We start from the raw sequence: 288,358 nt of genomic DNA on the forward strand, positions 1-288,358 counted from the left end.
TCCCCAGTTTTAGTGACTTTCATGGCAAAGATAATGCGAGAAGCACACTGTCGTCAGTAATTACTTCATCAGTGGCTCAGGTTTTTGGCCCCATACACCAGCTAATGCAAAGGTTCTGTTGAAAGTTTACCAATAAATTTCCATCTTCCTTAGCATCAATCAAGTGCTCTTATTCTCTAACCCAAAGTGCTTCTTATTGACCAAACCCAGAGAAAGTCAGAAGGCAAGGGAGCCTAGTTGACGCACATTTTTATAGATAGATACATGATAAATTAGAAAGATAGATATGGTTGAAGCCCTCTGAAATTATCCATTTGAATGATTTTTAAATAATTCAGAAAAATCCCACTTCCCAGTATTAAGTATGTGTACATACCAGAATTTTCTCACAGAGGAAGCACTATTTTCAGAAACAAACTTAGACAGTGGCTGAAACAATTATCAATGTCCATTTGCTAAGTAGTCTCTCCACAGCATGGACTTCTCAAACAGCTGCTTTCTTCCTCACTGGTACAATGTCAGCTTTACCTTGGTTGCACAGACTCGGAGTCTTTCTTTTTGGCGAGGCTCACCACGGTGTTGCATCTTCCAACAGCTTCCTGTCATCATAGATTTCAAATTTTTTTTTTTTTTTAACAAAGTACAGTGGCAGAGGGTCCATCTCATCCTCACCCAGTGCCTCGTGAACTGCTCTGGTGTGTTTTGAGGAGGTAGGATTACATAGTAGGAACAACTGAGGCAAACTGTGAGGGAGACAAGAGATGGGTCAAGGCTCCTGTGAGTAACTCCTGGGGCACGCTGATGAGGTAGCTGAAGAGAGTTTAATGAAGGTGGGTAGCAAAGGGAAACCAGTGGGGCAGCGAGAGCAGGGACACCTTCCTTCCTTCCCCCAGGCTTGGGGTCTTGGGAACAGAGCGGTGACCGAAGCCTAGGGAGAGAACTGTGTTTCTAGGAGCGGAAGTGTGGTCTGCCCCTGCGATTTTGGTAGAGGGACTGTAGTAAGTTAGCTCAGAATGCCCTAACAAAGTACCGGAACTGGCTGGCTGTTACAACAGAAATTTATTTTCTCACAGTTCTAGAGGCTGAAAGTCCAAGCGAGCTCAAGGTGCTGGAAGGGCTGGTTTCTTCTGAAGCTGCTCTCTTTAGCTTGTAAATGACCATCTTCTCCCTGTGTCTTTGCAGAGCTTTCGCTTTAGCGTGTGGGTTTGTGTTCAAATTTCTTCTTATGACAACACCAGTCACATTGGATTAGGGCCCACCCAATGACCTCATTTTAACTTAATTACCTCTTTAAAAGCCCTGTCTCCAAATGCAGACACATGCTGAGGTACCAGGACACATTATTCATGAATTATGGGGGGAGGGAAGAGATACAATTCAACCCATGACAGGGACCAAGCCAACCCGTGGCCCACGCGGAGGAAGCAGGGGCAATAAGCGTCCCTGGATCTTCCCTCCAGTCCAGCAGCTCTCTGCTGGGACTTGGCATTGGCCAAACCCAAAGGAAGCCAGAGGCCAGGGATCCTGCTTGATGCTGCCCCCTCCCCCCAAGGTCAGTCTTCTAGGACCTCGAGAGTTAAAAAGAACAAATTGGAGGAACAAAGAGAGAATACCCAGCTCACCAAGTCACTGTGCTGAGCTTAGAAAACAGAAATGTCATTGACCCCATAGGGTTATAAATAATTTAACATGGAAGGAAAGAAGTCATGGTCAGATGAGCCATGAGGATAGCACCGGAATGCTAGTTTCAGAGAACGCCTGAGACGAGGCTCGGCTTTGTGGCAACAATGCATGTCTCGCACAGCACTTACCCCTGTGAGAATTAGAAAAAGACATCTCCGGTGGGTGGTCAAGTGAGAGAAAGGTGGCGTCCATGGAATAAGCAATCCTTTCAGTGCATAGCTTTGGGGTGCCCCCCATTCACCCTCCCCAGCCAAACACACCCTTGCATGACCCTGTGCAGTGACCCGGGCTCAGGGTCATCCTGGTCAACATGCCCTCAGTCCCTTTGTCCCAGACCCTCACACAGACAACTGGCAGGATACATGTTGATTTGTGTCCGCTCTAGTCTTCAAATTCTCAGCCCCTCGAGTTCCACATGGAAAAAATCTTTAAGCTATGGCAAAATTCACATCTGTCACTGGCCATTTCAGGACATCAATCAAGCCCCCTTTGCCAGCAGTCTCTGGCTGATCCGAACTACTTGTGGGTCTCTCGCCTGAAGGGAGTAATGAGTGTTCTTATAGACAATTGTTCCTTGTTAGCCCCTCTTGGTAACCTGCATTTTAAGAGTCTGGAATTATTGGCAAACATGAGATTTGAGTAGAACCTGGATTTTTACCTATCTGTCAGACAGACGGACTGTGGGTTACAGTGAGAACAACTCTGGGGGAGTACATTCCTGCGGTCACTGCGGAGCTGTCTGGTTGTTCCGACGATTTTCTGGCAGGTGGCGGTATAGAGTCCTAAGACCAGTACACACGGAGTTCTAAGACAGGGTACCTCCTCTGTCCCCAGGGGCTATAGAGTTGCTGTTTGGGTAAGTGGCCAGCTTGGTACCCTGTGTGTCAGGGACTCTGCTTGGCTCGGGAGTGGGCCTGGGAAAAGGAAGGACCCAAAGAAGATGAAGACATGGTCCCAACTTCTCCATACAGCCAGGAGGAGGACATACGGGTACCCCTTCAGCTTCAGCATCAGAATAATGTCCAGATGTACCATCTATCTGCCCCACCCTCTCAAGTTCTGTCAGTGAATGAGGTGTGGAGGGTCAGAAGAATTTCCACATCCCTCCCAGGTGGTGGTAACATCAGGCTACTTGCAGGGATTCGGTGGGCTCGAGGGGCCGAGACTGTGAGAGACCCATGCTCCCTGAGGTCAGGCCAGGAGTGGAGGCTACTACTGGGCCTGGGTGGTGGCGGGGGAGACAGTGGGACTGGGTAGATGGGGGAGATGCAGGTGCCACCCAAGAGTAGCCTAGTGAGACCCCCAGCGGCAGTGGTTGTCTGTGGAAGCCACTACATCCAAGGCATCCAGCTTTGTTGGCAAAGCCCAGTTCCTTCTTTTCAGTAGAAAGAAGGGAAGCTCTTTTTCAGCGTTCACCATGAGAAGCCATTTATCCTACTCATACCCTTGTCCCAGCACCCACCCTGCCTGTGAAGACTGGACCCCCCCCCCCTCAGCTGTGGCTCCTCACCCTGACTTCTGATCTTTCCCAGTACTCACCCACTGACCCTCTGGGCTCTTACTACTGGCTTTCATGTTAGCTTTGTTTGTTTGTTTTTATTTATTTTTTTGAAATCTTAGAGGTCTTCTCTGTAAGAAAGTTATTTCATCCGATCCTAGGGTCTGTGATTACCACTTTGAAAATATTTTGGCATTATCTTGTAAAACCGAAGCTAGGCATACCCGTGATCTAGCAGTTTCACCCCTGAGCATAGACCCTGCAGAAATCCATGCACGAGTGCACCAAGTGACAGGTGCGAGCATTTCCGTCATAGGGCGTTGACACTAGCCAAGAATTGGAAAGGGCCCCCATGTCTATCAGAAATAAAATGGACACACTTTGGTATGTTCGTGCAATGGAATACACACCATACCGACGTATTATAGCTGTGCAAAAACAAATGATGAAATCTGAAAGATATAATATTGAGTGAAAGAAGCAAGACATAACAAAATAGCTAATGCACGATGCCATTTACATGAGGTTCAAATACAGGCAAAGCCCAACTGTGGGTTTTAGGGATGCCTATTTGGGTAGCAGAAACCTGAAGAAAAGCAAGGCGGGGAATCCTCTGTAGTGTGTGTAGTGTTACTTGCTGAGTGGAAAGAGGGGTTCATGGCTGTGAAAAGTCACTGGGGAGAGGGTGTCCAAGAGGAGCATCATATTTTATTTCTCAGTTTGGGTGGAAGTCACAGGGACCCAATCTGCCTAATTAGTCTCAGGAAGATTAGATACTGGGTTGAATCTTGAAGGATAAATAGAGTTATCCACGTGGAGGAGGATATTCTAGAAGTCAGACAAGAAGGGGCAAAGGTGTAGGGTATAGAAGTTTTCTGAGATTTTAAAGATCAAGATGGGGTGTGGCTGGAGGGGGAAATGAGGTCTTGGGGAGCAAGGCATTCATCATGGCAGGCTGGTGCAGGATTTTAAGCAGGGGACGAAATTACAAGAGCAGGGCTGGCAACAGGGGCACATGCAACAAAGAGGTCATTCGGATAAAGATTGGGCTTTGGGAGGGCCATGCCAGGCAATGGTTTCTATTATCTTCTTTTCTCTCCTGGACTCCAACTATCATACCTGTGTTTTCCTACCTGTTTCCCTTTCTAAGCCTTTCTTTGCTACTCCCTTTCTTTCTCTTCTTCCTGACATCCTCTCATGTCTTTATATTCCCTTTCAGGAATTTCCATTTCCACATATCCTTGCACTGAAGATCCCCATTTCAAACCTTTTAGCACTTTCCTTCTGACAGTGAAAGGTAAGCAGAGTTCAACGGGGTGAATTTATGGCATCACAAAAGGGATCCCTTCTTCTGGGGGAGCACCCGCCCCTTCTGGCAGGGTGACTCTTACTCCTTGACATATGGTTCCCATCTCCCTCTGGGCAGAGGTGGAGGAGAACCAACTTCCTAACCACACCCAGATTCCCACCCGGAGCCTGAGGTGGGGGAGCAAGGCTGAGGCATTGCTACGTCAAGAGGGTGAGGGCAGAGATAGGAGGCTGTTGAAACACAGGGAGACTGACCGAATGAGTAAATATCTCAAGGATACTAGGAGCCAGGTTTCCTGCTGTCAGAGAACTTAGAAATATGGGAAGTGGAAATAAACCCAGAGGTGTTGGGTTGGAAATGGAGATATAAATGCGTGAAAAACTTTTTCACTATTTGTGGGTAATGTGGAAAATACAGATGTGAATGTTTGCAGGTGCACATCTGCACCCATGTCCACATTCCCTAACCCTGTTCACTGACAGGTCTTGGAAACAGCAGCATATCAATAGCAGAGGGCACCGAGTCCCCACATCCTACCTTCTAATTCCCATTCTCCACTAAAAGGAGCCAGGACAATTTGGAGAAATGGTTGAAACCAGAACTAGGATGCGGAAGGTACAGGATGAGCATGGGACATCTGGGGATACCAGAAAGCAAGGAAAGGCTTCAAAAATAATGGGGACAGGTCTTCAAAAACACACAAGCTGGCATGCAGGGCCTCTCACTGGCCACGTGAGGGATAATCTGAGCATAAAAACAAGGACTGTAACTGATTAGAACTCGTTGGACACAGTAGGAAACCCTGAGTGCATACTCATATAAATAAGTCAGTGAATAAATTCAAAGTTCGATGAAGTCCAGGATACTAACATGCTTCCAAACCATCTCCCCACCAAATATTTATTAACTGCCAAGTGGGAAAGAGTAAATCTGCAGTGGGGATGCCAGGCAGAAACCACCTTAATTAGTGGCCAAAGGGAACATCACTGATAATGAGACAACTGGAAGTCCTTCCCCTCCCGAAGGGGTTCCATGAGCAGCACACAGCTTCCCTTTGGTGGTGTTTTCCTGCCACAGGGGCACGAGCACATGGAATCATCAGACAGACGATCACCTGAGGACACTCTGCAAAGTAACTGGCCTAGAATCTTCAACTGTGTCAGTCATGAAAGTCCAATAAAGATGGAGGGGCGATTTTAGACTGAAGGAAACTGAAGACACGACCCTTAACTGCAACATTATGATTTTGAATCAGATCTTTTGATTACAAAGATGTTGCTTGGATAGCTGGTCCCGTCTTCGTGTTACTTTCTTCCTTGTGGTGGTTGTATTGTGGTCATGTAGGAGAATGTCCTTGTTTGTAGAGAACAGTGGACCCTGGGTTGGTAAGCTGCTCTCCAACAAATCAGGCTAAAGCTTCTTTGTAGTGTACTCACAACTATTGGGTTTTAAAATTTAAAAAAAATTAATGAATGAATGAGGTGGTACAACCATTTGGGGGAAAATGGGAAAGCTATAAGGGGAACACAAAATTCACACTAATTGAGGAGAAAACTTGAAAAATTTTGTGTTTATGGTGGGTCAAAAAGGGCTGTGCCTCAACATCCCTGAAATTCCTTATGCTCTCTCCTCATCTCTCAGGGGTCATCTAAGAGAAGAATAGAGAAACATTATTTTTTTTTTTTAAAGATTTTTATTTATTTATTTGACAGAGGAAGACACAGTGAGAGAGAGAGAACACGAGCAGTGGGAACGGGAGAGGGAGCACGCTTTGCATCCAGCAGGGAGGTCTATGTGGCACTTGATCCTAGGACCCTGAGATCATGACCTGAGCTTAAGGCAGACCCTTAACCGACTGACTGAACCACCCAGGCGCCCCACATTGTTATTTTTGAGGGTTCTCAGAAAGCTGCAGTATTAGGTAATGGAAAGTGCCATGATTCTCCCTCCCAAGTCACAGGCCTTGCCAGAGGACTGAGTACAGTCCAGTGACTTGGAATCCTCGCTGCTGCTTCAGGTTAAAGGGAAGAAACCCGGCAGGGCGGTGGGGATCACTAGAAGCGCTCAGTAAGCCGTAGGACAACCAGTGGCTTGCATCGTTTTCCATCTGAGGGGCTGAATGTGGAAGTGAAAGGAGCAACTGGAATGTTTGTGTTGTCACAAGACATTCTGAACTTCGGAATCAGAGCAGTGGGCTTGGTGGGAGGGATGAAGTACACAAGAACATTTGAGAGGTGACTTAACTGAGAATGTTTATTAGAAGTTTACAGCCTTCCAGAGTCACTTTCATGGAATGGTGCTTTGATACACTGTTCTTGGCTTTCATGGAGGGGCCCTACCTGAAACAGCCTGAGTAAAGTGTTGCTGTATGGGCAGAGGAATATGGTGGACACTGTCCAGTGCCTCCTGCAGGAGTCTCTATACAAGGCTAATAAACATTATCTTTCTCCAGAGGATCGGGTGGGCTTTGCTCCCATTGACAAGAATTATAGATGTATGTGCCTTTCTCCTTTTTCATCTTGGCTGCTAGGAAACTCAAAATTATTGCGCTTTAACTGTAGGGATGGTGGAGGCCTTTTGGCATGCAGAGTTACATTCTGTTCTCACCTTCTCTCTTCACTGTTAACCTCCCAAGCACTGATTTTTATATTTATTTATTTATATATTAAAAAAATTTTTTAAAAAATTTATTTATTTGACAGAGATCACAAGTTGGCAGAGAGGCAGACAGAGAGAGAAGGGGAAGCAGGCTCCCTGCTGAGCAGAGCCCAATGTGGGGCTCGATCCCAGGACCCTGGGATCATGACCTGAGCTGAAGGCAGAGGCTTTAACCCACTGAGCCACCCAGGCGCCCCCCAAGCACTGATTTTTAAATGTGCTTTTTGTGTTTCCTATAAATTGCTTCAAACTTCTGTATATTAAAAAATTATAAACCAAATAAAGAGACAAAAGAATCACTGGAAGAGTAAAAGTTGAGGGAAATAGAAAGTGTTCTCTTTGAGACAGAACTAAACACGAGGGAAAAAAATTATATAGCGAGAATCAAAGATGTTCCTTCAGTATTTCTCAAGTAAGAAAATAAAAGGCAAGAGTGCCAGGAACAATATTCATGGCCTCAGGTCTGTGTCGAAGCACAGTGTATAACAAAGCAGATATAATGGGATTCCTGCCTACGCTTCTGGGAAGAAAGTAAAGTAATAAATATAAAAAAGAGTTTCCAACTTCTGGTGGGGGTTGGGTCAGAAAACGACACAGGTGTTTCCAAATCCACAATCTAGCATATGCAGAACATCTGACAGAGGGTAAACAAAGTTAAAATGAGGCTATTTAAACCATATCCTACACCTGGCTTGATTAACCAGCCCAAACCAAAACAGTACTTTGTTACACATTCCGATATTTTCACAGCAGGAGTGACAAAGGAACATCAAGTCTTTGGACATCTGCTCCAAGTTCCATTCTGGCAATGACAGATTTACCGAGGACTTCATTTGTCTGCCTGACAGCTTCACCTCTCAGAAGGCGCAGGAACTGTTGAGGGAAGCGGCCGCTTCTGAGTGAATTCTGATCAGTAAAAACGGAACTGGTTGGCAATGCGGAAATGACACGAATGTCAGGAGAGAGTGTTTAGGTGGTCTTGCCCCTCGCAGACCTCCCAGAGCTCTTTATTTAGGTCATGCTTTTGTTACGTATCCTTGCTATATTGGCACTCATATGCTTGTGCGTCCCCTAAGAATGTCCCTTGAGGACCTGGACCACATCATGTCGTCTTTGTGTCCTCTGATGTCTGCTGCAGTATCTTTTAAATGCAAAAAAATTATACACGCTGAATTGGTATGTAATAAACATGGAGACTTGTAATCTCAGGATGATAGGACAGGATAATTTTAGGATGATAGGACAACATTCTTTGTTAAATCCTTTTCCTCCCTGATGATGTTTTCGGAAACATTTGGAAAGGTATAAAGGAGCAAATACAAACTTCCCAATATCCTCCCACCCACAGCTAAGCGTTTTGGAATACCTCATCTTTTTTACTTAAATATTGCTTCCTAATTATGAACACACTTTATCTACAGTTCTGTACCTAACACTTGTCATTCTTATTGTTTTTCATGCCATTAAAATCTCTTTTAAAAAGGACTGTGTAATATTCCATTGCATGTCTTTCTTTACTTATCGTGACCAAAAAATAAACAACAAAAGGATTTCAATTAGCTACAAACTTTAACAACAGTCGTGTGTCTGAGAAGTCAGGATGGAAACCATCTCACCTGTAATAGAAGGATAGGGCTGCGTAGGAGAGGTAGGTGAGGCCCAGGCTATTCCTGGGGTTCTAGGTTTTGACCCGAGTCATATGTGGTGCATCGAGAAGTTAAGCTGATGGTGCCTAGTGTGGAGCCAGAGCTGAATATTCAAGCTACAAGGAATGCTCAACCCAAAGAATCACGGAGCCAGCAATAGTCTTCATTTGAAGAATGACCAAATTCTCTCTCTTTTAAAAGATTTTATTTTACAAGTGAATATACATGAAAAGATGTTTTTGGGAAATATACAGTTCTGTGGATTTTAGCCCATATATTTGTGTAACCACCACAATCAGGATACAGAATAGCTTCGTCATCCTCAAAAAACTCCCTTGTGCTGTCCCTTTAAAATCACATCCTTCTGTCCTCTAGTTCCTGGTCATCGCTCTTAGGTTTGATCAATATACTTCGGTCTTTTCAAGAATGGGGAACGACTGACTTACTCTGTAGCAACTCAGCTGGCAGAACTAGGGCCGGGAGGTAGAAATTACAAAGTTGCAATTTGACTCCTTTAAGCCTGTTTGAGAGCTGTTCCAAAAAGATAAGGGATGCCAGGTGAGGTGGAAAGTGCCTTGTCTCTGGTAGCATTCAGGCAGAGAAAGTGGATCCAGGGACACTAGACGGAGGAGACACCTGCAGTCTCATTTACGATCCATATCTTGTACCAAGGAGCAATGGAAGAACTTAGATCAAATCTCAGCCTCGTGGGGTCACATTGAAAATGGAATGAATAATAGCATTCAAGTATTGAATCCAATGCCACCTGTTTTCAATTCTGAGCAGCCCAGAGACCTGCCAGCGCTTTCTTGCTCCTCCCAGTCATGAGGTCTGGCAAGGCTTCTGGCTTCCCCCCTGCCCCCAGCTTCCTTGAGCCTTAAAAGCTGCATTTGTTCCTTCCCAATGAGAAAGAGGAGCCACCAGCATCAGGCAATGGTGGTTATAGATCAGTTCTTACAATTACTCCCCGACTCGGGACCTCTTTATCTCCCTTGGAGTGTGTCTGCAGCTGCCGAATACTCACCCACAGTCGCCCTCCAAGGCCCTGCCCTGTGCCTGGGCAGGCCCGGCTCCTGCCCCAGAGCTCGCCGCTCAAGGTGAAGAGCAATGTACCCCTCCCTCTAGTGGCTCAAGCTAAAACACTCCGGCCCTACCAAGAGCCAGAGCAAGATGCTCTCGAGCCATCTCTCAGGGTGGAAATTCCAAAGCTTCTCGGAATTGATCCCACACGGAGGGACGGGCACAGGGCTATGCCACGAACTGCCTGCTGGGACCGGTGGGCGCCCACCTCCCAGCCCCACTCCCCGCTGCCATCTGTGACAGGCGCCTGGTAGGGGCTGAGTTCGGCGACGACGGAGGGCTGGTTGTCTCATCACCTTGCTATTTGAGGGAACAAACTGCCCTGCTTTTCTTAAACCCTGAGCTCGGAGTTTCCTCCCTCTCCACCTACTTGACATCTTCTGAAGCTGTGTGTGTCCGAGGGAGAGGGGCTGATGACAGGTCCAGGCCCTTTACTCCAAGGCAGCTGGCTCTCCTCCGTTTTTGGCTACTCTAGTGGAATGAAGAGATCAGTCAGATCTGCGCCTTGTTCGAGCCCCACTCAGGCTGGGAGGTACCGTCTTTCAACCAGCGGATTTCAAATCGGTGTCTGGGAAATTTAAGAAGTGGAATTCGGGCTCCAGTGGAGCCGGTAGAGAGGGGGAAATGCACGCTAGCCGGGGAGCCACGTCCCGAGCGTCTGCCCTCCCTTCCAACACAAAAACTCCACGCCAGAAGCTGGGTCGCAGCCCATCTCAGACTGAGGGAAGATCCTGCTCCCGAGGATGACCTGAGCAGCGCACCGCCCCCGCCAGGCACCGCAGCTGCTCTCCGCCCGAGTGGTAGCGCTATCCACCCCCCCCCCCCCCCCCACGAAGCACCATCACCCGGTGTGCCTGTTGCTCTTGCACAGACAGAAAAGGCGCTCTGGGAAAAGTGTTCACCAGTTTCCATGTAACAGCAGCCCCTGGATGCCCCGGGACTCCCGTGACAGAAAGCCTTCCTAAAATACAAGAACAGAAGACAGACAAAACCTGACACTTGGCAGCCCGGATGGTGCAGCTTTCTTGCCTGTGGTCACTGGTCGTATGAAGGAGCCCTGGGACAGGAGACCACGCAGCCTCCATCCTTGGCACCCTGTGCGCGTCGTGGTGAGGCTGCGGTCTCCACCTGCCGCGACATCCTTCTCCCTCCAGCACCCATCAGAGGGCCACGTTTCCTTTTCTGAATGAGCCATTCAGTACCGGGGTTTCCTGGCCCTGGTCAAGTTACCTGCTCTACACCCCACTTCTGTCCTCCTCGCCCCCCACGCCCCACCTGGCTGAGAGGTGTATGGAAATGGGTGGAGTATGGGGTCTTCTTGCCTACTCCTCTCACCACTGTGACAGCCCTTGGAGAGCAGAAGAATTCTGTATGACGACACTGTAACAGTTAAGCCACCCTGGGTAAAGGACTCAATTTCCTATACTACGTGCCTCTCACGAAGTACATCAGTTGGCAAAGAGAGGAGTTCTCTCCCCCATGCAAGCTCCATGAGAGCCTCCTGCGGGAAACAGCCGAACGAGGTCACTGAGGAAGGCTCACGTCATCAAGGCATGGATAAGATCAGCCTGAAATCCTTATCCCCTTTGCGCAACACGGATGGGACCGTTCTTCCTCCACTCTCTAGCTGGTCTGTGACACAGTCAAAGGGTAGCGGTAGGAGAGAGGTCTGGCTCTCTGGCCTTTCAGAACAGACCAAAGGTAGACTCTGGCTGACATGAGATGTGGTCAGCTGATGGCTGATGTCTCTGGTTTCCCACACATGGATTTAAATTACCAGAGGAGGAGGGGTGGAAAGGTTTGTATTCTGAGTACACAGTGAATCTGAAATAATTTTCAACTCACTTTCAAACCAACTGCCTGAGCCGAAGGAAGAGATCAGGAATGAAATGCATGAAATTCTGATACACATTTAACCTACTTAAAAAAAACTGACAGGAAAAATAAAATTTCAGATGTTTTTTATTCAAAGGTTTTCAAAAGAAATAAAACAGAAAAAGCTAACAATCTGATCAAATGTACAGTTCAAAAATGTCTTTTGGCGTTTAACAACAAGTCCTAGGAAGGAAAACTACAGAGTTATCTTGAACCGGACAAATAAGTTACCACTGGCAAGTTTGTGGCACTAGTAAAACAAAAATAAAAAATTAACTCTCTTGATCATATAGATATCTCTATGAAAATCTTTTTTTTCAATCTGTACAAAAGGTCTTTCTTCATAAATTAATTTTTTTTTATAATTTAATGGCTGTCTACTATGTGATGTTTAACTGATTTTTTTTTTATTTTTTATTTTTTATTTTATGTACAGAGGTTATGTTTCCCAAATCTTACCCAGACGAGTATGGCACTTAATTCAGACATATCTAGCAGCAGATTTCCCCTCCCCTCTAACCGAGCTATCAAATTTCTGTCTTAACTAATGCAAAAATATCAAGTAGTGAGAGACCCAGGTTTATAAATGTACTAGGTACAAGGAGGGCGCTGCGTTCGGTCTGGACTTTCACAAAGCAGTAATATTCCAGGGAGCATAGAACCAATAATACCACAACTTTAAAAAAGGAAACAAAAACAAAAACAAAACACATTTCTCTTAGGACTATGTAATTTTCACTAGAATCTACACTTCTCAGAGCAGCAAGGACTTTTGAAACTATGAAATGTCACTGACATCTATAATCAAATACAAGCATAAAATTTAAAAACTAAAAAATACTTGAAAGAAAAAACTGCTTAGCCCTAGCTCCTGAGCTAGGAGGATTTGGTCTGTGGAAACAGGGAGGGCCAGCAACCTGTCCCAGCACAAAAGAAAACAGACTCTGAGGTAGATAACTGATCACACACAGTTGACCAGACAAGTACACAGTTTTGGAAGACAACTTAATTTACCATTGCTTTTCAAACGTATGCAATTGTCTTAATAAAAGAGCTTCAATAACAGTGAATTATCTTCTATGTACTAAAGTAGAAATAACTGTGTATTTATGAATCAGGAATTTCATAGTTTCAAAATTGGTTTCTCTTTACACTTAACACTTGTAGTGATGATGTAAAGTGTGGCACTGCTTGGATCCAAATCTTCCTTCATGCTTTTTTGTTTGTTGGTGTGTGTCCATACATCAATTAAAATTATAAAACCTAAATGCAAAGGTACAAAAAAGGCACATTCTCCTAACCGCAAACTGGTCCGGCAAAAATAAAGAGCACAGAAGATATGACGCTGAGAGAAGGTGGAGCTACTGGTTACTGGCTCTTCGGTCTTTGGTGAAGTTACCTTTAAAAGTGCCAAGTAATTTTGATTTCTCAAATTTATGTAATAGAGAGAGCTAGTAGCCAATCGTTTTGCTTCTATTCCTACCTCAGCTTATGTTTGAAGATAAAATCCTTACTTTTAGCTTTTGCCATTTAGTTGCAATAGCAACGTTTTTCCGTTTGCCAGATCTCAGGCGTAATTCTCAGTCTAAAGCACTATCATTAGTATAAAGGAAGGACAAAACATTCGGTGACTCCCCGCCCCCGCCCCCCCAACCCCCAACCCCAACGCTACCTACACTAAATCTAGAACATCGAGTTAGGTTTTTTTTTCCTGAAAAAAGGCAAAAAAGACTTTACATTGCATCATACAGCAGATACCCTAAATCAGTCAAACTATCAGAGGAAACTGTTGGCGAACAGCCTTACAAACAAGTTACCCTATTAAAAGTTCCCCAGTCAGAAAATGTGTTTCACACAAAACATTTTTCCCTTCTTGCATTTCACTACCTTACACATTATGTGAAAAATCATTAAAAACACCTACTACATATTTAAAAAAGCCAAAATTTCAGCAACTTTTATTGACTACCTTTTAAAAGCCCTATGCTGCTGTTTTACAAGGCATAATAGACCAGCTCATTTGGTCAAAGCGTTCTACATCATTAGTTTGAACTAACTTTTACTGAAACAGCTACAGCATCAAAGGAGTTAAGGCAAATTGGAATTCATAGAAAAGGAGAAGACACTTCACACTACGATGAAAGAAAAACGGAGAAGCTAAGAAGAGAGACGCGGAGGGCAACACTGGATACATCGACACTCACACTCGCAAGCACGGAACACCAGGGGGGAGTCGGACTACTTAAACGTCAGAGCCCACTGCATACAGCTGAAGAAAACGCAAATTAAACACAAAATGGACAAAAACCACAAAAATCCGGTCATGCACTTGGATAAGTCTTCATGGTCTTTGTGCATACCCAGAAAATTGAAGTTTTCTTTTTCTTTTCTTTTTTTCTTACTTTTTTTCTCTTTTTTCCTTTTTTTTTTTTTTTTTGCATCATAACATTTGATAAAAATCTTTTGTTTTGTTTTTTTTTGTTGTTTTTTTTTTTTTACTAAAATAAACCTGTTCAGGGGAACAGCTACTAGATGAATTTAAGGGTTTTATGCACCTTATAGAACTTATAGCAAAAATAGTTTTAGTTGATTTCATTATAAATAACGTTTTCAAGAACCTGTGCAAAACTGTCAATAATTTCCTAAAGCACAATTGATCAGAAAAATCCATGATTGTTCAGCCTTCACACCCTTCTTCATGTAAGAACGCCCTTATGTACATCTGGAAGAGAAAAATAAAAGATAAATGCTTTTGTACATCTGGTGTAATCTACCACAGAATTCTGTAACCTCCTCCTCGTTTCAGTGGTATACAGGTTTGAGAAAGTTAAGACGGTGCTGGTCACTGGTGGTAGGCCAACAAATGCTGGGACAGACGGTAGTTTCTAGAACCTGACTCCACCTTTCAAACCTGGGGCCTGCAGCATACTTCAGATCAGAGCAACCAGAGCTCTGGATCGAAGGATACAGACATTAAATTCATAGTCAAGATATTGCTCCTCTTTAATACCAGATGAAGCCAAATCTTTGGCAGTATTTCCTTCAACTTGTGAGCACGAAAGCAATATAAATCTGGATGCATGTACAGCAGGACAAATTTGACACCCGGTGTACTGATTTGTTACAAATCTCTAAGGTGGGAGGGGTACGGATAATGAGAAAGGAACTATACACATTTGACTTCAATACAAGGCACTGTTCTTTTGAGCTAATCTGCAAATCCACAAGATATTAGTATTTCAATAACACAGGATTCTTTGGCCATACTAAGGCAGTGTGACCAAGCCTGAGCTATTCTAAGTATCATTATGATAACAGAATCAGGGGCGCCTGGGTGGCTCAGTGGGTTGAGCCGCTGCCTTCGGCTCAGGTCATGATCTTGGGGTCTTGGGATCGAGTCCCGCATTGGGCTCTCTGCCAGCGGGGAGCGTGCTTCCTCCTCTCTCTCTGCCTGCCTCTCTGCCTACTTGTGATCTCTCTCTGTCAAATAAATAAATAAAAAAAAATCTAAAAAAAAAAAAAGATAACAGAATCATAGACTTTCCTTGAACTGAGCCCTATGGTTACAAAGATGTTTCCCTCATACCTCACAGTTACTTATTAGGTTGAAAGGAATATGGTGAATGGTCATTAGACGTCTCGACAGCCACCTGCTGCTGTCCACTTGCTTCCTACAACAAAGCAGGGCAGATAAAACATGAGCAATGACATCCAAACTCTGCTGCTCTCGTCTAAGTTTCACATCTGAAAACACAAGTGCTCCTTAAAAGTGATTTTCTTAATATTATGTGGGGTTTTCAAGGTCGATGATTTCCCTGAGGAGTTAAGATGTCTTACAGACCCAAAGAACCTCCCACCCGAACTTTTATGAGTTGTCTCTTCAGGTCAAACTACAATTTATCAAACAAATATCTGATCTCTTGGAGCCAGATGTAACTTGGAATTCAATACATTCAGATCTGAAAAATGGTAGACATATGCCCTTCATCACAGAATATACCCTGTGGGGCCTAGAGCTACAACTCATCACCAAACACGCAGGCAGGTCTACACAGGAAGATATAAACATGCATAGAAACTGGGCTAAGATTTTGTCTTGTATTAGTTCCCACTGGGTTTTGCCACAGGTCAGGTTTTTGCTAAAACAGTTATAAAGAGAATTTTTATTTTCAGATTTTGCTGCGTGTTTCAGAACTGCAGATAAGGGATTATGGGTTCTGGTAATGGTGGTTGTCAATAAGTACACAAATTTAAATCAATCAGCACAACACAAAACATAACAAGAATGCCCCAAAATAAACCAACCACAGTCCTAGGGCTGTTTCTGCAACTGGAAGCTACAGGATCTATCTACTGAGTAGGATTGATTGCGATGATGAATTTCCTTGGAATTTTAAGGGTACTTTGCAGACAAATGCTATGCTTTTTGTTCAATCCTTTTTTAAAAATTGTTTTAATTTGAATTCAATTTAGTTAACATATATTGTACTATTAGTTTTAGGGGTAGAATTTAGTGATCCATCAGTTGCATAGAACACCCTGTGCTCATTCTATCGAGCTCCCGCCTTCATGTCCATCCCCCAATTATCCTACCCCCCCACCCATCGTCCCTCCAACAACCCTGTTTGTTTCCCACAGTTAAAAGTCTCTTACGGTTTGTCTGCCTCTCTGTTTTTATCTTATTTTTCCTTCCCTTCCCCTATGTTCATCTGTTTTGTTTCTTAAATTCCACATATGAGTGAAATCATATGATATTTGTCTTTCTCTGCTTTCTGTCCCATCTCAATTCAAGTGTCAGTCTTCTTCCATTAGCTATCCTAGCAGCCTCTATAAAAAAAAAGGTATGGTTTGGTCCTCATCCCTGTTAACAATTCTGAAACATCAGTATTTTTCAACTATTTTAATTACAATTAATTTCTTCTTATAGTTATTATTATTAACATAATCTTTGGTACTAGGATTGCAAACTCTAGCTTTATCTTAATTTATGTGTGAGTATCCCTTTGCAGGAGACACGATAGATTCTTGAAGGGTGCAAAACATGCTACAAGCTTGGAAAATAGTTCTGGGAGTCTGGGGGGTATGGCCAGGACACCGCTACACTAATCTGTATGCAGAGAATGATATTCCATGGTTGAAAATAACCCGAGCTCTAGATGCCCTCTAAACTCAATTCTTTATGCAAATATTTGACTTCTGATAGATTTTTCTTTGTGTTCTATCTAATCTACCCACTTCTGAAACTACTCGTTGCCAGAACGGCCATCGCGTGGGTCTGTACCAACCTCAACGGGAACGGCTGTTGTCTGCACGTGTGTGTACTGCGGCAAATAAGCCCCTTGCATAGCTGATGTCGCAGGCATGTACTGAAAAGAAGAACATGGTCAGCATGGGAAATGATAAGCCATGCAAACATTCTGAGTGCTTAGAGAATTTTGAGATGGGAATGTCAAATTTTTGGAGCTCTCAAAGAAGAAATGTAAACAAGCTACCTCAAAGTTTAATTATCATGTGGAAAGCAAAGTGACTGTTTCTACTTTTTGAATCTGTCGCACTAAAACTCCCACCTTGGATTTCCCAACAAACAAATACATGCGTGAAGATCATTAAGACTTCTCATTCTCGGGGCACCTGGGTGGCTCAGTGGGTTAAAGCCTCTGCCTTCAGCTCAGGTCATGATCCCAGGGTCCTGGGATCGAGCCCCACATCGGGCTCTCTGCTTGGCGGGGAGCCTGCTTCCCCCGCCGCCCCCCGCACACACTCTGCCTGCCTCTCTGCCTACTTGTGATCTCTGTCTGTCAAATAAATAAATAAAATCTTAAAAAAAAAAAAAAAAAGACTTCTCATTCTCAATTCTCAATATCACTAATGTGCTACTTTAGAAGCTCTCATTTCAAAGCACCTCATTATTTTCCAACAGTCCCCTGAACTACTATTTAGAATTATTTTCACAGGGGGAGACCTAAGGAGTAAAGGACTTGTTGGATCTTTATCAGGTGACCGCAGAATAGGAAATGAACCCTTGCTTTCCTGATGTGGACGGCTATCCTTTCCCAAAGGCAGCAAAGCCTCCTTGCTGATCTCAAGGACCTGCCTGAGCCATCACAGGAAGCTGCTGCTGGGGTTTTGAACATAAGAGAGGAAAACATACTTCCCTTAGTTCTTTTCAGCACAAAGGATACGGTCTGAATTACAAGCCTTCAGCCATCTTACCCTCTACATGTTATGCTGATATATATCAACGCTGAAGTTCCTCTGGTGTAGGCTCAACCTCAATCCCCAACCAAGTCTCCTGAACGCTAGAGAAGGAAGTCAATCCTAAGACTGTGCGACAGTGCCCCCACTCAGTTCCGTAAAAGAAGTGAAGTGAGGAAAAATTCCCTGCCTTGACCACCATGTATCACTTTCGTCTTTTGCTTCCTGACACCAGGTCTGCAGTGTGAATGAACGGCACTAGTTACTGGGGCTAGATGTGGTATCTGGCAGAGAGATACCCGAAGGACAGACATTTGGTTCATCAGTTAACCCCGTGGGAGGCGATGTGGAGGGTGAGAGGGGCTCGGACATAATCTTTGACATCATGGAGCCTGTAATTGATGGGGAAGATGCGGGCTGCATTAATTCACCCTCCTCTATTTGCTCAGACACAAGGTATTAATTGGCCACCTACTGTTCCGGTGCTGCCTAGTGACAGATGACTCATCTGCTGGGCCAGAGGGCTGATCATAGACGCAGGCTGTAGTGACATGGTGTGCTCCATCGAAGGAGTTAACACGGCCCCCTGGGGAGTTGGGAGACAAGCAGAGTGTAAGATAAACTCAAGGAGGGAGTTCAGAGTCTGTCATTCCTTCTGCAAAGGAAAATGCCTTAGTTGAGAAATGTGAAACTAAGATAACCTCCTCTCAAACTTGATTATGGTATCATAAACAATTTCCCAAAACCTTCTAGATAATGCTTCCTAAAACCTTCTTAAGAGCATTCATTTCAGGGCAATGACTGCATTAAACATCCTGCCTTTCCTTTCACTCACGTGTAAAGCAAGCTAGTCCAGCAGGAGGAGCTGCAGGAGGAAATGCAAACCATTTTCGGCTGGCTGGGGTTACCAAAATGCTTTCTTGATTTTTAAAATAATAGATGATGGTTGGTGATTTATGCAGCCACAAAACAACAGGCCATATTGAGTATTTATAAATATCATATCTCATTTAAACATGTTCTGTACAGTCATTTGACTCAAGATCAGGCTCTTTGGATCAAGATCTCATTCTCCATTCACTATTTCTCAGAACCTCCAGGTATCATTTGGTGCCAAGGGAGGGAGGGAGATGCAGATATGATTAATAATCTGACTTCAGATTCTTTGATTTCATCTGAAAAAACCTCTGGTCATTAAAAATAAAATTAAATATAATCGAACAAAATGGGGTCGGGCGGGGGGGGGGGGAGACAAAAAAACAACAACAAAAAATCACCCACAACCCAGCCTAGCCTCTCCCTGATACATGGCTGCTACCGGCACTGTCAGGGTACGATCTCCCAGACTCTAGTCTTGACATATCTGCAGAGTCGCAACCAGGGTACGTAAACAATTTCAGATCCTGGGTTTTTTCCTCTGAACATTCTGTTATAAATATTTACCTCACTTGGCGCATAGCCATCATTATCATCATTTTTAATGACTGCAAAATGGTACATTGACTGTCTCAACCGAAATTAAATTAATTCTATTTCTGGATTTTTGCATTTCCTCTAATTTATCCTATATAATATTCTTACAGATTGTATTATTCCTCTCACTTTTGCAATCACCCCATTACCCGAGAGTGCAATTATTCTGATACATCCTATCAATATTAATGTTACATTTTTGATATTACTGCAACTGATCTATCTCTTCCACACACTGTCTTATTGCTAATCAGAACACAGCTGAGGTCTGAGACTGGAACGCAGGCACTTTAACTCTGGGGGAAGGCAGTCTAAACTGGGTGGGGAAGGGGACCGAGTCCTCAGCTAAGAACATTCTGCACACGCTACCGGTCTCCTCAAAGATGTGAAACTGGGATATGCCCAGGCTTTGTCTCTAGAAGTTGCCAAAAAAGACAGAGATATGTGTCAGAAACTGTTTGTTGTTCATGCAGTGAAAATTGTTCCTTTTAAATTTTTAGTGTGCATCATCAGAAAGTGTGTGGTAACATGGAAATGATTCAGAAGCCCAGAATATGCTGAAGGAATTTCCTGCTTCTTTTTTGCATTCATCTGTAGGAGCTACTGTCCAAGACTGTGCCTATAGAGACAGATAATGTGCACGTGTTTACACAGACACACACATCCGTCATCTGAGAGCTCGTCTCCTGTGTTATCAACTAAATGGGTTTTATCTGCCGCTTCAAAGTCATCTCAGCAACTTCCTGTTCAGAACTTGTCCCTGGAGTCGTTTCAGACATATGTTCTTATGCTGCATGGTATCCTCCTTGGAGGTGTCCTGAGAGAAACTCCTGTCTCAACTTCAGGCCAACAGTGGCGTGCTTCCCCCCCCTAAGCAACTGACCTGTTTTTCTCTTAGAAGCACCGGGAACTATTTTGCTTACTAGAATTCCCATTTGGCCTCAGTTATTAGAAAGCTTAGGGCCAAATCTGTGGCCTTCTCATGCCAATCATATAGATCATTGTGTTGGGCACTGCTAGCTTTGTATGTGACTTTGTTCTCCGCCTTCATTTTTCACCTTTCAAAATGCATACTTTAATTTAACAATCTAGATTTTATGTATCTCTAAAAAACACATTAAATACACTATCTATTAATATGAAGTGTAACTCAATTAAAAAATAGAATATGTACATATAAGTACAACAAATGCTCAAGTCACTAAAGAAATCACAGTTACCAAAGAAAGTGTTACTGATTTAGTATTTATAATTTCCACAGAGGTTAAGTAAACGGATAAAAATCTCTAGCTTCCTTTTGAACACTTCATATTTGCATTAAACAGAATACAATTAAAGTATGTCAGCTCTTTCATATCAACTACTCTTAAAAATACAGCAATTTAAAAACGTTACAACTTCAAAAAATTGAATGGCCTTCTACAAAACCAGTATGAAGAAGAAAATGGCACCCTGCTTCAAATAGGAGAAACTTTTAGTTCTGACAACTGCACATTTGATTTAATGTCAACTACCAATATGTTTTATGACAAGGGTGGGAGGAGGTTTTATAACAAACTTATACATTCTTATATTCCATGCTTCAAATTTCCCAAAGCCTACACCATCTTTGGCAAAAGGTTTTAATCCAGAAAACTGGCTTCCAAATGTATACACAGCTTAGCTGCAAAGCAAAAAGCCATGAAGTTCAAAAACTTACGGGGTGCTGTAGGATATAGGGTTGAGGTTGCATCCAAGAAGGACTTTGCACCTGGAAAAGGGAGGATTTTGAAAAAAACATTGATTTCCACTGGAACATGCTACCTTTCTCTAGAGCTCTTTTAATCATGTTAAAATCTACAGAAGGAAAATAAGGAAGCAATACTATCAACGATTAAAAAGATTAAGGCAGTTAGAGTTCTTGGCAAGCTGGTCACTCTGAATAAGGATGAAACGATTATTTAAAACCAAGTTCCACTTGCCCATTCAAGAAGTATGTACTGAGTACCAGGCATCAAAGAGAAAAAGGCAAGTAAGACATGGGCCCCACCCTCAAGAAATTTACTATGGAGATAAAACAAGCTAACAACGCAAATAGTGGAGTATGATAATCAAGGTATGAACTAGGCACTTTAGGAATACAGATAAATGAGAATTAATTCCAGCACATCTTATCACAAACTAATCCTTAAAGTATGTGCTTATTTAGAAAGAATAGCAAAATTCAATCCCTCTTTGATACCAGGATATTAGGTTTCAGAAATCTTGTCTGGTGGTCAACAACTTCTAGAGTGTGGAAAATACAAATCTGAAAATCAGATTTAGAAAATGAAAAACTTTCAAAATTAGGTACTGACATGTACAGTCAAAACGGCACCTGCACAGAAGACCCTCCACATCAAGGAGTAAGACGTGAGAGTCAGGTTCCATGGCAGGAAAGCAAGCCTGTGCAGCCCACCACTCAAGAGAAAAAGTATCAGTCCATTTCTTGATGCCCAGAGTTCTCCCAAGACTACATAATTTAAAAAAAAATACAGTCGGTCTTTAACTCTTTAACCACAAAACCCTCCTGTAGCTTATCCCCTATGGTTAACTTCAGAGGTTCTATAGAAAGGATATGGGGAAAAGTCATGGGGGAAGAATGTATTGTGATTTACCTTGATAGCAGAGCCCCGATACTTGTTTTCTCTGGTTTCCTTTGCCACCTAAGGCAGACCAAAGTTAAGTGCTTCTGCCTTGTTAACATTTCAGTTATCTGGACTGCAGCCTTTCCCCGTTGGGGCACTGGTGGTTTCTCGCAGATGCCAATTTCTCAGATCCCATTGTATAAGCATATGGTGCTTTAGTGGAGAAAGGCCCACTCCAATGCGAGTGCAAGGCCTTCACTGAATAAATCATAGGGAGGAGAGCAGCTCCCTGGAGACCCCAACTGGGGCCAGATGCTCTCATTTTTGTATGCTTTCAGTGGTCTTAAGAATCTAATAGCTTATATAGCATTTTGGGGTTAGGGAGCTAGAACACCTAATCCAATTTTCTTCCTTATGCAGCCAATCAGCTGCTCTCAATTTCTATTCCTCAATTTTCCCTAAGTGTAAAATGGGAATAATAATCTCTGTTCTTTGAGTTCTTTACCACTGGTTCTCTACCCAACTTTGGGTTGTGGAGCCCTTTGAAAACCTGATGACAGAAATAGAACTTACTGCCAGCCCCCCGCCCCCGCCACAACAGCTAACTGCGTATACATGAGTAACATTCTGCAAACGATGTAAGAGAATCTCAGACTACTTAAAGCTCATCTGCTGACCCTGCTGTGGCCCTGGACTTAGCGGGTTAAGAACCTCGGTCACGGTGAGGGTCGGGCAAATGGAATGGAATTCCACATGGATCTTATCAGGGACACACAGAATGCCAGGGGAAGAAATGAGGACTTTGAAATGAAATGTTGTTCTCAGTTAGGTGTATCAACTCTACTATGAATACTGGCCTCCGAATTTTTCTTATGCTATGAAAGAATTCTATGGCCCAAATGCTCACTGACAGTAAAGAGGGGGAACAGAGGTGGTGGGGAGAGGCACTGACAGCTCTAAGAGCCACAGCGGCACACATCTAAATGAGTCTGCACAACTGTCCGCCTGAGAATGAGCTCACTACGTGTCCCTCTTTCCAGTGATCTACACAAATGGCAGAGGTTTCCAAGGTCAGAGAGTTAAACAAGACTACCTTTCCCTGGGGAATTGTTAGTTAGGGAGAGCGCACCAGCACAGAGCTCATGGAGTCTTATATAGTCAGGGAAGACAGAGAAATTTTAAGCCCAAAACAATGAAAGAGGCATTAAATGAGTGAATACTGTGGCCGGCCGACTGAAGTACCAGCGCAAGTAACACTTAGTAAAGCCCAGAGAGTCAGAAGAAAAGACAATGAGGGACAACTCGGGGGGAGGCAGAGAAAAGACCCAAAAAGCGAGGGAGCTGGGAAGGCTCCTGTACAGCTTCAATTTTCACACGTTTAACCACGAAGCTACTTTTAAGTTTTCGGACAGAACCACCTCCATGGTATTGCTTATGTTGACCAATTCCTCATTTTAAAAAGGATAATGAGTATCCTCTCACCAGCCCACTAGTCCTGCATCGATACTGATGATGACCACGATCACAGCTAACATTTACTGACCACTACTGCTAAGCCGGGGGCTGTGCTGAGCTCTTTACAGAAACAGTCTCAGTTAGTTTTTTATAACAAGCCTTTGAGAAAGATACTATTATTATCCCCATTTTAAAGATGAGGAAACTGAGGCTTACAGAAGTCACATAACACAGTTATTAGATATTGTAGTCCCCTAACCCCAGAAATCAGGGCTACAACATCTAATTCAAATGTTTTAAAAGCAAGAATATACAAGAGTTGATTTTCGTCACCCAGGATCTCAACAGTCAACCAAAGAGAACTCTATTCCCACATGTCTGTGAATGAACTCTGTGGTCATGCTTCTGTGTGGGCTAAGGCAGCAACCCTGTTACAGGTACTCAGACACAGGAGGAGAGAGGAGTCTGTGCACACATTGCATACCACTGTGTTCGTTGTATGCGCACAAATTGTACACCACTGGGTTCGTGGAGAATAGGAGCTAAATCTTAGTAAAACCAAATCCATCTTATAACAAGGTACTTAAGGAGATCTTGGTTCTAAGCTGGAAATTTATTTGAACATAAAAAGCCTCCTCAAAATAACTTGTTTAAACAGGGAGTTACCCCACCACCACACTTTCTGCCTCAAATCTCACTGCATTGCTCATTTAATGTTACCTGAGAGAGACATGTCTTTATTTATTAGCATCTTCACTTGCTCTTTTCTTAGTTCCTGCTGATGAACAAATGATGGCAACAGTGCACAGTCTTCTGTATTTTACCTAATGTCACTTCTTTTTAAGTTTCAGCTTCTGGGACATATGATGTCCAAGAGCAGAGCCCGCTGTGGAGGAAGCATTCTGGGTTCACCCCAGTTCTAGAAGGCTATGACTTCAAGGACTGACAACCAATAACCATTTTCCCTTGTTTTATATTGTCCTATATATAAAAGCAAGGCACTCTGTCAAATAAAAAGTGGCTTTTTCTAAAGTAGGCATTGAAGCTGCATAATGTTTGACTTAGGTTTCCTTATAAATGTTCAAAATGTTGAGACACATAAAAACACAGTGGTGATTCACGGCCGACAAATTGTCATACTCTTGAGTCCTAAAGGTACAAACCTGGTAGGCAGATACAGGAGATGCAATATAGGGTGTAAGAGAAGTCTGAGTGATCATTCGGTTTGTAGCAATACTGTATGGTGAAGGATAAAATCTAGAACAAACACAAAAGCCTTTATTAAGTCATCCTTTAAAAAGAATAATTCCCGGGACAAATGTCTGGTATTTTCCACCTTCACATTTTCCCTCAAGCCACCATGCATTTATCTTAATGACATACCCGTTCTGTAGAGCAGCTGTGGTTGGGTCATAAGTAAGTGTCATTCCAGCCTATGGGAAAGCAAAAGAAACAGAATCACTTACCCACAAGGGCACGGTTTAAAAATTCCATTTCTTAGAGTCATGGCAACACAAAAAATAGAGATAGTTCAGTAGCATTTGATGAAATCTGACGTTTCCTTTAGACAAACATACCCTCAAAATAAGAATTAAGCTCTTTGTCTGCACTGATCCATTCGGTAGTCATTAGCTGTGTGCAGCTATTTAAAATTAAAGGAAAAATGGAGTCCCCCCAGCTCACTGGCTATATCCCAAGTGGTCAAAGAACCACATGTGGTTCGTGGTTATCACCGGACAGAGCAGACTCTAGAACATTTCCACTGGATGGCACTTCCCTTGAGAGAGATGGGAAGTGCCATCCAGTGGAAATGTTGAACCAATAAGAATTTTACTTAAAAAAAATTCATTAAAAATAAATACAGAGAAATGGCCATCCAATATTTTTAAGCTATTGTTTTTTTTTTTAAGAACCTTATTCAAAAGAATTAGACAAAAACAACAACAACAACGACAAAACCAAAAATAAAACTCAACAGCAAATACGTTATTTGTTTTAATAACATTTTAGGATAATTTCCGAGTAATTAAAAATGTAAACCTTTAAGAAATCATGACATTAGGAAAATACAAAACAGCTGTACATTTCTTACAGCTATTCAAAATGCCCTTTCACTTTACATGCAGCTAACTGGTAAACCTCACTCTACCCACCACCTATCTGCCCGTCGGAAGGTCATCCCTCTCTTAGTACCGTATCTGTTGGGAAGAGTTTGAAAGTGATAACATCTGGACTCTAAAGTCCTATTTCAGAAGTCTGGCAGCCAGGATGCGGCCGGGGTAACTATTCATGTAGGCTTTCATCATCATACACCCGCACGGAAGTCTCAAGAAGGGACTTACAAGTCTCACCTCTCCTTCTCGATGCCACGGTCTTCCATTAGGGATGTATTTGTTTGGGTTCTGCCTCTTCTTCTGTCCTCCGTCCGCAAACTTACACAACAAAGGTTCTGTAGGAGCTGAATAAATGGGGACAAATAAAAAAAAACCAGAATTATATGTGTATGTAGGACAAAATGTAATGGACTCTTTTTCAACAGGAGCAGTGTCCGTGCTGTAAGGGAATGGATAGAACACATCGAAGCCAAAGTTTTCTCTTTCTTATCTACTGTTTTTTTCCTAAAGTTTTTTCCTTCTTATCTACTGGTGAAGAAGATGGTGCAGAAAATGTATTAGTTACTATTTTCAAACAGAAGTGTAATGAACACATTTGAAGAGCTATTTGGAGGAATCAAAAGAATCCCTCGATTCATTTTTGTACTTCCTTTTTAAAAAACGATTTTATTTATTTATGTATTTGAGAGAGCGTGCATGAGTACGAGCAGAGCAGCGGCGTGAGGCAGAGGAGGAAGCGGACTTCCTGCTGAACAGGCAACTTGAGCCCTGGACCCTGGGGTCACAACCCCAGCGGGAGGCAGACGCCCAACCAACTGAACCACCTAGACCCTCGCCTCTGTACTTCTTTATGTGCAGACACACTTGTTTTCAGTTCCGCTGATTCATCTTCAAATGTAAGTAAGATTTTGTTACCCTTCCCTCCTCCAACTTTAAAATGCTCCCTTAGCCTCCTATCATCATTCTTCAAAGAGGCCTTCACCTACCCAGGACAAAACAATTTCCCCTTTACACTGCTCACACCGTATTTCAAAAAAAATTTTTTTAAATTTTTATTTGTATTTTTATTCAGAGCCACGAGAACTTGGGAGTGCGGTGATTTGTTTGGAGTCTGTCTCCCCTCTGGTGTGTAAGCTCCATGGGGGCAGTGACATTTGCTACGTCTGTCACTTGTGTCCCCAGTGCATGTTGTAGGTACTCGTTGATCTAGGAATGAATGAATGAATACCAAGAGGTCTCATTTCCTTATCTGTGGGGTACAGCCTTGAAGACAGCTGTTGTAAGAAAGGCAAAACACCTGCCCGCACTATTTAAAGTTTTTTTTCTGTGCCTTTAATCATTCCTCTTGAGGCTGCTTTACTATATATCCGCGTTATAAAATGATCTGAAGAACAATTCAAGAAACTCACATGGAAAAGCAAAAGATGCAGACTCTCACATTGGGACAGACACTCATTAGTTAAGAAGAAAAAAAGGTGGGGGGTGGGGAAGAGGGGAGAGGGGATGGTATGGTAGTTCACCCCGGACTTATCATTTTCTTTGTTTTCCATAATGGAAAAAGCAGTATATTCCTGAAGGTGGTGCGTATTTCTGTAGGTTTCCAGTTAATGTAATAAAGGCAATCACACCTTCCTGTCTGGTTCTCACATTCTGTCCTTTGTCTTCTGTTGGAACTGTGATTACTACTTTCAAGCTGTTTCAAAGTTAAATAACCAGGAAGAGAAAAATATTACTTGTGGAAAATTTACTCCTTTCTCCTTTGCCTCTTATTATCCTAATTCATCTCTTATTTTATATCACTGTTACCCACCCACTAATGACAGGGTGGAAGCAATAGTGCCTCTCAACACTTCTCTGCCAAAAAACAAAACACAACAGAAAACCCAACTGTAATTCCTTCTCGGCGAGCGGTCTAGGCTGTTGCTTGGCACACCTTCCTCCTCTCCCCGCTGTGAACCAGGCCAGAGGGATGGGCTGGAATGTGAGCTCACTTCCGAAAGGCAGCTGTACTACTGGAACCGGGAGGTGAGAGCAGAAATGTCAGGCGTCTGGGTGAGAATACCAGGGAGCCTCGGCCCCTACCTCTGTTTACCTTCTGACTCCCACCACTTCCAGCCTCCAGGCCTTCCTGAACAGGGAACTTCCATTTAAGGCAAATGGGTGGAAGGAAGATATACTGGGGCCGAGTTCTAGCCTGAAGATGAATTACTCTGTCGTTTCAGAGTAATTCAGAGTAATACCTTTTTCCAAGTAAAAAGGTACCAACTCTTGGAAATCCCTGCATCCACCAACAATGCCCAAGGTAAAGGAAGTGGATGCAATGAAGCAAGAGGGCTTTCTCATCAGTGAATGATGCTTTTAATTCTATGACGGGGCCATGTGGGAACAGGCGGAAATGAGGGCCAGGAGAGCACAGCTTTCAGGTAGAAGGGAGGGATAACGGGCAAACCCTCCTGAGTGTTACAAGTGTTCTTCCGCCAGGCTTGAGGATATCCCACCTTGGTATCTAAGGACAAACAGAGAACTCAGAGAGAAGCCAAGAGCTCACTCTTCGCAGATCTATAGGAGCTTAGGGTAGTGAATATTTTCTCCCGTGACTCGTCTTATAATTTTTAGCCCCCACAATCTTGGAGGGCAAGAGAATATAGTAAATTATGCAGCGTTAGCATTTCACAGGACTTCACTTTGAGGAGACAGCTTTATCTAGAGGCATTGCGAAGACCCGCTTGTTGACGGGAATTAAACATTTTTCGAAGAGTCTCCTTGACAAGTGAGTAATGCAAATGCAAACCACTTTCCTTCCTCAGCATCATTTCTTCCAGAGAAAGAAGGCAACCAGGTTGGACAAATTCTGTGAGTTCACTACAGGCTGAAGCGCCACATTCGCTCAAAGGCCACGTGTCCCCATCTGTGGTAAGGAGCTGCCACAACCTTGTCATTTTTCTAGACCATGCTCTGTCCAAAAAAAAAAGCCATCTCATGAAACCATAAAGCCTGCTAAAAACATGCAATGATGAGCTAAACAGCGAGGAGGCAAATCAAGTGAGCGATGACATGTTTGCAGACACATCACTCACATGCAACAAATGGAGCAGGATGTAGGTGAAATCAATCAAAAATGGATTATATTTACTATGTGATTTTGTGCTATCGTTAAGATAGTTTTCTCCCTCTAATAGCAAAAAGGTATAAGTTAAAACAGCAGGATACTGCAGGTATCCCGTAGCTTAGGAAAGCAAATTTCTCTTTTTAAAGAATTACTGCCAGGGGCACCTGGGTGATGCAGTAGGTTGGGTGTCTGACTCTTGGTTTCAGCTCAGGTCATCATCTCAGGGTCACGGGGTCGAGCCCCACATCGGGATCCATGCTCAGCAGGAAGTCTGCTTGTGATTTTCTCTCCCTCTCCCTCTGCCCCACTCACTGATACATTTTTCTCTTTCTAAAATAAATCTCAAAAAAATAAAAAAAAAAGGATTATAACCAATTGAAATTAGAGGTTTTTTTTTTTTTTTTAAAGATTTTGTTTTATTTATTTGTCAGAGAGAGAGAGACAGAGTATATGCACAAGCAGAGGGAGAGCAGCAGGCAGAAGGAGAAGCAGGCTCCCAGCTGAGAAAGGAGCCCAACACAGACTTGATCCCAGGACTCTGGGATCATGACCTGAGCCAAGGCAGACATTTAACTGACTGAGCCACCCAGGCGTCCTGAAATGAGAGATTTTTTACATAGTTGTTGGCTCCTTGTTTTAGGGAAATGGTAGTGCCCCAGTATTCCATGCAAGGCAAAATAAAAGTCAAATAGCTTCTTCCCTCTGTTAAAATTCTCTTTGGTCTACTTAGCAGCTGAAACTTTTATTGAGTGCCTACTATGTGCAAGGTATAGTGTTAAGAACTAGGGTTATAGTTGTGGATAAAATATGGTCTTATTTCGTAGGCGCTTTTGCAATCTAATGAGGAGAGTGTACAAAATCTTACGAAACCACATTGAGCCATTTATGGGATAGAGCACCGTTTTGAGACATGCCTGTTGTTAATAAAAATGCCTTCCAGAACCAAAATGCTTTTGATACTGAGACAGCTGTGTTTCTTTTGCAGTTTACCTGGTACTTCATGTACCTGAAAGGCATTATGAGAAACATTTTATCCTTGTAAATTCTTGATATCTGATTTACTACATGAATTGTACCACCATGTGCTCTAGGAAAACAACTATGTCAAGATTTCTTTAAGATACTTATATTACCATTAAGCTGAGCAAGGGTTAGAAGATTTCAGTTAGATTTCTGAATTGAAGGGCACCTGGGTGGCTCAGTCAGTTAAGCATCTGCCTTCAGCTTGGGCTATGATCCCAGGGTGCTCGGATCAGCAGAGACCCTGCTTCTCCCTCTCCCTGCCTCCTGCTTACGCTCTCTCTTGCTCTCCCCCTCTCTCAAATGAATAAACAGAATCTTAAAAAAAAAAATTTTTTTTTTCCTGAATTGAAAACAAGCAAATACACCCAGATCTGTGTCATGGCTCACCTATTTTTAAGTATGTGGGAGATGGTTAGAAAATAAGACTTGCTTATTTGATTAGCATATTCTGTGGCTTACTTCAAAGCAGACCAAAAGTCTCTAGAGGTTATGTTTTGAAGCCTACCACACAGGTTCCAGTTTTTAGATGGAGATGCATGGGATGCTGGTTTGTTCTACACATCAGATCCTTCAGGTGGTTTCCTTGGTTGTTCTTTTCAGAAGGAACAAATTAAAGAGGACTGACGCGCAGAAAAGGAAGCGCTGCGAGTATCAGTAATACGACTATGATCAATAGGTAAATCTGGGCATATTAACTTCAAAAAATTAACAAAAAACAGACAACCCTTATCTTCCATATGGTCAATTTTCTAGATTAGCAATTCTTCAGCTTATTGTGCAAAACAGTAATTGCTAAGAGTCCTAACAAATGATCTGTGACTCAAGATATATTCCTGGATTAAAGGGATATAAAAATTTTTATCAAACTACTCATAATCAATTGATTTTGTCATATATGCAGAGTATTCGCAGTTGAAACCCCCCTTAGTTAATCACCATCTTCTGGGCTGGTAAAGGGTAGGCTTCGAATGTCTTGTGACATCTTTCAGGTCAAATTCTCTTCTTTATTACCCAAGACAGAAAAGTTCCCTTCTCATTCATCAGAACCAACAGGAACGTGTAACTCTGAAAGCTTAAGCGCTTAGTATAACCTTCAGCAGACAGTGCCACAAATGCAGACGCCGATCTTGTATTTGGAGAGCCAACTAAAGTGTTGGCATTGTAGGATTCTCCAACACACCCTCAATAGGGCCTCATGAGTGGGGTGATCTTTTACCAATGCCTGACTTTGTGGCCCTAACAATCCCTTGTAAGGGACTGTGAGCTTATATGGGTGATGCCCTTGCTGAGTCACTTCCCATCTCTGCCATCAAGTTGGCTTCTCATCTTCTGAAGCTCGAACTCTGTAATTATTTAGGCTCAAATGTCTTCCCTAGATACCCACACTAGAACTTCTAACCTGCTTTGACTACCCACCGTAGCTCCTAATTTTCCCTTGTAGAAGCCTTTCTCACCATCTAATCAAACGGCTCAGAGGACTACAGTTCTCTGTAGCTTGTAACCAAGTGGACCTTTTCCTTCCTGTATTCTAACAGCTGGAGAAATTGCTACTTCCAAACTCCCATTTTTCTAGTTAAGCAGTATTTATCCTAATCAACGTTCTGTAAAACGTGAACTGCCCTCGATAGAAGCTTTCCCGTCAGTTGTGGAAAACCAGCCACTCAGCAACTGTAATTAGCTTTCTTTCTGATAATGCTGCCTACTTTCAAAATTCCTCAACTAACAACATGCAAGGGCCTATATGGGGCTCTTTAAAAATTTTGATGTAGGGATCCAATACATTCTATCCGTTTTTTGCGTGCACGACATCACTTCCTTTTTAGCCTCCTTTGTTTTTAACCCAATCCTGTACCAGCGAGAGCTATAGCTTCTCTCCATGGATGCCTGTGCCTTCCTCCTCCTTCCTCTCCTGATCCTTACAGAGCGGTTCCATCTCCCGCTCAGCTTTACCTACCAGTAAAATAATGATTTAACAACAGTAAAATCAGGTTAAATAAAAAACAAAAATATAATCCTTCCCCATCACTCCACCTTAATGTTCTCTATTTACTGCTTTTCTCAGTCTTTATTTTTCATATTTGCAACAATAGGTCTTCTTCTCCCAGTTTACATTGTGGACTTTCCCTAGCTGGTTACAGAATCTTTTTTTTTTTTTTTTAAATGGTTACATAAGGTTCTGTTTGAAATGGGATTACGGATAGTTTCTTTGTTATTATAAACAAAGCCGTATGAACATATGTGTGTATATCTTATTTATCTCTTTAATCCCAGTGCCAACTGCTAAACTGGTGGTCAGACTATATGGTAATTAGAACACTGGCTCTGGACTAGTCTCCCTGGTTTGAAATTTGGCTTTGCCTTTTATTACTTCATGACTCCAGGCGAATTATTCAATGTCTGAGGTTTCATATCTGTGGGATGGGGATAGTAATTGTACTTATTTCAGAGGTTGTTACAATTAACATGTAAAGTATTTAGAACAGCCAAATGCACATTAGCTGTTGCTACTATCCTATGGCAGCAGAAAAAAACCTCAAATTTTTGATTTATGGTTCTTCCTCTTGTCTTTGAATTATTAAGATAAATTCTCAGGAAAAGGGACCTCTGGTTTATAAGAGTTATAAACATTTTTAGAGCCTGGTCTGTTTTTCATGGAATTTGATTTTGTGAGATTTTAACAAGCTGGCTAGGGTTGCCGCCCTGGCTTCACACACAATGAAGAAATGTTCAAGTTGTAGTTAGGATGAAGTCACTGGCAAATGCCTTTAAGAAAACTGTTTCATAGTACGCTTACATCTCCCACTCAAGGTCCTCGTGCTTTCATAAAATTTTACTATGCTCGTTCTTGTTCCTCCCTGGGAGAACCCGATAGTGAAAAGGTGTCAAACGGATCTGAGGAACCTGCCGCAGGCTGGGTGTGATGGGGGGGGACAAGAACTGCCCCAAGGTGGCCCCAGCACAGGGCTGGCCGGGCACTCCAAGCGTCTGAGGCTGGAACACTGGCACATTTCCAGTTGCGATTCCCTTGTGACTTTTTAAAAAGTAGACTTACCCCCCTTGGTAGATAATGAGTTTGTGTTTGAGATCTATAGGACAGCCCTCCCCCACTGGCCACATGTGAGCGCTCGAGCCCTTTCCACGGCAGCCACTGCTCCTAGGAGTGCAGCCCCTGGAGTGTCCGTCTCAACACGATGCACGTTTAGACTCTGCTCCATGTACACACTGGGTAAGGGAGACAGGACCACACCGCAGTCCCAAAGGTGTGATCACATCGTCCTAAAGGTACCAGGAGCATTACACATGTCTTCGAGCATTTCTTTTATCCTAGAGCTGCCAATTTATTTATTTATTTATTTTTTTAAACAGAGGAACCGTACTTTAAGAGAAATGTTCAAGGAACAACATGACCTATAAACACCCTTGAAAGATTTCCAGTCTTTTTGCTAGAGTCAATTTTTCCTCTAAACATGACCTTTTCTGCTTCCTGGACTTGGATAATGCCCTAATAATACCACCTATAGACAGAGAGTTAGAAAATGGGGGCAAGAGTAGTTTTCAAGCCTTGCTGGGCATATACCCAGCCTGCAAAGTCCGAGTAACACAGAAAACAGATGTCAAACAAGCGGAGGTCTCTGGCCAGAGCTGGCTAGCAGTTACATGCTTCACTGGCAATCCTCCACGACAGACGAAGATTTGGGCTCTGGCAGAGTGGTACCAGCGCAATACTGAGAATCTAATGACTCACAGATCGCTGACGAGACACATTTTCTTTGAAAAATTGTCTGCCCTTAGCACATAGGAAGTTATTTAGGCTCCACGAATGTCAGAGGTACAGAAAGATGGGTAATCCCACTGCCTCCTGTAACACTGAACACACACGCGGACTTTGTCTACGTGTATGTGTGTGTGCGTGCGTGTGCATGCACACGTGTGTGTCCACCCGTGCCTGTCTCCTGCAGAGGCAAAAAACAGCAGGCACAGGGCAAGCAGCTCTAGGACAGTTCCAGCTAACATGCCTATGTGATTAACTAGTCTTCTCAGAGATCGTTCTCTCTTTCAGGCAGGTATAGGAAGAGTCATTTTTTTAGAAGAAACCCTGAATCATGACCATGAGTGACAGTGTTTTTGCCTTGGGCATGTCTCCCAATGTGGACATCTGTTCTAACGAACTAGAACCTCCCATCCCTTGTTACTATCATTCACTGTGTGGGAAACCACCACGCTACTATTTCTCCATAACAGAATTTCTATCAAGCAAATATTAAGTTATTTTAAACCTCTATGGAATTCACCTAGATTGTCTTACGGAGTAGTCATTGGTTCTTTTACCCTGACTGGGGACCTTCCAAGCAAATCTGATTTACTGCAAACCAGCTGGCACTCAAAACCAAGATAAAAGGGGTGCCTGGGTGGCTCAGTTGTCAAGTGTCTGCCTTCAGGTCAGGTCATGATCCTGGAGACCTGGGATCAAGACCCACGTTGGGCTCTGTGCTCAGGAAGAAGCCTGCTTCTACCTCTCCTACTCCTCTTGCTTGTGTTCCCTCTTTCGCTATCTCTCTGTCAAATAAATAAATAAAATCTTAAAAAAAAAAAAAGGCAAGATAAAGACCCAGATAAATCCAAATAAAGGATAACACATCCACATTTTCAGGGAAAAAAATGAGGGATTAGATGGGAAAAGATACAAGGAATGGCCTCATGGGTAGTTTTTTTTTCCCCAACACAATCCATTTGTATTTAAGGAAGATCCTGCTAGAAGAACAGCCTCTTTGAAGACATGGTAACATCAGGCACAAAAGCACAAGATTTTTAAAAAGCAATTTCAGAAAACAGATTGCATGAGAAACTGATGTGGATTTTCAGAGAACTCTTACAAGCACCCATGACATTACGTACTGGGCCCCAGGACAGGGTGGGGTGTGTCTGGCTGCGGGGGAAACCCAGCCGCTGAGCTCTGGAATGCAAAGAGCATGCTGGCAAGAGGGTGGGTGGCCCACGAGATGGGACCCCTCCTGCTCAGCCACTGAGAGGCTTTCTTAAGATTATTCCAGGGAAGATGAGTTCACCGTTCAGTTTGTTAAAATTTCATAAAGTATCTTTCTGGGGACTTGTTTCTAACGTGGGTTTCTCTTCTGTTCTTGGCTTCAATGTCCCAGGCAAATTCCCAGTCCTGCAAGAATCTGAGCACGCTGACGGACACCATCCTGGATGATTCGGACTAGGCCAGCTACACAGCGCGCCTTGTTGACAAGACTATCCTCTGACTGCATTTATGAAATGTTATGTCTGCTTGGAAATGAACCTACATATTTAAAGTGGAGGTTCATTCAAGTGACCCTGGCCTGACAGTTCTTTTTTCATCTGGTTCTACTGAAAATACTATATACATTCCATGAAGAAACCTATGGTGTGGAGTCACCAGTCAGGTAATTGGAGAGCGTGGCATCTCATCAGCAGGCTGGTTAAAGAAAATTATCCTATTAGGTGTACACAAAAAGGGGAGGGGGACATCCAGAGAAGCTGAAGACCATTTCAAATTCTGTTGTGGTTCCCTAATCCGCTTGAAACCATTCTGGGGAAAAGCTGAGTTCCCTGCAACAGCGTGCTTCCAAGGCCTGCATTATACATTTCAAACCCCGGCCGAAAGGTGGTTCAAACTTGCTTATATGCAAGGAAGTATCCAGAAAAACCCTCAAAATAGCCATGATTATTGTGACAAGCCTCCATGAAAAATGCTCTTTGGTAACTTCTGTTGTTCCAGGGCGAAGCACGAGCTTTCTGTGCCTAGCACAAAATTAAAAATCAAACAGTCTCCGCTGCCAAAGAACTTGCAGTCTAGCTGGGAACTAAGACTAATACATAGACGAAATCATGAAACATTATAAAACGGCATAAAGTTAAGTTCTCGTTCAAAGCAAAGAGAACGGCCTGATTGCACACCCCCAAGCAGAGATTCTCTTGAGGCAGAAGGACTCTGTTTCTTACAGCTGTCACTTGGCACAACTTGGAAGAAACTGTTCTCTACTAGTTGCAAAGGTACAGAGAATCCTACAATCCTTTACATGAGGTTTGGAAATCAACATCTTCTTTCCCTTGAATAGGTATGACCAACATGTTGTCTTTAAACCTACTTCAAAGCAAACAGTTACATGAATCAACCACGAAAGGCCTTTGGAGAAAAAAGGACACTGTTGGACTTGATCTGTGACACCCTGAGATCTACTTCATTCAGGAAACGGGCAGATCTTATCCCCTCTCAGACTGATACAACATCACGACGACTGTGTGAGGGGATGTTTCTCCTCCTTGAACTTTCCCCGCTGTCCACAAAAATGAGCTGAGAAAGCCAAGCAGCCCTTCTGAGGGACTAACACCACGGGGTCCCAACACGGATGACACGGGGAAGTGAGGAGGACACCAGGAGTCAGGTGTGCACACGTGTTAACCGCAGAAGGCCCCACAGTGTCGGTCTGACAGAAAGCTCCAACGTAGTAAATTTCTCTCTTGTCTTTACTCGGTTGGAGGGTAAAGACATCGCTATTTTCCTTCAACTCAAGTGCTGTTGACAGGAAAACAAAACCAACTTAAGAAACAAAAAGAAAGCTCTTGCACAAGGTTGGCTTCCATGGAACAGCGCACCTCCCGGTCTTGGATGGGGTGATCCAGACTCGCGCCTGCAGATGGTTCACGGTCACATGGGGCCCTGCAAATCCTGCGTGGGCTTAGCAGTCTGAGATGAAGCGTGGGCTGTGAAGTTGGATATACTTACAAACGGGTTCCTCAACACTGCGAGTCTCAACTGGGTACACAGAATTACAGTAAATCTCCGATCATAACCCCCAGCCATCCAGTGAAGGATGAAACCCTGGAACTACAGCAGAACCAATACCGAACACCAGTGACCCACACGCAGCCTGGCGCATGGGGGAAAAGGGAAACGTCTTCTGGTCTGCAGTCAGCCACTAGCCTGCTAGCGTGTGAACATGTAGTACTGTCTGGGGGAATAGTGGAGGGAAGTTTATACAAAACCCACAAACGTTTATCATTGCTTAGTATGGCTGATGTACTGCCCTAAGATGGGAAACAATTTCTGCCTTCAGGGAGCTCCCAGTTGAGTTAAACAACCTGTGTGACCATGTTCAGTGCTGGGACACAGGCGAGCATCCTCAGGGTGCTGTGCGCACAGACCGACTGGGCCAGGGGAGGCTCTGGCGGGGGAGGCAAGCCTGGAACCCAGTCTTGGAGGCTGAGAACTGGAGAATTGGGTTAAAGGGAACTGAAGGGCACTAAGTTGGAAACCAAAGGAGAGCAATCAGGGAGGAATGGAGCAGCCCGGTGTGCTTGGAATATATTCGTAGTCTTGTCCTGGAGGAGGACACACCATGAGGCAGAGAACAGAAGGGGACAGGACTGAAGAAGCAGGCAAGAGGCCTTTCGCCTCTGGCCTTCAATATCATTTCCAGGAGACTGGGATTTTTCCTTTATGGGAGGAGGGGGACTTGGAGCAGGAAAGTGACACAGAGGTCTACATTTCATCAAACTCTCTGGCCACAGTCAGGGCAAGTATCTGGAGAGGAAAGGCTAGTGATCAGGCAGGCAGTTATGAGCCGGCCGTAACGGCCTCAGGGAGAGATCTGGGGCTAAGTAAGCTAGGCTGTGGTAGGAGGAATGGTGGGGAGACGGGTTGGTCTATAAATTATCAAGAGGAAAAAATGGAAGGACTTGCATGATGGAGGGAGGGAGGGGAAGAGGAGCCCAGGCTGATCTGGCCTGCGTTTCCAGTTTGAGTGCTTGGTTGGGTACTGGTCCCACTAACTGAGAAAAGGACAACTGGAAGAGGAGCAGGATTCGATGCGGGGATGGGGGGTGCTAGTTTTGCTTTGGAGACGATGGATGTATGGTGACGGAGACCAAGCAGCCTGATGCTCAGGGCAAAGCCAGGTTGGGAGACGGTATCTCTGAGTTGTATGAAGGTACATACTACTGGAAACCTTGAGAATATACATCTATACCAGAACTGTGAGCCAGAAGTGGGATTCAGGAAAATACCAACAGTTGAGTAGATAGAAGAAATAAGCCAATAGAAAAGAAATTAACGCAGGACAGGAGAAAACAGGTGACGCAAAGGTCAAAGAAGGACATGTTTCAGAGATGGGTAAGGGACCAGCAGTATCTAGTACACCAGACAGACAGTATCTGAAAGAGAGGGAAGCCTCCGAATTGCAATAACCAGGAGGTAAGTGTTAGTTGAATTGTGTCCCCACTACCCCACCCCTCCCCAAAACAGCTGAGATCCTAACCCTCAGTAACTCATAATGACAGAAGAGGACCTTATTTACAAATAGGGTCTTTTAAAGTTAAAAAGAGGTCATTAGTGTGGGTCCCAATCAAATGATGGGTGTCCTTGTAAAAAAAGGGAAAGATGGACATGGAGACAGACATGTGCAGAGGGAAGATGGTGTGAAGAAACACAGGGAGACGATGCTCGTCTACAAGCCAAGGACGGAGGGAGGCCTGGAACAGTCTCTCTCCATCCTGCCAACACCATAATCTTGGACTTCGAGTGTCCAGAACTGAGACAACGTATTTCCATGGTGTAAGCCCCCCAGTTTGATACTTTGTCACAACAGCTCAGCAAACTAATAGTTTACCATGTGAGACACAACGAGGAGAAGTCACGCAGGGGAGGGTGAGGTGTGAACGGAAGACAGAAATGGGGACAACGCTTTGAAAAGGGTTACGTGGGAAGGGGCTAGAGAGGAACACAGGGTTTTAGTTTTAGATTCAAGATCAGAGAGACCTGAATGATCTCAAACACAAATGGGTAGATTTTTCTAGTAAATGAAATTTAAAATGAACTGGCATAAAGTAGTTCATAGTTTTGTTCACTGTGTTCTGTGACTTAAAACAAATGTCTATTGTAGTCACAGTCAAAATTTTTGTTCCTGGTATTGTTTATTTGTGCATTTTCTTGCATTTGTCTACCAATTAGTCATGCGAGAGATCCGTTATTGTTGAAAATAAAGGTTTTCAGCTTTGTTGGGGGGAAAAAATAATAAAAGCAAAAGACATCTGAAATTGTAGGAGAGGGAGGGGATACCTGGCAGAGCAAGGTCCTGAGGGTATGCGATCAAGACCACAGCTTGGGACCCCTTGCCCTTGAGACTTTAGGGAAGGAGGGTGGCAAGAATGGGTTGGGTTGGTCTCTCTCCTTGTTGGGAGGAAACAGGAAATTGATGGTGTTTCCACCTGGTGATCTCAATTTTATTCATCAAGTGAGAAGTGAAGTCATTTGCTTAGAGTTGAGAGGGGGTTAAGGGTAAAGCGAGCAGGCTGGGAGGGAGGACTGCAGCCAGGGACGGATGAGAAAGCTGAGTAAGGACCAGCGATGCTGGGTCTGGTCAACCTGGAAACATTTACAGCCTGGATGTAAGAGGAGCTGAGAAGGTGGCCTGCTGCAGAATTAATCCAGGCTTAGCATTCTGTGAGGCAGGTGTGACCAAGGGTTGGGTTATAAGACAAGTGAGGTTACTGCTAAAATGGAGACCAGATTTGGTGGGGATAGAAAGTAAAGAAGTACCCCCTTTGAATTTCGGATTAGGTTTAGTGGGAGCCAGTGTGATCTGGGAATGTAAAGCTCCTGAGGTGTGGTGTTCTTGGGCATGAGAACACAAGGCCGGGCCATGGGAGGAAGTGGTTACCATGGGGTGGACAGAAGGGCCATAGGGACTGAGGTTCAGGTTCTGTAAGGGATGCAGGGTAACACACGCTGAGATCTTCCACAAGAAAGGCAGGAGCTAGGGGGCGCCTGGGTGGCTCAGTGGGTTAGGGCCTCTGCTTTAGGCTTGCATCATGGTCTCAGGGTCCTGGGATTGAGGCCCGCATCCAGAGCTCTGCTCAGCAGGGAGCCTACTTCCGCCTCTCTCTCTGCCTGCCTCTCTGCCTACTTCTGATCTATCAAATAAATAAATAAAATTAAAAAAAAAAAAAAAAAGAAAGAAAGGCAGGAGCTGGGGTGGAGAAGAGCATGGCCCTCAAGGGACAAGACTGCAGGCCAGATTTATTGAGGCTGGTGGGTGGCAGGAGAAGCAGGTCTGGGGATGGGCTCCTGCATCAGAGAAGGAAGGGCTTCGAGTGCCTGAGAGGGCACATCCTCCCTCCCACCTGCATGGCTCCCGTTCATATTTAAACATGTCTGGGAGAAGTGCATCTTCAAGTCTTACTTGTAGAACCAAAGAAATAAATTTTAAGAGCTAGATGAGGGGTTTTTGGCTCTTGATACATCACAAATGCTAAAATTATGCATCTATTACATAAAAGATTACTGATAAAATTTTAGATAAACAACATACCAGAAACTCCAGGTGGTGTCTTAATGAATTTTCCATTAAAATGACCAATAACGGCTTCACACTTCTCTGTTGATTCCATCCTATTCATCCATCAAAATAAAACACATATTTAGAGATCTCTTAATTTCAGATTATTTTGGTGCATGTGAATACATTCTTATAGGCTACGGGAGACAAATGAAACCTAGCAAAAATAGGAGTCAGAAAAAGTGGGCTTTATCCTATCTTTGCTCTGTTTTATGTGTACTTCTATAATGAAATGATAACTGATATCCACAGAGTACCTTCTGAATCATAAAATAAATAAATCATATCCAGAGTGTTTAATATCAAGCATATCAAATGTGTCACTTTTTTCTCCTTGTCGGAGAACTGGTGATGCATATGCGATAGCTCTGCTGGTCGTGATACGGAACTGAAACAGAACTGCCAGTTCAAAATACAAGTGGACTTACTGTTGCCAGAATATTTTGAAGATGGCCTTTCCTTTCACACATTCACAAAATGACAGACTCAGAAGTCACGGTAAGAACGAATGAGAATCTCAGGATACTCCTTACATGGTTTTTACATTAGCTCTAGGTATAAAGTTGAATTAGTGAAGTTGGCTATGTACTCTCTTTGTCTTCTTGGCTTCAGAAGAGTAATTAAAGGATTGAGCCTAACTTTACAATTTATTCTACACCTGCAGGTGGCTAAAAACCCTTGAGAAACATTTCAAGGGAATTACATTATTTCGACTTGTTATTTTTTTTTTTTTTTTAATGGAAGAAACACTGAATAATCTATTCAAAATGCATCTCACTCCTGGACGACCCGGAGAGTTACATCTTGGTTTTAATGGGTAGTAATAGTTTTAAAAAGCAACAGAATATAATTGGGTTTCATCTTTGGATACAAAACTGAAACTACTTGATCTGCTTCAGAACACCCACAGAGGCGATGATTTTTAGCGGGTGCTGAGCTTTCACTGTTTCCCTGGATCCTTTTAAACAATTAAGTGTACACTGGAGATGCAAGTTGTGGTGACTGTCCACCTGTAGAAATTTTAGTTTTATCTTAAAATTATCTGGGCTAACAAGAAAGAGCAATCAACTAAAAGCCAGAAGAACCCAAGTACTAGACTTTGCTTCATTACTTGGCAGTCTGGTTGACAACGGAACCATCTCTTCTTTGACTTGACTTTCTTAGCCGTAAAATAGTGAAAAAAGCTGCCTTCTTTGTTGATTTCCCAGGTCTCTGGGAGATGTGACTGTCATCATATCAGATGTTGTATATGAAAGTAAAATACCAGCAATTTTTCTTCCAAAATCAAAGTCAACATATAGACATTATCTGTTCCTGCACAGTCTGAACAGGTCCCTGAATAATGGAAAGTCAGTTTTTATATACGGGCTTATAGATTAGAACTATGTCAAAACGCAAAGCACTTTGTGTTTGAGATTTTTCTTTTAGAAACAAAATTAACCATTATATTGAAGTATCCTTTCCAGAGAGGAAGGGATAAAATTAAGTTGGAAGAACTGAGGACACCCTAGATAGATCTGTCACATTTTGCTTCTTAACAAAGAAAAAAAATCTGAAGCAAATTATAAAATGTTACAACTGGTGTAGCGCTTGGTGGTTAGAGAGGTGTCCTATCATTGTTTTACTTTCTGAATGTTTGATATAATCTAACTCATTGACTTTATGATGAATCAAATTTCCATCAAATGAGAAAAGCCATACTGATTTATTTATGAAATTCAGGAGTCTGTGATGGTTATTTTTAAAAAGTTACAGGCATCCTGATTTAATTCATCAAAACATTAAGGACACATATTTTCAAAACTATTGCTCATGTGATATTTCCTTGCCCTGAGTCACCAAATATTTAGTGTATTCAGGTTCAAGAAGCCTAATGAACTTCCAAAAAATCTGGGAAAAAAATATGCAAACCAATATTTACACATTTAAATTCATGGTGCAACTGGTTCCCATAACCCTGGATTAAATTCTCTCTTCTCGCTCAACTTTAATTTTGCAGGAAACTTGGCCAAGCTCTTGTCACTGCCATAGTAAAGCTAAAGCAGCGTGCTTACCTAGCAAAGCCAACACCTCGACTTGTGCCACTGGAATCCCGTAGTATCCTTGTAGAAATAACTTGTCCAAATGGTTTGAGCATATTTTCAAGTTCTTGCTCATCCATGGACAGTGGCAGATTAGAAATATATAGGTTTGTAGGATCTTGTTCCTGTTGCTAAAACAGAACAGAGAATTCGCCATTAATTTCCAACTAAGTTGAAATACGGATGTTAACACACCTACTCTGAGACACTCTCTTGGCTCAGGTCCCTTTAGAGCGCCACCTAGAGCGAGCGTGGGAGCTACAGAACACCCAAGTCACCTTGCACACTTGAAAACAGCGTCTGAAGCTTGGGCAATCTGTGCAGGTCGGGCAGGATTCGGCCAGGCCCTTCTCAGGCGATGTGGAAGTGCCGCTGCTGGCCCGTGCTGAGGAGCTGGAGAGAGCGCCCTCATGAAGCCACATTCTCAGCTGTTTGCAGCGCTCCCAAAATAACCAACCTCTCCTCTGCGACTATTTTTAGGAGTCCATTTCAGGCACACGATCGCACAGAAGGCTATTACTGTCAACAGTTCAATCCGGAGAGACACAACGGATTCTGGACCAAGTCGTCTCAAGTGCAGCGGGGCTCGGTCCCAGCTCCCCTCTGCTCCACGGCGGGTCCTTACGGCTCACTGCAGAGCTCTGATCACCCGTGCGGAGCGGAGCGCCCCGGAATGAACAAAAACAAGTGAACTCAAAGCCATACAAAATGATAAACTCTAGGCAGAGCAAACGTGAGAATGAACAGAAGGGTGAACTCCGGAGTAGGTGGGGGAGGGTGCTAAGTCCTTGCTACTCAAAGAATGATCCAGGGCCAGCAGCGCCAGACCAACTGACCCAGTCAGAAGTTGCATTTTAACCAGATTTCCAGGTAAGTCAGATGCATAGGAAAGTTCCAGAAGCAATAACTAATTAGATCACTCCCCAGTCACCTTTCCTTTGGTGAGACAGAATCAGCTGAAACCAAAGATACGCAACTGAATTCTCCGAGAACCAGTAACTGCTATGCACATTTACTGAGAGTACAGTGTTCAAGCATCAGAGAAAAAGCTTATATGACAATGGAATATTTTCTGACCAAGTCAAAATTCACTTCTGAATTGTGAAGATTAGAATAGTCTTAAATGAGGCTTTCCTTTGATCTTATTAACCATCTATACTTTACATATTGAGCTACACAGGCTTAGGATTTTTCTTTAATAAGCACTATTAGTAAAGTCATTAATTGAGGTTTCAGCATTAGGCAACAGAACAGCACACTCATTATATTTTAGATTTTCAAAATGCACAGTACTTTAAAAATATAGGAGAGGCATATGCGTATTTGAATTGTACAAAGTCTCTACTTTCAAATTTATCCTGTTGTTAATTAAACCTGAAATGAAATCTGTCCTTTTATATAATCTGCAAGTAAAAGTGCATATTGACCTTTCATACTATACTTACCTGGTAAGATTTAAAATAACAGCCTGGTATCCTAGGAAATGACAAATGCCTTGGTATTTCCAAGCCATTCGAGATATCAAACCCAAACTATGGGTAAAAAGTACTGTCCCTCTGACCTCCCGCTTCTGACTTCTGACAGAGGGCGGCAGCACATCACCACGCCAATCCCAAAGGGGTGCAGCAGAGGCTCCAGGCCCAGGTGTCCTGGGGTGTGGCAGGGGAGGGGGGGGGAACCCAAGAAAAGAATTTTTCAAATGTTCAACAGTAAGCCGAATACTTAATCTCATTAACCCTTCACAGACTAAACAAAATGGTAACTATCTTTGCTTTTAGCTGAAATGAGATCTGTTCAGTGTGGAACAGCTGATTACCTTATGCTGAACAAAATCTATCTTTATACCTTTAATGTATAAAAATTGGGAAAAATGAGGTAGGCCATTTCACTCACTACCTCTACCAAATCAGCCTGATTAATGGCACAGCTCCTTGATTACTAATCTCATGTCAGCCTACCCTACCAAGTCCCCAAAGATTCCCTATAGTACAGAAGACTCTATCTGTTCCTGTGGAAGTCTGGTCCTTGACTGGCCAGTACACATGGAATCCTTTCCCTCTAAGGGTGGGCGTGGAGGAGCCCTGTAGCCTCATACAGTCAAATGAGATTTACAGGGCATCTCACACATCCCAGATTCGCATAAAATCACCTTGACTCCAGTCCATCCTGCAGCTGCTTAGTTAAGTAGGGGAGATAGAAACACATGAGGTGAGCGCTTAGGGCAGAGGAGGGTACAAGTCACAGTGGGAGGGGAGATGGGGGAGCTTGTCTTGGGAAGGGCAGGGAAGAGTTTTCCGAGGGCATGGCATGGAGTTCAGACTTTAGAAACAAACAGAAGTCAAACTGTAAACTGCTTGTGATTAGGGATGACTTTGTTCTTTGCTTCTTGTGTTTTTCAATTCCCTTTTATGCACATGTTAACTTTTAAAAAATAAATTTTTAAAACCTAAAAAAAAAACAAAAAACCAACCAACCAACCAAACGGAGTCATGAGGCTGAAACCAGATTGTGAAAGGGTATCTAAGGAGCTGGATTCTATTTTGTCAGTCCCTGCTGCTAAACTTTTCCACTGAAGCCTTGCTAACAGCAAGTAGGACCATGAATACTGAGGAGTTGGCAGGCAAAGGCCAAAGTACCTTTACAGAGTGCACTTTTTGGGGAAGTCTTGTTCTTTATCTTAAAAAAAAAAAAATCATGTAAATTTTGCAATCTACTCCCTATTTAGGTTTGTTTTAATATGGAAGTGAGGTTTCTGACCACAGACTTCCAAGTAATACTGATAACTTGAAGGAGAGAAGCCAGGCATATCCTGTGATTTCATTTACTCTGGTGGGTTGGGGGGGGCAGGAGGAAGAACTGTTGTCCACCGATTATAGTTAGAAAGCCACAGCCTGGCGCACGAGGGGAGCTTTCAGAGGCATGGAAGCAAGGAAATGATATCATCAAGCCTATCTTATGAGAAAAATCTCTGAATCATGCTTAGTCACATTCAGAATAAAGCTGGGAACCCCCTAATTAAAAAGTATTAAAACCCTCCTTGGACAAAGATACGGCATAAAAAATGTCACAGAAGAAACATATACCATAAATATTGTGGGGTTTTCTTTTTAAGTTACAACTATAACCATTAAATGACTAATATTCAAGAACATTCAGAGGGAATTTGTCATATGTGAAGTATTTTTACAAGGGTTAACAACGTAGGGACAAACTACTTTTTAAATCTGTGTTTTAGTTGCTTGTATAATTAAAATATTCATTAAATGTTACATTCTTTAAAGTCCTGATTTAGCTTGAAAGTTTACTGATGAAGAAAAAAATAAGTACTAAAATCAGAATCCAGAAAGAAATGGAGATCTTAACCCATTCTTTGATAGTGAGCCAAAGTGGACTAAACACGAGTAAATATTTCCTGTGACTTTCATGCATTTTTTTTTCAACAGCAACAACTCTGTCAATGAGGGTTTTTCACTTGGGATGACCTTTAAAGTTAATGTTATTTATTCTTCTTATCAAATGGTCAACTTATCCTGCAAACATCGACCACAAAGTTGTAATAATTAAAAAAGAAAAAAGAAAGAAAGGAGAAGAAACTGCAAGCTGGCAGCACCTGGCCACAAAAATACCTCATCCCCAAAGTGTCCGTGCCGTCTAATTGCCATACATTCATAGAGAATGGATTATATAATCGTTGTAGTAAATGGGGGGTGGTTCTTGAATGAGGGTAATTTAGTTTCTTTAAAATCAGTGACAACCATAACTCTGTTTTATTACACACAATGTTATGTCTCAAAAACAATTATTCTGTAAATTATGGGTGGCCAAACATAATATGGGGCCAACAGCCCTCTTTATATCCATCCTTAGGCATGGGAAAGGTTCAATGGCTTCTCTAACAAGTAGAAAACTAGCTCCCACACTGGCCGTGAGAGGGATAAATGGCCACTAACGTTCGCTTGAGTAGAAAAGCAGGGCTCAGAGGTCCCACGTGGTGTAAAGCACTCAGTCATCATCTGAAAGAAATTAACAAAAACCTCCCTGTGCATGTGGAATGGTTCCTAAAATGCAAGAAAGGGACTTGGCAGGAAGACCAGACATCTGTTTTCTCTTGTACTGAATAGGTTCACCACGCAGCCCGATAGCTGCTTCCAGGCATGTGAATGCAAACGGCCTAAATCGCGGCAGACTCTGTGTGGAAGGGGGATTAAAGTCCTGCTCGTCTGACTGCCTATTTACCGGAAAGAAATGTGTGGGCTTACCACCAGGCAAATAGCATACGACGATCCGCTGACTCCCAGCAGGCCTTAAGAGGCACTGCTGAAAGGCCTATAGAAGTCATTCTATTAACAGGTATTACCAATGTTGATTTGTGTTTTAAGTCCTTTTAGCTTAATATCTGAGTTTTGCTCTTTTTATAGATTCTGAGTCTTCTGCTCTAAAAACAAACACATGTGAAACGAGGCCAAGTTAACATCAAGAGGCATGGCCTTAAGCCTTTGGGAAAACCTTTTGGTAAGTATCTTCAGGGTTTTTTACGAACAGAGCTCAATAAATACAATTTCTAAACGTCCCATTCTTAATTCTCAGTATCTGCTCAAGCTGGGAAGAAAGTTTTTCTCTCGCTGAGTTGGGCTTCTCTGGTCATTCACAAAATAAAGACTTAGTATCTACCCTATGCCAGATACCAAGAAAGGTACTGAAAGTGAAAACATAAATAAGAAACAATCACTGTTGCTGAATGCAAGTGAGAACACTTGCAAGTTCTCAGTTTAGTTTTGAGTATCTGTGGATCCTTTTTCAACCCATGACAGCCAATGTGTCACACAATATTATATTCTCCTTCACCCAAACCCCAATCCACCCCACCACCCTGCTGAGTTCTGTAGAATACCCCTTCATTTTTTTTCTAATTCACAAGAAAGCAGGCCTTTAATGTGTGGCAGTGTGAATGTTCAGACCTGTATGCAGTATCCTGGCTAATTTCGCTAAGCAAAAAAGTTATCACTCAACATGGGGGCCAGACATGAATTTCTTTTAAAAACTGTCTCCACAGGGGCACTTGGGTGGCTCAGTGGGTCGAGGCCTCTGCCTTTGGCTCAGGTCATGATCCCGGGGTCCTGGGGTTGAACCCCGCATCAGGTCAGGCTCTCTGCTCAGCAGGGAGCCTGCTTCCCTACCTCTCTCTATGCCTGCCTCTCTGTCTGCTTGTGATCTCTGTCTGTCAAATGGATAAATAAGGTCTTAAAAAAATAATAATAATTAAAAACTGTTTCCACAGAAAGTGCGGGCCAGGCACTCCTTTATCTGGATAGTATGAGGAGGTTAAGTCAATTTCAGAGCCTCAAATCCACGGTGTCATGGTATAGAACAATGGACCTTCTAGCATTTAAAACAGCTTTTGTAACTTTAATGATATAATAAAAAAGAAATCACACCTGGGAAACTCAGTTGTTCTACAGCGACCTAAAGAAATTCACTGAGTGTGGGATGTTGACACACTGCCAGCATCTATGAACATGGGCACCGCTCCTGCCCTACTGACCATGTAGAAAGGGATCATTCTTCCTAGCCAATTTACTGTCCCAAGTCTCCTCAGGAAGTCTCTGCACAGTGCTCGTGATCAGGCCACAAGAAGGTGGCTTTCAGAGCGCACGCGGACACATCGGGGAGGGCCCGAGTCCACCCAGTCCAGCACTGACCAAACATCGCGTAAAGGGTTCTTCAGAACGGGGGACGTTTACTAGACTGTGCTGCACGTGGAGGATGCCTCGGTAAGGGCTCTCATGACCTCTTTAAGTAAGGGCTCTGCATTTGTAACAGGCTGTTAAACAGCCCTCTTTCTGAGCTTGTTTCAGCAGAGGCCACAAAACAATGGCTGACACACCCCCATTCCAGAGTGGGAAACCAGACCACCTCAAGAGAGGTGGCTGAGACCTGGATGGGGACTCTCTGCTGACCACCCACCTCCCGCTGTCCACGAGAGCCTGGAGAGGCTGCGAATGGACACGCATGTGGAGAGGAACGCCGGCATGTTCTGCGTCTCTCCCTGTGGGCTGCTTCCCCATCACCGCCAGGCAAGCGAGAGGGGTTTGAACAGACCACTCAGGAGGCTTGCACTGGGTCCTGAGCAGCTGGTGGGTACAATGGACCGAGGTCTGACTTCAGCCTGAGAATTCTAACAGGGGAAAGGCTGGCTGAAGGGGCCTGTAAGTGTGGCTGGTACGTACCTACTTCTCCCAGACATTTGCCAAATGTAGATCATAGGTGGGCCATGCAAGGGGGAACTGGCCAGGGCTGTGATGTATCCTTCCAGGGAGGCTGCCTTGAAGGGCAACGAGGTCCCAGTAGAAAGGGCCTGAGGACAGACCCTCAGACCATCAGGAACTAAGGCATATGCTCACTAGTTTCAAGGAACCACAGGAACAAGATCAGTTGGGGTGGTGGTATAAGAGATCTCTGAAAAGAGGGAGAGCATCACCTCTCTGGCCAGAGAAATCAATATCAGATTATGTCACTGTCAGGTCAACAAACTTTCCCATATACCCTGTTTTCAGGGGAAAGTGTAAGAAATCACAGCTACCCAGCTGACAGCAGAGCAAGAAAAACATAACTTTGGGAAGTAGGAAAGAAACCAATGAAGCTCCCATCCCCCTACAGGCTCATTATGACTGACAGCAGACCTGAGCTGGAAGAAAGGGGAAGCTCCAACAGGATACTCAAAACTTTAGCAAAAACATAGGTGTCTGGGTGGCTCAGTCAGTTAAAGCGGTGGACTCTTGACTGCAGTTCAGGTCATGATCTCTGGGTCCTGGGATGGAGCCCCGCACCGGGCTTTGCATTCAGCAGGGAGTATGCTTGAGATTCTCTAACTCCCTCTACCCCCTACCCTAAAGATAAACCTATGAAGCCTGGACATTTAAATTACAGGCATCACACATGTAACATCAGTGATGTGTTCTTAAAAATGAGACACCCAGCATCCAAATGTTAACTCGGACCCTATTCTACCTTATTTCAAATACAAAAACACTATAATGTAATTACACATGAATCACCACCCCCAATTTCCTAAAATGGAATTAAATCTTTCTTTTCCTATTTTTCTACAATTTCCTAAAACGTGACTTGTTATACTGGGATCTAAACCTTGAAAACATTGCTTCCTGATCACCAAGTAATCAATACGGTTGCTAGCAGATAACTGCTGTGTAAGCTGATTTCTTCCAGCACCAGTGACATCCAAGACACATATCTCTTCTGCTGACTCTCAGCAGTTTTCAAAACCTCTACATGTGATTCTGACATTTTACAAATTTATTTAGAATGTAACTTGAGATTCCCTATACAACATCTTGTTTAAAATCCCGTTTTTAGGTTGGGATGAATACATATAGAAACAGCTAAAAATGTGTTGAAAGATAATTACATTCTGTGAAGTCTGGATACGAAAAATCAAGAAGGATTCTATTAGGAAAAAAAAATTAATCAGAAAGACAGGAAGAGAAGGGACTTTTTAAGATAATGAGAGTGGCCAGAAAAGTCATGGGACCCACCCTGGATTTCATCCGTGAGAGGAAGAAGCAGGAACTTCAGAGAATAGAGGAAATGGACAAAGTAGGGGGGGAAATAGGGCTGTTTTCTGATTGTGCCTTGAAAGTCCTGCTTATAAAATGGATGGGGACCCACTGTTTACAGAGGCAGGTTAAACACGCTGCAAATCATTATGCAACACCAGTACTGCACGGTTACAATTAAATATATTTAAAACTCTCATAATCACGGTCTTCTAACAATGCCACAGGGAATTACTCTATATTATGGACAGATAATCAAAAAATCATGGTGCTTAATATTTACATAGTTTCTATTTGTTTTAACTTCTTACTCTGGAGCTCAAGAAAATCTAAAATATGTCCAACTCAATTCAAAGCTTTAAAAACAGTTAAAATCAAAGACTGCTTTTAGAAAGGTGATCCCTTTAACTAATTCCTAAAATCGTTATTTGTGTTGATTCTTTGAGTCAAGGTACATCTCTGATGTGTTAGCTACACACGCATCCTTCAGCAGACTCAAGGTGTGAGCAGGTAGCCGGTAACCTATCTCTTCGCCAGAGCCCTTGAACTGCCATAAATTCTCCTTCCTTATGGAAATGTGAATGCTCCTGAGGCAATGATCACATGCTACTATTCAGAAGCCGCAGAAGTAACAAAATTACTTTCCTCTGTGCTTCAAGAAGACAGAGAATATAAAACTATTGATCTTTTGAAAAGAATACACAAAATATCAAACTGCTGAGTTTCAGGCTTAAAAATATTTGCCATAGCAATTCAAGGCCCACAAATGGAAAAAAAAATGCACAGAATTATATGAGTCTCTTTAGAAGTGCACTATGGGTACTAGGTGTGACATAACCCAAGTTTACATTTGGGCAATAAGAATACGAAGGGCATAAACCCCACTTCAACAACATTCCTCTTCCAGAATCCTGAAAGTTCATCAGAAACAAGCCTTGAAGAAAGCCATTATAGAACCACTAAAGGGTAGATTCATATCCCATAATAACCAGTGTCTAAACATGTCTGACTTCCTGTACCGATTCGAAATGGCATCTGTAGCTTCCTCTGCCCTAAACTACAACTGAGGATGTGGAGGCCATGACAGGCATCCAAAAGCACACCAAGGTTAGCGGGGACGCAGGGAGAAGGCCAACGCCAGCGGGCGGAGCACTGTGCCAGGCTTCAGGACCAAAGCTAGGGCCCCGAGAAGTAGGGGACTACTGGATCTTGACTCACCTTTGCCATTTGAGCTTGAACCCCACTAGCCTTCAGGGCAGACACAGCTTTCTGGGCTGCTGCAGGACTGTCAAAGTCGACAAAACCATAACCTGAAATGCAAAACATACTTTCTTATTAAGCCATTATTTTGTGACAATGAAAAGAGCAAAAGAAGGACTCTCTGGTTCCCGATGTGGGGGCAGCAGAAACGGAACCCCTGACATCCTGACACGCCTCTGGCGTTACCAGCTGTCATGCTGTCTCCTTTGCAGGCTGTCTGTCCCTGGCTCTCATGAGCTAGGCAGATTTCCTTCCAACTCAAAAACAAACCAACCAAAACAAAATCCCCCAAACCCCAGTTTTCCCCTTTCTTCAGGTGTCCTGCTTACTGAAGCAAAGGACATCTAAGTTAACCAACCAAAGTTAAAAAAAGAAAAAATCAACTTCAGAGAAATAGCATTTTTATGGAACTTAACAAGCAACAGGAAAAAAAAAATGTTTATCCAACAGACTAAATTCATTTTTCAAAGAAGTATAACCATGAAATACCCCAAACATAAAATAATTGAAAGTTTAGTATGTGATTAAAAATGATTACTTATTTACTTAAAATATACCTCATGATCCCCCTTCATATAGAGAAAGGAGTAAAAATGCCTCCAGATAGCCAAAAAAGCCGTTTCAGCAGTTCATGCCCTAATGGCTAAAAACAAAACATAATACAAACAAACAAATAACCTTCTAAAAGAGGATCTGGTTCAAAGCTTATTTATTCATAGCTTTATAAACATTTTTAACAAGCTGGTCAGGTAATCCCCAGCCACACTAAATCAGAAGCAGGGGTACAGGGTGTCAGGGTAAGGGCAGGGCAGCTACAAAATGAGCGTATGGATGGTACCTAGCAGCAAAAACTAGCAACAAGCCATGAAAGAGGAAAACTATAAAACGAAGAGGACTTAAGCAGTCTAAAAGCAACAGCCCCATGAATTTTACACAATCCAGTGAGCCACTGGTCATTTTTTGCTGTGATCACTCTTAAGTTATTGAGAAAAGGTTAAATCATACTTAACACACTGTTTAAAAGATCAGGGTAGCAGGCAAAAATACTGACAGAGATTTTATTGGAACACAAGCCTGTTACTATGAAATAAACTTTAAATGAGTAAGAATATTTTGAAAAACAAAAGCACTGTTTGGAGGCTGCAGGGAAGGGCCAGTCCTATCACTGATTTCTTGACAGGGTAAAGATAGAGTATCTTCCACGGAAAAGTACTAGTGTCCATTCAAACGGACAAACATACCTATCAACAGGGCCAAACACAGAGCTTGGCAAGGGTTCAAAGGTCGGTTGGCAATATTAGTACCCAAAGCTACTGTCTGGTAACTAAACGGGTTGTAATGAAACAGAGTAAACCATCAATTATAGAAACAGAGGTTTCAGCAGAGATGCGTTAAAGCTGAAATAAGCAGCAGCTTCCTTCTAGTACTGGGAATTGGACGGAAATAAAGCCTGATTGGATTTTGACAGTAGAGAAACAGCCAGGTTGGAAAGAAAAAGAAGAGCTGGCTCAGGTAAAAACAGAAAACGGCACTCAACAGCCACATCAGCAATGAGAGTCAACGCCGTTAGAGAGTTTTTAGAGACCCGTAAGTCAATGCTAATACGCAATCCTCTGTGGGGACACACACACTGTCACCCGCGCACCTATTTATCACCCACATACTACTTGAGCAGGCCGTAAACGAAGAGCCAGCTTCAACGAAATGACGTCACGCCCGCTGATGGATATTTGAGTGTGGTTACCCCCCACACACCCCTCACCCCCCCCGAACACAATCTTCCTGTTGTCAGTATATCACAAGACACAGAAAGATCTCAACTTTGATGTAACTGGGGTTGAACTTATTATCAGTCAAGTACGATTAGTATCATTTTACCTGTTATTTTATTAGGAAAAATCTATAATGGTTGCATTTTAGTTGTTTATATTCTTTTCTGGCCTTCTCGAAGCACAAATATTTCAGTAAATATTTTCAATAAATATTTTTGCTGTAAACAAATCTAATGGGTAGGCATGCAACCGTGTGCTCTTTCATTTTGTCTGCTGCATTACTTTCAAGTAAATACAAGAGTGTATCAACTTGAGTTATAGGTTCTGTGGGTTTCAATTGCATAAATGGGTATAAAGATACTTCTAAAGGTGGGATTTGCTAAATAACACAGCAGCCTCTCACTAGAACCCTAGAAAGACTCTCCTTGGGTCTCAGGACCAGGAATACTTATGGTACTCCTGCTTCTTGAATTTTCCTCCACATTATAGTCACTAAGCCACGGGAATAGATACATTTTTAAATTTTTGTTTTGGCCATTAGCAAACTCGGGCCATTTTTGTAGTAAGCTGAGAATTCCTGCTCTTACCCCTATCTTCCCATTAGTCAGATTTATTCCCACCCATTTTTAACTTTGTGTGTGTGTGTGGGGGGGCATTTGCGTGCATGTGTTCTAGTTTTCTATGTAACTCTGTAAGCATTAATAAATTATTCAATCAGTGTCACAACTGATACTCTGTAAATTTTTTTTGCCTTGGAATTGCCATCTATACTGGTGTTGGAAAGTGTTTAAACACCTTTAGTTGGGTAAAACCTGACAAAAATTGAAATGCAGAAGAGCAACTGATTCAAAAAGTTTCAAATTTAATAGCTAAGGTACATGTTATTCAGAGCAACGTTTCCTTCAGTGTGATTTTCTTTCTTGGATAGACACTCCAAAATATGCTTTGTGACCAAAAAAAAAAAAAAAGTTCTGTGACCTCTAAGGTCTCTAACTTTCAGGTATAAAATTCTTTGACATGGTCAACCTCAAAAAATTAGTATATAACGTGAATTTTCTATTTATGTGAATACTCTGTAATCCCTTATGCATTATCTATATTTATACACCTATTCATCCATTCACTTACCTGCCTTCTCATGTTATCAATGGCTACCATGCTGTCTTTTTTATGAGGTATACTGTGTTATTTCTTCTCATTTGTCCTAAAATAACTTTTTTTTCCCCGGGAGCTCTCTCATTCTGCTTCTAGGATTTTATAAACCTATTCTGCTCCCTTGGTCCCTTCACTCACTCACCCACCCACCACATGTGCTGACATGTCTATTCCTGAGAGCCTGTGTGTTACCAAAGAGCCCTAAAAGGTTCCTACCATTGCCCTCACGGGAGGCACTATCTCCTGAGACTCACTTTAAGAGAAGGTCTCCAGGAGACGTGCTGTTTGGACAATCAGTTCTGAATTATTCTTTCCTTTATTTTAAAAGCCCCATAAATCTCTCCACTTCTCTTGGAATATCTTCCAACCGTGAAGGCTTCGTATCATAAAATGTCCGATTTCACATGAGTATATTTTACTTACACCTTTTCTATATTGTGTTGAGCATTTTATGGAATTTTGGTTTCTAAGGAACAAGCTCTCATTGGAGAGAAGTGTACTACAGGTAGGCGTGTTCAGTGCAGGGGAGTGGGAAGAATTTAGCCGGGGAGTCCTCTGAGTCCTTCCCTCACTTAACTGGGCAGCTGTGCTAATTTTTAACACACTGATCTGCCATGTAAGATTCTTCTCTGCTGGGGACGGGGTGGGAGGGAAGGTAGGGTCAAGCCATAAAACCATTTGTCTACTGTGATTTTCTCTCTCAGTATGAAACAAATGTTTGATATCAGCTTCCTGTTTTATGCCTGCAAGAGTCCACTTTTCTTTATAAAACTGGAAGTTTTTTTTCCCCATGTCCCTGTTTTCTCAAATCGTTTACAAATACGTGAAATAACACTAACCTTGGCAACTAAATAGAAACATTTCAGTCTACAATTTGACTCTCTAGTTTAATTCATTTAAAATATTTATTGAGTACCTCTCTACATAAAGCACTGCTTTATTCACTGTCCCTAGGCAAAACTGTCTTCATGTGCCATGTGGCTTAAACAGGGGCTTAGATATTGGCCACAAAAGCTCCTTTAAATGCAGGAACTTTGAAGACGACACAAATACAATGAACCACTTCAAGTCTAGATTAAAGGAAATGGCTGGCTTCTACGAGGCTTCCCATACGGTTCATTTCCATTCTTTGACTTTCTCAGACAGTGCTAAGCCAAAGCTATCGCCACTCCTTAAAAAAACTGGGGTCTAATTAATGAGGAGATTTGCCTTCTCTGCCTATTCCTGTCAACCTTATTTCAATTCATGGGGTCAGTGGTCGGACTCAAAGTCAGCTGACTCTATTCTTCCCCTTTCCTCGAAATCACATGCCCATTGTTAAGATGCTGGATCATTAAAAGTCAGAACCGCCGGGCATCAGCGCTGCCTACTGTAGACGCCTCCTCTTCCAGCTCACGGAGCTGGATGAGCTCATCCTAATTACATGGAAAACTGAAGGTCAGTGCATCAAATTAATGCAGCAGCATATTTCAAAGGGGCGTATGACCTCTCCTCCCTATTACAATTTGGTCAGTGAAAATGGTTCTCTCCTCCCCCGCTGCCAATATTGTCAACAGGCATTCAGCACAGAACAATTGGGAGTATTGAAACATGTAATTAAGTACTGCTTAAAACTACTCTATTCTAATTAATAGAGCCAATTTGCACAATATGTAATCTTTTCAGTTCTTTAGTACAGTCCAATGGTCTTCAGTAAGCAGCTCTAATCTCCTCAGGCTCAGGAAAGAAAAGCTATTTTCTAACTCTTCTTCCCTTTTAAAGTAGGGGCTAAATGCCAACCAGTATCCTGCCTGTTAGCTCCACTGGAGTCAGATCTGCGACTCTGGCAAAGTGTAGCACTGTAGGGTTTCCAGCCAAACCTCAGCCAGGGACAATTGTAAAGGAATATGCTGACACCGGGCAAGACCGGAGCTGGGGGACACAGAAGACTCGGTTTTTAATAAAATGGAGGTAGTAATTTTGAAACCAAAGATCAGGTTTACAATGCCGTCAGTTTCCTAGAGCTAGGATGGAGTAAATTATCATCCAAGGGAATATACCTTTGCATTTGTTTGTTGTCTTATCCAAAATTGCCTTCGTGGAGACTATCTTCCCATATCTGAAAGATAAAAAGAAAAAAAAAAAAAAAAAGAAAAAAAAAAAGAACAGGAGATGTTAAAATCAAGGAACCCTTAGGAATGGCAAAGTCCAGAGAGCATACATATTTTTCAAGCACCTGCAAAATTTAAAGGACAAAATGTCCTATACTTAGGGGACAGACAATGAGAATTTTAAACTCAAAACTAAACTAAAAGAAGGGACTGGCTAGGCCTCCTATTTGAATCCTCAGATTACAGTCTGATGTTGACCTTTGAAGAATCAGGTACTTACCTGACACTCTTCAGACCAAAAAAAAGAAAAATGGGGGGGCGGGGCAGGGGCGGGGAATGAAGTCCATAAGAAGTTACTTCTAGCAACACTACGTGAATATAAAGCCAAATGCACGGCTATAAAATTTACCTAACACCTTGATAACTATTAATGTTTATATAAGTCTATAAAGATATATAACTAATATATTAACACCTCTTTCAACTCAGTAATAATAGCTCCACATATATATGTGAAATGATAGTAACAATCAAGAATATAAAACCATGAGCCAGGGATTCAGCATTAATTTGATGAGGGTCTGTATAAATGTGATGGAATTCCTTAAGGTACAATAGATGTTGGGGGAAGAAGGAAAAAACCCAGAATATTAACCTCTTAATGCTCCGCTGCTGAAGATGAAGTAGAAGTGTAGCTTAGTAAGTCCATGTCCCAACCTGAACCCTTTCAGAGTGGCCACACCACAAGGTAAAGCACAGCCATCTGTGCTCGTCTTCAAAAAGCTAAGGCAAAACCTTTGAAAATTAATTCTTAAAAATTGTGGGGACTTTGAGAAATGCACGTAACTCACATCACGGATCTGTGACCTGTGCCCTCATTTATACACGTTTAATTTTACTTTCTTGTGTATTACTTTGAAAATTTCATATTTTCTCTAGTAATACTTTCTCATGATTGACCCCAAGGTCTTTAAAAAGTCTTGAAAGCTTAGGAAATGAAGCATCTGTGTAGCACTTTAAAGCATTTCTGAATACTGTAGGTTTCTGGTTTATGCATTGAACAAGCTGAAATATATTTATCTAGAAGAAGCAAATGGCTTGAACCACCTCTTTTCCCCGGTTCATTTTCACTCTGTGTAATCACATAATCAAATGATTACTAACCAGGCATGAAAGTAAAGATAATTTAAGGTTCAAATGACAATTACATCCAAGAGGCATAATATCGCACAAACACCTTCAATTCCCTGTAGAGCTTCTGAGTATTTACAACATTAACACAGGTCACCATGCTTAGCAAAAAAGGGCACTAATTTTTGAAAAATCTGAAAACCAGAGAAAATAAGTGATTTAAAAACCACCTTTTCAGCAACCATTTCTCTATAGATTACTTTCATGCTGGATTTATCAGCACGCTCCTTTGTAAAAGTTTTGGCTGGAAATGCTTTTAGACTGCATTCCAGTCTCAAACCTCTCCAACAGTATGGAAGAGAGTTAGTATGACTCCAGTTCAGGATAAGGGGATTGAAAGTCACAGAGATTAAGAGACTCTGCTTGAGGTCACAGAGTTCAGAGTCTTTTGTAAACCAAAAAGAAGAAAGGAAATTTAGGGAAGGTCAGGGGCTGGCCTTCTACCCTCCTGGTCCTGCTCACCCCACTAACGGTGGGAGAGAAATGGAAATGTGGGAGGTAGGAAAAGAGAAAAGTCTCCTGGGAGCACTGGCACTCAGTCCATGCTGAGTCCTTTTCTGTTCTCTTTGATCTCTCTGCTGCTGTGACATTACTCCTCACCACCACATCTAAGTACCCCACTCCTCCCCTGCTCTGAACTTGCTCCCCAGATCTCAGTCTACCTTTCTGGGGGCTCTTTCCAGGCTTCTTTGCCCATTCGGCCTCCTATCCTCCCTCCTTAGCCAAGTACTCTCATCTCAACCCTTCCTTTTCCTAGGAAATCCATCCAATTCTATGGTGTTATTTAAAGCATGTTCTCTGGTGCTTGTTTCTCCTTCCTGAGTTGGGTCTTGTTTTTTTTTAAAGAGGTTATTTATTTATATGAGAGAGAGCAAGAGAGCAAGAGAGCAAAAGAGCAAGAGAGCAAGCCCGTGCTACACGACTGGGGTCGGGGGGAGGGAGAGGCAGATTCCCTGCTGAGCGGGAAGCCCAACTTGGGGCTCAATCCCAGGACTGTAGGATCATGGCCTGAGCAAAAGCAGCTGCTTAACCAACTGAGCGACCGAGGTGCCCCCTGAGTTGATTTGTTATTCCCCCAGTGTCAGTTTTTTGTCTCTCTTTCAACTCAAATATCTTTTAAGTTAAGATACTTTGATATCTCATTCAACGTCACCTCATGCCCACTATTTTCTAAATCCCATCCTTAAAGAGCCCAAACCCATCTTCTCTTTTTTCATTCAGTAGCAGTGTCCCACTCTGATCTCCCACCAGGCTCGAGGTCCTCAAGACACCATGGATTCAGCCATCCTGAGTCCAGGCAGTCAGGAGCCCTTCTGAGTTGTCTCTGACTGTTTCTAATATTCACCCTTCCCCTTCACTACCTCTAGACCCAAGCAAAAAACACACAATACTTCTTGCCTTGCTTTCAGCTTCTGGGGCTTCCAACCATGTGTGCTGCTTTAATTTACTTTAAACATCACTTTAGACATGTCTCTCTCATCCCATCATTATCCCATTCTAGCCCTGTTTGAACTTGAAGAACCTGTTCAAACATTATCTCTTCCATGAAACCATCCCTAATCTCCTCATCCAAATCCATTGTGATTTTATAAGAAACCAAAAAAGGGATTACATTTACTCAGTTCCTACTTATGTTCTAGGCGCTGTGCCAGGGGCTTTGTATGCATGATCTTATTTAATTAACTTTGCAACATTCTTATGAGGTAGGTGCTATTATTGCCATTTTTACAAATGGGAAAGTAAAAGCTCATATAGATTTTAAGCCAAAATCTCTCCTAAAACCCCAAAGCTTAAACAAATTTTGTTTAAATTCTCACTGCAATTTATTCATGAAATAATTCCGAGAAACAATGTTTCCTTTATACACTGAAGGTGTGAAAGCGAAGGAAATAAACTGGGAGACCTCTTCTTATCAAGGTATGGGAGATTTGCTTTTCAAGCCAAAGTAAAGCTTTTGTTCGTGTTAAACAGAAGAAATAAACATGTGGTTCATGGTTGAAAGAGGGATGTGGGGGAGGTGTGTGGGAGAAGAGATTTCTTAAATTTATTTAGTTTTAATTTCTACTGCGGTTTTCACCATGATTTGTGGGTTAAGCCTAAAAGACCATGACTTCTCAGAAAGGTACTGTCTCCAGAGCTATTCCATACAGGCCTCCCTGTAACTCCCTACATGGAGTTACCTGAGGGGTACAGAAGGGTTTACCTCTGGTGAGTTATCTTCTTTCCTGGGCTGTCTGCTCAGCGACACCTCCTGTGGCACCAGAGGTATCTTATTCAAATAACTGAACTGGAAGATGCCCCACGTTCAGTCGCTCAGGCCCTGGCTCTGGTAGCGTCTCCGTGATGATGCGGTCACCGTATGTGGGACTGGAGGGCAGAACAAGTAGTTCTGATCACGGGAGACAGGATCTAGAACACGGGGCTGGGCCGTCTATCAAATGGCGCCTCAAGGAACAGGAAAAGGCACAGCGGGGTTCAGAGCACGCATCCTTTCCCGCTTACTAGTTCTCTCTGGGGTAAGATTTAATGATGTGGGGCAAGGGGTGTGGGGGTGGGGGTTAAAGAGGGTTCCCCTTTAGTCTGATTCTATTCTTGCTCATCCGTGCCTCCAAGAGTAACAGACATTTGAGTAAAACGTCATAAATCAACCAGATATTCACTCGCCCTTGGTTTAGTTTGTTTTAAAACATCATTAAGTAACAGAGACAGGTTTGAGAGAAAAAGGCCTCTTGACTGACAGGATTCACACTCTGACAACACCAGAGAGGAGAGCAAGCCGTAGAATTTTAAAGGAAAAAAATGTGACTAGGAAGATTCTGAGGGTTTTCCCTATCTTCAAAGTAATGAGGCTCAGACCATAGCCCTGGCTACCAGAAAATAATATTCTTTGCTAAAAGCAGATAATCCACTCCAGAGGAAGCAAAAGGATAAAGAGTAATTAAGAGATGTGACTACAGAATCATTAGAATTTCAAAGGGAGCGGATAACAAGTCAAGTCTCATATTTAAACCTATTGGCCCAAGTGAACCTGGCTGATAAAATCTTCTGCTTAGAATCTACCAGACTTTCTTCTGTTTTTATCACAGCTTGTCATTTCTGCCCCATTTCCATTGAGATTTCTTTCATCTGCTGAACTATAAAGTCAAAGTAAAGTTTGGTCTGTCCTAAGTAAATAAAACTTAATTTTCTTCTCCGGCCCCTTCACGTAGTCCCTTCTAAACTCTCTTTTTATTAATTTACCTTAATTACAAAAGAAATGCACCCTTGTAATTGGAAGACACAGAAAAGTAAGTTGAGATATTTTCTAAAAGATTTTTATTTATTTATTTGAGAGTGAGTGAGAGAGAGAAAGAGAGGGAATGAGTAGGTAGGGGCAGAGGAAGAGAGAGAAGCAGGCTCCCCACTGAGCCCGATGCAGGGCTCGATGCCAGGGCCCTGGGACCACGACCTGAGCTGAAGGCAGACACTTAACCAATGAGCCACCCAGGCGCCCCAAACAAAGTTGAAATATTAAAAATTACCGCAAGTCCCGGATAGGAATGTTAAGACACAGTGGTGCAATCCTTAGACTTTGTCCAATGGGCATGTACACAAGGAACACACATGTGTACAACCTGTGTATGTACACACACACACACACACACACACACACTCCTGTACTAGGGAACTGGCAGCTTTGGAAAACTCCCAGTTCCGTGCCCAGACTCTGGAAAGTGAAGTCCAATCCACCCACCACCAACAGATGGCGACAATGGTTGCTCTGTTATTTTAACATTAGTCATTCCAGTTGTAAATTCATTTAAGGCACCATGGGGTAATTTGCAGTGTCGATGTTAATTCTGAAAGGTTTTATGAACATCATTAAACCTGAAAAAGCAAGGAGAGTGTAGAAACCAAAAATAAGAAAAAGTATATACTTATGATGTAAACAGAAAAAAAAGAGATTTTCTGTTTGACAAAGGGCGGGATACTGCGCATGCCTAGGGGATGACTGGTTTTGTTTGTTTTAATAGCTGAGCTGCCTGTGAAGGACAACTAGGGACTCAGGCATCCTTTGAGATTCTATGCCTGTGCAGAGGACAATCATCAGCAGGAAAGAGGGACAGAGAACTGAAATGACTTCTGAGTATTTGGCTATCAGTTCAGCATCAATACGAGACAATATGACCCAGAGAGTTAATGCAGGAGAATAATAAAAAGAATAGCTTACATCTCTATAGCGTTCACTTTATGCCTGGCACAATTTTAAGCGATTTAAGTCACTTATTTTAATCCCAACCACCTTTGCAGTAGATTAGGTATTATTGCTATTTTGTAGGTGTGAAACCAGGGAGCGCAGCCTGGGCCCTTGTCAAGTTGCACAGACAGTAAGTGGCAAAGATGGGAGGCAGGAATTTTGATCTGGACACCATGCTGGCAGCTGCAGAAACAGGTCCCCAACCACAGGCTGTTCCATAAGTTCAAAGCAATTCCTATCTTGACTCTGCACAGATCCAAATGAGTGAGGGGATGAGGGTGGACTCAAACTGCACAGGTTTCCAGGACTGATGCTGAGAACATTCCGAAGGGAGTTTCCCGGACTTCCTGGGTAGAGACAACATGGGTCTATTTGGAATAAAGTGCCCAACAGAGCATGTATATTAGTGGGGAGGAGGTACAACCTGCTCTAAAGCTTAAAAGGATCTACTCGGTGGGAACAGATTCGGGGATGATAAGCCAAAACTTCTCTTGTTATTTTGGATTTGGTGGGGGAAAAGGAAAAAAAAAAGGGCACAAACACACTCATACGGAGACAATACTGTGTATGTCGTTTTCCATTTAACCCCTAGCTCTTTTTGCTGTTGTATCTTTTCGACGGCCTCCCAGAAAATGAGGATTTCCTAAAATTTGCTTTAGCTCTCCCAACAGTAGGCTGAATAGGGGAAGGAAAAGAAAGTATTAAATTACACCCATTTTGCTAATAGAAATGTTTGTTGGAAAATACAGTAAAAAAGTAGGAGTTGCCTGTCCATGTTATTGTGTACCCTCACTACGCTGAGTAATTCACCGGGCTGGTTTTCTTTATTTACTTGGTATAGAAAGTGGTCAGCATTTGAAGATGAGACACGAGACACGGGACATTTTAAAATGAGGCAATCAATATCAAACAAATTTTTTATGACTTTGCCTGGTTAGTACTGAAGATTTTAAATGTTACTGTAAGACTCTTCTAAGATATACAAATATTAAAGGTATAGAAAGTCACTCCACTTCTCCTTACAACTGTTTCGGCTTAACTCTTAACATCCGTTAGCAGTCTGTCCCTCCCAACTGTGTGGCAGAGCGAGGGGTACCCTTGTGAGTACAGTGATTCCTGGTACATGCGACAAAACAGAAAGCTTCATCTAATGCAGCTGAAATTGGGAGCCAGGTCTGAGGGTTAAATGCTTGGCAGGAAAAGCTGCTAGAGCCCTAAAGGTCAGGAGCAAACCTAGTGCTGAAGGTGAATGGAGCACAGGAAAGACAAAGACAGTCAAGAAAGAGATCAGACCAAGAAATCAACCCACAAATATTTACAGCATGTCTCCGGCATGCCCTTCACCAGACAGGGCCTACAAAAAATACACATGATGTCATTCTTGTTAGCAAAGGTTGGCGGGGGAGATAATCTTTGAAGGGATGTAAGGAATTTTTAATATTAAAAAATAAGAATACTGACGAATACTGACTTCTCTGACGAATGCTAAATAAAGGAGGCATAAACACAGGAGGAAGGTCAAGTCCACCAGGAAAGACTCTGGGGAAAGCAGGAATTTAGGTGGGCTACGGAGGACAATAAACAGAGGAACCCATCAAATTAGCAACCCATGCTGGGGGAGTAAAGGAAGCTAAGTTTGAAAAGGTTTGATAGGGCCTTGAGTTCCAGGAAAAGGAGTAAAGGAACAGAATGTGTCTGGAAGTTTTGTAACAGCATAGTGATATGATGAAAGCAAGACTTTAGTTAAGATTAATGAAAATCTTATGGCTAGGATTAGCAGAGCGAGGGGTGCCATATTTTATTTTACTAAATTTATTTATTTTGCTCCTGGTACTCAAGCAGTAACTGTCAAGTTCAAGAAATTACGACAGAGGGATGAGGACACGTAGGAGTGGACTAGAAAGGTTCTAAGGGACAGAAAGGTTGGAAGACAGAGGACATCTCTGAACCAGCCTTAAATGCTTAACCTGACATCTGAGAAAGAGAGTCCATGGTGTCCAGGCTACGGAGAGCCAGTGGCGTATGTATGTCTGTGAGCGCACAGAAGCTGGAGAAAAGGAGCCACCGCAGCTCCCTTTCCCACAGGGTCCTGGAAGGCACAAGGAGTTTCAAACCCAGTCCTAGAGCCTGAGGATGAGAAACGATTTAGCAGAAGCTCAGAACATCTTCAAGGAGACTATCCCTCCACTGGACTGGTGCTCCCACAGCACCTGAGCTGCCGGAGAATCAATCAGAGAAGCTGTAGGACCAAGTATCACATTCTTCAAGAGAAAAGAGATATATCTACGTATCTGAATTTTAAGATAATCGCACCCCTTCAGACTACAAATAACATTGGTAACTCACACCCAGATTTCAAGATTTTTATCCTCTTCTGACTAAATTTAGAGCCATGCCTGCTCATCGGCCTTTTCAACATTCCTGGGTGCCTTAACTAATCTATTCTAACTGCTACAAAAGTAACAACTGATACTATTTATGGCATATATGGCTTGAACTAAATAATTCACAGAGAATGAACATTAAAACTACCTCATTAGAAATGGCTAAAATGCTTTTTTGCCATATTTGATGAAAACATTATATCTATCTTTTTAAATAAAAAGCACACTATAAAGCATCTGATTTATTACGCAGATTTGCTATTACAGTCGAGTATCAAATCTATGATGATCTGCAATCAAGGTAAAGTAGCTTTACACTATTTTATGGTCTTTTAAGAGCACACAGCACACGAAGAGTCACTTACATTACTGTATGACCGTATTTTTGCCACAAGTCACGGTACCACAGCATTTAGGGATGCAGTCACGGATGGCCAGGCCCCAGTGAGTGCTCCCAAGTACTAACACATCAGAGGAAAAGAATACTCGCTGAAAAGGGAACCCAGAATATTGCAAGTAAAATGTAGATTATCTATCATTAAAAATAATCCTTCAAAGTCTCAGGCCATGATTAATGTCTAACTTTTAAAACAAAGGCACCTTGATTACAGAAAGTGGTCTTTATTTCTGAATTGAATTTATGAACTGACAAGGAGAGAACATTTTACAAATTTTCTTCCTCTCCCACCCAAACCTGCAATATATTTGCTTTGCTTTGACAACTCACCTTCATGTCTACATTGAGTTTCGCTTTACTGTATCACAAGGAAGACAATGTTATAGTAGAAAGAATCCCGAGTGGCAGCCAGCAAGGCCTATGCTCAAGCGCTCCTTTGGCCAATGACCAGTTCTGCGATCCTGGTGTAGTTGTCTGGCCTCAGTATCCCCACTCACACAGTGTCATGGTAACACCTAAGCTCATAGGACCACTGGTAAGGTGCGGACAGTGTTCAACACATGACAGTTACTCAAAAATTAATACCTGTCATCCTTTCTCTCCCAACCCCCTCCAAATAATGGCACTTCTAATTCTTACCATTTGAAGGCACTAAGCTAGACTGCCTTTTTATTTAACTTTGACATGGTCCTAACGTTACAAAGGATTGAGAAAATGTAGACCTACCATTTTTATGGTTACCGTTCAGCATGGTTATTGGCATAATGTAACCACTCGATACAGACTAGCTGAATAAATGAAATATAAACATGTACAATAATTTTTTTTTGCCTTGACGTGTTTGGTGTGGGAAATGGAGGGAGGCTGGCAGGCATGGGGAGAAGGGAAATACTACATTTTGCCTTGGAAATGAACATGACCTTGTAGTTTATCCCAATTTAGCTTATAAAAACACCAAGGAGGGAACCGAGGCAATTTAACAGTTTAACATGGAAGTAAATATTAGTACCAGAAAGAAAACTATAAAATGTTAGGGCGGGAGACCCAAAAAGCTAATAGAGTTTTTGTTCCTAGACTGTTTTTCACGTATCTTTAAATTTGTTGGTTTAAAAAAAAAAACCTAGAAATATTTTAGACACACACACACAATGTACTGAAAAACTATGTCAGAGTCTACAGAAACAGAGTTGCATTAAACTCCAACATTGCAAACCATTAATGACTGCTTCATTCAAAACAAGAACAGCGTGACAGAGAGTAAAAGTAAACATGCTCTCTGAAGCACGACAGAGTTATCTGAAACTATTAAAACAGAGTGTGCAAATTACCTAGAAATTTCTTTTGATTCTGACACAAGCAAAAAAAGGCCAGAGTCAAACTGGATATTTCCTAGAATGAACACTAATGTTGGCTTTGATCCAAAACACAGCCCCAGTGTATTGATTTCCAAATGCAGTCCGTCCCTCCTTTTCTAAAGTAATAAATCCTGACTGCCCCATGACCTTGACAAGCCAGTCTGAAGAACAGACTGAAAAGGAAAATGACATCTCTTCTACTCATTTTAGCTCTAAGAAATCTGGGGGTACAACAGAAGTGCATTACTAATTTAAAAAAAACAACAACAAAGAACACTTGGACCATATAAGCAAGAAAATGTTAACATAGCCTGCCAGCCCAGCTCATGCTTCTAAACTTAGATATTTTCATTCAAGGGTCACTTGTGACCATGGTCACAAGAGTCTCAGAGTGGAGCTGATGGAAAGGCACAATGGTTTCTCCTATACTGGTCTTCCTAGTAGGGCACTGAAAGTTTTTTTTTTTTTTTTAGTTTGGCTGTTTATTTTTTTTTTTTCCCAATTTATTTATTTTCAGAAAAACAGTATTCATTATTTTTTCACCACACCCAGTGCTCCATGCAAGCTGTGCCCTCCACAATACCCACCACCTGGTACCCCAACCTCCCACCCCCCCGCCACTTCAAACCCCTCAGATTGTTTTTCAGAGTCCATAGTCTCTCATGGTTCATCTCCCCTTCCAATTTACCCAAAAGCACATACCCTCCCCAATGTCCATAACCCTACCCCCCTTCTCCCAACCCCCCAAAAGTTTTTAATCTTAAAATTTAAGAAAATAGAGAGGAATCCTCTGTCTGTGTGAAAGAATGGAACTAAAGAGAACTTTGGTATCAGTTTCACAAAACTGGCAAATTCCAAATGAAGGTAATATACCTCACTCTCAAGACTGCTAGAATTCATGCATTTTCCAGAAGGCATTCTTTTTCATTCTCCTTTGCAAGTAAGGGGGCTGTGAATGAAGACTGGGACTGTTTACATGACTTAGTAAGAATTTTCCAGTCTTGGTTGCTTTGAGAAATCTTGCACAATAGGAGAGGTGCTAATGGAAAGGGAAAATATTATTCAGATTCCCTAAAAGAACAAAAAAACCAGGCTGAAGAAATGTAGGCTACTGCTGATCTGAAGCAAAATTCCAGAGTGGATTAGTAAACAGAATGTTAGATAGACTTGTGAAAAGAACAAGTACCAGAGTCAAGTCCTTAAGAGCAAGTCATGCACATTCAAGCTTTGCTCTTTCTCTTTGTGGGGGTGGGGGGGGGGGGGGGTACTAGGAAGACAGGGCTACTTGGGAATGCTATAAAAACCATTATTTGCTCATGGACTGGATGAGGACATCTGGGAAGAGAAATTCGGTTGGGATGCGTGGGTAACTGGTTCAACGTGGGTCTGAGCTGACGTCTGTTGGTCAGCGCTCCCAGCATGGAGGGAAGACTCTAGAATTGTGCCACAAAGCCCTGCTCTTGGCAGCCTTTTTTCAGTACTTAAACAATTGCATAAATCACACATATTACACATACACATGTTCCAAAGCTGGAGAGGGGGGTGGATATAAGATACCAAAATTAGTACTATGAAACTATTTCAATAGTCTAGAATGAATTCTTGACCAAAGCCAACACTACAATATTTAACAGGGAAAAATAAGGCATATATAAATTCGGGGGGGGGGTCACCTATAAATTTAGGTAAAGCTTCAGCTTTTTCACATGAAAATACGTGGGTTTAGGAACACATTCAAGTTCTTGGAATAAAACAGACCTAGGTTGTACTAAGAAAAATAAATGATGTGATCCTAGTAAGAATTATGCTTTGGGGCCTCTTTGGTTACCATTTCCCAACACCTACCATTCTGGGTTGAATGGTATCCCCCAGAAGATGTCAAAGTCCTAAGCTCCAGTACCTGTGAATGTGATCTTATTTGGAAATAGGATCTTTGCGGATATAATAAAGTCAAGAGGAGGTAATTATTAGGGCAGGCCCCGTCCAATGGTACAGGTGTGTTTGTAAGAGGGATATCTGGATAGAGACACAGAGGATGCTGTATGATGACCTGAGGGACAAAGCTACAAGCCAGGAACACTAAGGACAGGTGGCAAACCACCAGAAGCTAGGAAGAGGCAAGGAGGGGCTCCCCCCTACAGGTTTCAGAGGGAGCATGGCTCTGCTAACACCTTAATTTTGGACTTTTAGCCTCTAAAACCAGCTACCCAGGGTGGGGGTACCTGGGTGGCTCAGTCAGTTGAGCATCTCAGTTTCATCCCAGGTCATTATCTCAGGGGTGGGGCACTCAGTCCTTGCTGGCTGCCTCTCCCTCTTGCTCTGCCCCTCCTCTCACGCCTGGGCTCTCTCTCAGATAAAGAAATCTTTAAAAAAAAGAGAGAAAGAGAGAGAGAGAGAGAGAGAGAGAGAGAGAAAGAGAAGAGAGAAGCTGCCCCGTGTGAGGTCTTTGTAACAACAGCCTAAGCCAACTCCTACAACTCCAGCTTGCCTAACCCTATACAAGTCTCTGTGCCCACCCTGCTCCATCATAAGTTCTTGACCATTCCCAACCTTCGCTTGGGAAGTTCAGTGTCATTCTGCAAGAAATACCCCGCCCCCAACCCTCCCCCCCCCCCGGCCCCCAGCTGAGTGCTGCGTCTGCGTCTGCGCCTGCGCTGTGTGGACTCCCGGCGGCTGGGAGGATGATATGGCATCGCCTGCACTGCTGCGTCCCTGTCTGATGCGCACTTCTGCACGGCTTTCCTTTTGCCCATCAGGCCCCAGGATTGTTAGCAGTTCAAATTCAGAAGAAAGCAATAGAGGAATAAATAAATGAGTAACAGTGGCCTGCTTTAGTTGAGTGCTTTCTCCACTGACCATACCTGTTTGAAACATGTCCTCTGAGCACTTCCAGAAGACAGCCAGAACGCCGCAGACAACCATCCAGAAATCACACACCCCCCACCCCCGCCCGGGGGCAGGAAGAGCAGAGGGCCTTACAGATGCTTACCTGGAAAAGGAAGCTATACATAAACACCCACAGTGTTTAAGCAGAGCTAGGGGACAGCCTGGCTTAGGGATGTTGTCGCAAGAAGGATTTCACAAAGATGGACTTAGGAGGATGTGATCACCGGCAGGAAACATAAAAGTAAGTGCCACTGAGTTTTTGCACAAGTTTGATTTATTTTAAGATTATGGACTTGTCATATTTTCAGTTTTAAAATGGCCCTTCTTTTTATGAAATAACAGTGAAAAGTGGTGGTTGTTTCAATTCGTGTTTTTTGACAAAATACAGTCTTAACTCTATACTGGATCTCTCACCCCAATGATTTTTGTTTACTGTACTGGTTCTTAAAACCCCCAAAACCTGGAGAACCACTAAAACATGGCAGGTTGGTAAATGGGAGGTTAGCATTCCTGCTTTAAAAAGGGGACCAGTCTGGATGATTAAGAAGATTAATGTCGATAAGGGGAGCCTGGGTGGCTTTGTCCTGGGTGGCTCTGTCGTTAAGCGTCTGCTTTCAGCTCAGGTCATGATTCTGGAATCTCAGGATCAAGCTCCTCCCCCATTGTGTGGGGCTCCCTGCTCAGCCGGGAGCCTGCCTCTCCCTCTGCTCCGCCCCTTTGGTCCAAATGACCATGCCCCCAATAAAATATACCTGAGGAAAAAATGAGACAATAGGGAGAAAGGATGTAGTTAGCTTCCCTCCCTCCAGTTTTCTCCAGGAAAGTGGGTGCCATTACCAGCAATGATGCCTCCTGAATTATCCCGCTGAATCAGCAGAGCACAGCCCTCAGCTCCCCAGACTTCCTGACTTCCTGCTCAGGGCTTACTTAACCCTGAATGCTTAAACTTAGTCAAGGTAAAACAGGTCCTAAATATAAATGTTGTATTTCATACTTTATCTTTAGAAAGGTCTTGTAGACTCTGCCAAGGAGAGCATCTTCAAAAGACAGCCCAGATCCTAGTGATACTAGAAAATCACTTAAGATAGGATGTCCAAGGAAGAAACCACAAAGTCTCACTACATAACACAGTTTTATATATCTACACACACACACATATGTGTACACACACACACACACACACACACAGAGTTCTTTTCAGCTGACTGTAAAGTTCATTCTTCCCAGACGCCATCTCAGACACTAGTGGGTGGAGATGGGGGTGAGGAAGGATTGGTGAGCTTTCTTTGAGCTTGAGTTGAAAGTAAAAAGTAGGGATATGACATGATTACCTCTCCTGTGCTTATTTGAAAAATACATATTATATATAATCTATATGATCCTAGTAATATTAATTCCCACTCTCATGTAAGGTGATAACTGTTCCCTTAACACCCAGGCCAGCCCCAGGTACACTAACTGCTCCATGCCTCTGACTGTTTCCACTACAAACATCCTAACTCCTGAAGAAATCAGGGAATTGGCTTTAAGCTGCAGCTCACTTCCTAGACCTGACTCCAAGCCCTTCCCAACTGTGCACTTCATTTTCAGAAGCAACAAGACAGGAATGAAGGGCAAGTGTAATAGGGGATGTGTGGTTGGAAGGAAATAAGTGCTCCTTGGTCCAGTAAATGAAAAATTACATTTTCCTTCTAGCGGCTGGCCATAGAACATGAGGTACCCAAATACAGAACAATTAGAGAAAAGCTGCAATGGAAATTCATAAGATAGTAACAAGCCAGGATCTTTTAAAACCAACAAGTACTTCGGGACGTGTGAAACCATGCAACTCTTAGGCATGAACCTGGAATGGCGAACCTTCAAGAAAACAGAGACATAGACGGCGTTCATTTTCAACAGGTGAAAACGTGAATGACACAGCACATACTCCAGCACCAGGTGTAACGAGATGCCCACAACTGTCAATCCATTTTGGCCATGATGAGAATTCCGAGCATTCGGGTCTAGAAATACGTTCCTCCTCTTCCATGAGAACTACTACTTTGAATCACTACTCAGAGTACTTATCTATAGTACCTGAAGATTTCCATTTCTCTGACATCGTATTACCTAGGAAGATGCTGCAGAAAAGGAGAATAAGATGTGGCAAAACCCTTTAGAGGCTCGACAAGTTACTCTTGAGTAAACAAATGAGCTAATAAATTGGGAATCTGTACGTCTACCAAGTGTATGATGAACACGTGGGCAGTTAAGAACTAGGAGAAAAGCAGGAACAGGAGTTTGATTTCTGGGATAAACTTTGCAAAGAACTGCCACATTTGATATGCTATAAAGGCTTTCACACGCATGTCTTGTCCAAGCCTCATGACAAACCGGCAAAGGAGATCAGTCCCGTCCTACAGAGGAAAGGGACGAAGACTGGGGAGGAAAGGTGGTCATCTTTCCACCATACTGCAGCAGAAACTCGAAAAGAGATCAGGTGATTTGGTAGGTACTTAGCAAAAGAATGAGTGAATCAGGTTCTTCCTGAAGCTCACCGAAGAGCCACTTCCAGGGACGATGTGCTTTACGGAAACTGTTGGCTAAATGGAGGAGATCGTCACTACAGCCAAGATTGGGCCTGTGCCACGAAGAGTGTGTCGGGCCAAGGAGAAAATGCAACAGAACCCTCTTCTTTAGGAAAATGAAACCAAAACATTCAAAGCCAAGAGTCCATCTCTTTAAAAGTCACCATTTTAGGCTAAATTTAAAGCACACGTTTTAAGTTTATACTACTAAAAGACACTAGAGACAACTTAGGGAAAACAAAAAAAGCTCTCGTGTACACTTAAGACTTTATCCTGAAATGGGGGAACAAAGGGGGAAAAGGCCAAAGCCCTTCAGCAAATCACATAACAAAAAAAAGCAAAATGATGAGAATTAAAATCTATCCTAACCCACCATGCAGAAGGCAGAAAGAGAAAGATGTTTAGGACTTAAGAGTATGTTTTACAGGTATGTGTTTATTCTTAGCAAAGAGAACTAAACAGTTTCTGGAGAAATGGCATCTTACCTATCCATCACCTGAAAAGGGAATGAAAGAATGCAGAGGACATTATTTTGGGGGGAAATGTTTTTCAAATTATCTTTCCTTATTAAATGATCAATCAATATGTGAAAACTTGCAAAGGCATAAGGATTTGCAGAACCATCAAGCTCTGTTCAGATTATAGAGAAGCAGGGAGAATGTTGGTGGCACTGAGGCCTAGAAGCACCCAGTCCCTCACTGGCTGTCTCTTACTGTTACGACTGTGGAGCAAACCTGAGACGTGACAGTTACAGGACAGCAACCTCCCCTGGAACGGGTAAAACTGTTGTGTGTGAGAAATGTTAATGACAACAGTAACCATCAATGTCTTGATATAAACCAGTTCCTACTCTCACTCAACAAAGAGAAGGAAAGCGAAAGGGTGTTCAGTGTTCCATGTGTTTCCTTCACTGCAGAGGGCACAGAAGGGATTTTCATCAACTGCTGGTTAATTGGACTTGCAATCCTGATGTAACCGCATCCCATGTAGTCATGCCAATTAAAAACTTCCCACACGACAAGGACTCTTCTCCCCAGGATCTTCATTATGTATTATGTACTTCTAAACCTACAAGCAATGTTAACTGTTCTTGGCTTCTTTTCATTGGTAGGGCACATGTATGGATTGGGTCCCATAAGACTCCTCCCGCAGGTATTCCATGCATTTTAAATTGGTTATTTCTTAGGGTCTTTGTTGCTGGCAAAGAGGACCAGGAATTCATTAAAAATATAATTTGGAATGGTCACTGAGTCTGATGTACTTCTGCATAGACGACCAACTAATTCAAACCTCTATCCCAAGTGGTTTCGATAAGCTGTCCATCACTCTTCCCTCTTAGTTTACACTGAGCAGCTCGGGTCAGAGTACAAAATGTTGTTGTTTTCCCTTTTCTGATAGAACACATGCCCTCTATCAAACCGGCGAGGATGATGACAACAACAAAGTGAAAAATTCCCAGACTGCAGAGAAAATGGCAAAAGAGGCGCATGCCTCCTAGGAGGAGCAAACCGGCCCTACTCAGAGGCAACTGGTAATTTGGAGCAGAAGTTTAAAACCACTCCTCCTAAGATTAACATTGTGCATGAGGAGTCTGTGATGAAGATGATATAGCAGTATTATAAACAGTCCAAATATTAAGCAAACTGCAGAACAGCCATAAGATCGATAGCCACTGATCATATAACCAAGGCCACTGGATAACCTTGTTAGAGTGGGGAGACAGCCCAAGCCCCAGCAAAACAGGAACAAGACACTGTATTTTGTGCAATGCAGATGATAAAGGAATCATAAACACATCTCCCTCCCTCGTTTTTTCTTGAATCAGCTAAACTGGCTCTGTCCCATAGGGACAGAATTCAAACCACAAATGTGACCTACACATGTAATTTCAAATTTTGTAGTAAAGAGAAACATGAAAATAATATTAATATTTCATCTAACCTAACATTTCCAAATATGATTTCAACATGTAGTCTATATTAAAAACCAGAAGGAGATACCCGACCCATTTTTCCTCCATCCGAAATCCAGGGTGTGTGTCACACCTCCAGCCCATCTCAGTGCGGACCAGCCACACAGCAAGCACTCGACAGCAGCGTGTGGCTAATGGCTATCCTGCTGTCTGCACAGCTCAGGATGTTTATGGGTTCTTGCCTCTTCTGCAGTTCAGCATTTCCCCTGCCATGGGAAATAACAGCCTGACACCGTTTAGATCATGGCTACAGCTTGCCGGCAGTTACTACTTTATGTTGCTTATGGTAGTTGCTTAGAGTAGGCACAAATTAGGGCAATAATCCCATTTTTGCACTTTGAAGTGATTTTTCTAGTCTTGGCTGTAAGGACGATACTAATCATTTACTTTTGGGGGCTAATCTTTGAGAATGTCTGAACAAGGCATACTTGAAAAGTCCTGACAGAATTCTTCTTTTAACTTATTCTGAAGGTGCCTGAGTGGTTCAGATGATTAAGCCTCTGCCTTCGGCTCAAGTTATGAACCCAGGGTTCCTGGACCAAGCCCCCCAGGCTCTCTGCTCATCGAGGAGTCTTCTCTCTCTCCCTCTGCCTCTCCCTCCCCCTGGCTCATTCTCTCTCTGTCATATAAATAAATAAAATCTTTAAAAAAAATTTTTTTTAAAAATAACTTATTTGGCAAGAGCTATGGTTACTCTCACAGTATAAATTATGTCTTGTGGCACATAATGGCAGAACATTCTGCAATTCTTCCCTCATCATCCCCAACTGTTGGGGGCTTTGGATGAGCTTTAATCATAAACTTTAAATGGAATGAATAACACATATGAAACAGGACTGCAGGTCAGAACGATACATTTGTTTGAGAAGCCTCATTTTAAAAAATTGGGGGGGGGCAACCACAGGTTTAATCACTGTTTAAAAACGAGGAACTGACTCAATCAGAAACCAGCTGGCCCTGCAGATCCGAAACCTACTTGTCTCAGGTGTCCTATTTTAACTCTATGCTACCACGTGATGTTCGAGGAATAACCAGGGCAGGTAGAGTCCTGCAAAATCATACCAAAAAAGAAAAAGAAAGAAAGAGAAAAGAAAAGAAAAGTGTCCTCTCTTGGAGAAGCAAGTCAGTCAGGACAGGACCTGATGCACTGAGTGTAAGGCACAGCTCAGCCCCACACACCCCCGGCCAGGCATTTCTTGCATAGGTAACGATGTTCCCAGTTGTACACGAGGTCCTGGGAACCACATCCCACCTGGCACACCACAGCAGACACGGGTAGCAAGCTCAGGAGAGAGCAATGAACTCAACATGTAGCTTACAGATTTCCTCCAGGCACATCAAAACCAAGAACGCCGTCCTTATTACATACTACAAAATGGTGGTAACCCCTCCTTAAATACAGGTGAGGCAGAAGATGCATAGAGATCCAGATTTTCCAAGAAGGAAAATTACTGCAAACATATATGCTAGAAATTAAAGTTTCCGAAGCCAAGAGAGTTCTTCATATGGATAATTACACGATGAACTTCATAAAAATGTTTTCCATGAATCTTTATAAGGTACATAACAGATGAAATAGTCCATCTAATGCTATAACTGGGAAAACTGGAGCTTGTTGATGACACACTTTTTCAGTCTTCCTTTGCTATAATAATTTGTAATAGAATACAGAACATTCAATTTATTTTTACCTATGTGCTAGGAAAAAAATGTTACTGTACACTCTATCATCTATCTAAATAGGGTTTAAATGAAAATGTGCTGTAACTACAAGCCAAACTCGTCTCCCAACCAGACCCATCAGTCCACCTACATTGGAAAAGCAGGCATCACATCTTGCTGTCTGTCCGTCTACTGACTGACCTTTTTCCCCTCCTATGTACTGTGATCTTTTAAAAGACAGAAACCGGCCCTTATTCATTCTCGTATCTACCACAGTGCCTGTCACATTAACAGGTGCTCAATAAATGGTGGCTGAATTAATGTGAAAAACATTAAGATGTGAAAAGGTAAAGTAGTGGCCATAGGGCACAGGGCCAGTAAGCACACGCAACAGTGAGAAGAGGGCAAGTGGAGGAAGGAAAGAAAGAAGCCTACTTGTTCCCCATCCTATTCACAGGTGGAGGAACGTCACACAATGTCACGCACTCAATCCCCCGACTTTACGGCAGAGACCACCGAGGCCAGAAAGGAAAAGCAATCTGCCCAGAATCAGCCACCGATTATACATGGAGCCAGGGCTGAACTAGGCCTGCTGTGCCAAATCGTATCCCTTTCCCCCATGCCCTCAGCTCCAGGGGAGGAGCAGGGAAAGAAAAAGCCAAGGCGCCAGCCGAACAGACTCTGGAGAAAAATTCCGTGCTGCATGATCCAAGTAGCTACCTTTCTCCTCTTTCTTCTCCTTCTCACAATCTTATTCTGTTCGACTAAATCAAATTCATTTCCATTATGAATAACATTACAATCTGAGCATAAATTCTCAGTTAATGATCAAGTTACTCTAATAATATTCCACATAAAATTCCAGGAAAACAAATTACTTAGAGCCTTTATTTTTTTTTTTTTAATGATTTTATTTATTCGACAGAGAGAGAGCGCACACAGAGAAGCAGAGGGGAGGAGGAAGCAGACTTCCTGCTGAGCAAGGAGTCTGATGCCAGGCTCTCTGTCCCAGGACCTTGAGATCATGACCTCAGCTGAGGCAGACACTTAACCAACTGAGCCACCTAGGCACCATTACTCTGAGCCTTTAAAGTTCACGGTAACAATGGTTTTGTTCCCTGTTATTTTTCTTGTCCCTGATGTAGCTGAAAACAAACAGATGTCAAAGCTATGTTGATGCTCTAAAATCATTTGTGATGATTGAAAAGTTCTGGGAATAGCATTCAAAAATTAATTTTTCCCATAGGGTTCAGAACTGAAACACAAGGATGTATTTATTATACACTGCAGACTGTCCTAAAATAAGATTCTCAGCAAAGTGTCCAAAATAGTAAAATGACTATAGGTATATGAAATAGCCTATGTCACTACAGTAAACTCTAATAATGTATAATTAGTAAAAGACTAGTTCTTAGTTTATGGGTTTTATCTTATTACACAGAAATATATTTTAAAGGTTATATCACTGGTTTTATCCTTGATTTGGTGCTGTTTGGACCATAAGTAGTGCCCAAGTGTTCACAGTATTCAGAATGCTCTATAACTCCCTGCCCTTCAGAAGCTTATATTGCTTAGGCTCCCGTGACTCAAACCATATTCCTCTGTATCCCCACCCCTTACCCACATAAATTTGGTGTTCTGTTATGTAGACCTTAATAAATCAGTTCAGGTGAACTAAATATATGTATTTTATTTTATTTTATTTTATTTTTTTATTTGAGAGAGAGAGACAGTGAGAGAGAGAATGAGCGAGGAGAAGGTCAGAGAGCGAAGCAGACTCCCCATGGAGCTGGGAGCCTGATGTGGGACTCGATCCCGGGACTCCAGGATCACGCCCTGAGCTGGAGGCAGTCGTTTAACCAACTGCGCCACCCAGGCGTCCCTAAATATATGTATTTTAAATATTAATCAGAGGTTCTTTGGCAATGAGATTACTTTCGATTCCTAGGTTCTTCAAACTTGTGTATATATGTTTTTCATTTTTTACAAACATATATTATTTTTGAGAGAAAATATTAAAACAAGCCATTTTTACTTTTGCTATAATTTATTAATAGGCCAACATTAAAGAATATTAGCCAAGTATTAAAACAGTCATGAGACAACTGGTTAGAAACGTCTTTAATTCTGCTGGACCCTACTGATGAAGTTAAAAAGAAACATCTTTGGTATCATGTCCTTATGGTGAATGTGAGACTCTGGAACATACCGGAAGCAAGAATTTCTAAAAACATACTTGCAAGAAGATGGACACTGGCTTCTGGGTTCCCAAGGAGTAATCGAGTAACAGAAGAAACACACCAGCTGACCTTGGGGCACTTCGGGGACAAGGAAGAAAGAAAGGTAATCTCAAAGGAAACAATGAGAAATTACAGGGGTCTGGAGACTGTGAAGAACCAACAACTCTTGGAAAAGATGTAAGCCAGGTACAAATTCAACAATGAAGAAATGTAGATAACCAGAATTTTCCAACACGCAAGTTACAAAAGATGATGAAACTATTCACCACTATCTAGGAAAAAAACAAAAACAGAAGCACAACAAACCTTAAAGTCAGTGCCACAGAAATCACTATCCCTTGATGAACTGGTAAAACTTCCAATTTAATCTTTTAGAAAGCTGGGATACTCACGTCAGTGGATACACAGGATGTTTAGATCTTTAAAAAAAAAAAAAAAACAACTGCTATGTTAAAACCACATGTACTTCTTGGAGGAGGGATCAACACCCTGAGGCTGACTTAAACACCCAACTATTATAGAGTGTGAAATCCCAAATCATGACCCTTAATGAACTGACTGAGAACATAAGAACATTTTCACAGCCACTCTCATTTTTCCTATTATTTCTCCCTGTTTGTGAAATGTTCATTTTTGAAGATTATAACTTTAGCAGATGCTCTTATAAAGTAAGAAAAATTAATTTTCTTAGAGTTAAAAAGAACATGTATTTGAGTGAGTAGACAACTAAAAATTTTTAACAAAATTGAGATCATGTTGAACACATTATTAAATCTTTTCCACTTAATATAGAGACATTTTTGCATATCATTAACTATTTTTCAAAAACAAGATCTGTAATGATAATAACATGTTTTCATGGACACACTATGAATTCTTTATTTCTAAACTTTCAGTTTGTTTCCAGTTTTTTGATATTATTAATAGCACTGTGATAAACATCTTTTTTACTGATTTCTTCAGCCCCATGATTACTGCCCTCTTTCCAGCACGGAGCCCTGAGAACAGTCCTCTGACAAGGAAGCTCAAAATCTGGTACCGCTGTCAAGTACAGAACATCTCCCTTCTGACACCCACAAAGTGGCAGGGAAATCCCACATTCACCATGAGGTGGGGAGGGTTAAGAGTCTAGAAAGAAATAGGAATTGAAAAAAACAAACCACAAGTCAACTTACACTGCCACAAAAAGAGACACAGTAATTCGGTAACACCTGAGAACACTCTCCCTGGTCTTGGGGATCCCTACCAATGGCTATCCCTAAAGGAAGAGGGGATAGGACAACTGAATTAGAGCACCACCTGTTTTAAAATGAATCAGCAGAGTATATTAAATTGTTCAAATAATTTTATCTCACACCTCAATTTCCCTTCCACTCCAAATCTCACAATAAATATTTGAGTGGATAAGTGAATGTGAGCAAGACCTAAAGTTTAAATTTTACCTCTAATATAGTTTTATCTTTTCAAACATTTACAACCTAATTAAAATACTTAATGTGGTCTCCTCATAATACTGAGAAAACGCAATAAAAAAACTGTTCTCTAAGAAAAAAGTTTACTAAAGCTGGTAGGAACTTTCTTTTTTTCTTTTTTTAAGATTTTATTTATTTATTTGACAGACAGAGATCACAAGTAGGCAGAGGGGGGGGGGAAGCAGGTTTCCTGCTGAGCAGAGAGCCTGATGTGGGGGCTAGATTCCAGGACTCTGGGATCATGACCTGAGCCGAAGGCAGAGGCTTTAACCCACTGAGCCACCCAGGTGCCCCTGGTAGGAACTTTCTTAAACCATTTGTTCTACCTATCAATGATACAGAAGTTTCATTTCACAGTCTTGTGTTTCATCTCAAAACCTGGTAAAATTACTTGTGAAATCTAGTGATAGCAACATGTTGATCAAAGGGTTAATTAAGATGCCCTGAGTTCTGGGCAGCTATGTTATTGCTGTCATTTACAGAAATTTGTCCAAAGTATCTTACCTCTTTCTCCTTGAAGATGACTTCTATTCAAGTTTGGCATGGTGTCCTGCCTTGGTTTTCCTTGGGAGGCAAAATCATCTTCTGAGAGTGGTTGAAATGTATGAACTTCCAGTTTTAAGATAAATAGGTCCCGGGGGTATAACGTAAATTGGGGTGATTCTCATTAATAATATTGTATTGTATATTTGGAAGTTGCTAAGACAGTAGATCTTAAAAATTCCCATCACAAAGGGAAAAATAAACTATGTGTGGTGATGGAAGTTTGCTCGACTGATTGTGATCAGTGTGTATAACTGTGATGTGACCATTCTCCCATATATACATATATCGAATCACTACGTTGTACACCTGAAACTAACAATTATCTCTCAATTAAAAAAATCATCTGAAAAAAAAATCATCTGAGAGGTATGTTCCTAGATATGTTTCAACATCTGAATAGACATTGCTTGTGTACCTTACTGCTAGTAAAAGATGCAAAATGTGTGAAGTATGATGCGAAATGTGTAAATGCAAAGTAAGAAAACCCAACCAGAGATTATTTTTAAAGCTGTCAAACTCATTTCTTAATGATGCCAGCTGCCTATTTATTTAAATGTCCACACAGTAGTAAAGTCTCCCCTTAAGACTGTTAAGTCAGCATTACATGAGAAATAGAGCACATATCTGGGGGTCAGACCCTCCTTGCACCCTGCAGCCTCCCCATCATTTGTTTGTATCAGAGACCTAAAGAAGCATTTATCAAGTCAGCAGTAAAGAAGGGATTTTTTTTTCTTTAGGAAAAATTTTACATTGTCATCACCCCCACTACAAGACCAACCAGGGCTCTTTAAGTGATTTATGAAAAAGTGATTATGTCCTAAGAACTGGAAAAAGGAACCTAAAAAGCCATCAAGGCATGAAACACATGTCATAGAAACTTACTGATGAAACTAAATTATGGTCACGACTTTGTCATTAACGGCCCAGATCAGGAAGAGGGCTATTGCTTAGGTTAAAAATGCTCACTTCAGTCAAATGCTATATCCAAGGAAGGACTGCAATTCCCCTTTCTGTGCAACCCAGGCAAGATGTACCCTGATTTCCAATGAATACTTTTATTTTTTTTTTAAGGATTTTATGTATTTATTTGAGAGACAGAGAGAGAACATGTACACAAGTAGGGGGAGGGGCAGAGGGAGAAGAAGTCATGATCAGGGAGCCCAGCGTTGCAGGACTGGATCCCAGGACCTCAGGATCATGTCCTGAGTCAAACAGACGCTTAACTGACTGAGCCACCCAGGACATCCCTGCAGTGACTATTCCTAAAATCAAAAGTGTCCATTACTCGTATCTTCAAAAATGGCTTTTTAGCATTTCAGAAATTCTCCTTGAATGTCATAAAACTAAGAAAAACAAAACATAAAATCCACAAGAAAACGACAAACCGACATTAGTTGGCAGTGTAACATCAGCCACCTTTTGTTGTCGTGCTGTAGCTGAATCATAGCAGGGTCTGTCCGAAGCTGCATGCGGAACTGGAATGAGTTCTGTGGGGCCTCCTGTCTCATTATTAAACCTATCGGATTACTGGTTCTAATTAAGGGCTGTGTTACTGGCTATCACACAGTGATATTAATGTGTATTATTACCATTTATAGCAAATTGTGATCTCTGCTATGAGTCACCTGCAGTAAAATTTAATAATCAACCAGAGAAAACTAGTGGATGATAAAAGACGGGCTCCTGGGAAGCATCTGTGATGGTAAAATACGATCTTAGAGGTTTTGCTTTGACATTAGGAGAATAATGACAACTCACCTCCTTTCTGGAAACTAAAAATAATGCATCCTAAAGATGAGACCACAGCACAGCTATTCTAATTTTCCTGTGTGTTATTAATTCAACAAATTCTTTAGATAGTATCTTTTCAAAGTTCAAGAACACAAGAAAGTGGATTTACTAACTGAAATTAGACTGATGTTAAAAATAATACCATAGAACCTGCCAGTGTATGTTTTATTTCATAGCCTATCTTTTGTTGGTCAAATGCTCTGAACAACTTGGAATTAAGAAGTTACCAATCTGAATGGACATTTTCTTCTTCTTTTTTTAACTTGTTACATTTTTTAAAAGTCAATATGAAATCAGTAAAACTGACCTATTTCTGGTATTTTTAGTAACTAATTACTCAAGTGGTCCTCACAACAGCTAGTAAATTAGGTAAAATAGGTAACTGGTAAGCAGTAATACTCAGTGGGCCAACAGGTATTATTAAAAAGGCAACAGTTCCTCCTCTATGAATTTTAAACTATGATCACTTACCTTTGAAATACTTTCAAAGTCCTACTCAGAGACAGAACATGGACAAATACAGTTTTCTACTTCTTTCCACATCTATGATGTTTTGCCTGCCTTAATCAGAGTTTTATTTTTAAAAGATTTTATATATTTTGAGAGAGAGGGAGTGCAGAGTGCATATATGTGAGCCAGGGGAGGGACAAAGGGAGAGGAAGAGGAAGAGAAGCAGACTCCCCCGCTGAGCAGAGCCTAGTGTGGGGCTCTCAGGACCATGAGATCATGACCTGAGCCGAAATCAGGGTCCAGATGCTTAAAGGAATAAGCCACTCAGGTGCCCTTTGATGAGCATTTTAATTCGGGACTCTAACAATATACGGAAACACCAATGTGGTCTATGAAAATACAAGTACATGCTACTCAAAACGAAGAGATTAGAATTTAATTTTCAAGAGGCATGGGCACGGGGATGGCAAACAACTTCACAACAATGACATCTCGGTTACCTACTGAGTACTTACTACTTGCTAGCACTCAGGCTAGATGCCAGACTAGAGAGGAGAGAAAGGAAAACCCAGTGTGGAATACAGGCAGGTGTCAGGTACACTGGGCTCCAAGCATGTCCACTTGTTCTACTTACCCTCATCTTAGTGACACCAGTTAGCACAGTGCCTGACCCATAGTCGATGTTCAAATAAAAGTTTATTAAACTGAGTCTAGTATACAATGGCTCCCCAGACTGAACTGGTGATGCACCATTAATCCTTAACTTAAAATATGATGACAAGAGTCATATGAATAGAAGCCTCCTTCGGGGAGTGCCCTTGGGTTAGGTGGTTTATACGACAACTAGGCTATGCCCCTCTCTCGCTCTCTCCTAAAAGTAACACTGGGATTTTTACATTCTACCCATACATTACAAAAAAGGAGACTAAGTTTCAGGCAAATTTGTCCAAGATCACACAATAATTTTAGTAGAATACCACAGAAAGTAGAGCCTTTTTTTTTCCCATTGAAAAACCCACAATGCTAAGGTGAGTAACCTGTAGGGCATTCAGGTTCTACTGACTAGCAGACAAAAACATCAGACAGCAAGCTGCTCAGAAGAGAACTGTACCAGATACTGCCACACCAGAAATAATCCGTTTATAAAGAGCACATGAAAATATGGGAGAGGGAAGAAAGAGTGAGTTTAGTATCATTTTCAAGCAGGAAGAAGCAAGCCTTATGGAGACACCAACAGTAAGGGGGTATGGGGAAGTTCTCAATGGAGACCAGAGACAGCTCGCTCTTGAGATCGCCTACAGCACAGGTTAGAAAGCCACAGTCCATACAACATAATTTCCATATTAACAATGAAGAAAATGAAACTTAAATATTTAGTGCATTCCTGGGGTGGGCTTGTAACCAACCTTTGTTCGTAACTGGTAGGTCCAAGGCCTGAGATCAGTTCTTCTGTTTCTAAAATGTCACACATTTCTAAACTCCAAATCATGTTTTTTTTCTCTTACTTATTTTTTGAGAAGACAGACCAGGTCAACTGCATTCCTTTATATCCCACCACAAAATGAGGGAAATGCCCAGTGGGTGGGCAGAATGGGAATAAAATCAAGTGGCCAGTGTTTGTTTGACTGGTTAGAGTCTGTTTCAATTCTTAAATAATTGTTAAATATAAATCAATCAATTATGGCTGTCAGTCTAGAAGGGGATGCTGAGTGGTAGGAATTCTCTTCCCTCATGATGCCGTGGGTGAAAGTTTCAGAAGGTTGGACGTCACTTTAGCATTCACTCCAGGTGAGGGCATGCATGGTGTTGCAATTAGTACCCTAAGCAGATAGTGACTGTTCAGAGTAAAGGTCTTAATACTTCACCCTGGATTTCCCAGAACCTAGCATAGTAAGCACTCTCAATACATATTTGCTGAATTACTTGAGAAACACATTTTTTCCCAATCTGGGAAGCCTTCGTCTACAGGGTCTTAACACCTCCCATGCCTGCCCATTTAAAAACAACAGCAACAGGGGGCGCCTGGCTGGCTCAGTGGATTAAGCCTCTGCCTTCAACTCAGGTCATGATCCCATAGTCCTGGGATGGAGCCCCTCATCGGCTCTCTGCTCAGTGGGGAGCCTGCTTCCCCCCCCCACCCCGCCTGCCTCTCTGCCTATTTGTGATCTCTCTCTCTGTCAAACAAATAAATAAAATCTTGACAAAAAAGATAAACACCAACAACATCATTTAGTTAGAGCTTCAGCTCTTTGACCTCTTTTGGTATGCGTCTTTACAATTCTTATCAGAGAGGGGCTACAACATTATTCACCATCAGAATGTGCTTTGTAACTGAGATATGCCAGCCCAGATGTGAATAAAAATATTTAAATAACATTTTTAAATGAAATTTTAAATAAACATTTTAAATAAAATTTAAATGAAAATATTTAACTGCTGATACGACACAGTCACCAACCAATCAAAACGTGTAGCAGTCAGGGGACCTTCCCAGTGGTGAATGTGGCACTGAGCTAACCTCCTTCCTTCGGACTAGTAACCCACTTTCCTGTTTCCCTAAATGGAGATTCTGTGTAGCAAAATTATATGAAATATGAATCATCATATCCTTAAGACACAGAGAAGTCACAGAAAATATCCAAATCTCCTTTGTATCTATTTCTAAATTTAATCTAAATTGACCCGAGTTACCAGATCTGACTTGAGCTTGAGGTGAGTTACAATGTCATAAACAGACTTAAGCTTCCATTCTCTATCCTGGACTCCTAACTAAAGACATATAAACCAACAAAGAAATGGGGTTTGAGTGAGACAGCCAGCAAGCCAGAGATGTTACACATTAACTGTCTCAAAAAGTAAGGCTCCAACTGAGCCTTTCATTTGTTTTAAGCCATTCTTAAAAGCTAAGACTTCAAAGGCAATACAATGCAATGGAAGAACCAAAAACAGAGCCTACTGGTCTCGGGTCCAATAACAAAAGCCTCCGAACACTGCAGAATTCTGAACATTTCTTAAAGCTTCCAAAATAACAGCACAGAGAACTTTTATTTTTCATTTGGGTTCCTTAATCTATTTAAACTACATGTAATTATTATGCAAACATTCTTTTTTAGAAAAACAGCTAACTTTGCAAAGGAATGGCTACAAAAGAAAACTCAATGTTTGCTTTTCCAGAAGTACTATGAAAAGAGATCCTTTCTTATTACCAGTGGAAAAAAAGAAGTGCAAAACCATTGTCAAAGAATGAGTCTTTGTACTTTAACTTAAATCATGTAAGAAATGATTATCAGAGAAAGAATGAATGACTTTTAGCTAAAAGCATAAATCACTGTTAGTATTAACACAGAGGTGGAACCATGGATGTCTTTTCCTTTCTAAGGGCCAGCAAATGCTTAAAAGACTAAGCAATATTCTAGCCTCTGTAGCTATAGTAATTCAAATGGTTTCGTTTCAATAAAAAAAAAAAAAAACAGCATATTGCTCACAAGACATTTCAAACCATATAACCACGAAACTGAACACAACCCTACAAAAACACAATATTCTTGAACAATAATTTTTCATGTAATGGTTCTAACAATATGCTGTGCTTGCTAAAACATCATTATTTACCTTATTTTAAATTCCACTAATAGTAACCAAGTAATATCCAGTGACACAGAGGACAGTCACAAGAATGGATTTCACTGATGTAAGAAACCAAGTAGGACTGCAGGACTGGACAATTATTTGATGTGGAATGGTAGTGAACACAAGGCAGGAGGGAGAGTAATGAGTTTCCTCAGTGGAGGTCATCAAGTATGGGTATAAACAACCAAATCTGAATACGACGGCTGAAACCAACTCAAAGGTCTGCCTGGCCACCACTTTCAACCATGGAATGTGCAATTTTTGAGAGTTACAGTTTTACCGATCTCTAACACCATGTAAGATTATCACAGGAATCACAACATTTCTCAACTGAGGAACTTTGCTGCATTTCATGGGTAATATCTCCAATCTAGCCTAGCAGCAAACCAAGAGAAGCTCTGATGGCCGTTATTTTCTATTTGAATAGACTGTTTATACTTACAAAGTGCTTTCCCATGATCTCAGTCTTAATTTAGTGTTCATGCTTGAGAAAGGAGGCTAAAATAAAGGGTAACAAATTAGACATTGTCCATTGCACGGCAAATGGTCAGGGGCAATATTTCTGAACTTTGACCACTCTAGAATAGAATGCTGGTCTACACGGTTATTATCTTGAATTTTATTACCTGAAGTAAGTTTTTCTCATTTTGATCCAACTAAAGAATGCTAACTACTGCCCTTCAAACACAACGTGAAAGGAAATTATTAAATAAATCCACCCAAAAAGAATACTGGATATTTCTTTAAGTGGGGGGGTGGTGGTGGTGGTGTATGCATCTGACACTCCAAATGGTGCCTACAGACATTCTGTAAGGTAACTCATTCAAAATATCCTCTTTACCAGAGGAATGAAGATTATCTAGTTGATGTTTTTTTTCCTTATTTTACTTATAAAAGTAAATACAACTTTATCCATCTACTTATGCATTTAAACACAGAAGCTGTGTGCATTTCTGTGTATGTACACATATTTGTATATCTGTGCATGTATGGACGACCTCTCCTGCTGTAGAAAGGACATAACTTGGGTCATAAAAAGACATAACCTATCAGATAAAATAAAGGTAAAAATCAATGGCAAGGAAGACAAGACAAAGGGAAAGTGAGGCAGGAAGGAAATGGCTTACTGACAAAGGTCAATTGTTTCAAGTGCCCCACTTGTCATCAGTGGCTGAGCCCGAAGAGCCTCTCTAATGACTGTCACCAGGGCTGATCAAACACAGCGTATGACCTGGAGATCAAGCACCTGATTGGCAAGAAATCCATCGTAAGCAGCTCTTCAGCTCGAGCATGGTTCATGATCATCGGCCCTGATGACGACTCTGAAATGCAAGGGTTAAGTGTAACCTGAATCATGACAGGAAAATGTATTTCCTTGCATCCTATTTTTTTGAAAATTGACAATTCATATAAAACATGTAAGGTAAAACTCCACATGGTCAGAAAATCTGATAAATTAACCTATTTCTTGACTAAACGGAAGATAGCCCAGTTACTGATTACTTGAGAGATACAAATCCCTGGCTTGTTAATGAATTTTTATGCAGAGATATTAAGTATCAAAAAACATGGAAGCAAGCAAAGTTCTAGGTCCCCAATAAGACAAAAAGGAACCCTATAATTCTCCCTCTTTTACACCACAGGGCTGAAAGGAACACGCCAAGGGTTTTAAATAGCCTTCATTTCACATGCCAACTCTGACGGTTATGTTGTGTAGGGAAGGATTCTGAAGCCCAGCCAGGCCTAGCAGGAATGAATGTTCTCATCAATTTATTAGCAATTCTGACAGGAAAGAGGAAATGAGGCGGTTCGTTGCCACTTACTTGTTTGTTCCTTATCTCAGTTCAATTTGCTGATGTTACTAATGACGACTTGGAGGCTTACAGTGGTTGGTGATTTATTTACCATTTCTTTTTAGATTTATTAATTTGTAGCCTGTCTTATTACAAAAACTATCTGGTATGTTACAGAAATACACAGAATAAGATAATAATAAATAGATAAGAAAAACAGGGTAAGAGAGAAAAAAAATACATATCCTGGGGGAAAACAAACTTTGTCCCTGTGGCAAATTCTAAAGCCTTCATTTTCACTACGGGCTTTTCTGGTGTGGAGTAATCCACTTTCACTGACGGATTAGTTGCTCACGTCAGTGAGTGTTTGTGCACATGCGCGTGTTGTGTGTGACATATGCGCCTCAGAAACAGGTTCCAGGTTCGGCTATCAAGGAAAGAATGCTTCTCCAGTTAGAGATTTGCACTCATATTCTGGCCTTTGTGCCACATAAAGAAGCACATATTCATACATTTATGGGTATTTGCTTATGATAAATAAAAGCAAAAATAAGCCAATCACACACTATGTTAGAGGGCAGTATTATGACAATTAAATAACACAAGGGAAAAAGGGGAATTGAAATTAACAATGTCAAGGTCAAATGGCCATAGATTACAGTTTTTAAAAAGGTAGCCAAGGTCGGCTCACTGAGAAGGTGACATGTGAACAAACTCTTGAAAGAGGAGAGGGAGTGAGGCAGGAGGACTGGGGAGGAGCAAAGCAGGGAGGGGAGGAAAAAGCGACACAGAGCTGGAAGCCAAAGCAGGCCTGGTGGGCTGGAGAAATCCTCAGGAGTCCTCCACAGCTGGAGTGAAGAAGTAGAGAGTGAGGGGAGACAAGGTCAGAAAAATACAGGGGAGCAACAGCAGATGATATAGGATTTTGCAGACATGTAAACTAAAACCGTTTGGGGTCAATGAGCTAGGGCATGTGAGTTTACCTGTCTTTGGAGACAAGGCCTACCTGTACATTTTGTGCAGATGAAGGCAGCATCAGGGTACACAGATGTTAGGCACATACCCAAAGATGTTTATCTTTATGGCTTATATTGGCCCACAACATGAAAGGACAGGCTCGGATTGTGACACATCCTGGCAACTGTGTCCGTGGGACAGCAACACTCCTAAGATCTTGCTGCTGGGGAGGTGTAGAAGTTAACAGCGATATGAGGGGAGAAGGAAGGTTGCCTGATTTGCTGCCATCTGAGATCATTTATCAAGTGTCACCTCCTCGTTTCTCTTCAATGTGTTATTAAAATTTTTCCTCCTGGACATCTGTGAGCATTGGACACACTGGAAGGGACACTGCTCTATAGTGTAACTGTCTGCACAAGCTCAGGGAAGGCTGATACTGTGAGAACAGACAGCCAAACAGAAAGGAAAGCAGAGGACAGTAGGAGAGGAAATGCACAGAAACTCTACTACGGTGACCTACTTCCAGAAGAAGAATGTTCCTTCAAGCTCAAATCTGGAAACTTATCAGTCACTCATAGTAGATAGAGAATGAAACAGATGCATAGCCCACAGGAGGTTTAGAAGCTAGAACCAAATATTTTAAATTGTGATTTATAAAGCCACTAAAAAGCAAATGAAATAAGCTCCTACAGCTAAAACACATATCTAGGCAACTTACTGAACGTTTTCAGTCTTCAAACACTAAAAAGAGGGACAATGAATTCAAGGCAATTGATTCAAGTCAATTCCAAGTGAGAACGAGTATCAGGAAAGCACATTAAAAAAATAAACAACTTCCTTTTACAAAAGACGTCAATCAAGCTAAGAGTTGCTGGAAATCATGATTTTGCGTATTTGGCGATTTTTCTTATTCAGTGACAGTCGAGGAACAGTTGTGCATTCACTTCTGTCTTCAGAGGGGCATGAAGAGAAGAGAGCAGATTTTCCTTTACAATGGAAATGCCATTAGATATTTTAAAATACCAGCAACCTCCAGCAGGTCACTTTGATAAGAAGGATTGCCTTACAAACTGACAAAAGTGGACCAAGCAACGTTCCACCTGCTGTGATTTTAAAAGGGGTAGTCAAAGACAGAGCATGGGAAGCATTTATTTCTGCCTCTTTCCAAAAAAGTTTGAGACTGCTGGCAAAAAATATACACCAACACCCCAAGACAGAAATGGATATGGAGAGTTCAAGGTGAAGGGAAAAATAAACCCAGGAGTAGAGCGTTACAAAGAGAGGCGAATTAGAAAGGGAGCTCCTGCCAACTGCCAACAGGGGATGCAAATTTGGCTCACAACTTCCTAGTTGTCAAAATTAAGAAGGAAATTATGAAACTGAATGTTCAGTAGAACAAAAGCAAGCCCAGAGCTTAGGGGAAGTTCATCTGGCCCAGCTTGAAGGCCAGAAGGAACTTCCTCCTGGGGGTCTCCCTAAGAGCCACCCCCAAGGTACAATATGTCAGATGACCACCGGGGGCCCGAGATTCCCCGGTGCCAAGGGTTGGGGGGGATTCCACGAGGGCAAACAGCTATGTGGTTCCCGTACTCTGTTCCTTGAGAACTGCGCTGTATCCAGGGATAAACTCCACACTCCCCAGGACAGCAGTTATCAAGTAAGGTTCTTGAAGAGATGCCTCAGGAGTTCCACCATTTTCTGTTTGAATTTTATTTCTTAGTCTTGAAATAAAATACCAACAGGAAATGTAAGCAAACCTTCGGCACAACATTAACACACTGACAAACCTTCCCATTAAGTCACTTCAAATGCCGACGCCGGGCAAATGTGTCCTCTGCCATCTCTCTGTGTACATTTCAACTTCTTAAAAATGAGTCACCGATTAGGAAAGTTAGAACTCTGCGTCGGCATTTTGGAGATTCAAGTTTGCGCATGCCCATTCCTATAAAACCGTACAAACGACCTACACACGCGTCACGCTCAAACAAATGACAGGAGCAGGTACAACGAGTTGGCGTCCACCCTCAGCCGCGACCCTACAGCTGGCTGCTACGACAATAAGCTGCCTACCATGGTGACTCATGATAGCATGACTTCATGAAGACTGGTAGAGACTGGAAGGGTTAGGTGCTCCTGGTCAGACTTCAGCATCTATCATGAGGCATTCGAACAGCTGCATTAATTGAGATCCAACATCAAAACAAAACATTCCTGGTTCTCCCTAGCTTCTGGATCTGATTACTTCAGGAAGGTACTGAGAGAGATCAGGCCCTGAGCCGAAACCAAGAGCCAGCAGCTTAACAGAATGCACCACGCAGAAGATGTCTCCCTGGTTAGTTTTAAAATGTTCTTTGTATTTATAAAATACATACTAAAAAAACCCCCAAAAACCAAAAAAAAACCATTCATTCGAAACATTTTTACGTTAAAGATTCCGTTAACAATTTCATTTTGCTAAGGGCTTTCCTACTAAAACAGTGTCTACACCGCCCTGCTGGGGAAGCTCTATCATGGATGTGGGGATATGGACCCAGAAACCGCTAGAGACTAGAGGGGTTGGGGGAGGCTCTCATTCCAACACTGAGCAGCCTCACCACGGGTGGACATACGAATCTAATCTAATAGTAATCTCATCGAATATAAACATTCCCCTTTTCTGTGTTGCCAGGACAAGGCTGGGAAGCTCGGTGATGAAAAAAAGAACTACAGATCCTTCAGGCCATTTTTCATAAACCTAATTTCTTCCAACAGCTTTTGACCAGAGGTGGCAGTGGAGAGGTTAAAGTTACGTTCTTTGGCAGGAAATTGAAGTACAGATATTTCCTACTCCTGAGTAAGGAAGGGCAGAGTTTATGATTACTGTGAAAGAGGCAAATCAGGATGGGGTGGGGGAGGGGTGTTGCCAGAAACAATGGGATTTATTCCTAGGATTGCCACCTCCTAATTTTGACTCAAAGAAGGTCATTTAATCCTCTCTGAGCCTTCTCTGAGTTTTATCAATTTTAATATGAAGGGACTAAATCAGAACCTCTTAAGTGGGATGGAACCCAGAAACTTCTGGGAGGCTTAAACAATGCACAATGGTAGCAGTAACCTTAATACATACCAGGAAGTGCGGAGAGCACTCTACACCCATTAGCCCTTTAGTTCCCCCACTAGAACCTCGTCTTGTAGGTACTCTTAGTACCTTGATCCTACAGGTGAGGAAGCTACAGCACAGAGAGGTTGAGAAATTTGCCTCAGGAAGTGGCAGAGCCAGATGAAAGGCTCCAAGGACTGTGCTCGTTAGTACAACTCTATGTCAACACCGCCACTCTCCATAGCTGGCTCTCCGAATCTTCTGACTCAGAAACTGAAGGGCCCAGACCGCCATGCAATTTTTAATTCTGGTGAGCACTTCTCGTCAACAGCCATTTGACTAGAAGAGATGTAAAATTCTGTGATTCAGACTGGAGAGGGGGAAAAAAAAGGCAATAAACTTTTTAATTAAATAAATGCTCAAATTCTTTTGTCTCAAAACTCTGAGTCAAAATTAAATGGATTTTTATCAGCTAATTGCATGGTATCAAACAAAAAAAGATAATGAATAAAGGGATAGTAGGAAAAATGGAAGAAATGAAATGTTATCTAGCCAGCTAAGTAAAACGACTACACAGGGCCTTTAAGTAGATTAAGTACTGGACCAAAAGCTATGCCTATAAAGGGGCAATAACAATAATATTTTCATAATTCATGGCTTAGATTTAAGGGTGACAATGCAACATTTTGGAAAAAAACCTGGAAAGGATCTGTGCTCCTGTCCAAATGGGCTGGCAGCCTAATTTGTTTCTAGGATCACAAATGACTGCATCTTTGTTTCATCGTTAAAGAAACACGCCTGATGCTATCAGACACTGGCCTTCGCAAAGCTGAAACTCTCAAACTATGCATGTAAAGCGTGGATATTCAAAAAAGGCTGGTTTTTCATAAAGATTCCCTCTTGACATTTGACACTTAGCAGAGGCAGGAGGCAGGAAAAAGCCATGGGACAAAGAGAAAAAAAAAAGAAGACAAGTGACCCTGGCCCCACAGACAATGTGGACAAGCTTAAACCTGGGACAGCCAAGTCACCAAGGGCACAGCCAGAAGAGCGAGCCTGTGTCCCCGGGTAAAGCCACGAACTTGGTCAGGTTTGTCTGTGTTATGAGTGTACTTCCTCACTAATTCTAGAGCCCCATTTAGGGAAACTCATCCTCCTCTCCTCCCACTCCATCCCACATCTCTGTTACAAAACCTCTTCTTAAAAGTCTCCCAATATGAAACCACATGATCCTATCAAGGGAGTTGCAAAGCACTTTATCAAACAAAAAGCAACCTTTAAAAAGTTTTAAGCCCCAAATACTGAACTATAAAAATTTAAGAAGATAATTACTTGTTGGAGGAATAGATAGATATTACTGTTGACCATGAGGACTATATTGACTGCAAGTTTCTAATATACACGATTCCACTGGTGAATAAACATGGGTAATCACTAGTCTCTCTCCTACACTGAAGATTCCCTAGTCTGGAACTGATGCACTATTTCCATTTAATAAGAACACCAACTCATAAAGCAAATAGGTACTCAATTTGAAAAGTTTCCTGAGTGGATGAGAATTTCCAGGCAAGAAGAAAAATAAGCTCTTCCTCCTGATTCCCTTCATCCGTAATGGTATCAAACTCCTGGTTTCCTAGACTCAAAGTCTTACACTCATCTTTGTCCTTGGACCCACTCCCTTCTTCCCATTCCATCAAGGGCAAACCCCAAGGCAGTAAGCATCATCTACTGTCCTACTCCCAGTGTAGTACAAGCCTTCCTCTGGCATTAAAATTCCTCATGGTTTGGTCTTAGTGAAAACGGCAGGTGGCCAGGATAGTCCTGGCTTTACAGGGAGCTACTCATCCCATTCTGAAGACTTAGTCAAAGGCCAAGCTTTTCCTGATGCCCCCCAATCACATGCAATTACTCCCCATTTTGTAACTTCTGTAGTATCTTCTGCACTCTCCTATGACCCATTACATTCTGGCCTATGTGATGTGTGATGTTTATTTTCTATGTAAGACAAGTACCTCTTTGGGGGCCAGAAATGTGTCTGGGGCAACATCTAGCCAGATCAAAGGCAGGGTACTTAATAAAGAATGGGATTTCCCCACTCAACTCTGTTCAATTTCTCCTCAAAAGGGGCTTGGCCTTATTTATGCTAATAGCAAACTATAATGCTCTCTTGAGTCCATTATTTTCTAAAGTAGTGCTGTCTGATTTTGTCAGACACTGATCCCTGCAAGAATGTTTCTTCCCGTAGAGGCACTAACTCCAGGCACCAAGCAGATGCCACATTAGGTCCCCTCCGTGTGCTGTGTGATCTTGGGGAGCTGCACATGCTTCAGCTAACCAGGAGTTGAGTTTCGTAGAGCCAGCTACATGGAAACAGATTACTTGGTTAGATGTCAAGAGAAACGAGTTCCTCCTCTGTCCTTCTGCCTTTACTTTGAAATTTGATCCTATTGGCTATTTAAGTGCACTTAAGGAAAGCTGATTTTCCTAACAAAATCTTACTGTGACTATCACAGCTGTGTGTCTCTTCTAGGGTTCTGGCGAAATGAGTCTTCTTGTATCTTGTGGTCAACAGAGGAGCACGGATGCTGGTGAGGGGAGGATGGAGGTGATGAGCTGGCATTTGGGGTGTACAGGGAGAACACAGGGGTTCAGGGGATGGTCTCTGGAGTTGGACCGTCTGAGTACAAGTCCCAGCCCCACCATTATCAGCTGTATTCTCCTGAGTCATTAGAGAAAGAACCCTCTCTCCATTTCATCTTTAAAACAAGGACAATACCATGGCTCAGAAAGTTGTTCGTGGAATTAAATAATAAATTGACAGAGATATTGGCACACAGTAAGCATGTGACAAAGATGAGCTGCTGGCATTACATGGGTATTTACACATTATACAGGTTTTTATCTCTCACATGCATTCACTTTGAAATGAAGATGAGGAAAGGTGAAGAAAGAGACTGCAAATTTCTAAGGTACGTGATCACCCAATAAAGAAATTCTAAGTCTAACCAAGCACAAAGGCCAAATCAAGATTTTAAAGGCTTTTATTCCTGATGACACTACCTTCACTTTCATAGATGGTTAAATAGCCCCAGCCTATTGCTACAGAAATCTAAGGTTCCTATTAAGGAAAATGGAATGAACATAAAGTAAATTCCAACTGCTCACAGAGAGAAAGAGTGGTTGCTCTTTTAAAAATTCTTGTGGGTATGGCCATTACCTTCAGTGCTGGCCTCCAATGAGATCCTGCTAAGGCCAGTATGAACACTGGTGTGCTAAAAGTTTGTGCGGTATTTGGGCGAGACAGGGGAAAATGGCTCTAATCACAGACAAGAATAACAAAAAGGAATCCTAAAGAAAAATGCCAACTGACAATAAGGAGGATGGGTTAAATCTCTAAATATGCATGCTTATCAGCCAATTTTATACCGAGGATAAATCAGACAACAGACATCACTGAAATTTTCTGCCAAAATATCAAATATTGGCAACAATTAATATCTGCAGTTTCATGTCCTTATGACAAAGACACTGTAAATCTCTTAACTATAATTAGTTTTAATTTGGCTGCAGCATATATTTGACTCGTGGAGAGATTAGGCAGAGAAAAGTTGAGTCATGTAGCCCATCACCCACAGTCCGCATTTCAAGAAGGTTTTTGTTCTAATTGTATAGCAGTAACTCTCAAGGAGGGATTAAGTATTGTGTTAATTTTTGAAAACTGTCCACCACTTAATAAAAACCAACTGGTAGTTCAGATGATCAAAGTGAAGGAAGAGCTGAGAGAGGTCTAAGAAAGAGATGGTTCTCTACGGGAAAGGAGGTATTTGTATGTGGCTTTTTTTTTTTTTTTTTTTAATGCTAAAATTACTTTTGTGAAATTCTGGGATTTCCAAAGTCGTTAGACTGTATCTTGGCATGTCAAAGATCTACTGTACAGGCCAGAGTTCTTTCTCACCATGAATGGAAATGAAACAACATGAACAAGAAAATGGTTCTTTATGGCACAATCAAGAGATGAATGAGTAAGAAAAAGATGAAGTTACATATACTGTTGGTCTTAAAATCACAAATCTGTTTTGACTTGTTTTCAGAAAAAAATCACAAATATGAATTCTGGCTTAGTCTCCAATACATCATGTTTTGCTCTTTGAATATAGAACCTTACTGGAATATTGTCCATTAAGAGAGACTTAATTACAATTAGTAATACAATATTTGTTACTCAGAAGGTTGGGTTGCCTTTTTAAACGAAAGAGACAAAGTCTGAAAACTTCACATCTTAGAACACACTTTTCACCAAAATGCCCAAGTTCCTTTGCCTAAACCCTCAGTGAGTTATTTATTATGTGACATCCTACTACACTAGCAATAACAGGAAAAAAACCAGGTCCCAGAAACTATTCGTATTAGTATTTTAAGAATCTTCTAGATCAAGCAGGAACTTTCAAGAAGCTAAAAATTAGCTGCTTTATAGAACAAAAACATTAAGAACCTTATTAAAAGAAATCCTGTTATTCATAAGATAAATGATATCTGTACATGGGCTAGAAGCTATAGAATAGTAATAAAAACAAAAGTGGCATGCATTTTTCATGGTTAACTCTACAAAACTCATTATAACTCAATTTCACTTTTTGGGAAGTTTTTTTTTTTTTTTTTAAGATTTTATTTATTTATTTGACAGAGAGAGATCACAAGTAGGCAGAGAAACAGGCGGAGAGAGAGAGAGGAGGAAGCAGGCTCCCTGCTGAGCAGAGATCCTGATGCGGGGCTCAATCCCAGAACCCTGGGATCATGACCTGAGCTGAAGGCAGAGGCCTTTGCCCCTGAGCCACCCAGGCGCCCCGATTTTTTTTTTTAAGTACATCAGTCAATAAAGAAAAGTACCGTTTTTTAAGAGACACACTTAATGAGAGAACAACTATCTTTCTGCACTCTGTGTTTCTGTCGACTTAACTTTCTCTTTCCCTGACTTTCAAAGGAATCTAAGAGATGAAAATTTGCTAGATACCGTTTTCAGTAGTCTTATAAAATACAATTTTTAAAAAACCTAAAAATTCAGATGGGTTTGGAATACAACAGAGCTCAACATATCCACGGCTCAATTATCTGAGATAGTCAATAGTCTGAGATAGTCAATAGTCAACGAAAAAAATGGTCTGTTGGTCTTTCATTATTTGGTGTGTGTGAGTAAAATAAAACACAATCGACCACCAACACGATCAGTAAGACACGACTACAACTTGCCTGGAAAACAACACTTGAGAGTGAATTATAACTTAAGGAGAGATCACTTCCTTGTATCAGCTTCTAATTTAACCCTACACCAAGAGTGTAGGGTGAGTAAAACTCATAGTCCTGACTTTGGAATGATGCCCCATGTAGGCAATAAAGCCTTTGGTTTGTGTCTTTCATGTCTGTATAGCTATCTGAATACATGGTATAGAATTCATGGAGAGAGAGAGAGAGAGAGAGAGAGTGTGTGTGTGTTTCTTTTCTTAAAAAATGCAGTATCTCAGGGTATGTTCAGACTTCTGGGACTGAGTCATCTGGAAATACCTGAATGACCTTGGATCACCTAGCTCTACAATTTCTCTTCAATATGGAAGTGAGAACCAGTTCTGTCTTGGGTGGAATGATATTTCTTCACAGGATCACTGTTTTGAACTTTTATCCTTCTCATGTTATATAATTTCCATAAACTGTAGAAGATTTCCTATTTACCTAGGATTTCAGGATATTGGATCGAGCAGGCTCACTGTTACTTTCAGAGTAAACACCGAAGGTAACCTCCTAACTGGGTAAATGTTTTTAATATTCATCTTACTAGAACCTTTCATCTTGCTGAAAGTAGTCTAATCATTTTGGATTACAGGGAAGATCATTTTATTTCATTTGTAGAGGAAAAACAACTTTAAAGATTTTATTTTTTATATTATTATTATTTATTTGAAAGAGAAGATAAGAGAGCACAGGAGAGGGGAGGGTCAGAGTAGAAGCAGACTCCCCACTGAGTGGGGAGCTTGATACAGGACTCGATCCTGGGACTCCCAGATCATAACCTGAGCGCCAAAGGCAATCACTTCATCAGCTGATCCACCCCAGCACCTGAGGAAAAACAACTTTCGGCAAATAGATTTCTAAAAGAAATTTTCGAGTTAGAGAGACAAATAAAGATATACAGAGAAAGAATATAATCATTTCAAATTGTCCATTTTCCTGATAGTTGCCCTAATTTCTTTTCTGGTGCTTTCTCTCTGAGTTAATGCAACTCAAGTTTTCCCTTTATTTAGAGCTAAAACCTTACAGTCATTTTTTTTTTTTTTAAGATTTTATTTATTTATTTGTCAGAGAGAGAGGAGCGAGAGTGAGCACAGGCAGACAGAGAAGCAGGCAGAGGCAGAGGGAGAAGCAGGCTCCCCGCCAAGCAAGGAGCCCGATGTGGGACTCGATCCCAGGACACTGGGATCATGACCCGAGCCGAAGGCAGCTGCTTAACCGACTGAGCCATCCAGGTGTCCCTTACAGTCATTTTTAATCATGCTCAAGTCCCGACGTTCTATCTCCAAGACACCCTCGTGCAGCCCCAGCACCTTCTCCTCTTCCTACTTCCTATCCCTGTCCTAGCTCAGGGCTCCATCTCCTCTCACCTATGAGAGTCTCCTCCAACCCAACCTTCCTACTTTGGGTAGAATTATCATTCCAAGAGAGAAAGAAAAATAAACAAACATCGGATTATGCTTCTCTTCCACTATAAGCGCTAACTCCTCTGCAAGTGAAGATAAAAAATCCAAACATTTCAGCTTATTATGCAAGGTGCTAATGCTATGCCCCAACCTCTACCTCCAGCCCCACTTTGCCCCATAACCACATTCTTCACCCTGGTCACCAGAAGCCTTGCTAACTAATAACTGCTCAACGACAACTATCTACCAAGAATGGTTCGGTGCGCTTTCTTAAACAGCCAGGCACTGTCCTGCCACGTGGGCACTTTCTGAGGCCTGGAAGACACTATTATTTTCACCCTGTGAGAAATCGTCCCAGCCCTTCAAAGTCGAGATGCCCTCTCCTCCTAAGAGTGACCCCAGTGCCTTGGAGTCAAGGTTAACAAAGTCTTCCTCTGACTTCTCACAGAACACTGCACTGATTAAAACATTTACTTTATTCAGTCTTCATTAGGTTTGGTTGTTTAAGTCTACCTCTGCTGACCATATTGTTTTTCTGTTTTGCCTTTTTTTAAGAGTTGTATTATATTCAAAAGAATAAGGCAGACTTGCAGAAAACAGAAAACAAAGGACAGGAAATGAAATATATTGGGTATTACAACCAGGGAAATGAATGACATTCAAAAAACATTTCCTTTTAATTAGTAACAGACTAAAATACTGTAAGCTAGATTTAATTTCACATTTACACTGAAATCATGTTTTATTGCACATTGAAATGAATTAGGTATCTATTGAATGAAAGAACAAAAAATGGTTGACCAAAATTGGTTTGGGAATGAGAGAAAGGATACAGAAGGTAAGAGGAGCAGAAATGCCTTCTCTTGTTTTAATATCAATAGACTCTCTCTGCTTCAAGATAAGTTGATACACTGATTCATCTAGACTTTTCCGTGAGATTTCAATACCATAGTAACCTCTAAGCTACTTTGCCATAGCCAACAGAGACACGTATCTGCTCCTACTGCAAACCAGAAAAAACGATGAACCAAACCTTACATCCAAATATTGCTTTTAAATCTTCAGAAAGGACAATTTGGACACAATGGAAAATTTACATGCTATAGTCATTATTATGACAAAAAAAAATCAATCATGAAGCTGAAACCAGTCTTTTCCAAGTGCAAGAAAAAAACCTCAAGACGGTGGAGAGTTATGTAGCTATGGTAACATAACCCACTTCCCTGGCTTTCCCAGCTTTCAGAATCAGAATCTTGTACCCCATTCCCATAGTTTTAAATGTAGGATTACATATAATTTAAGTTTACAGTAGTAGTTAGGGTTTTGAGAAGCAAAGACACAGGCACAAAGGAGACTAATATTTGTTCAATGACGACTATGTTCTAGGCAGCAGACCAGCTCCATTCCTCAAATAACTTGATTTAATCCTAATCACAACTTCATGATTTAAACCTTCTTTGACCCATTTCACAGGCTCCTAAGAATCAGGAGGCAAGGAGCCTACCACTGTGGTTGGTAAGTCTAGGGTACCAAACATTTACCATGCTGACCACCGTGATCTCATAAAGTAGGTAAGAAATCTATGAAAATGAAACATAGGGGCACCTGGCTGGCTCAGTCAGTAAAGCATGGGACTCTGGATCTCAGCGTCATGAGTTCAAGTCCCACATTGGCTGCAAAGTTCACTTAAAGAAATAGGCTTAAAACAGGGTGGGAGGTTGGGGTACCAGGTGGTAGGTATTATAGAGGGCACAGATTGCATGGAGCACTGGGTGTGGTGAAAAAATAATGAATACTGTTTTTCTAAAAGTAAATAAATTGGAAAAAAAAAAAAGAAATAGGCTTAAAACAAAAAAGATGATGTACTGCTAGCATTATATACCATCACAGACACACTGCGGGACAGTGGAACAAGCACCTGGAGAGCAGAACCATATGAAAATAAGATGCTGATTGTGAGGCGGTGACACAGAAAAGGAAACTAGGAGAATTTAGTGTGGTCCAAGCACGGAGGAGGCAGAATGAGTTTGGCCTTCGCACTGGCCTTGAAGAATCAAAAGGGGGGAATGGGGAGGCGCCTGGGTGAGGCAGCTGCGGGAGCAAATCGTTCTCACTTGTCACAATGTGGGGATGAACGGAGAAAACATTCAATTCTTCTGGCAGTGAGAAGGAAGAAGAAAGGCCACAGAACCTGCAGGACTTGGAGACTAAGAGGGTGACAGGAAATACTCAACCACTGCTCCAAAGCTTTAAGGTGAGGTGAGAGTTAAATTTAGAAACACCATCGTCTGGAGAGGAAGGAGGCAGTGTTGAATTTGAGGTGATAAAAGGAGACTGGGAAATGCCTAGAAAATGGGGACAGTAGAGAAAAGTCTTACAGGAAAATGAGGCTATAGAAGAAGGAGCCCAGAACTGGAATCCAAAGAGCAAAGAGTTGAGGAGAATGGGTAAGAGTAGGAAAGAGCCAGAGAAAAGACTGCTGTATGTCCCACTTCCGCATAACACGTCAGAAACATTATCATCAATGTTAAGGACCAAATAAGGTAAGATGGATGGAAGATGCCAGCGCAGTTTCAGGTGAGAACTTGAAAGCAAAATGCCAAGGTTAAGGTGACAAAGGAAGTGGCAACAACAAGAGCGCTCGGCTCATCTGTCCAGCAAATTCACCTGAGAAGTTTGAAAGAGAGAAATAAAATGGTACCAAAGTCAAGCAAAGTCATCTGTTTGGCTGGATATTAGAGAAGGGAGAGAATTCAGACTGTCTGAGGTCCTGGGGTAACAGATCAATCCTTCCTGTTACCCAGATCATTCCATTCCCCAAACTTGCTGGTAGCTGTGCTGATGGACTTTCTGAGCAGGAAACTCCTCAGAAACAGAAGCCAAGTTGCAGCAGCCTCCAACAGTCATGAGGCTCCAACCTCCTTTCCTACACACATCCACCACAGTTCAGAAGTTTCCCAGAGCTGGTCCACTTCTCTCATTAAATCCTCCTGGAGAATGCATCTACTTCCAACCCCTATCAGCTTACCACTGCAGCCACTATCCCATCTCCACCTGGTTCTTGACCAGCCTAGCCTCTGTGGGTACCCTAGGAACGCAACTGGTCCCTCCAGCTGGAGCCTTGTCCTGTGACCTTAACCACGGTGATCTGTACTTCCAGAGTCAGGAGTCTTTATCTGACTTGGGGTGAGGATGCTTTCTCACTCACCACCGTTTCTTCTAACACAGCATGTGAATATCCAACTCCAAACATAGCTTTTTAAAAATATTTTTTGCTTTCCTCTCCAGTTTTCACAACCCTTTTATCATTCTTGCCTTAGACTCATGCAGTGTTTGTATGGAACTAGGTCACTACTACAAACATTCTTAAGAATCTTTTCCCATCTTTCTTTTGGACAAGCCTCTGAAATAACCAACACCCCCCCCCCCCGGGGAGGGGTGGCCAAGTTACCTGTTTCCATTGTTGCTCCTCCTGCCATTCATCCCACTGGGTCGATTTGAAATTACAGCGCTAAATTTGTAATTCGAAAACATTTTTTTTTCTTTTTTAGATTTCTGAATTTACACCTATCTTTTCTGAGAACTTTTGATACTGACTTTTCTAAAAAAATCTCTAATTATGTCCACTGGGTTTTTTAGGCTGTAGGATGAGTCACTTTTCCCATAGGATGAGTCACGTACATATCACCAACTAGTTAGTAGTCTTTATTGGAAACAATTAAGCCCAGAACAGGAATGCTCTTTTTTCTCTCCCTCTCTCTATATTCTAAAACACAAAATTCCAGCAAGTCAAAACTGGTACTTCTTAGAGGCTCTGTGGTAAATGGAATGAAGCTTTCAACAGATATAGCTGTGGTCCCCCCTCTACATAACGCAGATCAGGAATACCACCTTTGGAACTGAGTATCAAACCTGGGGTTTTGCCGACACTAGGGAAGTGATGGGGCCAAATGTTTATCGCTGCTATTGATAACAGCAAACAGACTGAAACATATTAAGATAATCCACATACGTTCAAGAGACCGAGAACCAAAAAAGGGTAAATTTTCTAGGAAAAGTGATGATGGAATATGATTTTACTCAATAATAAAAATTATCAGTTTCACTTTTCAAGTTCACATTTACTTTACCTGGAACATGGCATTACTCTTACTATTTTATGGTTACTGAACTCTGTTCTTGATGTTAAAACTCACCTTACATGCTTCAAAACCAGCTGAGGGACTCTTTGTCTTTTGAAATCCTCTCTCCTTTCTCTTATACCTCAAGAACTTGAGGGTTAGCTTCACTCTTGTGTGTCCTACAGTTTTATTTTTAGCTCCTTAGACTTTATGGCGCTCTATCTACCTGTAATTATGCTGCAAAGGCACAAGAAGACGCCAGTCAAGACCAGCAGCAGACAAGATAGCAGAAGGCCTATTTGTGGTCTTGAACAGCTGCAAGAGAGCAGGGCACGGCTGGCCCAGTTCCCTCTGCCTCTGGCCACGCGTGACTAACCCCGAGGGCTAGACTTGCTTTCGACTGTAGTCCCTAGCACCCGACTGCCTGACGGCAAAGGGCTTCGGTCAAAGTCTGAGAAGGCTGGGGCGCCTGGGTGGCTCAGTGGCTCTGCCTTCGGCTCAGGTCATGATCCCAGAGTCCTGGGATCGAGCCCCGCATCAGTCTCTCTGCTCAGCGGGGAGCCTGCTTCCTCCTCTCTCTCTGCCTGCTAATCTGCCTACTTGTGATTTCCATCTGTCAAATAAATAAATTAAAAAATTTTAAAAAGATGAACCATGAGAGACTATGGACTCTGAAAAACAATCTGAGGGGTTTGAAGTGGCGGGGGGGTGGGAGGTTGGGGTACCAGGTGGTGGGTATTATAGAGGGCACAGCTTGCATGGAGCACTGGGTGTGGTGAAAAAATAATGAATACTGTTTTTCTGAAAATAAATAAATTGGAAAAAAAATAAAAATAAAAATAAAATTGCCGATTTCTGCAAAAAAAAAAAAAAATCTTAAAAAAAAAAAAAAAAAAAGTCTGAGAAGGCTGATCAAAAGGGGAACCCAGGAAAGGCACAGGGAGAGTGCTAGTGCTAAGAGCAGCGGCCTTAGAAGAACTCTCCGGACCCTAAAGAACACCACCCACCACCCCACCCTTCCCTCTACAAACAAAACAAAGGAAAACCACCGCCACCTCCTTATGGAAGGCCAGATGTTCCTTTCAGTTCCAATTTAGAAATACTGCCCAAGTTCTCAAACAATCTTTTTCCTAAAATATAAGTAACAAATCTGTATTTTTACCCAGGACAACAGAAAGGAGATGCCATTCATCAGATGTTGGCAAAGGGGAATATTTTTCAGGGACTAGGAAACATTCTTGAGTGGACATCTTCTTCCATGGTTATGTAAAACTTTTTTTTTTTTGGTAGGGGCCATTATTGTCTTTGGATACATAAAAGCTGTTGTTAGATGTGGAGGCCTTTAGGGCTCAGAGTGATTAATCTTTACACAATGGTCCGTGCCGTGTACAGTTAGTGCTTCTGGCGCCTTGATTTACATTAGTGCTTTCTTACTTGGTGAGTTAACGTCATTTGCCAAGTAACATATTTATAACCGTTTTTTTCAACATTAGCATATAATGCATATTTACTTTGGAACCTTACGCACATGCACACACTTCTTCACAAGACTCAAGAGAGGGTGGCGATGAGAAAAGAAAGAGGAATTTTGGAAATTAGAATTCCCCAACAGTGGGGGTTAATAAACCAGACCACAAAGCTGTAGGCGCTAGTGAAGACACAATATTACTTCCCGGCTAACATTAAGAGGCTTACACACGTCTGAGATACAGTCAGATGGTAACTACCTTTCAGACAAATGGTAACAGCCAAAGTTTCTCTTATTATGGGACAGACTGGCCCCCAGAGGCACTACCACAGAAAAAAAAGATAAGCAGCCCTAAAAAGGATCCAGCCATTAAGTTCTGCAAAAATTCTCGTTTTACCTCTTCTATGCCAATACAGTCAAATTCTGCCAAGAAGATGTTCCCATATTTATTTTGTCATACAAGCATTCTGTTGATGCTAATGCTGGGTCCAAGGACTGAAAACGTGGAACCGTCATCCTCGTCATCCTCATCCTGTCGGCAATGAGAGTTCACACGTGCACTAACTGCCTGTTGTACGGCAACTGATAACCCTTTAGACTATGATAAAGGATAAAAGAACTATCTGTTGGCTGAAAACAACCAAGGAGAGTAGCTACTTACGGCTGACACAGCTTCACCAGGTCCTGGTCTGTGGTGTTGGGAGGCAGCCCTCGGATATAGAGGTTCGTTTTGCTCAGCTGGTCCCATCCTGAGTTGCTACTGCTGCTGCTGTTGTTATTACTGCTGGTGGTGCTGGGGCTGGGAGGGGCCATGGGGTGGGCTGGGACCAGAGACTGCTGAGAGACAAAGACGGGGAGCATTAGAACACCAGCTGCAAGAAGCGTGGCGCCATTCACAGGCCCTATGACCTCCACCACAGAACAGAAATACAGATCCCCCTCAGCGACTTTCATAGACACATTTTCATTTACACCTTAAAGGGTGCCTGGGTGGCTCAGTTGGTTGAGTGACTTTCTTCAGCTCAGGCCATGATCCCGGAGTCCCCGGATGGAGCCCCGTGTGGGCCTCCCTGCTCGGCACTTCCCCCCTCCCACTCAACCTGCTTGTATTCCCTCTCTTGTTGTCACTCTCAAATAAATAAAATCTTAAAAAAAAAAAAAAAAAAAAAAGACTTGCTCATTCTACAGAAAAAGCCCTCTCCTTCAACATGCAATTAATAATGGGATTTTATTCAGTAAAGTGTTCTCTCCGTGCAACCTTAAATCGGGCTAATTTATGTGAGATTAACGTACTCACACCTTTTAAGGAATGCATCTACTGAGACTCAAAATTAACTTGCATGAAGTTAGGTGATAATATCATTTTACGATACAGTCATTTAGAAATCACTAGACTTCTGAAAAGGTTTTCAAATTCTGAATAACATTTGATTGAAAGTTGCTGATAATTTTATTGAGACTCTTGGGGAAGGAAAGAAGATTATTCTTCGAGTGTAACGAAGTTTGAGTTCCATCACAATGCTCAAATAAGGCAGACTTCACCTCGTTCTAAGACTGGCCCATGGCTCCATTGAGACATCTGGATAAGATTCCCAGGCATGCTGCCTTTTGCGCTGGCCAACCTTGTGAAATTTAACCCCTGTGAGAATGGTGTGGGAGTTGGAGAGCTTCCCGGGCCTTGCAGCAAGGAACGTTAACTATTCTAAAGCTTGAACCTAGGGCTCCGTGTGGTTTCACCATCGGCAGCCACCTAGGAAGAATGTCTGAAACTGTACTCACACCAGATAATTCCCTGTTAACCGACCGAAAGAAACCACAGCCCTGTGCCCTTCGCCACACACATGACTTTTGAGGAAGTTAAATGGTTCGGTCTGAGATGGAAGTGAGCACACCCTGAACTGCTATCAAAGCAAATGCTCAGCAGTTTCATACCAAGAGAGAAATCTTTTTCACCTCGCATTTAAATAATACATACACTAACCGAAGGACTTCACTTATATTAAGTAACAGTTTGAAAATATGAGAATGTAAAATTTTTCCCTTAACATTAAAAAAATTTTTTGCAAGCCTAACAGCTTGAGTTTAACAACCACAAATAAAACTCTTAGACACATTTAAGCACAGTTCAATTCTACTTTGGAAAGTCCAAAAAGCAGAAGACCCCTTACAATAAATGTAACCCTGCCCACCTCGCCAGCAAGCTCAGCGACTCACTGTGGAGACCGGACTCTGCGCCCAGGTTCTGCCACGACGATCCCAGCTCCACAGGATCCCCTACTACACTGGGATCCTCAGTCATCTACACGCGTGACCATTACTTCTTTTCTGTACTATGTATTTTTTATTTAATGTAGCACTGATCACAGACCATATAATCTCTACCACAGAATAGAAATACAGATCCTCTGAAGGGCCCAGTGTGCGGCTTGAACTCACAACCCTGAGATCAAGACCTGAGCTGAGACCCAAGAGCAGAACGCTCAACCGACTGAGCCACAGAAGCGCCCCTACTATGTATTTTTTTCTTCTCACCGCCCACGGTCCCTGCTAAGCTTACTGAGTCCAAACATCACTTTATCTCAAGTGATTCTATCTTAGAAGGAGAGTAGCAAGAAGGGTTAACAATAATCAATGTATAAATGAAGACTGAACTGAACTGGGAATAACCGTATTGCTTAATTCAAGAAAAAACTTAGCCGAGATCATATCCTATCAAATCTATTTGAGTTATGCCCTTAATAAGCTGTTGAACTCATATCCTTTGGTCTCATAGCCAGTTTTTCTCTAGGGGATAAAGATTCTGATTTCTAGAGGTAAAAGGAAGAGTAAGCATTGTTCCTTCCTCCGCCACAGGTAGCCCCTCAGATCCCCCAGCCATACCACACAAAGGCCTGTGTTCCTTCTCCAGAATCACTCAATACCAACTGTGCTAGCTACTCCTTGCAATTAAGCCAGGCATCCCATTTGTCACTTCAGCTTAGAACAGAGGTGCTGGAAAGTAACACACACATCTGACCGCCCCCCCATCCCAAGCCTTTGATTTACACAAAGAACTTATATCTAGGCAAGGCTGAATTTTTTCTTAAATAAATCTTTGATTAATGTCAGAGAACCAGTCTTTGCTACAAACCACAGTTCCTCAAAGTAGGACCCCATATGTTCAGTGCAGCTGTTGGGAAATGGAACAGGGTTACCTCCAGGGATAAGCCCAGAAGCAGCCTGAAAGAAGCCAGGGACCCCCTCCATCCCCTCCTCTAAGTAGCATTAGACCAACAATGTGAAGCAAATGAACCATCAGATGGTTTAAAGACTGCATTCCAAGTTTGCCCAGCTCTCTAACCTCTTCTCTGGGGTAAAAAGTGGATGCCAGGTGTGGACTTGTAGGATTAAAAGAAACATTTGGGGGTATGATTTATTGAGAGATTATTTGGACATGAAAGGAGTAGGTTTTTATTTATGTATTTATTTTTGGCAAAAGCAGAACCATGATTTACATCGCAGAATTTACATAGCTGATTTAATATATCTTTGACAGGCCTCTATATTTATTACAGTAATATTTTCTCACTCTGGGAAGTAGGTGTGGGGCACAGCCTTTCCCTGTTTCCCCTCTATTCTGCCCTATGGTGGAAAAAAGTCTCCCAACGTTCTAATCCCAGGTGGGAAATGGGGAGGGGGCGCTGAATGTGCCCTGAGGAAGAAGACTGGCCTCTGCTGAATTCTGTACAGAATAAGTTCAAATTAAAATGTTATCCAAGCATCAACTATTTCTCAGAACTAGCTAAAGACAGCTTATTCTAGGTTGACTATTTTCTGCTGTAGAAAATTTTAGATCAAAGACTAGATTTGTAAAACTCATTGAAATAAACAATTTAATTCCTAATAAAAGAATGAACACGTGTTTAAAGAAGAAAATTCAAACATAATTAAGCTGCTTATTTCTACATGTTCAGAGTGGATGAATGATAATCACAATGATTTGAGTATTATTACTGCCATATACTCCATGTTTACTATATGCCACCGGGCTAAGTGTGTTACGTGCGTTATCCTTCCTAATCCAATGAGGTAGATAGATCATTGTTTTCCCATTCTGCAGAGGAAGAAACTGAATCTCAACAGAGGCTCAGTAATATGCCACGGTCACACATTCAAGAGGACAGAGCTGGAATCAAACCCAGGTCTGGTTTTGGACACCAAAACCAGAGCCCTCAGTCAGCACTCCACATCGTATGCCTGAACTGTCCATGTCCTAAATGTGTCATTTGTATTATTTCATTTAGCTGTGCTCATCCTTCCCACAATCTTAGTATTAAATTTGATTTCTCTGAAATGGGACACTTAATACCATTGGTAACTATATATATACACATATATATGTGTGTGTGTGTGTGTGTATATATATATATATATATATTTTTTTTTTTTTAAGAAAGACAACGGTGCCCTTAAGTTAATTTAAAGAGCACACAGTCAGCTTGTGTGTGTGTGTTTAACAAAGTCAGCTTTTAAAGGGTTAGTTTGAAATTCTACCTTATATTTTTACTAAAAAAAGAATTTTGAGGCAAAAAAATTTTGAAAGCAACAGCACATTACAGCTGAACACCAGAGTCAGCATTTTAAACTTTTTTTTTTTTTTTTTTGAAGATCCTATTTATTTATTTGACAGACAGAGATCACAACCAGGCAGAGATGAGGAAGCAGGCTCCCTGCTGAGTAGAGAGCCTGATGCAGGCTGGATCCCAGGACCCTGAGACCATGACCTGAGCCAAAGACAGAGGCTTTAACCCACTGAGCCATCCAGGCGCCCCAGAGTCAATCAGCATTTAAGAACAGCTAGATTTAACCAGTGCAGACTTAAACTCTTATTCCCAGATTAAAATGCAACTGAAATGTAAACACTGACAAGGCTTTAACTCCAACTTCACAGCACTGACCAATTCAAAACAGTAACACTTTGTAGCTATGTACTCAAGAGAACAAAGGGTAAACTTTAAAAAATTAAAAAAAAAAAAAAAAAAAAAGCTTACCAGCAGAAAATATTTCACCAAACTCCATTTTCATCACTGGTTGTCTTTTTGTATCTCCCCTCTCAAAATCCCTAAAGCTTCCCTGGAGTTTGAAAAGGACCCCTATCCCCTTTCCCATCCCTTGTCCCCTTGGATGAAGTATGTAGCTCATTTACACCAATTCAACCTAATTAAGGACCTTGGTGGTTGGCTGACCCACGTGAGTGCTGACCCATCCCACAAGAGCCTAACAGTCCACCTCAGCCTTCTCTGGCCTAATTTTACCACTTCAGACCAGGTAAGCAAGCTACCCATCAAGCTCTCTATCCACGGGCAGGGCAAACAAACTAATTGCTTTCACAAAAACAGTACCTGGGCTTAATTTGCACACAAGTGATAGAAATTGATAGAAAAACAAGGTTGGTGGCGAATGAATGGAATGGCCATACTTGCAGACCCTCTCTGCACCCCCTGCAGGAGTGGGTGTGGGCACCAGAAGGAAGTGTGCTTGTCAGCAACCAGGGAGAACTTCCTGTGTGGACAGCCCTGAGGCCTCAATCCCCCCAGGAAGGCCCACTGGCCTCCTACACTCAGACAGGATGATCAACAACAGGCACGCGGTAACTACACACACAGCAGACCTATTCCCCTCTCCATCACGTCACCCCCACTCCGACACCACACTAAGTAGACACTTGTACATAAATACAAGTCTTAAGGTTGTTCACAAAAAAGGCAAAACTAAGCCCTGGTGAACTAAAATATATTAGTAATCAATGCATTGTTGTAGATTTCTTTTCAGCAAAGACAAAGAATAAAAATGAAATCTGACGTCATAAATTCTATGGTCTCATTTCCTCCCTCCTACTAACAGGCTACAAGAACTGGGCTCCAACCAGTCTTAAGAGTTGCAGCTCTCCTCCTTTCCCCATTAGTCACCAACGTCCCTGGGGACTCCAGAACATTTTGAAGGGAAACCCAGAATCTGCCTTTTAATCACCCTCAAGTCTTCTTTAAGGCTTTCAACCTTACAGTTTAAGAAGGTTATGATCCAAAATCCATAATCTCCATCTCCATCTTGCCCCATGTCAGGCGTGTGTATGTGTACGTGTGTACAGACGTACACACACCCCCACACCTACACACCATACCACCCCTGCCCCAAACAACAGAGAAGTTTAACACATCAACTATTTCCTTAATCCAGAAGCAAAATAACCACTCTCTTTGCTCAGAAGTTATGGAACATTGTCATCTTTCACCAGAAAATATTACATTATCAAACCTAACATGAACTGAGTACTGCGTAAAGATACTACATACCACACTTATTCCACACACTGGTTCCTCTCCATAAAGCTTTCAAGATGTAAAAGGAATTTAACAATTTAAGGGAATTATCGAACAGAGAGGGGGAGCATCCAAATGGGCCAGTTTCAGCACAGTTAGGATATTTTCTTTGTTTTCTTTTAGACATCTGAATGGCTCAAAGAGGGTCAGGGACAGCAGCTATGAAAGATAAAAGTTCCTGGCACAGGCAACTGGGAAAGTACGCACAGCTGAGAAGTGGGAGGTGAATTAGTGAGCGATGAGAAACTGGCCAGGAAGCAGATGCTCTTCCGGGTAGGCCAGGATGGGAGAGATCACATATATTAATGAAGAACAACAGTGCCCCTTCACACATGCAGACACTCACTTATCCATCATGTGGGAGAGAGGCCCAAAGGGCAAATATCAATCAGTCCCATTGGATGCTAGGATATCAGAGTTTAAAATGACATGGCTCATTAGTTTGTGGAACTGGTTTTCATAGAGCCACTATCCCTTCTTTGAAAATAAGACTATGGAACTGAGCAACAGATTATTCAATATTTTTTCTTGAGTTATGTTTATCAAAGGAGAGGGCCATGTTGTTATGTTAGCTATTCAAATAAAACTTAAAAGTAAAAATTTCCAATATACCTCACAATTAGGATTCTTCAAGATACTTATCAAGCTGATCCTTGCATGTAAAGTTCTATTCTCTACATAGAAACCTCTTTACCTAAGTCCATGAATAAAGCATCATTTTCTTAGGCATCAGATAAAAGAAATTTAAAACTCACACTGAATAAGATAAATATCTGTTGTATACAACATGACTGAATGAATGGACAGAGACCATGTTGCAGAAGTGAAAATAAACAAGAAAAAGTCCTTAGAAATGAAAACAGCTTAGGAAAGCTTGTTGGGGTGGACGGAGTGTTTGCAGGTGTTGAAAATCCACAGTAGAAAACAAAGCTTAGACACAGTATGAGATTTCTGAGGTCAAATTCTCTTTCAAGACCCCATAAAAGAATTAGATGCCTTGTCATCCAAATCTCTTTTAAAGACATGGTTTGTGCTCCAGCATGGAAATCAGCTTCACTGTTTGGTTCTCTCCAAAGTTTCCGCCAAGAATCCCACAGATGCCCCAAGTTGTCTGCTGAGAACTCTGGGCCAAGGCACACACCAGAGTTCTTGTGCTATTTGTTCCTTCTAGTGTTTGTAACAGTATCTATGAAGGGGGAGAAAGGTAAAAACCAACAGGAAAACCCAATATATACAGTCAACTCCTCTTTGACAAGGGAACAAAAGTAATACAATGGGGCAAGGCCAGTTTCTTCAACAAACGGTGCTGGAACAACTGGACATCGGCTTGTAAAAATGTGAATCTAGACCTTATACCCTCCCCCAAAATTAATTCAAAGAGAATCACAGACCTAAATTTAAAATGCACACCTGCAAAACTCCTAGAAAATAACACAGGAAAAAACTCAAGATGACCTCAAGTACAGTGATTACTTTCCAGGTAACACCAAAGACCTACTCTGTAAGTAACTGCTAGGGTAGACTTTATTAAAATCAAAAACTTCTGTGCTGCAGAAGAAAAATCCAAGAAAATGAGAAGACAAGCCACAGAATGGGAGAAAATGTTTGCAAAAGACAGATCTGACAAAGGACCGTTATCTAAAATATACAAAGAACTCTTAAAATTCAACAATAAGAAAACAACCCAATTTAAAAATGGGCTGAAAACCTTAACAGAAACCTTACCAAGGAAATGGGAAATAAGCATATGAAAAGACGCTCCACATCATAGGTCAACAGGGAACTGCAAATTAAAACACTATAAAGATACGATTGTACACCTATTAGGATGGCAAAAATCTGGAACACTGACAATAGCAAATGCTGGAAAGCACATGGAGCAACAGGAATCCTTGCACACTGCTGGCAGGAGTGCAAAATGGTAGAGCCACTTTGGAGACAAACAGGCAGTTTCTTACAAGACAGAACGTACTCTCATTATACCATCTAGCAATTGTGTTCTTTGCTATTTACCTAAAGAAGTTGAAAACTTAGGCCCACACGAAAACCTGTACCAGACAAATACAGCAGCCTTATTCATAACTGTCCAAACTTGGAAGCAACAAAGATGCCTTTGAAAGAATCAATAACCTATGATACATTCAGGCAATGGAATATCATCCAGTGCTAGAGAGACATGAGTTACCAATCCATGAAAGACATGGAGGAACCTTAAATGCATATTACGAAGTGAAAGAAGCCAATCTGAAAGGCTGTATGTTATGTGGTTCCCACTTACATGAGATTCTGGAAAAGGCAAAACTATGGAGACAGTAAAAAGACCAGTGGTTGGTAGTCAGGGGCTAGGGGGAGGAAGAAGGGATAAACAGAGGCAGAGGCGGTTTTTTGGTTAATGAATGATGCTACATGCTACTGTAATAGTGGATACATATCATTATATTCTTGTCTAAGCGCAGAGTATGTACAACACCAAGAATGAACCATAAGGTGAACTTTGAACACTCTGGGTCGTTTTGATGTGTCTATGTACAATCAGCCTTGGGGTGGGGGGATGTGCCATTCTAGTGAGTGATGCTGATAACAGGAGAGGCTGGACATGTGGGGGTGAGGGCAGGGGGTATGTGGGAAAGCTATGCACCTCCCTCTCAATTTCACTGTAAATCTAAAACTGCTCTAAAAAATAGTTTTTTTAAAAAATGACATGAAGAGGGGCGCCTGGGTAGCTCAGTCAGTTAAGAGTCTGCCTTGGCTCTGGCCATGATCCTGGGGTCCTGGGATGGAGCTCCCCATGGGGCTCCCTGCTCAGTGGAGCTCCCAGCAGGGAGCTCCCTGCTCTCTCTCCCTCTCTCTCAAATAAATAAATAAAAACTTAAAAAAATGGAGAGAAGAAAATGACATAAAGACAGACTGGAGACATTAGGTATAATTTATTCACTGAAAACTGTAGGGCCAAGAAAGTAAGGGAAGAGCTTAAGGCAACGGGCTCAAAACTTTCTTACATCAGAAAGAATATTCCTTATTAGGAAGGGAAAACATTATTTTTGATAATATGTATTTTTAAATTTTATTATTGATGTATAGTTAACATGCAATGTTATATAAGTTTCAGATATACAACACAGTGATTTGACAATTCTACACACTATGCAATGCTCACCATGACAAGTGGAGTTATTACGGTATTATTGGCTATATTCCCTATGCCGTATTTGTCATCACCATGATCTATTTATTTTATAATGGAAAGTCTGTACTTCTTAAATCCCCGTCACCTATGTCACACATCCGCCACCTGCCTCTGCTCTGACAACTACCATTTTGTTCTCTGTATTTATGAGCCTCCTTCCTTCTGTTTTTTTGTCTGTCTATTCATCTGTTTTGTTTTTTGGATTCCACATATAACTGAAATCATATGGTATTTGTCTCTCTGTCTGACTTATTTCACTTAGCATAATACCCATCGATACTGTCACAAATGCCAGAGTTTTGTTCTCTTTTACGGCTGACTAATATTCCACTGTGTGTGTATATCACATCTTCTTCCATTCATTTATTGATGGACACTTAGATCACTACCATATCTTGGCTACTGTAAAAATTGGAACAATAAACACAGACACGCATCTATCTTGTCAAATTAGCGGTTTTGTTTTCTTCAGGTAAATATCCAGAAGTAAAATTACTGGATCCTATGGTAATTCTATTTCTAGTATTTGGAGAAGCCTCCATACCGTTGTCCCCAGTGGTTGTAGCAAGTTATATCCCCACCAACAGTGCACGAGGGTTCCCTTTTCTCCACATCCTCACCAACACTTGTTGTTTCTTATCTTTTTCATACTAGTCATTCTCATTGATGCAAGGTGCGGTCTCGTGGTTTTGGTACTGCTCTGATGACTGGTGATATTGAGCATCTTCTTGTGTGTCGAGGAAGGAAATGCATCTAACAGTGACCTTCAGGCCTTATATCCTGCATCACATATAATGGTGTGGTATGGCACAATTTCTAAAAAAGCAAGAGTTCAAAAAAGGGAAGATCACGGATAAAAGGGCCTTGGACAGAAAGGATGAGATAGGTTCACAGAGGAGTATATATGGCTGAGTGAACTGAATATTGATGGAGAGTCCTTAAGCGTTAGATAAATGGTAGTCTTGAAAGTGGTGGGTACGTGGGGAGACGGGACAAGAGCCAACAAAGACACACACAGGAAGAATCACTGCTCATGAAAGTCAGTGGAAAGACCAATCGTCTTCACTTAGGACAAGCTGATGTTCGGGGAAGGGGAGGGACAGGAGGACGGGACTAGAAAAGGAGGAGGATAACCTAGAAATCAAGGGGAGAATAGGAATATGATGGTATAGATTATTATACAGAGGTCTCCCTGGTAGAAAATAAAATTTAAAGATGGTGAATGATAAAGGATAATCTGTGGGGAAGAAAAATGAGGGGAACTCTTCCCTCTCTTCTCTATAAAAAAGAATATAGAAAAGAAAATTTAGGGGATGGAGTAATCGGAGTATCTGGATGCAAATCCTGCCTTGGCCAGTAACTGGAACATCATCGGTGGGCAGCTCAGTTCCTCAATTGGGAAACAAGCGGGTCAGACTACATGATTTCTCCATTCCCTTCCAGCCTTCAAATTCTAAGGCTGGACCATGTTTCTCCAGCTAAGACGTATCAAAACAGAACCCAGCCAGGCCCTCGGGTCCTCTTACCTGCCTGCCAAATAGTCAGGGAAATGGAGCAGGAGGCTAAACGGGGAGCCCCAAGAAACTCACACTTTGCATCGTGCAGCCGGAAGACGCGATCATCACACCGCTGTCACGTTTCCGTACCCCACGGAGCCCACACACAGACTCCCTATTTAGTCACAGATGATTATGAGAAAGTATTATAAATATATAAGCTATACTAATATTACAACTAAAGCTCAAATGAACAAATTGTTTGAATCACATAATATTCAGAGTTCCCCAAACCAGGATCTTCTTAAGGTAAAAATACTATAGCTGAAATCGCTCAAATAACAGATCTGCCAAGACTTCATGTTGGTTAACAGTCCAGCATCTTTTTGTTTCACCATGTGATCTGTACAAAAAGTTGCATTTCACATTCTGTCTAATCTCTTATATAGAAAAGGACCAGGTAATAGCTTCCAAGATCATCTTAGAAGAAAATTCAGAACAATAAGCAAATTACACCCCAAACCACCAGCAACCAGAACTCGGTATACATAAAATCCTCCCCAACTTCAGGTATGACATTAATTACTCTTCTGGATCCTGAGCGCAGGTAGGCTGAGTGTGTTTTTTTCCTCCTCCTAAGCCCCCAAGTGAGGCATTTTCAGAGCTACACCAGTTTTCTTCCTTACCACAGAGTCTTGTGAAAGACACCAGAACAAACTTTTCTTTTCCTTTTAACTCAAAATAACTTGAAAAAGGAACACTTCCTGAGGGAAGTGTGGCATTGCCTTTATCGTGACAGTTCAGCGCACCTCGGCAATGTTCTGATTTCCTGCCTCACCCTGATGCACTTAGGATGCCAGTGCTGACAACTTCCTTCCAGCTGTTTTTAAAAGTCTATGTACAGTACAATTTGTATTTCTTGTAAGTAAAGAATTACTGCTGAGATTGCAAAGTCCTCAGGGTGGAAATTACCTATTTTAAAATACTTTTTCTGCACTTTAACAATACTTATTGAAAGTACTGTCAAGTGGCTAACTAAACGTTAAACGGAGAAAAATTGTACGAGTCAGCTTACCCCCCAAGCCCCAAATGAATTTATTCACTTTTTTTTTCTTTTAAAGACGTTAAGGGCCATGTGAATGAGCCTGCAGTATCATGGGTTTCATAAACTAACCCCCAGAGGGAAAAAAGCATTATCTGTACTTTCAGGAAACTAAATAATTACTTAAAATCTCCCCATAAGAATTTTAAAAATGAAATCTTTTTTTTTTAAAGATTTTATTTATTTATTTAACAGAGAGTGATCACAAGTAGGCAGAGAGGCAGGCAGAGAGAGAGAGGAGGAGGCAGGCTCCCCGCTGAGCAGAGAGCCCGATGCAGAACTTGATCCCAGGACCCTGAGATCATGACCTGAGCCGAAGGCAGAGGCTTAACCCACTGAGCCACCCAGGCGCCCTAAAAATGAAATCTTATCTAACACTGTTGTGATCTGCACATAGCCAAAGTAAAACATCATCACAGGAAAATTTCCTGAGTTAATACAACTCAAAAAAATTAATGAATATGTTCATTTCTTTCTCATGAAAAAATCCAGCAGTTTACACCTGATATATGGCAGAGAATTAATATAGAACAGCTCTTTATCATGTTTCTCTGCATATCTCTATGTAAATGTGTGTGTACCCACACACACCCAATGTGTGGGGGTAAAAAGAAGGTAAAAAGAAGGGAGGAGGAGATTGTCTCTAAGATACATTGTCTCTGATGTATCTGAGATCTGAGATACACTGTCTCTGATACAAAGCACAGTGGCTTTTTATTTTAAATTTCTTTTTCCCCAAAATCCACCTCAAAAATTAAGTTATTCCCTCAGCTCAGAATCCTGTATACACTTGCAGGCAAAACTATATAAAACTGAAACAAAAGTTTTGTGAAACAGTTATTTCCTTAACTATATTCAATGGACCATAATATTATCTTTTCTCCTCTATTTCCCTAAAAAAAAAAGAAATGCTGGTAGTGACCTATTAAATTGATTTGAGACCCCACTAATATTGCCACTCGCAGGTTAAAAACCAAAGATCTGCTGCATTTCTCAAACCCTGATGTACTACATCTGAACCACTACTCAGTCATTTTGGGTGGGGCCAGGACTATGCATTTCTACCAGCTTCTGGGTGATGCCCATGCATTAGGGCAGGACTCAAGGCAGTGTTCCTGGTGTGTGAGGATGATTTCAGAAAGGTTCCCTTCACATTCTAAGAAGGAAAAAGCTGCAACTATTCAGAAAATGAGATAAAGACCTTTGTTCATCTGATTTCCAATCCGGTATCTGCTCAGAATCACAAAATGTTAGCAATGAGAGAAGACATGAGAGATAACGCAATCTAATAATTCTCAACTGGTGGTATAACAGAATCTTGAGAGATGGTTGTGGCGGGGGGACAGAGGGAGGTTGTAGTCTTTTAATTTTTATCAAAGGGAGCTTGGATTTAATGATACTGAGAAACAATGACTTAATCTGACCCCTCAACTCAGAGAAGTCAAAAAGTATATCCAAGGTCATACAGCTAATGCAAGGCAGATCTAGGTCTCCATTTCCACCACTGCTGTAAAAAGGCAGCAGCCCTTGTTTGCTATAAGGATTGTAGCAAAAGTGGTAGTTAATATTAAAAAGGAGAACTGATAGGCTAGTTCTGTTAAGGCAGCCACAGAAAAACTATATATTTTGTAAAGCCTCTCCTATACCTCACATTTCGTCTACTGTCAACTTCTAGATGGCTTACTTGGATGTCTATGTCTGTGCTAGACATTAGTTTCTTGCTTAAAAAAAAAAGAAAGAAAAGAAAAAGAAAACTCACACCATCCATACCATCTATTAAATGTGTAATTCAAAACTCCTAAAAATTGTTCAGAATGGCACCATTTCTATCTCTGTATATATTAAAAATTTGTGAATAGCATGCAGAATCATTATCTGCATCGTCTATCTCCAAGAAGATGCAAAAATCAAAGAGATTAATTACAGCAGTTCGCTGCCCTTCTGTCAGAAGAAGCATATTCAGGGTCAACTGGCAATTTAACAGGCTGAGATTACAAACGTTTGAAGAATCACCAGAACTGTCCACCCACTGTTTGATTTCCCTACATATTGTCACAAATTCATACACTTAAACAAGTAACTTCAACCTCTCAATTTCTGTACCAAGAAAAAAGAGATGTGTACAACTTCTCCGTTTGGGTGGTCCAGCATTGGCTTTTATCCCAAAGCTTCACAATGATTATGCTCATATTAATTCTCTAAGATGAGCTGATTTTCCTCCAAAAGTCCAAAAATGTATGTCAGTCAGCCTTGCTCCCCATAGCTCACCAGTATACTCTGGAAAACTTACTCTCTTGATCTGACTAAACGCTTCCGCATTTTTGCAGATACAAGCTTTCTGACATGTCGGATCTCTCCTCATCGATGCTGCCTATTTGGACGGAATTCTCTGGTATAAAATGGCTTGAGACTTGCCCTTCTTGTACGGAGTCAGCCCGTGCACTATTGTCTAGTCATTTCAGGAGAGATGCTGTCAACCTTGGAGCAAGAGGATGCCTTCAAATCTAACCAGCTCAGAGGCCAGCAAGGTTCATCCCTCTCTTGGTCTTTCCTCAAGCACATGAACCGAAGCAGGACCGTGTCCTGCGGGAAGCAGAAGCTGGGAAACGGTTTCAGTATTTACATAAACCAGATGCAATTTTTTTTTCTTTTAGACTTAAAATTATTTCACAATATTTTTTGCTTAGAGTGAGGAGTTATTGCTCAAGAAGAGAAAGAGTGAAGCTATTCATCTTCGCGAACACCTTCTTACTTTCTGCCGCTGAAGTTAATCACAATGCATCAGCGGCCATCACCTTTACCAAAATGAGCTAAAGGTACATGTTGCTCATGATTAAAACTTCAGAGGGAGTTTCCTCTCCTAGGAACGTGGGGCAATAAAATTCTGGCACTCTAGGAGGGAGGACTAGAACCTCCGTGTGTAGGGTCAGATACGAGGCCCCCACGCCCCACAGCAGCGTACCTGGGGACTACACGGGAGTTGTCCAATCCCTCTCTCCTCTCAGTATATTTAGTTTCATTATAACGGCGAGTGAAAATATCCTTTACCTCTGTTGCACATAATCAAACCTTCCGATCTTTCACTGTCAATCACAATCCCAGATTAACCTAATTTATTAGTGACAAGTATCTAAACTGGGTTTCATAAATCTCTGCCCTTCTAAATAAATGCACAAAAAAAGAACACAACACCATCCCTTCCCACAGACCACAAAGAAACGTGTATGAAGAAAATCGTGTCTACGTGGAAACTGGCTTAAGAGACTCTACACACAATGACCCGTGACAGACCAGCTCCCCCCGCCCCCAGCAACCCACTTAATCCAAAGCAGCCAGTGAGCATTTCCAGCACAGGAAAGGGAAAAACATGGCCGAAGCCCAAACACTGCTGTGGCCCCCTGCCCAGACGGAGCAGATAGGAACAAAGATCCAGGTGTGGCCTGCAGCTGTGCCAGGTCTCTGAAGTTGGTGAACACAAAGCAGTGGAATCAAAACTGCAGAGCACGCCTACCTTAACAAATCATTCTGCCAAAAAAAAAAAAAAAAAGGCAGAGGGAAACACAACTTTTTAAATTTCTGTTTCTCCATACAGACAACATTACAGATCGTAAAATTCAAGTTCTCTGGATCTTTTTAATTTATTTATTTTTTTACATTTTGGACTAGATTTAGACTAGAGCACTCAAAACAGTACTCTCTGCCCAATTTAAAAATCAGACTGTAGAGGGGCGCCTGGGTGGCTCAGTCAGTTAAGCATCTACCTTTGGCTCCAGTCATGATCTCAGGGTCTTGGGATTGAGCCTGCACTGGGTTCCCTGCTCAGCTGGGAGTCTGCTTCTCCCTCTACCTCCATGTCCCCACCTCCCCCTGCTTGTGTACATGCTTGTTCCCTTTCACTGAAATAAATAAAATCTTAAAAAAAAAGAGAGAGAGAGTATAGAGCACAAGAATGAACTAAGAACGGTGGATTTTAAATATCTGCATCAGGCACTATGACTTCTCACGTGGAAAAAAAAAAGTTAGGAATGAAGAGGTAAGCTGCCTTTTCTACACCATGGCCAGGAAGCGGAAGCGGCAGGTCCACACCACACGGCACAGGACAGCAGCAGCTAACTTCACGCTCCTCCCGGCAACCAGGATTTCAGTTGCTCCCAGTTACATAATATCTGTTCAAAGTAAAATGTCACCCTACTTTTAGAAGAACTCCCATCACCAAGCAAACTGAGAAGATATAATCTAAAGGACAGTTTAATCCTGCCTGGATATATTTTTTAAAAGGCAATATGTAAGATGTAAATATTGGGGTCAGAATTTGTCCACAAAATCTTGACAGTAAGCTCACTCTGCTGTCCTGGGAAATACATGTGGGAACTCTGCCTCTGCCTCATCTCCATTCTCCCTTACTGCAAAATCCAATTTTTTTTTTTTTAAGATTTTATTTATTTATTTGACAGAGAGAGAGAGGAAACACAAGTAGGGGTAGCTGCAGAGGGAGGGAGAAGCTGGCTCCCTTCGAGCAGAGAGCCCGACGCGGGGCTCAATCCCAGGACCCTGGGATCAAGACCTGAGCCGAAGGCAGATGCTTAACGACCCAGGCGTCCCTGCAAAATCCAATCTTTACCCTGCAATCTTAGTGGATGTACAAATCCTTGCTAGCAGTTCTCTTTCCAGAAATAAATAAAAAGCCAAGACCAATGTTCTCCCCTTAACTGAAAGGGGTAGGTTTTAGCCATTTGTTTAACTCATTTTCGTTGGAGCTATAATATTTTATCTTTTTCTTACTCTCAAAGTAATCTAGGCAGTCTTTAAACACAGCTAGATGAGCAAAAACCAAAGGTGAAGGGAAAAACATTTTAAGCCAAGACTACTTACTGAAAACATTTCTTCCCCCTAGAGAACTGAATGTTCTTCATAGTCCTAATCATGAATGTTGTTGAGCATCCACAATGTTTCTAGTACCAAGCTAAGTGCTTTGTATGTATTCTTTCATTTTACCAAAACAGGGGAGGTATGATTACCACCATTATATGGTTAAGAAAACATAAGGTAAAGGATTTTCCCAACGTTACTAAGGAGGTAGCAGTCTGGTAGAGAAATGAGGTCTGACAAGCTGTTTAGGAGCAGAAGAGAAAGTGGGAGTAAGGGAGGGGGGGGATACGCTGGTAAATTTCTCCATTTCAGCCACCTTGTTGATACACAATTGCTCTAATGAAGGTTTTTAGTCATGGTTACTGCCCTGGTTACTAAAAATCTCCCTGATACCCATCAATAAAACAAAACCAAAGTTTGTCTCAAGAAACTGGTTACCAAACAGTGAAACTCAGTGACATGTTACTTCCTTACTCCCAAACCCACAGTACAACACAACTGTGAAGGAATATTAGTGCAGAACACTGAAGCAACTTGCCTTCCTTCGGATCTTCTCAACAGATGATATGTCATCTCAACAGAAGTTTAACACTTTCTAACACGGTATTTCTACATGTGAACTAAAGAATAAGTCCCCCCACTAAAAGAAGGACATGGGACCCCATCCTGTCTGATAATCCCACTCTGCGCCTGGACCCAGAGCTCTGTGTGTTTGGCAAGGTAATACAGACTGGCTTTAGGACAGAAAGCATGTTGCAGTTGCAGTGATGAAAATACCTTCTGTTGAACAGCTCGGTGGTACCTGGAGGGAAGAGAAGTCAGCAAGAGTTAGATGGTGGTGGGACCTAGGCATCTCAGAAAGGAGTTTGACAATCTACTGAGAAATACATCAATCATATCATTTTCTTAGCTGAAACAGCTCTCCTTCCCCTGGAAATCTGTTCTATTTCCTCTCTAGTGGAGAGCATCTCTGGAACAATGTCCCAACTCTACGACAGGTAGACTTTAAAAATTCCTAGTTTAGACTTCAAAACACCAGGGACACTAGACAAATTGTGATTGATAGTGAGAATTATAATTCACAGAAAAATATGAGTCCTAATAATCTTAATCTTATTGCCTCTGGATACATGAGATGGGGGGGGTCTGTCTTTTCAAAACAGATTAATCAGAATTACTCTAAACCTTCAAGAAGATGTAATCACTTTGGGACTCTACTGCCTTTGGTAATGGCCACATCTGGTCAGGCAGTTGTTACTCATTCTTGCCAGGATTCGCTTTATTAGACTCTCAATTGAAAAATGACACCTTCACTCGAATCCTTTTAATTGATTTTTAACCTTAGAGAAGTGTAAGAGTTAGAGTTATTTAGGAGACTAACTTCTTAATGGAGTCATCTGAGTGGGGTGATACAATTCTTTTGGCTGAATGACACCCCTCCCTCACCCCAGCAGGACTTAGGGGGGGAAAAAAGGGAAAGAGAGAGAGAGAGAGAGAGAGAGAGAAAAGCTACTCCTTGACAGCAGGACAGCAGAGTGAGCTTACTGTCACCTCGCCTCTCTAGAAAGTTAATTCAGTTTAAGTGTAGCCATGCTAATAAGATTTAATGTAATTCGTTTCCGTCAGGAATTTAAAACTCAACAGTTTGTACAGTAACTACAACATTAGATATGTGCATTAAGCTCTTCAAAAGTTAAAGATAAAATATAAATGGGGAGAAAATGAAAATGGTTGCACTCATTTTCTGAGGCCTGGTGTGGCTTACAATAGCAGACCTTTATTCTCTGGCAGTTCAGGGAGCCAGGAGTCTGCAAATCAAGGTGTCAATTCTCCCTCTGAGAGCTCTAGGGAAGAACCCTTCTTTGCCTTCTCTGGCTTACAGCAACTCCCCATGTTCTTTGCTCCTTGGTGGCATAATCCCAAATTCTGTCTCGACTTCCCCTGGCCAATTCTTTCGTGTCTCTCTGTGTCCGATCTTCTTTTTATAAGATCAGTTGTCACTGGATTTAGGGCCCACCTTAAATCCACCTCAATTTCATATCAAGATCCTTAACAAATGAATTGCAAAGATCTTATTACCAAAAGAATTCACATTCAGAAGTTCTTGTTGATAGGAATTTTGGGGAGACACTATTCAATCTAGTACAGCAGCTTTCTCTAAAGGTCCATTTTGACTCTCTCAACCTTACTTTTAAAAACCTGAGGTATGTGATCAAAACATGTATGAAGTGGGGCACCTGGCTGGCTCAGCTGGGAGAGCACACAACTCTTTGATCTCGGGGTCATGAGTTCAAGCCTCATGTTGGGTACAGAGATTACCTAAATAAATAAAACTTAAAAGAAGAGTATAGAGAAGTATTTTACATAAGCACCCACTTATTTAACCAATGAATTCTTTAACCATAATTAGATTCGCTGTCTTCTTGTCCATCCTCATACCCAAAGTAAGATATTTCTCTATGGCACAGAATTTAGGGATGAAGGTGGAGGGGTCACTACAGACCAGCAGGTGCCCTAGTGGGACATTTCTCATTGCTACCACATGCAAGTCTCGTCTCCTCCTCTTTTATTCAAATCTAAATCTTTAATGATAACTGTTACCCCTCCGGTGGTATTCCTTTAAGGCTCCAAGACAAACCAAGACTAACCAACAACTTCTTTAGCCAAGACAACTTCTAAGGAGGCAGTACAGCAGTTACGGTCGAAAGAATGGCTTCTGAAATCAGACCACTACCATTCACACACTGTGACTTTGGGCAAATTATTTCACATCCCCATGTTTCATCTCTTCCTCTCTTACGTGAGGATGATACTATCTATCTAGCTCGCAGGATGGTTGTGAAGATTGCACAAGCTCATCACATTAAAACGCCCAGCCTATAAGAAGTGCTCGGTCACTGTCGGCTGCACTGGAGTTCATCTTTCTCAATGTCCGCCTCTAAACTTGACATCCAGATGGCCCTGAGGGCTCTCTGCTCAGCGCAGGCACCACCAGGCCAAATCTTAAAACTGACTTCTACGTACTTTCTCAATCTTCTCCTGTTACTCTGAGGCTCTTTTGTATAGCCACAGTAAGGGAGGAAAATGGAGAAAATGGAAAACAAACAAAGATGATGCTGTGGGTTCAAAGTAGAAGTTGTTGCATAAGGCAGGTAAAATGGGGGTGGGGAGCTATAGGGGTGAAGGGGGAATTCCCAGGAAAGTCTTCCTGGAAAAGCTGGCCTGATCAAACTTGATCAGTCCTGGACTTTTTCAGTTGGGTTAGTTTTATCACTTGAAATTCTAACTTGAGATGCCTTTTGGTTAGGGACCCTCTTTGAAATCCTGAAACTTCCAAGCTATGATATGGGGAAATAGTCATCACGTAAGACAGTTGAGAAAACCATCAGCAAAAGATTTCAAAGATTGGACCTAGATCCCACCGGAAGGGGCCTCGCTTTTGTTACTCTCAGTCTTCAGAGAGAGAAGAGGAAGAGTGCAAAAGGCCATCCAATTTACATTTTTCATTATGATTATCAGAAGTGAGAAAGCGATTTTTTTTCCTTCTACCTAAGGTACCATGTGACAACCCTCTGTTACAGGAGACTCAGAGCTGGAGCTGCTACTACTGGTTCCAAAATTCCGTTAAAAGACAGTGGGGGCAACTTCAGCTGGTTAAGTGTCTGCCTTCAGCGCAGGTCATGATCCTGGCATCCTGGGATCGGTCCTGTATTGCGCTCCCTGCTCAGCGAGGAGTCTGCTTCTCCTCTGTCCCTCCCCCTGCTTGTGTGCTCTCTCTTTAAAAAAAAAAGGGGGGGGGAGACTGTTGGCCTTGAGGCTAATGTGGGGTTCTAACTACTATTGTAATAACATTTCAGCAGGAAAACCTGAGGGTACACTACCAAAAGCAATGTTACTGTGGGGTGGGGAGGGGGAAGTGTCCGGATTCTAAAAAACTCCATGTAGAGTTGCACTTTAGTATTAGAATTTTAATGTCTATGCAGTGGGATGATCTCATTTCTTTCTTGAAATATTGTAATTTTATTTATGTAGGTTAAGCTATGTGAATGGTCTAAGCAGCTAGCTCAGTTTATTGGCTAATACTCATTGATGGTCATACCAACCAGAGGCCTTTCTGCGCACTTTGTTATACTTCCATTTCCCTCTGTATTTTTCGCCAAACTGCAAGACTTTGATCACTTATTCCTATCAACCCTCCTTTGGCTAGCTTGGGCCTGTTTTCCAGTGTGCTAGTTATCTCTGGGCTAACTGTTCCTCAAAACAGATCACAAGTCCTCTGAGCTGGACGTCATCTGAAGAATGGAGAAGCATGTTTCCAACATGGGGTTACAAGTAGCTATTTTCAACAAATTTTATTACAGGGAATTCACTGGCTTATCAAAGCCTGAGAATGTCCTCATGTCCTGATCTTCCTGGCAGCTCTTCCCTTCTAGCTACTCAATAAACTCTATATAGTGGCCCGTATGGAAGTTCCAATTTTCACGATCCTGACACTCGCTAAGTGAGTGGGGCTTGGGAGGTGCTGAGGATGGAGAAAAGGCCGAGGCGAGTGACGCTGCATCCCAACAACCATCCTTTTTTACCAGACTGTTTCTTTCTGTATTCTTCCCTCAGGAGGGATGAGTAAGAATTGAGTAAACCTCAAATTTTAGCAAGAGCTTTTCATCAGTAAATGCTATTTCTTAAAATGAACAGTAACTGGTAAGTTCTGGGGCCTGTGGCTAAGGAAGTACAAGGAGCAGGGTGCCACTATCTGATGAGGGAGTCCTTCATCTGCCTCTGTACATCCGTCCAGCTGGTGCGGGGGACGGCGAGGAGGGGGCTGTCTCTGCAGTGATGTCGAGCCCTGGACCTTTCCCGTCTCTGCTGTGAATGGCAGACTTGCCCACTCTGGAGATACAGCAGAGAGGGTGAGGGAAAGGGTCAATGAAAGACAGAAAATGGAAACAGACTCTCATCACTCACTGTATTTTGGGCTCTGAGATATCCGAAATCTCTCCTCCCTGCCATGTCCTCCCCCAAAACAAGATAACATAGAGCCAGTCAAGGATCTACTTCCCCCAAACCCCTAGTACACATACATACCACAGGGAGTTACTTAAAAAAAGAAAGAAAGAAAGAAAGAAAGAAAGAAAGAAAGAAAGAAAGATCGATCCATGGCAAAAACTTGACAGGAGCAAAAGAAAAAGCTTTTCTGTATCCCGGATTTCAAAGATTTTTATCTGGTCTTTAAGATTTATGGCTGGCCCTGGATTTAAGTTGGCTCAGCACAGTAACAGACGCCTCTGAAACCATTTCCAGTTTCTTACAGAAATCCAGAATGGCTCAAATGCATCAGCCCAGCTAGTCTGGTACTCTGGCCAACCAAGTTTCCAAGGGACACGCGTGGTTAGCTTTTCTGACGTCAGTCTTAAGAGACAGATCCCAGTTTTTCTTTGGACCCAATTTTGACTTGGTTACTCATAAATTTGTCATTCTCTACTTGGCACCCATTTGCATTTCCTGGCTGCATCATCCCTGGACTTGAAAGATCACTGCTCTGTACGACAGCTCATTCTTCATCACTGAAAGATTAAAAAAAAAAAAAAATCTGAGGAATAATTCACCCTCAGACTTCAGGGAGCTTCTAAACCACCTGGAGACCTTAAAATGACCCCACAGTGTTGGGGTACGCCTGAGGCAGTGGGACCCCAAAATTTACATTTTCAATGAGCACCCCAGGAGTTTCTGATGCAGGAAGCCCTAGTACCTCTGAAAAGGGCAGAACCAAGATAGTGTGTCTTCGAAATTCAGAGTCCTGGTGTTCTTCCTACTCAGGAAAGTCTACTCTATGGTCTCTGGAGGTGACCTGAACCTCCAGGGCACGAGCGCTCCCCTACTGTCTTCTGCGTCAGCACCCTGACTCTGTAACTCTGCCACTCCCAGAGCAGCCACCATCTTGTCCCTTGCTCATCCAAATGACACTTTATCCCTTCCCTTGCCAACAGGAAACGACATCCCCTCCTTCTCAAACTGCACACCCTCTGGCCACACCCTTGAGATCCTCTTTTGCATCAGCTGATCTGAGCAATTTCCCGTTCCTTGATCTGACAGTCTTACCAACCCTCCCTCAGAGAGAAGAGGGTTTCCTGGCTCCTCACTAATCGAGAGTTCTGTGTTCAGTTCGAGGTTAACAACTCCACATACCTCACTGGGTACAAACAAACACAAATCCTGTCCCTTGATGATTCCCCCGAGGAGGCCCTCCACGGTGCCGCCCCTACACAACACACCAAGACCCTCCTATCCGGTCCTGGAGTCAACGCCCCACGTGTTCATTTGACAGATTATCTCAATCCTTACTTCTAGCATTTATGACTACTTGTGGCAAAAATAAAAACAAAACAAAAAACACTTCAGAAAGCGGCTGTTTTTGCAAACTCAACAACCTCATTTTGGGCAGAAAGGTATAATCCCTGCCACACAGCACTGTAGTCACTGATAAACTCTTGCTGAAATAATGACTAATAAGTGTGCTCGACTTCACACACTGGATGTGTTTCTGAAAAATCCTGCATGAGCCATTCCATCCTTTAAATGCAGCAAGGAAACAGGACGTTTAAAGAAAACCTGAGAATAAAACTAGCAAATATTGTGCCCCAAACATATGTGTAAAACACTATGCTACATAAATCAAATGCCAGAAAGAAATACAGGTTCCAGTGCTCAAAAACATGACACAATCTAGTTGGTAACAAGAAACATGCCCAAACAAAAGAACAACTCATCAATTAAGCAAAACTCCTATATAGTGAGGAATTTTTTGGAAAGAGAAATAACTAATTTATTGCTTTTTTTTTAAAAAAAGTGCTGCCAACCAAGATGTGTCCTAAGTCTCAAAGAGAGAGAAGAGATCGGGGGGGGGGGGGATGAGTGAGAGAAAAGAGAAGGTTGAGAATAAAAGAAATGAGGTATCTCTAATGCAAGAGATGAACATCTTTGAAATTTTGTGTAAGACTCCAGAGGTTTTAATACGACTTCCCATTCCTACAGAACGACAGCTCTGTAACAGCTTTCAAAACATCACTTCAAATGACCAGAACCTCGCTGTTATGGAGGACTTACCTAATAACTACAGAAACTCACTCCTATTCCAAGTCCCTAGAGGTAACCTGATGCCTTAATGGGTAATGGGGCAGCTCATCGTCTCCTCCATAGAAAGGGCATTCTTGCTTCTCCACTCCACCTTCACACAAACCCCAAGTGAGATGTGGTTGATGGAAAACCGTCATATTACAATTCTCTTTTCGTGTAAAAGCAAGAACTGAAAAAAGGGAGAACACAGGGATCATCTTCCTGGAAGAGGCAGACCTTAAATTTCAATTTAAAGAACAGAGGAATGTGAACTTGAAGACGAGAACAGAATTCTGTGGCCATTTGTGACAGCTTAACAAAGCTTGGAGGAGAGGAAGGAAAAATGGACTTCAAGAAGCAAGAAAGTAACCTTTGGCTAGAATGATAGGTATGGACTGGGGCAAACCTGAGCAGAGGAAGACGCAGTCAGTTACTCAAGCTCCTTGAGGCCTATGGTTGGTAATGGACACTTCCAGAACCATTTTACATGGCTAAGCTATTTCTGTAAAGAAGTATCTTTTATCCTGTAGGTTAAACACAACACTACCACAAAATATAATATGTCCTTATATGTTGTGCACAACAGGGCTACCAGTATAATACTTCTGGTTCAAAGGCAAGGTGATCATGGGTGAGTCATGAAGCATTTTGGCTTTATTCTAGGCCAACCATGGTGCCCAGTTGAGGAGTTATGACTAAGATGAATGAATGTCTGATACTAGGTTGTGTGTGTTTTTGTTTGTTTGCTTGCTTTAAAGATTTTATTTATCTATTTGCCAGTGAGAGAGAGAGAGAGAGAGAGAGAGAGAGAGCGCGCACAAGCAGGGGGAGCAGCAGGCAGAGGGAGAGGGAGAAGCAGGCACTCTGCTAGGCAGGGAACCCGATGTGGGGCTCAATCCCAGGACCTTGGGATCATGATCTGAGCCAAAGGCAGACACTTGACAACTGAGCCACCCAGGTATCCCATGATACCAGGTTGATATGTGTTGAATGGTATCCACCCAAAAAGATACACGGGAGTCCTAATCCACAGTACCTTAGAATGTGACCTTATTTGGAGATAGGGTCCTTACAGAGAAAATCAAGTTAGGATGAGGTTATGAAGGCTGGCCCTAATCCAATGTGACTAGAGTCCTTAAAAAAGGGAAAAATCTGGGCATAGAAACAGACACATACACATACACAGGAGACTGTCATGTAAATATTGGGGTTAGGAGAGATCTGGGATAGATTCTTCCCCAGCACCTCCGGAGCGAGCACGGATCTGCCAACACCTTGGTCTTGCACTTCTCTTCCAGACCTGTGAGAAATAAGTTCTGTTGTTTAAGAACTCAGTTTATGAAATTTTGCTATGGCAGCTCTAGCAACTCATTACAAGGTACATCAGCAGTGCTTGGACCAGGATGTTCTGATAATGACCAGGAAAATGCAAATAAAGCCAAAAAATATTTTTAAGTAAAAAAATTAACATTTTACTATAAGGATGCTATTTCTGTTTTACCATAGCTCTCTGTCTCACCACTTCAGAAGTATGGCCAAGCCACAGGAATACAAAATACAAAAAATGGCTAAGGTAGTGTTGCTCACATAGATACATGAAGGACGCCTCCCCATATAGAACCAAATAAGATACCTAGTCAAGACTGAGCCTTTCATCCAAAACCTTTGGGTCAAGGCAATGAATTAGACCTCCACTCACTTGGTTTTATTCTGTGTCTATCCTATTTTGAGGGTGCCAATGTTAACAATTATCATCATCATCTGGTTTGAGTTTCATTTTCTTGCAATTTCTTTTGTGCACCTTTTGGTAAAAGAGCCAATGAAGGGGAAACCTGGGTGGTTCAGTTTATTCGGCGACTGGGGTCATGATCCCAGGGTCCTGGGATCAAGCCCCGCATCGGGCTCCCTGCTCAGTGGGGAGCCTCCTTTTCCCTCTCCTGCTGTTCTGCCTGCTGTGCTCTCTTGCTCTCTCTGTCAAGTGAATGGATAAAATATTAAAAAAAGAAAAAAAAGAGCCAACAAAGGATTCTACAGATCAGAGGTCTGCAACTACTATCCACAGGCCAAATCCCGTCTGCACTTGTTTTAATAAATAAAGTTTACTGGAACACGGCCATGACCATTTGTTTGTGCATTATCTCTGGCTGTTTCTGAGCTACCAGAGCAGTGCTGAGTAACTCTGAGAGAGACCTTATGGACTGCAAAGACTAAAATATTTACAATCTGGCTGGTCCCAGAAAAAAAAAAAAAAAACATCTGCCAAGCCCAGCTATCGACAGTGTATGCAATGCAGGAGCAATTCCTCTGTAAACCTTTATGGATTGATTACCTTGATGGTCAACAATCCCAACTCCACGAGTACAATTTTCCAACCCCATTTCACACATTCAACTAGAGAACAATGAAAAGAAGAGCCTCTGAGGAGCTGAAATAGCCTCTTTTTTGCTTGAATTTCTCTTAATGCTCTCCAGTTTTCCATATCCCTTTTGAAGAACTAAAACCAAATCCGTCAATGAACTAATGCCAAGAAAGTGGACAACATACTTCCTTTTCTTCTATTCTGCTTTAGGACCCTGGTAAGCAGCTCAATATGGCCCGTTAATGCACAGAGTAACTCTAAGGTGACAACAGACACGATGGCAAAACTGATCCGCCAACTGAGAATCTCGTTTCTATCCTGGACTCCAATCAAATGCACCTGGAAATTAAAGAGTCGAAATCCAGGTCAGTTGGAGCATGACGGCTGTAAGTTAGACAGGTTCTTCCTACGAATTTCTTAAATATCTACCCTTCTTGATAGCGTTAATTTCTACTTATATGATAGCGTTAATTTCTACTTGATAGCGTTAACGTTATAAGACGTTCTATAGCCCCTGTTAAGACTGTACAGTTGAGAATAGGATCGTCAATTTGTCCTTTTCAGGGCCTGACAGAGTGGCTGAGCCAGAATGGCTTTAAAACATGTAATGAATGACTGATGATCCAAGCCGAATTTGTCTGATAAGGTCCAAATGGCACCATCAGGATATATGGGTTCTGGCCCTGGTTTTGTTACAAATAAGCTGTGTGATCCTGAAACATCCTAATTTCTAAAATAAGGACTTGGAAAAGCTGATCTCTTAAGATGCTTTCAGCACTAAGAGTCTCTGCTTCTTCTGTGACACACATGATATACTAGACAGAATGTCACCCCACTTCATCTAAAACCCTAGAATCACACCGCTGGGTGAATTTAGGGTTAAGTCTCCTGTTGCAGACACTGAAAGAAATCAGTGACGGTCTCTGACAGATACCTATCTACTTTTCTTTAGGCAACCAAGAACCTTAAAATACATAAAAAGAGAGGCTCTATGTGAACTCCTGTGCCTGAAATATCTTAATTATAAAAAGCAGCAATAAACTGGTCATTCAACTTTTTCAAGAACACAGAGCAGCAAGTGCTAGTGGGGCCTTGAGTGGAGCAGAGTTGTAAAGCCTTCACTGTGGTTTCTTCTATATGGGAACTTAACCTAGAAACCACAGAGCAAATTTTGCATGCTGTAATAAGTCAGGCAGGAAGGGGCAAAAAAATATGTAAATTTGTCTACCCACAGCCAATTATACCAAAAGGAAAAAAAAAAAAAAAAGGACAAGACTAATTTAGAGGGCAAAAGAGGGCATTAATAATTAGAATATGTGGGTTTTCTAGATCACTGATATCCTAAACTAGGTTGATTCCCAAGTCAGTAATCATGACTTCATAAATGCTTTAAGAAGCAATAAAATAGGTGGAAAAATTAAACTTGAGAGAAGAAATTAAAAACAAAAGAGATGATAGTTGGCAGATACCCACTTTTGTCTGAAAATAACATGCAATATACCATCCCCAAGAGCCTACTTATTCAAAAAATGATTTAAAAACAAAACAAAGCAAACAAACAAAAAAACCCTCATCTGAAAACACTAGTACAAGAATGTGCCATACTTGGAAAAGCCAAGACTTTCACAGTTAGGTGACAGAGAACTAAGAGTCTGAAGATGGAGGCTCTTCAAGCTGTAAGACTTTGGACAAATCACTCAGCATCTCTGGATTTACGTTTCCTTGTGGGAGAGTCAAAGAGGTTGTACTAGATAATGTCTAAGATCTTTCCCAACTCCAAATGCAAAAGGCTCCTTAAATAAGTGTCTCTCAAACATCCCCACAGAATACAGATGGTACATATTCTAGGACTAAGTAGTTCTATGATCAAATAATCCTAGGAAACAATGAAATGCACAAAGTTGGACAAATGTCTTCACTGCAGGATTCTCAGACTTTTTCATGCTAATTCATACTGTTACTCTCCAAGGCAATACTACATAGTATGTAGTGTTCCCCAAGTTTCCTTGAACACCAAATATTTTCATTCCTGGAACACTTTCCACACTTAATAGGATCCTAGTATCTCAGCATACACAATTTGGGGAAAGCAGCTTTAAACAATAAACTTCATGAATTTAAAATCAGATGCTGAAAGAAGTAAAATGATCACATAATAGTTGAAAGCATCCATTTCAGGAACTGTAATAACATCTCTGTAGTGTTGACATGTCACAGAGCACTTTATCTTACGTTAACTCATTGACCCTCCACTCTAGAAGCCAGGGACGGAAATAAGCATCATTTCCATTTTACCAATGAAAATGGAGTTTCACTTCTAGATCTTTCTCATCACAAACGGTTTTCTGCTAATGAACAGAATGACCAATCCTCCACCACTATCATCATTTCAGGCTTTGCCTGAGCCATCCTCTAAGGTCCTCCTGTGCAAATAGACTTAGAGGACACTCCAAAGAAGGAGGGAGGCAGACAGAGCCCCTGTGCCAAGTACTGGGTCAAGTGCTGTCACATGTTTGACTTCACCTGATCATCTCAGTAACATGATGTAACTATTATATCTAGTTTTGCCATTGAGGAAATAAGACCAGGAGTGTTTACGAAATGCATTCACTGGGGCACCTGGGTGGCTCAGTCGGTTAAGTGGCTGCCTTCGGCTCAGGTCATGATCTCAGGGTCCTGGGATTGAGCCCCACATCAGGCTCCCTGCTCAGTGGAGAGCCTGTTTCTCCCTCTCCCTCTGTCTGCCTCTCTGCCTACTTGTGTTCTGTCTGTCAAATAAATCAATAAAATCTTGGTGGGGGGAGACAAATGCATTCATTATTAGTGTGAACTAAGAAGCGAGGAAGTTGGGATCCATACCCACGTCCACCTTTTTTTTCTGTAAAAGCAACATATGAGCTCCTTCCTGCTGAGGGAGTGGAGAGAGAAGCCCTGGAAGCTGGTAAAAACCCCTGCTCTATATCATTCTCTCTGGGATTTGGGTTGAACGACTTATACCACCCAGATCTGTGAAAGACGGATAAGAAGAAATACCTCACAGAGGTGTTGCAGAAGAATGACAATGAAATGTAAAAGGACCTAGCCTGTGCCCAGAGCATACAGAGTGCTTAGCGAATGTTAGACCCTTCCCTTCAGAAAGGGTGAGAAGTAATTAGATAGTTCAGATGCTAAGGTACTAAATAGAACCAAAGGCAGAGAGAGACAAATAGATATCTCTGAAACAGTGAGTAAAAGCTTCTGGAAGAGGGGTCTGACCAAAGTGGTGATGGTAAGGAAGAGAGCTCTGATAAAGCCAGAAATCCATCCAATATTCTGCTCTGAGGTGGAAGAAGAAACTGGGGACTAGTACTTCCTAAAGAGAAGAAAAGGAAGGAAGGCAGGAGTGATAGATTTGGAATCCACACAAACTGGCACCTTTTTTTTCTTTAAAGGCAACTTAAGATATTTTGAAGTAGTTTGACAGTGTGTTTTAAAACTTAAGTTGGGCTTGTGGTTCAGTTAAAAAAATTAGTGTTTTATTTTGGTTTGTGGTTCACGGTTCGTTGAAGTCTGTTTGAAATATGATTTGATTTACACAAATATTCTAATAGTAGAGACAGGGAGGTATAAATTCTACGAGAGTCACATCTTCCTAAGAGTGTAAGCACCTGAGCATTTACTCCAGACATACACACGTGGTCTGAGTTCTCCCAAAAGCTGCGTGAGGTAACATCCCAGAAATACTCTACCTTCAAGATCGTGAACCCCGAATATCCTCTCACATTTCTCCTTCCCTCACTCCCAGAGATTTCTCTTCATCACAACCTGCATGCCCCTCTGCGTTCTCACAGTCATTCTCTCGATTTCATGGGGCTCCTTCATCATCATAACAAGGCTCTCAATTTTTACACCTATTCACCTTAGCAATACCAAACCCTCTTTACCCAGATTCTCTCCCTCCATTTATTGCTGGAAAAGGGTCATCTTGCCAGTTGAAACCACTGAACTCCTGGGGGCCCTCACCCTTAGTTCAGTCATCTTTTTACTCACCTCAATTTGAATATTCACCAAATTCCCAAAAGCAATTATTCCCAATCTTTTGTCATGTTCTTTAAGCCTAGAATTACACTCCTCCCCACCCCCAGGTTGTTGCTTTTTTTTCTTTTCCAGTCTTTACAGATGACCAACCTTCTTACTTTTTTTTTTTTTTAATTTATTTGACAGAGAGAGAGAGGCAGCCAGAGAAGCAGGCAGAGAGGGCAGAAGCAGGCTCCCAGCCAAGCAGACAGCCTGAGGTGGGGCTCGATCTGAGGACCCTGATATCACGACCTAAAGCTGAAGGCAGAGGCTTTTACTCACTGAGCCACCCAGGCGCCAACCCTCTTAATGAAATGGAAGTTTCTAAAAGACTGGGCGTCACTGCTCAACTAACCTCCTCCTTTCAAGTATCACTGCTGGAAACTCACTCAGATCCCCTTCCTTTAAGACTAACCCCGTCTCAACCTTTCTTTTTTTTTTTTTTAAAGATTTTATTTTTTATTTATTTGAGAGAGAGAATGAGCGAGGAGAAGGTCAGAGAGCGAAGCAGACTCCCCAAGGAGCTGGGAGCCTGATGTGGGACTCGATCCCGAGACTCCAGGATCACGCCCTGAGCCGGAGGCAGTCGTTTAACCAACTGCTCTTAAAGACCTAGTTCCAACTATTCCTTCTGTTTTCTACTACCTTGCTCTACCCTCCCCATACACAGTCAGCTACTAAGATAATCTTGCCTCAAGGCTGTCTGAAGAGACTCTTTCCTCAGGATACCAGATTTCGCTAAAGACACACCTCCTCACTCATTCATTCCTTAAACCCTCTGGAATGTGCTTTCTACATCCCCCATCCCACCTGCCCTTCCTGGCCCCACCACACACAGGCTACTCTACTGAAACTTCCGTTTCAAAGGCTTTCAAACACCTCCCAATGGATATTTCCAATAGCCTTGTGCTTAGCCTTTGTCTTCCCTGATCTCAGGAAACATGGAACAGAGTTGACCATCATTTCTTGAAGCTTTGTTCTTCTCAGGCTTCTGTGACACTGGGCTCCCCCAACATTTTGCCATTTCTTTCCCCTTCCCTTTACCAAAGGCTCATCTTCCTCCTTCCCACTACAGAATCTGTTTCCCTAGGTCTGTCTAGCCTCTTTTGGGCACGTTCTCTCCCTGGAGTGCTTCTATCTATTCCCAGGGCGCCACCTCTTAAGTTTCAGGATACTCCCTGAGCTTGGGGCCTGCAGCTCCAGCGCTGCCTGGGAAGGGTAGTGATGTGTGACTCATGGAGCCAAATTAAAGTGGCCAAACCAAGCTCATTGCCTTTCCTCAGAAATGTTCAGGGTGGTGGAATGAATACTCTAACCTCTTAAGCAACCCCTCCACCGATCTTCCATAGTGGACATGGGAGATCTCTGAACAAAAGGAATGCACTTACTACACTACAGGTGTACAGATACATGTACTAGCCAGAAAAAGATGTGCTGTATAAGTGCACCACTCCAAAGAATAGGGGAATCCAGGCCAAACGTGAAAATCCATGCACCCATATGACACAGCCTCTATGATGACTTCAGTGCAATCCCAGGGAAGCAGTAAAAAAAAAAAAAAAAAGTTTATAACGATCTCCTGGATGCAAAATGAGTTCTTACAGTGCTTCATACTGTGGGTGCTCCTAGCCCCTTAGGCTGGACAATTCTCCCTTAATGAGATTGAATTGCACATGGAAGGGCCTTTTGCATCTCTGGTGTCTGAACACAGAGTATCAGTAGAATTTAGCACTTCCCCTGCCCTGATTTAACACACTAAAAAAGGTAGGAAATCCCTGTATCAGAATGACTGGGTTCTTTCTTATATGAGCCCAGAACCAGCAAGGCTGTGCTAACTTTTCATTTTCCTAATCATCTAAAACTAGAAACCTAGGACCCTCTTTTACTAAGCACCCTCCACATCTAGTCACCAGCCAAATCTTGTCAATTCTTTGTGTATAATCTTAAATCTGTCTCATCCAATACTTCCACATTACCACTATTCTTTTTCACAGCTTTATTTCAACTGGGCACTACCTTCTAAACTCAGGCTCTCTCATCCAGCCATTCTAGCAAGCAAGCTATAACCTAGACCCCCCTCCCCGCCTTCCAGCCTCTACCCTGCAGTCTGGCTACCTTGAATTACTCACTCTTTATTTAATATATTAAGCCCATGCTTTCTATCTTCAAATCTTTGTTGTCCCATCCCTCTTGCCTGAAATGTCACTTTCCTTGATGTAACCCACAATCCCATGCCTTGAGTTAGAAATTTGACATCATCTTTAAGTTCTCTGTTTCCTTGCACAAGTGGTCATAAACTATTCTGGAGGACACAGATCCCTTTGGCACACTGATGAAAGCTAGGAACCTCTCCTCAGGAAAGAGCTAATACATGCAACATTTTATACACAATTTACATATTCAAGTATCTATAAAATTTGGTCATCCCTCTTTTCCACAATTTAACTGCCTTCTTCTGGGTCCTATCTCACAGGTGTTTTAACAGCTAGCTAACTGATTTCCCTGCTCAGCCTCTCCCCTGAGGAGCAACAGTATATCTCCTGAATGCCACCAGCTGACTTCCTACAGAAGGATGGCGTCCCCAAAATGACTTAATTTATGTAACACATTCAATATTACTTAACTCAGGGTTTTGGAGTCAAACTTCCAGTCAAACCAAAAGAACATACCCTTTCCCTTGGAATTGGTCTGATGCATTTGACCTATAAAACTGAGAATAGAGAGAGAGAAAGTAGAGGTAAAGTCATTTCTAGAATTCTTCATGAGGTAGGACTGGTTTGATCATAAATGGTCTTCCAAAAGGGCCATTTTTAGGCACCTCCCTAAGCGGGGAGAGAGATCTTGTCATACGAACAGGGATGAAAGGAAATTCTGGGCAATGGGAATGACATGAAGAAAAAAATGCGATGTAATAACCTGAGATCATACAAAACATGAAGGTCCATATTTGCACCCAACCTACACACACAGCACCAAAACAATGAGACTTCAACAGATTCTGTCAAGTGACGCATCAGCTAACACAGTAAAAGCCCAAGGAGGCAACACAGCTTTCCTTTCTCTCTCTCCCTCAGCCTCCACCTCTTCCTTCCTCCCTCAGGCTCTCTCCTCCTCTCACTGCGAAGCCTTGCAGCCACCACCGCACACATCTAAAACTCCCCTGATGTACTGAAAATCCCCCTGGGTTACACAGCAACAACAGCCTGTGAGGTGCTGACATTATCTGTACGGCATCTCTCTTACAGAAACCTCATGTTCCAGGATAAATTAAAGACGCCTGTAAAGAAGCCACCACCTCCCACACCGCTGCCCTTTCAGAAAGCGGCACTAAACAGGAAGTATGGGATGAAGAGAGTCAGGAGTATTCGTAACAAAACGAATCCAAAGGATTCTGATAGAAGGAGCACAACAAGGTCAGCTCTTCACATTCAATGTGGAAATGAAACACAGGGGACCTTATCTGTCCACAAAATAGCTATACTTAAGTGCAGCTGGAAGTCAAATGAAAACAGAGACAACAGTGGTCAATTTCTCAGTATTTAGGATAGTCACTTCCTGAAAAGTAATCTAGAATATGAAATTTCATATATATAAGTCCATTTTCCCCTTACTGACTCATGAAGATTAACCGGTGTCCCCCAAAATGTCTTAAAAACAGTTTTAAAACATCAAAATATAGAAGGCTTGTTTGGTCTGTATAAAATTAGGAAAGTAATAAGTTCATAAATATAAAAACTATCCATCAGTAAATAGGTGACTTCCAAAAAGATGGTGTTAAGAGTTTGAAGTAAAAAGAAGAATGGAAATTCATAAAGAATAGGAAAGGACATCTCAAAGCTCAGGCACAGAACCCAGGAGTGCCTAAGTGCTACTGGCTGAAATTCTCAATGGCGTGAATGTCTTGGATGTGACAATTTGTAGACATCAAAATAATACGATTTTCTAAATTTTTTCTTCATTTTTTTTCTCGACAACCGAAGAACTATGTATTTATTGTGGGAATCAAGAAACACTGGAAGGTCGAAAAAATGTAAACAATCCCTAAAAATAAGTCACTTGTGATCCTACCTACCAACAGAGGAAAATATTTGTTAATATTTTGGCAATTTTCCTCTAGTCCTTTTTTTTTTTTTTAATATACTTCTGAGACTGTAGTTTATGCACGATTAACAAATACGGATATCTCTCTCTCTGTCAAATAAATAAAGAAAATCTTTAAAATAAAATACGAATATAATCTGTCCTAGCTTACACTTTATTGTTTGAAATTCCATGTATTTAAATAAGCAAAGCGGAACCAAAATACAACTCTATTTAGTAGGGTAGCTCACTCTGATCTCACACCAGGTTCTGCTGTCACTGCTGCCACTCACTACGCGCTAAGTAAGAATAGCCATATTGATTCATTTCTTGAACACAGAACTTAGTTTGTCCCATTTAATTTTTTCACTTGTCTTTATTCCAGAAAAGGCTTGACTCCTTACCTCACGGCCGTCTAGCCTATTTTAAAATTTACTAAGCTTTTAGAATGTGTTAAGCAAAGCATTCTCTACAGATGAGATTAAAAACAAACACCCACCAAACACCTACAGATGTTCAAGGACCAAAAAAAAAAAAAAAGCTTATTTTTTTTCTGAGTAATGCAAAGAAGGCATCTGTGAAAACCAAATATACAAACAAGACAAATGAAAGAATTCAGGAAATCATCCTGCATATACTAATAATCGTATCTGTTTTCAAGAAAATTAAAAGGTAAAAATTCTCATTGGTAAGAGTCACCAGTGCTCTTTTTCTTCGTTCTCCAATCATATCTTTGCATAAAGCAGAGCGGATTGAGAGGCTTTCTTTCCCCAAGGAGAAAGAAAGCACTCTCCACTAATAAGAGCATGACATGGGAATACTTGTTTTAAAATACGGTGGAGTGCACTTTTCTACTTTGTGGTTCTTTCTTTCTCTCCCTCCTTCCAACAGTGGAAGAGTCTCATCTTCAAGCTCCAGGTCCTTACCCATCTGGAGGCTGCCCCCCACTTTCTAAACATAGTCCATTCTTAGAGGCTGTGTCAAGGTCTCCCAGGATCACACAGAGCCTCCCAGGACCACCCGCCGCTGCTTGCTCCATGGGGACATGAACAGTAACAGCACCTCAGAAGGACTGACAGCAACAACCCTGCGGAATGGGCACTACCATCCTTCCTTAACGGAAAGGGAGGCTTAGTGAAAAGCCTGCAAGTGGCAGAGCCAGAACTTAAGCCAGTGTCTTTCAATTAGGTTGAAGGACCTGTAAAGAAGGTACAAGGTGAAATCTGCATCATCATCAGGGTTCAAAGTATACGTTAAGAGACAAAATGTTTGTGGAAAAAGAAGGGGAAATATGGTTTATAATTATGATTTTTTTAAATAACTAGTTTTAAAAAATGAACTGGGTTCCTGGGAGATGGGCTGGCTGGACTGAGCGAATAAAAATACACAGTACCATGCAATACTCAGGACATACGGATATAAGAAATTATTCACTGCTTACTGGAAATTCAAATCGAACTTGGCATCCTGGATGTTACCTGACAACCCTAGAGTAAAGACCTTGATGAAACAAACAAACAAAAACACTAACAGATTACGGAGCTACACTTCTTAGAGCTGAAATCTGGGACGCTCTGTGCGCCACATGTCTTTGGGAGGCCAAGGAAAGGGAAGTGTAGTCGGTCTCCAGCTGTTCTTAGCTGGGCTTCCTTCTCTTTTTCCTGGTAGCCGACCCAGCCCTTGATGCCAGAGACCTAGCTTTCGCCAACTAGGCCATTTAATAAAGCCATGGCCTCACAATTCCTGACCCCCTCTCCTTTATATGAATGTTGTGAAGATTAAACATAATTGAGGTTGAGAGGGAATATCATCCACAGATCTTCAAATACTTATTTTTGGTGGACTGTTTTGGAAATATATTATCGGAAACCTGGGCAAGACAGACGACCCGCCCCTACCCTCACACCTCCCCCTGCCCCACACCCCACCACCGACAACAGGCTTGAAAAGTATTGCCAATTATGTGGTGAGCCCAGCTGACATCAGTCCCTAAATGGAAGAAAGAACAAAAACAAGAAATATGTTCAAAATCTGAAGTGAACTACAGAAAATGTAGTGAACCACCAAAAGGGGTATCCAGCAGAGAAAGGGTATAATCACAGATGGAGAAGTCTATACTTTTCAAATGGTTATTGATACATATTGAAAGCACAGCTCCTTGATTCATAAATACTACTGAATCACCAAAACACTGATAGCCTAATGTTAAAAAAAAAAAAAAAAAAAAAGGAAGACCCTACCTGTGCATTGTGATTTAGTTTTCTGCTACCTTCCCCTCAAATGCCCATCTCCGTGGCCTGAGCATGTTTACCTTCTTCCCAAACGTTTACCTTACCTTCTTGTCAAAACGACAAACTGGGAGCAGTTCAGACAGTGTTCATTTAAATATTTCTATGCACAACTTTAATCTTCAAACTTAACAAAACCCCAATCTACCACACATCGATGGCTGTGAGCAGAAAGTGCTTGAAGAGGATTAATCAACAGCTTTGTATGTCATCCTGCAACAAGGCCAAACACTGAATCACTGCTGGCTTCTTCACGTGCAGCTACACCCAGTTAATCTTGAAGAAAGCAGCAAACTATGTAAATCTACTTAAACCGGGGAGGATAAGTACTTCGCTCATCGAAAGTTAGCAACATTTAACAAGTACGGCTATTAGCAGGCCCTGACATTTGTGAAGAGAGAGAAAGCTACACACACACACACACACACACACACACACACACACACAAACTCTTGCTCCCACTCCTCTACCTCAAAGGCCCCATGGCAAACCAGGAAGAAAGGAACTGCTACATGCCACAATTTGTAAAAACTAATTTCTATGACATAACTGAGTCAACTACTCCGAGAAAGCCATTCTAAAACTGACGTCAGAAAATGTGGAGAAGTGGCTTGTAAAAGAAGTCAAAGCAAAATGGAAATATGTTTTCTGTATTTAAAGCCTTTAACATAAAGCTATTTTTTTCTCTTGAAACACAATAAAGTATGTTCATAACTACAGACGTCCTGATAAGTGGCTTTTGTTTAGGTTGCGAGGCATTTTCCTACAAGCAGACTGGATATGCTTAAGGAATACCATGTGTCTGAAAGGCTCAGTCAACAATCCCAGGATGCATACACACTTCTCTACCAAGGCTTGAACAAGCCATCTTCGTCTAGATACTGCCTACTGGGTTATCAGTTCACTCACAAGTGTCTCACTTTGACCTGAGCCAAGCAGGTGTATTTCTAATGTGCTCAGAGGCCTGTGATGCAGGAAAATCCTGTTTATCCGAGATGATGCCAGAGATCAGCGCTCTTTGATGCCCTCCATATACTGCACAGGGCAGGAGGGGCACAAGCACCACCTTTCTCTGCTTGAACGGAAACTACCTGACTCCACTACATGTCAAATATAAAGTTTTTAAAAAAGAGGTTCTACAGTCATTCACTGAAGCAATACTTGGGCTTTCAAACAAATATCACGAACCCATCACCCATACCATCCATTTACTTTACCCTTCACTTTCAACCTCACAACCTCCACCCTCCCCCTCAAAAATAAATAAATAAATACATAAATAAATAAAAGTTAGAAGGAATCCCTAAACTGGACTTCTGACATGAGAAAGGCAATGGGATGCGGACAAGCTCTGTATGAGTTTCTATTGAGATGTGCCCGTAAGCAGGCAATTGCAGTGTGATGGTTTTAAGAGCTTGACTGCCAGGGTCCAAATCCCGCCTCTGCACTTTGGGTTGTACAGACTGGAGAGTCACTTAATCTATGCCTCAGTTTCCTCCACTATAAAGCAGATAGTTCTGTTTCATAGGACTGTCAAGATGACCAAAATTAGTTAATCCACCTAAAGCACTTAGGACATCAACCAGCAGGCAGCAAGGTGCTCCGTGATGGTAGGCGACTGCTAACACACACATAGAAAAAAACAAAAAACAAAAAACTATCATTTCCCCATCTTTTTCCAAAGGTGATTTTTAGGTATTCCTCACATTCCATTTTTTCCTCAGGCAATTTATCTGAAATCAGCTCCAAAGAGCTGCTTATATATTTGCAGATTAAAATCAAACCACATTGTACACCTAAAATTCACCTATCCTTTCATCAAAATGAACAATATAAACCAAAAGGTGCAAGCTTAACATCACAAAACCTTAAAAAGCATTAATGAGACATCCCGTTTAGACTAAGCCAGGATGAGATCACAAAGTCACTCATGGTAACCAGGTCCCCACGCTGGAAGTGTGCTTTCCCAGTGAATGGCTAAATACTAACAAAAGAAGCCTTTGACTCAAATACCACTGGTACCCGGGGTCTTGTGTCTGTATAATGCCTACACATTCATTTCTTTCTTTGCCTATAGAAAAAAGAAAGTCTGTTTGTTTTTCTGATTCAGTCAGCCCTTTTAGTCTCTGCATCTAAGGAGAGCCCAGTGAAAAGAAGAGCATCTTATCAGCATGCTCCAGACCAGCAGGCTGTCCCCCTCCACACACAAAACCTCCAGCCCCTCACAGCAAAAGGGCCTCGCCCTCAGAGCCTTTTCCCCATTTCAGAGCTAACACCCCGCCGGGTTTTGACAACAAATAAACGAATACACAAGGCCTTTAACATAATTAGCCATCTTTTCAGGTACAGAGAGGTGGGTGGAGGAGGAGGGTTCAGGAAAAGAATATTTATTGAAAACTGGCCTCACTGATGGAGTTGATGGAAGTGTGCTGGGTCCGAGCGCTTTACTTTAAATGAGGCTACATGAAGTGAGTTTAGAGATGCCTGGTTTTCAATCCAGACAATTTTAGTATATACTTCAGACAAGTCAGAAATGCAGATTTTTTTCTTCATGGGGGGGGGAGCTCTTTTTATGCCAGGTAAAAGTTGCATTGACTTGGACAGCAAAGGCACACAGACCAGGGTGTTTACTGCCTTTTCGAGGGAAAGCTAACAAGTAAAAGAACCAAAGACCAGAGAACAATACTTTTTGACACCGTCACTGTTAGACCAAATTAGCCCTACTGTCAGTTATACGTACGTATGCTAACCACCAAATGACTTTGAGAACAAAAAGAACTACCTATGATCAATACCCTATGAATGTCTTTAGGAAAGCCACCAGGCATCCCTGTCATCTGTCATGATCTTAACAGAGCTACGGTCTGCATGGAAGGATGGAGTTCGCTTGTAGCATCATTGGGATAATAACTTAATTGATTTGTCTCCGTGGCTAAGGATGTAGACAAGAGATTTATTATGGAAGAAAAATATCTGCAATCGTGTTTTTGTTTTCTCAACAAGCATCTTGCCGCTGACCTCTAAATCAGTTTAACCTTTTCTAAACAGACCTGCACATTTTTTACATAATTTAAAGCTAGGTTTTGTTATTGCTGCTGCTGAAAGGCTCTGTGAGATTTATCACAACATGGCTTCAGTAACCTTCTTTTAAAAACAAAGATGAAAAACAAAACAAAAGGCCGAAACTATAAGCTCCCAGATCCACTCCTTTTCCCGGCAGGGGATTTCGATCTAACCACTAAAGTGCCTTTGGAGTTCAATCTGTTAAAAAATGTATGAAACGGTATTAAAATAGGAAAAGGCATGTGTATGACTCAGGCTTATCCAAGTATCTCTGCAACTAGGGTGTCACAGGATTTCCCTGTGCTTCTGAAAACTGAAAACCCTGAGAAAGTGACAGAAGTTCCTGTTTCGTCTCTTTAAAAAAAAAAAAAAAAAAAAATATATATATATATATATATATGTATGTATGGAGGGGCGCGCGCGCGAACAGACACAGACACACACAGAAACACACACACAAATTGGTCTTCCGGGTTTGCTATGAATCAGGCAGGTTCTTTCAGGTTCTGAGTGAAGATTGTTGCAAACCGATGTTACGACGTATTATCGTACTCTCTACACACAAAGGTTGGGGGGGGGGGAGGAAAAAAAAAAAAAAACAAACTTGTTGCAGAGCTGGGAGAAGCCCCTGGCCCCGCGCGCTGCGCTCTCGCCGCCTCTCCACCCCTTCCCCTTCCTCTACGTCCCACCCGGCGCGGCCGGCGGAGACGAGGGCATCTCCCCTGCTAAGGTCACCGGCCCGAGCCGTCCCCGCGGGCCGCCTCCTTCGGAAACAAGGTCACCGCCCAGTCCGGTCCCTCCGAGGAGGAGAGCAGTGCCCGGCCGAGCGCTGGCGCCCTTTGTAAAGCTGGGCGGCCGGCCTCGGCGCGGCATCCCGGCCGCCGCCTCACCTGCTTGCGATAGGGCGTCCTGCAGTTGCTGCTGCCCCCGGGGTTGCCGCTGCTGCTGGGGAAGATCATCGCGGCGGGCGCGGGCGGCCGGCGCGGGTGCAGGGCAGCCTCGCCGGAGGGGGAGGGCGCAGGAGGGGCCGGCCCGGGCCGCGGCGCTCTGGGAACTCCCTCTCGCCGCGAGGCGGCAGCCGGCGGGGGCTGCAGCTCGGGGCTGACTTCTCCTCCGCCCTCGACCTCCGGACTCGCCTAAAAGTGCGGCGCGACGGCGGCGGCGGCGGCGGCGGGCGAGACTCGGGCAGCTCGGACGGCCGCCGCCCTGCGTGCCATGGACGAGAGTTCGCGCGCGGAGCTGGCGGCGCCGCGGACTCTCCCGGCGGCAGCGGAGGAGCAGCGCCGCCGCGTCCCCACCTACCGCGGCCTCAACCACCGCCCCGAGAGCGCGCCGGCCGGGGGCGGGGAGGCGGCCGCGCACCGCCTCGCGCCGCGCCCAGGCCCACCCGCGCCTCCCCGCCCGCCCTCTGGGCGTCGCGCCCGCAGCCCCGCCAGCCGATCGGCCCCCGCTCGCTCCCTCCCGGGCTTGGGGCCGGGGCCGGGGCCGCGCCGCCGAGAAAGCCGCCGGCGCCCCCGCTCCGTGCAATGGTTGGGTCTGGCTCCCCGCGTGCCGCACATTCCTTGGAGTAGCCACCCCCCTCCTCTTTTCTTTTTTCCACCTCGGCTCTTTGCCTAAGCACCAGCGGGAGCTTTGCACCCCTGCTCGAAGCCCCCTTTAAGGGTATGGCTTCGGGAAGCACCCAGACACCTGGGTAGCAACTGAACCAGTCTCGGGTCTTCTCTCTTTTCTTTCATCCTGGCTAACTCCCCTCCACCCCCGCCCCCAGTCTCCCCAAAAAGGTGCCAGCAACCATTCCTACTTCAACCAACAAACCAGCCTTCCGTCAAACCTCTGCAACTCGGCGTTCCCCCAAATTACAACGCTAAAATTTTAGCACTGGAAAACAGGTGTGCACTACCCACCCTCTCACCGCAAGTACGGACGGTAAAGTTCTGGACTTACTCCCATGCCAGAGTTTACCAGTTTACCTTCAAATTAACAATATCAAATAGCGAAAATCACTTACGGCCATTGGGTTGGTAAGACTTCCTTTAAACCGAATAGCGGAATCCTGCTATACGTTACATTACAGATGCCACCGAATGTGTTCTATTGAAGGGACACAGAAACTGCAAAAAGGAGACAAAGGGAGGAGGTTGTTTCCTTTGTTTCCCAGTTGAAATTATCCAAGGCGGCTCAAGATGCCCCCTTTCTGGATCACTTTCAAGTCGGGTGTATGAAGCCTCGAATGCATGCATTGCGGAAGGCCTCTACAGCAAGTCCTACAGGCAGACCCCACAGGGTCTGGTAGGCTTGCCATCTTTCACGTTGGCCTGTTGAGCAGTATTACAGGGTAGTATCACAGCGGTATTACAAAGTTCTTCCCCTGGCCTCTGGCCTCTAACACCTTGGAAAGAGCCATCTGCCGTGATAATGAAAAATCCTAACTCCTTTAAAAGAAGTGAAGGCACTTAACTTCTGGCTGCCATAAGGAAAACAAAAAGTGTCCCCTAGAGTCTTTTAGTGACGCTGTGGCTATTTGATCTCAGGGTTCTGAGTTTGAGCCCCATGTTGGGTGTAGAGATTACAAAACAAATAAACAAATAAACTTTAAAAAAAAAAACAGGTGTGGCTATTCAGAGGTTTTTCCAGCAGCAAGGAACTGAAACATCTTAGATAACCTACTGGTGACTTCGCCACCATATTCCACCTCCATATTCCAAGTTGCACCTAACATTCTCCAGCAAAAATGATGAGAACTAGCAGGTCTCGCCTAATTAAAAACAACTATATACACAAAACATGCATATATGTAATTCCTAATTCTTTCCATTAAAAATAAAAAGCACCAACAAATGAAATTATTCTAGGCACAGTACTAGGTACACCATGGACAAGTAAAAACTTGCTAGATAAAATTCACAGAAACATATCTGTCCTTTAAAGTGATTTAAATAAACAGCACAACTGACATTCAGTTGCATGTTAATACTATATATATGCCAGAACTATTTCCTTTAACTCAATGGGTTTACGATTGTTCCAGCTGCTACTTTGCTGTCTCGCTTCACTAGGATGCTTTATTGCAAGTTATCAACCACAGGTATAAACCATAAAGTGTTAGGTAGAACTGTTCAATTTATAGGTACCTTTTCCTGAGAACTTAATGCCCAGGACCCCAGAAGTTCAGACCTATCATCTATGGGAAAAAAATTCCATGTACAACCTCAGTTGCCATGACTGGTCTCTTAGGAAACCACAATCTAAACCACAAAGAACAGCATAGATTAATTTTTCTATGGCTCTGCTCTAAGTTCACAATACTTTTGATGTTGTGCTATTCTAGAATGCTAAGATGTGATTTGATATCCTGCAACAGTTTTAAAAGGATAAGGCAAAATTTCAAGTAATAACAAAATTTAAATTAGAATACTAAAATATACTAACAATACTTTATACAAAGTATACTTAGAATACATTAGTATTCTAATGTATGAACAGAGCCAATCAGATTCTCTTATTAAATGTAAATAATATTTAAGACTCTTTTGAAGAATAAAAAAGATATCTTTATGGTGTCCTATAAAGATGAATGACAATCAAGAAAAGAACACAAAGCATATATATATATATTTTTTTTTTTTTAAAGATTTTATTTATTTGACAGAGAGAGATCACAAGTAGGCAGCGAGGCAGGCAGAGAGAGAGAGAGGAGGAAGCAGGCTCCCTGCTGAGCAGAGAGCCCGATGCGGGACTCGATCCCAGGACCCTGAGATCATGACCTGAGCCGAAGGCAGTGGCTTAATCCACTGAGCCACCCAGGCACCCACAAAGCATATATTTTTAAAAACAATGTCTACCAGCCAGGGTCCAAAAGTTCCAGACTTAGGTAGGTGCCATACTCTTAACTAAGTAAAACATTATAAAAAAAAGAGAAGACAGCCTCAAAGACTATAAAATGTAATGAAATCACTAAGCCCAAATGATTCCAACCTAAGAGAAATAACAGAAATATGAAATCATGTGTGTATATATAATCCATTATAGATAGTCACAAGCACTTAGTTGTAAATGATTATAGGGATAGATCTTAGTGAGATTCATCTGGGAATGTTTATTAACCTTTGAAACAAATACGTTTTAAGACACACAAAGCAAGGAAACATTCCAGAGAAACTGCGAGTTATCATGCAAAGAATAAGGGCTTTGGAATCTGTCCTGTACATGCTCCTTCTCCCGAAAGGGAAACTGAGCCATCCAGGCAGACCTACAACACCCTCCACCCCCAGCTCAGCTGGTGGGTAAAGTTATGGGAATCTGACCCAAGAGCAGCCAGTCCAGAGACAGGCCAGTGACCTGTGACATGGATCAGATAGAAAAAAATGAACAGAGCCAATCAGATTCTCACCCTTGGGAATCTGATTCAGAAAACTCCAAGAGCTGAACTAGTTAGGAAAGGGGCAGAAACTGCAATAATGCCAGGGGGTAGAGTTGAGGCCACAAAAAGCCAAAACCATATGCAAGCCAAGGTTATGAAGAAGCAGAAACTATGAGTAAACAGGAAGCTGCCTGGCAGCAAGCAGAGAGTAAAGCAGATGCCAGGAGCGGGTGAGCACTTGGCCGTGAGATGATGAAGGGAGCAGCAGTCCCCAGAGCTGCTTTGGCTTCCAAGAGCCCCTCCATGTGTATACTTAACCCCACACCCCCCTTCTTCAGATGGCTTAAGTGAATCTGGATTTCACAATCCAAGGAACAAAATTTAAATAGCCGAATAGATCTGGCCCCACATTTCAGCTTCTCACTTACTAGGCACATGGCTTGGGGCAAGGGAGTTAACCTCTCCCAGTCCCAGACTCCTCACAGATTGTATTAAGTATACATACGGTATAACAACAAAAGCGCCAAACTCAATAAATGGCAGCTGTTATTACTGTTTTTCCAGGTTTTATAGCGGTGGTTTGTAGATTTAAGTGGGTGTACCGTATATATAACTGATACCTAGGACGTCTGGCTGACCATCAAAGAGCGGGAGCAAGGGTATAGCTGGAACTGACAAGTGAAAGGGGCTTTCTGAGTCTGTGTACACCACAGACTTAACTTTCAGAGGTTTTAAAAAAAAAAAGGTGTGGGAAAAGGTCTGTTTCAATAGCCTAGGTGCCTTGGAGTTTTTCTCCCGCATTTGTTTTTGTCCCATTTCCTTTAAGGAAGTTATGTACTGGACCGGGACCATTTCGGTATGAATGGGAAGACCGTGGGCAGCATGAGAGATTACACTCTGTAAGGCAGTAGGAGTCTGCGAAGGAGGCTAATAAGGACTGAGCCAGTGGGTACAGGCAGAAGCTTGTGATCTCGGTAGAGGGGAGGAGACCCCCCACCTCTAAGCATATGTAGACCTGGAATTTGAGCACCTGAACTTAGGAGACACTTGTCCCAAGAAACAATCTGAAAATGTGACTTTCATTTATATATCATTGACAACAACCCTGTGAAGTGGGAAGGGAGAAAAGGCTCCATTTACAGACGACAGGGAAGAAAGCAGGGCTGGCTGACTTACCCATGGCGAGTAAGTAGCAGGCAAGCGTTACCACTGAGACCCAGCTCAGGTTAAAAGACTTCATCCTGTGCTCCTTTAACTCTATAATGCTGTCTTTCCACAAAGCCTTATAAATAATGCTTCAGTTCCTAGGTAAGTACGGTAACCCCTACAGCACCCGAGTTACTATACAGTAATAACGCAAGGCATTAAGTGGTAAGTACCAGCCAAGCGGTCTGGACAAGTACATGCTATGGGAGTCTGCCAGAGAGAAAGATAATACGGGATATATGACATGGTGTGCAAAGCTCTGACGAACACGTTTTATTTGAGAGACATTTAGAAAGAAGCATTACGCAGATGACCAGAAAGACAGACTTTAAGATAGAGAGCTTGGATGAGACAGCCAGTGGACTTGGGGTGATAGCTGCTGAAATCATGGCTAATCGATGAACTCCCAGAAGGGAACAGATGACAAAAAGTCAACAGGCTAGGAAACCCCCTCATTCCAACACACACATTACTGAGCCCCGCCGAAGAGAGGAGCCTTTGAATGAAGTTACTACAAAGAAAGTACAGTGAGGAAGCTCAGCTTTGAAAGAAGAAAAAAAAAAAAATGGGGGCAAAGAAGATGTCCAAGGAGGTAAGAATAGAACATCTCTATCAACAAAAGAACAAATCTATAGCAAGTTTCTAGTCCTCTATCATTGCTAAAGCATTTCAGGTGCCTTATTTTATTTGGATCACATTAAAAACAGAAAGGACTTGAGGAAAAACTCATCCAACAGTATTTCAAATTACAATCTTTAATGAATAAAATATAAATCACATGGTATTGGTTAGTATAAGCAGTTCACACTAAAAAATTGTTTACATTTGAGAGTCTCTATGTTTAAAAGCTCACAAAGCCTCCGGCTCCCAACAAAATAAAAAGAGGGGGAAAAAAAAGGAAAGAAAAAATATGAGGTCAGCAGATTCTTTAAATTTCTATTCTTTCCTGGTACAAAATAGAGTTGATAAAGTACCCAATTTCAAAAGTAGCAGCAGTATTTTCTATTATTTACTATTTTGCTTTCTTAAAAATCTACAATCCTTATTCCAGACTTAAAGCCTCCCTAGGCACACATAAAATCATATGATAGAAAAATGAAACCACTATAATAAAACTATAGCTCTATAGCGAAAATGCTAGAATGCATACAGAACATAAACATACCCCTATTCTGTAGAGTCTGACCACAAGCAATAATCCAGTGATTCTTAAATCTATTCTGGGGAAACAAACCCAACAGGCTTTGCCCTACTACTGCTTCCCTGCATGGACTAATAAATAATAGCTGTCATTTATTGAGTAACTACTATACTCCAGGCACTATCTCAGCATGTCCCCTGCCCTGCCTCCCTCTCTCTTTAGCACACACACATGTACAACAAAAGAACACTTATCCCACTTTACTGAAAATAAAACTGAAGTACTGAAGCTTGGAGGCTTAAGGAACTTTCCCAAGGCCATAGGTCTTCATCATACATGATGAAACCAGGGAGTTTGAACACAGGTCTCTCTGACTCCAAAGTCCCCTGCCTCTAATAACACTAAAAATGGTTACTGTAACTCTTAGCTAAGGGCCAAGTCCAAACCCCATGGAGTGGGGGTGGGGGGGGGACTTAAAGAGACTAAGACTAAGCATGTGTCTTCCCCAGTCACCATCTATGTGACCTCAGACCTCCTCACTTAAAAAAGGATACGGGGATGCTCTTTCTCTGTCTCAAATGAATGAATAAAAAAATCTTTTTAAAAAAAAAAAAAAAGGATACAGACAACGTTGAATTTTCATTCAGTTGAATATGAAGGCAAGCTTTTTAAAATTAGGATATACAGTTAATAGTACAGATATATATTCTCACCTAACCTAGTTCCTAAATCTCTTTTAACTGATGGTTCCTAAGATACAACTCTTTTCTTGAACCAGTTTCATTTTCTGAGCTAGTTGGTAGGATGGAGTTGGGAGAGATACTACCTTCTAGAAGCTGGGATGGTGACGACGTGGAAGGTACTTCCAGAAACATGCACTAGAACTGAAAACATATTTTCCCTTGAAAGTAGTAGGAGACCATATTAGTGATCAGTTTCATTGTGGGATTTATAGATGCTTATAAGTCAACTAAGATCCTAATCATTATTTAGGACACTTCTCTCTATGGCAAAACATCCTCCAGATCTGAAGCAAATCACTTACACTAAAAAATATTTGCACTAAAAAACTAAAAAACTTTTATTATTAAAAAACACTAAAATAATCTATTCATAAATTAGTTATCACTCTGCTCTTATAGAACAGCTAATAAGGGGCGTCTGGGTGGATCAGTCAGTTTAAGCATCTGCCTTCGGCTCAGTCACGAACCCAGGGTCCTGGGATGGAGCCCCATATTGGGCTCCCTGCACCGTAGGGAGCCTGCTTCTCCCTCTCCCTTTGCCTACCACTCCCTGGCTTGTGTGCACTTGCTCTCTCTCTCTCTGTCAAATAAATAAATAAAATCTTAAATTTTTTTTAAAAAAGAATAGTTAATAAAATTCAAAGCTTTCTCATATTTCTGGAACCATGGCTCTCTGTAAGTTAAATTTCTTTTCCAAAGTTTTTCTATAAAAATAGCTATATGGTGGGGCACCTGGGTGGCTAAGTCAGTTAAGCGGCTGTCTTTGACTCAGATTATGATCCCAGGGTCCTGGAATTGAGGCCTGCATCAGACTCCCTGCTCAGTAGAGAGCCTGCTTCCCCCTCTCCCTCTGCCTGCCGCTCTACCTACTCATGCTCTCTCTTGCTGTTAAATAAATAAATAAATAAAATATTTTTAAAATAATAGCTGTATAGGTTCTTAGTCTTATAAAAAAAAATCTGGGACAGGGTTAGGCTATATGAATTAAAAATTCAAGATTTTTGTCTTTATTTTCTACCACATTGAATTTACATCAAATTCTATAAAATAAAAGAGTGTCAATTATTTAGAAAACTAGGACAAAGAGCTCCAGTTTTCATTTATTGTGGATTACAGTTTTCCTAAATTACCTGGATGGATGCCTCAATCCTCTATCTTCTTTAACTGTGGAAATCTAGTTTTGGAGCTGTTATTCTCCATTCCTATAGCAAGCCTATAAGAAAACAAGTGCTTATTTTCAGAATACTTTGAGATAATTCAATGAACTGTCCATGAATTAGAGTCAACTGTACCAATAATGGAAGATATGAGATGATCTTTGAAATTACAGTGTCCCTAAAAGATGGAAGTAATCATCCACTGTGTGAGAGCAAGGAAAGGGGCTGAGGTGAGCAAGTGAGGGGCTGCTTTGCCGTGGGAAGCGCCATCACATCTGTCTCTTGTGACCTGGGAAGACTTAGGGAATCAAGAGAATTTGTAGAAAACTAGAGACCTCCCCTCCCCCCCAAAAATCTTGAAATCATGAAAAACAAAACTAGAACCTGGAATGACCGTCTCCTTCTCCTGAGTAAAAATCAGCTGCTGAATGACAACTTTGAAGAGTCCACAGTAAACAGCTGTCCATGGGACACAAAAAAAAAACCCTCCTGTAAGCTCACACTGACAAAAGGTTATTCTAAGACTCTCCTAAATGTCTGGGGGGCATAACCAATGTTTACTCAAAACCTGGGATCCATAGCACAAATGAGGTTTTAAAAGCATTTAAAACCACAGGAGAGGGGCGCCTGGGTGGCTCAGTGGGTTAGGCCGCTGCCTTCGGCTCGGGTCATGATCTCAGGGTCGTGGGATCGAGTCCCGCATCGGGCTCTCTGCTCTGCAGGGAGCCTGCTTCCTCCTCTCCCTCTCTCTGCCTGCCTGTCTGCCTGCTTGTGATCTCTGTCTGTCAAATAAATAAATAAAATCTTTAAAAAAAAAAACCACAGGAGAAAAAAACCCCAATGAAACCATTTCCTTTCTCTTCCGTTGCTACGATTACCATTAAACTATGTCTATTTCACCTGAGCAGGAGGGTGACAGGACAGTTAATGATGTCCTTTAAGAAAACAGAAATGCTGAGAAGGTTTTTCATTCTCCACTGAATTATAAAGGTAAAGGTTCAAACAAGAGAATAAAGTATTAGAAATGAATTTCTATTCAATTAAGCATGTACTATGGCAAATTTTTCCAACATCAGAATATTTCGTTTAAAATTCTGGAATGGGCTAAATACAGAACTTATTATAAAAATTCCCCACCCAACGTGTCCTTAAGAATGACTAGTTCTGGGTTATCTAATACACTTAACTCATGGGGCAAACAGATGACAAACCTGTCACAAATTGATACTCCCCGAGCAAAGACAAGGCGAATGAGGAAATTCTGATGTTGTCAGGACAGTATGACTGATCATGACATCAGCAATTCCTAATTCCAAACTATAAAGAACACTCCCAGAATGCTGACAACATCTTAAATAGATCCTCCCAGAACCACCCTCCTTTCAGCTTCCTACCTAACACTTGATCTAATAGCAAATATGATAATGTTTCAACTAAAGGATTATGAAGTGTTAAAATCCTGTTAAACTCTTATGATACATAACTGTGTTAAAGTCTCAGGGAAGGAGGCAGGGCCACTTTTTTTTTTTTTTGAACAGGTAAGACAGCCTCAGGAAGGTTAAACAACAAACCCAAGGTCATGAAGCCGGGAAATACAGAATCTCAGGGTTGGAAAGGATTATTAAGGGTCAGGCCCTGTGCCTGGCATATAATAATCACTCACTAAGTATTGCAATAAGGGAAGGACTGCTACTGTCTCTCTTCGGACACCCTGACCAAAAATAAGTGCATTCTATCTATCCATATTTAGCCGTATCTATTACAAATTTCTCAGTTAAATGGTCTCCAACTCTAACCCTATGTATCACAGTCCTACCCCAGAACTAGTCTATGTCTTCTATAGATTGTAGAGTGTTTTTTTCTAGGTAATTCCACACTTCCTTACTCATAAAAGTGAGAGAAGAATCCTCTTATGTTGAGCCTTAACAATCTTATAAGATTGCTTTAAAAGTCTGTAAATCTCTGACGAGTCTCTTAATCCACTGTCCTGTGTAGAATAGGTTTTGTTAGAGTCATGAATGGATGAGGCAAACCAGCCTTCTTATACACACACACACACACACACACACACACACACGAGCCGCTGAAATGAGGTTTTTCACGCATTTTTCAAAACCGTGATCGTCTGAAGTTAGAAAGGGAGTGATCAAATCTTAAAGAATAAGTTTTATAGAATATAGTAAACATGATGAGTTTTCATCTTAATTTTTAAATCACTTGGGATCCCTTATAAGAGGGAGTGTAAGAAACGACTCATTCTGCATTTGCTTGTGTCTTATTAAGGACATAGGAGTCCGCAACCAAATGGTTTCTCTTGACCTAAAGTATTACTGTCAGAATAAATCTTCTTGCTTTACTTTTTGGAGAAAAGAGAAATGTTCTACTCCTATCTCTGAGATCAGCGTCCTATAAATATTTGGATACAAACGGTGTGTAGTGAATCTAAGACGCCACTAATTAGAAGATGTGTGACAACTCCTGACACATTCCCATTTGAAAAAAATGGACAAGAGTAATTATCAGACATCATAAATTAGAAAATGGATTCTGACTTCAGAGATGCTGAAATGTGAAAAAGGTGAGTCTTAGACTCTTCTACATGGCATACAGGTGCGTGAGCACCATGAATACAAAGGCACACACATTTCTTTTCATCCATAGCCGAGGCTGGAGACATATATTTTTTCAAACACTAATTTTCAACCTTCCTAAGAACTAAGAGCTACTAAGAGGTTACAAGTAAACGACTCACAGACTGAGTTTTTCCAAGGCGATCTGACCGTGTGTCTTACGACTAGTGAGGAGCAGTCTCTACAAGTCTGAATGAGAAACGTTACCCTCATCTAACAAAGGCATCCATCCCAGAGGAATAAGCTGAACTGTCGACTTCCCTCCTCAGCCATCTCCCCACAATCATATCGAATTACACCCACAGTGTTTTATCTAGTGCATTTATGTAATAAGAAAGCATAGAGGGAGATGAACCTAAATCTGTAGATACTGATCAGACTTCTCCATTCTGCACTTCTTGGTATTAGTGCTTTAAAGTTGTCAGTTGCAAAGAGAACTTGAGAACATTCATCCTGTACTGCTACTTCTTTAGCAGGTTTTAGTCACACGGATGCCTGCACACAGACGTGCACACACATTCCAAAGACTGGGCGTCAGTGCCATTTTGGTGCTCGGCATCAATTCAAACCTACAAGGCTCTCAAATAGATTTCCATCTTTTTGCAGGAAATGGAATGCCAGTTCTCAGTCTTCCTCTGGCTTTAGATTAGAAAAGCAATTTTCCATGAATGGGAGAAATCAGACATTTAAAAAAAAACATTTAAAATGTTATCATAATCCTTAAAATTGATACAGAATTACAAAGTGAATCAAAAACAATAACTTAGCAGATAAGACGACCCCACTATTGAGAAGAAGCGTAAATGGTTTACTTGGAGCAAGGACGATCAGTAGATGCTACTATCTGATATTTCATATTTGTTCAGTAAGTGACCAGCCCCTTGTATTTCCTCCTTCTCCTTTATACAGCTTTCCTTTTAGTTATTTCCCTGTTGGTGTGAAGATAAAGCCAATATGAAAAACAGAAGCAAAATGGCTAATTCATTAACTGATGATAGTCTGAACTAACCTATAATCTGGACCAACTGAAAGTCTCCATAAACTTGGAGATTATCTATAAACTTCACTTATCTCTAATGCTTCCCTTGTAAGAAGAGAAAACTCTAATTGGTTTCATAATGAAAATTACCTTATAGGAATTATTAACACATCAAACTGCTAATAGGTCCCAAGCACCTAACTCAGAGCCTGGAACGTATCAGGCATTCAAATATTGCCTCAATGAATGTGTGAATGAATGAATGAACGAATGAACGACATCTTCAAAACGCAGGCAAGTCCCACTTGAACAGATACTACTATACCATCAAAGTCAAACAAGCTTACAATTTTCAGACATGTTAATTCAGTGACAAATTATAAATTCCAATTTATTAGCCAGAAGTCTTCAGTATTAGAAAATATCATTCCAGGATCTGTAATTCATGATCTCTTGAGTGATTTGAAAATATATGCTATTTTAGGGGCTCTTTTAAGGAGTCTTGGAATTAGCTCAAGCTATTTACCATGAACATCACTAAGTATATTAGGCTACAAAATACTGCAAATCACTGTCAAAACTGTTTTTCCCGTTTCTGTATCTCTCTGCTCCCTTTATTTAAAAAAAAAAATCATAATTTAAGTTTTTGATGATTACCAAATTTTTTTAAAAGTAGGTGTACAAGCTCTTGAAATGGAAAATCATGTAGTTTGTTTCATTCTGTCACACAGTATTTTTAAAAGTTCTATCTGAAAATAAGAATGAAAAAATTGTTGATAATTGCTGAAGCTCATCTTTCTGTTCTAATGTATGTTTGAAAATTCATACAACCAAAGTAGTTTTAGATGATACCAGTGTTATTAAAAGGCTTGTGAGGCTACTTTTCAGAGTCCAGAAACCAAGGCGAATGGATTCTTGGTGCCCCAATAACTAGAAAGGACTACATAGCTGGTTGTAAGTTTTCTTTTAAATAAGTACTTTTTATGCCCGTTTTACCTTTTCCTCTATGAATCTCTAATTAAACACACACACACACCCCCAAACATTTAAAAAGTAGAGATACAAGATGGCAGTCTAGATAGTAAAAAGGTAATGTGATTCTGTTAGAAAATGCCACAAATCCAAGCGATTAAACAGGATTCGGCCAGTTTCTACATCTGACCATGAAAACACATGATTTCTAAATCAGCATGTCTTTGGTCCTCACTGACTCCCTCCTTTGTCCGTATCTATTATCTAATAGTTTCCTCAAACTAGAACTGCTAGAGTATGCTCTGTTTCCCCCTCTGACGGGTCCTTATTAATTCCAAATTTCTATGTACGCTACTTCCAAAGAATTTTATGACCTCTTTGGTCCTATCATTCTACTTCCTAAAATCTCCACATCAAATGCAAATCTGTGCACATGACTTGTAAAGCATTCCACTTCCATCCCTTTTCCCCCTTCACCTCTCTTCCAACGACTGCTTGTGTTTTGGCTGCTCATGAACTCACTCTGCTCTGGCTCTGAGTTTTGCCAGGAAACAGCCTCTGTTTTTCCATCAGCCAGACCACATTCATCTCTCCCTGTTTGCTCTGTTGAAATCATAGCTTGGGCCACCCCCTCTGAGCTTTTCCCACTCATCTATTTTCCAAGAGCTCGCACTATATTTTCTAAGGACTGTATTAATGCCTAAGTTAAGTCAACTTAGTCTCTTTACATCATAAACTCCTCTGCTGATGAAACTATGGCCAAGGTTTGCCAAGTACTCTCCACTATTTACTACACTGAAAGGTGTCCTGGGAGAGCTTGCCAAGTCCTTAGGGACCTGGCTTCTCTGTAAGGTGATGGTTCTCAACCTCTTTGTAGGTCCAGCACACCTGAAGAATGCTATATACTCCCATCAGTCATGGTGTCTTAGTCTGCACCATTCAGAGTCAGAGATGATGAGGACACACGCTCCCAACCTTATCTGAACAGTGTTGTTATAAAGAATGAAACAGAGAGTGGTTAAAAGAACCCAGAAAAGATTAGCATTGAACTTCAGCTCTCCTGTCCTCACGTGCGCACATTCTCTCTCTTCCTCTTCCCTCCCATCCTTCCTCTCTGCCTCTCTGTCTGTCTCCCCTAGCTTTGTCTCTCTCCCTTCCTCCCTCCCTACATACATATATATGCAATGTGTAATAGATATAATACGTAGCTATTGATATGATAGATACATCTATAACCTATTATACATATATCAAGTTCTGCTATAAAAAAGAGAAAGAAGCCTTGCTATAAAGTATATGAAAATTGGGGCACTTTGACCTAAAATGATTTAGGAACGATTGTTTTCTCAAATGAGCATATATTTATTAAAACCCAAGATGGTACCAAAATGTATTTTAGAATGATTAAAGCAGCTAAGGACTTTCCCCTGATGACACAACTCCCCTTGAAACTCCAGTGGCTGATTCTTCTGTCTTCCCCACACCAATAGGCATCTGCCTCTTCCTTGGTTCGTCAGTGCAAAACAGCACAGCCCTGGATATGCACTCCATCTCCATCTATCACCTATAAACCACCATTTCCATTGAAAGCCCACGCCTGTCCACCATATGGAGTAGTGCACAGGCACAAGCTTTCAACAGAAATTGTGTGTTCAAAAGATAATTCTACCACTTGCTAGTTTAGCAATCTTCACCTAAATCTATTTAACTGTAAAAAGGGAAAAGAGACAATATTTCCTTTACAGTTTCAGGGAGAAGCGGATTGGACACATCAATTGGTTAAATTATAGAGATTACTGGGTGCCTGGGTGGCTCAGTGGGTTGGGCCACTGCCTTCAGCTCAGGTCATGATCTCAGGGTCCTGGGATCGAGTCCCACATCGGGCTCTCTGCTCGGCAGGGAGCCTGCTTCCTCCTCTCTCTCTCTGCCTGCCTCTCTGCCTACTTGTAATCTCTCTCTGTCAAATAAATAAATAAAATCTTTAAATAAAATTATAGAGATTACTTATAATTTACTTACCTTCAGATAATCTAGCACATAGCTAAGAGCTTTTCCTAGTTGATATCATGTCATCTAAAACCCCAACCTTGCAGATCCTTGAACTCCAATGCAACAAAACTTGCCTATTCACCTAACTTCAAGGACTAACATCACTGCATGACCTCAAGTTCCGAATTTACCATTCTTCCATCTCTGCACTCTTAATAAAAAAATAATACTATTATATAACATTTTTTTGAGTGCATAACGTGCCAAACATTGTTATAAGTATTTTGTAGTCGTTATTTCATTACTTTTCATACTGCCATTCTTATCCAATTCCAGATGTAGAAATGTCTTTGGGTTCCCACTCCTCTATCACGTCACTGCCATCACCGACAGCAGCCCCTTCCCTTTTTAAGCTCTTATTCCTTCTCTCCTTCATTGCCAGTGTTCCCGGAAGACTTCACCAGTGGATGTTTGCTTGTCTTCGCCTCCCGTTCTAGGCACAGACTACTGCATGGTGGCTTGTGCCCTTACCAACGCATGCACAAGCACCTCTTCATCCCCTCATCCAACACCACTGAGTTCTGTCACTCCTCTTCGTGGAATTCCAAGATGCCTACTCTTTTGGTCATCTTCCTTTGCCCTCTTTCTTCCCTGTTCTAGATTTTTTTCCATATTGGAATTCACCCTCAACTAGCATTCCACATCTAGAGATCCAAGCTCAGCTCTTCTGGAGGGATCCAGACCCATGGTTTAGACCCCTCTGGGCCTGTATTTCCCCTGGTCAGCGTTCATCACTGGCCTCTGATGTCGCCACTGAAATCAATATGCTCCCTACCATGGCCACTCGGATCGTACTTTGGTTCTATCTGTGTGTTCCACGGAAATGGAAGCTTGTCAAGAGCCAGGGGTCTATCTTAACGCCTTGCACACAGTTACAACTCTAGAAATGAGTTATTTTAAATGTACTGACTTATGAATCCAAGAAAAAAGTACCAATTTCATAAAATTAAAGAGAATATTTTCCTCATACTCATGTTGCCCTTCTGTGTTCTGTGTTGTTTTTGTTCTGTTTTCACACAGAAAATCTTCAGAATCTGAGAGGCACTTTTTCCCTAATGAGGGAAAATACTCTCAAATGCATTTGAGAATGCTGATCACTTCCAAAGTGCAGTGGGAATGGAAGCCCCATTAACTGGCAACTTTGGATATTCATGCTCTTGGAGGGATAGCGGAGCAACTGAATTTTAAAATGCTTTTCAGAGTCCTGAACCCAATTTTTAGTTGAAAACTTTTAAATGAAAAGAAAAATTACACATTTGGGTCCAATTATATCTACCATCTACTTACCAACTATTATACAAATGCAGAAACTAGCGGAGATTTTACTGCACAGAACAAGCTTCAGAACCTTTCTTTCGTAGTTAAAAAGAAAAAAAGCAAGCAAAGGAGTGAAGAATTGAGTACACCTGGGTGTTTACCATTATACCCTAAACAACCAAAAGCTAAAAGATGAGCAGCTAGGGGAAGGCATGGGAGTTTTAAAACAGTCATAAAAGGGATGGTTGTATTAGGCCAACCAGGATTGGAGAAGCTGTTCACAGACAAATAATTAAGATTAAGATCTGAAGCCCCCAATTACCTCCATTCCTAACAGTATGGATGTACAGCTGCCAAAATCGGCAGCACAAAGCGGGAGAATTTAAAGTATCCTTTAATGTGAGAGCCGGGACTCTCAAGTTCGAACATACACCATTCTTTGGTGCCTCTGTAAACAAGTGATTTTTTACTATTATTAGTGAATTCTTTTTAGGCTAAAGGTCTCTTAAAATTTTCAGAATACCTTTTCTCTCCCAGCTGCCTTTTAGTTACTTTGTATAATATTAGCTCCTTTAAAGTTTGATGAGAAGAGAAGAGAACTTGCTCTTCGAATCCCTTAACGATGTTCTTCATCCATTCGCTCAACCGGGATTTACAGGGAGCCTACTGGAGTCACATTGCTGGGTGTTGGGCCTCACTAAGGGAGGCCACAGAGGACGGGGGGGGGGGGGGGGGGGGCGGCGGTGACTAAGCTGAAGTTGGCAGGATGCAGAAACAATGAGACAGAGGAATCATCACGTGTAATACTGACTCACAGGGCAGGGGTTTTCAACAACACTGAGACTCCCAGGAGTGGAGGAATGAGATGCTGGCGAGAAGAAAAGCAGCCAGACGCAGACACCAGCTAAACAAAGAGCAAATGGGTGACAGAAAGGGGGGAATTTCAAGAGGAAAAATTCAAACCTCCTGTTCCTGAATTTGTGCCTTGGACTGAGAGCGGCCATCCAGTTGGTCTCTATGAGGCCACCACCACTACACTTCATGCCTATCCTAAAGGCCTGGGAAGGCAGCTATCCTGGGTTCCCTTGAGGTCTGGTCTCATAGCTGAGACTCTGATGCTCTTATACATTCTTCGAAACATCACACCCTTATTCCTTAACACAAACAGTAGTGGGTCTCTATTACTTGCAATCAAAAGCATCTTACTGAACAAATACGAACATAGTTATAGAAGAAATTGCTTCTTGGAAGTTGGCACTTAGCATTATCAAGTTATTTCAAGAGGGAAATAATACGATGTCAGGCAGTACCACCTGCTTATTAAGATAAATTACTAAATTATTTCCATTTTATTATTAACAAAATTGCCCCCACTTTACCTATACAATCAGCAAGTACTGCGTTCATCTTTCTTATCATTCCAGTTAAAGGGGTGCCTGGTGTCCAAAAAACAAACAAAAAAACACAAGCTTCTCATAGGTAATCTGAGCCGTTCTCAAACTGTAAAAGGTGTGACAGGATCAGCCTCCCCTCCCTGACTCCCTTCAAAACTCACGTGCAAATTAGACTGTCCTTCATCGAACTTAAACATTATATATTTCAATGTCTCTAAAATAAACTAACCTTTGATGCATAAGAAATCATGCTATTTGCTATGAATTCTTCTAAAAAGTACATATATGATGTATTGTTTATGTAAGTCTAAGAGATTCTAGTTTGGTTTTATGTTTTAAATCAAAGGAGGCATCTTTTTGCTATTAGAAGCCAACAGATTTTTGATAAGATGGTCTTTAGGGCTGTGTTATATTTTGGGAATGAGCACTTCCTTTCCAGATTTGTGCTCCACCTCATTCCCTGGTGACTTCTAATCTAGGGGTCACAGTGGCCTCTCTTTAATTAGTATCTCACTAGAGGGAGGGGAACATGTCCAGAGGAAAAGAATGCACGAAAACGTTATAAACAAAAGTCTTCAAGGCAACTCAGTGATTTCGTCAAGCAATGAAGAAAGCCTAGTTCCTTCTTTGTTACCAAAGTAAAGCGTGAAAGGGTGTTGATTTCTACAAACTGAGGAGGCTGGAATTTTTATATATGTTTGTTAATCCTAGCTTAATGTGCTAGACTTTATCTCTATTTCAATTTGATGGCCTTGACTGAAATCTATGCATTCACTGTTTGGACAGCAAAAGCGTGACCTGTAATGTAAACAATGGATTCAAGTAAAAATTTTCTGTCCAAAGCATGCTTCTATTAGGGTTTAGCAATATCCAAGTTACAAGTTACAAATGTCATACAACATTTTCTTTTTTAAAATAAAGAAGTATGGGGGGCCTGGGTGGTTCAGTGGGTTAAGCCTCTGTCTTTGACTCAGGTCATGATCTCAGGGTCCTGGGATCGAGCCCCACATCAGGCTCTCTGCTCAGCAGGGAGCCGCTTCCTCCTCTCTCTCTCTTTCTCTCTGCCTGCCTCTCTGCTTACTTGTGATCTCTGTCTGTCAAATAAATAAATAAAATCTTTAAAAAACTAAAATAAAATAAATAAGTATTACAAACAATAAAAAAAGAACATTATTTAAGAGACTAAAAGTCAGTAATATCCACCCAAAAGATAATTTTAAATAGATATCAAATAGCTAAAGCTGTACCTCTAATATTGGTCTGTAATCAGCCAATCTTAGAAGCCAAGAACAAAGATTCTATTTAAATTAGGCTCCACAAAACGAATGAATGAATGAATGAATGGAATGGAATGAACTAAAAAATAAATTTTGCCTGAAACTCAAGAAAACAGTTTAAAAATTCCGAAAAGCCTATATGTATGTATATATGTATGTATATACATATGTATATATGTGTGAGTATATATATGTATGTATATATATGTATCCCTATATGTATGTATATATTTTTATATCTTTATCTATATCTTTAGATCTTTATCAGTCTATATGAGTGTGTTTAGACAGGTAGATAGAGATTCTATATAAATACCATTCTACAAGGGAATTATATTTTCAAAATACCAAAGGGTAAAATTTTTTTTTAAAGATTTTATTTATTTGACACAGAGAGATCACAAGGAGGCAGGGAAGCATGCATAGAGAAAAGGGGGAAGCAGACTTTCTGCTGAGCAGGGAGCCCGATGCGGGGCTTGAACCCAGGACCGTGAGATCAAGACCTGAGCCAAAGACAGAGGCTTAACCCACTGAGCCACCCAGGTGCCCCCAAAGGGTAAAACTTTTGAAAATTATCATGGTTATGTATATGAATAGGCAATGCTTCCAGATTATTAAATTTTCAGTTAAAAACACTGACCCTGATTAATGGTTTCTATGGGGTACCATTTACAAGAAATCCCCTTAGCAGGGTGCCAGTGTCCAGTTTCATAATCACATAGTACACTCGCCCTACAGGATTACGTTCCAGGCAAGTTCGCATGTTAAGTTGAATTTCATTCTCTTCAGGAAGTGACTTTTACTCAAGATTGAATACAGCTGTTAGCACAGACCACTGTTCCAAAAACATTTCTATGAGAACTGGGAGAAAACACCATTTTAAGAATTGCAAATTCACTTTCATTATTCCAAATCCGTGCAACTAAATGGGAGGGGAATCTTTGTCTCTGTTAGTTAAATCAGGTTTTCATAAATATTCAAAAGAAAACCTGCAGGGTGGTTGGAAGATGGCTAGAATACTTTCCATGTACTTTATAGCCTGTATGGTTTTAATAACCAGACGACCAGTTTGTTTACAACAAATCAAGTGCTTCATTTTTTTGTTTCAAAAATCAATGCTATCCCGGGCACTGAATTTTTTAAGTTTCGCTCTCTAATACAACTTGGTTTTCTCTCTTTATAGTCACAGAAGTGAAGCCTGGCAAATAAAATGGGGCCTCAACAGAGGAAACGCTGCCAGCTAAAAACACCGGATGTAATCGAGACCACAAGAGACACATACTGGGTTATAAATGTCGAACTAAAAAGAGGTATTGGAAAGAAACAAAGTCTAACTTTTCATTGGATAGTTTAATTGTTTTTTTTTTTTAATCTTACTAGTTCACAGTTTACTCCCAAACTAAACAAAATCTCTGGGAATTATTATGATAATCTTGGGTTCCACCTTTTGGAGTTTTAAAAATCCACAGATTTTTTTTTTTTTTAATCTTTAAGTAATCTCTACACCCATTGTGGGGCTCAAACCCACAACCCCATGAGATACCGACCGAACCAGCCAGGCACCCCAAAATCTCTGGATTCTTACCTACCACTCTCCTATCTTTTGGGGAAGACAAGAGGGATGAGAGTCTCTGCCTGCCAGGCAGGACAGTGCAGAGCAAGTAACTTGGATCAGCCTCAGCAAACAGCTGAGAAAACAGCATTTTCTAAGAATGTCTTTGCTGACAACATTACAGAAAATGTCCTTTTCAAATGAAATTGGAATGAGTCTGCCTGTAAATGGACAGATAACAGAGTAAGTTAATGAGTATTATTAACTCTCTTTGATGGTGGGTGGGGATAGGAAAACTTCATGTACAAAGTCCACAGTAGCTATTTTTCTATTCCCACCCTTTGACGTGCTTCCTTTTTGTAGAGGGATGGTGATAACTATGATGAATATTGTTTCCCAACCGGCTCTGAAAATCTACATGTAAACTTTTTTTTAAGAGGAAAACATACAGTTTGGGCACCCCTATTTTTTTTTTTAATTTGGCTATTAGCGCTTTCCAAGCTTCACATTTCAATAATTCTCTCCTGTACTCTTTCTAAAGATTTTTGCAATAAGTACATGTATCTGTTTAAAAAATATTTTTCAGGGACTCCTGGGTGGCTCAGTGGGTTAAAGCCTCTGCCTTCGGCTCAGGTCCTGATCCGAGGGTCCTGGGATAGAGCCCCGCATAGGCTCTCTGCTTAGCAGGGAGCCTGCTTCCTCCTCTCTCTCTGCCTGCCTCTCTGCCTACTTGTGACCTCTGTCCAAAAAAAAAAAAATTATGAAAAAAAATAAGTAAATAAAAAATATTTTTCAGACAAAAATTAAAACCTCAATGTATTTTTTAATGATGGATCAGGTTAGTCTAGTTGTCAAAATATAATAATTTTTACTTAAGACTTTGATTGATGAGAATAGTTAACAGTTTTTACAACTTTAAAAGTTAAGAGGAAGTCTCCTTTCAATTTTTTTCATAAAATATGATTAAAGTTTCTTAGGAAAGTGAACACTTCTCATCAGGGATGAAGGAATCCTATTATAACTCACTTGGGAGAAAGCACACCTCTCAGTAAGAACCAGTCATTTCTGAAATTGTGTTCCGTTATATAGGTCAGCCATCTTACTATTTCAAGCAAGCGCTTTGGGAAATAAAAAAAAAAAAAGAAAGAAAGAAAGAAAGAAAAAGAAATCTTTTGCCACTAGAGGGAGTTCAAAATTCCCTTTGCATCAATAAACATCTAGAGTGAATTTAACTTCTGAAACAATAAAAAGTATGACTGTAGTACAATTCTTTTCTACTAAACAATAAGACTAAATCAGGAATTAGGGTTTTTAGGAGATATATTTTCCCCTTCAACTAGAATAACTACCCTGGATATAGTGGATAAGAACTATGCACAACACATTTATATTAAAAGCAACTTTGAAACGTTCTTCTCCAGAAGTAGTATAGGTCAAGAGTTGCGTTCTGACTGCTTATTCACTGAGTACAGAATCTCTTAATCTATGAAGCGTTCGTCAAGAATGACTATGACGAATGTTCCAAAGATGGCTGCCACAATCCCTCCGTTCTGCATATGCTTTCCCAATCTGAATTTGCCCTCCTCAGTCAAGATTGGAGCCCATTTTTAATCCCTGTGAATGTGGGATGGCCCTGTGACCAAGCCGGAAGAATTCAAAAGTATTACTGAGAGCGTGACAGGTCTAGGCCTTAAGAGGCCTTGAGCCAACTGCCACGTGAAGAAGTCTGGGCTGGTCTGCCATCCAGGCAGTGAGCGTCCATGGAAAGAGAGGCCCTGCAGAAAGAGAAGCCGGAGAGAGGAGAATGGAGGCACTCCAGTCAAGAGCCAGACAACTGTAATATTTAGGACTGTGGCCATCTTGGACATTCCATCTGCAGCCAGGCTCTCAAGTACAGGCAGCTGCAGGAGTGGCCCAAAGCAATATGGAGCACAAGAGGCACCCCGCTGATCCCAGCGGACCCAGGGAATTATGCAAAATAATTAATCATCATTTTAAATTTGAGATGGTTTGCTTCTCGGTAACAGAGGACTGAAACAGTAACACGAATGAATATATTTGTACGGTGCTCTATTGTTTTGTGGGGGTATTTTAAAGATTTTATTTATTTGAGAGAGAGAAAGCACGAGTGAGAGAGCGCAAAGCAGAGGGAGACAGAGAAGCAGACTCCCCACGGAGCCTGACCCCGGGGCTCAATCCCAGGTCCCGGAGATCATGACCTGAGCTGAAGGCAGACACTTAACTGACTGAGCCACTTAGGCCCTCTGGTCCTCTATAGTTTTTAAAAGCCCTTTCAAATCCATGGTCTTCTATGAACCCGACCAGGACCCGGTTTCCCAGTAGGAGACTGGGTCAGAAATTAAATACTATGTCCAAGAGCTGAGAGTGCTTGAAGGCAAACGCAGTTGACATTTTTAAAAGAATGATGTTTTCCTGGGGCGCCTGGGTGGCTCAGTGGGTTAAGCTGCTGCCTTCGGCTCAGGTCATGATCTCAGGGTCCTGGGATCGAGTCCCACATCGGGCTCTCTGCTCAGCAGGGAGCCTGCTTCCTCCTCTCTCTCTGTCTACTTGTGATCTCTCTCTGTCAAATAAATAAATAAAATCTTAAAAAAAAAAAAAGAATGATGTTTTCCTGAACTCACTGTGTGTCAATTATGCTTCAATAAAATTAAGAATTTTTTGAACTAAATTAAATATGAGAAGCCATGAGGCACACCCAAGTGAAGGAGAAAGTAAAAAGATCTTTCTCATAAGAAAATACCACATGTCTAGTTTTCTGTTTTATATCTAAGATAATGATAATCGAACAATCAAGCACTGCCTTAAAACTATTCTTTCCAGCACTTCTTTTTAGTAAGAACTGACTATCTTAAACAATGTACGTAGTTCTACTAGTCCTAAAGATTTAAAACACAGAAATAACCTTTCTGGACCAGTGTCACTTCATGCATACTTCTTCTTTGGTTCCATGTTTAAGAAATGTTAATCATTTAAAAGTGCTATGCACAAAGCATTGGCATCTCCAAGCAGTTTATTATACACTGGATTTTTAAATTTGAAAAGACCCTTTAAGAATTCTTGACTTCCTTGTTCTCATTGCATTTATAAATTTTACAGCTCTCTTCTCTGCTTGAGTTCCAGTTCAACAAAATAATCACTGGACACCAAATTCACATCCTTTGCATTTTGGTCCCCCACCCCTTCCTTTCTCTCCTCCAGACTTACCAGGAAGACTGCTGTTATGATTGATATGGCCACACAGCTCCAGCAAGAGAAAAATGCTGGAATTTGCCCTTTGATGGCTAACTGTTGTGGGGAGAGGGTCATGTGTAGCAAGGGGAAGGAATGGTTTTGGAATTCAAGAAAGGCCTAGTTCATCTAGGCAAAAATCCAAGAATAAACAGATTGATTGCTAGAAATCAGGTTTGTTTTTTATCTCCCCCAGAATAAACTGAGCGGCCCATATCTAGGACAGAATAAAATTCAAATTTTGAAAGCCTTGGATCCACACTGGTACTCCTTCAACCTACTAGTCAGTTTCATTTCCAAAGAGGCATCTCATTCATCTTCCCATAAAGAGGTCCCAAGTACCTGTATAAGTCACGCCCTTTTGTCTTTTTCCCCAACAGTCAGTGCAAAGGCGAACAGAGAGTGTAACATTCTGTAACAATGTAAGTTACAGAAGCTGGAAGCTGGATGCTGTTGGGATTTAACTGAATAAATGTGGATTAAGCATCTTCTACTTTATACCTTTTCAGTGGCAATTTCTTGGTCTTACACTCAAGAATCAAATCCTTCACACAGTCCCCAAATCCCTGCGGGATCTGATGCCTATCTACTCTTCCAGCACCATCTCGTATCATTCTCTCCCTCACCCACTTAGCTCCAGGTACTCTGGTCTCTCAGCTCTTCCTAACTGTAAGCCAATCTACCCAGCCACATACATCACACATGCTGTTCCCTCTCCTACTGATCCTTCACATCTCAGTTTACAACCACTCCAACTGGAAAATCTTCCCCCTTATACCCCAGAAGAGGATAGGCCCTCCTGTTACATAATCTGACACAGAGCACAGTGTGCACCTCCTTTCAAGTTGCAATTTAAATTCTTTTTTTTTTAAAGGCTCCCCACTGAGCAGAGAGCCCGATGTGGGGCTTGATCCCAGGACCCTGAAATCATGACCTGAGCCAAGGCAGAGGCTTTAACCCACTGAGCCACCCAGGCACCCTATAATTTAAATTCTTATTTAACATCCGTCCTCTGATGAACGCTCCTTGAGAGAAGGAGTCATATCTGTTTTCTTCATTGCTCTTTTCACCAGTGTCATGTACAAATGCAGAGGAGATATGCAACCCTATTTATTAAATATGAATCTATTATATTTAAGGAACTAAAAAATACACATGTCTACATATAAACTCATATATTATATGATGATATCACAGGTGTTTCTAAAGGTACAAAGAAGAACCTGACAGTTTCCAGAAGACAGAGACATGCACAGATGGCCAAGTACCAAAGAAGAGCCTGACCAGTGACAGGATAAGGATCTAAAAGACACACAGCGGGAGAACAGGGGAAACAGAGATTGACCTCCAATGGTGACGACGGAAAGCTGTAGCAAAGGTTTGGAAATGACCTGAGAGAATGGTAAGATTTGCACACATTTTTCTGGCCCACTAGAAACACTAAAATTCACAAGCCTGTATCCTCTCTACAAACACGTTTCTGTTTTTCACTCTTCCTTACCACCTGGTGTCTCAAATGCCTTCTAAACTCCAGGAAACAAATAAAATGGGGGTTTCATAGAACACCATGATTAACTCGAAGAAATGTCACCTTAATGGTATGCCATCAGACCTACACGTAGAGACTGATTTAACCCCTGGCAACAATGACGCTGGGGCATCTATGGAGGAATTCAGGTTAGGATCTGCAAACCAGTCCTAACCAAGAAAAGTCCTTAGCTAAATCCGGGTATCAGGGAGGTAAAGTGTCCCATGTGTGGAGACAGCAGGTAGCCTAATGGCAGTGTGTCGAAGAAAGAGCCAGAGCTCTGGGAAAAGCTAGGCCCGCCTACAACTCTGCAGAGAAATCTTTGTGACTCCTGGATGCGTCATTACAGTTACTGGGAAACACTGATGACTGGCACTGCATTTAATGGTTTGGAATTTTGGACAGATATGCTAAGCAGCCTGTCCAACTCCCTAGGGAAAAAAAAAAAAAAAAACAACATTTCAACCTGGGACATCACCCTCATTGCTCAACCTTCAAGCAATTCACATCATGTAGGAAATCTAATGAGGGAAGCTATAAGCTATTCTTCCCTTCTGAGATTCAAGGCTCCTGGCTAACTGGTTGGATCTCCCGGGTGAGTACCTATTCTCACCGGTTTTGATTTAAGAAGAAAACAAACAAACAAACAACAAAAGGAAAATGTGCTTTAAACAACTCTGTTCATGGAATTCAAGTTCTCAGCAGCAAAACTTCATTTTTAGTTTTACAACTAAAATTTGGTCCATGTAACAAATATTAAGTGATAGTGAGGCATAATACGTTTTCTGGTTTTACATAAATTATGTCAATGTTACATAAAAAGCAGGCTTCCAGTATGGAAGACCTGTTTGGCAAACCAGACTACTTCACAAATTTTTCTGGTTCTGAATCTGAAGAAATGTGGCTTGGCTTTGAAGACTGTTCTTTTTTACACCACATCTCTGCAGTGCTATCTTAAAGCCTTTTTAGCAACTATTCATCATAACTGAATTTTAATTCCCAGTGTATTTCAATATCAATCTCTCAACATGAAGCACTATAATTTAAAAGCAGTTTGGAATATCCAGGAGCTTGCCGGTGCAACTGAACCGTGTTTGTTCTACACAGAATTGTGCAATCCTCATTTAATTTGCGTTAGGTGATAAGAACTCAGCTCCTAATCATTTTAATCTCACATTTTTTATGACCCCTCTGTTTAAGTCAATATTTTAATTGGCATATACCAAGATTTGAACGTATCTTGGGTCAGAAATTTTGTTTAAACGGAGAAAAGGGCACGTACTACTTCGAATGTCTTAGATAGGAGCAGAGTGGCCCAATTTTCACCTAGTAAAGGAGTTTGCAAGGAAAGTGAAACTTTTAGAAGTAATGAAACAATATTCAATAAGAAAAATGCTGTCACTAGCTCATGAGAAGTGTTTGGCTAAAACATGATCCTAGTTGACTTAAAAACCATATATAGCCACCTTTACAACTACTGCTTCAGGCAATAGATATAAATTAAGTTCAAAGGTGCTTCAAAAACGTTACTCTAGTCAATGGTTTAGTCCATCCAGTTATCAATCATTTCATCAACACTACTGAAAACCAGACATATTGGACATGAGTTTGATCTCTTTTTCCCCACTGCTTATCCAAAACAAACAAAAGTGAAAGGGCCTTTGAAGGAGATACCAGGAGAAAAAAAACAGCAACATATGAGTTACACAAATCTCAAATAGTGTTATCCATTAGAATTTTCCATGATAAAAACATTCTACCTGTTCACTGCCCGATTTGGTGGCCACCAGCCACGTGTGGCTGGTTAGCACCTGGGATACGGCTATAGTGAACTGAGAAACTGAATTCTGTATTTTAATTAAATTTAAAATGTTACACATAGCTAGAGCTGTCCATATTAGACAGCAAAGGCTATAATTTACTAAATCCCTGAAAAATGAAGAAGCAAATTCATCAGATAAATGTGGCAATTACTTATGGCCAGCAGGAGCCTAGAATTATTTTTATCTGATGATTAACAGATGACCTCTCAAAATCTTTATTAATTCAGTCATGAAAAGAATCTTTGACCACAAGTAAGTAAAAGCATTGTCAAGGAAGGCCAGAAATGATAGAATCGGGGCAGAAAGGACAAGTTCAATCCCGAATCCTGTGGTTACTGAGCTGCCATGTCACCTAGCTTTTCCAGGGAATTAGGTATTTAAAGGGGTCTGGTACTTTGGCCAGGGCAGTTCAGCCTGACCGAAACTTTTGACATAACCAGCAAAACCAAACAGAACAGGAAACAAAAATTCTTACCAATTCTTTCTGGAAATGATTAGGGTTATTTTAAACTATCCCTATGCCTAAACTAGATATGATACTAGAAATATTCTAAGGAGACATGAGACCCTTGGGGAGAATACATATATATATATATGAGTTCTTCCTCACTTTTTTTGGAATATCAACTCTACTTTTATTATCATATCTTATATATAGCCCTGAAATGCTTTCATCCATCTAAATTTCACAAACATTCTCTGAGGTAGGCAGGCAGAGTACACAGTATTCTCAAAACAGCCATCACCAACTCCTTCCCTTCCTGAAGTCACCAGCCACTCTACCCATCGAGTGGTAGAATCTATCTCGCTTCATTTTGAATCTGGGCTGGCATTCAACTTGGTTAAATAAAATATGGTGTAACTGATGCTCTACCTGGCAGCTTCCATTTTTCCTCTTGGAAGCCAGCCACCATTAAGAAGTCCAACTACTGGGGCGCCTGGGTGATTCAGTTGGTTAAGAGTCTGACTCTTGATTTCAGCTCAGGTCATGATCTCAGGATTCTGAGATTCAGCCCTGTGTGGGGCTCTGTAGAGCATGGAGTCTGATTAAGATTCTCTCTCCCTCTCCCTCTGCCCCACGCTGTGCACATGCATGTGCTCTCTCTCTAAAAAGAAAAAAAAACTTTAAGTCCGACTATCTTGAGACTACTGTCCTGTGAGAAAATGCCAAGCTACCAAGATGGAGAAAGGGTAAGTGCAAAGCAAGAGACACTAGCTATTCCAAGTGACACGTCCACAACTTTCCAGCTCATCCAAGCCATCAGCTGAATACCACTGAGTGAGTGAACCCAGCTGAATATAGCCCAGTGCCCAACGCTAGGTGATGACATGTAGAACAGCCAACCCTGAGCCTGTCCAAATTCCTGTGCTGCAGAATCATGAGAAAGAATAAATTCTTGTTTGAAGCTCTAAAGTTTGGGGTTGATTTGTTATCTACTCCACACTTGAGTACCAAACTCATACTTCTACTTTTAATTCCAAATAAAAGAAAGAACTTCGAAATTATCCTCATCTGCTTTCACCCGTGCTTCAGTATGGCTTACCTATGAGGGTGTTACTGCCGCCACTAAGTAAAAAGAAAGTAAAATTATAAAGGAGCCAAAAGAGTAATACTGGGTTCTTGGACAACTGTAGCATATATGTTTACACTGTTAGGAAGGAAAGTATTTAGCAAAGGATTCCTCAGCTAAGACCTTTAACCTGAAATGTGAAGGGTGAAGAACCAAAAAAGATTAACTGAAATCAAGCAGCCAGGCTGTCTGTCTCTGGAGTACATCCTAGAATCTCACCCCTGTCCCCACCCTATTTCTTGTCTTTTCATTTATACCATGAATATTTAATTCACTGATGGGACTGGAACTTTTAAATCATTAAAAGATGTAAGTAGATAAGTGCTAAGTTTGCACATTAATCTTGTTTGCCTGTTGGACGAGAAGACTACGTTTCCCTACAATGAAATGGTGCTGGGGAAATACTTTTAATAGACAAAATAAGTATGGATGGTATGGAAAAAAAAAAAGCCAGAGAAGTCTAAAATGCTAAAAGGAATACTCGCCAAGGTAAAACCTAATTGAGAGTCCCCAGTTCACTTAGACTGAACCCCGAAAGGATGTTAAAGGGGGGAAACTTGCATAAAAATAGAATAATAAATTGGCATCTATCTACTATCCTGAAGGCCATCATCCCAGATTTTTAGGATTATTCTTTACGACAATGATTTAACTTCACCACAGCCACCTCCTTAGTTTTTTTGTCTAAGTCTGTGGATCCCACCTAAGCTCTTCTAAAGGCATTCTGGGAAGGCAGCTATAGACTGATCTCATGTCTCTTGCAGTCTCTCCAAGTTTAGGACAATTAGCAAGAATGGTATGTAGTCCATAATAAAGTGATATATAAAATAATGAATAATGTTTTTCTGAAAATAAATAAATTGGAAAAAAAAAAAAAGTAAAGTGATATGTAATCCAGAAAGCAAAGTCTACCTAATGCCTCCCTCAATTTGAAAAATTGCCAGTTCTGTCAGAAAATGCCAACACTCCAATCCAGTATTCACTGCACAGAATCTTTATCTTTCCATCAGTATGTGCCACAGTAACAGATTTTGAAACATGACAATTTTGTGGCTGACAAATGAATCTTGCAATGTCTATAACCATATGAACAAACGCATCCCATGAACATGACGCTTCCTCTGGGTCAAACTCCCAAGAGTTTTGTGGACAGGGTCTCATGACATTTTTGCATCTTATGACATATAACATAGGAAATGTTCAAATTGTGAGGGTGACAGGTACAAAGAAGCAGTCCATAGCATACATAATACACACTACTGCCATTCAGGGGAAAAATGAGAGGCACTGATTATTAATGGATGCAAGTGATATAAAAACTTCATGGTTTTTATAAAACCCAGTTCCAAACCAAAACCAAGTTCTAAACCAAGCCCTATTAGATACTTCCCCATTTAAGGGATTAAGGACATACAAATTTCTCTGACAGAGTTTTCAAGAGCCTGACTCCAAAAATTCAGTGGAAGCACCTTATTCATACCACTTTCCCTGCTGTGATTGGCTGAGATTTTTGACAGGACCTGGATAAGAACTAAGAAATGCCTTAGGGTCCTGCTGTTCCTACCACTGCAGGAAGGGAATAAGCTACTTTGATGTTGATGCCCTCTCTGACTTCCTATCAAGTCCTTTTGCTTCTCAGCAGCACTGAAAGCATTCAGAAGTCAAGTTACATTGAGATCATTATAAGGAACTCTGTAGGGGAATTGAGTTATATAAAGTCCATTGTTTATGCAGATGAACGGCAATCTTTGGAGGATCAATGCTTTCTGGTAACTGGGAACATAAAGAAATCCTCCTTCTCCATCAGGAAGGCTGATCACATGGATCCAGCCTCATGTCTGAGGCAGAACCCAACATCTCTGACCTTAAGAAAATGGGTCCAAAGTATAATTCTGATACCAAAAACCAATCCAGCATCCCTGACTTCTGGAAGCTTCTACCTCAGCTCCACCTTCAACATATACTGACTAATTGGTCTTTCGGTAAGTCAACTCTCAAGCCAAGGAACACCAGAGGTATCTTCAGAAGGATCTCCATACACCACATGCTACCCTGGGTGAAGCATGAGAGTCACCATCTTTACAGCTAGCAAAGCCCACTCCTGCTCCCCACCATCCCCCACCAAAATCTGTTTGCTCTAAAATAGCTTATTCAGTGATGTCCCTAGATCTGCTAGTATAACAGCAGTGCTTTCCATTTGCATTTCCTTAGTAGGTTGTTGGCTCCAGGTCCTCCTCTCTAAGATTCTTCTGAAGGGTTCTCATAGCTTAGACATACATATGCACATTGGAGGCAGCCAATTTCTTCTTTTTCCAAGAAATCGCACATAAAACAATTTCTCACATTCTCTAGGCTCCCATCTTGGATTATTCATCAGTCTGCAATCATTTTGGTAGAAGAAGACAGATTCTTCTTACTTTTTTAATTGAGATATAATTAACATAGAATAAAATACACAGACCTTAAATGTTTAGTCCATGAATACTGACAGTTGCATGCAGTTGTGTAACCACCACTCAAAAAAAGACAGAGATCATTTCTGTCCCTAAGAGAGTTATATCATGCCCCTTCCCTGTCAATCTCCCTCTCCAACCACTATGTGACATCACCATATAGTTTTGCCTGTATTTGGAATTCATGAAAAATGAAATAAGGCCCCCTCTTTCTTTTGCAATAGGCTTTTTTCACTCAGCATATATCTGAGATTCATCAATGTTACTTGAATTAGTAGTTTATCCTTTTTTACTGCTGAGTGTTACTCCATTAAAAGAAATTTGCTTATTCATTCTTGTTAATGGACATTTGGATTATTTCCAATTTGGGGCTTTATGAATAAGACTGCTATAGACATTTTTATGCAAGCCTTTTTGTGGGCCTTTATTTTTATTCCTCATCTGAAGAGCCAAACTGCTGGGTCATATGGTAGATATATGTTTATCTTTACAAGAAATTGTGGAATAGTTCTCCAATGTGATTAGACCATTTTATACTCCCAGCAATGACTGAGAATTCCAGGTGCTCCACATCCTGCCCAATATTCAGAGTTGGCAGTCTTTTTTATTTTAGCAATTTTAGGGGATGTGAAATGACATCTCATTGTGCTATAATTCACATTTTCCTGATGTCCAATGACGTTGAGCACCTTTTACGAGCTTAATGGCCATTTACAGGTCTTCTTTTGTGCAGAATCTGCTCAAGTCTTCAGTTGGGTTGTCTTTTTCTTGTACATTTGTAATTCTTACGTATTCTGGATTCAAGTCCTTAGTCATGTGAATACGTGCTGTGAATACTGTCCCAGTTGGTAGCTGTCCATTCACTTTCTTAAAGAGAGATATTTGGGTGTTCAATACAGATGATGTCCAATATAACAACTTTTTTTTAGTTTATGGTTTGTCTTATTGTGTGGTGTCCAAGAAATCTTTGCCTACTATGATAACAAAGACAACCTCTTTTGTCTTCTTGAAGGCTTATGGTTCTGAGTCTATACTTGGGTCTATGATTCCATTAAAACCAATTTTTAATTTTTTTAAAAGATTTTAATTATTTACTTAGCAAGCGAGTAAGCAGGGGAAAGGAAGAAGAGAGGGAAAGAGAGAATCTAAAACAGACTCCACATGGAGTATGGAGCCTGACACAGGGCTCAATTTTACAACCTTGTGATCATGACCTGAGCCAAAATCAAGTCAGACACTAAACTGAATGAGCCACTCAAGTGTCCCAAAATCAATTTTTTAGTATGAAGATAGGTGTCAATGTTCATTTTCCTTCCAGAATAAAAACATTATACTATTATGTATATTATGTATGTATGTATGCATGTATATATTTATTTGCTTACATTATTCAATACTATTTCTCAATAAATAGTTGTATCCCAGTACATTTAAATGTAATTTACGTACATTTTAGTTTACATGCAAGTTGTACATGCCCATATCATGCTGATATTATTTTCTATTGCATTCAATATTTTAGTAGAACTGGCTATCCCAACACTAAGTATTACAGGGATAAATCATTTAAATTGTATATCCCACAGCAGTTAGACACTGTACTATATAAATATTCCATTTTGGGTTTTTTTCTAACAGAAGTTCAGATATAAAGACTCCTGGGTTTCTAATTTTAGTGAAAGTCTTATAATCCCACTCAGAGGTACAACTATTTAAAATGAAATGTTTAGAAGAAATCCACAATTTATCATGTACTTAAAATGGGATAGGGAAGTAAGCAATGGGCCCAACTCCTACAACCTGAATTCAAAAGGCAGGAAAAAACTGTTGGCTATGAAGAGGGCTAAGAGAATTCATGAGCATTTGAGAATTCATGAGCATTTTCTAGCTTGCTGTCCTCTCTTCCTGCCCTTACCCCCACCCTTTTTAATCCTGTCTGCCAAAAAGAAACAACCTTGATTGATGTTTATAGAAAGTTCAGCTCCTCCTTTAGACTTAGAAAGAGCCACAAAGGAATGGAGACCATGTGATAGTATGTGCTACAAATCTTGAAAAAATAATTATTTGAGAATCTGTTAAAGTATACTTTCTCCACCTTTTTAATTCAATTCAAATTCCAGTCGGTGTTCAATTTAACATAGGAAATAGAATATTGGCCAATGAGTTGGGCAACTGTACCTTATCTGCAGAGCTACTGGTAAGTTCTCCACTGTCTTCTACTTAACTTTCCAAGACACTAAGTAAGTATATCTTTGACCCCAAACTCCCTGTAAGTAGAACTGAAAGACTACTGAGTTTCTAAAATGGATGAAGTACCTTGATTTCCACAGCAATACGTTATACAACAATGTGTTTTATTTTTAATTGTACAAGAAGGAAAGTATGTGGGTGTGTGTGTGCGTGTACATGCGCACATGTGTCAGGGCTAAGTAAAATAATGGTACATGTACAGAATTCCTTTTTCTGTTGCTAGAAAAGTTACTGCCCTTGCTTTTTGGTAGAATGCACACAATATCATCCTGAAAACTTTAAGTAATAAACAGTAAAAGGTCCTAAGTCTTTTGGGAGAGCAGACATTCTGTAATGCTGGACAGAATGGGGAGGAGTAGGGAAGCCAGATCAACACTGATGGGAAAAACTTCATTATAAGAACATTGTAAGTAAAAAACATTCTATTCTCCTATATTCAAGCATCTCTCAAGATTCAGGGGGAATGTTTTAAAGGCATGTTGTGTATTCCCAATGCCAGTAATCACTGATATCCATAAAGATGAAGTACTTGAGTATCACATATATAAAGTCACAAAACTCTTAGCTAAAGGTATAAACATCTAATCCAATATTCAGTAATAGCTAACATTTATTGAACACTTACTAAATGCCATACACTAAGTTCTTTGCATGTCTTAACTCATTTATTCAACATGCTGAAGCCATGAAATAATTACTATCTTCATTCCAATTTAATACAAAACCAAGAAACAGAGAGGCTAAGTAACTTTCCCCAGGTCACATTCAAACTCAAGCAGTCTGACTCCAGAACCCACACATATGTGCTGCGGACTGTATTGTTATCTCCCCAAAATGCATTATGTTGAGGTCCCAACTTCCAAGGGAACCATATTTGGAGACAGGGCTTTTGGGAGGAAATTAAAGTTAAATGAGGTTATAGGGTGGGATCCTAATCTAGTTGGGCTGGTATATTTTCTCAAAGCGCGTGCACCAAGGAGAGACCATGTGAGCAGTTATCTGTGAGCCAGGAAAAGAGCTCTCTTTAGAACCTGACCATGCTGGCACACTGACCTCATACTAACAGCCTCCAAAAACTGTGAGAAAATAAATTTTTCAGTTTTTAAGCCACCCCGTTTATGGTATTTTGTTATGGCAACCTGGGCAGACTAAGAGACCATGGAAATCGCTCTCCCCAGACACTTCCAAATAAGGAGAGAATCAAAGAGAACAAAAGATCTAATTTTTGCTTCACCTATACTTTCTTTGCATACTAGTAAACTTGCCCCTCTTTCCTAGGGTACTAAAAGCATCTAAGAACCTGAAATCTTACTAGATTTTATCACTATAAATATTCATAGATTTTTAAATTATATGCATCAATACACGCAGGTTAGAACATGTTTACTGTATTGATCTTTGTAAAAGAAACATAAAAGCTTCTGATCAATATAAATGTAAAAGTTTTTGGTCAGATTTTTAGCATAACTAGATTTTCAGGCTATGACTCTGGGAATAAAATGGAATAAGAATGAAGACCTTAAATGGCTGCTGTTATAGTGCTCCTGATTTATTAAAATAATCACAGAGCACTACTGGTAATGCTAAATCTCCAGCATTCCAATCCAGTGCAAGGAATTATCAGTGTCTAAAAGGTCTTTGTCAACTTGAACATCTATAAACATTTAAGTGGTATTGAGCAGATTCCATAATCTGATCTGCTTTTAACGGTGGCAATCAATGCAATTATTAAGAACCTATTTAAATAATTCATGTTGTAAGAGAAAGCCTTCAGAGCAGCCACAATGTGTTTGCATCTTAATGGTATTTTAAATAAAGTTGTTTCTTGCTATATTGCACATTGGTAAGGCAAGACCAATCAATCCCCATCCATCAGTTTGGAAGCAGCAATAAGAGAAATTCTGATGGTTTAGAGAATAGTTGGCTGTCTGGTCTTGATAAATAAGGGAGTCAAGAGAAAGTTCCTTCCCCCAATATCCCAGAGGAAGATAGTATCTGCCTTTTCATTCACCCTACCGCCTTCTTGTTGGAGTTTGACACTGCTGGAGATACCATTCAGGAATATCACTGCAAGGTCATTTAGCCATTAACCAGACTAAATGCGTATTCATCAGTCCCAGCAAAAAGTATGCAGGAAGTGCCAAATGGTTAGCTCTGGGTAAAGACATTTTTGTGCATGAACAGTTTTCTCTCCAGAAGTTTTTTATACGCTTCCTTGAATTAGGATGAATGTCCGTAAAGTTAGCCTTCATAAAAGTTTAAATTCAGATAACTATCAAAGAATATGAGACTATTTTTAGCAAAAACAACAGAAGTTTTCTAATCCTAGCCTCATCCAATACCTGCACGACTTCCATCACAGTATCTCCAAGTTGTGGTGCCAGTCTGTTTCAACGCTTCTTGTCCTTAAAATTCATCTTCATCTTCTCCAGGACTGAACAACTGCTATTCAGGCAATTATGACAGAAAATTCCTCCTTACACTGAACCCAAATCTGTCTCCCTATCCTTCTACTTACTGTTTAACACGCCCTTTGGGACCATTCAGTCAAGTATATTCTTCTTCCACCTGCTATCCACACTTGAAGATACTGACTATAGTCTTTTCAAGTTCCCTCTTCTTCAAGTGGAACATTCCCAACTCCTTCATTTTTCTCATGTTCCATCAGTGTCCATGTCCATGTTAGCACAATGGAGGGTTCTATGATCACAAACTTTTGAAGACCATGTATGTAGGAAACCCCACTAACGGCACGGCCATTACTAAAAATTACCTCAATTATGAGGAATTGTTTCTAGTATTAAACCATTTGCCAAATCTGGGTTAGCTCCTTTTCTTTACTGTTTGAACATTACCCATTACACACTCTATCCTTTACATGGCTTTCCTCTCACATCTAGGTGGTCTTCCCTTAGCGTGGCCCACAAACCTTTCCGTGATCTGCCCTTGATTTTACTCTCCAGCCCTATCACTTTAATACTGCCCTCAACTCCCACTACACCTGGCCACACCGAACTTCTACTGTTTCCTGAAAGTAGCAGGCTTTTCTCCCTCCCCTATGTTGTTAGACACCTGGAACAGTCTTCCTTCCCCTTCCTCATATAACTAATGCTTACTAGAGGCAGATATCCTTAGAGTGGACAGAGAGTACATTAATCTGCTATAAAAAAAATTAGTACAATTAACTGCTATAAAAAATAGTACAATTAACTGCTATAAAAAATAGGCTCAATTCTAAGGACTTAACATAACAAAAGCTTATTTCTCATTCATTTTATAATTCAATATTGTTTGGAGGGTCAGTGTTTATAGGTAGGTGAGTGAACTGCACACAATCTTTCAGGAAGCCAGGCTGCTCCTTCTATCTGATGATGCTGCCATCTTCTATATCTGGCCTCCAAGGTCCTCTTAGAAAGGGAAGAAAGAGAGCAAAGGATTTTATGTCCAGTCGAAAATGTGGTGTGCATCACTCCTGCCCACATTCCACTTACCACAGCCCAGTCACAGGGCTCCACCCAAACTGCAAAGAAGCTGGGAAACGCAGCTGCCTGAGGAAACTGGAACAGGGCTGTGAAATCCACAGCCCTGTCTCTGGATGATTCTACTACATTGTTCACGAAAGTCTCTGGTTACTGATCTCATTGCACTTACTGCTCTGGTTGGGGAAATTATATACATTGACTTGATTTTTTTCCCTCAACTGAACTGTGAGCTTCTTGAAGACATCGATGGGCTTTCACCTCTATACTGTTTGAATGTGGCAAAGGACATCTCTGCCACAAATGGCAGCTTATACTTATAAGTGAATGGATTAATGAAGGAGTCTTGCCCCCTCTTTCTAATATTCCTAATTAACTTGCAGAAATTCTGAAGACCTAAAAGTTACAGCAGACCGGAACATGGCTTCTCTGAGCACTGGGGTTCAAGAGAGGCTACAGTGGCTCTTGTAGTAGATTGGCTGATGCCCTTGATGACCATGGAGAAGATGAAGTCATCTCCTTTTCCCCTAGACTATGGGCTCTCCAAAAGCCCAGGATAGGTCTTACTCATCTATAAATTCTTGGCACTCTGTACTCTTAGGAAGTGTTGACTGAATGAATGCAAAATATTGTAATAAATAGGGTTAATCAGATCACGGGCTCTACTAACTTTAATTTCATGCCAAAAGTAACAAAATTACCAGGACCAGCCATGAAATGATAAAAGAGTTAGTTTTATTATGGCTTGCAACAATTGCCTTTATATTCTTTTATAATACTGTCTATTCTCATATTCTTTTTATAATACCAGCTTGAATATATTTTAGGCTAAGAAATTTTTGAAAAAGTTGTATTAATTTTTAAGTAAAGTGAAATGGTGAAAATCACTTAACCACTTGAACCTAACAACCCTGACCCCCAGGCTTTTTAAGAGTGGTGGTTTCTTCTGCAGATGCATAAAGAACGCCTTCTTCCTTTGGATTTATTCATTACAAATTGAGATATCATCATTAGGAAACTGCAAAAGCAGGAAAGGCTGTCTTCCTTTTCCAGTCTATAAATAAACAGGAAGACAAAGATAAAGACTGAAGCAGCTCCCAAGCCAGGATTTTGAAACTCAGGCTGACCTGCCTTAACTGTCTTACTTACCGTGACCAGTTTTGAAGGGAAAAACAATCAAGAAACAAACAATTAATATCTAAACTAGGAAGAAAATTCACAGCATGTTTCTTTTCTTGATATGTAATATTAACTTTAAAGAAACAGTGAGGATCCTTAAATGTATTCTTTTATGTCAAAATTAATTTAAATGCTTGCTCTCTGGACGTTGGTTGTTGTGCTCAAGATACCTGAAATTTATCTGATGAAATAAGCATTCACTTTCCAATGCCTTTGTAGTTCTTATCTCTCAATAAATAAAATAAATAAGCAACAGGTCCAAAACTAATCCAAAAAATAGACAGTAGTCCTCCTTTACCCACAGGGAACGTGTTCCAAGACCCCCGGTGGAAGCCTGAAACTGCGGATAGTACCAGACCAAATATTATGTTTTTTCATATACACCTGTGAAAAAGTTTAACTTATAAATCAGACACAGTAAGAGATAAACAATAACTAATCATAAAATAGATCAATTATAAAAATATACTAAAATAAAAGTTATGTGAATATAGTCTCTCTCTCTCAAGATGCCTTATTGCACTTATTGCATCTTTCTTGTGATGAAGTGAGATGATAAGATGCCTACGTGATAAGAAGTGCAGTGAATGTCATAGCCACTGTGACATAGTGTTTGGCTACTAATGACCTTCTGAAATGCTACTAATGACCTTCTGACAATATGTCAGGAGGAGGATCATCAGCTTCGAGAGCATGGTGGATCGTGGGTAACTGACAGTGCAGAAAGTGAAGTCGTAGATAAAGGGGGGACTCCCATATTTACTTTAAAATGTAAAATCCAACCCATATTTAAACTAAAATGTGAAAATTAAGAATTTATTTTTGTGTGCTAAAGAAATCCATTTATTGGTAATTTTCAAATCTACTTAAATCTGATCCATTAGACAAACTATGAAAAGCAAACTTTTAATGCAGCATTACCTTAAAAAATCATCATCTACGATCTCTCTTTTTTTTCTTTCAACTTATAAAGCCTTAAAAGTTCAATAAAAATCAGATGGATAAAACCCAAATAAAAGCAAACTTGAACCCTTAAAATAAGCTGCTCAGAGAATTTGAACATTAACCTTGGCAGGCCTGGAGTCCCTGCTGTCTAGACTTGCGTGAGGATATGACTAGTTCGAGGCCTGGAAAATCAAATCAATTATGAAATGGCACCACAGGATACAGGGACTGAAAGGAGATGGAAAAGAATGTGCACAGTTTAATCTAGAGGCATTTAAGCCCCAGAAAATCCCAAAGCCGTCAGTACCTCAAGGCCCCAGGGCTATCACGGAGCTCAGCCAACAAGCATCCTCTTCCACGTTGGGTACTTTTACCAGGTTGGTGCATTACAGGCTTAGACTAATCTTTTCCCAAGAGCAGCAGTCTTTAGTGTCAATCAGTTGGCTAACTGAACACCCTACTGTGTGCCGTGTGAGCACAAAGCTAACCACTGGAGGGTATGGCCAGGAACAAGACAGACCTAGAACATGTCCTCACGGGGCTTACAGTAACTGGGAAATGACACCTTTAGCTAATTAATTCTAGTGCAATATACTTCTTTTTTTTTTTTTTTTAAAGATTTTATTTATTTATTTGACAGAGAGAGATCACAAGTAGGCAGAGAGGCAGGCAGAGAGAGAGAGAGAGAGAGGAGGAAGCAGGCTCCCTGCTGAGCAGAGAGCCCGATGCGGGACTCGATCCCAGGACCCTGAGATCACGACCTGAGCCGAAGGCAGCGGCTCAATCCACTGAGCCACCCAGGCGCCCTAGTGCAATATACTTCTTCCCGGAGATTTTAGGGGCTATGAGAACACATTACAGGGGTTCCTAAATAGATCAGGGATATGAGCTATTAGAAAAGGCTTCCCTGAGGGAATCATAAACAGTGATATTTATACCTGCTGACGTCACTTAATGTTGCAGTGTCTTAGAATCTTCATCTATAGAATGAGATCATCGTGAGGCGCCTGGGTGACTCAGTCGGAGAGCATCTGACTCTTTATTTTGGTTCAGGTCATGATCTCAGGGTTGTGGGATTGAGCCCTGTATTGGGCTCTATGCTCAGTGTGGAGTCTGCTTGAGATTCTCTGCCTCTTGCTCTCTTCCTCTCCCCCTGCTTGTGCCCGTGCTCTCTCTCAAAATAAAAAAATAAAATCTTATAGAGGGCACGGCTTGCATGGAGCACTGGGTGTGGTGAAAAAAAAAATGAATAATGCTTTTCTGAAAATAAATAAATTGGAAAAAAAATAAATAAAATCTTAAAAAAAAAAGAATGAGATCCCATACCTTCCTTATAGAAATCTCATAAGGATTAAACTAGATAAGAAAGGAAGCACTAATCACAATGACTAGCTTCTGGCAAGTGATCAACATATGTTTCTGCAATTATTGTTATTATTATGATGCTGATTATTATTACTACTATTTGCCTGAAGGAGTAAAAATTAGCCAGGTAAAAGGAGGAAAGGAAGAACACCAAGAGGAACTACTCCAGACACAAGAAAAAATAAAAGCAAAAGCCCTGAGACCAAGAAGGTTGTGGCCTCTCTAGATGGATAAAATTAGGACCTGCAAACAAACAAAGAGATCTCTAGAAAGGAAGATCCTTCTGGATCTTTTCCCAAAGCTCCCCCCTCACCTTGACCATCTGAAGAGACCTTCCCTTGACTCTGCCTTCCCTTCCAGTATCATACTGCAATCTTCATTTTCTTGCTTATAATTTGCTGCATTTAAAAAATTCTATTAAGCACATATTACTGTCATAATTTTTTTTAAAGAAAGGTTTTAAAAAGAGATCCCACCATTCTTTCTCTTCCCATAACAACCTAACTTCTGCAAAGGTGGGCTATTAGTCCATGCCTTCTTCTGTCCCACTCTGTCGGCAACTCATTGCCACCACTCCGTTGAACTACCTTGGTAAGGTCTTTAGATGGAACTCCACCATTCTGTCTCTAAAACACAGATCTCCTCTCTCACTCACATGCTTAAAATATTTCATGGCCTCTGTGGCCTACAAAATAGCATCCCAACCTATTAGCAAAATCACCTAAATGATCTAGAACCCAGGTCCAATCTGTCCTTCCAGTATCATTTCCTGCTCTTGGGTACTATCCTCAGGCTGCCTTCCAAAGAGTTAAATGTTCATCTCTCTGCTTATGAGTTCCATTAAGGGAGAGGCTGCATCTAATGTACTTTCATGTGTACAACCACCCAGCTCATAACTCAGTATCATTGCTACTCGAACTAAAATAATATTATAATTTTTTTTATTGAGGAAATCAGATGACAGTGGAATATTTACAGCAAACTAGAGAGAGAAAAGAAACAAAGACACATGCAAACCATCTCAATTATGTATCCTTCTCTGGCAATCTTACGAGTATTCACCAATTTGGCACAGAGTTATTGAGTGCTTGCTATTTGCCAGGCACTGTGCCCAACACTATGTATAGTTGTGACCAAGTCAGAACCCTCGTCTTCATGGGGCTCACTATCTCACTATTTGTGAGATGGATCCTAAAGAAACACACAAATAAATATACAGTTACAGACTGCAGTAAATGTCATACGGTTAAAGAACAAGAGACCATGAAAAACAGCAACTTTGAGGCTCCCAGTTCAATCAGGGGAAGAGGAAAGCCCTTTCAGAAAGTAACTGTGACAATGACCTACAGGCTGAGGAGGAATTAACCATGTAAAGAATGGGGAGAAAAATCAATCTGAAAGAGGAGAAATGTCCCGGCCGGTCGTGAGGCAGGGCGGACATGGAGCATGAGGAAGTGAAGGATGGCCAGTGTGCTGGGAAGCTGCTAGAAGAAGTGCAATGGGCCAGTTCCTCGAAAGCATCTTGGTTCTTTTTTTTTTTTAAGATTTTATTTATTTATTTGGCACAGAGAGAGGGAGGGAGAGAGCAAGCACAAGTTGGGGGGGCAATGGGCAGGGGGAAAGCAGGCTCCCTGCTGAGCAAGGAGCCTGATGTGGGGATTGATCCCATCACCCTGGAATCAGGACCTGAGCCGAAGGCAGCGGCTTAACCACTGAACCACCCAGGTGCCCCAGGCATCCTAGTTCTATGAAAGAGATTGCACCTTTTCTCAGGGTGCCTATGAGCCACTGAAGATTTCAGGCAGTGTTGTCTGTTTGGGGGTGGGGGTGACAATGGGATCAGATTTACATTTTTTAAAACATCACTCTGAAGTGAGGAATTAAAATTAAATTAAGGAAGTATTATTAGTGAGATGGAAAAGTTCTCCATTTATTTGATTTTTCAGTACATTTAGGATAATCATTATTTGAATATCCATCAGTCAAATATTATATTCATTAGTCAAATATTTGTCTCTGATCATTCTCAAAAGTTAAATCTGACCCACCCCTGTAGCTTTTGTTTCTCTGAATAGGCCAGTGTACAAAGTTACAGTACAGATAGATCTTGGTTCCTAGAATGCCACATGGTACGTGCCAACAAATATTTAATCAGAGCTATCGTTCCAAAGTGTGTAAATCCTCTTGTCAAGATAAAGACTAGTATCTGATGTTGATTGAAACTCAGATTTTTCATTTTAACTTCAGTGGAAGCCTTGGTCTTTTCTACCTGAGCTGACACTTTATGAATGGCATATAAGAAACAGCGGATGCTGTGTTATTGGTTGTGCAGAAATGGCACAATCCTTCCCTCCGCTGAAAACAAATTCACTTCTGTTACAATTATGTCACGAAAAGGAGTTGAAGCACAATACTACAAGCAAGAAGAAGGAGAGGAAAGGAGAAAAGGAATGTGGTTGCAGATTGAACAAAGACTAACAGGAACATACTTCAGCATATGGACTGCGGCTGGCAAGCAGCAGTGACGCATGGGCACTACTTAGAGCTTGGGAAGGAAAACTGTGAACACACATGGTGAGGACATATCCAACACCCAGCCAAGAAAGAAGAGAAAGAGAGCACACACGATGGAATATAAACTCCTTTCCCAAGCTTTTAATGTGCAGCAGCAATTTCTCCAATATAAAAACAATGTTTGGAAACTGAATGAAAGACGAGGACATCTGGACCAAACAAAGGAGTCCAGAACAAGGACCTCCAGGTGATATAAAAGGACTGGAATTTAATGGTTTCAGAAAAATCATCTGGAAAAGGTAAAATCGTAGTTGTAACATCCATAGTACGAACAGACCTGTAATGAAAGCTAACCTTTATGTGGCAGGTACTGTTAGGCTCTATGCTAAGACTTTCCAGGGATTATTCCAAGCCTCTTACTTTCTTTCCATTGGAAAGATGAGGAAACTTGCTAACTGCACTATCTAGAAGTCAAAAGTCAGCTCCCTTGGACTGGGGCTTTTGCAAATGAGTTTCACATTAAGTTCCATTTTTAATCTAGATAACTGAGGCTTAAATAAAATACAATACAGATTCCTGGGTGCCTGGGTCAGTCATTACGCACCTGCCTGGGGCTCACGTCATGATTCCAGGGTCCTGGGATCAAGCCCTGCATTGGGCTCCTTGCTCAGCAGAAAGCCTGCTTCTCCCTCCCTCTCTTGCTCTCCCTGCTTGTGTTCCCTCTCTCAACTGTGTCTGTCTCTGTAAAATAAACAAATGAAATCTTAAAAAAAAAAAAAAAAAAAAAATACAGATTTTTCTACCTTAAGTCTTTTCATGACAAGGTTTCTAAGTCGTATTTTAGATTTTCCTGCTTTCTTAAGCACAATATCCTGCACGTAAGTTGTCCTAATGATTCACAATATGCTGAGCATAACTTCAACATTAGCTATCATGTTCTGCCCATTACTAATAACAACCCCAAAAGATACTAATATATGTGGGACTATTTGTTCTTCCACCAAATGGGAGCCAAAGTTCTTTAAGTTTTTCCTGTTCTTCGTCTTTGGATGGTCCAGTGTAGCCCCGCACTGCCAGGTCACCATCCCTACTCACCCGCTGCGGCTGGACCCAGAGCTCTAGCAGCCATCTACCTGCGTACCCCTTCCCCCCAACTCGGATGCTTCTTGCTTCTCCGACCTGCTCTTGCAGCATCTGCTATCTTCTGAATTCCAACCCGGTCCATTCGACACATTTTCCGAAAGTCTACTTTGCCCGTATTTATTCTCTGTGGGCCATTTCATCAACAGGAATAGTAGAGCCGCTGTGCCAAACCCAGAAAATACTCATTTCCTTCCCAGCAAACCTCAGCTAGCCAGTTCAAACGGACTCTGTGTAGCTTAACAGAGGCTGAGAAGTCTAATGATCCTGTGCATTAGTAGTAAGGTCCTCACTTTCCAGAGAGGTAAACTGAGGCTACAAGAGATAGAGCAGCTCCACTAGCCTTTCGCACCTAATAAGCAGCAGAGCTTGCATTTGACCACGGTCCGAGTCCTAAGCTTTGCTGCTGCAGCCAGGGTAGCGGAAAAAAAACAGCACAATTTCTTGTAGTACTAATGGCTTCAAAACACAGCCACAATGTGCTTTATGTCTTTAAAGTAAGTAAGGTAAGTACTGAAATATCACAAACCCACGCCGAAACTGGAAAACAGAATTCAAAGCATGGACCAGAGGTTTGCTAAAGAGGCAACATACAACATTTGAGCTGTGCGTGAATCAGCGCCGGCCTGAACGTCACACTTTTCACGTACCGTGTGACGTCCTCGGTGACTTCCTGGCTCTGTTGGGTGCAGCTCTCTACTTTGGAGGCAGATGATTGCAGAAGAGTACAACAATTATACAAAGATACAAAGATATATCAAGTACACATGTTCAATATCTTTTAGAGTAAAGATAGCGCTGGCATCAATTTTTGCGTATCATCCCACTCGAGCTTTACTGAACACCTTATTCAGAAGCCCATTTACCTCTCCTATGTAAACCTAATTCTATTACAGCCTGGTTGACCAAATTCACTTATTTATTTAACCGGTATCTGTTAAGTAGCTACTCCACTACAGATACTCTGTGCCGCGTATTACGTGAGACAGCAGACAGACGGTAACTCTTTTTATGGTGTGTAACCCTGGATATTTACTCAGGTACAGTGATTATAACTGGATTAACATGCGCCTTCATTTATTCTCAGTAATCCTTGAAATTGTCAATATTTAAAAACCGAATCAAGAAACTTGCTACAGAAGTTGTTTCATACATGAAATTACATTTTAACAAGTTTTCTCCCCAGTTTACTAATATTTAAAAAGTTACTGAAGTCTTTACCCTAAGAAAGTACTTAGACCTGTTGTAAGCACTGTGGGTTATGCCTTGGGGTTCTGGGTCTCAAGGAAATCTCCAGGGAAACCTTTCAACACAAAGGCCAATAATATATACCATGCACACACAAGTGTCGAGAATGGCTTCTTGGAGGGAGCAGGTCCCTATGTTTCACTATGTTCACTTCATTCACTATGTTCACTTTAATCGCTTTATTTTCTGCTTTGACTCTTAAACCACGAATCAGAGCACCCTGACAAAAATTGCTTCAGCATAAAGAACTCCTTAGAAATTCAGGCAGCACCTTCTTGGCTCTGCTGGAGACAAGACCTAATGCCCACCGTGTGGTCTAACTGTCCTGGTGATGCAACGACATTTGGAACTCGTCTGGTCTTCACCTGGTCTGCATTTTTGTTCCGCATAACCCTAAGGACAGTCTATGTCTGCCATTTTAGATCACTTTCATTCATGTGGATTCGAGAGCTTTCTTGGTCTCTTATCTAACACTAGCATTATGTATTTCTATTTCCTATAAGTATCCACCCTTCCAGAAGGTGGCATTCCGAAGCACATGCCATTTAGTTTCATCTTAGAAAAATAAACAGGACACCCACAACAGAGTGCTGCCATTCTTCCTGCTCACAAGATTTACATTTAAAATGCTTTTACTTGATCCTCCATGATCTTTTTAATAGCACAAATGCTTAAAAGATTAAATGCATTTGGGGGAGACTTTAAATCCATAATTCTTAATGGCATATTTCAAAAAACTGAAAATGATACATATGCTCAGCTTTAAAATTTTCTACAGAAATACAAGCCAACAGAAACATTACATTTCTGCCATGTTTTAAAAAAGTTTTCCTCTTTCTTCCACTCATTAATCATTATTAACTGTTGACCAAATCATATATTATCTTCCCTTATACAGTTAATCTTACTGCCTCAGGCGATCAGTGAGCATTTTACGACCGAGGTTCTCAGTAAATAATTTATTCCACTTTCCCATTACTTGGAAAGTAAAGTTGCAGAATTGTCCCTGACGCTAATCGTTGAAGCACAGCACCTGACAGAACTCGACAGATGAGATAAGGGTTAGTGCACTTATCTTCCTTCTAGAAGATCACTTCGTCGATATTGATTGAACCCAAGGTGCACAAAAGTATATATTAGGAGAGAAGAACTTCATCTAAACACTATTTTATTTCAAGTTTAAGCTAACTGAGACATGGGAGAATTTATGGCTTTTCCTACACCAGCATCATTAATTGGGAAGAATCCTTAATTACAATCTAACACATAATTAAATCCATTAACCTTGTACATGAGTTAAAACAAGAAGGCTCACAGAAAGTAGAGACTCCCCAAAACAGGAGATGACCCCACCCGGCCCCAAACTGTTCCATCTTCATCGGAAGCAAGGCAATCAAGGTGAATGTCCTGATTCTGGTCGTAAATTCTGAGATGCATCTGCTTTCTGTGGGTTAACAGGAAGTTGAGGGCTTTAATGCCTCTGAAAGGTACCAAGCAATAGGAGCAGAAGGGAAAGGAGGTGGCAACCACTTCTGGGCACCTTCATCACTCAGCACGTCACCACTGGGTAAGGGGATCCACAACCTGGGGCCCCACAAACCACAACTTGCTGATAGAGACACTGCAGTTCAGAGAGACTGAGGCTCGATTAAGATTACTGTACAATTAACTGCTGGGGTCTGGCCACAGGTCAGACAGCTGGAAGCTCTCAGGAGAAGAAAGTTCCAGAAGCTGCTGCTATAATAGTACTCATTCTCTTTTCAACCAAAGAAAGCCCATTACTTTTTTTTTTTAATTTTTCACTTTGGCTGTTCTGCCAAAATCCTGGTATGGACTCAGTTTATTCTAATTTCACTAACATATCAACCACACAGAGTAGACACGTAAGGTAGGGAGGAAGGAGGTGCATTTCCCTAAGTTCCCTGAGAAATGACCTTGCCCCAATCTCCCTTTCTGGTGACCTTGTTGGTGCCCTTCTGAAGACATACAGCACCCTCTTGTCTCTGTTCTTTATCCAGTCTACTACAGTTAAGAGCTAAATGCACAATGAAGCTTAATGTTATCCTCTTAGAATCTGTGCTTTACAACAAAAACAAAAACAGGGATAATGCTCTGATGAAAGCAAGAAAATGGTGGCATTACAAACATCACAGGTAGGTAGGGGGGCCATGGCTGTGTCTGGAGTTCCAGAACCTCATTCAAACCAGTTCAAGCAAGTAGAGGGGCGGAGTGTGACTTCAATCCCTTCCCTTTTGCCTTTTTAAAGTCACCACAGAAGTCAGTCACTGAAGGGCAGGAGAGCCCCGCTGGCCAGTCTGCCTCTCTGAGAGCTCCGGGCTGTGGTGAGCCCACAGGGCTACCAGGACTGAGGAAGACACTCTCCTCCCTAGCTCACACCCACCGCTGCCACTCACTGCCTTCCTCCTGAGTTATAATCTCCCTTTTCACTGCTCTAGGTACTCCATTAGGCCCACACAAGTATTTGCCTATAGTAAAGGACTCAAATTCTTCACAAATACAAATTTCCAGTAGAATGGAATAGAAAGGTGTGGGGGGGGGCAGAGAAAGGAGAGAGAATTTCCCGTGTACCTGCTACTTCTTTTTTTCTTTTTTTTAAAGATTGTATTTATTTATTTGACAGAGAGAGAGAGAAAGCGAGCTTAAGTAGGCAGAACGGCAGGCAGAGGGAGAGGGAGAAACAGGCTCTCCACTGAGTAGGAGCCCGATATGGGGCTCGAACCCAGGATCCTGGGAATCATGACCAAGCCAAAGGCAGACACTTAACTGACTAAGCCACCCAGGCACCTAGGTACCTTGACCTGCTGCTTGTTTTAGGCATTAGCCATGTGGCCTTCTACTTATCTAAAACAACTCCTCAGGCAATAGGCAGCTGAATGGCATCACCGTTGTCACCTTTTGATTTATAATTTCTTTCAATATTCAGTTTTCTATGACAATGGAAGGCAAGGAGGAGAGCCAATGACCCAGAACAACAGATAACAGAAGGTATTATTATGTTTTAGCTATTGTTGCTTTATATGCTCTGCCCACTGATTTCCTTCCCAAACTCTCTTCTGCTTAGCCGTAGGGGCCCCAAACTTGAACAGGCACCAAGCATCTGAGAGAGGGTATTCAAGTGGCCTGAATGCATATTGTGTGTTGAAGAAAACCAATCTGTTTTGTGCCATTTAATACAGATAACTGGCAAGTGAACACTTAAGAGTTTGTGCTTAGTATTTATTGAGTTCACAAATGTGCTAAGTACAATACTGAAATGACAAAGACATGATGATCCTTGCCCTTTGCTCCCATATATGTCTTTCGCCCCGGGGGGTTTCAGGGTAGCAGCCCTGAGGAAACCTTCTCTGATTCTATAAGATCCTATAATCTACGTATCAACACTGGTCAGATTAGAGCAGGAAAGGGAAGGCTGATTGCAAAGGCAATGAGGAGACCCAGGAGGAACTAGACAACCACATGATATCTTCGAGTCTAGTACTGAGTAGATAGAAATGATACTCTCAACAATAAAAGCCTCTGGCAAGAAGAATGGAGAATTTAAACAAAAGGTAAAGAGCATCACATTAGCTATGGTCATCTGCTCAATTTATATAGACATTTCAGTTGAAGAATGAGTATCTGAGAAGAATGGAAGAGATTTGGGGCTAAAAAGGGAGTCTAACACTTGCTATTTATACGTGAAAGGAAAAGCACGTCAAGGAAATGGGCTTTTCCTGCAGACCTGAGAGGAAAACAGAGCCCCCTGTCAGAAGAGAGGAAACAACAACAACAAGATAAAGATAACATAAAAGTCATAATGCTTTTTTTTTTCCTTCTGACAAAACTAGGGTTTCATTTCTGCTAACAGTAACTTCCACATAAAAGAGGGATCTTTTCTACAAAAAAGAGAAGTTCATGAAGATGTGCAGAGTGGTCAGGATGGTTAATCCAATGACTGTGAAAGCCACTTAAGCTATTTGATCCTGAACCTTTCATTCGCTTTCTTTCACTCCCTTATATGCCTCTCAAATGGCATCAGTTGAGGCTGATACAAGACTGGATCTTGTCAGTGGGGAATGTTCATCCACCACCCTTTCTGAATGAGATGTGCTGCGGTGTAGTCCAAAGCAACCGGGGTGGAGGGCAACAAAAGGGCTTTTAACCTAATACCTTCTAGTTCATTCCATGACTTCATTCACAAGTGTTTTGTGTAATATGTTGTCTTCCTATTTCCTCTATGGTTATGAAAAAGAATTTGAATTTCGTGAAATTAAATAGCAATTAACCCATCTACTTTAAACTTAAAAAAAAAAAAAACCACAAAACCACTTCACTTGACTAGATACAAAAGCCTCTTTGAAAGAATATGGAGGAGAGATCTTTTCTTGCATGCTGTTGGAAGGATAAAGACGGCCCTCTCAGGGTGCAAACAACACACTCTCCACTTTACTTCCAGCATCATCCCCAGAGAAGCTTCCGTACATGCGTACAAAGAAATCCAGACAGGGATATTCAAGAACACGTTGTTCCCGTAACAATGAAAAAATGTGCAACAATTCAATTATGCATCAAAAATTGAATAGATCATGGCATAAAACAGAAAACTACTAAGAATGAAACAGATAAAATAGACATATAATATGTAAACAACATGGACATTCCTCAAAAACATTAAGTCTGCATGGACCAAACTTCAGAATGATCTCTATCATAGAGTATGATATCCTAAATATAAAGTTAAAAACACAAAATAGGGGTGCATGGGTGCCTCAGTGGGTTGGGCCTCTGCCTTTGGCTAAGGTCATAGTCTGAGGGTCCTGGGATGGAGCCCTGCATAGAAATCTAAGACTAGAAGTATTTTCTGTTCTCTTTTTCTCTAAGGTAGCTGTATATAGTTTCTGCACAACAAATACACATTGCCACCTGTCTTGAAGAAAATCAGGCCTCAATATTGTTGGCTAACTTCCAATGTTACTGCAAGTGACAGACTCAATCCTACATTTTTCATTCAACTTTTTTATTTGATAAAGATAAGAAACGCACTACTCCCAGTCATCACCTGTCAGCCCCCAAGGCCTGCAGTCAGGCTACCCTGGCTACTATTTACCTTCAAAGAGAGGCCAGGTTTAAGGGTGTGAAAAAGTCAGACACTAACTGTTCGGCAGGGAGCCTGCATCCCCCCCCTCTCTCTGCCTGCCTCTCTATCTACTTGTGATCTGTCTCTGTCAAATAAATAAACAAAATCTTTAAAACACACACACACACACAATAATCCACTACTGAATGTTATTAATACACATAAATGTAGGAAAACTATGAGGACATGAACAGCAGTCTCAAAATTCACAAGGACAGGCAGCTGTGAGGAGGTAGGGAAGTCAATATTTTATGTCTTTTATCTAAAAAGAAGAAAGGAAGTAAAGCATATGTGGCAAACATTAATGGCTATTAATACTTTCAGGTAGATATATGAGCTCTTATGTTATTTCCCTGCAGCTCTCTGGATATTACATTGATTTTTTAAAATAGTTCACCTTTACGTACCATTTATTTAAAAGTCATACATTTTCTTAAATTCATTCAACTGCCCATCTACTCAACAAATATTTGTTGAACGTGTCATTAACCCTGGGATATGAAGAACAGATCCTTGCCCTTGTAAGGCCCAGATGAGTGGACTAATTCCTATTTAGGAATCTTGTCACATTCTGCAACGTAGTTTTTTGTATACAGCAAGGAAGGATTTCCGTTAGGTTCGAAATTGTCCAAGAGTAACTGCAGCGTGCTTATTTACAGGATGGCGTATTACTACAGTTCCAAAAATATAACTGTCAATATTTGCCTTTAACCATCTTCTCGCCAAGTTTTTGAAAGGGCATTAAAGCAACTGAGTTTTGAAGAAGTTCCAAAGTGAATTATTATCAATCAGACTATTATAAAGACAAAAAGTCAAATAAGGTAATCTCTCTTTGAAAGTTTTCCAAAAGACAGATTAATTAGCTAACCTGTCACTGCTAATGACAACAGTAGGTGACAGAGTGAAACTTGAATTTGGCGTAGACACAACACCACCATGGCACTCCCAACGTCTCATGGCTCTATGCTATAGAAATCCAAGACTAGAAGTATTTTCTGTTCTCTTTTTCTCTAAGGTAGCTGTATACAGTTTCTGCACAAAAAATACACATTGCCACCTGTCTTGAAGAAAATCAGGCCTCAATATTGTTGGCTAACTTCCAATGTTACTGCAAGTGACAGACTCAGTCCTACATTTTTCATTAACTTTTTTATTTGATAAAGATAAGAAACGCACTACTCCCAGTCATCACCTGTCAGCCCCCAAGCCAGCAGTCAGGCTACCCTGGCTACTATTTACCTTCAAAGAGAGGCCAGGTTTAAGGGTGTGAAAAAGTCAGACACTAACCAGATCACAGCCATATCAGGAAGAAGGAATCCCGATGTGGAATCATTAAAACAGGCTTGGCCCAGAAACCAAGAGTGAGGACTGTGGGACAGAATTCTCTCCTCTCTCTAATGCCCTCTCCTGAGAGTACTTAATAATCATCAAAGTTCATGGTACAGCCGGTAAGATTAGGAGGCTGGTTCAGTTTACCCAAGCCTGTGCAGCGTTGGTGGTACAGTGGTGAGCATAGCTGCCTTCCAGATTACCCAAGCTTATTATGGCTTGGGTAATCACAACCTTGGGTACACACAACCAGTAGAGACCAAGAAGCCAGTAAATAAATTAGGCTTAGTAGGGCTACAAGTATGTGTACAACCCCCCCCCCACACTTACATTTCTGAATTTCAATCTGTATCTAGTAATTATGAATGTCACCTACCTTCCATAAAGCCTCTCTCTCTGGGTTCTAACACTGATCAGTAAAGCTTTTTTTAGTTTAACATGTATTCATGTATTATTATCATATGGTATATATACACTCAAAGTGTCTTATTATAATTTTATTGAAATTATTCCTGTCCCAAGTGGTTTAGATGTCCGTCAATCATACCTATAAAAACAAAAGTTTCTAAAAATTGTTTTCTTTTAGGACATTAAAGGTATTCAATAAATTATATCCTAAGTTCCAGGGTTTCTCAGAATGTAGCTATGTAAATAAAAAATAGTGTTTGCTTTCAACAGATGCTTTACCAAATCCTAAAGAGGGAGAAGTTCAAAAGTAGTCCTCCATGTAAAAATGAGACACCAAAGCAGATACCAGGCTCATTTTAAGATTTTTATGTTTCAGAATTGGATCAGCAAGGCCCCAGCTTTTGTTTTTAACTCAGGTAGAAGTACGCATTTCTCAAATGTTAACACAGTAACCCAAACCAACAAGTACACACACACACACACATACACCACCCCTCAAATGAAACCCAAATTTCATTTGACTATACCTATGATGGAGTCAGAGGCAGCATCTGCTTTAGCTCAAATCTGTATGTGTGTTCAGTCTTTACTGTAGATAAGTCACCTAAGAGAAGCTAAAACAAACAAAAACTCATTGAGGCTCAGACCTCAGATGGAGCACTGAGATCAAATGAAATGGTCTGACTTCTTGCAGTCTGACACAGATTTCTTTTGTTTTGTTTTTTTAAGCTTTTATTTATTTATTTGACAGACAGAGGTCACAAGTAGGCAGAGAGGCAGGCAGAGAGAGAGAAAGAGGAGCTGAGCAGAGAGCCCGACTCGGGGCTTGATCCCAGGACCCTGGGATCATGATCTGAGCTGAAGGCAGAGGCTTTATTTAACCCACTGAGCCACCCAGGCGCCCCACTGACACAAGTTTCAAAGACTGGTTCAACTCCTTACCTGCTTTATGGCCTTGGGCAGCTCCTTGGCCTCCACGAACCTCAGTCCCCGCTTACATAAAATAGGATAATAGTAATTATCTGGCACAGGTTGTCACGAGAGTATATAAAATAATTTCATAAAGCACCTGATGGTAGCAGGCAATAAATACATGTTAATTCTGTTCCTCCTGTCTCTTTTCCCAAAGAAGAAGAGAATCACCTGGGGACAGACGCATTAAGAGAATGTTGGCAACACTCATGAAGGAGAGAAATAAATAGTCTGTTAACAAGCGGAGACTGTGATTCAGGAGGGCATTCTAGGATGCCCACATGAGAACAAAGAAACAGGCGAGGACAAATTGCTATGAGAAATGCGGAGGGATGCAGCTGACCAGCAAGTTCTTAAAGCAGAAGTGTGGCCGTTAAGGAAAAGACGGGGTATTCAGTGAGAACTAATGAAAAGAATCGGGACTTGTGACGAAATGTGTCACCTGAGTGCCATCTCCCAGTGAAACTTGGGCAGAGCGAAGAACCATGAAGTAACTATTGTGGGCCCCTGTTTCCTCAACGCCAAACAGGCTTAGCAGAATGAACACTGCTAAGACATCAGCTGCCATCCAGATTGGCTCACACCTTCAGACCCCCCAAGGGCACCATAACCACCTTCTATACAAAAAAAGGTTCTGGTCCCACGGCAGCCCAATCCGTAGCACCGCGGTCTGGGCTTTCACACGCCACGGTCAGCCGGAAAACTGCCTCCTCGAAGAGCTACTTTCATCACATCTAAGATGCCATCGACAATAGAGGACGATGTTATGCTATGCATCACTTAGAAATCAGAGATGCTCCAAAATAAGGAATCAGATAGAAGAGCACCATGGACAACCAGGACACCAGAAGGTCACATTCTCTGGGGAAGGGCAAAGAAGAAACCAGGAGTCAGCAGGGAGACGTGCACGTATGCAGCTCGTGACTGGGTGAAGGAGGAAACTGGGTGATGAGGAAACAAATCTCTGCCGAGAGTCTGAACCATCGGCTGGTACTGCACCCAAACCACCGTGTGGCACTAGGAAACCTCCAGCAGACAACATACACTCAAGGGCTTTCAGACAGAGAGTGTCCCCAGGTGGCTAACACAAGTAAACACAACCCCAGAAATCCCCTCCGGAAGAAGTGGACTTGAATCCAGGCTGACAAGCCCTCAAACATGCTATCAACTATACAATGCACTCTGATTTCAGTGAAGAAGGCAAGTACTGGGTGGGTGGGGAGAGAAATGTGTGCGTCTGGAATTTTTAAAATGCAGTAGCTATTTTCCTAAAAAGAGTAAGATGATGCTATACATGGTTCTGGGGCACTCCTCAAGTATTTATTAGTATATATCCACTATATGCATAACAGAGATTTCAAAGCAATGGAAGGCATGACCCTTGCTCACAAACGGCTTGTTTCTATCTGATTTACTTTTGGATTATTATGTTTATAGTGTGGTCACAAAATGGTTAGACGGGTAAATACACACACCCCTCATCTTGGGTCTGCTTTTTTATGGTCTAGCATTGGAAAGGTGTCTGTGCGAAATCAGTTCTAATGGAAGTAAACTTATTCTCATTCCTCCAATTTCAGCAAAATTCGATAAACAACAAAGTACTTTATGATTACTTTGGTTAGCTTTTGCTCAAAATAACAGTATTACACCCAGCATGTGGGATATGCAATTTTGATCATTTGGTTAAAATCTGCAGCATAAGTAAATATGATTAACTTCTATATTGGGCAGCAAAGTTTGAAGAAACTTCATCCTTATGGCTTTTTTTTTTTTTTTTAAGATTTCATTTATTTATTTCACAGAAAGAGAGGAAGAAAGAAATAGCAAGAGAGAAAGAGCACAAGCAAAGGGAGCAGAAAGCAGAGGGAGAAGCAGGCTCCCTACAAAGCAGGGAGCCTACAAAGCAGGGAGCCCGAAGATGCAGGACTCAATCCCAGGACCCTGGGACTATGACCTGAACCGAAGGCAGATGCTTAACTGAGTCACCCATGTGCTCCAAGGCTTTTTTTTTTTTTTTAAACTATAATATTAGAAATCACTAGAGCAACTTTTTTTCATTAATCAGCTTTGAAAGGGGACATCTAATTTCCTGGGCAAGAGAGATCCGAACTCTTGCATACAAAGAGGTAGCAGGGCTAGCTTAGTAACAACTCACTGAAAAACTGCTAGCATTAGTTGCATCCTTACCCATGACAGAGTCAGTATTTACTAGTGCTGGGATTATTACACATACATATGCCAAAACCCAGCCCCAAGGGACCCTTGCACAAAAAGTCTCTTGTTAACCTGATGCTACTTCTTGGGAAATGGTCTGTTGTCACTGCCTGAAGGAATACAGGCTTCTCCTCCGAAGACAGTGGCTTGGTTTCCTGCTTTGGTACTTCTCCTACAATGCCCTCAATCCCCACTCCGAGTCCTCAGCACTGCATGTTCAGGAAATCATTTAAAACGGACAAAATGGGGAAGTCTGGGTGGCTCAGTTGGTTGAGCAGCTGCCTTCGGCTCGGGTCATGATCCCAGCGTCCTGGGATCGAGTCCCACATCGGGCTCCTTGCTTGGCGGGGAGCCTGCTTCGCCCTCTGCCTCTGTCTGCCTGTGCTCACTCTCCACCCCCCTCTCTCTGATAAATAAATGAAATCTTTAAAAAAAAAAACAAAAACGGACAAAATGCTTGACTTGGTAACCGCTCACAAGCAAACATGAAGACTGTCAGAGAATAAGCTATATACAAATTATACACATTCCAGATACAGATTCTCCCCTTGCACCTGGACTAGCTCACACTGGATCATTCTTTCATGGCTCTTCTCCAAGTGTCCCCTATTCTCAACCTTAGCTGGAACAGAGACCTCTGTCTGCCTCCTGGGACATGAAGGACCCAAAAGTTCTTGCCTGGATCTGGTCCTGATCCCTGGGATCCTTGCTGCCACCACAGCCCTGATTCCCAAGTCTCCTCAGACTCTGCCCATACAGGTGACATGGCCCCTGATGGCAACTCAGGGCTGCAGGGTTTTGAAGGCTTCAGGTGTTTCCTACACTTGTCATTCTGCTAGTAGGTTCTAGTTTCTTCTCTGTTGGACAACCTTCTGCCAGAATCACTACCTAAAAGTTTCTAGTTGCCCACCTTGGTACCTCCCACCCACCCAGAAAACCAATTTTCTTCAGGGAGTCAGTAATCTCAGCATTTAAATCCTGACCTGTGTTCTCTCAGGTCTTACCGGTATCCCTATAACTGTCTCTCAAGCCAGACTTATACAAACAACTTGAAAATGGTTCTGGGGAAGGACTTAGAAAATTGTCACAAGACAACAACATATATAATTATAGGAGATAAACATTCTGGAATGTAACTCCATAAGTGGGTTAAAAAAAAGAGATTTCAAAAAAATAAAGTTAAGGAAACAAAAAGCTGACCTCATAGTGAATACATAAAACAATGAAAAGCAGGGAGGAGGTGGGGTTATTAATTTCTGAAAGGAGGAATGAAAAAAAAGATTTTTAAAAAAAGATTTTATTTGTTTGAGAGAGACAGAGAAAGAGGGCGTGCCTGAACAGAAGCAGAGGGAGAGGCAGAAGGAGAGGAAGAAGCAGACTCCCCACTGAGCAGGGAGCCCAATGCGGGGCTCGATCACAGAACCCAGGGATCATAACATGAGCCAAAATCAGATGTTTAACCGACTGAGCCACCCAGGTGCTCCAAGAAGATCCTTAGTAAAGAGGCTTGACCAGCACCGCCAACACCTGAAGCCTAATGCAGAAACTATCAATTTCATTGAATGTGGGACTCTTGAACCAAGATGGTAAAACTGCGCAGATACATTTTTAAATCCATGAGGTTGCTGGGCAGCTCTAGATGGAAAAGAAAAACAAATCCAAGCTGGTGTTCTGCTTGGAATAGCTTCACAACCCACTCCCCAAATATTATTCTGTACACCCAATTTATTTTTACTTTCTAGCATATGTTAATTACACTATAGTTTTCTTTCAATTGTAAATATAAAACAGTGTCATTATTCATTTCCTACAGTGCCCTGTACACAGGTATTTTCTTGATTATATGAAAAGGGACAATACTTTTAGATTAAATTTGCTCTATTTATCAAACACATTAATATATTGTTCTCTTCCCTTTTTTATTGTTTAACATAAAATAAATTCATACCTAACTACTATATGTTATATTTTAACAGTAGTGATTTGCGTGTGTGTGTGTATATGGTGTGTGTACATACACTTCTTGGAACAGTGCCTGGCACACAGCAAATATTCAATAAATGTTAGCTGTAATGATTATCATTATTATTTTTGTTATTATTGTTAAAAACAATGTACCTTTCTATAATGAATTCTAATTGTATCATAGCTTATACCTGCCAAGAAATTCCTACACTTTGCAGAATGGATTTACACAGTACTTGAGTTTATAAAGTGGATTTCAAATTCAAATAATTCACAGAAAAATGTAGAATCACTTTGACTAGACATATTTTGTACACATTGCAGAAATACTTGATTTTATAGTTAAATAATTTTGTGATCAGTAGTGAAAAGAGTTGTTCAACTGTAATTTTCTTTGAAAAATATAGACGGTATCTCAGTCAGGGGTTTTCAAGAAATCTTTGACAAGATTCCCAGAGAATCAACTTTAAAATACTTACAAACTTTATTATGCTTAGAGTTACCCTCACCTTCAACCCATTCTTCATACATCTGCTAAATTAATCTCCCTAAAATGTTGTCATTCTTCAGCTTAAAAATGTTAATGGCTCCCATTGCCCAAAGGATAAGAGTAAGAACTTTTCACTTGCCACATCTTCCTACATGTTTTGCCTGACTGAATGCACACTGCTCCTCCCGTCCCCTCAAACATAACAAGGCTTTTCTGCCACCAACAACACTGTCCTGATCATTATTTCTTTCAAGGCTGGCACAAATGTTTTCCCTTCCACAGAACCTTTTTGATCTCCCCTAGAGAGAAGTGAGCTCTGTTTCTCCAGTTTTCCACAGACCATTCTCCTCAAACCATTCAGGGTCCTCATCTTGGGTTGTTAAGGGCCATTAATTAGGTAGTACTTTCTCTAGTTATGCTATACTCTCTCCAAGATGGGGGTTATGTCCAACCTTTGAATCCTCCATATGCCTAGTTAAGAATATGTATGCACGGATGCCTGGGTCCGATCAGAGAAGCATCTGCCTCTGGCTCTTGTCATGATCTCGGGGGCCTGGGAACAAGTCCGCATCAGGATCCCTACTCAGTGGAGAGCCTGCTTCTCCCTCTGCCTGTTACTTCCTCCACTTGTGTCCCACCTTCTCTGACAAATAAATAAATAAAATTTAAAAAAAAAAAAAAAGAATACGTGTGCAAAGGGCATTATTTTGGAAGGATATGTAACAAGAACCCAACATAAAAATCATGACCTAAGTCCCTTAAGTTCCTTGAAGTTACTGGGAGTTCTAAGAATGATCTCTGTTGGACTAATGTCTAGTTTAACTTAACATTTTTATACAGCATTTAAAAGAAGCAGTATACATTGAAACACCCACATCTACATACAACTCTCTTTCATCACGCTGACATACTGAGAATGAGGATGAGCTGTGGGAAAATGGGTCCAAGAGGTAACAGATGATCCTCAATACCTGTAAGAACGAGTCTAAAGTAAAGTAGACATCCCTCTAAACTATGAGTTACAAATGAAACAAAGTTTAGAAGCCATTTTGGACCACCTGAAAAGTAGCTGCCCAACAGGAACCATAACCCAAAAGAGCAATTAACATTGGGCATGGAGAATTATTTGTTGGAAATAAAATAAAAAACCCAATGTTAGTATGTACAAAACTCAATTGCATCTTGGATGCTACAGGAAATTATAATTATTGCCCTTCCAACAAAATGAAAAACAACAAAAATGATTAGAAGAATAAAGATATTTCCACACAAGTATAATTTTAAAATTAGGACTCTTCAGTCTGGAAAAATATAAATTTAAAGGAGATATTTTTAAAGTTTATAAAATCATAACCAAACTTCTTCCTCAAGTCATGGAAAATCAGGAGTGGAGAAAACGTTTGAAATGTTATTTTCTTGGTGAAAAAAGAATGCCAATAGTACTTCACAAATGTGTGTGGATCACATTGCTTTCAGTGTCCCAAACACATTAACAGGTCCAAGAATGGTCTAGCCACACTCACAGATGATAGATCCTTTGGTTATTTAAGGGATATTTGGGACATTTGGTTGACCTCATCCAACTGTCAACTAATGCTCCCCAAAGTTCCTCCCTTATTTCCAAAAGTAGGTGAAAATTGTGTTTGGAAAACCATTGGTCTAACTCAATATAACCTTTCATATATTCTAATTGTAAATGGAAGCTCACCAAGTATTTTGAGAAGTCGGTAGGATCTATACTACAAGAGAAAGTAAAGGACTATAAAGAAAGTTGTCTGTATTGAGGGCTCCAAACTCAGTTTAGCTTTAGGCCAGGAGTAAGAGGAGACAACCGCTTAATTTTTTATTGAAAAATCATACTTCAGATAACCTTTTAATCTTCTGAGGTGCTCTAACTCAGCCATTCAAATACCATGATCCAAAACTTTCATAGATCAGGTTGACAGTCTTTTTCTGAAAAACACCTTTTGGCCTTATAACAGGCCAACTTTCTGTCAAGCAGTTCAAACTCTCTACAAATGGGCTTGACAGATTCTCAAATTTTAGACAAGAGACTTGAAAGAGGAAGAAAAAACAGTTGGAACCACTGGCCTGAACTGAATTCAAACCTTTCTCTCAGTCTGGAGTTATGATATCTTGCTATGCTTTATTTTCATGTTGCTGTAAACTAATTTTCATGATTATAAAAGCCAAACATCCCTGGGAAACTGACAGGAAAAAAAATATTACAGAGAAAACCCAGTATGTGTATTAAATATACATAGTTATATTACTAAAGCACAGAAATATAAATCAATCTCTTAAATATTTTCCCTTTCAAAAAAAAAGATCACTCTAGTTACGTATCCTTGCCTCTTGTTGCCATCAATACTGAAGGATTAACCTTTCAGGTACTGGGTATAACTACTAGATTAGCCTAATCGAACTTTTATAAGCACGCCATGGATTTAACAGCTAGTCTGTGTTTGGTTTCATTTTAATCTATGATATTCTGTTACCACTTTGCATTTGCTAGTTTAGTCAATGCCTGAAAGAGGGTACCAGGAAGTGTATTTTTTTATTGATTTCTCATGTAAAGTTATTTTCAAACAAATAAAATTCACTCCGTAATCAATTTAAACACCATCTCCCTTGTTTATATAAGCTTACATTAAAGTCCAAAGAGTTGAATGCTTACGCTCAGTCACAAACAAAATAAAAGTATTAAATTCTTTGACAGTCAAAGAAATAATTCTCATTCAGTGATCCCTTTATTATTGTTATCTTTAGTTTCCATTGGGGTTTGTGTGAATCAAATCAAATCAAATCCCACATGCACTTAGACAGAATTACAAATGAATGTTCTCCATTCCTGTTTAGGTTAAGAGTCTCAAGAATGACTATCATGTGAGTATAATGGCTGTCTTTTAGCAGTACTGACATAAAAGGGCTGTTCAACTGTGTTGTTTAATTGTATATATTCCAGTGCTAGGCAACTCTCCAAACCTTATTGTAAACATTGTATAAGCCTGGAAGTTCAGGAAAATAATGGGGAGTTCAGGCTTTCTACAGTTAACTCCAAGTGACAGTTGACTTCTCCTTAGGATTTTATATATTGTTTACCATGATTAGTGTACATTGCTCTGTCACATAAAACAAGCTGACATTTGGAAATTCAGACTCATGCTATGCTCTAAGGCTGTCATTTTTTTCTCCATGAACACTGCCTTAGTGCTGTGTTTTCTTTCTTGTAATCTATTACAAACTGATGTACAGTTACGTTAAGGTTACTAATACAACAGAATATAATAGAAATATATAATCAGTAGCTATATTGAGCAGGTATTAAGTATTCTGGTTATTATGTTACAGCAACAGAGAAATTTTAATTTGATGGAAATTATACTTTTAAAGTATTTCTAGGCAAAAATTCATGTTTTTGTATACTCTTGCAGGAGTCACTAGTTTCTAGTCACTAGTCCGGTGATTAAGGAAGAAAAAAAGGCAGAGAACCATAGGATAAAAGGTAGTACATTCCTACCCTTTCGTTTTATAAGAATGAGGCTCATTTACTGTTCAAAGGACATTGTTTATACATTCCAGACTTCCATCTTATAATTGCTCCAGGATTTGTAAAAAGGAAATCTCAGCAGGGCAGCAAAATTTATTCAAAGCAATAGCTGCACATAATTGGTATAAAATACCAGAACAGTCTGCTCTGAAAACTCTCTTCTCAGCAACACAGATTTCTACTCCCTCAACTCTCTTTCTATATTCAAATAAAGTTTGCCTTCTTTTCCACTGCCTGAACCTTTCCCTCCCCTACCCGACTAACATTTTTTTAAATGGAGAATTTTCAACACAAATTACATGGGAAATTTTGACACCCATTTAGTTTTATTAGTGTTTACCTGGTTACCACGGCAACAGGTAAGAAGGATGAACTCTACTGTGGAAGGAAAGTTGGTTTTACCTTTAGTATTTTCACAGAACTTTGTTAGGCATGTGTTTTGCCACACACAAAAATGAGTAAAAATTTCATTGTTGTCTTAGTGTCCTCTCAAGAAATCAATGAAATGAACAAAAGAAAGGATGCGAACTTAAGAAATAAAGGAAGGAGAGTCACAAAATGTGAAAGACCCCATATATTACAATCACAAATCTTCTGCTAGCACACTGTGTCACTGTTCCAGAATGTTAGTTGGGCTTCTGATGAAACTCCTTCAGAAGTGATATGGAAAGACACAAAATAACTGCTTCTTCCTATTTAAAGTGCCATTTTCATTTTAAAAGTTATTTCAACAAGTTCTTTTTGTGTGTTAACAAACAAGCTTACAAGAGCTTTGCTAATTTAATACCACTCTAAAAATGCCATTAGATAGGATTTTAGACATTTCTTTACAGACATGAAGGGGGATTTGTGGATGATTTTCTTGTTGTTCTTTTTGGAAAAGAACCAAATCTCCATGAAACTGGAAACATCACCTCCCAATATTAAGGATTAAAAAATGTTCTTGAGGGGCGATGGTTGCACAACAAGGTAAATGTACTTAATGCCACAGAACCGTACACCGAAAAACAGTTAACACAGGAAATGCTATGTTATATGTATGTTACCACAGTAAAGAAAACAAAAACATTCTTGGGCTGTTTTCAAAATCTGTCATATTGAACTTAGAACCTGTTCCTGATAAAAGGCACAGTCTAAGATGGGTCAAATGAAGTATAATGGGGAAAACAGTAGGCAAGAGGTAGGCTTGAGTAGTATGAGAAATAATAAGAAAACAAATATCCATGAACTAAATGCCCTGAGAAGCATTTTCAGCTGTATTCAGGTAATATATTACGCTATGATGTGCTAATCTGCTTTTCCTTATGAAATAATTATGGCTTTGAGTCTTTTTCTTTTTTTTTTTCAAATAAACCTTCAAGGGAACTCTCAGATCAAACTGAGGCATTTTATTATAAAGCTGAATAAACACACACATACACATACACAAACATACACATATATAATACATACACACATACACACATCCTATGAACTCAATAAAATAAACCAAAAAAATGGAATGAAGAACAGTCACATGTTCTTCCGGCTGTGTACATATTAATTTCCTATCTTTACTCTTTGAATATCTTCTTTGTAACCAATTCCCTTTGCATGGAAGCAACTAGTGTGGTGATTAAGGATCAAATATCCAGAATAACTACATCATGGAAATAAATGTATTAATTTTTAGTTGAAGTAGATACCTTAATGATAAGAAACCTGGATATAGTAGTCATTTCAAAATAGAACTCAGTCTAAATAAATATAACCTACATTTGTAAAGCATATAGTATGTAACAGGAAGGGTTCTTGTATTTTTTGCTTTGCTTTTACTATCTAAAGCCTTAGGACCTGCTCTACGTTAGTTGCTTTCAATTTCTTTCCTTTACATTCTGATGACTGGTATTTATAAGGTTCCTATATATGGAGGACAGTAATCGGAAAATATGAAAATGCTATTTTAACTTCAAAATGGATTTCATTCAAGAATTAAATTAGGTCCTGCATATCTACTTAACAATCCGTTATAGTTTCAGTATCCAATAGGAGAGTCACTAGCCATGTGTAGCTAAAAATGTTAAACTCAGTTCCTCTGATGCACTAGCCCAATTTCAAGTGCCTACTAGCCCCCATGAGGCCAGTGGCCACTGTATCACAGTGTAGATACTGAACATTTCTACAATCTCTGGAAGTTGTATGGGACAGGGATGTCCCTTCAGGATTGCTCTAGAAAGCAACCTTCCCAAATTTACTTGAAAGGAGGTATTTTGTATTACCTTATAATGTCACTTCAAACTATTTAATATCAACAGTTGTTTCCCTGTTTTCAGCATCGGTCTGTGATGTAAAGCAAGGTACAACTGCATTAGCAGCTAGTTTCATAGAAAGTAATCCACTGTTGATAGCAGGCCTGGCAAAATGCTTTCCACATAGTAGGCACTCAACTAAGTAATCCTTATCTTATTCGAGTAATAATACAGACTTTTAAGAAGGCAAGAAGTAGCACTGTTAATTAAAAGAAACAAAACTGGGGCGCTTGGGTGGCTCAGTCCGTTAAGCAAGGTCCTGATAAGCTTAGGTCCTGATCTCAAGGTCATGAGACCAAGAGCTTAGGGCTCCACGCTCTTAAGCGGGGACTCTGCTTAAGAGATTCCCTACCCCACTCAACACACACCGACTCTCTCTAAAAATAAATAAATAAATCTTAAAAAAGGGAAAAGAAAAGAAACAAAACCATCCATTAAGAAAAGTAGTAAGCAGCCATTCCTCTATCCAACAAATAGTTAAGGAACCCCAAACCTCCCTCTGTCTTTCTGTGCTCTTCTACACCCTGGGAGGCTGACCTATAATGACCTATGCATTGAGGAAATCCTCCTTCCTCCAAGTTCCTATTGGTTCCAAAAGAAGGCACAGTCGGGAGATCCCTCTGTGGGAAGAGAGTGAGGGATATCTGCCTAACATGGGCTGGCCTTTGTCCTTGGCTGAAGGTCACTGCTCCTCTCTGGCAGTTCTCTGCACAGGGCCACCCTTCTAAGTTCTAATAATGGCTCCCAATATAGCCCCTCCAACCCTGCTTAGCAAAGGTAGGTGCTTATTTTTTGCTGGCCTCAGAATATCTCATTATCCCTTTCTGGTTTCCCTAATTTCTGCCAACACATTTGTAAATACTCTTGTTTATTAAATATCCTTTAAATACCAAATTTAAGTATATGTTAAGTACATACGGTATGTTTCTGGTCAGAACCTTGATAAATATAATCATATATACTTCCACACAGTTCTAGGCCCTCAGAGACCTCCAACAAATCCCAAGAAAATATATTTCTTAGAAATGTAACACTTAGAAAAAATTTAAATGCTTTTTAATAATAAAGCCCCAACCATATGTTACACTGATCAAGTAGAGACTGTATTTTAATGGGCCTCCCATTTTTGTACACATGATATTTGCTGTATTTAACTTAAGGCAGTCATTGAATATTTTGCTTCTCTACGTCATTAAGTGCTTATGTGACAATGACAGACTAACTTGATAGTAGGGATGAGGTCTAGGCATGAACAAGGAATTCAGCAGTAAAGCTAGACACTGAGAAAATTATTTAGGTAATTTAGACTAACAGCCCATTTTTAGCCTAACCATGTGTGTATTTTAAGCAGAAGCATTTCATCCCTAAAGAATTCTGCCTGTGGTTCATATTTCTCTTTATCATGTTAGTAAACAAAAGATATGGACTCCATTTAATCAACATCTACTAAGTACCTACCATACGCAAAGCATTTAGTAGGCACAAAAAGGAACAAGATGTATTTCTTGTCTTAGAATCTTACATTCTTAAAAAGGAGACCACAGCTATATAAATTACTGTTAACAAAGTGTTATTTTAAACTATTACTATATAGAAAGAGTAATAGTAATATATATAAAACACTTATTATATATATATAATTTTATACCATACTTTTTCTTTCCTGATATCTTCTGACTTTTTCAATCTTTTCCCCAACATGTAAACTATATTATAATGTAAATTTATTATACAGTATAGTCTAAATGAAATTCCACTTGATAGGAAGTAAAATATAATAAGAAAAGGAAAAATCGAGTTAGTAAACTTTCACGTCTCATTTTCAACATCCTAAAAATGGGATTTTATAAACTGTCTATGAGTGAATACAATAAGACTGAGTACATAACCAATAGAGAATTTGATATGTCTGCCTCAATTTGCCTGTATATTCTTAATAATGTGGGTAAAAAAATTGCTCGAAAACTTCCTCATATGTTGAGGAAGTTATATGAAAGCTACTCAAACCAGAAACTTTTAGTCTAGGAAGTAAACTTGGACCACATAGGAAACTCCCTGTATACTGAGAGAGAATAATTACTCAGATGCCCTAACTTTCTCCTTGGACTTTACGCCATGATCATCGAACATGTATGTTTTAACTTAGGCAGATAATACACAGGACTTCTAAAGGGTCAAGCATGACCATCCATCTTCCATAGCTGAATAATAAGTAAGTAAAGGAAATCCAAATACAGGCTACTTCTGCGCTTAGGTAGAGGTTCAGAGCAATTCATGCACAAACATTAACAATAAATTGTGCTGGATCCACAAGTTTTAAAAAGATGATCTACTGGATCCTCCCGAGAGAACTTTTTAGCTCAAACAGTCAATTAATTGCTCGGTAAAAAACAAACAAAAACAAAACACCTAAAACATCTAAAAAAGGCATGTCTCTCCCCAACCTTTAAACATAGCACCCTGGAAACCTCCCCGTGACACGTGTCAATGACCAATGGTCCCCAAACAACTCCGTCTTCTTACAGATAATACAGAGGCCTTAACAGTATTTTCCATCACTCACAGCCCTTCCTGCCATTTCCCTTTGTGCATCCCATGCCTTTCAGAGATTACAGTTATGGTTAACACTTCCAGGAAGAAGAACAAAAAAGGCTTGAACCAATCAGTACAGAGGATTCCTGAGACAGTGAGGAAAAAACAAAAGTAGCTACAGTTGTACCTTGCTTCTTCTCAACGACACATTCCCAAGAATACTGGGTGTAAGTCAGATATAACAAAATATCCTCATCCTCTCCAAATGACTGAAATTATTTCACAAACTTTTTCTTAATATCTAGTTAATCTTTAATAGGCCACGGTTCCTGACGGCTTTAACTTTAAATTATACTTTCATTCAAAGATGTAATGATCTACAATAACCTTTGAAATACATAAATGAACTAAGGATACATTTTTACCGGCAAATCTTTTAGTAAAGTGTGGAAAAATCACTCTCTCTTATTTGTTTAATATATCCTAATTTCTCCTGTATTTGATTTCCCTAATGGATGGCATAAAGCCAGGCATGGTATTTTCAGCTAGTGTACTTAATGAGTATAAGATAAAACAGCATGAGGGAAAAGCTATGTCCAAGTGGTATAATAGGCTTGTTGATGCTGCCTACCGTGCATTTTGTTTTTTCAAGGTTCCCCTCGTAATCGACTAAAACAGAGTTCCTGAAGCCTGATCGTATGATGAGTACTGAAGTCCTCCAACTATGTTCAAATATCTCATAAAAAAACAAGAGATGCTAGAGACTAGTATGGTGTGCTTGGCATTAGGAAGAAGGTGGTTCCCATCAGAGTGGTTGGCGTCAACAAATAAAGGAGGTGTTTAATCAGAATCTCTCCGGGTTTTTTCCTCTGGCGACCAAACACATTACAGCAGGATGGGAAAAGGTTAGCAAGAGTGAAGTAGTTTGGACTCTATCCTGCTCGTGTGGGAAAGCTCCAGGCACGTCGCAAAAGTAAGAGGGTTTTGGCTCCGGACCCAGGCCTGCAAAAACAAAGACCCTTAGGAATGTGGTAAAGGAAGAATCCAAAAGCAGAACAAGGTCATGAACGGGCCAAAAGCCATAGAGGACGAACCGAGTCAGCTATAGGCTTCCCAGCTTAACCTGCAAAGTTAGAAGCAAGAGAACAAAACAGATTCCGCTCTGGAGACTGGCGAACCAGGAGAAGCAACCAGGCCACCAGTGGAAGGGAAGTGCAGAAGTCTCCCTAGCCCTGTCTGTGGGGGTGACCTCAGACACAGCAACCACTACTGGCTTCTGATCAGATTCTGGCTGGTGACACAACCATTCACACCCCTACACCTCTGTGATAATCCTGGAATGACTGCCAGAACTGTGTGTGGCTCCTCTTTTCTCTTCCTTGTCTCTAGGCCACTGCACTGACAGTCATGTGAGATCAGGCCTGGGCCTCCCCCATCACCCCCACCCCACCCCAAACACCCCCCCACCACCACTCTGTCCCTCAGAGCCAGACCAGCTCCTGTCTCTCCACTTTGAGTAGCTTTCCTCACCACCACAATGAGGGGCTTGAACCCAATTATCTTAAAACTTCCTCCCAGGTCTAACATTCTCTGATTCCTGGATGTTACCAATTCCCAGAACCATAAAATGTGGAGATGAAAGGAATTCATAAGTTGTCTATTCTACCTCCTGCTTAACCTAAGCTAACCTAGCCGGAGCTCAGAAGCTCTGAAAGTTCTCTGCAGTTGTTTCTAGCTGGTCGGATACAGCAATAATTAGAGCTTAAACACCTTAACTATAGAGCATGAAAAAAAAAAAAAATAGGTGTAAGATCTTTTAAACATCTAAGAAAAAGTTTGAAGGAGCCAACGCCCGAGGAGCAGCATGTTCTATTGCTTGGAAGGTCATACCGAGCAGCACTTTCCAATCTCTGTTTGCACAACCTTCAGACCATCGTGAAAAATCACAAGGGGTGTCAGAAAATTCTCCAAACAAAACTAATTTTCAATTTCTCATTAGACTTCTGCATTTATAGGCCAGGATGATGGGATGGCACGTCAAATAAAGTCTCAGAAAGGAGAATAAAAAGTATTAAGGCGAAATACAGTGATACTTTGAAATGCATTCAAGAAAAATCAAAAAGAATGTCATCTGTTCTTTAACAGTGTGGTTTAGTTAGTCAGCTGCTTTTCAAAACTACTTTTGTTCTCTGATAATAAATATTCTGTCTCCCTCTTCAAAAACACTATTTTCTTAACAGGGTTTATGCCAACTATCATACAACAGAGCTTGAAGAAATCACTTGTATTTAAGAAACAAGCATTTAAAACAATAACATTTTCCATTGTGTCTTATTATTAATTACTTTTAAGTCCTAAGTTTGCGAAACAAAACAAAATGAAACAAATAAAATAAAAGTCATAAGTTCATCAAAAAAGATAGCTATATTTAAGTTTGGAAGACATCAAATTCTCCCAAAATTAACATAGAGATTTCATTAAGCCCATTCCAATAAAAATCCCGTTATTTCTTTTTCATGGAAACTGACAAGCTGATTCTCAAATTTATTAAGACCTAGAATAGTTAAGACCACTTTGAAGAACAGACACTTAACATATTGCAATAGTAATTATGACCCTATAGTACTGACACATGATCTACGTAGAATCACACGGAAAGTCTAGAAAAACAAACATGTAAATGTGGTCACTTGAGTTACAATAAAGGCCATACTGAAATCCAAAGGGGAAAATGAAAATGTCTTCTTAATAAATGGTGCTGGATCAACTAGATTACTAGATATTCATGGGGGAAACAGACTAAAAATGAACTTGACCCTGTCCACACCAAACACAAAAAGACAGATGTAAGGCTGCTGGTTACTGTTGGGGAGTAAACACTGGGGCAGTACATGAGGACGCTTTTCCAGTGCTGGAATGTTACATAGAGACCTGGGGGGCCATTCCATGAGTGCATTAATCTCTATATTTAAAATCTGTGTCCTATACACATGCTCTACCTCAATAAAAATTTAAATAAACACACGAATAAAAGAAATTATCCCACTGTGCTCCATGATGGCCCAAATCATGTCTTATTTACATGTTTGCACCTTCCAGGGCACCCTCCACAAGGCCTGCTCAGTGTTTGTTGCATTTAATTAAATTTTGCCAGGTAGCTCCAACTCTGTGATCTTAAGGAGAGGATTTTGCTACAATATGTCTGAGTTGTGATAGCAGAACTATAGCTGTGTGCTTTCTGCAGGGCGGACTCCTTTTAAATTCCCAATGTATTCATATTTAAAATATCTGGCTCTCCCCCCCCCAAAAAAGAGGGAGATAGGAACATTTGCATATTGAAAATCAGCCCCATTTTCAGGGTTTAACAAGATTCACATCAAAAAGGCAAAGGAAGAAAAACAAAGAAAGGTGCTGCCATGTGGCACCCTCGCCAGCAGATGTTCACTCCGGCCCAGACACACAGATTACTATCACAATGTACTTATCTGAACATGCTATCGTCAGACCACACAGCCAAATCAAATTCTGAAGGCTCAAAGGATGTGCACTGGGAGAACATCCTGTACTCTGCAGCATGAACTTAAATTCTGTGACAGAGACAGAAGGGTACAGAAGAACACCGCAGATCACCCACTGTCATTTTAAATCCTATTTATACAGTAAGAGAGAATCTGTTCTTTAAGAAAGCAATCAAAATCAACGTATAAGATATCTGCTATTAAAATGAAAACCTGCGGAACCATGACCAAAAAAGAAACATACTTCCCCCCCACCCCAGTCTTCAGCAAATTAGATAACACACAATACTCTTGTGATTATTTTTAGATAAAGAACCATTTCGTGAAATATTTATGAAACAGAAGAGGCTAGTTATATGTGATTTTAAATATTAGTTTGGGTGAAGAAAAATGTAAACAGCTTACCATTTCACTACATCATATTTAAATTCAAATCTCATTAGGAGTAAGCATGTGTCATCAAAATACTTTCTATTATGCTAATTACGTTCTCTTTTGTTCAAAGTATTACATCATGTCTGCACTTCTCTAACTACATTTATACATTGCCAAATAAAATTTTATTTTAAATTTCCGTATAAAATTGGATAAGGAATCAGAAAGAAAATCTGATTCAAAGAGGCAATTGTAGTTAGCAAATTCTTAATTATAATCTATGGCATTAAGAGGTAGTAAAGTTTTGTTTTGTTCTGTGTTTTTTAGTCAAATGAAGTCAGACACACTTGGTCCCTGACTTGGGCTGACTGCAGGGGGAAGAGCTTATAGGCAACAGTCACCCCAGCGGATGGACCACTAGCACAGCATACACCCCTGTAGCTGGTCAGCAGTCAGTCCAGAGCGACATGGCTCTTATAGTGCAGGAAGAAAAACTGGGGGCAGGAGTAGGGGAGAAGGGAAAAGAAGGAGGGAGGAGGGGAAAAGGAGAAGAGAGTGGGAACACACTCGAGATTGCCCAAACCCATGCACTTTATCCTCACCCATTTTCATTTTGCACACCCTTGGGTTTTGTCTAGCTCTTCACTCAAGAGTCAAGCCACAATCCAGAAACAAAATACAGGGTCCATGGTTTGCCTCCTTCTCTTAAGCACCGACTGGTTCTGTTTTGACTTCCTCTCAGGGTAGAATTCTTAACATCTTAACATGTGCTCCACAGGCTGCCTTGGTAAAAGTTTGAGGTGAAGGGGAATGTGCCGCCATCAGATTCCTAAGGTGTGGAGTTCCCCTATGAGTTATGAGCCACTGGTGGACCAGGACTAGATGAAAATAAGAGAAGTGCTGGAACTGGACAGTTTGTTCTTTGTAGTTTTGTTTCATTGTTATTTCCAGCCTTAGAAGCTGTTTGCTTGATTTGATGTTCAAGGAGAGCAAGGAAAGCTGGAATGCTCTAATAACTGAGCCAGTGATGAACAAGGGATGAAAAGCACTACTAGAAAGCTTTGGACAGCATTTTTTTTTTTAAAGATTTTATTTATTTATTTGATAGAGAGAGATCACAAGTAGATGGAGAGGCAGGCAGAGAGAGAGAGAGAGAGAGAGAGATGGAAGCAGGCTCCCTGCTGAGCAGAGAGCCCGATGCGGGACTCGATCCCAGGACCCTGAGATCATGACCTGAGCCGAAGGCAGCGGCTTAACTCACTGAGCCACCCAGGCGCCCCTGGACAGCATTTTTTAAAGTGAAATTATTGGCTGGGGCTGGGGGCCATTACAGGAAAACAGGTGAGCAGGAAGCTAGTCTCCTAGGGAGTGAGGAATGAGGAGGGTTCCCAGGGCGTCACTGGACATCACCAGCCACACCTCCCAACTCTTCTGGAAACCCAGTCCCCAGTCCTAGAAGCTTATAAAGTCCTGCTAAAGGACTGCCTCTCAGGTGAGTTAGGAAAACCTACCCACTTCCCTGAAGGGGGCAAAGATGGGTTCCTGGAACCTGGAATTCCAACTCTGATACTCATACTTTCCCCTCACCCAAACATTGCCCAGCACAGTGCTCTGTGCTACGATGTGATTAGCATGGAACAACTATCTATGAATTCTAAAATGGGCTACTTTTACAGGCTCTTAAAGGTTGGCTGGGAACCCTATCATTAAGAGTAATAACTTATGGGGGCGCCTGGGTGGCTCAGTCGGTAAAGCCTCTGCCTTCTGCTCAGGTCAAGGTCCCAGGATCCTGGGATCCAGCCCAGCACAGCATCAGGCTGCCTGCTCCCCCCTCCCCCTGCTGTGTTCCCTTTCAAGCTCTCTCTCTCTGTCAAATAAATAAGTAAATAAATAAAAATCTTTAAGAATAACAATTTATGTATGAAATATATTAGATGAGTTTCAAGTTCTAGAGAACTGATGAGTGAACTTTTGAGAACAAACTTGAAAACAATTCACTGGTAAGTTAAGTTATTCCCAACCACTGAACAAATCACATAGACCTCTAGAAAAATATCACCTGCCAGCTCTAGAACTTTTGCTGTAGAATATTTTCTGGTAGGGGCGCCTGGGTGGCTCAGTTGGTTAAGCAGCTGTCTTCGGCTCAGGTCACGATCACAGGGTCCTGGGATAGAGCCCCACATCGGGCTCCCTGCTCAGTGGGGAGCTTGCTTCTTCCTCTCCCTGCGGCTCTGCCTACTTGTGCTCCCTATCTCTTTTCAAATAAATGAATAAAATCTTTAAAGAAAATTTTCTGGTAGACACCTTTTAGGGTTGTTTAAATAAAAGTGTGCAAATAATCAGGTGGAATGAAACCTAAGAAGAGGCTACGATTAGGAACTTTTTTTTCCTTAAGGCTTCCATCTTTAAAACAATGAAATTAATCAAAGTTGCACTTTGAAGGAGGCAAAGAAAGTTCTGGGAACAAATCAGTTAGTGACCTGAAAAATCAAAACAAGCACTTTTTTTTTTTTTTTTAAACTAATGTTTGTATTGGTCAAAAGCCCGTTTAGTGACAAATCTAAAAGCTATTGAGAAGACAAAGATAAAGTTGATGATATTACAAATTTCTAATATAATTTACTTTTGCCTACAACCAAATATTTTATCTGAGTCTTTATTTTATAAGCTGTTATTGCTGGGGCACCTGGGTAGCTCAGTTGGTTAAGTGACTGACTCTTGATTTCAGCTCAAGATCCTGAGATCAAGCCCCACATGAGGATCGCTCAGCCAGGAGTATTCTTCTCTCCCTCTCCCTTTGCCACTCCCCACCCTCCAGCATGGGCATGTGCGAACGCTGGCTCTCGTGTGTTCTCTCTCTTCCTCTCTTAAATAAATAAATATATCTTTAAAAAAAAAAAGTATAAGCTGCTATTGTTACTCTATAGGCAGGGAAGGGCTGAGAAATTCTCCAGTACAAATACACTACCAATTGTAACTCTCAAAATAACCGTGTTTAAAAAAGTGTTAAATAGGGGAAATAGTAGAGTGTTATTTGAGGAGCTCAAGTATAATCAAAATACAAGTTTAAAATCCGAAATTCATTTTTGGCAACTTTTACCCTCCCCCCACCACCAACCCGAGAAGAAACTTAAGAGCAGTATTTCATGACGTATCCATCCAACTCTGCCCATTTTAATTAGTAAATTTTTCAACTGATTAAAAAAAAAACAAAACCAAAACTAGTCATCACCTAAAATGGGGCCACACACTTGCAGAGCTGGGAAAATGATGCAGTTTTCCTACAAGATCAGTAAAAATGACTCGTGATATCTATGAAACGATTGAGTTTTGCTGCACAAAACCTTTCCCTGAAATCACTCCTCATCTGGGATGAAGCCCGGTAGCACCTGCTGTTCAATAAGCAGCCAAAAGGGTGGGTTCCCCGTCCCCCCATGAGGCAAACAGAGGACAATGTGATTCTTGAAGGACTCAGTTTCATTTGCAGAGATGAAGAAAGCTTTTTTCTGAAATAGAGCTAGAGAATGACCAAATAAAAAGAATAAATGGTTATATCTATGAAAGATCATGAATAATAAAAAATCTGCTATCATCTGAAGAAATAGCAGGTCACACCGGACGCATGATCAACACGTAGATGGCAAGCACACGATGATGTAATTAGCAGCATAACAAAACTCTAGACGTTTCCTCCCTTTGCCCTGAGCAAGCCTAATAAATTAGAAGAAATAAACATCATTTCAAATCGTTTAAAACAGTAAGAGTAAAATTCTGTATAACCATTATGTCATTATTTAAGCATTATATTCTCAGCCTGTCACAACCTGAATAGGTTGGCTTAGTAGCACATTTATAAGCATAAAACTTGAAAAATAATAATGTAAAACAAGGTAATTGAATACGAAACTCTGACGTGAAGGAATTAAGCTTAAGTACCAAAACAAAAAAGTGTTATTCTGTAAAAGTCTAAGTACTCATAAGAGGATTAAAAGGGGCAAAAAATACAAAACAATGTTGATTATAAATTCAAGAAATTTTCACTAATTAATCTAAAGCCCCAATTTCTTTCTAAAATTCCCAGGTTTATTGTGGCCTTTATTTGCCCTTTACTTTTTCTCACAAAACATATGGCAGAGTTTTTAACCCCACCGATGCCGATTTTCGTGATTTCTTTGTCACTCAGACCCTTGGTGTGCTGTCTTCCTGGGTTATGATTTTGTAAATATTTTTCTTCACTTATGTCTTGTATTGCGTCTATTTTGTATTTCCTGGTAGCTGGTGAGATGCTAGAGAGCAAGGACCAGATACACACTCCATAACCTTTTCCAATTTCAAGTGCAAAGAACGGTGCTCTGGGATCACTCAGGAAATACAACCAATTAGTTAGTATTTCAGTCCTTCCTGAACTTTCATGAACCTCAGCAATTTTTCAACAAGCTTAAAACTTAACCTAATTCTAGAATACAGAATACAGATGTTACAGCCAACGATGGAAATCATCCACCAGACATCGTGCTTACGGTACCAGAGTTAAAAACAAGTTAACTGTTCATATTAGCATCTGATCTCACTTGTAGGATTTTTAGGTTTTCATATTGGTCATCTAGAAAACTGTTCTCCATCCTCTAAAAATGACAAAGGTATCCATTTAAGAATTAGCTAAAAGCAACATATGGAGAAGGACAGTGTTCAGTTCTGCATGTTTTCTTTCCCAGGAGGTCTAAGTGTTGATTCTTTCCCCTCCCCTTTTTGTCTCTCTCTCTTTCACCATCTTTGACACACTTCTTTCCAGTGCTTATTTGAAATATTAAAATAGTCATATAATTAAGTTCGGGGTAAAAAAATCATTAAGAGAAAGTAAAGAATTCAGCTAAGGGAGATAAATATTCAGTTTATTTTTGGCCTAGCCATCACCACCCCTTTTACATTTCCCTTCCTATTAAGAAATGTTTAGGGGCAGGGCACCTGGGTGGCTCAGGGGGTTAAAGCCTCTGCCTTCAGCTCACGTCATGATCCCAGGGTTCTGGGATCAAGCCCCCTGCTCGGTGGAGAGCCTGCTCCCCTTCCTCTCTCTCTCTGCCTGCCTCTCTGCCTACCTGTGATCTCTGTCAAATAAATAAATAAAATCTTAAAAAAAAAGAAAAAAGAAATGTTTAGGGGTGCCTCGGTAGGTCAGTCGGTTAAACCCCTGACTCTTGGTTTCAGCTCAAGTCACGATCTCAAGATCCTCAGATCGAGCCCCACATCAGGCTCCAGACTCCAGCTCTGCACTCCGCACTCAGCAAGGAGTCTCCTCTCTCTCTTCCTCACCCTCTGCCTGCCCCCCCACCCCCACTCCTGTGCTCGTTCCTGTGCTCTCTCTCTCTCCCAAATAAATATTTTTTTAAAAAAAGAAAGAAATGTTTAGTTTCTATTACCAAATTTGTTTGTGTGTGCTCAAATTTGCATGTATGTTTCACACACGTGATTCTAAGGAGACCTTTTGCTGTGTATCATCATCTGGCCAAGCTCCCACTATTAAGTCTGTAGCATCCAAGTGCTGCCTCTCCTGAGGCATGGACAGTTTCCATCAGGTCTCACTATTTATCTTTAAAATAACAGAACAGAGAAACCACAACATTTAAAATAATTCTACATAAAATCTCCACATCCAATATTCAATTTTGAATATATATGCTTTGATTTTACACCAAATAAATGGCACTGCATTTAAATCACTCACGTATCATTACTACATTTTCTTGACTAAAGCTATGGCACATTGAATACAGTACTTCCACGTAAGAGCAACTTGATATGGTTCTGCTTATTCCTCTAATGCCAACAAATGTCATCTTTAGGGTTATGCAACAGCCAGTAATTGAGAGATAACGAATTTTGAACACCTCAGTGCTAGTTTAATTTTTTTTTTAAGGTTTTATGGATTTGTTGGACAGAGACACAGCGAGAAAGGGAACACCAACACCTCAGTGCTAGTTTAATTTTTTTTTTTAAGGTTTTATGGATTTGTTGGACAGAGACACAGCGAGAAAGGGAACACAAGCAGGGGGAGTGGGAGAAACGGGCTTTCCACCCAGCAGGGAGCCCGATGCGGGGCTCGATCCAAGAACCCCAGGATCAGCACCTGAGGCAAAGGCAGATGCTCAACCAACTGAGCCACACAGGTGCCCCTCAGTGCTAGTTTATATTTTAGTTGTTATCCATCAAATGAATAAATATTTTCATCGAAATACACTTTTTTTTAAAAAGCCATTTTCTTGAAAACTGAGCAGGAAAAAGTTTGAATTGTCTTGGTGGGGGCCACTGACAGGAAGCAAGGACCAGGCTGAGCCACCGGTTCATCACATGTAACGGTTCCCTCCTCAGTGTAATACTAGGAGATTTTTTTTCTGGCACCATATGCTTTAATGAAGAGTATACGAAAAGGTACTTTTTGTAAATTACGCACTGACGCATTAATATGTGATTCCTCTTAGGGATCTTGTTCAATTCATAAAACAGCTTAAAGTTGTCACAATAGGGGCAAAATAAATCAAAACATAAATCAAACTATAGTAAGATTTCCATAGAAAATTAAACTGGATCATCAATTTTGGTCTACAATTTTTCCCCTGGCCTAAAAAGATTTTGCATGTACTTCTTCTGAATAATAATAGTCACTAACAAGCATTTATTTAGCACCTACTATTCTGTGGATCAGACAAGAAACCAGGGAAGTGTTGATATCCCTTGCAGAGAGATACACAGTGGGATAGGAGACCATGCTTGGGAAGAATAAATGTTAGTGAACTGAGCATCCAATAGAAAACAAACTAGACAAAAAATTCCTCATCCTTAAAAAGAATGAACAATATTTAAGTGTCCATATGATTTTACTAAGCACCTATTCTTCCATTCCATATGTCCCTCAGGTGATTTCTATTGGTTAAGTAGACATGGGGAAAATATTTTATTTTCTGAAAACCCTCTTTTTATTAAAAAGAAAAGGAAGAAAGACCCCTTTGTCTTTAACTAGGACCCATAACTTAAAATTTCAGTACTCATTAAATAAGCTGGGGTAATTTTCAAGTTCCAATAAACCATGAAGCAAAATACAAAGTCTGAGCAATATATCAGTAAAGGTTTTTTTTTTTCTTGAAACTGTATTACATGGAAATTGCCTATATTTGAACTTAAATTTAAAACCAAGATTGCCAATCACATAGGTCTATCTAGTTATACTAATACTAAATGATTGAAAATTCTCCTACTTCTCTTCACTTATCTTTTCCTACTTTTTTCTAGTAGCTCAAGATTTAGCTTCCAACATATAAAAATGTAATAGATGCTATGGGAAATCCAAAAGAAAGAGCTATTTGAAGGGAAGAATGCTACAATATTGCATTATAATGCATCTTCATTTTAACCATCCAATGACCTTGAGTCTTCCAATACCACTTCTAGATAGCCACGCTAACCCACTCACTGAAGGAACCAAGGTACATTCAAGGTGTAAAATATTGCATGGCTGTTTTGATATATTTAAGCAAACTTTATTCACTGTATAAATGCGGTCACTCTACCCTAAGTCTTAAAGTCATGTCTCTGTATAACCCGACCATCTTAATATACTCAGTAGCTCTATGTACCAAATCATAACCTCTAATTCCTACAGAAACTGATGGACACAATATCCCTATGGTCACTAAAGTAAAAGTTAAGGAATTCCACAAAATGTTAATGTACACAAAAATTCAATTCAGAAAAACTACTTTTTTCTAGTAGCCTTCATCAATACAATCCCAAATTATACCACTCATTATTTTTCACATTTTGACACTTAGGTTCAAAATCGTTCTTTAGTATACACTTATACAAAGATAGCTTTAAAAGAAACTTTTGGTTTAGAACATTTCATAAATACTGTTTAGGCATAAAAATTTTTACAGCAGGCTTTGAATATGGTATATTTTATAGAAATATCTTTTGATAACTATGAAAAAAGATCACAAATGTGTCAAATTGCATCAGTTAGTACAAAATATTAGCTAAACATGTAAAGAACATTTTGTACTTCCTTTCTTCAAAAGAAATAGAGTAGGTATTTCAATTCCCATCTGTATTTGCACATATGCATTGGCAGTAATGTATATTGTAGTATCTTTGAAATAAACAGACCATAAGGGGTGCCGTTATACTAAGTGAAATTGATACAGCCAATGTTTGAAAATATGCACATACAGATCTTTAGGTTAAATTATCAGATTTTTTTTTTTCTGTGTCACTGAAAAGTGGATACCAAATTTAATTTTGCATAATACAGCATAGGTCATTTATAATCAGAAAACCCTTTAGAATAATATGTGCTTATATTTACGACGCTACATCAAACCCCCTCTTAGAATGAACGTGTCAGGTGATAAAGGGAGCCTGCTGTGATAAGACCACCCTGACAGAGGAACACAAAAACACCCAACAAGCATGTAAAATCGGGTTACTTGCAGTCTGTGTCACTCTACACTAAGATACGATGACAATTTCACAATCTCCTTTACTTTCCCTCATGTCCTGCCCTTCCACAGCATCCTCAGATTTACTTTATGTTTAATGCAGCTGTACTATTTTTCTAATGCTTTTCTCTTTCTGTCGAAGTCCAAAACATACTGATACAGCCATACACTGTACCCGGACTCCATAGATTTTTGTTGTTGTTGTTAGTACGTGTAGAAGCAACTAACATGTTTTTAATGGGGGAAAAGTACTAAATAAAATTTCCAAAACAGACTCCGATTGGATGATTAACTCAAGAAGAATTACTTGACAGAAGTTAGTTTTGTAAGCTATGGTAACAAAACTCATTTCAAGTGACATTTTAATTGGTGTGTATTCCTTCTGATGAAAAGAAATCCAATTCAGGCATTCTTTCTTGATTCAAAACCATCATATCCATCTCTCCATTACAGGTTTCAGTCAGGTATCACTTTGTAAACAACCACACCATTCCTCAGTTTTTGATATAGCTTCCAAACAGAAGTTTCAAAACAACTCTGACTAGCAAACACATCACTGTACTTTAAACAGACTGATGTTTTCTATCCCATGTATCAGGAAGTTTAAAAGACACAGCACGGAGGCAAGGATCATCACCATAGACACCAGTTTCTAAGTGAGACCATTAACTCTTGAGGTAGATGAGGCAACACTTGTTTCTAAAAACTAACTACAAATCAAACAAATTCTCTCTTTTTTAAAAAATGACTCACACTATCCTGTTAGCAACAAATATGTCAGGGAGATAAAACAGAGCTAGGTGTTTCAAACTATGCTTACCTAAAATCTGCATCTAGTCACTTTACATTTTAGGAGATGCCCCTTTCTGAGATAATGAAGATTCTTTACAATAGGGAATTTAGGTTTAATTGTCGAACCTGAATACCATGTTATATAGGTCAAGTCAGTGTGTGTGTCTTTCTCCTGAAACAAAGAAATTCAAGAGTAATAGGATTTCAGATTTCAGGAGAAACAGCAAGATATGTTTTGAGAATGTCATTTACTGTAACACAAATCAATATTAAATGCTTTATGCAGGAAGCACACTTTCAGAAAATGGGCCCTAAAGCTTTCTGGGCTCCGACCCTAATTACTGGAGCAGGCTCTCGCCGTTTGTCTCTCTCTTCAATTATTTATGGGGCAAAAAGAGCCAAATGGCATTGCATTAGCTATATTAAATGCTACGTACTTGGTTTCTAACTTACTAATGGTACATAAAAATTACTAAGGTGAATGTGCCTGTAGAAACATGGCCCTTTTTCTTCTTCACCTGAGTGTACGTATTTATTATTCATACAGTTAAGTGTTGAATAGGCTGTCCTTTAGGCACACAATGCTGCATAATTTAAACAAGTACATTAAACATGTATGATATCTAAAAGGTAATGCATTGATTATACCTCAAAATTTCTTTGAACAACCTGTATTTACAATGTAGCTCACAAAAAAATCAGCACCTACCTTGGGTCCCTGAAAACAGTATGTGGGGACCACACAGAAGTAAATACTGGGTATCCTCACTTCTATCATGGTGCTGCTTTCTGGCCACCCAAAGTAAGAAGAGAACTAGGGAGAGTGAAAAGGAGGCCCTTGATTGCTTGAAAATTTCTGGTCTGGGCGCTGACAAGTGTCCTTTTTTACGTGAGCAAATACAGAGCTATGCTGTAAGTACATCACACGGACCACACACACTGTAAGAAAGGAAAGCTTATCAAGACTGAATCATAGATCCTTTGCACCAGGCCAGCAGTGTCCTCTGCCAGCAAGGAGGACATGATTACAGCCTACGGAAGAAAGTTCAGGCGCTGCATCCCTACTTGATTCTTTTGTGATCTAGAAGGACACCCCGAGTAGAGATAGAAGATGCAAATCACTGACGAAAGCTGGTACATCCAACTCCAACCCTCCTAGATTATGAACGAAGCTTCCAAAGCAGTGAGACCCTCAGTCTTCATGGGCCCAATACATTTTATATACATATATGTGCGTGTGTGTGCGTTTAATGCATTCGGAATGCCTCAGATCTTTCTGTAAAAATAAGGTAAGCCCACTAACAAGGTACCCAGGGTCCCTAGAAAGTCAGTTGCAATTTCTAAGGCTACATGTCACCGGCTGTGTTACCTAAGAGTATGCCAAGGCCACTTTTGAGAAGCACCATTGGAAATGGATCTGGGGTCAAAATACAGGGTAGTATTCTTCTAAAGTCACTTCTTTCTCTGCACTGAAATCTGCCCATTGTCCCTCCTTTGCAAAAGCTACCGGGAAGATTAAAAAGGGCATCAATGAAGGGTGAGTGAACTTTGGCCACTTTTCCACCCAAAACACCGGCGTAAAAGTAGAAATCAGTAACCAGGTGAAGTGCCACACCGCACAAAGATCAAGGCGAGGGGCGGGCGCGCAAGGCTGGAGGCGGGGAAGAAAATGTTCCGTCCTCCCCCCACCCCCTCGGCCCAACAACCCCAGTCATCGCGCGCGCGGGAGGTAGAGGGGCGTCCCTAGGGGGCGGGAGGCCGCGCACCACTCCGAGGGAAGGCAAGAGTTAGGGCTCGCGGGGCGAGGCCCAGGAGAAGCGGTCGAAAAGCCGCGCCGCCCGCGGGTCCTGCCGCGGGGCCCCAAGCGTCCGCGGCCAAACCGCCAACGCTCGGCGAGGGGCGCCGCTCGGCCCAGCGACCCTCCCCGCCTCCCGGCCAGGAAGGGGCCGGCGGCTCTTTCCTGTCTAGTCTCTCCCCCCACGGCTTTCTGTAACCCGATCCCCGCACTCCGCTCCCCGGGCAGCCGCCGCCCCGCGCGCCTCCCCGCGCCACCCAGGCCAGCGCTATAGTTAGCAACCCTCCATCAACTCCGCCGGGGGTGGCGGGGGCTCGCCGCGCGCGCCCCTGCCCGGGCCAGACCCGCGCACGCCCCCCGCCCCCCGACTCCCCTTTACCTTCGCTTGAAGATACTGGGGGTAGTAGTAGGTGGCGTACTGAGGGTACATCTGCTGTTTCCACACTTTGCCCATGAAGCTGGAAGGGAGCCTGCCGGGAGCCTGCCGTGCAGGGTCGCGGGCACTTTGGGGTTTCCAAGTCTCGATCTCTCCTGCCTCTCCCTTTCCGGCGGCGGCGGCGGCGGCGGCGACTGCCGCTGCTCCACCTCCCAGCCCGGACCAGACGTCGTCGTCGTCGTCCTCCTCCGCTTTCTTCTCCTCCTCCTCTCAGGCAGAGAGAAAGACACTGCAGAGCGCAGAGGGCACCCCGGACAGGGCGCTCCCAAGGAGTTGCCTCCCGGAGCCCGACTGCTGCGAGGCTGACAAGGGCAGGCGCGCGGACCGCGCTCCGCTCCGGCGAGCAGGCAGAGCCGGGCTCGGAGGTGATCAGTGCAAGTGGAAAGTGCTGCTGCGGCGGCGGCGGCGGCTACGCTCGGTGCCAGGCGGCATCTGGGGTGGGTGCGCCCGATTGGGAGAGGGGAGAGGGGCTGGCGCGCCGAGGCGGTGGGGGGAAGGGCGCGCGGGGCGGGGCTTGGGCGCCGCGGAGCCCGGGACCCGCTGGAGGTGAGGGCTGAGTTTTAACCACTCCTCACCTCCAGGGCTCGCGGTTGGACGGGCGGAAACCCTGGGAGCCCGGATCGCTTTGTGTCGGGGGTGGGGGCTGGGGGGCTGGGGGGCTGGGGGTGACTTGGGGGACCCAGCTTAAGAACTGCAAAGCGGACGAACACCTCGTTGTCTTTCCTGAGTTTTTTTTTTTTTTTTCTTCGTAAGGAGGAGGGGAAGTAAGGGGAAAGTGGAGGAAATCTGATCAATTTTTCACTTCCCCCGCCCAATGATTTTTTTTTTTTTTTTTAACCAAGAGATCGAAAATGATTTAGTGCCCAACCACAAAGCTGGAGTCGGGACACTTGGGTTCTGTTCCTCCCACCCCCAGGCCACAACACTAATTTTCTAGGTGACCTTGGGAGGTTAGTGTCCTTCGGTTTGGGTCTCCCAGATGTGAGACGTGAAATCTTGCCCCCTGCGCAAGGGGAGGCAAGCTCTCTGAAACACAAACACACACACACACACACACACTCACGCCTCACAACAAACAGACGGATCCTTCTAAGGGGAGATGTCGCAAAGAGCAGAATGTTATTATTAGAGGACACAATATAGACATCAGCTTTTCCCTGCCTCTTTCTAATGCTGCCAGACAGTCTGTCAACTCCCACTCAGGAGCAAGGAAACTCCCTGAGTTTAGAATATTTTAAGGCCATTTTGAAAGTCAGGCTGGCATATTGTTGCAGTGTGCTTCAGTGACATATAAAATCAATCTCTCTTTCTGCCTCTCTCCATTTCCTAATTGTCACAGTTCTAGACAGCCCCAGACAGCCGTGGTCCCAGTTCACTACGTAACTGGATATAATTTAATGGACTTAATTGGTCCCTGAAGCTGCCTGTAGAAGACTTTTATGTTCTAGCTCCAAAAGAGATAATACCAAAATGTACAACAGAATAAGTAAGAAATCACCTCCAAATTGGAGTTCTTGCACATCTAATAAAATGTAATAAAAAATTCACTTATTATTAAATAGACCTTGATTATTGTTTTGTCATTTTGGTTTTCAAAGAGTCTGTCTTCCTAAGAGCACAAAAGGTAAATCAGACTAAAATCAAATGCCTGATTTTGTTAAGCAGTTATATTTTTATACGGTTACATTTCTAATTCAAAGCAGGTTAATAAGATACTTTAAGACAAAGAGACAGTGATGTGAGGCTCTTATAATCTTATATGATTTAGACAAATTTTAAGGTTATACATTTTAACAAAACAAAATAAATAAGTTCATATGAGAACATTTTGGATATGCCAGGAGACAAATCATGTTCTCTTAAAAAAAAAAAAATTAACAGTTAGCCTATGTAAAATCCTATAAAGAAACTCATATTTACTGAACTTCTGCTATATGGTGGGCATTGTTGAGGTTGATGTAAATCTGAAGGTCAGCATGCTTCACTGTCTAGTGAGGGGAGCTTTAAAGTTCCTTACATTGTTTCAAAGTAGGACCCTTTCATGTTTTTTGAGCAGAGAACTGACATGAACTAACTTGTGTTTTAGGAACCTGTGTTTGAAAGGCTTGAGGTGATAAGGGAAATTACCAAACTTAGACTGCTCTACTTTTTTCTGGATGATGAAAATCCAGCCTGTGTTAAAGAGCCCAGAAGCACACACACAATTATGTAGACACTTGATTTATGACTGAATTGGTATTGCAGAGGAGTGGAGAAAGAATGAAGTTTTCCATAAATAATTCTCGGTCAGTTGGCTATCCATACGGAAAAAATGAAATTGGAGCCCTGCCTCACAAAAGGGAAACAAAAAAGTTCAAGTGAATTAAAGACCTAAATTAGAAAACAAAATGATAAAGGTGTTAGAAGATAATGTAGGGGGGCACCTGGGTGGCTCAGTGGGCTAGACCTCTGCCTTTGGCTCAGGTCATGATCTCAGGGTCCTGGGCTAGAGCCCTGAGCCCCACATCGGGGCTCTCTGCTCAACGGGGAGGCTGCTTCCCCCTCCCTCTCTACCTGACTCTCTGCTTAATTAAGATCTCTCTCTCTCTCTCTCTCTCTGTCAAATAAATAAATAAATAATCTTAAAAAAAAAAAGAAGAAGATAACATAGGGAAATATCTTTATACCTTGAGGTAGGGAGAAATTCCTTTAATAAGGTGACCAAGAATGCAAGATTGATCAATTTGACTATATGAAAAATGAGAACACTTGTTCATCAAAGGATTTTATTAGGGGAAAGAGCAAGCCACAAAATAGTTATATCTAATCCATAAAACTATAAAAAGTTAATATACAGAATATACAAAGTACTCCTTGGAGTCAATAAGAAAAAGAGAAACAGTTTTTCAGAACATGAGCAAAAGTCCAATGCATATTTCACAGAGGAGGAAGCTCAAATGTTCCTATAACTTGTGAAAAGATGTCCACCCTTATTAATAACAAAGAAATGCAGGTTAAAATAATAATAAAACACCATTTCACGCTTACCAGATTAACAAAAAATAAGACCGAAAATATTAAGTGTTAGGTGAAGATGTGGAAGAGGGGGAAATCTTGAAAACTGGTTTCCAAAGAAAGCGTGAATTGGTACAACCACCACTTTAGAAAACAGTTTGGCATTGCCCAACATCATTTGCATGTATACTATGACACAGTAATTTTACATGTAGGTTCATACCCCAAAGAAAGTATTTATAAATGCACCAAGAGAAATATACTGAAATGTTCACAATATACTAAAAATTAAAATGTCTATCAACCATTGAATGGATAAAGAGGTTATGGTACATGCACACAATGGAACACTTTGTAGCAGTGAAAATGAATAAACTATAATTAAAAGCATCAACACATATCTTTGAAAAATTGATGTTGAGGGGCACCTGGGTGGTTCAATGGGTTAAAGCCTCTGCCTTCAGCTCAGGTCATGATCCCAGGGTCCTGGGATCTAGCACCGCATTGGGGCGGGGGCTTCTCAGCTGGAAGCCTGCTTCCCTTCCTCTCTCTCTGTCTGCCTCTCTGCCTACTTGTGATCTCTGTCTGTCAAATAAATAAATAAAATCTTAAAAAAAAAAAAAAGAAAAATTGATGTTGAAGAAGCGAGTCAACATAAAGCATCATTCCATTTGTATCAAATTCTGAAACAGAAAAAAATCTAAGTAGTATATTATGTAAGAATGGTGTATGAATAGTAAAACAAAAATTATATAAAGAAAAATAAATAGATATCAGAAAATTCAGAATGGTGGGTATTTCTGAGGGAGAAGAGTGAGATATTCAGGGAGGGACCACAGGGGACTAATAGAGGTGGTAATATTTCATGTTTTGCACTGAGTGGTGGATACATACGAATATATTTCAATGCTTTCCTTTAAATGGTTCATAGACTTTTTTGTACATTTGTCATATTTTATACTAAAACATTTCAAAAACAAAACTCAACTTCTAATTTTAATCCCGATTATTTTCAAACAAATACAAAAGCAGAGAGAACAATGAACCAGCTTCCACTTACCAACTTTTGTCAATCTTGTTACACCCACTCACCGCACACACCAACACCCACACAAACATGCTTTCATTTTTCTGTAGTATTTTAAAGCAAATCCCAAACATTATGTCATTTCATCTGCAGCTATTTTAATACCTACTTCAAACAAACAAGAACTTTTTTTAACACAATATCATGATCACATCTAATGAAATTCTTAATAATTTATTAAGATCAACTCACCTTTTCTTGTTCCTTTTTCCCTGATTATCTAAAAATGGCTTTTGTAGCTCATTTAAATCAGATTGAAACAATGTTCACATCTTAAATTTGGTTGACATATCAGATATATCAATATATAGAAGTTTGCTCCCACTCACTTTTTAATTTGATATTTATTTGTTAAAGAAATCAGGGTGTTTGTTTTATAAAATGTCCCACATGACTGATTTCAACCTCCTGATGTCACTTAAAGTGATATTTAGTTCTAGAGGTTTCATCACATTTAGGTTCACTTCTTTTCTTTCTTTCTTTCTTTCTTTCTTTTTTTTAACAAGGAATGCTTCCTAGATGGTACTGAACATGCACAGGGGGTGGGATGTTCATCATATCACATCAGGAGACATCATGACTGATTGTCTCATTTTTAGTGATAAATTGATAGACTGATCAGAAGTTCTAGTATTATCGGGCTGATTATCCACTAAAAAGTTCCATGCTTTTAATAGTCATTCATGAGTGCTACCTCAACCCATTATTTCATTTGGTGTGACAAAATTATGGTTTTAAAATTTTATCATTTCTTCTGCACTTATTAGTTGGAAATTGTCTATGGAGAAAAATTTTCTTCAAATTCTTTGGTTAACTTGAAATACAATTAGCACAGGGAAAGCAGGATAAATTTCTCCCTATTTACTAATTTTCAGAATAATGAACTGATGCCATAGGACATTCCAAAGCTAACCAGTTTTAAATAATATTCTGAACTTAGAGGATTTTATATATTTTATTTGTTTCAAACCATGACATTCCTTATTTTTTTGGTGTTCAAATTGTCCCATCTTTGGCCAATAGGAGACTCTTAGACTTGGCTCCTATGTCCATCCTATGTCCATCCTAGTCTGATGGATTTTTTGCTTTCTAGTTTAATAAAATTGTCCCAGGTTTTTGTAGAGTTCATGCCCAAACCCAGATCAGCTATTTCTCTAACAAACTCAATTGGCTTGCTCTTAAAAAATTTTTTTTAAATAATAGCAAATTCTTTGAAATGTGTTCTTCATACTTAGCATGTTTGAGAGAAGGAGGTCATGAAAGACTCTTAATGAACTTTGTGCCAAGATGACCCCTAGGAGAGCATGAACCACTAAGTGATGTCCCCCAAGAGAAGCTGTAATTTACATCTCTGCAAACATTGAAGAAGCATCCTCTTCAAGCAGGACACACACAGACACCATTGGGGAGGCAGTTGACTTGGTGTTTGCCATCATGGAGCTTACCATCTAGAGAAAGAGGCAGACATGAAACAATAGTAAATTGTGGTAAACTCTATGAAGAAAGCGACAGTATAATGGGAGGAGACCAACTTTGTGAGAGTTAGGTTAGAAATTTTAAGTAGAGTTGTCAGGGAAAACCTCTTTGAGGCAATCGTCTGGAAGAGAATGGTCAGCTATGAGAAGGTTGTTTGAGGGAAAGGTAGAGAGCTGTGTCCATGCAGAAGCAGCAACAAGTTAAAGACGTTGAAGCACAAATTTTGCCATCTGAGATCTCCAATCTGGCTTCACTTAAAACCAAAGGTAAACTTTTTTTTTTTTTTTTTTTTGGAACTATAGGTAATCAGAAGTGGACCAAACAAATTAACATTGATTAATGCCTTTGTTCTAATGCCATCTGCCAAAGAGCATTGAAATAATTGAAGGATTAGTTTAGATATTTTGCTGCAAAACCCCCTGTACTAGAACATCGGCGAATTGGAAATGGGATTTAGATTTATTAGAAAGACTGCACACAGAACGTGGAGAATTACTGGTTATGGGTACTCTTGCTTCCACTCCAGGTAACTAGCTGATGTCTGTAATACATTTACCAAACACTTAAAATAGAAAGGCCAAGTTTTGCAAGATGAAAGTGTGACTGACATAAATGTTAGAACTCTCAGAGGCTTAAACAAATAAGAATGTAGATAAAAGGGAACCAGTGGTTTTACTCCACAATAAAGTTTTGTCATGAATAGGAGACTGTTTTACAGTCTTCAAGAAGGTTCTGTATTAATCTTCTAGCTTGATGTTTCTTAGATATTTATCTGTAGCCCCTATTTTCTAGACCCCTGTCTTAAGAAATATAATTGTATTATCATTATAAGTGGAATATTCTTTAAAAATATTTTTTTGGGGGCGCTTGGGTGGCTCAGTGGGTTGAGCTGCTGCCTTCAGCTCAGGTCATGATCCCAGGGTCCTGGGATCGAGCCCCACATCGGGCTCTCTGCTCCGTGGAGAGCCTGCTTCCTCCTCTCTCCCTGCCTGCCTCTCTTGCCTACTTGTAATCTCTGTCTGTATAAATAAATAAAAAATCTTAAAAAAAAATTTTTTTTCATCAAAATAAAACACAAATTTTAAAATTCTCAGAATGTCTCCCCTATCTCTCACCGGAGTTTGGGAAGTACTGTTTAGTTCATGCTTTTTACCACAACTTACAACTCCCTTCTTGACCAGATTCTTCCCATTTTTCCAGACTCATCCTCTTCTTCTACTACCTCTTGGCTTGTGGTTTTTCCCTCCTTCCACGCCTGTTCCATAACAGGGTTCCATAAGTTTCTTAAAGGGACTTCCACTACAGTGAATATTTATTACCATAGATGATGATGGACTGGTAAGTCCTAAATTTAGCAAGTAATGCATGGAGTTGGGTGCTGCTATCTAACAATGTGGTGGAACTAAGGACTCAGTTTAGTATCAAGGATATACATTCCCCCCAAACTACTCTGTTTGGAAAGGGTGGTCCATAAAGAAGATTTTACTTGATCATTTTAACTGACCTACCCAGATGATCATCTCCACCAAGGGACAAATGAAATAACTTAGTAACTAATTAATTCATCCAGTGAGCATACAGTAAGCACCATCAGTATGCAAGAGACTATTTGTTGATGGGCTCTAAAGGCAAATAAAGATATGGACCTGCCCTCAAGGAACCATGGTTCTATTATATGCAGTCATTAGTTCATCTTAGGAATCTGTAAACAGGTGGCTGATAGGATTAATTAATAACCTTTGATGACATCAAAATCCCAACTAATTTAAAATTTTGGAGTCAAGAAAATAAGCCAGGGGAATAGGAAGAAAACATTTCTCTCACCTTATGGTCTGATTTCTTTTCTATAGGCCAGCAGTCCTCAAGCCACCTTTTGTTCAAAATTTGGATTTTGTGGAGGTCACTGTTTCCTAGAGATAGATTTAAAATGTTGTGCCCTTGCTTTCCAGGTTTTTAAAATGCTTTTGATAAAAATCATTTAAAGACATGACTTTTTAAAAAAATGTTTTAGTAGGACTAACAAAATCATGTTATTAAACATGTGTCTACTGAGGGTTATTTCTTTCAACTGTAATTTCACTTTTTAAAATAGCCTGCCCCATGCAGCAATATGTTTAGGTACCTGTGTGAGGTAGGCTGTGATTCTGTGACTTCATAGAAGAGGTCAAGAAAAGGTGCTTGTGCTCCCAATATTTTAAGGCTCTTTTAATGAGGATGTTTCCAGTGTGCTCTGCAATAACAGAACTTCTACAGAAATTCTCCAAAGATGGGCGCCTGAGTGGCTCAGTCAGTTAAGTGTCTGCCTTTCAGTTCAGGTCATGATCTCAGCCCCCTGGGACCAAACCACACATGGGGCTCCCTGCTCAGTGGGGAGCCTGCTTCTCCCTCTGCCTGCTGGTCCCCCTGCTTGTGCTCTCTCTCTCCCTGATCGATCAATCAGTCAATCAATCTAGAAAGAAAGAAAGATTCCAAAGAGATAGAGAGAGGGGAATTTTTGCCTTTCTCCATTTCTTTCTTTAAAAAAAAAAAAAAAAACAAAAAATTTAACGCCCTACCCAGATTAAAGGCAACTATTTAGTCATTTCTATTCTCAGATGTTAGAGATTTTTTTAAGTATTTAAAAATTGGATAGAACAAAGAATGTCTTGAAAGTTGAGATTTAATCAGCAGGCATGCAGACATGATGTTTGTACGTATGTATATGTGTACACACACACACACACATAGTCTTCAATGCAGTTCTGAAATGAAAAGTTATAACATGCTCCAAGATCACATAGAAATATTCAATAAAAATAAAAACCCAAGACTAGAAATTCTGTCAGTTTTTATCTTCTAGTGTATGGGTTCTCTGGCATGTAGATTATTAGCCAAGTCAAGGTAGAAGGCATTGGTGATTCTCTTCACCAGATGCTGCTATGGAATTAGAAAGCTAGGGAAGAAGGAAAGAACACATAAAGGAAACATCAACTTCAGCTTCCTTAATCCTTGAACATTTCCCAGATTTACAATTATAGTTAATTCTCAACAACACTTTGTTTTTGTTCCCAGGATTTCCTGTAGTCTTACCTGGACTTTATCACCACCATTTGCCATCATCATTATCTTGAAATTATTTTAACATCGTCATTACTTTTTAGTTTGTGAACCCTCTCACATGAGTTACCTCCTTTGATCTTCCCTGAAATCCTTCCAGGTAGATATTTTTACTAAGGGCACAGACTCTCGAGCCAGACTGCCTAGGTTTAAAGCTGGCTCTTCCACTCCCCAGCTGGGAAAGGGTAAAATGAGGTTATTGAGAGATTAAATGAATTCATATACAAATGGTGCTTAGAATAGTGCCTGGCACAGTTTAAACATTATGAAAGTATTAATTATTATTAGTGATTTTATGTATGGAAAAAGACCAAAGTTCAGAGATATTCAATGATTGACCTCACTAATGTAGTTCTCTATGGTAAGGTAAAAATCTAGGGCAAAACCCCAGGACTTATCATACTGAAGGTCCTATTGCTTCATATTGTTCAGTACTACCATCCCACTTAGATTGAATTTCCTTTCTTTCTCTCCTGTCCCTTTCCCTTCTCCAAGCCTTCCATCACCCTCACCACCTCTTCTACCATTCTTGCCCCCAACATCACCACCAGAAACACCAGTATGATGAGCTAAGTTGCCGCAAATTTGAAAGAAATTTATGTTGATAAAGAAATTTATCAACATAAATTTCTTTTCAATGGGTTGATGAAGAAGGAAGAAGGATGGAAAGAAAGAAGGTAGGACCAATGAAAGAAAAGAAAGATGATTTATGTATTATAGACTGAAGGGGAACATTCTAGCAGACAACCATACTAGAAGGTATATTTAACTTGCAGTTACGATCTCTACTTATTAATAAAAAAACAATGCCTGAGATGAAAGGTATACTTGAAAAGATTAATAGCAACTTAGACACTGCAGGAGAAAAGATTAGCGAGCTTGAACAGATAGCAGTAAGAACTGTCTGAAACAAAACCAATTCAGACTGTTAAACCATGTTAATACTTTGAATATAAATTGATAATTTATGTAAAAATATGGAAATGCTTGTGTAAAATTTACAGTAGTATGTGAGTGAGGATGTTTGAGAGTGGTTAGTTTTTGTTGCTATTGTTGCTGTAATTTTCAATATTTATTCATTCCATTATTTAACACAGGTATACGGGATGGGCTGATACTGTTAACCAACAGGGCACTGAGGACAAATTAAATAGCATTCCTGTCCTTGAGCGGTTCTCAGTCTAGTAGAGAAAACAGACATATGAATGCATGATCGCTATAGAATATGGTGAGCTGGATAAGCGGGAGGCACTTTATTTGGACTGAAGTAGTCCAACGAAGCCTGTCTAGGAAAAGACATTTTTAGCTATAGTTTATGGGCAGAGAAAATGAATTTACAGAGTAAACAGACAATTAGAATGGAATAGGGGAGGAGGAGAACTGGAGAATTCCAGGCATAAGATCAGACTGTGCAAAAGAGTACGTGTATAGTTATTGAACTACAGATCTTTGATTACGACTTACAACGACAAGTACATGCAGGGGTGAGTAGAGATTGAGGCAGGAAAGGCTTCAGTGGGGGGCCAGATCATGACGATCTTATTAGAATACTATTGTGCAATAAGTGAGATTTTTCTGCAAAGGCAGAAATGAAGAGTTTTGTAAATCACTTGAGCTTTATTCTGTATGCACAAGGGAGTTGTTAAGGGGTTTTATACAATCTGAATTGTAATCTGAGTTACAAGGTCAGATTCATGATTAGAAAGATTACATTGCTATCGCTGTGGTAGATACATTCAGTGTTGATGAGCAAGACTAGAATCAGAAACTCCAGCTATTCCAGGGAAGGAATAGATGATGGCTGAACTAAGTCAGGATATAGGAGAGCAGTGGGAGCATTTCATTCTGGATACAGACAATAACAGGGTGCATTATCTATGGAGAATTTCAAAGCAATAAGAAAGCTAACTAAAGTCAGTATGTTTTATATTCTCTCTATGCACCCTTTTATCATTAAACAACATTAGTGGTAAAACACTCCTCCCAGAAAAAATCGTTTGTTGGTCTAAGTCCCAAATAACCATGGTTTCTGTTGAGTTTTAATAATTGTATTAGTTATTTATTGCTGTGCAACAAATTAGTACAAAATTTGCAACATAAATAATAAACATTCATTATCTCACATGGTTTCCGAGGGTGGGGAATTTGGGAGTGGCTTAGCTGGTTGATTCTGGCTCAGGGTCTCTCATAAGACTTAGCTATCAAATGAAACTGTAGTCACCTTAAGGTTTGAATGGGGCTGGAGGATCCACTTCTAATCTCACTCATATAGCTATTGGCTGCATCCTCCGTTTCTCTCCATGTGAGCCTCTCTATAGGAGAGGAAGAGAGAAAAAGAGAATGCCTGTGTCAGAGACAACCAAGACAGAAGCTACAGTGTCTTTCATAACTTAACCTCAGAAGTGACATACTATCAATCCTGCCATATTTTAGTAGTTAGTGTGGCAAGGGACTGACTATAAAAGAATGTGAGTACCAAGAATGGAGATTGTTGGAGGCCATCTTGGAGTGTCACTACGTCATACCACATACATTATATATCATGGTATATATTGAAAATTTAAATGAGCACATTCTTATTACTTACTGTTTTACTTTCTATACTTGCTTATATTGTAAAGACTGTAAGTTGCATGAAGTCAATTCAGAAAATTCCCCAGTAAGCAATCACTCCAACTCTCCATTCTCTTCCCAGCCTCTGGCAACCAGCAATCTGCTTTCTCTTTCTGTGGATTTACCACTTCTGTACATTTCATATAAGTGGAATCATACAACATGTGGCCTTTTTTTGGTTTAGCTTCCTTATCTAAGTATGTTTTTGAACACACTGTAGAATGCATGTATCAGTACTTCATTCTTTTTCATGGTCCTGTAATATTCCATTGCATATTTATACCACAATTTGTTTATCCATTCATCTATTGATGGATACTTGGGTTGTTTCCATCTTTTGGCTATCTTGAATAGTGCTATTATAAATATTTGTATAAAAGTATTTGTTGGGAGAGATGCCAGTGAATATGTGAGTGAATGTGTCTGGCAAGTACTTATATCCATGGATATGAAGTTAAGAGGAGAGGTCCAAGACCAGCACTCTATATGTTCGTTGTCAAAACCAAGGGAGAGGATGAGATCACCAGAGGATTGCATGTACAGCAGAGAGGGCAACAGATTAAAAGTAGGAGACAAGTCAAAATGTTAACGACATATAAGACTTGGCTAAGACCTCTAGACATGCTCTGGTTTGATGGTAGCATCAAACTAGCTCACATTAAGCAGAGCTTCTTATCTGTCACTGACCTGTGACTTTGTAGGGTCACATAACTTCTTTCAATAACCTACTCAAGAATTCAGCCATTTTTATTATCAAGAAATCACTTACTTCTAGGTGTTTAAATTCCAATTTTTGACAATAAGAAATCATATCCTGCCCTGTGGAAGATGGATAATGTTTAGCTGGTGCTCTGTGATAACTCAGGCATCTTTTCTATTGACTAATAATTTTAGGCCTTTCATCTTCTTTTTAAGTATTTTCTAATATTTAGATGTATTTTCTAGATCTCCCATAATTTACTACATCATGATTCAATTGGATGGTCTAATAAAGCAGTGTCTCATGCTTAATAAAGTATGTGCTCTACCAAGATCTTACAGTCCACCCTTCTTTTAAGATAGTATCATGTTCTATTATTATAAAAAGGAACAAGACAAATCCACTATTGATTTATCAGTAGCTTTAACATGTGTTCCACTGTAATCTTGAGCCCATTTATTGATATTTATGTCTAGATAATAATTTCGCTTATTACGTTAGGAGAGAATATTTTAATTTCAGGGCATGGGTTAATGTCGCCAATTTTTCTAGAAAACTTCTTTGTTTACACATAGCTCTGATTTACAAAGAACACTTTCAATTTTCTTCTTGTGTATTTTTAAGTGTTAATAATCTTGTCATATTTGACGTCATGCCAGAATTGAGAATTTTCCCAATTCCATTTCATCATTAGTAAGGAATATTGAACAACATTAGGGGCCTAAAATTCACCCCAGTGTGGTAGTTTTCAGATTGACACTAACTTGTTCACCTACACTTTGAGGGGACATTGCTTTCCATCAAATCATGCCACTAGAATTGCATAAACCCTCTTACGTTTGCAACCTCCCCACTCGAATTGGTATTGGAACATAAGCAAGGTTGTAAATCTGTCTGGTGGACTAAATTCCAGCTCACATGAAACCCAGTCATTTCCATTTCCTGTATGTGCATTGCAGAATGCAATGATTGTAAGCTGTGTGATCTTTGTCAGGACTTTCTGGGTTTGGTACATATTGTGACCGACAGAGCCGCGATAATGAAATGGGAGTGATCCTGCCCTGTCAAGAAGCTTTAGATGGATTTCCTTGTCTTCGGGAGATGTCTGGCGGTGAGGGAGGAGGAAATCTAATCTAACAGTCAGAAGACTAGTACCTGCTCCCTGATGTCTAGAAGGAAGTTAGATTCCTGAATAATGCGATTATAGGGCCTCGTGTTTACTGCTGTGGAATCATCAGGCTATTCCAACTCTTTGAAAGATGGGTCTCTTATGTGCTCAAAGGGTGGAGCTAACAGTCCTTTCTCAGCACTGTGCAGAGAGACTAGATTGCCTAGTGGGTAATTAGTGTTGCTGGGATGTGGGCAAAGTACAGTTGGGTCAGGGCACCCCTTCCCCTCCAGGATCCAGCCTGCTAGACATCCACTTTCTAGTTGGCTTGCTAGAGGTCGTGCTTACATTTGATAGCCATGAATCTTGTACATTTGAAAGTTCTTGCATAATGCCACTTACTAAATGTTATCTCACTTAATTCTCTCAATCACCTTGCTTTGTAGGTTACTATCTTTTGGTGAGAACGAGAAGGCTGTGTGAGGTTACATCTTGCCCAAGGCTTCAGAGAGACAGAATCAGGATTTGAACTGAGTTTTTACTCAGTGAAGTATGCCTCATTATTTCACTTCAAGCAAAGAGCCAACAGAAAAACATGAATGGTTCAGTTAATTAAATTTAAATTGATTTTGAAATCGGTTGGCACGTTTATGTAAATTTTCTGTACTCTTATTTTATAAAAGCTGTTTCTGATCTTCATTCTGATATAATTAAGATTTTTATGTTTTGGTAACCAGCAAGTGCACCATTTCAAATTCTGCCTTTCTCATGTAGTATGTCATTTTTACTTTCCTGTGTTGTCTATTTTTTATAGCTTTAATTTTAATAGCTACACAACAGTACGGTCAATAAACAGTCATTTAAACAATTCTTAATGTAGTGGTGAAAATTAAGATAATACTCTACAAGTACATCTCACTTTAGGAAAACCAGAATCGTGGACAAACAAAAAAAGCGAAACCAAGGGTGAATATTTTCTTAATGAAAGGATTCAATATAGAATTCCTTTAAATAGTACACTTCCCCGAATTCCTAAGGGATTCAGTTTCTTAAAAGTAAGAGACACACACTTCTGTGAAGGTCTGCCTAAGGCTGGCTAATTTCAGGGATCCTTTCTAGCATCACCATGTCTAATACATTGATTGGGTAAGAAGAGGCTGCCCGTATAGTCTAGGTGTTTTTCAGTTACAAGAATGGAGGATATGTTTTTTTACTTCTCAGGCCCTCCTTGTTCACTATAAACTCAGAAGAGTTTTTCACTCATTTACTTTTACTCATTTACTCTTAGACCAAGTCTAAGCATTTCTAGAATTGTGTAGTCCCCAGGATGTCAGGGACAGTGCGCGGTCATCTATTCTAGTCCATCGTCCTGCCTCCAGCCGGACCACACCCAACTCGCCCAGACGGATGAGACTCTGTCCTATTTTTAACAAGACCAGGGACTGGGAGCATTCCTCATTTCTTCAATAACTTCATTTCAAATCTTATCAGATCCTGAGTTTAATTTTCATGCATTTAGCAGAGAGCCCCCATGTATTTCTTACACTTTAGATCTAATATGAAACATTTTTCATGAATTTAAAATTAAGGAAGTAATAAATATGGGCCAAATAGAAAACGAAATGTATTTTAGGTTGTTGGTGACTTTAGATATACTAGTAGAATGTCACATAAGGTGATAACATTAGGATATGTAATAACAAATATTATTTCCTAAAAAATCCTAAATTTTACTCACTAAGAATAAATATATATCTTAACTATCTTAAGACATTTGTCTGGGACTATATGATCTTTATTTTAAGATTTTATCTTTTTATTTGACCAAGAGAGAAATTGAGTGAGCATAAGCAGGGCGGGTGGCAGGTAAAGGGAGAGGGAAAATCAGGTTCCTCACTCTTCCAGGATCCTGGGATCATGACCAGAGCAGAAGGCAGATGCCCAGCCAACTGAGCCACCCAGGCACCCCTATCCGATCACATTTATTTTATTATTATTATTTTTTAAGATTTTATTTGTTTATTTGACAGAGATCACAAGTAGACAGAGAGGCAGGCAGAGAGAGAGAGAGAGAGGGAAGCAGGCTCCCTGCTGAGCAGAGAGCCCCATGCGGGACTCGATCCCAGGACCCTGAGATCACGACCTGAGCCGAAGGCAGCGGCTTAACCCACTGAGCCACCCAGGCGCCCCATCCGATCACATTTAAAAGAGAAGATAATGATACACCTTTCATTCATCCTCCAAAAAAAATTTAATTCTTGCTTAGCAAGATTAGATTATATTTGAATGGATTATATATGAGAGAGGTTATATTTTAGATACATAATAATGAAAACCACTCTACCTCTTTTCACCACAAAATACGGTTTTATTTTTGTTCAATGGGTTAGATTGCTTTGGGGGAAAAAAAGTCTCTATTTACCGTTCTGCTGGTGTTTTGCTAATTGCCTCCCATCAGCTTTTATTTAGTTCTTTTAAAGATTGGGAAGCTGGAAATTTTGAGGAGACTTAAAAGGACAAAGCTGAATCAAGAACAGAAATGACTACTTTAAGTTACAGTGGATCAACCTCTCTGCTTTTATGTTTTCCCCCTAGCTCAAGGGGCTTCTTGTTTGGTGGTCCGTGGTGTTGCATGGGCATCCTTCTGAGGTAAAGGACAAGCTTTCCTAAAGCATCATGCATGACTGCTGTGGTCTTGGCTAGTTTATTGAATGAGTGTATTCTTTACAAGAAGATCAATCGTTTTCCTCTCATACTTACATTCTGACAGGCCTGGTTTCCTCACTTTCTTCTGAGAAGATTTCTATATTGAAGAGTGTAAACAATAGCGCCTACGCTTCCCTGCTCCCATGTCCTTTCTGTCTTTTGGGCTCAGAGGCTGATATGCAGCCATAAGTGCCAGATAAGAAATCCCTATCAGATTCTGCCGTTCTGCACGTGATTAATTTGGTTGTGGGCAAAACAGATAGGTTTTCTTTTTTCTTTTTTTTTTTTTTTAGATTTTTATTTATTTATTTGACAGAGAGAGATCACAAGTAGGCAGAGAGGCAGGCAGAGAGAGTGAGAGGAGGAAGCAGGCTCCCCGCTGAGCAGAGAGCCCGACGTCGGACTCGATCCCAGGACCCTGAGATCATGACCTGAGCCGAAGGCAGCGGCTTAACCCACTGAGCCACCCAGGCGCCCCAACAGATAGGTTTTCAAGGTTGCTGTGGCAGTCACTGTATAAAGCTACTCTTGCCTCTGAATCATCTCAGTTGGTGTGTAGTGAAATAGACTCATGTCTCAGTTGAAACAATTGTTTTCTTCCACTGGAGCTACAGACCAGGATTTCCTGGTCTTCCTAGGCTCCTACCTTTGTACCTATGAAAATGGTTTAACATCACTTTGACAGGATGTCTTGATCTTCGTCCATGAATTACAAAATCCCCATGACAGAAACATGATTTTATTGTTCATATTATGCCTAATTTTGAGGCAAGTTACATTAGTAAAAAGGAGAAAAGGAAGATGACAGTCTGAATCGGAGAACGAAAGAAAATACAAACAAAGCAGAAAACAAGGTACCTCATTTAAGCTCCAGTGAAAATTTACAAACTCAAATGCATTGAAATTTGGTATTTGACTACTGTTCGCTAGATGCATGCTCAACAAATATTACTGAGTGATTAATAGGTCTGTGGACTCAGAAAGTGTAGCCAAAGATCATATCAAACTACAGTGTAGTCTCTTTACGTCTGCAGATGGCATGGTGGGTGGGAGTCAGAATGTAAACTTAGGGGGCGCCTGGGTGGCTCAGTGGGTTAAGCCGCTGCCTTCGGCTCAGGTCATGATATCAGGGTTCTGGGATTGAGCACCGCATCAGGATCTCTGCTCAACAGGGAGCCTGCTTCCCTCTCTCTCTCTCTCTCTGCCTGCCTCTCCATCTACTTGTGATTTCTCTCTGTCAAATAAATACATAAAATCTTAAAAAAAAAAAAAAAAGAAGGTAAACTTAGATCTGAAGATTTGCTTTCTCACTTAATTGCTGTTTGACCCTGGGCAAGTTACTTAACCTCTGAGTACTTCTGCTTCCTTCTTTTTTTTTTTTTTTTTTTTTTAAAGATTTTATTTATTTATTTGACAGAGAGAAATCACAAGTAGTCGGAGAGGCAGGCAGAGAGAGAGAGAGAGAAGCAGGCTCCCTGCTGAGCAGAGAGCCCGATGCGGGACTTGATCCCAGGACCCTGAGACCATGACCTGAGCCGAAGGCAGCGGCTTAACCCACTGAGCCACCCAGGCGCCCACTTCTGCTTCCTTCTTATAAAATGGAGAAGGTAATAACTGTTCTTAATCCTAAATTATTGTGACTTAAATTTATTGTGAATAAGTACATGTTTATTCATAGTATATGAATATTATGAATTATACATATTCTGTTATTCCATATGCAAGTATCACAGAGAATTATACCAGATATATAATAAGCACTATATATGGTAGCTATGGTAGCTATTGGGCTAATTTTTAAAATCTAAGATCTCATGGCTGAGGTTATTATACCGATCTTGGACATTAGTAAAAATTGTGGCATTTGCAAATGACTGCCAAGAGAGCAGGAATTCCTTCATAGAAATCCCAGACAACACAGGAACTCCATCCACACATGAGGAAAAGAATTTACTCTTTACTGAACAAACCTTACAGTTCAGTTGTTAACTGTCACGAAAAGTCACAGAGGCAAACATGACTTCCCTGAGACATCCAGAACTAGACTGAGCTGATCCAGGCAACAGAAGTCAGGATGGGGCCACCCTGGTGGCTCAGTGTGTTAAGCATCTGACTCTTGATCCCAGCTCAGATCTTGATCGCTGGGTGGTGAGTTCAAACCCCACCCTGGGCTCCACACTGGACGTGGAGACTACTTAAAAACGAAACAAAACAAAAAACAAACAAAAACCCAACAGTAGCCAGAAGTCAGGATGGCTGGGGATCCGTGTTCCCAAACTTCTTTTAGCTTAAGGGGACCTGCCAACTGCCTTAGCTTCGTACTTGTCAGCCTCTCTACTTATTCCATGGTCCTTTCTCCAAGTTTCATCTGCGTCCTCCACATTTGGGTAACCAGTTGACAAGTTTCAGACTTCTTCAGATGGTACTGAACAGTCAATAAAAATCACTAGACTGTTTGTAAATTCTCCCTATTCTTCACATTATATGTAAGAATTGCTTAATTTAAAAAAAACCCTACAAGCAGATTGGAATGCTTTTTGTTTCTAGTATTCATTGATTCAATAGATAAAAAAGTACTGAACATTAGTTTGTGTTAAGCTCTTGACATATAAGGATAAATAAACCATGGTCCTCATCCATACTGGATTTATTTTCTGGTAGTTTAGTGTTGATCTCTCATAAGATTGATCCTCAGTATTATTTACTCTACTCACTAAAATTTATTGGTAATTTTACAATCAATGCTTGTGGTGCTTTTGGGGTCATTTGTGGACATGCGCAAAAAGGCCAAAAGTTTGAGTCCCCTGTCACATGCACTTCTACTGGAGGCAGAATAAGGCAGTGCTCTGCCTTCTTGTTTTGGCTCTCATACTGTAAACAGTATCCTTTTTGTAGTCTATTTGTTGCCACATTTTCTGCATTTTTAGGCTTTTTGTTGGTGATTTTGCTGTTTAAAATGTCTCTAGGTGTAGTGTTGAAATGCCGTCTAGTGTTCCTAAGCACAAAACTCTATTGTGCCTTTACGGAGAAAACACTTGCATTAGATAAGCTTTGTTTGGGCATGAGCTGCAGTGCTGCTGGCTGTGAGCTCAGTGTTCATGAATTCACAGTATTGTATGTCCAGAAGAAGGAAGAGGGAATTCACCAATCCATACAGGAGACTGCTCCAGAAAGGGCTACCTTACCACCCACAGTGCATGACAAAGCTATGAAAAAGTTGAAAAAGTGGCTGAATTGGTGAGTTCATGAGATGATGGATGGTTGTGAGGCTGAAAACCAAAGAAATCTATAGTCACATGACTCAGAGTCAGGAAATAATAAAATAACTGTTTTATTATGAAGAAACACTGCATATAATTATTTGTGAGAAATGTATCTTAAACATGCTGCTTTTAAACATAAACATACAAAAAACAAGATTATGTATTGATCTTATTGTGACCGGAAGCTTACAGGAACCTAACCTTGGATTTCCCCTAGAAGCAAAGGCTCAGTATTTGGCAATTCAGTGTTTCTGGTGACTTTATAGAACCTAACTGCTGTGGATAATAAGAACAAGCCATATATTCTCTGATACTCCACAGCAGTGTTCTCAACATCCAGATTTTGCACCCCATGGGATATTTAATAATGTGTGGAGGCATTTTGATGGGTGGAGGATGGGAGTTGGGGGGAGGTGTTATTGGCATCTGGTGGATAAAGGCCAAGGATGTTGTTAAACCTCCTAAATGCATAGAATAACCTCTCACAATGAAGAATTACCTCATTAAAAAAGTCAATAGAGCCAAGGCTAAGAAACCATCCTCTGTACTAAGGGTCAGCAAACTTTTTCTAAAAGTACAAAATAGTTCATATTTTCTCCTTTGTGGGCCCTGTGGTCTCCACCCCAACTATTCAACTCTGCCATTGTAACATGAAAGCAGCCACTGACAATATTCCAGCTGACTATGGATACAGCTGTTTTCCAATAAACTATATTTATAGAATCAGTCAGCAGGCTGGATTTGGACCTGGGCTGTAGTTTGTAGATCCCTCCACAGCAGGGATTTTCAATCTTGGATGCTCATTAGAAGAACCCAGAAGCTCCTAAACGGTGGTATTGCCTGGACTTCCCTCCCCCAAATTCTGATTTGATTGGTCTAGAGGGGCCCCCAGTGTTGGTATTGTTTAAAAGCTCCCCAGGGAGTAGAATGTACAGCCAATGTAGAGAGCCACAGTTCTGAAATATTTGCTGTTTGTGTATTTAAAAGTGGCCGGAGCACAGTAGACCCTTATCAGTGATCAGCAGACCCTTCTTTTGCGATCTGGCTTTTGTCCCAGGCACTCTCTTTCAACTCCCCAAATTAATGGCCTTTGATCAGTACTCATTCCTCTGAAACTTTGAGGTTCAGATTTAGAAACATTCCATGTTTTCAGGTACCTTGAAACTCCTCACTCTCTTGCATTTCTTCCTGCGCTTCTAACTACTATTTTGCTTCTTCTTCAATCTTTCACACCTTAAACATAGGTGCTCCCCAAAGAGCTTTCTAAGGTTCTTTGCTCATTAATTTTCGCAGCACTGTGTCATGGCTTTATTGCTCGATAAACAACATTCACATAACTCTCTGTTGGCCTGGTGTCTCCCACAGGGGTTGTTTTTTAGTAGGGCCACCTGGTGACTCTATTCTTGGTTGGATCACAGTTTTGGAAATAGATGTGAAAATTCTTATTCATAAAACTAAGTTACAGTCTCTTCTTCCAGATATCAACTCCCACTGCTCAGGATGTTTCATAGAACATTTTAAACACTAGAATCCCGTCTGTGGAACTAGCTTACAGGAGAAACAACCCAACAATAAGGTCATTCGGGGACTTTGTCATGTATCTTATGTATCTAGATCTCCCTCATGCTGAATAGAAAGTTACCAGTAGATACAAATTTAAATACTATTGGATAAGGATAAGTACCAATAACACAGAGGACATTGGGAGATGGAGAGAACTGAGCTGGGGAAAACTGGAGGAGGAGATGAACCATGAGAGACTGTGGACTCCAAGAAAAAAATTGAGGATTTTGGAGGGAGGGCATGGGAGATTGGGTGAGCCTGGTGGTGGATATTATGGAGGGCATGTATTGCATGGAGCACTGGGTGTGGTGCATAAACAACGAATTTTGGAACACTGAAAAGAAATAAAATAAAATAAAATGAAAAAAAAAAAGATTTTGTAAAAAAAAAAAAAAGGTTAAGTACCAATGTTGCATATATGTTACCAAAACACTCCTAGAGTTCAGTTATAATAATAAGGTCTGAACTCTTTGTCAGATATACCTAGAAGATCTTGGCAGAAGACATGTGGCACACACGAACTGTGTAATTAGCAAGAGTTTTAAGAGGGTCTGTTTACAAAGGTATGGGCAGGTGTATTGGTTTCCTAGGGCTGCCATAACAAATTTCTAAGAACCTGGTTGCTTAAAACAAAAGGAATTTATTCTCTCACCGTTTTGGAAGTCAGATGTCCAAAATCAAGGTGTTAGCAGGGCTGCACTCCCTCTGGAGGCTCCAGAGGAGAATCTCTCTGTACCTCTTTTAGCTTCTGGTAGCTGTTGACACTCCTTGGCTTCCTTGACTTGTGTCCACATCACTCCAGTCCCTGCCTTCCTTTATAGCACCTCCTCCTCTTTGCTTCACATTGCCATTTCTTCTCTGTCTGTCTTCCCTTTCTTTTATAAGAAGACTTGTCATTGGATTTAGAACCACCCAAATAGTCCAGGATCATCTCCTCATCTCAAGATCCTCAGCTTAATTACATCTGCGAAGATCATTTTTCCAAATAAAAGATTAAGATGTGGTCATATCTTTTCGGCTGCCACCATTCAACCTCTTACAGCAGGGTTGGGAGAAACCAACAAGAGACAGTGAAACCCTATAGGATTGGTTTTTATGAAGGCTGCAGGAGAAAAGGGAGGAAGAACCCAATGAAGTCCAGAGCCAGTAGCTGTGACTATAGGGTGAGAAGAGAGCACCTGACAGCTAGGTGGCTTTTGCAAGAGAATTTTACTTAATGTGTGGACTGACATAAAGCAGTCTGGGAGAAGAAATACTTTATTCTCTTCCCACCCTACTGTTGGTGCCTCTCATTGGCAAAACCACAGTGGATGTCAGAGAAAAGGATGCCCAAAAGCAGTCCCTAAAAAAAAGAAGACTGGAGAGGCGCCTGGGTGGCTCAGTTGATTGAGCTTCTGCCTTTGGCTCAGGTCATGATCCCAGGGTCCTGGGATTAAGCCCTGCATGGGGCTCCCTGCTCAGTGGGGAGTCTGTTTCTCCCTCTGCCCTTCACCCCCTCGTGCATGTGCTTTCTCTCTGAAAAATAAATAAATAAATAAATTTTAAAAACCTTCCCCCCCAAAAAGGGGGGGGGAGTAGAGAGTGAACCTGGAGGGGCAAACAGAAAACATCTGGACTTACCACTCCCAAGAGGGAGCAAATATTCTCAAGTTAGACGTTCAAATGAAGGTATTTTCACAAGTGCAGCAGTACATTTAACTTTCTCTATACGTAAAAAACAAATGAGAGTGCATCTCACTTTTTTTCCCCTGTAATTTCAGATCATCACACACTGGTACTGGGAAATATTAATTACCTTTGTGATTTGGGAAAAGAACTATAAACAGAGTACAAACCACCACAGTCCTTTCCATATATAGAAATAATTCCATTATTACAAGCATCACCATCATTATTATAATTTTGCTCCCCTTCCTTATGTTCCTTTTCTTTTCTGACAAAGAATTTAGATGGCTCATGAAGAAGAGATATATTGCAAAGATGATGAAATTGAAATACAAAATTCAAGATAATAGAAAGGAATAGAAAGCAAATATGTCAATCTTAAGGGCTAATAGGGATGCTGTGATTGAGAATTCCATTTGGCCCTGCCTTTCTGACAGCCAGCGTTATAATAACACAGTTATGCCCACCTCCCACTCTAGCAGAGTTTTGCTTACTTAGTCATGAGAAAGCCTGCAACACATGATTCCGCAAAATCTGTCTCCTTCTCCTGCTCGTGTAATAGTCACTTTCTAGATAATTTGTACAACTAATCATTTATTGTGGAAATAAAAACCTGAGAGATGGGAAAAAGACTATAGAAGAATACAGAGAGAAAGAAAGAAAGAAAGGAAGGAAGGAAGGAAAGAAGGAAGGAAGAAAGAAGAGGAGAAGAAGGCACATGGTTAAGGGCAATGTAGCTTTCCTAATTACTAATCACTTTCAAACTTTCCTCCCCTTGCTTTTATATTTTTATTTGGGTTTTTTTTTTGAGGTATAATTAAAAATGTATTTTAAAGTTTTATTATTTTATTTATACCTATTTTAGTATATTTTTACTATAAATTATTAATATATTTTGTTATAACATATGTATTATAAATACACCAGCTTTATATGAATTGTTGATGGCTTTTGATAAATGTTAAGAGCTGTGAAATAACCACCACAATCACAATATAGAACATTCTCATCACCACCCAGGATTCCCTCATACCCTTTTACACTCAGTCCTCTCCTTCATCGCTAGCCTCCAGCAGCGGCTGACCTGCTTCTTATCAATATAATCACGGCTTTGCTAGAATATTCTAGAATCTCACAGATACAGTATTTTCTGCCTGGCTTCTTTCACTTAGCAGACTGTGTTCCAGATTCATCCATGTTGTTGCAGGTACCATAGTTCATCCCTGTTTGTTATTGAGTAGTTATCCATTTTGTAAATACACCACAATTTATTTATCTGTTTACCAATTGAAAGGAGTCTGAATTGTTTTCAGCTTTGAGCAGTTATGAATACAATTGTCATGTGAATAGAATACAAGTCTCCCTGTGAACACCTGTCTTCATTTTCCTTGGGTAAATACCTCGCAGTGGGATTGGTGGGTTATATAGTAGATATACATTTAACTTCGTAGGAAACCGCCAAACCATTTCAAAAGTACTACTTCAGCTTCCCACCAGCCATGTATATTATTATTTCACAACTTTGTGAACACTTAGTATTGTCAGTTTTCTCAATTTTGGCTGTTCAAGTGTGCGTAGGTGCTATCTTTTTAATTTGTTGTTTCCTGATGATTAATAATGTTAAATATCTTTTTGTTATTCATTTAGCACTCTTTGGTGAAGTGTCTGTTTAAATCTTGTGCTCATTAAAATTCTTTTTTGTATCACGGAGTCCTAAGAGGTTCTTTTTGTTTTAAAATAAGGTCTGCTCTGATTTAGACAAATCCTTTGGTGTGTTTTGTAATTTTTTTTTTTCTTTCTCAGCTATGTTAAAGAAATATATTACTTTTGGGGCGCTTGGGTGGCTCAGTGGGTTAAGGCCTCTGCCTTCGGCTCAGGTCATGATCCCGGGGTTCTGGGATCGAGCCCCACGTCGGGCTCTCTGCTCTGCAGGGAACCTGCTTTCTCCCCTCTCTCTCTCTGCCTGCCTCTCTTCCTACTTGTGATTTCTCTCTGTCAAATAAATAAAATCTTTAAAAAAAAAAAAAAGAAATATATTACTTTTACCACAGAGCTGTAGTAAGAATTAAATTAGACTAGATAATAGGCAAAGCTTCTGTTACCTAATAACCGTTTAATAGATGGGTGTTCTCTTCCCATGTCCTTTTCCCTATCAATAAATTCAAATCCTGTAGAAAAGCTGAGAATGAGGCAAACAAGAAAAATCTTTTGATGAGGGCATCTTGGAAAAAATATCCTTCAGGACACTAGTGGGGTCATAAAGGAAATTATACAGGATTAAAAAGTAAGTGGTAAGGATTTAATGAAGGGCTAAGATTGTTATTTTATTCTTTTTTGAAAATTAGGAGATGGAGGAAGGAGAGCGAAGGCAGTAGCATCAGAGAGGGGCAGGAGAGCACAGTGGGTAAGCACATGAGTCTGCAGCCAGGTTGCTTGGGTTTGAAGTTCAGCTCTGCTGCTTACGAGCTATGTGACCATGCACGTGCTATTTAACCTCTCGGTGGAAGAAGAGTTAAGTGAGGAAGGCAAGGTCCTGAGGGCAGTTATGAGGCATGAGCCCCGGGGGAGAAAAAGCTCAGACTTGCATTTACTAAAGGAGAAAAGGAGAAAAAGCCACAAGGAATTCTGAGAGACACATCAAGTCCATTGGCCTTTATTTTTTTCAGTAAAGTATGATGTTAAGTCATCTTCCCAGAAAAAGGCAAATCAAGAGCACAGTTGGAAATTATGGAAAGTGAAGAAGTTGAGGAAACAGTAGTTGTTGAGAGAAAAAAAAAAAAAAGTTGTTGTTGAAAGGAAAAAAAAAAATTAAAAGATAGCCAAAAATCAAGAAGGATCCAGGTGAACTTGGGAGAACATGAACTACAAATGAATTTTTTAAAAAAGATTTTCATTTATTTATTTGAGAGAGAGAGAGAGTTTGATAGAATGAGTGGGAATAGGGGCAGAGGGAGAAGCAGACTCCTCGCTGAACAGGGAGCCCGATACGGGACTCAATCCCAGGACCCTGGGTTTATGATGTGAGCTAACCCTGGGTTTATGATGTGAGCTAAAGACAGACACTGACCCGACGGAGCCACCTAGGTGCCTCTAGAAATGGATTTCATCAATAGTTCTTGTGACTGGTCCTAACAATATTTTATCAGTCTGGAAGGACGAAAGGGAAAACAGAATACAACCTACTGAGAGAAGATGGGGGTGACAAAATAGCAAATATTTAAAGGCTTCCAGATAAACATGTTGTTGAAATGGCCAAGCATCTTACAGATACATCTACACTATGGAATAGTGTGCCGCTAAAGAATAAGGTGTTCCTGAGTGTATTTTATTTCTGTAAGTAGAAAAAAGAAAGGATAATTTTTTTTAAAAGATTTTATTTATTTATTTGACAGAGAGAGATCACAAGTAGGCAGAGAGGCAGGCAGAGAGAGAGGAGGAAGCAGGCTCCCTGCTGAGCAGAGAGCCCGATGCGGGACTCGATCCCAGGACCCTGAGATCATGACCTGAGCCAAAGGCAGCGCTTAACCCACTGAGCCACCCAGACGCCCAAGAAAGGATAATTTTTGAAAGTAGCAAACTTTAAATGGTTTCCCAGATGGACCGGACCGTGTAAGATGGGGAGAAAACCTGAAAATGTATTGGCTCACATATTTCAAATTCCATGATAACCAGCGTCAGCTGGAGTTGAATTGAAGAATGGAAAGATGTCAATGGGGGGCTCTTTTGTCACTGGGAATTTTAAAGAGGAGATTTTCAAGGAAGAAAACTTTGGAGGTTGAGGGATGTGGTCTCATGAGTGTCAGAGCAAGAGTGGGGATGGGAGAACTAGCCAATTCACTGGTTAAGAGAATGCAGGGTTGGTATTCGGAAGAGTAATGCAGCCGGTGTTATGAAAAGGGGGCTCGTGCATGCTGAGGAAGACTGAAGTCCCCTCAAAACAAGGAGGAGTGCTTTGTGGAGATCAGGAAGTTATTGTAGAGATTTCTCAACTACCTTATTTTGCCCTTCAGTTCTAATAACAGGTGGTAGATCTGTGTCCAGCTGAGTGTTTGCTTGGCCTTGCTTTGTCCCCAATATCAAGTGAGTCTCTCTGTTTTTTTTTTTTTTTTAAGATTTTATTAAAATTTTTTGACACAGAGAGAGAGAGAGAGAGAGAGAGCGAGCACAAGTAGGCAGAGAGGCAGGCAGAGGGAGAGGGAAAAGCAGACTCTCCGCTGAGCAGGGAACTCCAAGCAGGATTTGATCCCAGCATCCTGGGATCATAACCCGAGCCGAAGGCAGATGCTTAACTGACTGAGCCACCCAGGCGCCCCTCTCTGGTATCTTTTATTGATGTCATCTCTGTACTCATAGCACCCCCAAGCCCTGCTCCAGAAAAATAGAAGTTGTGAAGGCCCAGGTCTCGGCTGCTTTCTCCTCACTCTCAGGGGTAATAAGCCTGCCCAGAATAACTCCAGTGAGCTGCCTTTGCCTGGGACAGAACGGGGGAACTTGAGAGAATGGAAAACAAAGCCTCTTCCCTTCTGCTTGCTGTGGGGCTACCCTCAAGGGGGCAGAAGTGAGGGAGAGAGAGTTTAATCTCTTTTTCAGTGCTATTTAAAAAACATACCATGGCCTTTGACTTACTGAGCTAATTTACATATTTGACCCCTTTGCGCTCTGAGCGCCAGAATTCTTACCTACAAGTACACAAGCACGTGGGAGACCATTTAAGGTGAGCCACAGAAGTCTGTAGAGGAATCTCTTTCCTCTTCCACTTCCAGTGTGCTGCTAGGTAAAGTTGTATTTGAAGGCATCCACAGGAAGAGAAACAACCTTTATAAGTCAGCTAAAGCATATGAGGTAAAGCGTTTACTGCGCTGAAAAAAATTAAACTTGCCAATGTCTACCTAAAAAATTTTAAGGTTTATTTAAACAGGGTCAACTTTTTCGTTTGTGAAATAGGCAAAAGATTGCCACTTAACATCCCTATTCCAAGTCCTTTGCCACACGTGCACAAATACCTGAGGGGTTGAGGAGCCTGTATTGATAATTCAAATTTCCAAAAGTGATTCTGACAAAAATGCCTTACTGCTTATGTGGTCCAGACTGACTGTCTCCATTAAATACATTCATTAGGTAATTGCTTAACTTTCCATTTTCCTTTCCTGGTGAAGTCACATATAATATCTCCAAAATGGCTAGAAGGAATCATGGGATTTATGCATATAACTACAGCATTGCTTTTCAAAAAGGACAGAATACATTCAAGAACTATTTATATTCTGGATAAGCCTTGAATTATATATATTACATACGCAGAAAACAATTCATTATGGCATTTCGCACGTTATGTGGCACACTAAATGACCCTTTGGTACTGATGTCATGCCCATTCATTTGGAACGAGTTATAGATACCAAGAGGACCAAAAACTAATGCCAAGAATGCATGGAATGGTTTCCATGGAGCATAATGGCACAATTGTCTGATGGAACAAAATTGAAAAGAACTAGAGGACCGGAAAAGGGTGTGGTGTCTGCAAAAATGAAAAACTTTATTCATGGATTCAAATTTATGCTTAAAATGAATTGGATGTGATATATCATTCTCAGTTTTCAGGCAAAAGTTAGAAACTAGTAAAATAGTGATGGAACTTTTAGAGTAATCTGACAAATTCTCCTGGAACTTTCTTTCCTTCCACCTCAAATATATTAATTATGATCAGTCCTATCTTTCTTCCCTAAAGGATGATAGAATAGCCTCCTTTTTAAAAATCTTCTAAAACTTTTGAAAAGTTTCCTTCTGTGTCCTTTTTAGGACCTCATGCACCAATCTCCACACTGCCTTATAAACTTGACATTTCTTTCCGTAGAGCTGGAAGGACCTGTTGGTAGAGTCCATTACCAGAAAGAACCCCAACCTGACTTAGAGACAGCTGGGAAAAATTGTTGAACAGGGGATAATCCAAAACATTTCTTTTGTTTGTTGTTTTTCATTAGACTATTGGTTATATTTTTATTCTGTTCTATAACCATAACTAAACCTTCCTTTGATTTCCTTTAAGAGCACCGACAGTCAATAAACAGCTTGAACATTATCACAAATATGCAAATAGTGGTCACTGAAAAGCTTCCGATGGTACCATTTCATAACTTTGGTGCCATTCCAAAGATAGTTGCTTGTGTTAAATTCAAATGAAGCTGCTTTTCTCATGTCACCTATTGTTTAAAATTATTCCACAGTTTAGTTTCATGATGTTTAGTTCAAATACTTTTGTCATGGTGCCTTCACCATGACTAAATAGTCCCTTTCTTACTGTTACTTCAAATCCATTTCATTCTTCCTTAAGATTCCTGACTTTCTGTTTTATTTTTATTTTTATTTATTTATTTGACAGAGAGAGAGAGAGCGAGCACATGCAGGTAGAGTAGCAGGTAAAGGGAGCAAGAAGCCCAATGTGGGGTTCGATCCCAGGACCCTGGGATCATGACCCGAGCCGAAGGAAGCCACTTAACCCACTGAGCCACCTGGGTGCCCCCAGATTTTCTGTTTTAATTTGATGAATTTCTATATTTGTTAGCTAGTACTTTCATACCTACCCTCATTCCTAACTCTTACCATAAAACTATTTATTGAGGTCCTTTCATTTTGATAGTATCAAAATTTGGTGTTTGCTTTCTAGACTTGATGTCATACTACAGCTTCCTTTTATTGTACTCTGATTGGTAGAATATACTATGTTTTTGTATATACTCCTTTTGTATATGTATATACTTCTTTTGATTACTTTGTCCTTTGTTTTGCTATAGTAGATTTTCAAGTAACTGTCCATGAAAAGCTGAATGAGATGCAAATGTTCTGAGATCTTACCAGTTTGAAAATGTCTTTTATTTGCTCTAAGTGAGAATTTGGCTGAATGTAGAATTCTAGGTTGAAAAAAGCATTCTCTTAGAGGGGTGCCTGGGTGGCTCAGTGTGTTAAAGCCTCTGCCTTCAGCTTAGGTCATGATCCCAGGTCCAGGGTCCTGGGATTGAGCCCCGCATAGCATCGGGCTCTCTGCTCAGCAGGGAGCCTGCTTACCCCTCCCCTCTCTTTCTGCCTGCCTCTCTGCCTACTTGTGATCTCTGTCTGTCAAATAAATAAATAAAAATCTTTAAAAAAAAAAGCATTCTCTTAAAACTTCTCAATATGATAAAAGGAATTTGTGAAAAACCCACAACTGACTATCATACTTAATGGTAAAAGACTAAAGCCTGAGAATAAAACAAGGTCTTCTGTTTTCACCACTTCTATTCAACTTTGTACTGGAAATTTTAGCTAGAGCAATTAGACAAGAAGATGAAATAAAAAGCATCCAGATGGCAAAGGAAGAAGTAAAACTATCTGTTCACAGATGACATGATCTTATATATATAGAAAATCCCAGAGCACCTTTCAAAACTCCTAGTGCTAATAAATGAATTCAACAAAGTTGCAAGATAAAAGATCAACACACAAAATTCAGTTGTCCTTAACATCTACAGTTGGTTAACGTTAAGATTTCCCTTGATAATGTGGATGGGTTTCATCCAATCAGCTGAATGGCATTAAGAGCAAAGAAAGAAAATTCTGTCTCAAGACTGCAGTGTCAACTTCTGATTGATTTTACAGCCCGTTGTCCTGCCCTGCAAATTTCAGACTTACCACCCTATAATTACAGGTGCCAATTTCTTCAAATAAACCTTCTCTCATATAAATGAGATGAAAAGATTCTCTTAAAAGGTTGAAGACTTCTTCCAATGTCTTCATTTTAGATGCTGAAGAGAATTCTGTTACTAATCTGATAATCATTCTTTTGTAGATGATTCCTTCCTTCCTTCCTTCCTTCCTTCCTTCCTTCCTTCCTTCCTCCTCCCACCCTCAGCAACAGGAGCCACAATAGTGACACTGAGAATGATCTGACTCATATGCTTCTGCTCTTGAGATAATCTTGAACACTCTCAGAATAATTTTATTCCTGATGCAGCATTTAAAGTTCAAGAAGTCTGTCATGTAACCATCTTCTATCTGTGATGGGGATGGGGAGAGGGAATCTGGATCATTTGGCTTCTGAAATATGAAGTATCTATAGAAAAAGTAGGCTGATAAGAGAGGTGGATACCAAACAGAGATGACCAATGTCTCCTGTACATACTATCTTCAATGACATCTTAAAGTTCAATATATACTGTTAAATAAATGCTTATTATAATACATTGTGGACTTACAGGGTGGTGAGGTTAAGTGACTCGCTTAATTATGTAATTACTTGCTCATTTGTTTATTGATCTCTCTAGTGTGTCTACAATTAAACAAGGGCCTTTGGTTAAGTTATTCAAGATGTGCTCCTTGGATTTCATTTCTGTCAACCCAGGAATATACTAATGTTCAAGTAAAGCAAATATACGCATGGCAAGAAGTTCAGAATTTTATGAATCAGATTCACACCTAAATATGCTCTCATCAGCCGTTTCCAAGAAACAATATTGTCAGAAGTTGCTGATAACCCTCATAAATGAATTTGTTCTCGGTTATCAGGACATGAAGCCCATATTGAAAATCAATGTTAATTCAAGAATTCTCCGCTCAACATGTAGCTTGTTCTGAGCTCTAGGAATTGTGCAGGAAAAGGAAAAAGGAATGATTTGTGATCTGAGGAATATGTTTTGACAGCCCAAACCCAAAACACATTCAAAAATTTTCACAGGGGCTTTAAAGGTGACCTTGGTTAGGAAGGGAAAACAATCTTCATCCGGTGAAGATATGGTGAGAAATATTGCCTAGAAAGATATACAGACTAAATTTAAAATGAAAACAATTTTGATTTTTACCAGTTGAGTGCTTTGGGCTTTTGGAAATATAGTTTGAAATGCTGGCATCTCAGCAATAAGTATTGGAATCTGGAGACTGGGAATCGGTTGGTGGCACCTGCCAGTCACCCTTCAACAGCAATGAAAAGATTCATCTATTGAAACACGGAGCATTGACTCCCACTGCCTGCAAATGACTCTCCAACAGCTCCCCTGGAAGCTGGTTCTGGAGTTGGTCCACAGGGAATAATTATAAGATTCCTAAACTCCCATGCCACTTTCAGCTGGAAATAAAGGTCATCTCATTTACAGTTCAGCTAGAAATCTCTGTCCTGCGTTAAGTAAGAAGGGACAGAAATAGAGAAGGCTTTGTGCTTCAACTCACAGATGTTTAAAAGGGAACAGTGATAGAAATCATTCTACTTCTTCTTCATTGTTTAATAAATAAATATAGAAATCAAATGCTAGGTGTTTAAATGTACAAAAAAAATCCTCCGAGTATGTTTAGAGTAGATCACATAGGTTCTACACTATAAAGTCATAATAAACCGTGATGTGCATGTTTAAATGAAACTTTAAAAAGTAATACTTTCTACTTATATCTTCATTAGTCTAGTGGTACTATGAGACAAAATGGGACACAACGCTACTGAATTAGAAATTTTAAAAGCCTTGTTTCATTTCAAAATGAAAGATTGTTTGCAGCAACATGGACATGGATGGAGCTAGAAAGTAAAATGGCAGTGAAATAAGTCAGTCAGAGAAAAGCAAAGTGACTTTATTCATATGTGAAATTGAAGAAACAAAACAAGCAAAGGAAGAGAGAGGGAGTGAGGGAGAGAGAAAGAGAGAGAGAAGCTAAGAAACACTCTTGCTTTTTTAAAAATTTTATTTATTTATTTGACAGAGAGAGATCACAAGTAGGCCGAGAGGCAGGCAGGCAGAGAGAGAGGAAGGCAGGCAGAGAGAGAGGAAGGGAACCAGGCTCCCTGCTGAGCAGAGAGCCCGATGCGGGACTCAATCCCAGGACCCCGGGATCATGACCTGAGCCGAAGGCAGAGGCTTAAGCCACTGAGCCACCCAGGCGCCCCAAGAAACACTCTTAACTATAGAGAACAAACTGATGGTTACCAGAGGGGAGGTGGTAGGGGGGATGGGTGACACAGGTGATAGGGATTAAGGAGGACACTTGTGATGAGCACCAGGTGATGTATGGAATTGTTGAATCACTAATTTGTACACTTAAAACAAATATAGCACTGTTATGTTAGCTATGCTAGAATTAAAATTGAAAAAAAATGAAAGATTACTTTTTTAGTCTTTAAAAAGAAAGTGTTAGATTGAACATAAGAGAGACTGATCTTGGGAGTATTTCTTTCTTCCTTTTTTTTTTTTTTTTTTTTTTAAATTTTATTTATTCATTTGACAGAGACAGCGAGACAGTGAGCACGCAAGCAGGGGGAGAAGCAGGCTCCCTGATGAGTAAGGAGCCTGATGAGCGACTTGATCCAAGAATCCTGGGATCATGACCTAAGCCGAAGGCAGAGGCTTAACTGACTGAGCCAGCCAGGCGTCCTGGGAGTATTACTAATTTAAAAAAAAAAAAAAAATCCATTCTCTCTCAAAACTAATGAGAATTTCAAAGATTACTTCTTGTTCAAAGACCCTTTTACATATTTTGGGCCTATCAGAAATATTTTAAATGATTGTAAATGGATGTCTATTTGTATCACATTGTGTATCACACTGTATGTGTATGACATTGTTCTAAGCCATTAAACTGGAAAACGTGACCCCTGTCCTCACAGGACTCACAATTTAGATATCACAGACTACAGACAACCCAACCTCAGTGGTGAAGGACAAAGGGGACCTGGCCAGGAAGATGAGGTCCTGGCCTTACCAACAGTTTATATGAACCTTGTTGAAATTCACTAAATGTTTAGTATTTTGGTTTCTTCCTCCTTCAGTGGTAAGGTTATAATACCTGCCCTCCTTATCTCATGCATTCCTATATGGAGAGCACACATACCAGCTGTAAACATTCCTAAAAATTCGAATGCATTCTTGTTATCTGTATTAGGCACAAAAAGACTGCAAAGAGGTGTCCATTTGCTTTTAAATAGCTTTAAGAAACATCAGTGAAATGTGTACCATCCTGAAAATCTCCTTTCAGCCCCAAATTGCAGAACAGTGTTTTTAGCTACATCTTGGGCTGTGGCTTCAGAGGAAGATGTACATTATACCTCTTCCATCCAGAAGCAAAATGTTGATACTTTGAAGAATTTTACCTTCCAGGCTTATTGAGAAATACCTGACATAACCACTGTGTAAGTTTAGGACGTACAGCATGATGGTTTGATTTACATTTATTGGGAAATGATGACCACAATAGGTTTGGTTAACATCCATCATCTCATGTAGATACAATAAAAAGAAAAAAAATTCTACTTGTTATGAGAACTCCTAGGGTCTACTCCATTAATAACTGTTCCATGTGTCATACATAATGTTAGCTGTAGTCCTCATGTTGTACATTACATCCCCAGACTTATTTATCTTACAGCTGGAAGTTTGTGTCTCCAATTCTCCCTCCCTCCACGACTGGTAACTGCAAATCTGATCTCCTTTTCTGTGAGTTTGGTGTGGGTTGCTTTACATTGAGGAACTTTTTTACAGAAATGTGGGAAGAAGCAAACTATAGGAGGAAGGGGAAGATTAAGTCCTGAAATATGTTAAAAAAAATGGCTTAGGACTTTTTGGGGTAAGTGACAAAACACCAGGGGTAACCTACTTTATTGAATCTTTAGAATTTAGAGAATAAAAATTTTTAGAGATATTATGATATCTGAATAACATTTAAAATTTGCAGAAGATACTGACTTACAGAGAAAAAATGTAGACAGTTGTGTTAATATGCTAAAGGAAGAAGATATTTGTTTTAATTCTAGGTTCCTTTATGATAAAATGAAAACTTGAATGAGAAAACTTAATTCCCGTAAGAGTTGAGATATTTTGTGCCATTCCCTCTTATCTTGCTACCCAACTGTTGGTCTCTGAGTTTCTGCTGCCATGATGAACTCTGTCCACAAGTATTTCACATGTGAACATCTCAAGAGAGGGTTGGTTGGGTTCTTCAGTCTATTCAGTATTCAGTGCCCCTCTAGGTCTCAAATCAGGTCACTTCTGAGGTCACTGGCCAACCAAGTGCTGTTCCAATTATTTGTGGATTTGCTTATGGGGTCAAATGATGCCAAACACCCTAAGGATTCCAAACCACACAGTTTATGTGGGGAGGGCAGGAAACACTAACTGGGTCTCCTAATTTTCCGCCATCTTGCCCAGGGGGAAATGAAGCATGAGAGACTGTGGACTCTGAGAAAGAAACTGAGGGTTTTGGAAGGGAGAGGGGAGAGGGATGGGTGAGCCCGCTGGTGGATATTAAGGAGGGCAAGTATTGTATGGAGCACTGGCTGTGGTGCATAAACAATGAATCTTGGAACACTGAAAACAAACAAACAAACTCTAATTGGGGAGTAGAGAAGCAAAACAGGGAAGGAAAGGCAGCCAATTGAGGGGCATTATCAGGTACCAGGTGACCAGGACTTTAATCCCATGGGGAAATCCAGTTATAAAACACCCCTCCTGGGCGCCTGGGTGGCTCAGTGGGTTAAGCCGCTGCCTTCGGCTCAGGTCATGATCTCAGGGTCCTGGGATCGAGTCCCGCATCGGGCTCTCTGCTCAGCAGGGAGCCTGCTTCCTCCTCCTCTCTTTCTCTCTGCCTACTTGTAATCTCTCTCTGTCAAATAAATAAATAAAAATCTTTAAAAACACCCCTCCTGGGGCCATCACAATGAAGTGCGAGGGAGAGGGGTATTTATATACCAACTCCCCTTAGTCAGTGGTTGAGAGCTGCTGGGAGGGAAGTGGAGGGAGAATGTTCATTCTTCCATACACCAGTGTTGGCACCCTTAGGCCAAGAGATGGTGTTGAACCAGCAATTAAATGTGTCAGTCAGTGAAGTGGTTAGGCCTGAGGGATCTTGGTGGGGCGTTCACTGCACTCAGTACCTGTCTGCGAGAAGTCAAGAAATCGAGAAATTGCTCTTCGCCACTTTCTACCAGAAAGGCTTTTCATGTACAGGCTTCAAATCTTGGCCGATACCATTTTTATTAAGGCAGTAATTCAATTTAAATTTTAAGTCCAAATTATTATAGGTATTATTAGAGTTTTGTGTTTGAATTTTTGGACAACCTTTATTTTAAAATTTGAGTTTAAGTGCCTAAAATCCTTCTTTATGTTGTATTTATATTTTTGTACACTTGCTGATAAATAGTAAGCTTCTCTGTGGGAATGCTGGACACTAATCAGTAGCTCAGTTTTGGCAGCATTGAAATTTTTGTTAACTAGTTGAATTGGGCAATTGTTCGACTACTTTATTTTTATAAAATGTTAATGAATGTGGAAGTCTTAATATCAATCATAGGACTTTCATATGATTATAAAATCGAGACAGAGATGCATACCACAAAGCATGCCAAAAAATAGAAATCTTCAGTCATATTTGAATTTAAACTTTATTTTCCATTTCAAGAATAAAGTTAATAAGAACAAAGCACAAGATTATGAGTCAAGTGTAAGGTGAGGTTAGAATTTTTATATTTTTGATTTTTAAGGAACAGCATCCTTTAAAAAAATGGAAGTTTATTGCTTAACTTCCGCTCTTCAACTTTGGTGAGCGTTGTTTCAGAAATGTAAAGGATCAGAAATGGGAGACTGCAAAGTAGAACTGCTTTAGGAAAAAATAGAAAGGATTAAAAATGTCATCTTCATAAGGGAAAACGGAGCCCAGGTAGAGAGAGAGTGCCTGACCAAGAGACCATGCATTTGGAACCATCCCTTGGAATCTGAGTTCGGTCAGTCCCACAAGTATAAGGTCAGACACGCACAGCGGCCATCCCATATGCCACAGGGCATGAGGTGGGAGTGGTACATCTGGAGCTGAAGCAAGCTGTGTGAGCAGAAGGCCCAGACCCCCATTGCCTGGGCAAGCACCTTAGCTGACACCCATGATATAGTGGAGCTCATTTTACACAGCTGATGGAAAAAGAAATAACCTAAACTTGACTTATGGGTGGATCTGGCTGATTTGTGGATGCAAATCAAGAACTTAGGAGAAAAGTCGAAAGACTGCTGTGCAAAAAACCCTCCAAGCCAGCTGCTTGTAGGTGATGCAGGATATGCTACAAGCAGTGGATCCCATAGACTTAGAAGACTCTGGCAATTTCTCGGCTGTGAAGTGGATCCAGGTCTTTGTGGGATCCTATGCTCATGGGTCAAACGCTGTTAGCCCCCAGATGGAATCCTGCAGGCGGGAAAGGCAGACCTATACCTGGAGGGTGTGTCTACTCCGGGTTGGACAAATCTCGGACCCTTCTAGAATGGAAGGTTCATGTAGTCCCGAAGTGAGGTTGCTGATGCCAGCTGTCCATGCCATTTTGTCTCCTTGCTTGGTTGGTGTTTCTTTTACATGCCTGCTCTCTGGTGGATGCTGACATATGATACACAGATCTTCATACTCAGTACCCACTCCCTTATGTGTATCCACATGCCTCTACCTTAGACCTCATTGTGCTTCATCTGCCAATTTTTTGTTTTCCAGACCTCAGAACATTTGACCAGTTGTTGGCTTCTGGTCAAAAAACTAGGCTATTTGCTAATGTTTCTGAATCACACGTAGTCTGACCTTGGGCCACTCCTTCCACTGAAGTGGATAGAACCAGGTGCTAGGAGCATTGATATAGGCTTTCATTCCTATGTTTTCATTTCTCTTCAGTAAATATCTAGAAGCGCTGGGTCATATGGTAAGTGTGTGTTTAACTCTATAGGAGAAGGACAAAGTGTTTGTCAAGTACGGAATCCCAGCAAAGTATAGGGATTGCATGCTAACGAACACTTAGTTTTTTCTGTCTTTAATTTTAGCTATTTTAATCTTAATGTGTCGTCACATTTCATTGTGATTCTAATTTGCATTTCCTTTAGATTACTTCTTAAGTTGTTATTGAGCAATAAGATTTCTTCATATATTTGAGATTCGAGAAATATTTTTTCGCCTGTCTGGGGCTAGACTTTTTCTTTCTTAAAGGTACCTTTTGAAGAGTGAAAGTTTTCATTTTGATGAGGTTCAGTTAATCAAATCCTCCTTTTTATGGTTTATGATTTTTGTGTCCTAGCCAAGAAATCTTTGCCTACTTCAAGGTTGCAAACATTTTCTCTGGTATTTATCTTAAGTTTCATAATTTTAGTTTTCACATAGGTCTATGATCCATTTAGAGATTTTTTTTGCATGTGTGTACAGAGTGAAGGAAATATCAAGACTGATTTTTCTTTATATGAATGTTCCAGTACCATTTGTTGAAAAGACTGCTTTTCACATTGAGTTACCTTGACACTTCTGTCAAAAATCAATTTGCCATATATATATGGGTCTAATTTTAGACTCTCTACTCTGTTCCTTTTATTTATATGTTTCTTCTTATGCCAGTATCACACTGTCTTTTGACTTGTTGTAAGTCTTAATTACTTTAGCTTTATAATGTCTTGAGATCAGATATAGAAGTTCTTCAACTCCATTCTTCTTTTTCAAAATTGTTTTGTGTATTTTAGGTCTTTGCTAAAAGCCTCCTGGTATTTTGATTGGGATTGCACTGAATCTATAAATCAACTTGAGTAGAAATAACATCCTAACCATATTGAGTCTTTCAATCCAAAAGCATGTATATTTCTCCATTTATTTAGATACTGAATTTATTATTTTTTTTCATTTTTCAGTGCAAAGACATTACACATGCTTTTTAAAAATGCATCTTTAAGTGTTTCATGCTTTTGGATGCTAATGTGAATGGCATTTTATCTTCCAATTGTTTATTGATTATATATTGCAATGCACTTGATTTTTTATATATTTTCTTTGTATTTATCAACCTTGCTAAATTCACTTATTGGTTCTAGAAGGTCCTTTGCAGGATTTTTGGGATCATATTATTTTACTTCTTTTCCTTAAATCTTTACATTAGGTATGCATGCACTTATTTATTCATTTGTTTTTTGGCCTATGGCACTGGCTGGGATCTCCAGTTTAAGGTTGAAAAGAAGTGGTTTGAGCAGATGTCATTTTTTTTGTTGTTGTTCCCAGTCATAAGGGGAACATAGTTAGTCTTTTATTATTAAACATGTTGTTATCTGAGGTTCTTACAGATATCCCTTATCAGGCTGAGGAAGTTCCCTTTTATTTAAAAAATATTTATTGAGCTATAATGCATATATCATATCACAAAGTTGTACAACCATCGCTACAATTTAAGTATAGAATATTTTCATTACCCAGAAAAGAAACCTTGTACTTATTCGCAGTCTCTGCCCATTCTCCCACTCCCCACCCCTCCCAATGGTAAACAATAACCTACTTTCTTTCTATTTCTATAAATTTGCCTATTCTGGACATTTTACATAAAGAGAATCATGCAATATATGTGGTCTTTTGTGACTGATTTTTTTTCACTTGACCTAATGTTTTCAAGGTACATCTAAATTGTAGCATGTAACAATACTTCACTCTTCTTTATTGCTTAAAAGTGATGATGGTGATGATGATTATGATAATCTCCTATGGTACATTTTATTTATTCACTCATTGGTGGATTGTTTCCACTTTTTGGCTACTTGGAGCAATACTGTTATGAATATACTGTACAAATTTTTGTGTGAATATATGCTATCGTCCCTCTTGTGTATATACCTAGTATTAGCATTGCTAGGTCATATGGTAAATTTATATTAAACATCTGAAGAACTGTGAGACTGTTCTGCAAAGAGGGTGAAACATTTTAAATTTTTTACAATCTGTGTTTGAGGATTCCAGTTTCTCCATATCCTAGTCAACAGTTACACTATCTGTCTTTTTGGTTATAGCCATTCAAGTGGGTATGAAATGGCATCTCGTAGCTTTGATTTACATTTCTCTGATGACATTCTAAAAACAAGTAGAATTGCAAAGAAAATTAAATTTACTCAGTAGTTTTTTGTTAATAGTAACATTATTATATTATAATTATTATTATTTTAAAGATCTTATTTATTTGAGAGAGAGAGCATGAGAGGGAAGAGGTCAGAGAAGCAGACTCCCTGCTGAGCAGGGAGCCTGATGTGGGACTCGATCCCAGGACTCCAGGATCATGACCTGAGCCGAAGGCAGTTTCTTAACCAACCAAGCCACCCAGGTGTCCCAATAGTAACATTATTATTATTATAGTTTTGAAACTATGCATAGTAGGATAAACCAAAAAAGATAATTTGTTAATGTTATTAGGAACTCAGATTTTTATGTAAGCAACAAGAGATAAAAATAGAAAATTAAAGTAGTTATGGACACACACCTCTGATACATAAATCTGAATGTAAAATATCAATATAAAACCTCTCATATTATATTAAACTTGTGTTTAGAATCATTGACACTCTGGTAGCAACAGTTACAGTTAACGTCCTGATCTTGGTTGGAGCTGAAAGAAGTCCTCTTCTTGGAGAAATGCCTGAATCTCAGGCACATGACAGGGTAGGTACAAAGGGAGCCTGGTTTGTCTTTTCGTCATAAAAAGCAAGAACGTGCTCAAAGACCAGTGGGCATGTGACAAAAATATATTAGAATCAGGTTGAAAGCTTCCATTGGCCAAATTTGGGACTTTTGAACATTAGAGTATCAAGTGTAACTGATTATAATTCATAAATCCATAGTGAGAGAGAGAAGGAAGAATGTATGCCTCCTCGGTCACATGGAAGGTGACTTTTACATCAAATCCTCACTCTGAACATCTGTAATTAAAAGGGAAGAATAGTCATTTGCCATGTCATTTTAGAAGACAAGCTCTTCTTTATAAAAGGATGTCAGCTAATACATGTAGGAGAAATGAGAAAATTAGAAAATCATCATTTTACAATTCCCAATAAATAATTGATTTTTGCCAGGATGATCCGTAAAATGTAAAAGCTAATACCATTAGGTGAATGGTAGTTGTAGAGAAGGACTAACTCATGGTGCTTATTCCTTTATTGTTAATTGCTAAGGGGAAAATAAGACTGCTTTTATATAGATGAATCTGGTTGTCAGCTCTTAACTAAATCAAGTTCAAATAATGTCCTTTTCCAGTAAGAGGATCCATTCCAGAATTGTGTGTTGCACCCAGCCGTCATATCTTTTTAGACTCCCTCAATCTGGAACTTGTTCTCTGTCTATCCTTGAGTTCCATGCCATTGATGTTCTTGATTACAAGGTATCCTTTTTTAAGTTTTTTCGGGATAAGACTCAGGTTATGCATCTTTTGCTGAAGTCATACTGTGTTCTCCTCCCTTCATGTTATCTGGTGTTAACACAAAGCCCATTTATACCATTGCTCATGATCTTAACTTTGAGTACTTAATTAAGAGGTGTCTGCTAGATATCTCTACTATTAAGTTTCTTTTCTTTCCCTTTGTAATTAGTCTTATCTGATCAGATACTTTTTTTAAAAAAAGATTTTCTTTATTTATTTGATAAGGAGAGAGAAAGCTCACAAGCAGGAAGAAAGGGCAGAGGGAGTGGGAGCAGCAGTCTCCCAGCTGAGTGTAGGGCCTGATGTGCGACACCTGAGTCGAAGGCAGCCGCTTAACTGATGAGCCTCCCAGATGCCCCCTGAGCAGACACTTTTGAGAGTACATAAATATTCCATTTCTTATTCTACTTTCACCCACTAGTTTTAGCACCCATTCATATTTCTTATGTGAATTAGTACTGATGATTGCCAAGTGATTTTCTAATTCCATCATTTCTTCTGCATTTATTTTCTGGCTTTCTGTGAGAAACAGAAAGCTCTTTCTCTCCTCCTTATTTATTTGTTTACTTACTTATGCCAGTGTGGATTCAGGGCTTCCTATTTTATTCAATTGCTTGTAATTCACCACTATATGTTAGTGGTGCTCCATATTTGGATAATTAGAAGCTCCCTTAAGCGGCTTTCTGTCTTCTTACTCTTTGAGCATTCTTTTACTTTCTGGCATCTTGCACCTTGCCTGCCCACTCCTGAAATCAGCGATTTTCCCAAGAAGTCTTTTTTCCTTTCAGTGGAGAGTGCACTTCGGAAACTAAGATTTGGGTGAGAACTGTGCTCTTGGTAAGTGGGGTGTTACTGTCGCCCAAACTCCTCATTCAGAGCAGCAGGAGACATACAGACAAGTCTTTGTACACCTCTATCTCACTGAGTTCACAGAGCTTCAATTCCAATTCTGTAAGGCAGGATCCACTCTACTTCCTTTTTTCCCCCTCATATTTGTATTCCCTCTTCCATCAGTGAGAGCCCTGTCTCCCATTATTCTTAGAATATTTACTGATTTGTCTTGTCACCTGTATGTAGCTAATTTCCTGATCCTGCCAAGCTGTTTCTGCCACCCATTATGACACTGCTCTTGTGTGGGACACAGGTACTGGCTGGCACGGCGACGTCTTCCTTCCTAGTCCAACGCTCTTCATATTATTACCAGCTGCCACTGGGCTTCCCCTGAGCGCTCACTCTAATACTTCTCACGCAAGCTGTCATTATCCATCTTGTTTCTTATGGTAATGGAAATAATTCTAATGATTCTTCCTTGTGTATGATGCCAGATTTGGGTCATGTATATATGTGTGTAATATATGTATATGTACTCGTGTACAATACAAATATATACATACATATGTATGAACTCATATATACATATATGTGAATATATCTGTGATTTTTAAATCAGGGAAGGACATTCAATTTTGCAAAATACAGTTTATCATTTATTGAAATGATTAAATAAGATTTCTCCTTTAACTTTGTGTGATAATAGTAAGTTAGCAGGTATTCTAATTTTGAACTATCTCTTGAACCCCCAAACTGAACCCTGTTTGATCATCAAGTATTAATCTGTTTATTTTCTTATATCTTATGGCATTCCTGTATTGTTATTAATTATATATTGGTATGTAGTTGCCCCTCTTGTGCTTTATTGTCAGATTCAATGTCAGTCTCATTTTTTTCCGTCTCCAAGCTTAGGAACCACTTAGGATTGAAATACTGTGTTCCTAGATGTTTTGAATGAAGTCATTGGTGAGAGTGATAGAGCCTAGTGCTTTTGTAAAGGGTTTATCTTTGATACCTTCTCAATTTCCTTACTGGCAATTGGTTTGTTTGTGGTGAAATCTTTCCTAGGGTCAGTTTTGGCAATTTGTTATTTCCTCAGAACCTGGTTTATTTTATCTAAATTTTCAAGTGTATTTGCATAATTTCATGCAAAGTGTTTTCTTATGATTATTTTGGTTTCCTTTTAACCCATCTAAATGCCAATTTTGTGTTGTTTATGATTCTCTTACACATCCTTCAAAAAATGAGAGAAGGTACCATTTTGTTTGTTTGGTTGATTTGTTTCAAGTAATCAGTTATGTTTCTTTCACTTTTATTTTTTTCTTTCAAAATCATTAATTTATCATTTTTTCTTTAATTTCTTTTTTTGCTTCCCTTTGATTTATTTTCTTATTCTTTTATTTTACCTCTTGTTTTAAATATGAACTCATTTATTTTCTTTTTTCTTGGTTGTTAACTTGCATAAGACTCTGGATTGTTCTTCAAAGCATTTCTTTTATCCATAATGCATGGATTTTGATGTGTAGCATTGTCATTATATTATTCTAAAAATAATCTTTCAATTTCAGTTTCTATTGCCTTTAAGTCAACTTTTTAAATAGTCTTAATTTTTAGGCAGTTGGGAATTTTTGTTTTCCATTAAAAAATCAATTCTACTTTGTATTAAAATTTGACAATAAGCTCTGTACTATTTTTGTTCATTGTAATATATTGGGAGTATTTTGTAGTCCTACATAAGCCAAAATTTTTGTGAATATTTTTTGGGTATTTAAAGATGGAGTATTATTTGTTTGCAGGGTGAAGGGTGTGATATATTTTAGAGAGATTAAAATTTTAGAGAGACTGAATGAATTGTAGAATTTGATCCTGTATCTTTACTTTTTTACTGTTTTTTGATCTGTCATGGGTCAAGAGACTATGTGAACTTTCCCCATTACTTCTGTATTTTTCTGTATTTCTCTTTGTTTATTACACAGTACTTGCTTGGGAATTTTCATGCTAGGATTTTGGCATTAATGATCCATAACAGACCTTCATTATGATTGACTCATCATTATAAAGTGAAGTTAGTTGTCTTATTTCATACTTTTTGCTGTGAGTTCAATTTTGTTTGATATTAATAATGTAATCAATCTATTAGCCCTTTAAAATTAATTACCTCATATATATGCCCATTACTTAACCTTGCTTTGAATGTATCTCTTGCATGCAACAAATAGTTGAGTTTGATTTTCTAAACCTACCCAAAAATATTTTTCTTTTAATATGTGGCTTTATTCCATTTACATATATTGTTATGCAGACGTGGTTAGGTGTTAGTTCTCTTTCATCTTTTATGATTTCTACTGTTAACTGCTTTATTTTTATTTTGCTAAATTATCTAAACTTTTAAAATCAAATGTGTATGTGTGTTTTCCTTCTGCTAGTTCAGAAGATTTATAATGTGTTTTTAAGCCCTTTGGTGATTACCTAAGCTTGTATTTTTTTTTTTTAAAGATTTTATTTATTTATTTGACAGAGAAATCACAAGTAGACGGAGAGGCAGGCAGAGAGAAAGAGGGAAGCAGGCTCCCGGCTGAGCAGAGAGCCCGATGCAGGCCTCGATCCCAGGACCCTGAGATCATGACCTGAGCCGAAGGCAGCGGCTTAACCCACTGAGCCACCCAGGCACCCCTAAGCTTGTATTTTTAAATTTTTTTACTTTTGACACTACTTATTGCTTCCTTATTATAAATAAAAAAATAAATAAAAACCCAATTAGTGTCTATTTCCATACACCTGTTTGCCAAGTCCTAATTTTAATTAACTACAATTCCTTCAGTTCTTCTTTATAACTATAATTTACATGATTTATAAATTAGTGTCTTTTTGAACATCAGATTTATGGAAGTATAATTTACTCTTTTGGATATATAGCAAAATTCACCCTTGTAAAGTGTATAGTTCTTTGAGTTTTGACACATATATACAGCAGTATAAACATCACCATCATTAATATACGGTAGAATATTCCTTTCACATCATAAAGCCTCCCTGTAGGCCTTTGTAATCAACCTCTTACCCCACTCCTGACCTCTGGCAACCACTGATTTTGATTCCTACAGTTTTGCTCTTCAGAAATGTCATGTAAATTGAGTAATTCATTATGTAATCATTAGCGTTTGCCTTCTTTCACTTAGTATGATTTTGAGGTTCATCTATGTTGTTAAATGTGTCAGTAGTTTTTTTCTTCATCCTTTCATCTAAGGATGGATATGTCACAAGTTGTTTATTCATTCCCAGGTCAACAGACATGTGGGACATTTCCAGATTTTGGGATTATGAATAAAGCTGCTTTAAACATTTGTGTAGAGGTGTTTGTGTGGACATATGTTTTCGTTTCTCTTGCATAAATACCTAGTAGTGGATTGCTGTTTGTTTAACCTTATAAGAAACTGTCAAGCTATTTTCCAAAGTAGCCATACCACTTTACATTTCCAAAAGAAACATACAGGAGATTCTGTTGCTTTGATTCATTGTCAACTCCTGGTATTGTCACCTTTGAAAATTTTAACCATCCTAGTAGGTGTTTGGTAGTATATCACTGAGGCTTTAATTTGAATTTCCTTAATGTCTAATAAGTTGAACATACGTTCATGTGTTTGTTTGCCATTTGAATCTTTTCTTTGCCAAAGTGTCTATTCAAATCTTGTACTCAATTTTTTAAAATTGGCTTCTTTGTTTTTTTACTGTGTTTTGGGAATCTTTATATATTCTGGCTACTAGTCCAGTTTATCATTTTTTATTTATGGTTTGTACTTTTTGTGTCTTATTTAAGATATTTTTTGTAACCCAGTGTCATAAAGATTTTCTTTTCTTTTCTTTCTTCTTCTTTTTTTTTTTTTCTCCCTAAAATCTTTGTAGTGTCAAAGAAAAAAACCTAGCTTGGATGGCAAAGTGGTAAAAATAGATTTCTTTCTTTCTTTCTTTCTTTCTTTCTTTCTTTCTTTCTTTCTTTTAGAGAGAAAGAGAGCAGACGCAGGGGGAACAGCAGGCAGAGGGAGAAGCAGGTCCCTCACTGAGCAGGGAGCCCTACGTGGGACTCCATCCCAGGACCCCAGGATCATGACCTGAGCCAAAGGCAGATGCTTAACTGACTGAGCCACCCAGCTGTCCCAGAACAGATTTTATTCTGACAATTGCAATAGTCCTCGGTATAGAGCAGGGCTCAGTACTGAATATATAGGCAAGTGAGGATTTATAGTGAAGGAGCAAGGTGGGAGTCAGTGAATAGAAAATTACTATGAGGGAATATTAGAGGTAAGGGGGATTCTGGCTAAACTCATCTAACAGAGTTCTTGCTTAAGACAAATCAGCATGATCACATCATGGGGAACTTGACCAGACCAAGAGTGATCAAATATGGAGCGTGGGAGGTTCTGATTACACTGATGTGGTGGGATTCTTGCTAAAACTGGATTTTATAAAGAAGTGGATAGATGGGCTAGAAAAAGTTGCCTGACTGAAGTTTGGTCAAGCAGAGTCTTTGTCAATAATTTTAATTTACATTTAGGTTAAAGATTCAAGTTAATTTTTGTTTATGGTGTGAGGTATGTATCCAGCCTACCAACTTTTTTCTTTTATAGTTTGTCCTTTTTGTATGTTATCTAGAAGTGTTCGTTAGCCCAAGTTTCCAGAGATTCATATTTTCTTCCAGAAGTTTTATGGTTTTAAGTTTTCCATTTAGATCTATAATTGGTTTTGAATTAATTTCTGCAAATGATTGAAGATGTGAATCAAGGGTCACTTTTTTTTTTAACATATAGATGTCCAGGTGTTCTAACATCATTTGTTGAAAAGACTATCTTTTGTCCATTGAATGACTGTGCTAAAATTTAATGATAGATACATGGTTCTATTTCTGAACTTTCTGTCCTGTTCTATTATCTATATGTTTATCCTTTGGCCAATATAAAGCTTTCTGGGTAATGATTTTTTAATAAGCCTTAGAATCAGAATGTATGAATCCTGTAACTTTTTATTTTTCAAAATCATTTGGTTATTCTAAAACCTTTGTTTTTTTCCATATAAATTTTAGAATCAACTTAGTTTCTACAAAAATGTCTTCTGCCATTTTGATTGGGAGTTGCATTGAATCTGCAGATGAATTTCAGTAGGATTGAGAACATAATGATACTGAATTTACCAATCCATGAAGATAGAATATCTAACCATTTATTATATCTTTGATTTCTCTCATCAATGTGTAATAATTTTGAGTTTATTTGCTGATCATAGGGGGTTATAGAGACTGGGAATAAAAATATTTTCACTTCTTCCTTTCCAATCTGTATGTCTTATAATTGTTTCCCTTACTTTGTTGCTTTGCCTAGAACCCTTAACAGAATATTGCATAGGAGTTTTGTAAGTGGAATTCCTTGTCTTATTCACAATCTTAGGGGGGAAAGCATTCTATCTTTCATCACTAAGTACAGCATTAGGGGTAAACTTCACTGGGTTTTATTATCTCATTTTATTTTTTATTTTTTCATATTGGTTCATTGGTTTTTAAATAGTGTAACTGACCATGCCCCCTTTTCACAAAAACTGATCACATCTTTACCTACCAACTTGTAGATTTTCTGAGTAATATTGTTATTTCTACATTGCTTTGATTCATAACATTTACGTTTTATTTTGTAACCCCATTGTTCAGTTTTAGTTCTACATTAAAGTTAATTTAAAGAGCATGGCCAGGATTTTTGTCACATTTTCTCTATTTGTCTCTTGGTTAGTGAAGTTCTTCTTCAAATATATTTAAGAAGATTCAGATTAACTATAAATTCATTCATGTTTGAAAGTAGCTGTTGTTTTTATACTTGAGTGAATGTTTGATTGGCTTTTTTCCCTATGATCTTTGCAGACATTCTTCTGGTATTCTCTAGAGTTGAGTACTGTATTGGGGAAATCCAAAGCTACTCTTCCTTACTAGAGGGGAAGTGGGGGGGGGGAGTGGGTGGGGATGGGTAAAGTAGGACATTTGTTGTGCTGAGTACTGGGTATTGTATGTAAGTGATGAATCACTAAATTCTATACCTGAGACTAATATTACACTGTGTGTTAATTAACTGGAGTTTAAATAAAAATTTGGAGGAAAAAAGTGTTTTTAATCCTTTTAGGCGATTTTATTATTAAATTTCCTGGCCCTCAGAGAAATACATTTGTAATTATTTATATTTAAAGAGTTCGTTTAGTGCCCAGGACTTAGTTACTTAGTAAATGTTAGCTCTCTGCTTTGACTCTTGCTGCATAAAGACCATTGCTTTCTTCTAAGTTCTCTTATTTAATGGAGAACTTTTTAGCTTATTCTACAGCAAAAATTCATGTGTGGTTTTTCATCTGTTTTGTGTTAGTTCTTTTACTTGAATTATTTCTGTATAGATTCTAAGTAGATTCTGTTTTTGAAAAGTAGTCATTTCTAAATATGGGGCATTCTTCCTGAATAAACTATTTTGGAGAGAAATATGAGGAAAGAAGAACCCGGCGAGTAAGCTGAAGTAGGAGTAATTTGAGAATTCTTAGAATTTTCTGGAGCTCTTTTCTTAACACACTGGCCAATGGGCATTAATTGTCTCTGGGATAGTGTAATTTCTCCATAGCTCACAGTGAAGTCTTGTATGGTATAGGACATACGTGTGCATGTGTGTGTGTGTGATTTGGATTTCCTTTTCCTCCATATCTTTGACTCCACTTTAAGTACTAAGTCTACTTTTTTTCCCATTTGTTTTCTGTACTGGTTTTATTTTCTTTCAGCTACTCATCTACATGTCTTTCTGCAGGCTAATTGCCTTTGTTTTGTTCCTTTCCTCCTCATTGCCCTCACAGTTCCGTTCCTGATTATTTCTCATCTTTAAAGGAGGGGAATCTGGTCACAACTCACTATGACCTCAATAATTTGGAGGAAAGGGGCCCAGACGGCGAACTGAAGCAGCAGGTGGTTTCACTTTAGCAGACTAAGCTGAAGTAAGACCAATGTGAGAAATCATAGTTTATGAAACCTCTGAATGTCTCAGAGCACTTTCCAGCACATTCTGTTCAGGCTCTGTCTGTGGGCATGTCTGTTCCCGGGGTTTTTAGTATTCTTAGTACTCTCCTTGGGTGAGCAGGTTGGCTTTCTTTTTAATGATGATGGAGTTTTTGTGTGTGAAGATGTTCCCTTCATTTTTTTCATTCGTTCCTTTTTCCCTTCAAAGAGGCGCTCTAACTTGGTGGTTACAACCATGAACTCTGGAGACCTTCTGCTTAAATTTGAATTCAGGCTCTGTCACTCACGAGCTGCAGCCCTGGGAAAGACACTTCACCTCACAGTGCCTCGGTGTCCTCACCTGTAACAGAGGGCTAGTGATGGTAATAGGACTTACCTCACAGGGCCATCAATATTAAGAGAGGCATCAGGATAAAAATTTGTGACATAGCTTAGCAGTTCTTTTTTTTCCTTTTCTTTTCCTTTTTACTTTTTTTTAAAAAAAGATTTTCTTTATTTGAGAGAGAGAAAGGGAAAGCATGAGAGGGGAGAAGGTCAGACGGAGAAGCAGACTCCCCATGGAGCTGGGAGTCTGACGTGGGACTTGATCCCAGGACTCTGGGATCATGGCCTGACCTGAAGGCAGTTACTTAACCAACTGAGCCACCCAGGAGACCACCTTGAGCAGTTCTTGGCAAAGTGTAAGAACTAAATATTTGTACAAATAAGCAGGTCTGTGATTATCTGCTATGAAATCTGCTTGCTTATTATCCTGTATTATCCATGTGGCCACACAAGCAGACTTCTTGTCTAAGTGTCATGTCTCAGTGTTTCTCACTCAGCTCCACATCTTGTACTGTTCACAGGTTAGAGAAGGCTTCAGGGATATTCCTGGGCACACTCCAAGAACAGACTGTTCTAACCTAGGGATCACTGATTGAGCCCTTTGGGGCCTCATGCTGCTTTTGGGGAATTTGGCCTATACTGCAAAAGATCTGTCAGCTTGACGTCTTTCCTTCCAGCCTCTTTCTTTCATTTTGGTCCAGAATCTACTGTCTTTTGGCAGCTGGTTTTCATAGTTTGTGGTTTGAGGTTGTGATTATTTTCCAGCTTCATTGGAGATGAAGTTTTTGTCCCTGTTTTTATCATTGTTTTGTTGTTTAGATTGGTTTCAGGGAGGAGAACAGCAATAGTAATGTTTTTACTAGGTCATCTAGAGCTAGAAGTTGAGTCAGCTTTACTTAAATCACTTTTATTAAATCAAATTTAAAATTTTATTCGGAAACTGAAAAACCTATATAGTTGTGTTTTATAAATTAAGCTCTATTAACTAACAACTCAAAGGACATGTTCCATTTTACGTTTGTACATTTTAGGGCAGTAATTAAAAGTCCTTTATTAAATTAACAATTCACCTAGCTATAAATCGAATAAGGCAGAGAAATCTAAACAAAAATTCCTCTACCCCTTCCCCATTTCCCATTCCCTCAGTCCCACTTCTCAAGAGCAATCATTTTTACCTGTTTCTTTTTTAAATTTTTTCTGGCAGTTAGCTTGATATATTTAAATTATCAAGAATGTAGTTATATACGGGTGGGGTTTTTTCCCAGTTAATGTCATAATACATAAAAAACCCAAATAGCAAATTGGTATGTTAGAGCATGTTCCACAGATTGCTGTCATGATTTCTCTGATGGAGTTCCACTGTCTGAATTTTACATGAAACTTCATTAACCCAGATATAAATATAAACTCAAACATAAACTCCTTACAATTGGCTGTCAGACTAGATTTTCCCTTCTGCCAGAGAACTCATTCACTAACTCTCAGGTAAATGGGGGCAATTTTTCTAAAGACTACTGCAGTGATCTGTTCAAAGCTTTTCCTCTTGTTTCTGCTTAAATTTAAGTCAGATATTACTTCTCTACTTAGATTTACTCAGAGTTTTCCTGAAAACACTTCAATGCAATCTTAGATTAAAAAAAATAGTGGGCCTTTGATTAGTCCTTTAGTAGTGTTTCCTGATACAAGTTCAAATTACTTTATTATAGTTCAAAATTAAAAAGTTCTGAAAACCAGAAGTTGTGTGTATGTGTTTAACTCATTTGTTGGCAAAACTTGACCTGAACTGATTCAAAGAAATATTTATTCCCTCAACTGTTTAATGATGAAGTATTATCCCATACCCCACTGGAGCTATTACACGATTTAATGTGTATACACTATTTACTTCCTAAAGTCTGAACTCTGAAACATTTCTGGCTCTGAAAACTTTGAATGAGGACATTGTGGATCCCTGTTATGAAAGTGGAATGTTATTACTACAGGAATCCTCAGCCTAATTAGATAGGCGAACGCTGTGTGCTAAATGCCATCTTAGGCCAGTAGTGCTGTTTATATTTGCTTCTTTTAGTGTCTAGTCAGGAAAAAGAGACCACAGCAGTTATTTTAACAAGGAGAATTGAATCTAGGACCTTGGTTAAATGGCAGCCAAAGAATCAAAAAGCAAAAATGAGACTCTGCATATATATATATATATATATATATAGATAGATACACATTTTTAAAATATTTTATTTATTTATTTGACAGACAGAGAGCACCAGTAGGCAGAGAGGCAGGCAGAGAGAGGGGGAAGGAAGGCTCCCCGCTGAGCAGAGAGTCCGATGTGGGACTCAATCCCAGGACCCTGGGATCACGACCTGAGCCAAAGGCAGATGCCTAGCCATCTGAGCCACCCAGGGACCTGAGATATTGCATTTAGATAGAGGTGGCAGTGGTAGGAAGAGCTACTACTCCAGGGCTGCAAGCATAGAAGGAAGAGTTTGCAATTACTAAAAATTAAAAAGAAAAATGAATAGAGACCCTGGGGGTTGGAATTCAAACCTCTAAAGAGATGGCACTAGAACTGTTTAGAGCTGGTGTGTTTGAGGGGGCATTATGAAGTTGGTTCTGGGAATGCCAGAAAAAAAACAGAGTAGCGCCAACAGCTGCTGCCAGGATGAGGGGCAGTTGTTGGAGTATCATGGGCAAGAACAGGAGGCAAACAGAAGGAAATCCATCCTCTCCTTCCTCTGGCCTTCCTATCTCCCACTTATGCCTTCTCTCAATAAAGCCTCTCAACCAGCCAGTGAAGGAGGAATACAGTTTGCAGGTTTTTATTGACAGGATTCCAAAGCAGAGTATAGAAGGATGGGTTTGGAGGTGATGGCCAGCTGAAAAATGGGGACAGTCCAAATTTGGGGTGACTTGGTGTCCATGTGTCCCTTCTAAACATATTTGAAATTCTGCACAGCAACAATGACAAATGTATGCAGCTACTCCCCTACAAAAGAAGCTGTTTTCATCTTTTCCTCAGAAAGGGGAAAATAAAGGCACAAGATAAAATTAAGTAATAACCTAATATATAATATGTAATACAGGGAGATCATGGCGTCCATCTCTGGGTGATATTAATTAGTCCTGGGGTTTATTCCCAGTCCCATATAAATATTCTGCAATATGATGACTAAATTTTAATGTTAATCACTACCAGCAATCTTTTCAAAATAATAAGGGAAAAAGAAGAAGGAAAAAAAAAAGGTCAATATATGCAAATATATTTTATAATACATACTATCTTATATAATACATGATATACAAAGTAATAAAATAATATAACATTATAATAATATATTATGTATTATATGATATATTTATATTTATGTAACAAGCAAGGAAGAAAATATACATAGTTGGTACAGTTCTAGTTTCAGGTGGCTATAGTGATATTTATAACTTCCTTCTTCCACTTAACATTCCATGTTTTCTTTGCCCTCAACCAGCACCTCAACTCACCTAAATCCTTTAACTATTGGGGTGACTCAAATCTTTATTATTAAAGGGCTGAATCTTTAGTGGTCATGCCTTTCTTTAGTTATTATAATTTTCCAATAATTTTGCTATCAGAAGTGGAAATACTGGGAAGTACTTGACAGAATCCCTGGGTCCCATGCATTAGCCTCCCCCTCCCATTTTGTTGCTACAAACTGGCTCCCTCTTTGGCAATCGGGATCAATCACTCCAGTCAGTAAGTGTCCCCTTTCTTTCACTGCTGACACAAAAGCATAAGGAACTCAAAATAGCCACATAGTAGTCTCAGACTTCCAATTCAGTGAAATCATTGTTGTGTCCATTGGTGAAGCATTCCTCTAAGACCTCCAAATCTGTAGAATACAAAATTGGGACGAACAGAAATCAAATAATCAAATAATCTGGGTTTAACACTGGAAGGAGCCACTCCTGCTATCCTGCTTATGGGAGAAATAGCATCCTACTTGTTGCTGATTCAAAGTTTGTACTATAACCTGTAAGGGAGAAACCAAACATTTCAGAGTATGGTCTCATAACTGGTCCTGTAACTGAATTTTCAGTAAGTCGTGCTACTGTTCTATCAGACCAGTCATTTGTAGGTGACAGGGCGCTTGGTTGTATCCTCTTAGCCACAGATCAACAGCAACACAAAGGCAAGTTTATTAGTTTGTTCCTGCAAGGGATAACACACACTGGGGAGCCATGGGGGTGTGTTACAAATGGGTGAATCGAGGAGGATTTATAAGATTTGAAGGGGAGTTAGCCATTGAATGGTCTTGTCAAGGATTAGTAAGGATTTGTAAACTAGTTAAATTGCTGGGACAGTCAGTGGTCTTATCTTTAACACAGGAATCCATTGGTCCCCTGGTCTTATCTTGGAATCCAGGGATCTAAATGAGATATGTTAAAATGGCATAAATTACTTGTCTTGCATGTTATGGTTTAGGATAGTTTATCTTTTTTGTGAGCCTTGGTATAGTTTTGAAAATTGCATTCTCTGCTTCAATTTTCAGATATCCCCTCACAGCTGCCATCTGGGCTTTTTTTTTTTTTAAAACTTCATCAGACTCCCTTTCAAAAAGATGAACTGATGGACTGTTATCTTCTGAGGATGTGACTGATCCAGATCCACACAGTTCTTTGAGATGTCACTATTGCGTATTGAGTTTAGAACAGTAGTTGTTTCTCATCTCTTTCATTGTCAGGTCTTCTTGTTCTCCTTGTTGGAGGATCACTGGTTGGCTTACGTTCCATGGCAGCAACTGTACGGCAACAATTAAGACCCTGGAGGTCATGTATTTGGTTTCTGCAATACAAATAGTAAGAAAAAGATTATTATTAAGGCTCACATGATACTTCAAAAACAAAATACTAGGCTTCCACATTTGAGCCATGAAGATATATCTCATAATAATTTGTAATCAAGTGATATTTCCCCTTTGCTTGGTTATGGATTACTCAACTTTGCCAATGTTTGAATAAACAGTCCTGTACCAATTTAACTGACATGGTTGAGGACCTTAAGAGTATCGTGATTGAAGGCCAGGGATGCCTACAAACTGTTTAGGACCTTAAGCCAACTAAGAGGGAAGAAAATAACCCAAGAGTTAAAGACTAAAAATATGTAAAGGAGTAAGAGGCAACCAGAGGCAGCTGGAGGGTCTTGGTCTGATGGTCTTGGTTGAAATGATTGTATTTCTACTATTATTTTCTTCTAAAGTTCAAGAGACAGAGCAGCTTGCACTGTAGACTGTACTTACTTGATTTTTCTTACTCTGAGCCTACTCAAAATTTGCAGGCTTAGAGATTATTTGGTAAATGGGTCAGAGATGCACATACAAATGTGGTGTATATTTTCCTCTAACTCAACATTCGCAGGTTTAATACCAAGAGACAAAAGCTTAAAAAATCAGTGCAGTATTTAGCCTTCTTGGACCTTAACATTTTTAGTGAGAGAAGAACATTTCAGAAAGCTGGACTCTGAATATGCCAAGATGAAGAAGTCTGTTGTCTTTTAATTCCATTATAATAAGCATGTTAAAAATGATTGCTCTCAGCACATGCTAACAATATGAACGATGAAATCCTTTATATGCATTATGTCATTCAATGCTGACCAGACTACAAGGAAGTAAAATTCGGCAAAATTTCAAGTTTATCCTTAATGATCCTTGACTTTCTTGGAGATACAGATCCACAATTTACAAGCTCAAACTAACATCTTCGCTGAAGCTCAGTGAGAATTTCAAGAATTCCTCAAGGCTGGTGGTCTGAAACTACTTACATCAGAATCACTTCAAGAGCTAAGTGAAGATGTAGACTTTCAGATTCCAGGCTCTGATTTCCCTAGGGCATTTTTGAGGATGGGAGCCTGGAATATTCAATTCATCAATTTTCCTACACAATTCTTATGCACATTAAAATTACGGGGCCACTATTTTACCTACACCCATTAATTTCAGATTTCCATTGGGTATGTTAATTTTTTAAAAGAAATCTCCCGAATAATCTAGTGCAACGCTTAGGGAATTTTGTAATATTAAGTTCTTAACAAAGTCTTTGACCTCTTGTGCTAATTTATGACACTTAATAAAACAGCTGTTTGAGGAAATAGCTAATATGCCAGATAATGGTCCACCAGATTTGTGAAGTGTGGGCTCCTAAAAAAAAAACATGGAAGGAGAATTTGCAGGAAAGAAATTTTAGAACTTAAAGAAATACAGAGGTTGGAAGATTAAAATCCTCTGTGAAACTACTCTTTTATTCATTCTGTCTGTGAACACAAATTAAAATAATAAATATATATGACTAAGTAAAGAGACTATCATTGGGCATTTTACATGTCTCATATTAATAGTTCAGTCTGGGTTCTCTCTGCTGTAAGAGGCAGATAGCCAATCAAGCTGCCTTAAAACACTTTTTTCAGTTGGCCCATATAATTGCAAAGTCAAGTTGGTAGGCTCAGTTGGATCCAGGTGCACACAAGAGGACTTCAGGAATCTGTGTCCCTCCCCTATGTCTCGGACATTATCATTATTTGAACAAGACTTGTCCAGTAGTGCAAAAAGATGGTAACCACCAAGGCCAGGCTTGGAACACTGGCTTGGCAATTTGGCTTGGCAATTTCTGGGAAGAATCCTTCTTTTTCTCAGTAATCCCAATAAAAATCTTATGGTCAGTAGACTTCCCACACATTGATCAGAGGGATGCAGAACTTTTAATGGCCAGATATGTCTGGGTCATGGGTCTAGGCTGCAAGTGGTTTGCCCTGAGATGGTGAGGGAGGGTAAACATCAGGGAGCTCTTTTCAAAAAAGAAATATCTATCATGGGCAGATGTGAACCACAGCAATAGTGTGTAAACTGAATAGTGTACAATTGGTTTCCATTGACTATCTTAAGCAATTTTAAGAAAATCTTCAGAATCTTCTTTAAACTTTCAATAAGATGTTTGTTAAGTTTGTTAGCTTTTGCTATGGATAGTCTTTATACAAAGATGTTTCTCCTTCCTCCCTCCCTCCCTCACTCCCTTCCTTCCTTCTCCCTCTTCCTTCCTTCCTTTTCCCTCTTCCCTCCTTCCTTCCTTCTCCCTCTTCCTTCCTTCCTTTTCCCTCTTCCCTCCTTCCTTCCTTCCTTTCCTTTTTTTATTTCCTTCCTTCCTTTCCTGTTCTTTGACTTTTTTTTTCAAATAACAATGCCTTTCTAATTTAAAAAAAAAAAAGATTTTCTGTATTTATTTGAAAGAGGGAGAGAGAGAGAGCACAAGCAGGCAGAGTGGCAGGCTCTCCTTTGAGCAGGGAGCCCGATGCGGGGCTCAATCCCAGGACTCTGGGACATGACCTGAGCCGAAGGCAGCCGCTTAACCAACTGAGCCATCCAGGCACCCCTGCCTGTCTAATTTTTGACTCAGTTTTAATTTTTCTCCTCATCCTGGACCCAGAGATAAAGAAGAACCAGAAATCGTAGCTTGCAAAAACTTTTACTTAGCTTTGATTTAACCTATTTGGCAAAACTGGTGAGGTATATCTCACACCCTGTCTCTGTACGGAGAAGCATATATATTTAATCACAAGGACAGTATTGTACTATTTAAGCCCACAGTCCCTGGAGTCAGACTTCCTGGGTTCAAATTCTGTCTTTGTCATTTGCTAGGTGTGACCTCAGTACATTTTCAACCTTTCTATGACTCGGCATCTTCATCTCCAGAATGAGGCTAACGGTGCCACTCCAGTGGCATTGCAGGAAGATGGATCATGTGATCTGAGCTCTGTGGTGCATGGGAAAGGCTCAGTGAGTGTTGGCAGAAGCCCAGATTTATGCTGAAGCTCAGGACGTCTGCCATCACATTTACTAGTTTCCCATTTGCTTGCTTCTGTAGACATGCATGTGTAGCTCCAAGCATCAGGTCTTTCTCTCAAAATTCTTTCTTCTTTGCAAAAGATCTTCCCTGCAAGACACTCCACTCCAGTTCTGCCATGTACTTTACCTTTCTCTTCTATTTCCAGCTCTCAGGTTTCCCTTTTCTCATGACTGCTCAGAAACCTGACTCAGCAGTCTCCTCTATGCAACTGAAATTCTTGACTTTGTTGAAAAAGGTGTATAAAAGTAAATCCACACAAACAAAATTTCAGTGAGGTCAACACCAGGCAGGGGAAGAATTTGTGCTGCTGTGCATTGGTTCTTACATAACATTTCACAAATCTTGACTGCCATCGACTCGTGGCTGGAAGAGAGTTAGTTAATGCAGATGCAGTGGGAGGTGAAAGCTAAAAGCTGCAGAGACTCTGCTCTTAAGGAGAGGAAAATTTTGCATTTTATTATTGTATAGTTGAGTTTAACACTAATTAAAACCATTTTTATAAGAAGATCTGATTTAAAAGATTTTTTTAAAAATTTATTTATTTGACAGACAGATCACAAGTAGGCAGAGGAGCAGGCAGAGAGAGAGAGAGGAGGAAGCAGGCTCCCTGTCAAGCAGAGAGCCCGATGTAGGGCATGATCCCAGGATCATGACCTCAGATGAGGGCAGAGGCTTTAACCCACTGAGCCACCCAGGCACCTCCAAAAGATATGATTTTAAAAGCCTTTAAAAATTTTATTTATGTGAGAGAAAGGGTGAGTGTGTGAGTGAGCCCGGGGGTGGGGAGTGCAGAGGAAGAGAGAGAATCTCAAGCAGACTGTGTGCTGACTAGAGTCCAGCACAGCGCCGCAGCCCAGGACCCTGAGATCATGACCTGAGCTGAAATCGAGAATCAGACACTTCACAAGTGAGCCACCCAGGTGCCCCTCATTTTGAAAATCTTTCTACAAATAATTTATTATTTTCTCTGCATCTGTTGAATCTGCCGAAGAGGAGGAAGGTGATAATCATCGTTTTAATGAATAATTATTGTATGCTTAACATGTCCCAGGCTCAGTTCCACCAGTTCCACAAATCATTTAACTTTGCCACACTACAGATTCCCACTGTGCAGATGAAGAACAAGAGGTTTGGTGAGGGTTGGTTTCTTGTCTGAGGTCATGCAACTTTTAAGTGTGGATTTTGCATAATAACTATACAGAAGGGAGTATTTGCTTGTTAGGTATATACTGAAAGACAAATCAGAAAACTATCAAATAAAATGATGTGGTATTAGGTTCGCTCTTTGCTTTTATTAATCAGTGCAGTCATCTATAAGATCCCTCATTTTGGAAAATTCAGTCTTTTTAAGCCTCTCATAATGTGGCATTTCTACTTCTCTCCCATCTATCGTTTCATTCTTTTGGGTTTTTTTTCACTGATTTCTTCCATAAACATATTATTGAGTATCCACTCTATTGGAAACCACACAAGACTGTGATAAATAAAAGATCCTTATTATCTCAGGAAAAGTAGGTTACTTTAACTTTATGGATGGTCACCTGTGGGAATTTTAAGTCCTGTGGGAATTTTAAGTTGTTTTTCATTAAATATAAATATATATATTTATATAAATAAATATATTATATATTATATATATTATAAATAAAATTATATATATGGGGGAGAGAGAGAGGTAAGGAAGGGCGGAGAGAAAGAGAAAATCTTAAGCAGGTTCCACACCCAGCACAGAACCCAAAATGGAGCTCAGTCTCAGGACTCTGAGACCATGACCTGAACCAAAATCAAGTCAGATACTTAAAAGAATGAGCCACCCAGGCACACCTCATTAAATATATTTTTTAGAAAAGTTTTTTGGGTGATATTGACAGGGAAGCCTAGGATAAAAAGCAGGGAAAATTTTTACCAGCACTTCATGACAAAGTGTTCTGGGGATAGGAAAATGTCTTTTGGGGGGGAGCTTTTTCTTCATTCTGCCTTGTACTTGTCTACTTTGCACACATTTGTAATTTGCTGTCAAGGAAATCTGCTAATGCACTAATAGGTAAAGAAAAAGCTGAAGTTAACCACCTGTTTTAGAATCATAAAACATTTTTCTCTCAGTTGTATTGCCTTTAAGTTTGAGCTGACTCTCAAAGAGATAAGAGTTTTCAAATTGGCTTCTAAAATTTCCAATGTTATCAAACACACTTGGTAAAAATAATTTAGATGAGTGTCTTTATTGTTGTTCACTTATCTGTTTTCAAAATTTTCTCTATTAAAATAATGCCATAGAGAAATTATTCACTATAATAGATGTTGGCCAATACTTACTTCTTAGGATTGTGTACAATAGTATTCAGAAAAACAAAAATTCTGAAAAGTAGATCGACTTGATGATGTAAACTATCTTATTTCTATTAATACTGTGCATTCTTATTTTTGACTGTTTGTGCCTCATTTCTGATGGAATTCCTAGTAAAACCAAACCATACAAAACCAAACAAAACAGAACATCCCATATCCTTAATAAGATAGGAGAGGAAGCATTTCTCAGTTCCTCATGACGGTACCTGGACCTGAAGGCATAGAAGCTTCCTAAGCAGGAAGCTGGAGCATTTGGTCCAGGATGTGGTGAACTACAGAGTTTTGGCCCTAGGAGTGAAAATTATGAGCCCTGGAAAACAAAGAATCCAGTTCCTACGGAAGAAGATCATAGTTTAAACTACTACAAGATAAAGGTTTGCTGGTTGTCAATTTCACTTATTACTGTTTTCAGGAAGCTATTTTAAATTTGTCCATGTTTTAAAATTTGGAAACAACAGTCAAATTAAACTTCAGGTTTAAAAATATCCCCTCCCCAGCGCCTGGGTGGCTCAGTGGGTTAAAGCCTCTGCCTTCGGCTCAGATCATGATCCCAGGGTCCTGGGATGGAGGCCCACCATATTGGCTCTCTGCTCAGCAGGGAGCCTCCTTCCTCCTCTCTCTCTGCCTGCTTCTCTGCTTACTTGTGATCTCTGTCTGTCAAATAAATAAATAAATCTTAAAAAAAATCCCCTCCCCTCAAGATAATCCTTAAAAAAAATATATGACTTTGTATTTTTTCCTGTGGGCAAAACATGAAAACCTAATGCAGAGTAAAGCTAGAATACAGGTCATTTAGATTTCATGCTGCTATCTTCATCTTTCACTAGAAGGTAGTGATTTGAACATATTTTTTGGCTATTTAATAAGACCCACAACCTAGGTGAAGTTCTATGATATCAACTTGAAAAACTCAGATTGTTTGGTGTAAATCACCTGATTGCACTGACCCAGTTGGAAAATGGTTCCCTTGGCCAAGCAGCAGATCTAGTTAGAGAAGGAAACAAGGTGTTACTCCATAGAATGTGCTAATATGCTATTTCTCAGTCTTAAAAAGTATGCTTAGTGATTAAAAACTGAGGCCATGTGGGAGATGAGTGACCAGTGTGTTCACATAAAGGTGTCAGAACTATCAGGATTTTTCTGTTCTGGGTTTGGTGTTTCTTTTCCCACTATGTATTCATGGTGTCAGTACTGGTCAGTAATTGGACGTCTTCAAAATTCAAGTTTCTATATTCCGATGGAGGATCCAGCAGAGAAAACTTTTTTTTTTTTTAATTCGCATGTCACTGGCTTTTAGCCCAACATATTTACACCTCAAATGCACAAAGGCATTTTAAAGATATTGTCAAGGTTTTGACGACAGGAGGACTGAATGCCTTTTAGCATTAAAGATATCTTTAAGTTTCTCATTTCCTCTCCCTGATGCGTTCACCTTCAATATTTCTTTAGTATCAACAGATTTCTGAACAACTCTCCAATAGCATTCCATTTGAAACAGAATTGATTTTGTTTTGAGGCAGCTGATATTAGGAGCTAAGTGCATATTTCCTGTTTAATCATTTCAAGTTCATTTCCTTAAAAAATGAACACACTGAGTATTTAACTTATTTGGCAGTAGGGAAAACAAATAAAGACCTTTGGCCCTAAGCTTAAAAAAAACCCAGTAAGAGCTCAAGAGGCAGCAGTTTGGGAAGCAGTTAAGAATGTAATTAAAAAACCTCTAGAATCCTTAGATTGCATTGGATAATCTTACAGGGTTTCTGAGGGTCAATGTCACAAGACATCTAATCCAATCACCCATTTTGGATTTGAATCCTATTATATCTATGCCAGGTGGTCACCCTGATGTACAATCCCTTATCATTTGGGGACAGGTAACTTAACACACTCCGAAGTACATCTCCTTCATTCTGATCACAAGGAAGATTTTCATTATGTGAACTCAGAATCTATGTCGTGGTCATTTTTACTGATTGCTTCTGGAGAAATCGATGGGGGAGTCACACAGAATAAGTTCTAAATTTCATTTGACAGATCACTAAACTTCTAAAGACAGACTGACACTTCCGATTGGATCAACAGTTCCTGTGTCCTAGGTCTGTTGAACAGACTCTGATTTGTTTATGGCACCCAGTCTCAAACCCACGCTTCAGTTGCAGCCTGAGCAGAACAGAGCCGGTCAGGACTTTCATCAACCTCATTTCAGGCAGAGGGATTCTAATTAAATAAAGCCCTAAATGACATGCACTCCTTTGGTAAGTCTGTTCTACAACTGAACTCTATTAATTGTGTCAACTACTAAATCTTTCTCATAACTATTTACTAGGTAACACTACTACTGGTACTCCCCCACACCCGACACTCATAACTCATATTGTTTCTGTTACTCTCTGCCAGGGATATTCAACTGCTTTACATATATGAACTCATGTAAGCTACTATGAATTAGATGTTAGTATTATTACCTTTTACTGATGCAGGAAGTGAGGGAGTTAAAAAGAGTTGAAGTAGCTTGCTGAAATTTATCAGGTAATTGATGGCAGAACTAGAGAATGAACTCAACGATCTTTAGTTACCTGTACAGAACGTCGCAGAATTAGTTGGATTTTCTGGACTCACGGAAAAGGCTAGTCACATATGTCCGTTATACAAATTTTTATTGGCTTATCACTCTGGTTGATCCAGATTTCTGTGGACTCTGAGCTGGCATCTGATGCATTCATTCTCACCCTAGGGTTCAAGTCATCAACATTAGCTTGTTTTCTAAATCTTATCCAAGATACTTTTTAAAATGTAATACTGGCCAGGGCCAAACTAAGACAGACCCTCTCATGCATCATGCAGAGCCATGTCTAGGTTGACACCTACCCATTAATCAACAACTTTGGATAGAAGTGTTCAACCATGTATGTGGTCTTATAATTATACTATTTTTCTAGCTGAAGTTTTCTCAACTCTAATGTCACAACACACTGAATTGTTGTAATCAACTGTGAGGTGTTTCATAACTAATTTGTTTCTTAAAAAATAGAGTAGATTAGAGATTACTACCAAATTAAAGCCACTCTCATTCACTGCCATTTTGTCAAACTTTCTTGAGTATGATAAATAAGGTAGGGGTTATAGCTGGCATGAGAATAAGAGAGGATATGTCCTTGGGAGAGTGACAAATAGAAAACTCAACTCTCAAATGTATAGTGGTGGAAAATAAGATGATAAATGTTGCTCTGGTCCACATTTTCCCATCTTGTTTACAAGGATTTAACGAGAAACTTTGTCAAATTCATTTTGAGAATTTCCTCTCTCCACTCCTGTGGCCATGACCTTGTACCAGGTTCTTATACCCTCCTTCAAAGAGTATTAGAATGGATTTTTCAACTTTTTATTCTGAAAATTTTCAAACATATAGAAAAATAGTTATAATGAACATCCACATACCAACCCAGATTTAACATTTCATCTTACTAGTTTCATCTGTATATATACATGTATATATTTTTTTCTCTTAACTACTTGCAAATAAGTTGCAAGCACCATGACAATTTCCTCCTGGGATCAGTCATCTGCTTGCTTTATCCATTAATGCTCTTCCTCTGAATTGTTCTGTATCTTAGAGACTCAGTGCCTGCAAAATAGGTTTCCCATACTCTCTGGTGACTGGGTTCTTAGGTTTTGGCTAATGGGAAGCATTGGCTGGAGATAAGATGGTAAGGAGAGAAAAGAGGACAGGATATTTCTACTGCTCTTGCTGTGTTTTGGGAAGGGTCTTTGGCACTGTTTGTCAAACAGTCCCTTTCTCCATGGTCCAAGCTTCCATTGGCAAGTCCTGTCAATTCCCACTGGACAGCCCTGGCCCCTGGGCTCCGGTAACACCACCTCCTCTCATTGTTCCTCCAACTCAAAAGGTAGCAGTGGCTTTCTGCTTTTGTTGCTACTTGGATTCCCTCTTTTTTATCTTTTTGCCCTTTCAACTCTGCCTACACCTATTTAACAGGTCCCCTGTATTGAATTCCTTTTTTTGAACTCTATCTTGTGAGTTCTTTCTTTCTTTCTTTCTTTTATTCTTTCTTTCTTTCTTCCTCTCTTTTCTTACTTCCTTTCCTCTTTCTTTTCTTTCCTTTAAGGTGTGCACTTTATTGAACCGGATTCAAGTCAGTGCACAGGTAAGCCCCAGCTGCCTCCATGCCTCAACTTCCCTCCCAGGGAGACCAAAAGCCTTCATCATACACCTCAAGTTGGGGAGATAGAGAGGACCATGATGGCAGACCATTCAAAATAAAACAAAAAGAACAAGTGTTAAGGCGAAGATTAAAAAAATTGGACTACATAATTTACACAAAAGCAATGCCATCACTCTCTTCTGTGTAGACTCTGGGGAGGACTGGCCCTTGTCTTCACAGAGAAATGGGGCTGCTTTTGGGAAGGCAAGGGACTTCCTGTAACAATGCATCTCATGATATTTGGAAAGACTATTAAAAAAAGCAATGTACAATTGGTCCTCTGCCACATTGTAGAACTTTAGGGATACTTGCTCCAACCAACTGCTGTCACCTTTACTGTTCCAGCTTTTAAATCTCGAGTCAAATGCCAAAAAACAAAACAAACACGCCCCCCAATCCAAAATCAAAACCAAAACAAAACAAATTAAAATAAGCAAACGAACAAAGAAAGCCATGCCAATCTCATCTCATTTTCTGCACAAGTTAAGTTTTGTCCAAAAAGGGTGTAAGGCAATGAGTCCACCTAGAAGTACTGCAGTGGATGATGGAGGGGTGGGACTCGTCGTACTCCTGTTTGCTTCCTGAGCCGCATCTGCTGGAAGGTGGACGGCAAGGCCGGGATGGAGCCGCCAATCCACACAGGGTACTTGTACTCA

General features: G+C 40.5%; 1 protein-coding gene and 1 pseudogene across 9 annotated transcripts; both read right to left on the bottom strand.

The window, feature by feature from the left end:
• Nucleotides 1–11,818: 11,818 nt before the first annotated feature.
• RBMS1 (RNA binding motif single stranded interacting protein 1) lies at nucleotides 11,819–225,088 on the bottom strand. Of its 9 annotated transcripts, none has more exons than XM_044242184.1 (15): nucleotides 224,586–225,088; nucleotides 103,581–103,753; nucleotides 55,985–56,043; nucleotides 50,977–51,068; nucleotides 42,158–42,315; nucleotides 40,077–40,156; nucleotides 25,821–25,936; nucleotides 24,862–24,911; nucleotides 24,642–24,735; nucleotides 22,054–22,101; nucleotides 21,117–21,167; nucleotides 18,420–18,530; nucleotides 17,035–17,115; nucleotides 15,336–15,420; nucleotides 11,819–14,471 (listed from the first exon to the last, which is right to left on the bottom strand). In XM_044242184.1, exons 1-14 carry the CDS (start codon nucleotides 224,658–224,660, stop codon nucleotides 15,343–15,345), a joined length of 1,266 nt encoding a protein of 421 aa, XP_044098119.1. In that variant the 5' UTR covers nucleotides 224,661–225,088; the 3' UTR covers nucleotides 11,819–14,471; nucleotides 15,336–15,342. The 9 variants fall into 9 exon arrangements, with proteins under 9 accessions (XP_044098119.1, XP_044098118.1, XP_044098122.1 ...); XM_044242183.1 differs by having other exon boundaries at nucleotides 103,581–103,756; XM_044242187.1 differs by having other exon boundaries at nucleotides 25,830–25,936; nucleotides 103,581–103,756; nucleotides 224,586–225,087.
• Nucleotides 225,089–288,185: 63,097 nt separating this feature from the next.
• The window catches only part of LOC122903503, a 9,566-nt pseudogene continuing 9,393 nt past the window's right edge, over nucleotides 288,186–288,358 (bottom strand).

This window comes from Neovison vison, chromosome 3 (genome assembly GCF_020171115.1).
Source record: "Neovison vison isolate M4711 chromosome 3, ASM_NN_V1, whole genome shotgun sequence".
In the NCBI taxonomy this organism is placed as follows: domain Eukaryota; kingdom Metazoa; phylum Chordata; class Mammalia; order Carnivora; family Mustelidae; genus Neogale; species Neogale vison.

Bases quoted from the DNA above. Each gene is read 5' to 3' on its own strand.
- RBMS1 (XM_044242183.1), bottom strand. From the start codon at position 224,660: ATGGGCAAAGTGTGGAAACAGCAGATGTACCCTCAGTACGCCACCTAC. The intron at 24,736-24,861 runs GTATGTCATTAA...TGTTTGTTCTAG, and splicing joins ACAGCTGCTCTACAGAACGG to ATTTTATCCTTCACCATACA. The intron at 17,116-18,419 runs GTAGGTGGCCAA...TCTTCTTTTCAG, and splicing joins CACTAGGCAGCACCGGAACA to TACATGCCTGCGACATCAGC.